The following is a 288,358-nucleotide window of genomic DNA, read 5'->3' as shown; positions in this document are numbered from 1 at the left end:
TTAGCTTCTTCCCCCTTTTATGCTCCTTTTTCTCCTCGTGTTCTTTGCAATTCATCACCTTTTACCGTCTTTTCTGTCAGCTCTCTTGTTCTCTCGTCGTTTCTGTTTCATCATGTCCTGTTTTTATCTCTTCTCTCTGGGTTTTTATCATCTTTCTTTTTTCTCATCCTCCTCTGTCATTTCCTTTGTTGCTCTCTTCGTTTGTTTCTCTGTCTTGCAGCTTTGTTCCTTTTCCCTCCTTTTCTGTTTTTCTTCTGTTTTGCCACAACTCTGTTCTCTTTTACTCTTTTCTGTTGGTTTTGTTTAGTTTCCTCTTCTTCCTCTTCCATTTCCATCTCTTTTCTGTCAGCAGTTTCTTCTATTTTCAGTTTTTTCTATTTCCCACCACTACTTCTGTTCTCTTTCTTTTTACTCTTTTCTCTGTTAGCGTCTCCATGTCTGGTCTTTTCACTTCAAAATGACAGTTTTCACACTTTTTATTGTCTTTCCTTTCATCCTTCTTGTATTTCTCTGGTTTTTGCACCTTTGTTTTGTTTCTTTCTCTTCTTTTTTTAGTTTTGTCTGTTTCCTTCTTCTTTCCAGCTCTTCTTTTCTTCTCTCTTCAGTTTTGTTTTTCCATTTTCTATCACTGTACCACAGCTGTCTTCTTTTACTCTTTTCTCTTTTTGTATTGTTTCTTTTCTTTTCACTTCAAAATGATTGTTTTCATGCTTTTTTCACACTTTTTATTGTCTTTCCTTTCACCCTTCCTCTTGTATTTCTCTGTTTTCTTCCTTTTTCCCCCTCATTTCCGTCCATATTTTCTTCTATTTTCATTTTTTCCAATTCATTCAACCACTACTGTTCTTTTTCTTTACTCTTTTCACTTTTTGTGTTGTTGATTCTTTTTTTCACTTCAGAATTGCTTTTTTCACACTTTTTATTGTCTTTCCTTCCATCCTTCCTCTTGTATTTCTCTGTTGTTTGCATCTGTGTTTTGTTTCTTTTTGTCTCCTTTCTTCTTCTTTCCAGTTCTTCTTTCCTTCTGTCTTCGGTTTTGTTTTCTTTTCTTTTTTTACCACTGCTTCTGTTCTCTTCTTTTACTCTTTTCTCTGTTGGTGTTTAATTTCATCTTGTTGTGTTGTTCATCTATTCTGTCCATTGACTCTTTCTATCCTTTTCTTTTTTCGTCCCTTTTCTTTCGTCTCCCATCTGACATCTTTATTTTTTCATCTTTCCTTCTCTGTTTGTCATTTCCTTTTGTCTCTCTTCTTTTTCTGTTTCTCTGTTTTGTAGCTTGTGTTCTTTTCTTCTCTTTTCTGTCCATATTTTCTTTTGTTTTCTGTTTTTTCTGTGTCCATCCACTGCTTCTGTTCTCTTCTTTGACTCCTTTCTCATTTGTCGTCATCATTTCTACTTCTATTCACTGTATTTTCATTAGTATTTTTTTGTTTTTCTGTCTCTTCACTGTTTTCTCCCACACATTATTTGTTGTTTCCTCTTCTCGTGTCATATTTTTAGTTCTCCTTCTCTTGTTTCATTCCCTTCTCGTGTGTCTCCCTTTTGTAATCTTTCATTTTCCTCTCTTCTCCTCGTCTCGTTTGTCATTTCCTTTGAAACTCTCTTCTTCTATTTGTTTGCAGCTTTGTTCTGTTTCCATCTCTTCTTTTTGTGTTTTTTCTTTTCTTCTCCCTTTTATTTTCCCCGTTTTTCCTCCTTGTTCTGTTCTCTTCTTTAACTCTTTTCTCTCGTCGTATTTTTGTCATTTTTTCTCCACTTTGACTTTTTCTTTCCTTTTCTTTGTGTCTCTTCTCTGTTTCCTCTCTAACATCCTTATTTTACTAGTGTTCTGTTTCATCTCTTTGCCCTGGTTTTTGACATCTTTCATTTGTTTTCTTCTTTTCTCTTCTTTTTTTCTTTTTCTACTCTTTTTTTTGTTTTAGTCACTTCATTCTTTCTAGTCGGTTTGTTTCATTTTCACATTTTTTCTTGTCTTTTTGTGTTTTTGTCCCTTTTCTTATTTTTTTTTCAGTTTTTGCTCTTTCTGTCTTTTTTGAATCTTTCCTCTTTTGTCCATCCTGTCTATCATCCTTATTTCAGTTCTTCTTTGCTTCCTATTTTATATTTTTCCCCATTTTCCACCTGTAAGTCTCTTTTTTGTGTCTTTCCACTTCACTTTTTCTAATCTCTTTACTATATTCTTGTCTATTTTACTCTTGTTTGTTTTCCTCCTTTTTCACTCCGCTTTAGCTCTTTCTATCCTTTCCTTTGTATCTTTCGTCTTCTTTTATTTTCTTCTTTCCCATCACCTGTCTGACATCCTCACTTTTCCACGTGTCCTGTTTTCATCTCATCTCGTCTCCTCTTTTTTTTTTTTCCTGTTTTCATTTTCTTCCGTTTTCCACCTGTGGTTCTCTTTTTGTGGATGTCTTTCCACCTCACTTTTTTTCTGATCCCTTTACTATATTCTTGGTTGTTTTCTCATCATTTTTCACTCTGTTTTGACTCTTTCTATCCTTTGCCTTGTATCTTTCATCTTCTTTTCTTCCGTCTTTTTCATTACCTCACTTTTCCACATGTCTTGTTTTCATCATTCCTGTCTTGTCCCTTTTATTCCTCTTCTATTATTCCTTTCTCCACCTGTGGTTCTATTTTTGTGGATTTCTTTCCACCTCACTTTTTCTCGTCTGTTTACTATACTCTTGCTTTTTTTTCCTTGGTTTCTTTTATTTGTTTTCCTCCTTTTTCACTTCACTTTAACTCTCTCTCTCCATTTCTTTGTATCTTTTCTTCTCTCCTGTCCGACATCCTTTACTCCGCTATAGCGTTCTCCTCTAATTTACCAGCCCTTTGCTGATGCTATCAGCTGCCTGGGGTTTTTCTGTCGAGCCTTATCTGCTGCCTGCTTGTGTTTGTGCTCATATGCATTCTGTCTGCACTGCCGTGTGTTTTCTGTGGGTGTTTGTGGAGAAAAGATGCAGCTCGCCGTGGAATCAGGCCACCTCCGCCTCCTCCTCCTCCGTCTCTCTCTCTCGCGGTGGCTTTTCTTCTCTGGGCTCCAGTCGTCTTTTCTCCCATTCTTTCCCCGGCCTGCTCTCCTCCTCTCCATCAGGGCAGGAGCAGAGATCCAATTTAGATCTTCCTCCTCAGCTTTTCTGTGCCTTCACCTACTCAGACGGTGAGTGCCGCTATCCTATCTCCTCCCAGCTCAGATTGAGCGACTCGGAGCAGGTTCTTCCCCTTGTTTCCGGCCTGTTTTATCAGGATGCTACAGTGGTGTATTAGGACCCGCAATCAGAGCGTGCGGGAGGCCGGCCGCCGCACAGCGAGCTGAAGATCATTAAAGTTGTTTATAGTCTCCATGGGACGTCCAAACTTGCTCCGCCGATGAGATATATTCACTGAGCTTCCGCCAAATGGAGCCTGCTGCCCCGGCATCACAGGCAGATGATTACCTCTGCGACGCCTTCTACTCGGCTTTTATTCATAGATACCGTGGGACGAGGGGAAATCAGAAACACACGAGGCGAGAGAAAGCCAGGGGTAGTGATGAGGGACGCTGGGAAGAAACACTTCTGTTATAGCATGATTCTGCTGCACCATTATCCCCTGGTCTTTAAGTTTATTCCCTTTAATGACATGCTTTTAGCAGGTTTTTATGCCAGTTGTGTAAAAAACAGCCCAAAGATTAGGTTCCCGAATATTCGGATCCGTTCGTCTGGTCTCCCGGGTCCAAATGTTGCCTTCGTTTTGTCTTCAGTTAAACTGAAGAATTCCCAAACAGCAGAGGTCTTCAGCATCTTGTCGTGTGTTTATGCAACGAAGTGAAGCGTGACGTCAGAGTCGGCAGCCACCCGGCCATTCGGGGGGGTGGGGGGTGATACCAAAATTAATATCCAGATAGTGCCGTAGCGAATGAATATTTGGATATTCGGGATATTCTGCTTCAGCCCTAGTTCCTATCCAGCTGAACTGCCTTTTCAGGTGCGTTTTGAGGGATGCATCACAAAAAAATACACCAGAATGCAGGAAATAGGATCAGTAATTTTCAAAATTTTATGGGGGAGGGCCCCCACACACCCACCAGCATCACACACAGATCAGATCTCACTCTGAGGTCTGGTCACAAGTTGGCAGCCCTGAATTATTGTGTTGTGAGCAAAAGTCATGGCCACTGTGGCCTAAAGCATTTACACAGTAAAGTGTCTCTGATTAAATCTAAATCTGGCCAAAAAGTGGAAAAGAACTTTCTCAGTTTTTGTTAGCTGTTTGTGAAATTAAACGTTCACTCACATCCTGTGCATCTCCTGGGGGCTAAGCCCCCCCGTCCTTAAAACCTAGTGACGCCCCTGGTGACATGGCAGTAAATATCTGTAAAATAAAAATATAACTGTGGATTTGATTACAGAAAAGAAATATATGGTTGTACATTGTAAAGGCAGAAATTCTTACCGTTTGATAATTTTACTAGATGTCATTTGTAATATAAAACAGAAAATCTGTAAAATAACAGTTAAAAAACACTTTACCATTGTTTGATCATTAATATGCATAATTTTTCCATTAAAAAACACAAGTATCTGTGTGATCATGATTTTCCTGCTGATTTAAACGTGTGTGTATGTAAAAGAGGGAAAATGTGTAAAAAACAAAGAGTGTGTTTAAAAGAAAATTACATGTAAAAATGGTTAAGAAACATTCATTTCTGACAGTGGGACCAAACAGCATATGAAAACTGAGCGTAAACAACGATTACAAAAGAAATTGAAGAATACTCCTATGTGGCTTTTGCAGCTCCTTTAAACTAGAAAAGAAGCAATTTAGCCATATAGGAAGGTCATTTTTGCCAGAAAAAGTAAGGTGAGAGGCAAAAACGCTGCAGATTAACGCTCAGATGTGAACATTTCTGACTGGTAGGTGCAAAGAAAACACAGAATCTGAAGAACCAGCTCCACATCTTGCGTTGCAGATTTTTCTTCAATCTTAGATGAAAGCAGGCAGATTTGGGCCTTTTTGTTTGACAAATAACACAATTATAACCCTGAAGTTTTATTTTGCATGTAGAAATAAAACGCCTGTGATACTTGGAGCGTCTTTCATCTCAGGGAATGTTTTCTATTCGCCGTCTCTTGGTTACCTGGCGAGAGGAAACTCGAGAGCTGCTTTCAAAGAGGTAGAAAAATGTGCTCTTATTGTGTGGGGTCTGCCTGAAAAAAGATGCTGCAGGTAGCCGCTGGTGACTCAGGTTTCATGAATAATTTTCACCCCGGCCGACAAACACAATCGAGCCGAGTGCAAAAGTTTATTTCATTTGTTTGCAGATCGTTTGTTCACAGCAGACTCTTATCTGTTTGGACAGAAGTTCAAGTTAGCTTGTTAAAAAAATGCATGTTTGGGTGGAAGCTCACGCAACAAAACAAGCCTTATATTAGTCTGCGACAGGGAAAGATATCCACTGCAACTAAAAGCACATATGAAGACAATGTAATTATCCTATACGCTACCTTTAATGCTCTAATTGTGGCTGAAAACCCAACAGAACCAGAGGTAGAAAATCAAATGAAGCGCACTCGTGGGCACAACTAACACAAAAGTCTGGTCTCTGTATTAATAGGTAATAAAGCTATTAATTGCCCACGGCAGATTGGAATAAGGAAGCGACTAAAACCAGAGGAATTAGCTAAAAACAACAGAATTTATTGTGTTTTTACAAGATTCTTCTGGTTTAAGGCCTAAAGCAAACGAATATAACAAACAAAACCCAGCAGGAAGCTGTATTCAAAAGTACAAACTCCAGATTAGATAACAGTAAGTTTAATAAACACAATTTCAACCCCGTAATAAAATAATATCTTCACACATCGACCTATATTTCAAGCATAACAGATTAAGCTAATTTGCTCTGGCTGTTTTTTTTTGCTCCTGCTACATTTTTACTCACTGTGAACTCCATTTTTGACTGCAATATAAAATCCTGCACCTCGATGGAAACAGAACAACCATGACTAGACGTAGAAAAGACTCCAACATGTCTTCTTTGCAGCATGATGCCCAGAATCAAGGGTGTCAAACTCATTCAGCCACATTCAGCCCAATGTCATCTCAAGTGGACCAGGCCAGTAAAATCACAGCAAAATAACCTATAAACTCCAAATTTCTTCTTTTTTTTTTTCAAATCTGACATGAGATTCTGTTACACAAACTACTCCTAAAACATTAAATCTTTTAGCGCTAATCGTAACTCTTTTAGAATGGAGTGAAGCTAGCGTCTTTAGTGTTTCCTTTCATTATTTCTTTCTTTCATTATTCCATGTTTTCTTTGGTTTGCTAAAGAATTGGCCGCTTCAGCTGAGTTTTATTGGGTTTAAACGGCTAAAATGCAGAGAAAATGCTAATGGCAACCATTGTTATCTTAGCATAATAGATAACATGAACCAAAATTTTACTTCATTTCGTCTCATTCTGCTTCTTCGTCTTCTTACATCAGATTTTCTTCTCTTTCCTGCAGCGTTTAGTTCAAATACGTTGCAATATGGCGCTGCTGTTACAGGCTGGCAAACATTTTCTTGGCAAACAGGGGAAAAGCGAGTGAATAAAAACTCATCAAAGTTGGCTCAGTGGAAGTGGCTGGTACCTGGTGAGTCATAGCAACAGGGAGTTTGACTTGCTCTTGTTGCTGCTGGGGGGGGGAAGTACACCCCGGCTGCTGCTGCTGGAGTCGAGATGAATGCAGCGGATGAAAGCCAAGCAGCATGCAGCCGTCCTATGAGTGTGTGTGTGTGTGTGTGTGTGTGTGTGTGTGTGTGCGCTCGGCAGCGATTCCTTACGTGCTGGGCTAATTACTGGAGGTAATTTAACAAAACCTTTTGCCGCTCTGCCTGGCCAGTCCAGATAACTCTCAGGAGTGGCGCTGGTAGGGGAGGTTGGGCGGGAAAAGGAGGGTGTGTGTGTGTGGGGGGGGGGGGGGGGGGGTTGCGACGCTATAAAACAAAGGCATCTGCTGGGGAATGTTATTAACACGCTGCCTCTGAAGAAGACCACAGGAAAAGACTCTACCTTTGGGGAACATCTTAGAGGTGGAGAAAATATTCCACGCACAAAGAGTTTAAACGGATGGATAATTGAATTTTTCAAGGTGTTGTGTTTGGTCTTCCCCCTCCCCTCCTTAATTTCCACATAGGCCGGAATAAAGCGGACATGTGTGTTAAGGAAGATAAATTGCGTGGGTTTTGTTTTTGTCAGAAGTGGAAAGTGAAGCGCCTAGTTTGGACCCGTCGAGTAGAAACTGAGGTTTATGTGGTTTATTTAATTGAATGCAGGTACTGCAAAAGCAGTCTAATTTACATTTTCCTTTTTGCAGCAGTTCAAAAGTTTGTTCTGATTCCCGACAAAGTTGCTAATTTTTGATATTCTATACACGAAACCAGACTAGAATTATAACAGCAACAATAATAACAACTATCCCATTTGAAAACAATTCTTGAAGACGTTTCTCTATTTTTCTTTCATGGTTGGATTAAGCTTTGGTTTTTCTTCTTAAATTTTTTTTAGCGGTTACCAAGAATTGGATGTGTTTCTGGCTGCTTCTGCCATCTTATTACATGATTAACATGGCTTATACTGCCACCTTCTGGCAACACTATGCACTCTAGTTTGTTCACTCAAAAGCAGCAAATTCAATTTACAATTTTTTTTTGTGCAACGTTTCATAAGTTCGCTTCAGATTCCCGTGACAATTGTTTCTCTTAATCTATGTACTGAACCGTAGCAGACATAAAAAGTGGTTACAGAACATTTCCAAGACCTCATTTTGGATGTTTTATTAAATTTTTATTGAAGCATTTTTCCACATTGGCCTCACCCTAACCAGTCGAGACAGATGTCTGCCCTCCCTGAACCTGGTTCTGTTGGAGATTTTATTCCTATTAAAAATAGTTGCTTTGCTTGAATGTAGTTGAATGCAAATCAAGTCTAATTCGCCATTTCTTTTTGCAGCATTTGAAAAGTTTGTTCTGATTCACTGTGCAATTGCTATTTTTTGTATTCTGTACAATAAACCACAACAGACTAACGTAAAAGGCTGGTTCTTAAACATTTTCCATGTTTTAAATCTAATTTTTAATGTCTTATTTGGTTTTTGTTGAAGCACTAATTTGCAAATTAGACTTATAATGAATAACTGCTTTCTAGGGCTGGACCCAAATATCCGAATATTCGTTCGCTACGGCACTATCCGGATATTAATTTTGGTATCCGAATATTCGCCGCCCCCCCGGTCGGACGTTACCGGGCGGAAAGTATATGCGGCGTTACTGTCTTCCCTCCGCCGTCGGCCCACATCGGCACTTATCGGCTCATCTCATCATGTGATCACATAAACATATACACGTATGTCTATGTGATCACCCCTTCCTCCCCCCCAGACGAAAATATTCGGAGCTCGTCTCTTCCCTTCGCCTTCGGCCCACTTCGGCTCATCCCGCCGTGTTCTTCGGCTCATCTCTGCTCATCCATTCGTGTTTCTTACCACCACCCGAATGGCCGGGTGGCTGCCGACTCTGACGTCACGCTTCACTTCGTTGCATAAACACAAGACAAGATGCTGAAGACCTCCGCTGTTTGGGAATTCTTCAGTTTAACTGAAGACAAAACGAAGGCAACATTTGGACCCGGGAGACCAGACGAACGGATCCGACTATTCGGGCCGTCTCTGCCACAAACCACCCTCACCGCCGCCTCCGGATATTACGGGGCGGAACGAATATTGGGATATTCGTCTTTAATAGGGCCCGTATATTCGGATGCCAGAAACCACTATTTGGGCCAGCCCTACTGCTTTCATTTTTGCATTGTTTCAAAAGTTTACTTCAGATTTGCCTGATAATTGTATGGAAGCATGGCTATTTTCAGGCAATCTATGCACTAAACCACAACACACAGACGTAAATAATTAGTTATTAAAGTTAGAACAAACATTTCAGTGTACATATCTATTTTTTTTATAAGCCCCAATCGGTTTTGTTTTCCCTTAATTTGTACATAGGACAAAATAAAATGGACATGTGTGTTAAAGAAGACAAATTCTCTTTTAGCTGTTTTGTTTTTGCCACAAATGGAACGTGAAGCACCTGGTTTGTTGCCCCTCAAGTAGAAATTGAGGTTGTGCAGTCGCTGCAGCGCTGATGAACACTCGGTGCAATCAATTACAACACGAGGCCTGTTCAAATCTAAATGATCCCATTGTCACATCCCACATCATTCTGACAGCGAGTCGCTTCCAAGTCCAATTTTATTTGCAGTGCCTCTTCCCTCTCCAGTTCTGTGCATATGAGGAACAAGCACGTAAACAAGCGGCAACCTAAGAGCATCTCACAGCTGCTGCAGTGGAAATGGGACTTGGCAGAGGAGTCTTACGACAGCCCCTAAGCTGTGAAATTAAAAGCTGCCTGTCTTTCCCTTCTTTAATGTATTTCTTTCCCAACACACAGTGCAGATGTGCTCAGGTTATCGCGGCCGCTCCTCGTTTTTCAATTGTAAACACACTGGATGAGGAATACATTTGGCCCGAGGCAAAAACAGACCTGTGGACTGCAGCAAACCGAGCCTAGTTGGGCTGCTTCTGGCAAGGCCAAAATAATTGTTTCATCTTTTTCATCTTTCCTCGTACCAGAGGGATCGAGGAGCAGAATTAGCCAAGTGTGATATTGCACCACCTAATGTTGCATTGGAACAGTTGTCACTATTTTTATTCCCATTTCTCAGAAACCCACGTCAGCTGAATATAATGATGTTCTGGCAGCGTGGTTTTGAAAATGGGGAGAAATGATCCTTATAGTGAGTGCTTTGTTGTCTTATCTCGTTATTGAGTCATCACTCATTTATCACACTAAGCGGAAAGGCATATTAAGCTTTTATTGCCCTGAGGGACGGTGTTGGCTTTCGCTGTAATCAAATGAAAAATAGCATCCGTTCATCTGGTCCTCTCGCATCTCTCTGGTGACTATTTAAAGGTGTTCATCTAAAGTGTGTCCAGAGTGAGACGGAAGCCTTTTTGACGGTCCCACAGCGTCCCTGGCAAAATTAACAGAGGCTTGATTTTACCGTTTACGGTCTCTCAAAGTTGATCGTGTTGTTTTTAAAAAGCGAGTCAAAACTTATGTAATTAGTTGTCTCGTCTGAAGTTTGGAGTTCCAACTGGCACACAAACAGGCATCTTTCCAAAATGTGTCTTCGTGCATGTTTTGAAGTATCTCGAGTTTGATTAAGAGAAAAACTTTTTATACTTGCTTGAGGTGGATTTAGACTTTTTCAAAACAGTGACTTAATGAAAGATGGAAACACCATTTTCATATAAGTTGTGACATTGCAAACACTTAACTCACGTTTTTCGTAGTCTTGGAACTTTCAAAACCAGTTGATGTGAAAAAAATAATTACAGTTTTCCCAATTGAAAACGATTCCTAAAGACTTCAGTCTCCATTTTTCTCTCTAAGATGGACAAAGTTTTGTTTGTGTCTTCTTGTTCTTTGAGGTTTTTTAATGGTTACCAAGAATTGGTTGTGTTTCGGACTACTTCTTCTTCTCTGTTTATTACAGCCATGAATAGCATAGCTTATACTGCTACCTTCTTTGGCACTAGTGTGTTTGCTCAAATGCAGTTATTGGAAACCAGTCTAATTCACAAATTATTTTTTGGTCATTTTTGCAATGTTTCAAAAGTTTGCTTGAGATTTTCTTCACAAATACACCCCCTGTCAAAAGTTTTGAGACAGATTCTAATTTATTTGAATGAGAAAGTGTCTCAAAACCTTTGACAGGGGGTGTATATGGAAATACGGCTGTTTTTTTGTACTCTGTACACTAAACCACAACAGACAGACGTAATTAGTTAGGCATTACAGTTATAACAAACATTTTCTTCATATTACACTCATTTTGGGTGTTTTATTCTGCTTTCATGTAAAGACTTTACCACTTTTCCCCTCACCCTGACCAGTCGAGGCAGACGTCTGCCCTCCCTGAGCCTGGTTCTGTCGAAGGTTTCCTCTTGTTAAGAGCCTTTTTGTTTCTTTCCATTGTCAAAAGGTACTTTTAGAAAGAGATTTGTTGAATTTCTCTTGATAATAAACCATTATATGGTGTTGACCTTACTATTTAAAGAACCCCAAGATTCCAGTGTCATTATGCAGAATTGAACATGCAATGAATCCTGTCAGTTTATGACTTTATAGGCTGTATTATTAACAGAGTTACAGATTAAAACAAGCTTGTTTCCCCTTGTAGTCCATACATGGGTCACTTCAAATGCACATGTCCAACTTCTATTAGTAAAGACACTTGCCCTCATTGTCGTTTCTTTTAAAATTAATGTCAAAATGCTACAGCGAGTGCCTCGAAAGACCCAGCAGAGGGGACTAAATGAGAATGTTTTGCTTTAATGAGAAGCTCCATTTTCTCCTTCATAAATTTTCCCTTGTCTAAGTCAAAGGCCGTATGATAAACAGTGTCACATGCTGTACAGATTGCAAAGCCCTCTGGGACTGACTTGTCTTAATTTTGCCCTTTTTAAATAAACCTGAAGAGAAAAAAAGATGATTAAGGAGAGAGTAGAAGACGGAGTATATATAAAACAAAGCACTGACCCATCTTGTGTCTTATTTGTTTGCATTTGTCGGGCTCGTTTCTCAAACTCGCTGCCCTGTTAGAATAATTTATTGTGAAAATTCCAGCGAGTCAGAGTTGAGAGACGGCGCATAGTCGTGGTCTGAGTATTTATTTTTGGCGTGCTGCTGCTGCTGGTTCGACTGCAGTGTTTCCAGCAGGCGAGTCCATCCCTCTACGAGCCCATTTGTCTGAATGTGAACTATCCCCCCTGTCAGTTCTTTGGGGGTTTGTAGTGCTGCATGTGTGTGAGTGGAAGATCAACGCAGCTGAAAATTGCTGCACGCTCAGAGGCATGCACGCAAAGCATCGCCACACACAAACACAACCTCCTAATGACCTTCCCTGTCCAAAGATGCATGAACGTAGCAGGCACACAGTTGTATTGCAATTATACACAAACAGTGCAAACTGTACGGACGAGTAGTCAATGGTATTGCTATCTTTATATCCATTGAAGCCTTTTGGCCTTTATACATATGTTTATACCCTGTTTTTCTTAGATTAAGATGTGAAAAACCTCATTGACAACTAAATTTGTTCATTCAGACTATTTTTGTTGCTTATTGACTAGCTTTCAATCGATTCTCATAGTCTTGAACATGCTTTTCTGGGCTACAGGTGGATAAACTTGCACTATGCAAGTCTAGGCTGTTTTTCGTTTGATTTCTCTTCTTTTTTTTCAAACTTTAGCAGCCTATTGCATCAACCAGTGAGTCTCCAGAACATTTTTATGAGTTTTGGAGTGTCTGAACGAGCTCCTATGTGACCTACACCCATAATATATCATTCTGTGAAGATCCCCAGATGCCCCTTTCAGACATGGGATACATAACAACATTTCTGGCTTCATTAATCTTTCAAAGTAATGGCCTTCTGTTATTCAGACATCGGTCACTTTCAATGTTCCTCACATCTTCATTCAGACATACCTACAACATTGTCAGGAGAGCATGAGTGATATTAGTACGTCAAGTGATCTATAATACATACTAATGCATTAATAAAGAAAAAGCTCAGTCTGACCTAATAGCAGTTTCTCAAACCGCCCAAATAACTAGGAGCCTAGTTTATTTATGACTTCTTAGATATGTAAAGTTCTGTCCATGATAGTGTAAATACTTAACCCTTTAAGCTTCAGTCAATTCCAGCCGTTTTCAGTACAAAAAATCGCCAATATTCTATTTTTAAATTAAAAAAATTACGAAAAATACGGGGAATATTGGACGCGCATCGGGAGGTGCATTTCCTTGAAAACGACCGATTCGGGGATTTTATACCGACTTCAGGACATGTTTTGGACAAAATAGTTTACTGGCTTGTGTCATCTGATGTAAAAGGTTGGATTATGGCCGTTTTTTGTGGAATCTTTTTTTTTGTGTGTAATAATAAACCCGGAAATGTGAGTCGCGCTGTGTGCGTTGAAGCCGTATATAGAGAACGGATGGATGAATATTCATTTTTGTCGGACAAATGTGTTTTTCTCACCCGCTGTGGTAATCGCATCTGAAAGTGGTTTATACCGGCGGATTCATGAGAATCTAAGCTTTCCATCGGTGTATAGTGTTTGTATAATCGCGTTTGCACCCGTCGGACATTCTTGAAATTCCTATGCAAATTAGTAGGTGTACTGCCGGCGGTACACCTACGACGCACTGAAGCGTAAAGGGTTAACCAACAGTAAAATATAAAATGTAACCAGGACTCAATCTGAGAACGACAGCTATGTAGCTAATGATTAAACAGCAGCTGTAAGATCCTGAACAATCCTGTCTCCATGTCGGGGATGATTTATATTTTTTTTAATATATGGATTTTGGTGCGGTATAATGTTAGTTTTTTTTTTTGTAAAAACTTGGATACGAAAAACTTCGAGAAGCTACAAACTATATAAATAAAATGCATTATTATTATTATAAACTTAGACTCTCGCTAATGTTTATTACTGAGTCTCATTAATCTGACATGTTACAGACACTGTGTTCTGACAGTACATCGATACCATCTTGAGGACATTTAAAAAAACACCTTTAATCACTAACATGAACGGGTACAATGTCAAACCCAGTTGTAGATGTTCTAGAGATGGTGCAACATTGATACCACCTTGAGAATATTTAAAAGACGGCTTTAATCAATGTTTTGAGATGGTATCATGTTAAACACAGTCTCAATTGTTCTGGAGATGCTATAGTGTCAAAACCAAGTCTTAAACGTTCTAGAGACAGTACAATGTCAGTACCATCTCGAGAACAGTTAAAGGACAGCTTTAATCATCATCTTAAGAAGGTATAACGTTAAACTCAGTCTCAAATGTTCTGGAGATGGTACAATGTCAAGCCCAGTTGTAAATGTTATTTAGGTGGTATAACATTAAACCCAGTCTTAAACGTTCAAGAGACGGTAAAGAGTCGTCAAACTCTCGAATATTCTACAGATAGTACAATGTCTAACTCAACTTTAAATGTTCTAGAGACAATGCTGAACCTAGTCTTCAATGTTCTATAGGTGGGAAAACTTCAAGCACAATCCTCAATTATTCTGGAGACAGTACAATGTCAAACCAAATCTAAAATATTCAAGAGACATCAAACCCAACATGAAACTTTTCAATGTTCTAGAGACAGTCCAACATTGATACCATCTCGAGAACATTTGAAACGCATCTTTAATCATCGACTTGAGATGGCACAATGTCAATTTCAGTGCTAAATGTTCTAGAGATGGTAGAACATTATTACTATCTCGAGAACATTTAAAACAGCTTTAATCAAAACCAGCTTTAGTCAAGCAAATCTGAAATGTTCAAGAGACGTCAAACCCAACATCAAACTCTTCAATGCACTAGAGATGGTACGATATCGAACCCCGTCTTATATGTTCTAGAGATAAATGCAATGTCAATATAGTCTTAAATGTTTTAAAGAAGGAAGGACGTCAAACCTGGTGTCAAACTCTCAAATGTTCTGGAGATGGTAAGATGTTGAACTCGGCCTCAAATGCTTTAGAGACAGCACAATGTTGAACTTAGTTTTCTATTTTCTATAGGTGGGAAAACTTCAAGCACAGTCCTCAGTTATTCTGGAGACAGTACAACATCAAACCAAGTCTAAAAATTTCAGGAGTCAGTACGATGTCAAACCCGACGTCAAACTCTTAAATGTCAAACCCAGCCAAGGTCCAGTTGTGTCATTTACAGAACACTGTTAAAAGAACCTCCTCTGACATGAGACCAACAGCATTTAGACCTGGTAGCGCCTGTACTGAGCGTGCTGCATGTCTGAAAGTACGTGTTACCCACCAACACGTACACAGTGATAGAGAATAAAACACCCTTCACTGTCAGATCGCACCTGAACACGGCCAGCTGCACAGACACACATCTGAAAACACGTCGCGTGCTATAAACAGGCAGACACACATCTGTAGGGGCGTAAACAAATGCAGTCTCCCTTCTGTTACAACATCAGCTGCAGTAAATCTACACTCGCGCTCGCCCAGAGGCATCCAGGTCTTTGTGCCACTTCCCTCAGCTACCTGCATGACAGCCAGCGTATCCTGCTGGTATGAAAGGTGAGCCTAGGAGAGACGGAGCACGGAATAAATGTGTAAAATGGGTCAGAGCCTGAATATCATTACTGCCCTGCTCCCCATGCGTACGCCTTAATGTGTGCTCGAGAGTCTGCATGTGCGAGCGAGACAAGCTGTGATGGATTTGTGTGTGAAAAGGCGAAAAGAGTCTGCGTGTGTGTGAGAAAGCGTGAAAACCGAGTGTGTAGCGGCGTTGCTACTTGAGGCGTTAAGCTCGACTCTCCAGAGAATAAAGACCGGCGTGGGAAGGGACTGAACTCGTGGGTTTTTGGAAGTAAGTGTGTGTGTGTGTGTGTGTGCGCAGTAGTGTGTGAAGCCTCGCCATGGCCCAGTTAAGTGTCCGGCTCAGGAATTGGAAAACACAAAGCAAGGCAGACACACAAAGTTATTTGTATGCAGGCAAGACGGTGCCATTCTCCATATCCATATCCAGTGTTGAGGTAAACCCATGAATATTGTACGAGGCGAGCAGCAGCGGATCCGGACAGTGTTTACAGCGGGGGAAACTCATCCCCACATATGGATGAGATGCTGATAAACAGGAGATATTGGTATTAGGGAGCCAGGTGTGTCAGGCGGCCTGCGGCGACAGCAGTGTACCACCGACACAAATCTCCGCTCGCAGCGACTCCACTTGATACCTGGTAGCTGCCCAAGCTGCACACATGTGGTATTGTCATGAAATTGTGCACAGCGGGGGGTTTAAAAAGGCATGGGGGTCCAATTTGTGCCTCCAAATCAGTGAGTGTATCTCAGCGGGGGATCGACTGGTTGTGTGTTCTATGCATGTTGCTGACACAAACAAGAACAGCAACAGCAAAGCCCCTGTTACCCGTGTCTTTGAAAATGCCGTGTGTTCACCAGGATTTAGGAGGCTTGCGATGTGTAATACTTATTTTCTTTTCCCTTTTTTTTTTCTCTCTTCTTTCCGCAGTCCGTCCCAAAACCCATTGCCCTCGAGCCTTGCTTTGGCAACAAAGCCGCTGTGCTCTCCATCTTTGTTCGGTTACCCAGGGGCACCGGCGGCATCCCTCCTCCAGGACAGTCTGGTAAGACGCAACCGCCGAATCCTTTGTTTTCTTTCCTGTCTTTTTATTCTTTGATTGTTCTTTTACTTTTTTTTTTTGTTACACCAGCTTTCCTTGATCTGAGTTCCTTCCTCTGTTCATGTACTGCAGCTGTAGTTATAGTCGGACCGTGACAGGTTTGAGCCTTTTAGCCTCTTCGAACTTCCTTTTCTTTTGTTTTCCCTCATTGGCCTCTTTATAATCCACACTCCAGTACACACAGCAGCTCCAGTTGTTACTAAATTTAACTGGTAGTGTTGGTCAGCGAATCACATTTTCATTTAATGTTCGTACAAGAGGAGAACTGTAAAATACATGCCAGTTAAGGCCGGAAACACACATAAACAACTTTCAAAAAAATCAATAAAAAGACTCATCTGGCTGTTTTTTCACTATCAGACCACTGTTGACCCTCATTAAAGCCAGTTAGCTTAACTGTCAGCCACAGCAGTCCATCATTTGGCTGACGGTTTGTGCTGGCTCACCATCCGTCAACAGGAAACTAAACACACATCAACACCTGTCGTCTCAAATCACATATTTTGGGTTTCCCAAAAAAGATCTTCACCCGTGTCATAATGCAAGTCGAGCATTTTGAAATTTGTGCATTCTGTGTAGTTATTTTGGAAAAATGCAGTTTTAAAGTGTGTAAAGCACTGAAAGTCCGTGGATGTGTGCCCATTAATCAGTGGATGTAGGATCCGTGTGTTGCCATTCTAAAATCCACTTTGCTACGGGAACAACCACCTCCATGCAGCAACCTACCACACTAATCATTTCAAGTTTTGGCACGGATTTGGATCATGCAGTAAGGCAGTGTTTTTCGATGAAATTATCCATGTTATTGACAGTTCTTGCCTCGCTGCCTGCAAATATTCCACTAGACTGAAAATGTGTCGTTGTAGATGCACCAGCAAAGCAAACGGAGCTAAAGACAAATGCTTGTTATGAGGAGAAACTGAATGAGAAAGTTCTCGATCGTCCTCTTCTTTATAATCAATCAATGAAAGAGGTGTAATTGAAGTAGTCACTGCCGGTCTTTGAAGGTGCTTTGATTTTTACATGCTTTCCGTTGATCGTGCCCAAACACAGTGAAACTGCTGATGGACATATCACAGGATTTCTGAACATTTTAAGAAGTTCTACAATCTCCAGAGATCCTGTGAATTTAGAAGGCTCTAAAATTTCCAGAAGTCCTAAGATATGTTCAGTCTTGAGGTGTGCTCAGCAAAGTCGACAGACATGTTGCCTGGTTACTATAGATTTTAGAAAATTCTAAATTCTCCAGAAATCCTATGATTTTTAGAAAGCTATAAAAGCTTCAGAAATCCTGGGATATATTGATCAACATCCTTAGTCTTGAAGTGTGTTGAGCCAAAAAGGACGGACATGTAACAGGATTTCTGGAGATTTTAGAAAGTTCTAAATTCTCCAAAATCCTGTGAATTTAGAAAGTTATAAAAATCTTGAGAAATCCTGCGATATGTCCATCAGCATGGTTAGTCTTCAGGTGTGTCGAACAAAATGGACAGACATAGTAGGATTTCTGGAGATTTTACCAAGTTCTAAATTGTCTTGAATTGCTGTGAATTTAGAAAGTTTAAATTCTCCAGAAGTCTTGTGTTATGTCCATCAATGTTACTTGTTTTGAGGTGTGCCAAAGAAAATGTAAGGACATATCACAGGAGATTTTAGAAAGTTCTGAAATTATCCAAGAATCCTGTTAATTCAGAGTGTCTTACATTTTCCAAAAATATCAATACGGTCAATTTTGAAGTATGCTGAGCAAAAGGAAAACGGCTATCAACACCAAATTTGGTGTGCTGACTCCTTATGTTATTATGTATGTTTTAAGTAGATAAATAGAAAAAAAAGGGACTCTTTTCATGGTTATCATTCAAGTATACAAAAATAGAAAATATTGTCTACTTAAAACACACATAATAACATAAGGAGTCGGCACACCAAATTTGGTGTTGATAGCTATTTTCCTTCTGAAGATATTTGTTCCACAAGATTTTCTGTATCTCGCCAAATCTGTTGCTACCATGGAAACTATAAAATGTGGCAGACTTTAGCTAAATGTAAAATGCTTCTGCTAAATCTATCTTTCTTTGTGCCAAGTTTTGTGTTGATTAGTTGCATTGTTTAGAAATAACAAAATAAGTTTTTCATAAATTAGGGTAGACTACCACACTCAGTGAAATGAAACCTCCACAATTTCAATCCTCTTGTGTTCAATTAAGAAAAATAACGTCTGGGATCCTCAGCGACATGAGAGAAGAGTGAAGGATTGTGGGATATTCTATGCATGTCTGAGGAACACTGGGAAAATCATACATGTCAAACAGTCTAAGTATAATCTCCTGTGTTTACTGTAATAATTTCATGGTAGCGCCATTAATTTGACTTGATGTATTGATTCTTAAAGATCATCCAGTCAACTCCCCCGTCGTCCTACAGTCCTCTGTGGCGACACGAAGGCAGCTTGTTTTTTTTGCTTGTCATCTATTCCTTCATTGTCTTTGTGTCTGCATGCTGTTTTTTCTCTCTGTGAAGCTGTATGAACGCACACTCAGCCTCTGCTCTTTTTTCCCCGTCTCGTCTGTGAGGTTTTCGGGGCTTAAAGTGCGATCAAGTGTCCTCTGCCGTCTTGTTTTTGCGGACGTTGTGATAGCGCTGAGGATTGAGTCATCATCGTGGAGTGTTTCATCCTCTGCAGCTGTCTTCACATCCGTCCATCCTTCATCGGTCTTTTCCAGGACTGAAAGCACTTACCTTTTCTTTCTCAGTTTTTTTTTCCCCTGTTCTGTTTCTTCCGCTCTCTCTTCTTCAAGGACTCAAACAAGAACTTTCAGTGTTTCTTTCCCTTCTGCGGTGTTTTAGCCTCTTTGCCTCCCACAGTTGCAGTCCCCAGACCATCAGCACGCCTAAGGCCCCTATTAATTACCACACAGTCCTTTTGTCATAACAAAACCGCCTCGGCTCTCTGTGGAGCTTTCCCTCAGGCAGCTTTTGTTGAGACCATGTTAGCCGTGTTCCTACCATCTCTCCGTGCCCTTGGGGGTCTCCTGTTATAATGCTTTTAACTTGTTTCCCATCCGGCCACGATTTCTTTCCTTTTTCTTTTCTTTTTTCCCCAAACTCTCAAGCTGCTTTCTGTCGTCAGCGTCACAGCCCTCGCTGCACATCTGTTTTCGGTTGAGCTCTCTCCAAAATGGCCGCCCTTGCCGCTCTCCAAACAGCCAAGACGAGGTCAGATTATCTCTGATTGGTGTCCGAGGCTTATTTCAGGGGGATTCGAGCCGTCCCGCGCCCACTTTTAGATCAATAAATGCGCTAATAGTTGCAGCCTGCTGCACAGAAGACTGTATGATTTCAGAGGATGCGGTCGCTCCCAGCGGAGTTTCTGTTTTTGCCGTCGGCTATGTGCGTTTGATCGGGGTAAATGCATCCATTATTGGTGGTAAATGGAGTTTATTGGAATTTCATGGCTCAGAGAGTATTAATAAATGTTAATGAAGTGTGGTATAAGTTAATGATTGCCTGCATTGCGAGTCTGTGTTCCACCAGTGGTGGATGTGATGAATGGGAGTTAGAGTGTGAGGCTTCCACACTAAAGCAGCTTGAACTCAGTGCAGTTATAACAATAAGTAGCTTAAATTTAAAGAAGGGGATAACTGATGCTGGGTCTTTAAATCTACTACCAATATTATTGTTTTAATGTTTTAATCTTGTCTGGAACAAACACGTTATGTCGTTTTTTATTTCAATATCTGGAAAAAGAATTTTCCTAGATATTAATGAAGTTTTATTATTGTCTTATTTTGACTTATTTTATATAATTAGTTATTATTAATATGAAATTAGGATTATTAAATTCAATGTCATTCTATTTGTCTAGATCTGGCAAAAATAGTTTTCTTGGAGATTATTAAAGTTACATTTTAACTCATCTTTACCTTAAAATGTATCATGAAATATTTTTAAATATAAAATTTGAATGATCAAACTCAGTGTATTTTGTTTTTCAATGTCTAGTTAAATAGTTTCCTTCAGGATTAATAAAGTTTTATTTTAGCTTTTATCACGAAGGAAAGAAAAATCAATGATGATCAAATTTTTGAAGTTTTGTTTTTCAATAACTGGCAAATGTTAATACTTTGGGATTAATAAAGTTTATCTCAGCTCAGTTTAGTTTATCTTAGCTTATAGAATTTAATATTTTTCATTATGAAATTGGGATTATCAAATTCAGCGTAATTCAGTGTTTTTCACTGTGGCAAAATACATAAAGTAAATCCTTGTAGATGAATAACGTTTTATCTTACCTTAGCTTTGTTTAGCTTAATTTGTTAAGTTTGGTTAACTTAGCTTGACTTATCTTATATATGACATATTAAATTTATTTGATTATAGAATTAGGATTATCAAATTCAGTGTTTTTCAACATGTGCCAAAAATGATTTAAAGTTTTATTATAGCTTTGTTCAACTCATCCTAGCTTAGTTTAGCTTAATTTATCTTAATGTAGCTTAGCATATCACAACAAATATTTCTTATGAAGTTACAAATATCAAATTTTGACAGTGAATTTTTTATTTGTCCAGTAGGAAATAACATAAACAAGAGACAAAAGTTGGCTTAACATTGTGTTAGAAATGTTAATGATACATTTTAACTATTTCTGTTTTGTTTTCAGTTTATTTTGTGTTTTTTTGTTTGTTTTTTACTGAAAAAGGATCCAAATTAATTAATTTCTGTTGAAATGATTGCAATTTTTGGCAGCAGTTATGAAAAATGGCCATTAAAAATAGTTTTTTGGTAAAAATGTACAAAGAAATAGTGCAAATTCATCATTAACATCTTGTCAATTAACATCTTGTCAAATAAAAACTCACAATAAATCAAATTTTTATGCCCTGATATTCAATATTCTACACCACAGTGACTAACATTTAATGAGAGCCACATCTTGCAGAGTAAAAGTAAACATTTCAGCGTTCTGCGGCTGACAAACTACTTAATGCATCCATATCTCATCTGTGATGATCTAATGTTAACGGATTTCTCAGTCAGATTCTTCTAATTTGGAGAAAATAAATGTGCAGTAGAGAAAATTATCAAAGACAGAGGTTTCAATTAAGATTTAATTACTGTACAAACGCTTGAATTAACTGGATGTTTCTTTTTAAACTTGCAGATCCTCGAAAGACTCCAGAAAAGTTCCTAAAAAAAAAAATATATATATATATATATATATATATTTATCCGTCTGCTAAACATCTAAAGAAAGTTTCTGCTGTCTTTGCAAAGACCTCACAGTGTGATTGACACGTCTCCGTGCACGCACTGCGTCTTTTTTCCTCCTTGTTTCAGAGCGCATTGATTTCTTTTCTACTCGGAGCTTTTTCACTGCAGATTTTTTGACATGTCACAGGAGGGAAAGCATGGGTGTAAAAACTGAAATTACTTACTGGTGCACTTGAATAGACCAGGGCCATTGTTAATGTTGCCGGGAACATCTGGACCTCGCCGACTGTGACAAGTCGAAGTTTCTGCTCGTATCGACCCGTCGCACACAATTATTATTAGTGAATGCTGTGAAATTGGGACACAGCTTGAGTGTGCAAATGGATCAGCTAAATCTATTAACAGTTAAAGTAGTGATTTCCAACCTTCTGTTGTCTATTGTCCAGAGATTTTGTGAACTAAATAACTGACTGATCATAAAAAGTTGCATTAACCCAAGCCAGTAGGTTAGAAAGGCCTGTCATCTTTGAAAAATCACCAAATTACACCATTTATCACAGCCGGAAACTGCAAAAATCAAAGGAATAATTGAATTAGCAGCTTTTTGATGGACTTTAAACTACTCATCTGCTGTTTCCCTGGAAAACTTAACCAGATCTAAGCTTAAAATTATGGTATTTTGTCAAAATCACTTTATTCTACATGTCTATAGTTAAATATTTGCCTAAATGAACCATTTAATGATTTTTGGGATGAACTGCAGGCAGTGTTTACACGGAGCAAATATGCGACAAGTATGGAAACCAGTTCCTCTAAGTTGTAAAATACACTGCCCATCCAATAGAAAAGTCGCACACACTAATATTTCATTGGACCTTTAGCTCTGAGAACGACACACATTGACTGTGGCATCAGTTCGACAAGCTTCTGCAAAGTCACAGCATTTATTTCTGTCCAGAGTTGGATTAATTTTCTACCAAAATCCAGAACATCCCAAAGATTCTCAATGGGGCTGAAGTCTGGACTCTGTGGAGGTCGATCCACATGTGAAAACGATAATAATAGAAGCACCTAATAGTGTGTTTGTGTTTGTTTGTGTGCAGGTCTGGCGGTGGCCAGTGCGCTGGTCGACGTCTCCCAGCAGATGTGCGTCGGCTACAAGGAGAAGTCCGGAGGTTTGCGGAACCGTAAGCAGCAGCCGACGGCGCAGCCTTCCACCTGCATCTGACCACGCCCCCTTCCCGTCCTCCTCCACCAATCCCAAGCACCCGGCGCCCTCCCGTCAGCCCCCCGCCTCGGCCCCCTCCCTCACGGACTGGCAGGGAGAGGTGCATGCTGGGACGCAGGACTGGAACATTTTAGGCGAGGGGCCGAGTCGCCTGGCGGACTGAAGCCTCGGCGGCCTCCCTCTCCTCCTGACGGGACTGAATGACAGAAACCGGAGAGAGGGGGGAGCGACGGACGGACGGAGGGAGGGAGCAGGTGCCGACTCCTCCCATCCCCCCACCGAAGAACATTTTACATTCGTCGACACCGCCTCGGTAGAGTCGAGGCGGCCACGGCTTGCTGCTAGAAGACATCCTTTGTCTCATAGTTTTTTGAAAAATCCAGAGACTTTGCAACCGTTTTTATTTAAGTTATTGTTTTTTTGTTTTGTATCGTCTCGTTTTTTCGAAGGCAGGAACAAACTGGACACGCTCAGCTACACACACACACACGCACACACACACACACTTCCAGTAAACGGCGACTTTCCATTCCCCTTCGTGCCCATTCTGTAGCTTCAGATTCTTCGGCCTCGGAGCAAAACTAACAGCATGTTCAGTCTTCCTTTAGCGAGGATCCGCTGCAGGAGGCCCCCCAACTGATGCCACATTTCTAATCGGCCGCTGTGTCTTCTGCAGCTTCGGCTTCTCCCATCTGGCCGAGTCCAAATCGAGACCGCAGAAACATCTCATCCACATTGCTGGCTCGCTCGCTCCCCGGCACGACGGAGGCTTTTTCCAGCTAATTACTCCTGCAGTTACAATGAAAGTCAATGGCTCTGCGCACACACTGGTGCAGCAGTGAAGCAGCTGGTGGTCAGAAAATCCTCTCTGGTGTTCAACACTCGTCCCTTTGGCTTCCTGTAGATCTGCTGATTGACTGGAGTGATTAGGTTGAGGAAAGGTCCAGCTCTTTAATTGTTGCATAAGAAATCCATTGTCTCTAATTACTGCTCCTTAAATGCAACGCATGCACCACCAGGAAGTCCAGCGTTCGATCGCGATTGTTCCGTGTCCCTGAACTATCCACGGACGCCCAATTAGCCGCCTGCAGCAGCGACGGTCGCATCGATGCAGCTACAGTCGAGCTGCAGCAGCGGAGGTGTCAGTTTCCTTAAAGAGGACTTTTAAATCGGCCAACTCTTAATTCTGGGGCCAAAAACACAAGAATGAAAAGAACCCATCACATTCTCTCCAGAAATGATCTCGCTTTTCTACCTGCCCTTATCTAAAAATCACTGCTCCACTTCTTTGTTTTTAAAAGCAACGCTGCTGACTTCTGTGTCAACACATAATTCTGGCCTGTTTTAATGGCATAAATTCAGCTTTTGTAGCGGTTTAGCTCCACACATCCCTAAAAATGTCAAATCAGCCACACTAACTTTTCAGAAAGCCTGTTTAATCTGTTGCACTGATGCTAGCAAAATGATGATTTCTGCCTCATTTTATAATCTGCTTTCAGTTTTATCACACTAATGTTGAAGTTGCCCCCTTGAAGTTTTCGTTTACGATCAGTGTTGCTCACTTATATGCATTTAATGCACTTTTGAAGCATAAAAACACTTTTTAATACTATTTTAAAGGTCCCGTTTTGTGTCCCTTGTCAAATTAGTGGAAGTCTCTCATTTGCTCAATATGTATCTTACAGTTCTTACCTTTAAATATCACAAAAAAATGGTTAATTTCAATTTTTAAACAGGTTGTTTTGCTCTAAAAACCAATGAGCTGCTGCTGCTCCTGCCCCCTTCAGGAAGAAAACTCTCTCTGCGTCTATGTAGACCTCCACAGATGTGAAAGAGTTTTTCTTTTACTTTCGATCGATCATTTAACAAGGAAATATCCAGAAATTCACAGCACATTTATTGGCTTTAACTCGTGTTTGGTAAATTATAACATCAGTGTTTTAGCGGTTCAGAGCAGCAGCTTGGAAATGAAGCGACTTCCTGTTAACATGTAGCTTTAATGCTGCATTTCACTCATTATTTCACACTTCTTTTGCTGTCTAACAACAAACAGCAAAATATGTAACTGAAAACAGCTTTTTTGCATATTTAGCTGTATTAAAACGCAATTATGTGAGCACAGAGAGCAGGAGATAAGTCAAGATATGTGAACTTACAGTTTGTTCTGCAGTTTTTCTCCTTAAAATACCGCAAAAATGGTTAAATTAAATTTTTAAACAGGCTGTTTTGCACTGAGCTGCTGCTGTTCCCGCCCCCTTCAGGAAGAAAACTCTCTCTGCGTCTATGCAGACCTCCACAGACATGAAAGGCTTTTCTACTGCCTCTAACTTTCTATCTAAACTATCATTTCCATCACATTCTCTAAAGAGATTATCTTGTTTTTCTACCCGCTGTTATCTAAAAATCATTGCTCCGCTTTTTTTTTTAAAGCAGCGCCGCTTATTGTTGTGTCGACATTGAATGGAAAAAAAAAACACTAAAAAAGGATAAAATTCAAGCTGCTAGTTTGAAAAACAGCTTAGAAATGTAATCCGGCTGCTTTTAGAAGAGATGCCACATCTGTTTCCTCTTCTCTCCTTCGGTCTCGCATTCGTCCTCGGCGGTCGTCTTCGCAGGGTCCGACTGAAAGGCCGAAAATATTTATCTTCCTGCCGCCTCGCAAGGTTATTAACTCTCCGCTCTGTGAGAAGTGCAGTAATAGAACAATTTAATAACTTGTGTTCTTGCCCTAAAGAGCTCATCGTGTTTAGTTCCAGGTTCCCACATGCGCTCGGCCTACTATAACTGCTCGCCGCCTGGTTAAAGGGCAAACTTTTTGCACCGGGAAAAGGTCAGAGCAGAAAGCATGAACAAAGTTGACATTCCGTAATTACAAAGAGCGACTGCAGTCAGCGACGTTAAGAACTGCGACGAGTCGAAGCGCCTCACTCTGTTATCAGCCGTTTCCTCCATCACACTGACTTTCAGGCTTTGATGTTTCAATTTATCGTTTCTGCTAAAAAGCTGGATGGTGGAAAGTAATTATCAGTCATTAGCAGAATGTTAGGAAATTAGTTCTGTATTGTTGGCAAGTTTGTCGACCTGCGGCAAAAAAAAAAAAACTGTTTAATTTTCTACTAACCTGTCGCTGCTTCTCAGGTGTGCAGGAGTTCTTTGACTTGACCTAAAACACTAAAGTCATTTTTTTCTGGTAGTTAAACATCATTTAAAGGTCCCTTTAAATTCCAAAAATCTTGCACAGGGATTGACTGATTGTTAGTCCTCAAAGGCACCTAAAAAGTATTTAAAATTGCAGTAAAACTGAAAATCTTGGTGTCAGTTTTCAGAAAAAATCCCTGAATTTATGTTCCTCTAATGTTTAATTAAACTTTCCAGCTTTTGTTATTGAGACGTGCAGCCAACAAAAGCACATTTTTGAACATTTTTTGTTATTGAGAAACGGTTAAAAACTAATCTGATAGAAAGAAACAAAATATCAGCTTCAGTAATCGACCTGGCTCCTAATCATGTGTGCAGTTTGGACATTTTTCTGTGGCTTTGTGAAGGCAGCAATATTCTTTATCCTTTGCAGAAATGACACCAACTTCCACTGATTTGAGTGAAATGTGTTTTGCATAGAGACCAAAAGTTCAAAAACGTGTGTTTTAGTCGACTTGGCAAATTAATGAAGTATCATGAAGGAGATTCAGTTTAAAAATCTGACTTTTCTTCAGCATAAATGATGCAATTTCCACTGATTTAACTAAAATTCACTTTGCAAAGAGACCAATAGTTTAAAAAAAAAATTAGTTCGAGTCTAATTGGCAAATAGAAGAAGCTTGATTCATGAGATTCAGGTTAAAATTCAGACCTTTTTTTAGCACATTTCACACCATTTCCAGTAAAATTCACTTTACCTAGATGTTGAAAGTAAAAAAAAAAAACATGTTTTATAAGCCTGGCTAATCTGTGAAGCTTCATTTAAGAGATTCAGTTTAAAATTCAGACTTTTCTTTTGCAGAAATGATACAACTTTGATCTGAGTAAAATTCACTTTGCAAAGATGCCAAAAACTTTTTAAAAAATATTTGTTTTAGTCTACTTGGCGAATCATTTAAACTTTATTCATGAGATTCAGTTAAAAAATTCTGACTTTTCTTTCGCAGAAATGATACAATTTCCACCGATTTGAGTAAAATTCACTTTGCAAAGATGCCAACTTTTTCAAAAAGTATTTTAGTCTAATTTGCAAAGCTTAATTCATGACATTCAGTTGAAAATAGACTTTTCTTCTGCACAAATGATACAAAAATTCACTTTGCAAAGATGCCAAAAGTTGTTTTTTTTAAAAAAGCATGCATTTGGTGAATCTGTGAGGCTTCATTCATGAGATTCAACCTAAAAGTCCGACTTTACAGAAACACGAAGCTAAAAAAAAGTTGCGACCCTGAGCTGATGAGAAAAAGAAAAAGAAACGAGAAAGTCCATGTCTAAATGTGACACCAGGCCTTTGTCCTCCGCAGCATCAGCAGCCGCTCTGCGATCCGTCAGCTCCTCATAGATTTGATTTTCTCCGACTTTTTCATTCCCCACTGTGGCCCGCTTCCATTTAACACAAAACACCATCGGTCCGCTTTATTGACGAAGCTTCTAACCGTCTTCGTCGTCGCAGAGAAACTCTTCAGTGCACTGTAGTAACAATTCACCAAGAGAGAAGATTGCTTTTGCTGCTTTCTTTTTCTAAATGAATGTAAAATGAAAACCGTCTGTACAGCCAAGGTAAACCTGTGAACTGGAACACACCCGAGGGCGTTTTGGAAGTCGGTTTCTCAGGGTGACGGGGCGACGCAGGGGTTAAAACGTCGACTCCAAGATCGTGAAAACCCAACGTGTGGAAGCTGCATTGAGGAAAACGGTACAAAGAAGAGTCCAGTGGCTCAGATAAATCCACTATCTGTGGGATGTTTAGTTTAACAAACCTTTAATTTCGTTAATTTCGGCCATTTTCAAAGCTGCAGCCGTAAAAACACCCAACATTTACTCGCTGTTTGACCCACATCTGCAGCCTCCTGCCAGCTTGTGTCAACGCCACCTGAAAAGCGATTAGGGAAATTTATCGCAGTTTCAACATTCATCCGGCACATTTCACCTCCGGTCCTCCCACACAGGCGTTTTCATTTATTTTCCGCTGATTAGACGTCTTGTCGGGACGGCGTGGGCAGGAGGTGACTGAGTGTCCTGTTGCACCTGAACAGTAGAGCTGAGTGACCTAAAATCACAACAAAACACTATATTGTTGCTTATAGCTTGGTAATGATGAATATAACTACATCTATCATGGTTCTGGCCTGTGAACACGTTGGTAGCATATTTAGCTCCATGCAACCTGAAAAGACGTCCAGTCAGCCACACTAATGCTCCAAAGAGCCAGTTTATTCTGTTGCACTGTTGTGGTCCTACTTGGCCAACCCATAATGCTGGCAAAATGGTGATTTCTGCCTCATTTTATAATCTGCTTTCAGTTGCATCACACTAATGTTAAGGTGCCCCCTTGGAGTTGTCGTTTACGATCAGTGTTGTTCACTTAAATGCATTTAATGCACTTTTGAGGCCTGAAAACACACTTCAAGCATTAACTTCTTCATAAAACTTTCACAAAATCCCTTTTAGTACTGTTTTAAAGGTCCCGTATTGTGCCCCTTATCAAACTAAAGGAAGTCTCGCATTTGTTCAATGTATGTCTTGGAGTTTTTCATTTAAAATACCATAAAAATGCTTAATTTCAATTTTTAAACAGGCTGTTTTGCTCTAAAAACCAATAAGCTGCTGCTATTCCCACCCCCTTCAGGAAGAAAACTCTCTCTGCATCTATGTAGAGTTTTCTACTGCCGCTAACTTTCCATCTAAACCATCATCTGATGTGGAAATATCCACAAATTCACTACACATTTGTTGATTTTACCTCATTTAACGTTTAGCATTTAGCGGCGCGGAGCAGCAGTTTGTAAATGAAGCGACTTCCTGTTAATGTGTAACCTTAATGCTGCATTTTACCCATTTTCACTCATTTTTTTTTGCTGTCTGATAACAGAAACGGCAAGATGTGTTACTGAAAACAGCTTTTTTACTAACTTAGTTGTGAGCTAATGGCTAAGAGTTAGCAGAATTAGCTCGAGGAAGTAAATAAACCTGGTGGACCAAGTTTCAAGCAACCACAAAACACAATAGAAGTACATTTTCACCATATGGGACCTTTAAATCCTGCATAGCTTCCATCCAAGTTTACTTTATTCTTCTTCTTCCCTTTGCTGGCAAATCGTTAATGCATTACTGCCACCTGTAGGTTAGTAGAATAGTGACAGAAATGTGCTCGTAAACATTAGCGAAAACTCCACTGGGCACCTTTTAACTGCTTCAGATTTTTTAAAAATGGAGCATTTCTCATGTTGGGTTTTCCACTGGAAGGCTTTTATTGTGAAGCAGCTGCGGGAAAAGTTAGCGAGCTAGCTTTGCTGATGTTAAATTATAAACGCTAAAGTTGCTTTTACGCCGCCATGATGTGTTGTGGACGCTCCTTGGCGATCTCTAGACATCTACGAATGCGAGGAAAAGCGGTTTAAAATGATGATTCAAATGAAAATGAGTGACGAATTCCAGCCGCGGCGTGCGTCCCAGTCTTCCTTTAGATGCCGTAGAAGTGACAAATCAAAAACTTTAAAGAGCACAAAACAAACGGAGAGAACTTTGGGCTCACGGGGGTTTAAATCTTTTCCACTTTTTCCCTGCGTTCTGCTGGTAAACACAAACTTTTCCAGCGTTTGCCGCGCCGGCGTCGCATTACGGAAACCAACGAGGGTTCCTGAAGTTCACATTTTCCACGCGGTTACCTCTCGACGCCCGAACGCGACGCGGCAAAAATATCGGAGCGGGGCAAGCGTCGGACGTTTGCAAAAAGGGAAGCGAGCCTTGCACACTGTCGCTGCCCCCGTATGCCTGGTGTTTAAAGAGATGGGCAGCTTTTCTTTTTTCTTATTTTTTTGAAATCTCACCCTGCTTTCCAAGCCTCAAAACGTTATCGGGTAACACTTTAACTTTACAGTGACCTTATTTCGGCTCATTAATCTCTGTATTAACCCATAGAAATGTACAGCAAAAAAACCACGCGTATTTATAAAGTGAGCTAATATTCACAGTAGATTCCTTTTGTCCAACACTGGCAGCATTAATGTGTAATTAAAATGCTTCTTTAATACACCGGTTTGACGCGACAGAATAAGGTCATTGTAAAATAAGGCATTACTCTTTTTGTTGTTTTTCTTTGTATAGCGGCATTATATATATATTGAGGAAGTAGTTTGTTAATATGTATAATTTAGCAGTTGCTGTTCATTTTTTTTCCTCTCTCTCTCTTTTTTTGTAAATAATGAGGAAGTATTGTGAATGATAATAATTTGTTGAATGGTTTTAAAAAAAACAAAACGTCAAAAAAAGAGGAATCATTTAAAATCTCTCCAGGCTTTTAAACAACGTGACTACAGTACATAGCATATTTTGTAATGTAAGGCAGCAGCGTTAAGATGAACAAGCATTACTAGAAGCTGACGAAAACCTACGTGTAAAACTTGAGGATAAATAGCTTACCGACCTTGTAATTTACTGATGTACATAAAAAGAATGACAGAACATTTTTGTCTATTATTAAATGTGAAAATCCACCCGTTTGCTGTCTTTTTTTGGCACAGTTTCTGGTCTTTTCAAGTCAAACTGATTGTCTTTGATGCTTTGAGAAGCAGCGATTGAGCTTTAAAGTGATGGAACCTGTTGAAAAAAGAGGAAAAATCAACTTTAGGATGGATTAGGACGACGACTGGGTCCCTTTTTCTGTTCAAAGTTGGATGAAGTTTTGGAATTTATGCCTCAAAACCAGAAGCAGCATCACACAGGAAAGTGAAATTAAAAGTGCAAAATTGATCAAAAATGGCTGAAATTCCATTTTTGGAGGCAAACTTTTCTTCATTAGTGGAAAGTGGTGCTAAAGCTGAGGCCAGTTTTTTATTTTCTATTTCCACTGGTGTCCAGATGAGGTCATTTTATTTGGTAAATAGGCTGCATTTGTTTTATTAATCCAGTGTGTTCTGTTCACATTCTCAGTCTCTCATTTCTGTCACTCAAATAAAATAAATTCAGTAAAAAATAAAAAAATAAAAAAAAAACCTGAAAAATGGCAGCAAAAGTGCAGGAAAGATATGTTAAAAGCTTATGGAGTGCTGTAACAATTAAAAACTGTAAAATGACAAAAAATAATTGCATTTTTAGCTGATTTAAATGCGGCAAAACAGTCTAAACTTCACCATCAAGCATCATAAAAGAACAAATTATTTGTAATTGTGCGGATTTTTGATGTGGATGTTTTGTTTGTTTTTGTTTTCTTACAGTTTTGACTCGTTTGTTTCTACAGTCAACATGTAGGTTAATGGTTTTTTTCTGTAGTTTCACTAGATATCATCTGTAATTCACCAAAATAGGGAAAGTTGTAAAATAACTGTTTAAAAAATATACCATTTGTCAACACTTAATATATGCAATTTTTTAAAATATTAGCAAATATCAGTAAAAGAAAGTAAAAGAAACCCCCTAAAAATATATAAAATTAAATTTATAAATGGTTACTAATTCTTTTGCAACATACAGGTTTGACTGACTGATTGATTGATTTATGCAAATAGATCTAAATAGATTTAAAGAAATCAAAAGATTTTTCTAATAGTTTGCTAAATTACAAATAATATCTAATTCCATATTATTTTCCTTGTGCACCGGAAATCTGTTTTTTTTTATGGTAATTAGTCACTTTACAGCATTTCAAAGTAAAATTATTTAATTTTTACTGCATTTAAATCAGCAAAATATGTCTTTATTTTACAGGTATTTTCCATGATGTCAAAGAGAAATTACGTATATTAGAGATTAAAAATGTAAAATATTTTTAAACTATTATTCCACAGATTTAACTGAATTTATTATTTAATTACTGATATTTGGTATATTTTTTTTAAAAATTAAAAAGAAATGCATGTTGACTGTGATCTAAAAGAAAAACAAACCAAAAATGTCAAAAAAATTTGCCAAAAATAAAAAATCTGTATTTTTTTTAAATAATTTATTCTTTGACATTATGTGACTGTGAAATGACAGATTTATTCTATTTAAATGAGCTAAAAATATTTTATAAATATTTATTTTATTCATTATTTTAATTATTTGACAGCATTTCAAAAGTTCTAACACTTTTTGAAGATCTCCAGGGTTTTTTTATTTATTTTATTTTATTATTTCCAGTGAAGGTTTCCCTGAATTCCCCCTCTGAAGATGCTGCATGTTCATCCTCAGAGGTCACAGACCTGATCTTGAAGCTCCTGGGAGGATCCAGCAGGTGTTTTAAAGTCCCTTCCTTGTTGTCTCGTCAGACTGCGACTCTTTCGCTCCGTCTGAAACAAACGTGGAGGATTATCTCCAGTAAACAGAGGCTCCCTGAGGCCGGTTTCTAAATGATGGAGGATATTTTTACTGCCTGCTTCATGTTTGGAGGCTTCAGGCTGCAGAATCTTCTCACCTGTAATTATTCACTCGTCGTCACTCTTTCATCTCCTCATCCCTCCTTTTCTCTCCACATCTGCTTTCTTGTTCTGATTTTTTCCTCACCCGTCCTCACCTCCATCTCTTCTTCTCGTCAACTCATCTGATGTATTTCCATTTCATCCTCCTCCTTTCATCTTCATCTCTCTGTGCCTCAACTTTTTGCTCTTTTCTCCTCATTTTTCTACTTTTCTCCTCTCGTTTTCTGCATTGTACGACCTCATTTTCCTTTCTCTCTCTCCTGACCTTCTTCTTTCCTCTTTCCTTCCCATTCTACTCTTTCATTATTTCACCTCCTCTGTTTCTTCCTCTTTTTTTCTGACTCCACATCCTTTTATTTTGTCCTCTCTCCTTCTTCCAAATCTTTTCACTTTCTTCTCTTCTCTATATTCCACTTCTCTTTCTTTATGTCCTTCTCATCTTCCTCCTTCTACCTTCCTCACTTCTTTCTTTCTTCCTCCATCCTTCATATCTGTCATTTTCTTCCTCTTTTATTCTTTATACTCCATCTGTGGGGGAACGGGGAAGGTTGAACCCAAAATGCAGGCACTACAGGAAGCAGACTGGTGCTCGACACAAGAGTTTATGAAACAAAAGACAACTCGACTTACAAACGGGAGTCCGAGCGAGGGGAGAAGCGGAGCAGAGCCAGGGCAGGTGGCTGAACGGGAGGCAGCAGCAGCAATAAACCGGCGGGGAGTGACGGGGCAAGTCGGGCTTTATCTGCCCCTGATTGTTTGTCTGGCCCAGATGTGCTCCCACTGCAGCTGGTGTCAATAAGTCTAGATCAGCAGCACAGAGGGGGCGGAGCTAAGAGGCAGGGCAGGAGACAGGAGAAGGACAGCAAGGGGAAGAAGATGAAGAAGAGAGGAGGAGAAAAGAAGGGAGAGAGAGGACAAGAGGGGAAAGAAGAAGGCAGGACTGTGACACCATCTCCTTCTCTTCTTTTTTCTCTCTAACTCTACATCCTTTTACTTTCTCGTGCATCCTTCTCTCCTCCAAATCTTTCATTTTTCTTCTCTGTCACCGCTTTACCTCCACTTCTCACATATTTTCTCATCCATCCATCCTTTAATTCCATCCCTGTCACCTTTCTCATTTGTTATTTTTCTTTCCTCCATCTTGTTCCTTTCCTTATCCTCTTTCCTTCCTGTCTTCCTTCTGTTTTCTCTCTTTCTTCCCTGAAATCTGACCTTGTTCTTTTTCTTTCTTTCTTTCTTTCTTTCTCATTTGTGTGACCTTCCTCTTCCTTTTCCCTCCCTCCATCCTCCTTATCATCCTCCCTTATTTATTCATTCTTTCTCTCTTTCTTCCTCCTTCCCTCCCTTCTTAACTTTCTTCCTTCTTTTCTTTCACTACTCTCCCTCCACTCCTTGTTGCTCTTTCATTAACTCATCTTCTATGTTATCTATCGTTCTTTCATTTCTCCTTCATCCACTTTTCTTCTGTTTCACTTTCTCTCTTTCTTTGTTTCTTTCTTTGTTTCTTTCTTACTTCCTCCTTTCTTTCTTTCTTTCTTTCTTTCTCTTTCTTTTTTCTTCCTTCCTTCATTCATCCATTCCTTTCCTCCTTCCTTTCTTTCTTTCTATTTTATCTTTCTTTTTCCTTCTTTCTTTTTGTCTTTTTCTTTCCTTCCTTAATTCATTTCTTTCTTTCTTTCCCACTTTTTTCTCTTTCTCCTCCTCTTCCTCTGTTCTTAGTAAACAGATGCTTAGTTTTCCTTCCTTCCTTCCTTCCTTCCTTCCTTCCTCCCTTCCTTTTCTCGTCTCTGATTCTTTGACTGACTCCTTCCTGATGGTTCTCATAATGAACTTCTTCCTTTATATTTTTTCACCTCTACTACAGTTCTATTATCTAACCATCTTCCTCCTCCTCCCTCCATCTCGGAGTGTTTGCAGACTTTCCATGCGTCTGGCCCATTTTCAGGTCATCTCGTCTTTATTGCTTCCATCAAACGCTCTAATATAATTATGTGTGATTCGCTCGGTTCTTCAGCAGAGCTGTCAGGGGCAATAACGTCTGGAAAAAATCCCCTCTGTCGTATTTTACGTTTGCTGAACAGAGGCTACACGCTGAAATGTAATTCAGAGAAATGCTGCATTTGTGTTTTCCTGTCACAGACCTCGGTGTTTTTGTTGTTGTTGTTCTTTAACTTCCTGCTGACAGCATTATTGCAATTAGTCGACATTTCTCAGAGGAGTCCGCCCCGTTTCATCTTATATAAGGAGCTGTCACACTCTGAATAATGATGCTGCTTTTTTCCTTCTCTGCTACTTGTTATGTTGAATTAATAATCTGCAGTAAATCCAGAATGTGGAGGTGAACCTGTTGACTCATCTACGGGAGGAGATCCAAAACAAAACAAACAAACAAAAAGCTAAAAATAATTAAAGATGTCGCCCAAAATCCCTGTAATGTACGGTATTGACAACTTATATTTATTAACTGGTGTAAAACTTTTAAACAAATCATTTTAATCTTTATCAGTAAATAGTGAAATTAATCTAGAATTATTAAATGTTATATATTTTTTCAGTTCTTCAAAGGATGTAGTAGTAGTAACAGTAGTAGTAGTGATGATGATAATAATAACAATAATAGCATTTACTAAAGACTTTTTGTTATTTTTATTCATAATAATAGATAACAATAATAAAGTATATCATTTTTCTTGTTTTATTCATTGTTGTTGCTAATAAATAAATAAATAATTTGTAATAATAGTAATAATAATAATAAAGTATTAATATTTTTGTATATTTTATTTATTATTGTTAATAATAACAAATAAAAATGAATTATTAATAATAACAAGAAGAACATTTAGTAAGGACTTTTAAAAAATATTTTTATTATTAATATTATTATTATTATTAATAAATTATCAAATGCTATTTTCTTATGTTATTATTCATCATCATTAATGAAAATAAACAAAAATACATTATTAATATTATTATTAATAATAATAATAGTAATAATAACATTTACTAAGGACTTTTTGTTAAAATTATTATTATTATTATGATTATTATTATTGTAGCATCATTATTATTAAAAGTAAGTCTTTATGGAATGTTATGGGTCTTCACAAAGTAAGATTATGAAAGTTAAGTCCTTTATTTGTGCATAATATGTAAATAACAGGCATTAGCTGAAGCGCTTTCTAACAGAGAAATAAAATTAAAGTGAAGAAGTTACTCAACAAGTTTCAGCAGTGAGGATAAACCCGACAGCGTTATATACGATAACAATTTACCTGAACTATTTAAACATTAAGCTCATGTAAAACCCTTCAATAATATTTATTATGGTAATTGACCTGACTAATTTAAGAAGTAATCTGAATGTAAATTTCCCCAAAGAGATCAATAAAGTTCATCTTATCTTATTAAAGCTGAGATCCTACAATATTATAAATAATGAAGCTATACCTGAATATTTTATATATTAAAGTCAAGATGCTACAGTATTATTTGTTATGTACATTTACCAGACTAATTTAAATATTAAGGTTAAGATCCTGCAATAATACATGCATATGAAATTTAATCTGCCATATGAGCAATAGTGTTGGGTTAAGAACCTACTACGTTACATAAACTGCAAATTTATCTGAATTATAAAACTCTGCAATATTATTTTTTATGTAAATTTAAATATTAAAGCTAAGATCTAATATGTAAATTCATTTATTTGAAATTTAACCTCGCTAATGTGAATATTTAGGCCATATAGGCACACAAGACCCTAATATATGTATAATATACAGATTCACTTAGCTAATTTGAATATTAGTGTAGTATGTGATTAAAAAAATAGCAACTTTGTTTGTTTGTTTGCATTCAGTGTTTTGTGTGTGTGTAAATGGAAGTAATCTAACTTCATCCATTTAATTTGAAAAGGTGAGTAATAACAGTTAATGCTGCCACTAAAATCTTTTTTTTATTATTTTAACGGCTTAAAATGAATCAGTATAAACTGCAACTATACTGGGAGGTGTGAAGTAGTATAGTAAAAAAATCTACGCCTAAATTGCTATTTCCTTTGTGAAATTCACCTGACTATATTTATGGTGGTGAAATATCAGATTCCACAACATAATATATTATAGAACATGAAGAAAAATATATATTTATATAAATCTCATTCAATATTACATGTTAGTTGACAGTCTTCTTAGTAACTATAATCAAACTGTGGAAGTTTTTTTTATTTTGGATTATTTTGGTCAGACTTTAGGTGAATCGATAGATGTTAAATACCTATGCTAAAAAAAAAACAACTTTTGTACAAATGATTTCCTGTTGATTTTCAGCTGCAGTACCACCGTCGGCCTGTGGTGGCAGCACCTAGCAGAACTAAACACTGCAGTCAGGCAGCGACTAAGAAAACTTGCGCCATCTTACGTGTGCAGGTGGGCAGCGAAGTTTATTTGTTGTTTGTCATTCACAATTTAAAAACAAAAAAGATAGTTTTTGTTACTTTACGTTTTAATTACGCGGCCGGATTTCACTGTGGAAGCTACTAGAAGGATTATTCACCTGCCGGTAAGTCCGTATTTTCACTGTTCACTCGAATTTTCATGTTTTCTGATCATCCTGGGAATTTTCTGGTGCTGAATTCTCATAGTGAAAACTGTATTTCATCTCGTGTAGCTGGTTTAAAAGTAGTCTGGTGCTTTAACAGCTTATATTTAATAACAAACAGCGATATATGAAGACTGGGGACGCTTTTAATCAAGCTAAGTTAGCTTCTCTTAGCTTATTTTAGCTTGTTTTGGCTGATATTAACTTGTTTAACTCCTTATTATTTATCTCGTTTAGGCTTATATTAGCTTAGCTTGTTTTTTTAAAGCTTGCTTTGACTTGTAGTAGCTTATTTTAGCTTATATTTATAGTTTGTATTACCTTATTTCCTCTGATCTGAGCTCCACTTGTGTGTTTTTAATGATCTCCATCAGCCTCCTCTCAGCTCCGTGTAAACTTATTTATCTACAGCATTTCTAAAACAACAGACTCAGAGACAAGCTAGTTTCAAATATAAAAATAAGGTTAATGTTATGAATTTACCAAACAAGTTTAAATATTTCTCATCGGCTCCTACAGCATCATGCTATAGTATAATAGAAAATGCTCATTTATCGAACTCCTTTTCTGCTTCATTAGCTGCTGACTAGTTTAAAAATGAAGGTTAATAATCTACAAGAGCAACCAGCATTTAATTTATATTTTTATTTATTTTTGTAGTTGTAGACACTTAGAACAATAGAAAATAGTAGAATGTCTGCTTATTTTAGACACTAATAATAGACATTTAAATGTACCATCCATTTTCATTCATTAAAATATACACTATATCCTGTTATTTATTGTAATAAAATATTATGTGAAAATGCACACAGACACAGATTTATCTGAATTAGAAGATAAGAGTTACATTAAACATTTTTGAAATGCTAAGCTTATAAAAACAAGCTGAAAACTTAAGAAAATTAATGAATCAGAAGAGTCTCCAAGTGAAAAAATTGAACTACAATGAACAAATGTAGAGGAAAAAAAAAATTATAAACTCAACTTCTTGTCAAACTGCTTTTAAACTGTTGTAGTGTGTTCAAAGTGTTTTTTTTTAAAAGTCTACACACCATATTATAGACTAAAATGACCAAATTACATGACTGATTTAAGTGTTAAGTCTATAATCCCAGAAGGGCTGCAGTTAATTAATATCATAGTGAAAAATATTGATCTGTGTTTGCTGAAGCTGGACACTACGTCCTCAGATATCTTGATCCTCCAGTAGAAGTTGCAAAAGAGAACAGAAAAGTAAAACATCTGCATTTTTTATTATCATTATTAAAACTCAGCAGGTGTAATATTTAATGAGAAAATGTATATTTAAAATAAAAACAGGATGTTCTAGAGCCTTGCTGCTATGTATCACCTACATGTGGTGTTTTCCTAGACACAAAAAATAAGAGCATTTCCACCGTAAACAGGTTCAAAAAAAGCAAATTGCTTCACCTTCATCCATGTCTCACATAGTCCCAGTCGTGCTAGCTGGATCTCCACGCCTTTCTTCTATTGAAACTATCATTAAAATGTAAAAAATAAAGCGTAAATTCTTGCTGTCACATAGAAGCTATTAAAGCACAAGCATATTTTAAGGCACAAAAGTTGATGTCAGCACTTTAAAAGCAGTTCTAGTAGCATTCCTTCACAGATGTGTTCAGTCAGTGTGGCCCTGCTTAACACTTGAGATAAGACCTGTGTTTTAGGCCTTTAATTAGAAAAGCAGCTGCTTCATGTGGAAGGAGTCAAGTTCCCTCCAGACTGCAGCTTGTAAATAAACGTTATTAGTATTTTTTTTCCCCCTTCTGCTCACAGAAATTAGCACATTGTGGGTCTGGAATAATTAACCGGGGGAGCTGCCGGGTGGCTGACTGTGAGGCAGCCAAATCAAATTCTGTCAGATTTTCATTTTACATCCACCGTGTTCGTCTGTAGAAGCGCTGAACTCCAATCGGGTTATCTGCGGCTGCAGATATGGGATGCAGCGAGTCTGAGCGTTCAATACGATTCTCCCCGTTTTTAATAACCCCAAAGCGGTTAATAAGACGTTCGTTTGAACACGGGGGCTCCATGCTTTGCTTTGGTTCTGGCACGTTTTTAGGTGTTTGATTGAGAATTAAACGTTTTAAGCCACAAAATTAGTTCAGATTTCTCAGCTGCTGTCTGAGGGAAGCTCCTCACACTCGTACAGCAGCAGAGTTTCCTAAAATATTCCTGTTTTTTGACATTATTTAAGTTTTCCGAGCTGTTTCTCTCCACAAAACACTCTGTTTTATTTCCCCTTCAGCATCAATACAACAAAAGCTGCTCCTGTGTCTCCTGCTGTTATCATATGACATGTGGTAAGTGTTTTTTTTTACATTTCTATCAAATTTGAAGGTATATTTTGCAATAATGTTTCATAACATTACTACTATTCTGACCCTAAGGGGTGAACAGTGAAGCAGGTTTAACATATCCAGGCTTTTCTCAGCATTAGCTGGCTCAGTAAAACCTAAAACTCCAATCAGAAGTAATGATTACACACTAAGGGTTATTAACTTACTTTGTTTACCATATTTTCTTCACCAAACTCGCATAAAACAAGCAGTTTTGCATGTTATTACGTGGGTTCATTTTGTGTGATTTTACACAAAACGCACCCATGTCGAGCTGCATGCTTCAGTCAAGAAGAGCAGGTTGGTAAAAGTGGAACAAATCCTACAATTACAAGCACTAAAACTTCAAATAAAGTTAAATATATATGTATCTTTGCACTTATTGTACCAATGCGGCCACTCATTAGAGCTCTTAAACTTTAAGTTTCATTTAAAAATGATGCTCAATAAGTGGATTTAACTCTGGCACTGATCCATAAAGAAGCATATGTAGAAATCATGTTAGCTTCTGGTTAAATAAAAGTGAAATTACTGTCATTAATTGAATATTCTCTGCTATAAATATGAGTAGACGGATCCATTTTCTAATCTGGGTTGTCCTGGTCGGATAAAACAGACTTGGTAGCAATTAGTACCGACGCATTGATGCATTTTCTCCATAATCGGCTGAATGCACGTAGGTTACCATGGCAACACAATGCAAACGATGTGCAATGCTCTAGCTGTGTGACTTGGTTGCACCGCAGGCTTGCAGATTAAACGTGTTCTCTCAGCTGAGAATCTTGGAGCCGATTTAAACCCCGAACTTCCAGCAGAACCTCGTCCAGATCAGGATAGATGTGCAGCATCAGTTACCATGGCGACCTAGTAGGTTAGAATAGAGAGCCACCTTCAGGAAAGTCATTGATTTTCTGTTGTTTTTATAAAGAGCCGGCCTTGTGTAACGTCTTATTGTTGTTGCACAGTCAGTTTGCGTTTCTAATTCTTTTTTTTTAACTTCTGTTTCTGTGTCTATCATAATACTAGATATTTTATTTCATTTATTTGAATCTACACACGTGGACAAAATTGTTGGTACCCCTCAGTTAAAGAAGGAAAAACCCACAATTCTCACTGAAATCACTTGAAACTCACAAAAGTAACAATAAATGAAAATTTATTGAAAATTAAATAATCAAAATCAGCCATCACTTTTGAATTGTTGATTAACATAATTATTTAAAAAAACAAACTAATGAAACAGGCCTGGACAAAAATGATGGTATCTCTATAAAAGATTGAAAACTATTTGACCAGAGTGACATGATTAACTCAGGTGTGTCATTTAATTGACATCACAGGTGTTTCCAAACTCATAATCAGTCAGTCTGCCTATTTAAAGGGAGACAAGTAGTCACCCTGCTGTTTGGTGAAAAGGTGTGTACCACACTGAACATGGACAACAGAAAGCGAAGGAGAGAATTGTCCCAGGACATCCGAAAAAAAATGATAGACAAACATCTTAAAGGTAAAGGCTATAAGACCATCTCTAAACAGCTTGAAGTTCCTGTGACAACAGTGGCTCATATTATTCAGAAGTTCAAGACCCACGGGACAGTAGCCAACCTCCCTGGACGTGGCCGCAAGAGGAAAATTGATGACAAATTGAAGAGACGGATCGTTGGAATTGTATCCAAAGAGCCCAGAGCAACCTCCAAAGAAATTAAAGGTGAACTCCAAGGCCAAGGTACATCAGTGTCAGATCGCACCATTCGTCGTTGTTTGAGCCAAAGTGGACTTCATGGGAGACGACCAAGGAGGACACCACTGCTGAAAAAAACTCATAAAAAAGCCAGACTGGAATTTGCAAAAATGCATGTTGACAAGCCACAAAGCTTCTGGGAGAATGTCCTTTGGACAGATGAGACCAAACTGGAGCTTTTTGGTAAGGCACATCAACTCTATGTTCATAGACTCAAAAACCAAGCATACGAAGAAAAGAACACTGTCCCTACGGTGAAACATGGAGGAGGCTCAGTAATGTTTTGGGGCTGCTTTGCTGCATCTGGCACAGGGTGTCTTGAAAGTGTGCAAGGTACGATGAAATCTGAAGACTATCAAGGCATTCTGGAGAGAAATGTGCTGCCTGGTGTCAGAAAGCTTGGTCTCAGTCGCAGGTCATGGGTCTTCCAACAGGACAACGATCCAAAACACACAGCCAAAAACACCCAAGAATGGCTGAGAGAAAAGCGTTGGACTATTCTAAAGTGGCCTTCTATGAGCCCACATCTGAATCCCATTGAACATATGTGGAAGGAGCTGAAACATGCCATTTGGAGAAGACACCCATCAAACCTGAGACAACTGGAGCTGTTTGCTCATGAGGAGTGGGCCAAAATACCTGTTGACAGCTGCAGAACGCTCATTGACAAATACAGAAATCGTTTAATTGCAGTGATTGCCTCAAAAGGTTGTGCAACAAAATATTAACCCTTTAAGCTTCAGTGTACCGCCGGCGGTACACCTACTAATTTGCATAGGAATTTCAGGAATGTCCGACGGCTGCAAACACGATTATACAAACACTATACGCCGATGGAAAGCTTAGATTCTCATGAATCCGCCGGTATAAACCACTTTCAGATGTGATTACCACAGCGGGTGAGAAAAACACATTTGTCCGACAAAAACAAATATTCATCCATCCGTTCTCTATACACGGCTTCAACGCACACAGCGCGACTCACATTTCCGGGTTTATTATTACACACACAAAAAAAGATTCCATAAAAAACGGCCATAATCCAACCTTTTACATCCAGATGACACAAGCCAGTAAACTATTTTATCCAAAACATGTCCTGAAGTCGGTATAAAATCCCCGAATCGGTCATTTTCAAGGAAATGCACCTCGCGATGCCCGTCCAATATTCACTGTATTTTTCGTAATTTTTTTATTTAAAAATAGAATATTAGCGATTTTTTGTACTGAAAACGGCTGGAAATGACTGAAGCTTAAAGGGTTAAGTTATGGGTACCATCATTTTTGTCCAGCCCTATTTCATTAGTTTGTTTTTTTAAATAATTATGTTAATCAACAATTCAAAAGTGATGGCTGATTTTGATCATTTAATTTTCAATAAATTTTTATTTATTGTTACTTTTGTGAGTTTCAAGTGATTTCAGTGAGAATTGTGGGTTTTTCCTTCTTTAACTGAGGGGTACCAACAATTTTGTCCACGTGTGTAGCTGTTTATCAGGCACGTTTTATCGGCGTTTGATGAATTTCATCTCATCTGGGTTGCCTCCTTGGACATGTTTGCTTTAGTTCCTCCTGAGTCCTTTATTGATAACGTGACTTTGGGAGCTTGTTTTTATTATTTTATTGCATTTGTGTTGCTTTTTATTGGTATGAAAAGTGCTTTATGACTGAAGTCTAAGTGACTGATTGAAATAAAAACTTTTTAATCTTGAAGTGGGAAAATTTGAGGTGATAAAAGTGAATGAAAGCAGCATCAGATTTAAAAGTCAACAATTCATTCAAATGCCAACAGATATGTGAATATCTGAATTCTCTCATAAATCAGCATCAAATCAGTGGAGAAACTACTGAAATAATCTGAACCCATTACAAAAACAGTCAAATAAACTAGAACGAAACATAAAAGAACATCTCTTTCATTGCTGATCTGTCGGATATTTAGACAGTCAGGCCTGAAACATCTGTACAGATGTTATTGTAGAACCTCGCATCACTTACCAGCTGCTGTTGTATTCCAAGAATGAATGAGTGCAGTTAGAATGGATGGTAGTTGTGACGTATTTTAAGTCGTTTTAATGTGTAAACTGACTAAGAAACGTCACCAACAGCCAGTCATGTAGAATAAACCTTCAAAATCACACAAGAAACTTAAAATCTATTCAGTTCAGCTAGCATTTATACCTCACTAACTCATCAATCTGGCTTTATAGTCCACATCTGCAGGGTTTTTTTGGTCACATCTATCATTATATGCTGTTCTCTAAAAGCAGATCTGACAGACACTGCAGTCTTTCGGTCGTGTTTTCTGTTTCTGATTTGTCAGTGTTTCCCTTTTTGCAGCCGGATCTTCACAGAGGATGCTTCTTGTTGTTCTTCAGTCTTCAAGCGCAGAAATAACAGAAATATACGGTAAGCAAACCTCTCAGCAGTGGGGATGTAATGGGTCGTGACTCCGTTGAGTCCGGTGGAAGCTGCTCGCATCAATCATGGTGGTGTTTGTTTGTTCAGTGTCGTTTTTTATCTGATGAAGTTTGCTGCTGTGAGGATCTAATGTGGCCGAAGTTTCACTTGAAGTGTTTCACGTCTGCTTCGATTTCTTCTAAGTGATGAAAATGTTTGAACATTTTCATGTCGTGTAGGAAGTTTTAAAGGAAAGGAGTTTACTTTTTCAGAAGTTTAGTCACTAAAACTGTGAATATTAGTTGAAATCTAAGAATTCCATCACTCTAACTGTAAATATGGTGTCATTAGCTGTATAGAAACGTCAATAATTCAAACTTTCTCCTTATAAAAAATGTGCAATATTGTTATTTTCCACATCTAAAGGAATCTGTCTGAATTTCCACATATGGAAGAATCTGTATAGCATTAATGATCACGTATATTTAACTTTATTTTTTATTTATATTTATGTTCCCGACACATCTGCACTGTTCTGCTGCTGTAACAACAAGTTTTGCTTTGACTTTGGATAAATAAGGACTTATTTCATTTAAACTCGTCTTGTAAAACTTCACTGATTGTCCAACGCTTGACTGATGACGTTTTCAAATTGAGGAGACTAAATATTAGTTGAAATATTATCATTTTGTGAGCAGAACTACAAATGCAGAGCTGTTTTAATCCTGTGGTTGAATAATTCATGTTTTCTAACTTTCTGGCGCTGGACTGATCTATGTTTTTAATATGAAGAACAGAAATGGAATATTAGTTGAAAAATAATGATTTTTTTGATCATACGTGCAAATGTCCACCTATTTTAAAGCTGTTGTTGAATAATTGAAGTTGAAAATCTGTAGCTTTAAAATCTGAGCAGTTACCTAGCTTTACATTGATTGTAGAAGGGAAATATTATATAATGATAATATTAGTGGAAAAATGAGCATTTTGTCACCATAATTGCAAAGTTACTGATGTAAACTAACCTTTAAGATCACAGAAACATTAATGTCAATTTATAAATCCAGATCAACCGGCATTGGACTGAATGTGTTTTTAATATAAAGAGCAGAAAAGACGGTAAATATTTGTGAAATTTTAAAAAAAGAAGCATTTTTGTAACAATAACTGCAAATATAGACCTGTTTTAATCCTGTGCTGACAGTAAACTGATGTCAACAAACCTTTAACAAGAGAGACATAAATAAGTTATAAGTCCTTAATGCTACAGTTTAGTTATTGAGATAGATTATATTCTGAACATAAAGACTGGAAAAGCAGGTAAATATTCATGGAAAAGTGAGCATCACTGCAAACATAGTCGTGTGATTGGACGGTCATGGATGTAAAGAAACCCTTAACAACAGAGAAACCAAATAATTGAAGCTATAAATCCACAGTGTTGAACTTTAACTGATGTAGTTTTCAAGATAAAGACTAGAAAAGCAGAGTTTTAAATCTTTCTCTTCACTAATTCATCTGGAGTTGTTTGAATCTGCATTAGAATTTCACCACCGTAAAGTATCACAGGTCGGGATCAATTTTAAAGAACGCCGTTAAAGCTGCTCTTCACGCGTCCGTTTCAAACCTCCTGCTGCATCAGCTCCCTGTAGGTGGTCAGATTTCCAGCTTTTTATCAGCCTGCAGCAGCCACAGACCCAAACAGCTCCAGTATCCGAGCCAGCAGGAGGTCTGTCCCACATAGCTGGTGACCCAAAACATGGAGACCGGCACCAATTACAGCCGCCATATGCAAAGCACGGGTGGCTCCAACACAGCTGGAGGACGAGTCTCCTGTCGCCAAAACAACGGTGCAGGGATTTCTAACTTCCTGTCAGGTGTTTTTTTTTTATTTTTTAGTCGTATTTGTTTTTGCGGATATTCCTGGCTCGCCTCAGTCGCCTCACAAATGCAGCCTTCAGGTCGACGACGGTTAGAACAGGGGAGTCAAACTCATTTTAGTTCAGGGACCACATTCAGCCCAATTTGATGCGAAGTGGGCCGGACCAGTGAAATCACAGCATAATAAGGGGAACAAAATGACAAAAAATGAGACAAACGACACGAAATGAAACAAAAAAATGGACAAAAAAAATCACAAAAGTGGCAAAAAGAAACAAAAATAATGAGACAAACAACTATAAAAAAACAACAAAAACAAGACAAAATATTACAAAAATAAGGCACAAAATCCAGAAATCGGTCAACAAATCCAGGACTAAAAATTACAAAAATTATGCAAAAATGACAACAAAAGAAACAAAATGACAAAAATAGTCAAAGTACACAAGCGAGACAAAAAACACCGAATGACAAAAACGACACACAAAGCACAAAATGACAAAAAAACCAACAAAAACACAAATGAGACAAAAAGGAAACACAAAACCACAATAACATGAAGCAAACGACAAAAGTCAGACTAAAAAACAACAATAACAAAACAAAATATTACAATAATGAGACACAAAAGAACAATGAACAATCTAGTATTTTAATTTATGATCAAAGCCAGCAATGCCAGCGCATCCATTGTGCCACATTACGCACGGCTGCCACCCGCTATTTATCCGCTTGATCAGCGATTGGACTGATTGTCTCGATTGTCACAGGCCTTTACCAAATTAGTAATCAATCAGTGCCACTCACCGCTCTATATCATTTGAAGATTGAAGTTTGATGTATAAACATAGTTCTGCAAATACAGTCGTAGGCCGAATGGCGCACTATATGAACAACTACAACAATGAGGGTTTATGATTATCCGGCTCTACAAGTCTAATATGTGATGACAATAAAGGTTTGAGATCAATCTGGTTTCAATTCTCCACTTCACCCTCCGGCACTGCCGTTCCCTCTGTCTCCAAAAAGTGCTTAAGCAAGCATCAAAGTTGGCGCACCAGTGCGCACATTCTCACGCCAAGTTTGTTTTTAGAAATAACAACCTTTGCATAGAAAGTGGTGTACGCCACTTTCTAGCCCTGTTTTGTGCGTACGCAAGCTTTATAAATGAGGCCCCAGGTCTTTAACCAGCATCCCTAAAATCCATGGAGTCGCTCCGGAGAAATAAAGGGAGGTCAACTTTTATCAGCCTCCATCCAGATGTTCAACTTGATATCTTTACTTTGAGATTTTTAGCACCACAGACCTTTAGTATCACACTTTATTATCATTTATTAGGACTTTAATGGAATCCAGCAGCAGATTTAGTTTTTGTTCAGAAACTTCATTCTTGTCGTCGTGGGACTGCAGCATTTAAAACTGTTCCTTCTATATGACCTCATGTTTATCTGTCCACAAGGTTTAGGAGTGTGTTTATGGGAATTTTGGACCATTATTCCAGAAGCTCATTTGTGAGGTCACACACTGATGTTGGACCAGAAGGCCAGGCTCTCAGTCTCTGCTCTAATTCATCCCAAAGGTGTTCTGCTGAGTTGAGGTCAGAACTCTGTGCAGGCCAGTCAAGTTCATCCACACCAGACTCTGTCATCCATGTCTTTATGGACCTTGCTTTGTGCACTGGTGCACAGTCATGTTGAAGAGGAAGGGGGCAGCTCCAAACTGTTCCCACAAAGTTGGGAGCATGGAATTGTCCAGAATGTCTTGGTATGCTGAAGCATTCAGAGTTCCTTTCACTGGAACTAAGGGGCTGAGCTCAGCTCCTGAAGAACAACCCCACACCATAATCCCCCCTCCACCAAACTTTACACTTGGTACAATGCAGTCCAACAAGTATCGTTGTCCTGGCAACTGCCAAACCCAGACTGGTCCATCAGATTACCAGATGGAGAAGCGTGATTGGTCACTCCAGAGAAGGAGTCTCCACTGCTCTAGAGTCCAGTGGCGGCGTGCTTTACTGCATCCCACGCTTTGCGTTGCACTTGGTGATGTATGGCTTGGATGCAGCTGCTCGGCCATAGAAACCCATTCCATGAAGCTCTCTGCTGAAGCACTGTTCTTGAGCTAATCTGAAGGCCACATAAAGTCTGAAGGTCTGTAGCGACTGACTCTGCAGAAAGTTGGCCACCTTTTGGCACTGTGCGCCTCAGCATCCGCTGACCCCGCTCCGTCAGTTTACGTGGCCGACCACTTGGTGGCTGAGTTGCTGTCGTTCCCACACACTTCCACTTTCTTATAATACAGCTGACAGTTGACTGTGGAATATTTAAGAGCGAGGAAATGTCACGACTGGATTTGTTGCACAGGTGGCATCCTATCACAGTTCCACGCTGGAATTCACTGAGCTCCAGAGAGCGACCCATTCTTTCACTAATGTTTGTAAAGCAGTCTACATGCCTAGGTGCTTGATTTTATACACCTGTGGCCATGGAAGTGATTGGAACACCTGATTCTGATTATTTGGATGGGTGAGCAAATACTTTTGTTGCAATTGTGAGCCGTAGAAAGTTTTAATCTTTGGGGTAGAGTGTCAGAAAACATTTAGAAACCAACATCAACTAAACACTCAACAAGGTTTTGAACATCATTAAAGGGAAATCCAACTTTTGCATGACAGCGTCTAATTAAAGGACATTTATTTCCAACGTAAATGTGTGATATTTGTCCTCTGGAGCTTTTCTCATCGTCTTCCACCTGGACTGGTTTGGTCGGGAGCATGTGCAACAAACGTGTGAAAAACTGCACTTTAACATCAGTGAATGACACTGAAGTTTCATCTCTACATAAATGAGACTGAGTCTGGATGTGCTGCTCTGTCATTAACTCCTAAGTTTAGGGAAAGTTCAAACTAAAGAGGAGACAGTTCAGAAAAGACCTGAGAATGAGCTTTTTTTTGAACAAACGTCTCAGACTTTCTGAGCTTCAGCACCTCCAGCAAGATATTTGAACAACAAGCAACTCAGAGATCCAGAAATTCTGAGAAATCATTTCCTATTTAATGACAGAGCTACACATCTGAACTCAGTCTCATTAAAACAGACTCTAGTTCAGTGTCATCCATCCATATTAAAGTGCAGTTACCCAAAATGTTTGTTGATGAGCTCCAACAAAACCTGTCCAGGTAGAAGGCCACTATGACAAACAGGAAGTGGAAGATTCCAAGCAGATTTATAGAAGGGGGAACCGGACTGTACTAAGTGTGGTCAAGAATAGAGGGGTGTTTTTTTTTTTTTTAAGGCTGATAATGATTATTAGTGAGACATTTGGAGGAGATATTCATTTGCAGTAAATGACAGTATTTAAAATCTTGGAGTTGATGGCATACCAAAGGCTATACGACCTGCTGTTCTATGGACATTTTATGGACCAAAGGCCATACTATGACGTTTGTTGGGCGACACGCTGTATTACAGGTTTTTTTTTTAATTGACATACTACTCTGATGGGTTTTTTTGTTGTTGTTGTCTTTTAGCAACATATAAGAATTTGAACAGTTTTAAAAATTACTTTTACTTGTGCAATGAACTATTATTCTATGGCATTTTTTAGACCACATATTATACTCTGATGTTTTCTTGAATAACATACTATTTTGACAATATACTGCACTATGACATTTTTGAACCACACATCATACATGACAATTTTAGGCAACATCCGACCATTTGGCACTTTTTGAGCCACATAATAATCTCTGGTTTATGGTCTATCATTGGTGTCTATGGAGTCCACGGGGACTGTGTGCAAATTGCAAAACTGCTGCAACAGCAAAGAGAGACACACAAATATTCAAGAACTTCACTCTGACACACTGTAGTGTCACCAGAATCACTGCAGCCTTCAGCTGGCTCCTGCTGACACCAATGTTATTCCTGCAACTTGAAAGACAGCTACGTTTGATAAAACTGGGCTTGTAGCACATTGTCTACCTTTGAACGATGGGAAAGAGGCATCGCTTATGTTTTGACAACCTGTATCTAATGAGTTACTGATGCCAGAAGTCCGAATCTGTGAATATCTTTCCAACTTTACTGGACTGTGGCCCTGAGGAGCCGTGGAGGGCGTCCTTTATTTTCATTCCTGAAAGGTGGCGACCCTGTCTACGACTGATATTTATACTGCTATTGCTGCTTGTACTTTTAGTATTACTATTACTGCTTGTAAACAAACCTTTTTACATAAAACTATTTAGGGGGGCTAACAAGTATTTTAGGCCTTTTTAAATATTTAATTATTTAGGAGATTTAGTGGCGTTATTCGGCCAATTTAAACAGGCCGAATGACGCCAGAGGTTTACACTGTGCAGTATATGCACTATTATAGAACATCTTTACAGGCCTGTGTGCCGTGAGAAATGGATTTTTAACGAGCGGGATGTGATGCTGGTCAAGACTTTGAGTGAAAATATAAAGTCTCTGCACATGAAAACTGTTCAGAATTAACCTCCATTTACACCGTTGTTTGCATTTATTCGCAGGAAGTGACACCACCTGACTGACGAATCAAGATGAGACTCCAAAGCCGTCACTCAGGTACTCTCATCTGCCACAAAACCACACACTTCTTGGGTAATTCTTGCAATTTAAAGGGCCACTTCACTCAAATCGCAAAGAAAAAACACTCATCTAGTCATTCAGAGTTTAGATTTTAACCACCCAAACACACTTATTTACTAATCGTGTCCCAGTTTCTGTTAAAAACACCTATTAGTGTAAATAATTTAGATCAGCCATATGTGTTGCTGCCATTTTGGTCACACAAAGTTCAACTGTAAACGGTAAGAACCACATATGACCTCAGCTTTTAATTGTTTTTACAGCGTTTTAAATGATAGATTTAACGTATTTCCTTAAGGGCTAGGGATTGTTAATTTGCTGAAAATCTTTCCTCAGTAACCGACTTTAATTCAGTAAAAACGCCCTTCCAATGGTCTGTTTGACCATCTGTCTTTTGGAACAAACCTGCAGGGCATCTGGACTAAAAGTAAAGGAAACTGCTCCCTGCCAGTCCAGTAGAAGGTCTTCCTAATTAATTAAAGAGGCAGATTAAAAGACAAGGCATGCTGGAGGGGGATATTCCAATATCTGGCATCCCAAAAGGTGGTCTTACAAGTGGTTTCTTACTCATCTGTAAAAAGCATCAGTTCGTGATATTTTTAGCCATTAATCCTTTATAAAACAGCTGAATTTCTTCTATAAAATAAACAGTATTTAGTATATAATAGATTAGGACATCAAGAGCCGGTTCTAAATTCAAATTTTTAAAGAAAACATTAAGAAATTTAAATTTTGATTCTGCCTATCTGTTCCTAAACTCACGCTAGTTTAAAAAAAACAACACTTTGCTGCAAACACCTGCTGTGTTCCTAACAGGACCTGGATATCCATCTGTGCTATTAGTCATCAGAGTTGAGTTCATGTGTTTTTTTCTATCTCCTAATGTTCTAATAAGTCAGTCCAGCATTATTCTCTGCTGACGCTAGTTTTAGCAAATGCTGCTAACAAAAACACTTGACTAGAAAAGAATTTGAGCTAAACCCCAAAATATTCAAGAAACCATAAAAACAATGACTTTATCTAGTTTTGTGCTGCTTTTTTTTTTTACCCCAAGACTCTGCTGTAAAGGACGTAGCAGGAGATTGTAATACCGTGACATGAAAAAGAACATTTTGTATCTCACAACAAACCGACTGTAATTAATATACTCTTCTGGACACGTCACCACTGATTTAAGTATCACTTTTACCCCTTATAGCAACACTTTCGTGACAGGAAAAACCCCACTAATTATATTATTTTATGTAATTATGGAGTGTTTGTTAATCTTGATAGACTGAGATGGGCAGTCGTGGGTGAAGTACTGAGACCCTTTACTGTAGTATAAGTACTAAAAAAGTGTCACAGTCACCATTAAAAAGTTATTAAAAGTACCCAACATCTTTTGTGAACACAGTATAATGTCCTGATCAGAGCTGATTAAGGCATGTTTTTAACCGATCAGTATCAGCACAAACCGAAATCTGATCTTTGTTTAAGCACAATTCTTGACGGGATGCAAATTTTCTCACAATTTTCTTAATCAATGATCTCCTGCATTACCAATCAATGATCTATGACACAAATTGAGGGCAGTAGATGTTTGTCCTGTGCTGATAATGTCTATTGTTTAAATTGACAGACATATCAGCCACAGGTCTCGCCTCAAATATGAGCCGTCTTTGGAGGTCTTTAAGCATCACAGAAGTCTTTGTCATGGTTCCCGTTTCTAGCTAAAAACCCCACAATGCTCTCTGCGCACCAACACAAAACTTCCTCTAGTCTTTGTGACCACCTCCTCAAGTTTAAACAGTATTTAACAGTAAGAGGCTCCCCCTAGTGGCACAACCAGGTAGTACATCTAATCTGTAGTACATTTTTTGACATTGATTGTAGAGAATGTACTTCTTTTTTCAGATTTGTGGCGATTGTGGAGCCACAGTTCAACAACCAATGTAACGTTAAGGAACAGCTTGGAGGCAGAAATACACATTTTTTGTTGATGTATTTTCCTTGTAAAATACTATCAGGTTAGAAGTCAGTATCAGCAGATATTAAGTATGAAATGTTTCTAATTATATAATTTGGTTATTACTCGTAAACAGTTTAGAAAAGGAACTGATGAGCAGAATCTAAATATGTAATGCATTAAATAGTAATCGATATTTCTAGTTTAAGACTTTTGACTCTACAAAGGTTCTTGTAGTGATTATTACCAGAATGTGCAGCTGTACTCAGCTCTAAAGAATCTTTTATTTCGGGTAGACGTTCCGTCTGTTTTCTAAAAAAACCACAGTGAACAGCTCTGAAGTGGAAATTAGAAGTGGGCTTCATGCCGTTTCCAACTTTCTAAAAAAAAAAGTGATTACTTTATGCGTTAAATAAGTTAGTAAATGGGTTCATGATGCATCTATTTACATATTGAGGCTGAAATGTGAACTTCCAATTGCCTTGGAGCTTTGGTACCAAAAGTAACATCACTAGAACATAAAGGAAAATGTCATTTGCCTTTATTATATTTGGATGGCAGCAGTTATCTCAGAACAATCTGTTGAAACCTGGACAAAGAAAACCAAAAATATCTACATGACTAGGTAACACTGTAGGCAAATGAGAGAATATCTGTGATGTGAGTGAACTGGCCCTGTAGGACAGAAGTTGAGTTATTTTAGGTCCTTAAACACCTGCTAAAACACATTTCAGGTCTCGTCTCAGAACAACGGGGGCATCACTGAGGAAGAACGAACAGTTGTTTCCTTGCTGTAGAACTTGGCAGGCAGAATGGATCTCTTGTGCTCTTGCAACAGTATCAGGAGTTTACAGTGTTTGCTTTCATTAGGTCCAACTCGGATGTGTCATTCTCATCAGTTCTGAATGCAGCTCGGAGCAACACGTTTTCCCGGTGTTAAAATCGGCATATGTTGTGTCATTTAACGATGCAGAGTGAGACTAACTGAATTCCAGGGCAGTACTGAAGATTGCTGAAGAACAATTTAACTCTTAAACACTTTCCGCTCCAAGCAGAGCTGTGCTTTTATTAGAAATACTTCCACGTCCAACGTTGACCAAAGAGTCCCAGAAGGCATCGCTAAATCTATCCAATCAGTCCTCGTCCCGCTAGTTTTAATCCATTGGCAAAGGATGATTGGTCACAAGCTCGTCGATAGATTTCCTCTGCGGCGAAGTCCACGTACATTTAAAAATATAAACTTAGCTCCGTGTCTTTGCTGCTTCACCAAAATCACGTTTTTTAATTTATTTTTTTGTACAGTTTCGTAGACGAACAGACCCAAATTATTTGTCAGGTCCTCACACTTAAAGCTTAATGAATGAATTCATGAAGAGTCCCCTTCCAAAGTGAGGTATCCACCGGTTCCAAAAAGTGACATCTGCTCATACCCAATGATTTCTAGCGTTAAATTAAAAACTTAGTGTGTTGAAGGTTATTGAGTAATGTAGGTAAATTGTTTGACAATTTAAAACACCTTTACAGATCTTATTTGAGATCATTTTCAACTTAATTTCATCTTTATTATTCTTTGTTTTGGAAATGAACTCTTCATAGCTGCAACTGAAAACACAACAACAAACAGTCAAAGAATTCCACTGTGATTTGACTGGATTAGAACATGTGCTTCCATCTAATGGGTCCTTTTTTTGGGTAACAAAATCGTCAATTAAAAACGTAAAACGTGGCGTCAAAGTAAAGAGCAAAGCCGGATGGGCGGAGTGCTGCATGTGGACGAACACACACATTCTGGCTTAAATCTCGTGTAACACTTCAATCACAGTTCATCTGAGAGAAAGGTCTTAACATTTAATATTTTTCTTTTACATCAAGGAATGTTCAAGGACAAAAAAAAAAAATCTTTTTTTTGTTTTATATATATTTTTTAGAGTTTTTCCTGCACTGCATCCTCAGTGTCTTGTCTCTGTACACCTTCTGAACCCACTGGCCCTTTGGACGTTATTTTTCGGATGAGCAAAGTCTGCGTGGTGTGTGTGCTGTGAATTGTGTGTAAAAGTTTGGGCAGGCGTGAAGCAGGAAATGAGGTGTGTTCCTGTTTTTTCTTCCCCCTCTCTGCTGGTCCTCTTGAAGGGCATGGGCTGCAACAACACATCTGCTCTGAGTCATGATTCACAAAAAAGAGAAAAGTGTGATTCCTGTGACAAAGAGGGAGAGGGGAGTGGGGCAGGACAGAGTGGACCCTTTCCCCCACCGTCATCTGACACATAAATGGCTGTTTTCTCTCTCGCGCCCCAAACCCTTCCCCCCAACCCTCCCGGCTTTTGTAGTTTTGTCCATGGAGGCCTGGTAAGCGAGGCCTCTTACGGGTCGGAGAGCAGCGCCAGCAGCAGCCAGCCAAGGCCCAGCAGCAGGGAGAGGCAGACGGGCTCGGTTCCGCTGTCTGAAAGGCCCGGAGAGGGAAGAGTAGAGTCGCTTTCATCGCCCCACAATCTGTCATTCTCGTTTACCTGAGGAAAAAAAACGTGAGGAAAAGTGCATATTCAGACTCTGATACAGTAACTTCTTATTGATCAGTTGATGCTTTTGGTGTAGCTTCATGCTATGCCCTTGGTGATGGTCATATTGCCATAGCAAACTCCGAAAAACTTGGCAATTTCTAGTAGATATAGCAGCCACTTAGAGACTGGTGAGTGAATACGGTAGATGGAAATGGCACAGGATATCTGGAGAATTAATGGATGCCTCATCGAAGTCAGAAAAAGACGCGGCAATTTTTTTCTTACAGGATATAGGAGCTACTGCCTCATTGGTCAGTGATTAGAGTACATGAAAATAGCACAGGAAAATTTAGAACTTCCCATGTCATCCATATTGAACTTAGGGAAAAAAACATGGCAATTTTTACAGGATATAGCAGCTACTTAGAGATTGGCAAGTAAATAGGGTACGCAGACATAGCATTGGATGTCTGGAGACTTGAGAACTTCTCACTGTATGTGGGCTCAGTTGATGTAAAATATGTCCAAATCAAACCACCTCTGAAGTCCTGCAGTGACGGCTTTGATTACAACTCTTTCTATGATAGACTATAAAGGTGTGGAAAGACAAATTTTGACAAAAGCAGGAATTGACCCTAAGTCCCTTCCCTAAAAGCCACCTATTTTCTGATTGGCACTCTTTGTGGAAGCTGTTGCTTGTGAACAATGTGAGATAATGAAAGCAAACTGTAAACCTATTAAATAACATTTCAATTTCTAGGTCTTGATTGAAAACTGGAACTTCAATCTGTTTGAATCCAATCTGGTAGATATTACACTCATTATAGAATTACTGTGTGGCATAACTGTTGTTTTAATCTTGCAAAGACAAAAATATCACGCTTTATGTTTCTGTTAACAGGTAAACGAGTGGGAAATAGGCTGTGACATTTTGGACGATATACTAACCTATGACGTTTTTATGCAGGTCCAAGCCAGCGCCAGCCACGCACAACCAACGGGGTCCTCCCAGAGGGAGTCAACCTCCCCAGTGCAGAGAGCCTGCGCCAACCCGGGTGTCCTATGTTTGTTAAGGTGAATATACGTTAAGACTATTTGCTACGAAGCCATGACTTTTTTTATTTACATTTTCAGAAGATGTACTAAACTATGACGTTTTTATGCTGTTTTGGTCATCCAAAATGTCACCAAAACATCATAAAAATGTCAACAAAACATCATATTAAGTATGTCGTCCAAAATGTGCCAGGCCCAGTTAGTGCCCTGCCCCTCTCCTCCCTCTCTCTCTCTCCACCCTTCTCCCTTTCTTGGTCCAGCAGGCAACCGCTAACCACCTCTCAGTGCCGGATTGTAACACAGCCTGCACTCAGCCTGTTACTCTAGCCTCAGTCTTTTGTTTTGCACTCATATTAATTCAAGTCTTTGTTCCTCTGTCTCAGTTCCTGGTCCTGCTTGCGTTGCTTCAAGAACCGCCACCACCTTACCCTTCTGTCTGTGAGCAAGTCGAGGTTCGTCCATCCGTGCCGATCCTGTTCCCTGGCGTCAGTTCAACTCACCTGTTGTCGCTCCTTGCCACTGGCCACCTGGACCCCAAGTCAGCTGCAATACTAACAGCCATTCACGCTAGATCCCAGTCCGAGCATCACAGCTCATGTGTTTAGATAACCGAGAAATCTGTTTGCGAAAGTTTAAATAAAGTAAGTGATTTTCTATAGAACCTTCGTTGTAGAGTAAGCTTTTCTTCTTGTGTATTTTTGATTCCATCACAGTTGTAGTTGTCCTTTAGCGTCCTCGAGTGAGCTTCGCCTCTTGTTAATAAGCTTAGTGTTTTGAAGACTTTCTTGCCTGGAAAATACCCAACGCAAGTTGGTAATTTTGTGTTTTGGAATTTAGCCCTCTGAGCCTCAAGTTGTCACTGTTACTGAGTTACACGGCCAAGTTCTGTTTTTTGCGTATTTCCTGTTGTGATTCCCTATCTGGGATTTGTAGTCGAGAGTTCTGTTCCGTAAATAAACCTATTGGTATTTAAAACCTTGTCTGTTCATTCCCTGTGCCTGAACTTTGTGGAACTCATAACAAAACGTCATTGTTTAGGATGTCGTCTGAAATGTCACCAAAATTGCATAAAAACGTCACAGTTTGGTATGTCGTCCGAAATGTCACCAAAACATCATAAAAACGTCATAGGTTAGTACCTTGTCCAAAAAGTCACCAAAACGTCATTGTTTAGGATGTCGTCCGAAATGTCACCAAAATTGCATAAAAACGTCACAGTTTAGTACTTCGTCCAATAAGTCACCAAAACGTCATTGTTTAGGATGTCGTCTGAAATGTCACCAAAATTGCATAAAAACGTCACAGTTTAGTACTTCGTCCAATAAGTCACCAAAACGTCATTGTTTAGGATGTCGTCCGAAATGTCACCAAAACATCATAAAAACGTCATAGGTTTGTACCTTGTCCAAAAAGTCACCAAAACGTCATTGTTTAGGATGTCGTCTGAAATGTCACCAAAATTGCATAAAAACGTCACAGTTTAGTACGTCGTCCAAAAAGTCACCAAAACGTCATTGTTTAGGATGTCGTCTGAAATGTCACCAAAACTGCATAAAAACGTCACAGTTTGGTATGTCGTCCGAAATGTCACCAAAACATCATAAAAACGTCATAGGTTAGTACCTTGTCCAAAAAGTCACCAAAACGTCATTGTTTAGGATGTCGTCTGAAATGTCACCAGAACGGCATAAAAACATCATTGTTTAGGATGTCGTCCGAAATGTCACCAAAATTGCATAAAAACGTCACAGTTTAGTATGTTGTCCAAAATGTAACCAAAACGTCATTGTTTAGGATGTCGTCTGAAATGTCACCAAAATTGCATAAAAACGTCACAGTTTGGTATGTCGTCCGAAATGTCACCAAAACATCATAAAAACGTCATAGGTTAGTACCTTGTCCAAAAAGTCACCAAAACGTCATTGTTTAGGATGTCGTCTGAAATGTCACCAGAACGGCATAAAAACATCATTGTTTAGGATGTCGTCCGAAATGTCACCAAAATTGCAAAAAAACGTCACAGTTTAGTATGTCGTCCAAAAAGTCACCAAAACTGCATAAAAACGTCACAGTTTAGTATCTTGTCCGAAATGTCACCAAAATTGCATAAAAACGTCACAGTTTAGTACGTCGTCCAAAAAGTCACCAAAACGTCATTGTTTAGGATGTCGTCTGAAATGTCACCAAAATTGCATAAAAACGTCATAGGTTAGTATGTTGTCCAAAAAGTCACCAAAACGTCATAAAAACGCCATAGTTTAGTATGTCACCAAAAAGTCACCAAAACGTCATTGTTTAGGATGTCGTCCGAAATGTCACCAAAATTGCATAAAAACGTCAGTTTAGTATGTCGTCCAAAAAGTCACCAAAACGTCATTGTTTAGGATGTCGTCTGAAATGTCACCAGAACGGCATAAAAACATCATTGTTTAGGATGTCGTCCGAAATGTCACCAAAACTGCATAAAAACGTCACAGTTTAGTATGTTGTCCAAAATGTAACCAAAACGTCATTGTTTAGGATGTCGTCTGAAATGTCACCAAAATTGCATAAAAACGTCACAGTTTAGTACGTCGTCCAAAAAGTCACCAAAACGTCATTGTTTAGGATGTCGTCTGAAATGTCACCAGAACGGCATAAAAACATCATTGTTTAGGATGTCGTCCGAAATGTCACCAAAATTGCATAAAAACGTCATAGGTTAGTATGTTGTCCAAAAAGTCACCAAAACGTCATAAAAACGCCATAGTTTAGTATGTCACCAAAAAGTCACCAAAACGTCATTGTTTAGGATGTCGTCTGAAATGTCACCAAAATTGCATAAAAACGTCAGTTTAGTATGTCGTCCAAAAAGTCACCAAAACATCATAAAAACGTCATAGTTTTTTATATTGTCCAAAAAGTCACCAAAACGGCATAGGTTAGTATGTCACCAAAAAGTCACCAAAACGTCATTGTTTAGGATGTCGTCCGAAATGTCACCAAAATTGCAAAAAAACGTCACAGTTTAGTATGTCGTCCAAAAAGTCACCAAAACGTCATTGTTTAGGATGTCGTCTGAAATGTCACCAGAACGGCATAAAAACATCATTGTTTAGGATGTCGTCCGAAATGTCACCAAAACTGCATAAAAACGTCACAGTTTAGTATGTTGTCCAAAATGTAACCAAAACGTCATTGTTTAGGATGTCGTCTGAAATGTCACCAAAATTGCATAAAAACGTCACAGTTTAGTACGTCGTCCAAAAAGTCACCAAAACGTCATTGTTTAGGATGTCGTCTGAAATGTCACCAGAACGGCATAAAAACATCATTGTTTAGGATGTCGTCCGAAATGTCACCAAAATTGCATAAAAACGTCACAGTTTAGTACTTCGTCCAAAAAGTCACCAAAACGTCATTGTTTAGGATGTCGTCTGAAATGTCACCAAAACTGCATAAAAACGTCACAGTTTAGTATGTTGTCCAAAATGTAACCAAAACGTCATTGTTTAGGATGTCGTCTGAAATGTCACCAAAATTGCATAAAAACGTCACAGTTTGGTATGTCGTCCGAAATGTCACCAAAACATCATAAAAACGTCATAGGTTAGTACCTTGTCCAAAAAGTCACCAAAACTGCAAAAAAACGTCACAGTTTAGTATGTCACCAAAAAGTCACCAAAACGTCATTGTTTAGGATGTCGTCTGAAATGTCACCAAAATTGCATAAAAACGTCACAGTTTGGTATGTCGTCCAAAAAGTCACCAAAACGTCATTGTTTAGGATGTCGTCTGAAATGTCACCAAAATTGCATAAAAACATCACAGTTTAGGATGTCGTCCAAAAAGTCACCAAAACGTCATTGTTTAGGATGTCGTCTGAAATGTCACCAAAATTGCATAAAAACGTCACAGTTTGGTATGTCGTCCGAAATGTCACCAAAACGTCATAAAAACGTCATAGGTTAGTATCTTGTCCAAAAAGTCACCAAAACTGCATAAAAACGTCACAGTTTAGTATCTTGTCCAAAATGTAACCAAAACGTCATTGTTTAGGATGTCGTCTGAAATGTCACCAAAATTGCATAAAAACGTCACAGTTTGGTATGTCGTCCGAAATGTCACCAAAACGTCATAAAAACGTCATAGGTTAGTATGTTGTCCAAAAAGTCACCAAAACGTCATTGTTTAGGATGTCGTCTGAAATGTCACCAAAATTGCATAAAAACGTCACAGTTTGGTATGTCGTCCGAAATGTCACCAAAACATCATAAAAACGTCATAGGTTAGTACCTTGTCCAAAAAGTCACCAAAACTGCAAAAAAACGTCACAGTTTAGTATGTTGTCCAAAATGTAACCAAAACGTCATAGGTTAGGATGTCGTCCGAAATGTCACCAAAATTGCATAAAAACGTCACAGTTTAGTACGTCGTCCAAAAAGTCACCAAAACGTCATTGTTTAGGATGTCGTCTGAAATGTCACCAGAACGGCATAAAAACATCATTGTTTAGGATGTCGTCCGAAATGTCACCAAAATTGCATAAAAACGTCACAGTTTAGTACTTCGTCCAATAAGTCACCAAAACGTCATTGTTTAGGATGTCGTCTGAAATGTCACCAAAATTGCAAAAAAACGTCACAGTTTAGTATGTCGTCCAAAAAGTCACCAAAACTGCATAAAAACGTCACAGTTTAGTATCTTGTCCGAAATGTCACCAAAATTGCATAAAAACGTCACAGTTTAGTACGTCGTCCAAAAAGTCACCAAAACGTCATTGTTTAGGATGTCGTCTGAAATGTCACCAGAACGGCATAAAAACGTCATTGTTTAGGATGTCGTCCGAAATGTCACCAAAATTGCATAAAAACGTCATAGGTTAGTATGTTGTCCAAAAAGTCACCAAAACGTCATAAAAACGCCATAGTTTAGTATGTCACCAAAAAGTCACCAAAACGTCATTGTTTAGGATGTCGTCTGAAATGTCACCAAAATTGCATAAAAACGTCAGTTTAGTATGTCGTCCAAAAAGTCACCAAAACATCATAAAAACGTCATAGTTTTTTATATTGTCCAAAAAGTCACCAAAACGGCATAGGTTAGTATGTCACCAAAAAGTCACCAAAACGTCATTGTTTAGGATGTCGTCCGAAATGTCACCAAAATTGCAAAAAAACGTCACAGTTTAGTATGTCGTCCAAAAAGTCACCAAAACGTCATTGTTTAGGATGTCGTCTAAAAAGTCACCAAAACGTCATAAAAACGTCATAGTTTAGTATGTCACCAAAAAGTCACCAAAACGTCATTGTTTAGGATGTCGTCTGAAATGTCACCAAAATTGCATAAAAACGTCACAGTTTAGTACGTCGTCCAAAAAGTCACCAAAACGTCATTGTTTAGGATGTCGTCTGAAATGTCACCAGAACGGCATAAAAACATCATTGTTTAGGATGTCGTCCGAAATGTCACCAAAATTGCATAAAAACGTCACAGTTTAGTACTTCGTCCAAAAAGTCACCAAAACGTCATTGTTTAGGATGTCGTCTGAAATGTCACCAAAACTGCATAAAAACGTCACAGTTTAGTATGTTGTCCAAAATGTAACCAAAACGTCATTGTTTAGGATGTCGTCTGAAATGTCACCAAAATTGCATAAAAACGTCACAGTTTGGTATGTCGTCCGAAATGTCACCAAACATCATAAAAACGTCATAGGTTAGTACCTTGTCCAAAAAGTCACCAAAACTGCAAAAAAACGTCACAGTTTAGTATGTCACCAAAAAGTCACCAAAACGTCATTGTTTAGGATGTCGTCTGAAATGTCACCAAAATTGCATAAAAACGTCACAGTTTGGTATGTCGTCCAAAAAGTCACCAAAACGTCATTGTTTAGGATGTCGTCTGAAATGTCACCAAAATTGCATAAAAACATCACAGTTTAGGATGTCGTCCAAAAAGTCACCAAAACGTCATTGTTTAGGATGTCGTCTGAAATGTCACCAAAATTGCATAAAAACGTCACAGTTTGGTATGTCGTCCGAAATGTCACCAAAACGTCATAAAAACGTCATAGGTTAGTATCTTGTCCAAAAAGTCACCAAAACTGCATAAAAACGTCACAGTTTAGTATCTTGTCCAAAATGTAACCAAAACGTCATTGTTTAGGATGTCGTCTGAAATGTCACCAAAATTGCATAAAAACGTCACAGTTTGGTATGTCGTCCGAAATGTCACCAAAACGTCATAAAAACGTCATAGGTTAGTATGTTGTCCAAAAAGTCACCAAAACGTCATTGTTTAGGATGTCGTCTGAAATGTCACCAAAATTGCATAAAAACGTCACAGTTTGGTATGTCGTCCGAAATGTCACCAAAACATCATAAAAACGTCATAGGTTAGTACCTTGTCCAAAAAGTCACCAAAACTGCAAAAAAACGTCACAGTTTAGTATGTTGTCCAAAATGTAACCAAAACGTCATAGGTTAGGATGTCGTCCGAAATGTCACCAAAATTGCATAAAAACGTCACAGTTTAGTACGTCGTCCAAAAAGTCACCAAAACGTCATTGTTTAGGATGTCGTCTGAAATGTCACCAGAACGGCATAAAAACATCATTGTTTAGGATGTCGTCCGAAATGTCACCAAAATTGCATAAAACGTCACAGTTTAGTACTTCGTCCAATAAGTCACCAAAACGTCATTGTTTAGGATGTCGTCTGAAATGTCACCAAAATTGCAAAAAAACGTCACAGTTTAGTATGTCGTCCAAAAAGTCACCAAAACTGCATAAAAACGTCACAGTTTAGTATCTTGTCCGAAATGTCACCAAAATTGCATAAAAACGTCACAGTTTAGTACGTCGTCCAAAAAGTCACCAAAACGTCATTGTTTAGGATGTCGTCTGAAATGTCACCAGAACGGCATAAAAACGTCATTGTTTAGGATGTCGTCCGAAATGTCACCAAAATTGCATAAAAACGTCATAGGTTAGTATGTTGTCCAAAAAGTCACCAAAACGTCATAAAAACGCCATAGTTTAGTATGTCACCAAAAAGTCACCAAAACGTCATTGTTTAGGATGTCGTCTGAAATGTCACCAAAATTGCATAAAAACGTCAGTTTAGTATGTCGTCCAAAAAGTCACCAAAACATCATAAAAACGTCATAGTTTTTTATATTGTCCAAAAAGTCACCAAAACGGCATAGGTTAGTATGTCACCAAAAAGTCACCAAAACGTCATTGTTTAGGATGTCGTCCGAAATGTCACCAAAATTGCAAAAAAACGTCACAGTTTAGTATGTCGTCCAAAAAGTCACCAAAACGTCATTGTTTAGGATGTCGTCTAAAAAGTCACCAAAACGTCATAAAAACGTCATAGTTTAGTATGTCACCAAAAAGTCACCAAAACGTCATTGTTTAGGATGTCGTCTGAAATGTCACCAAAATTGCATAAAAACGTCACAGTTTGGTATGTCGTCCAAAAAGTCACCAAAACGTCATTGTTTAGGATGTCGTCTGAAATGTCACCAAAATTGCATAAAAACATCACAGTTTAGGATGTCGTCCAAAAAGTCACCAAAACGTCATTGTTTAGGATGTCGTCTGAAATGTCACCAAAATTGCATAAAAACGTCACAGTTTGGTATGTCGTCCGAAATGTCACCAAAACGTCATAAAAACGTCATAGGTTAGTATCTTGTCCAAAAAGTCACCAAAACTGCATAAAAACGTCACAGTTTAGTATCTTGTCCAAAATGTAACCAAAACGTCATTGTTTAGGATGTCGTCTGAAATGTCACCAAAATTGCATAAAAACGTCACAGTTTGGTATGTCGTCCGAAATGTCACCAAAACGTCATAAAAACGTCATAGGTTAGTATGTTGTCCAAAAAGTCACCAAAACTGCATAAAAACGTCACAGTTTAGTATGTTGTCCAAAATGTAACCAAAACGTCATAGGTTAGGATGTCGTCCGAAATGTCACCAAAATTGCATAAAAACGTCACAGTTTAGTACGTCGTCCAAAAAGTCACCAAAACGTCATTGTTTAGGATGTCGTCTGAAATGTCACCAGAACGGCATAAAACGTCATTGTTTAGGATGTCGTCCGAAATGTCACCAAAATTGCATAAAAACGTCATAGGTTAGTATGTTGTCCAAAAAGTCACCAAAACGTCATAAAAACGTCATAGTTTAGTATGTCACCAAAAAGTCACCAAAACGTCATTGTTTAGGATGTCGTCTGAAATGTCACCAAATTGCATAAAAACGTCACAGTTTAGTATGTCGTCCAAAAAGTCACCAAAACATCATAAAAACGTCATAGTTTTTTATATTGTCCAAAAAGTCACCAAAACGGCATAGGTTAGTATGTCACCAAAAAGTCACCAAAACGTCATTGTTTAGGATGTCGTCCGAAATGTCACCAAAATTGCAAAAAAACGTCACAGTTTAGTATGTCGTCCAAAAAGTCACCAAAACATCATTGTTTAGGATGTCGTCTAAAAAGTCACCAAAACGTCATAAAAACGTCATAGTTTAGTATGTCACCAAAAAGTCACCAAAACGTCATTGTTTAGGATGTCGTCTGAAATGTCACCAAAATTGCATAAAAACGTCACAGTTTAGGATGTCGTCCAAAAAGTCACCAAAACGTCATTGTTTAGGATGTCGTCTGAAATGTCACCAAAACGGCATAAAAACATCATAGTTTAGGATGTCGTCCAAAATGTCACCAAAACGTCATAAAAACGTCACAGTTTAGTATGTTGTCCAAAATGTCACCAAAACGTCATAGTTTAGTATGTCACCAAAAAGTCACAGTTTAGTATGTCGTCCAAAATGTCACCAAAACATCATAAAAACATCATAGTTTAGGATGTCGTCCAAAATGTCACCAAAACTGCATAAAAACGTCATAGGTTAGTATGTTGTCCAAAATGTCCCCAAAACGTCATAAAAACGTCACAGTTTAGTATGTTGTCCAAAATGTCACCAAAACGTCATTGTTTAGGATGTCGTCCAAAAAGTCACCAAAACATCATAAAAACGTCACAGTTTAGTACGTCGTCCAAAAAGTCACCAAAACGTCATTGTTTAGGATGTCGTCTGAAATGTCACCAGAACGGCATAAAAATATCATAGTTTAGTATGTTGTCCAAAAAGTCACCAAAACGTCATTGTTTAGGATGTCGTCTGAAATGTCACCAAAATTGCATAAAAACATCATAGGTTAGTATGTCGTCCATAAAGTCACCAAAACGTCATATAAACGTCATAGTTTAGTATGTCACCAAAAAGTCACCAAAACGTCATTGTTTAGGATGTCGTCTGAAAACGTCACCAAAATTGCATAAAAACGTCACAGTTTAGTATGTCGTCCAAAAAGTCACCAAAACGTCATTGTTTAGGATGTCGTCTGAAATGTCACCAAAATTGCATAAAACGTCACAGTTTGGTATGTCGTCCAAAAGTCACCAAAACGTCATAGGTTAGGATGTCGTCCGAAATGTCACCAAAATTGCATAAAAACGTCACAGTTTAGTACGTCGTCCAAAAAGTCACCAAAACGTCATTGTTTAGGATGTCGTCTGAAATGTCACCAAAACGGCATAAAAACATCATAGTTTAGTATGTCACCAAAATGTCATTGTTTAGGATGTCGTCTGAAATGTCACCAAAATTGCATAAAAACATCATAGGTTAGTATGTTGTCCAAAAAGTCACCAAAACCTCATAAAAACATCATAGTTTAGTATGTGACCAAAAAGTCACCAAAACGTCATTGTTTAGGATGTCGTCTGAAATGTCACCAAAATTGCAAAAAACGTCACAGTTTAGTATGTCGTCCAAAAAGTCACCAAAACGTCATTGTTTAGGATGTCGTCCAAAAAGTCACCAAAACGTCATAAAAACGTCATAGTTTAGTATGTCACCAAAAAGTCACCAAAACGTCATTGTTTAGGATGTCGTCTGAAATGTCACCAAAATTGCATAAAAACGTCACAGTTTGGTATGTCGTCCAAAAAGTCACCAAAACGTCATTGTTTAGGATGTCGTCTGAAATGTCACCAAAATTGCATAAAAATGTCACAGTTTAGGATGTCGTCCAAAAAGTCACCAAAACGTCATTGTTTAGGATGTCGTCTGAAATGTCACCAAAACGGCATAAAAACATCATAGTTTAGGATGTCGTCCAAAATGTCCCCAAAACGTCACAAAAACGTCACAGTTTAGTATGTTGTCCAAAATGTCACCAAAACGTCATAGTTTAGTATGTCACCAAAAAGTCACCAAAAGTCACAGTTTAGTATGTTGTCCAAAATGTCACCAAAACGTCATTGTTTAGTATGTCTTCCAAAATGTCAACAAAACGTGATAGTTTAGTATGTTGTCCAAAAAGTCACCAGAACGTCATAGGTTAGGATGTCGTCCGAAATGTCACCAAAATTGCATAAAAACGTCATAGGTTAGTATGTCATCCAAAAGTCATCAAAACGGCATAAAAACTTCAGTTTAGTATGTTGTCCAAAATGTCACCAAAACGTCATAAAAACGTCATAGTTTAGTATGTTGTCCAAAAAGTCACCAAAACGTCATCGTTTAGTATGGCATTCAAAATGTCAACAAAACGTCAGTTTAGTATGTCGTCCTAAAAGTCACCAAAATGTCATAGGTTAGTATGTCGTCCAAAAAGTCACCAAAATGGCATAAAACGTCACAGTTTAGTATGTTGTCCAAAAAGTCATAGTTTAGTATGTCGTCCAAAATGCCCCCAAAAAGTCATAGGTTTGTATGTCGTTCAAAATGTCACCAAAACATCATAAAAATGTCATAGTTTAGCATGTCATCCAAAATGTCACCAAAAAGTCATAGGTTAGTATCCTGACAGTCAATAGAAACTTTAAGGTACAAATGTACGCAGAATTCTACTTGTAGGGGGGTTGTAATTAATCATTGTGGATTTACTGATGATCTAGTATCCTGGTAGTTGAGATAATGATGAGTTGTCATTTTGTCATGATTCATTGCACATGGGTTGGTCACTTTGCAAAAGTGAACCAAATACACACCAAGCAATACTCAGTGAGTATCTGCACAATTTGAGAATGGATTTTAAAGGCCTATATAAAGGCTCAAAAAAGGCCACCATTGTTAGTCCAGTGAACAGCATCATGCCGCGTCTAACACATGAACAACGTCTCCGGGCACTGGGTATGCTGGAGGCCGGTTTGAGCTACAGTGATGTAGCCAGGCATATGGGCTGTTCCCAACCCACAATCAGAAACCTGGTCCAAAGCATGTGCCGACAGATTGCTGCCTGCATCGAAGCAAATGGAGGCCATCCTCTGTATTGACTGTTGTGACTTTGTGTTTGGCAGGTGCCGTTTTCTTTTGTGAAATTCTTCATTTTGAAATCATTCTTGTATATCATTTGTATGCCAATATGCTAAACAAATGATTCATATGAAGAAAATCCAGTTTCAGGCTTCAAAATAAAAATGATGTTGAAAAATATGGTCCCTTAAGTTTTTAATGACTGTCAGTGTATATCGTCCAAAAAGTCACCAAAACATCATAGTTTAGTATGTCGCTCTAAATGTTACCAAAACAGCATAAAAACGTCATAGTTTAGTGTGTCGTCCAAAATGCCACCAAAACGGCATGAAAATGTCACAGTTTAGGATGTCGTCAAAAACGGCATCAAAACGTCATCATATAGTATGTCGTCCAAAACGTCACCAAAATGAGGCGAGGACTATTAGGATCGGTTCCTATAGCAACGCCCAAAGGGAGAACACGTCGGGCGACAGGAATACTGTTTGCGCCACATCGTCCAGAGGGGCAGGGGCGAATATTTGGATCTCAAAATTAATATCCGGATACCACCGTCACGACCGAATATTCAGATATTCGGATGCTCGGGTCCAGCCCTATAGATCTCGATCCGAAATGTCTGATTCACGGAGTTCCCACCTTGCAACAGAACTTAAAGAATCTGAGTTGTGCCTGTTGCAAAATAGATATCTCACGGTAAACAGACATGTAACTACTTTTTGGTGTCGAGGTACATTAAATGAAACTGATAAAATATCTGGAAATGTGTAAACATTAATTACATGAGTTATCGCATCTTTCCCGGTCACACACTTGACACCGAGGAGACGTCAGAACTGACTGAAATGTGGCGTTAATTTTTCTTGACACATAAGAGGCGATGCTTTAAAAAATGTGACAGGATGTTGGATGAAGAGCTAATATCCGACGTTATGACTGTGAGGCAGCTGTCCAGAGCTAATTTGCTGGTTTAATTAACTGTGAATGGTGTAAACTGGATGACATTTTATTTGAGCATCACTTTATACGCGACTATCAGGTGAGAAAATGTTTGACTGAGTGTCACAGGATGAGACAGACTGTTGAAACAATTGTGTGTGTGGGACGAGCGGGAGGAAAAAAGATGTAATTTGGGCTTTTGGCATTTTTTTTCTTCTTCAGCTTTCCCTCTGGACATAAGTAAGTGGCCTAGTTATACATTTAGCTTGTGAAGTTTATTTATATCTGTTGGCAGATTGTCAATTATGTTATCTGCAGCAGTTTTGGGTGCCCATTAGGAGCCAAACGCATGGAACAAATTTCCCTTGCCTCAAGTAAATTATATTATTTATAAATTTCTCCTCATTATTAAAATCTGCAACACTGTGTGCATGTCTAATGCGAAACAGACTGTCTGCATTAAAATTTATGTCCCACAGAGTTCAGTCATTGTTTACTTTACAACTAGGATGTTTACACAACCTGTTTATACTGTTGATGAGGCAGTTATGAATATGGGTCAGTTTAGGTTTTATATATATTCAGACTGAATGGGCCTCAAACTAAACTAAAATGGTGAAGGCATTAACTGTGGAAACTGAAATGATTCCCCTATTTAAATGCCTGTTTCTATGTCTGTAACTGTGCACGTTATATTACATCTTTTAAGTTCGCTGTTCAGGAAAGTGTACATAACATTTGTTTACGCATTTGTTTATTTGAGTTTTGCAGCTTCTTTTAATTGCCTCGACAGTTTTATTCTCATTACTTTGTTTGCATTATGCTCCAACTCCGAGTGCTGGATCCGTTTTACTGGAGTGGAGGTCTGAAGACGACGCTGCAATCAATAAAGTTACATCCGATCATCCAATAAAGCTTCCTTGATTCGCTCAAACAGGATTCTCCACCTGACAAACACTAAACGAGCCAGTCTGTAGAGCCTGGTATCATCAGTCAATACCAACCTGTCAGTTCTGTTATTTATACAGTACATTTAACACGTCAGAATGTTGAGCCAAAGTGCTACGAAATAGATAAATAGATTCACCTAGCCATTTGAAATGTCAAGGTTAGGACGCCACAGTCACGTTAATTATGCGAATTTGCCTGAAGTAATTTAAATATTGTGGTCAAAACTCTAATAGCATATAAAATACACATTTATGTGACTAATTGAAATGTTATATGCATGTTTTAGCCATATTTTGAAATTTACTGTCTTCTTTTTGATAAATTTGCTGTTAAATATAAACACGGTCCCCAAAACTCTCAAGTTGGCCGATTTCTAATCAGGTAAATAAATTAGAAATCCATTAGTAAATATAAATGCATCATGCCTTTTTATTTTTTAGCCTTGCTGTAGTTTCTGTTTCTCATCCTGCTTCTTCCATGCCTCTTCTGTATCAAGCTGCTCAAACAATAAAGTTTATTTTATAATATCTTAGAAGCTGACATTTATTAAATTTAAGGGCTACTTATTTTTGTTCATGTTTATGTAGCTGCTGTCGTGTAAATTTCTCTGTTTACATATCAATACGGCTTATTTTGTAATTTTAGAAGCCGACATTCATTGACCTTAAGGTATAATTATTTTTTGTTCCTGTTTATGTAGCTGCTGTCATGTAAATTTCTCCAGTATTAGTTTAAAAGTGCAGTGCAGTACATTGAAAGTGCAGCTTTGCATATCTGTGATACCAGCAGCTACAGCGAGAGGTTTCTTTTATTCATATTTCTGTTTTTACTCTTCCTCCTGGATGTCTTATGGATACCTACAGTTTAGATGCTCAGAAAAAATGGCGTGAAGTGAGTTCTGTGCACAAGTTAGCAAATGGACTCTGCCTCGGTTCTTTCGTTTCAACTTTTTGTGCAGCTCCATACCCGACGCTGAGCGAATTGGCCAGATTGTGTAAATCCCCTCCATCTGCCGCGAGGCTAAAACAAACACTCCAAGTTATCTGCAGCTGTATAACCCAATTGTGAGAGGGGCCGTCTCCATTAGTGCCTGTGTGTTTGGAGAAGGTTGTACATCACATTTCCAGTCTTCCGTCTCATCTCACCTGAGTAGGTATCTGTGCTCGCAGAATGTTCTGCTCTGTTTCCATAGAGACGCCCGGGGCGGTGGTTGCCAAGTGTGGGCTCTGGTTGTCGGTTGCTGGACTGGGCATCCCGGGCTGGCTGGCTCCTGTCTTCACATCCGATCCGTTTCCAAAGGCCAGGATGGCGTTTTCTGGAACACAAGCGCGGCAGAGATGTTGTTTTTAAAGAGACACGACTGGAAACTTACTCCACACTCTGACGTTGTTTTTGTTGTCTGGCTGCCAAATGGGAACACTTTGGTCATTTTCAACTCGTGTGTCCTTCTGCTTTGTCTTCGGCGGGACTCTTTTGACTGTGATTGATCACTTTATAATTACAGACTGGAGGACTGTAATTACAGCATGGTCAACCTTTCAGAATGAGCCATCAGACCACTGAATGACTGGATTCGCTTTAATTTTGAGTTCTATTGTCATTTGGGGACATTTTAAATTTAAATTAAAGCACACATGAGGCTACTACAATATTTTTTGACATTCTTTTCTGCTAAAAGAAAGTGATACATCAGGAACAAGGCTGCAGCTTCATTATTCTCTAGATTAATATTAAAAATGGTTTGGGTCTACAAAATATGTCTGTGTTTCTTTCTTTGTTTCTGCTGCAAGCAAACTGAACAGTAAATAAACTGGCAGTTCTAATGACACAATCATGTTTTACAATTTTACATTTGAGTGAAGCAAACGCTTAAGTTGGAAAAATTGGAAACTTCAAGTTGACTTTCCTTGAAGTTAAGCTGCAGCAATGCTTATTTGAGAGAAATCAAATGATTGTAAGTTAACCCAATATTAATATCACATTCTGGATAAATGTAATTCAATTTCTTGCTACCAATTGAAGCAATTCATTCAAGTTCATCCAAGAATTATATTTTTCAGTGTAGTCGTGAGTCCTGCAGCTACGGATCATTTTCTTGATTAGTTGTCTGGTCTGTAAAAAGTCAAAAAATAAAACAAAATAGTGTAAAATATCAATTAGTGTTTACTAAAACTCAAGATGACATCCTTAAATGTCTGGTTTTGTCCAAAACCCAAAGATATTCTGTTTACTGTCAAAGATAGAGGAAAGAAACCAGAAAACATTCACATTTAAGAAGCTGGAATCAGAGGATTTTACCTTTTTTTTTTAACTTAATTACTCAGTGATTGGTATTATTTAACAATTAACCAATTAAACATTTATCAGTATTTAAAGATAGGGCAAAGAACATTATATAAACTACCATTAGTTGCATTCTAGACCTTAAAAAAGGGGTTCACAAAATTATGATTTAGTCAATCAGCATCAGGTATTTCTGTCTGTATTTCACATTATATTGAGGTTTTAATAGGAATTTCACTTTGTATTTTAGTGTATAACAGCAAACACTAAAATGTAGATAAAAAAAGCAGGTGTTGCAGTCAGCAGACACATTTACAAGACAAATAAGAAGCAAATGTAGCACATAATTGAGATTACAAGTCATATAAAGTACCTGAAATATGTCCATTGTGCAGGAATGTGCATCTCGATCAGCTGAGAATGGTTTAGATCGTATAAAACGCGCAAAAGGATGGTGGAGATGTACTTTGCTAGCAATGATTGCACAGAAAAACTGCACTGTCGATAATGGAACCATCTTGGAAGCATCCAAGCAGAGTTTGATGCTTCAGTCCAGATAAAAAAGAAATCTGAACAGAAGAATTACAGCGTAAAAAAAGAAACTTCTGCAGGCTAAAAGTGAAAAATACTTGAGGCAGTGCTGAGTGCTCCATCTGCAGAAAGTAGATCTCTGAATAATAGAAGTTCAGGTTCTCCACATTTACACATCAAGCTGCCTTTCTGGACCACCGCTTTAAGAAAGTGCCTACAAAATGTGTGACATATAGTATGTTATTCATATCTGGGGAGTAAGTTTAAATATATTATTCCTGCAGGCTCCAGTCTTATACAATACTTCCTGCCATTATACAGGGAAGGGAGAAGTGTTGTGGGAGCAGAAACTCACTTCCCTATGTATGAAATGTAAACACAATATGGAAATGCATGTCATTTTGGCCAAACGGAGGAGAACCCGAGTCGCTGGCAGATGGACGCTTTGGTTTTAATTACATAAATCTCGGAGGCAAGAGCCGCTTCAAGTCAGATATAATGCGGACCCACTTAATGGCAAATTTGAATAGCAAAATGAGAACTCTGGTCATAATATAAAATAATGAATAATCCATTCGCTGTCAGCAGGCTGGCTCACCTAAATAGCTCTAGGGTGGCATTAAAAGATAAAAGCACACAAAAAAAAAACTTTCCAAACAGCCAACTTGACTAAATTCTGACCTTCCTGCTGGTTTTCTACACTAAAGCTGCATCCAAAACAAACACAGCCTCAGTACTCATTCACGTAAATAGGGAATTATATGTAAACACAGCAGTGTTGTTGTTGTTGCTAATTTTTAAGGTTTTTGGGGCAAATACTATCCTCACACACCGTTACCGCCTTGGTAAAGTTGCTAATATGAGACATGAAGTAATTATTTGTCAGGAGATTGCCGTGTATGTAAGTGAAGCTGATAGTAAACAAATAGCAGTGGATGTAGAGAGAACAGTGGGATGTATGAAGATAGAAAGAGTGATATTATGTAGGTACAGTAGTGTATGTGCAACAGAACGACTGGTAAAGCCGGAGCTTAGACTACAGCAGCTTTAAAATCCAAACAGATTTTGAAATTAGGTTGCATGACAACACAAGAAAAGCACTCACACAGTTCTCTGCCAATGCTGTTCATTCCCCATATGACACTGTCAGAAATGCAGCATTTTTTAAAATTAGTTATTGATGATCAGAAACCACGGCAACATAGAATGTGGCCATTCAATATATGAGGTTATTCAAAAAGAATGAACCGGTTTCATTTTGTAATATTTTAATAAGGCAAAGCAGTAGGAAACTCCAGCCAAGTCACAAGTATTCTACTCACAATCAACTATTATTTCCTGTCATACAAGTGTTCAATGTGGCCACCGCCTGCAGCACTGGCAACATCAATGTAATAAGAGAATTCCTCCTAGACCCGCATCAGCACATCACGATACACTGAGTTCGTCGCTGTTGTTACTCGATGACCTTAAACATCAAATAAAAGTTGATTGTGAGTAGAAAACTTGTGACTTCACTGGAGTTTTCTATTGTTTTTCCTTATGAAATATTGTGTAATGACATCAGTTCATTCTTTTTGAATAACCCTGTAGATGTACCCACAAACAAAACTACCTTTTACTGATCACAGGCGTGTGTTATGCATGTGTACGTTATGTGCGGATACCGAATCAAAACACCTAAATATGGAGCGAGTGGTGGGAATTGATGGGACTCGGAAACACCCCCACAACTTAATCAACTGTTCCTTGTATCCTTTGTGATGGATAAGTCCTAATAAGTCCACAGTGGTGGATTTGTAGTAGGATCACAATCATGTGATCATCAGCAGGCAGCTGACTTGGCGTTCACTTGTTGTCATAGTTACAGTGACATCACGCTCCTATCTGGCAATGATACAGAAATCTTTAACAAATCCGTGGATCCACACTGTAAGCCGCTTCACTGCCAAAATCTGATCAGTTGTCAGTTGAAAATTTCATCCAAATCAGTTAGTCTGTTTTTGAGTAATGTTGCTAACAGACCGATTCGCATACGCCAATTTGCGCATAACTCTGCCGCCTTCCTTGGCGGAGCAATAAGGAGAAATTGTTCAGATACCACGAGATGCTACTACATGTGAAAATAAAAATGCATCACATCACCTCCTATGATCTCAACGGGAAGCAGATGGAAACTAAATGGAGACTGTGGAGCAACAACTTGCTATGAAAAAGGAAAAAAAACAAAGCAAAGGGTTAAACGAGGAGTCTGGATGAGAAAACATTTGGGAATTTGCGTCAAGACGGGTTTCAGGAAGAACTAGAATGAGATTTCGGTTTATTTCCGCAGCTAACGTTATTGCTAAAGGCTAGAATGTTTAGCTTGGCTTGGCAGCAGCGTAGCAATCCCTATCAACCTGATTATAGCTTGTAAATACAAAACATGTTTGACATTATCCTGAATTATTATTAATTCTATTACCTGAAAAGTCTGCGAGCTGTTAAGGAGGTTTAACATCGGATCTGTAAACTAAATAATCTGGTCTAAACATCAATTCAGACCAAGATCTTCAACAAGACTTCTCCTCTAGATGTGTCGGTGTACAAAGGGTAGTTGTGTGTGAATTTCAATAAAGCACAAATATCACCTTTGTTTTCCAAGTGTCCACACGCATACAACAAACTTTAACAATTTCTGTTTTAGCTGAAGTGTATCCAGGACTTCTGCATCCAAATGAACGGCTATTACATTCAAGTCAAACAAGTTTACACAATGCTAATTAAGTCTCTCAGCAGCAGGTAAATGTCTCTCTATTTTGCAGTGTAAATGGGTTTTAAATTAAAGGGCTGTGCAGCACTTGTAGCAATGTGTTTTATAGTCAGCTAGCAGTGATTGGTTTGCCAGAACAAAAGAGGACAGCAGCCATAGTGACAGTCACCTACAGCAACTAAAGCTTCAGGTAGAGAAGTAATTGGTAGATTATAGCCTAAAAAAGAAAAAAACTGACAGGGAGGCATTTGTCATAAACAAGCATGAGACATTCCAAAAAGAGTTAAACGAACCACAAAGTTGACATTTCTGCTTGAACTGAAGTGTTTTTAAATTGTTTGCTCTGGTTTAGGAAAAACCAAGGTCTTCTGGACCAAGATTAACTAAGCTTCATTAACAACAGAGTATATATATGTCTTTTATTGTCTGTACATATTGCAACAGTGGGACAAGAGGCCCTTCCAACACTCAAAACAAAGAGACACAAAGAGAGTTGAGAATATGCTTCTAAACACCGATTCGTCCTGTTGTCTGCTGAATTCTTGCTGTATTTTAATCACCTACACTATTTTACACCTTTGATTAGTGCCCTTCAACACAATGAGCCCCAGGCTGTTTTCAGGAGGATTTCACTACATTATCTCTTTAATTGTTTTTGTTGTGTGTCCCCCCCCCCCAAAGAGCAGTCTGGGTTATCCAGATCTTCCATCGTTTAATACGATACTTGCAGACTTTTTATTTTAGTCTTACTACCAAGAAAACTATTTGACATTATAAAATGGAAGTTTTTGCAGGTATCTCATTATGAAATGCTGGCAGCAAAGATATCGTGTTGATATTAGGTAGATGTTGCTATGAGAACCATGACGGTGGGGTACTGAGGACAAAACTCAAGGCAGAAAAACCCAAAAACAAACAACAATTGAAGGTAGCTGTAGGAAAAACCCGCAGTAAATCCATTCTTCGGTGATGTTTACGGGCTCCAAACTCCAGGAAGTCACTTCCTACAAACTATTTTTGACCAGCATTTGAAAATAACTTATTTATGATTATGTCCAATTACATTTGAGCCCTTGAAAATACAGAACTGTGTATACAATGGTTGTAAATGCAGAACTTCAGCTCGCGGTGTTGGTTATTTGTTAAGTACAACAAAACTATTTTAGAAAATATTTTGCTTTCAGAAATTCAAAACAACATATTCTGTCCATTTTTATAGACAAATAATTCAATAGTTGAGCTCTGCTGAAGTCATTCTGGCATGGCTGCTGGAGTTTTAATTCTGGAGACATTAAAATCTTAAAATGGCTACCTAGGCAAAGGTTAACATGCTTTAACGTGTATCTCATCAGAAAATGCTGGTAGCAAAGATGTCTTGTTAATATAAGAAATAGCGTAATATCAGAACCATGACAGTGGGATACTGTATGGCGCAGAATTTAGAAAACATCTATATTTAGTGCTCAAAAGAATAAATAAATGGGGTGAAATGCAGTGATATAAATGCATACAGTAGTCTACTGGCAGAATATTGAGCGTGGTTTTATCTTTGCAATGGTTGAAAGGTGTAGATTTTAATGCATTTAGACTTCAACATATCCATGCAAAGACAAGTTCATGACTAATTTAACCCAGACTGGTGTGTGTGGAGAAGCAGAGCTCTGTAACTATGATTGAATTTGATGTAAATTCAACATTATATTTTTCTCGCCAACGCTCACCAGTATAGCATTGTTGAAAAGGTCAAGCTGTGTGCTTTTATTTGATATGTGCAACACCTCGCTGCAATAAATCCATCAAGAGCAATTCCACCTGGAAGAGGAGATGTGAATTTTAATGTGTTGTGCGTCCGTCGGGCTCTAAGGGTTAACACAGCTCCTGATGCAAACACACAGACTAAACCCATCGCTCTCACCGAATCAGGCATCCCATCACAACAAGCCAGAGTCCTTCAATCAACCCCATTAACCAAGTGAGCAGTCTAATGAGAGAGGACGAAGGCACCGAAACTCTACAATCCTTCTGAGTTTAATTAGTTCAAAACACCTCTGCATCACGACGGATGCGGTCCTGCAGCCGAAGGTCTCTCACGCTTTGTTTAAATCCACCTTGTGCGGTTTCTAATCGAGACGAAAGTTACATGCACTATGATTGATTTTAAAGTAAGGTCAAAATTACATGAATTATGCTGTAGGATTTTCATATTTTCCAGGGCTTTCATTCACTCAAAGAAAGAAAAAAAAAAACCCAAGGACATGCACACTCAGACCCTCTCAACCTGGCAGGATTCTCTCTTTAGTAAAATATGAGCACCACACAGGGTCATGGCTAGCGGAGCGCCGACGCACACCAACCACCAAATATCTCCAAAAGCCCTCCAGCGCGGTAATGGCAGTGAAAAGAGGAAATTAATCATATCATTATGAAATGTTAATAATTCATTGAAATACATGGTCCTAATGGGCACCAGAGGGGAGAATTTGACAAAACAAACTGAATGCAGAACATTCTCATAGAGGACACACCTATTATGACTCGCACAATTAAGTTATGAAAGAGCAGGAAGGCAGCCGCTGATTAGATACTAGAGAGCTTGTTGATTGGCTGCCGCTGCTGCTGCTGCTACCCTTGATTAACACTTGAGAAAGAAGGGCTGACATTGTGCCCAGTTTCTGCATTATTTACAGGCATTATAACACAGATGTATGCATCGGCGCCACTCGAGCTATACAGTTAACTCCGTGTCCTCTGCATATGGTTGACATTAGCAGTCAATGCCTTTAAATATTGAATTCAGCCCACAGGAGATATAATGAACAGACAGTTCTCCAGCTGCGGTAGTACAACAGCTGAGTCATAACATCCAATCACCAAACAATGGCGATGTTAAATGGGTTTTGATTTGCCAGCCAGCGGCGGCGAACAATTATGCTCGACGAAAGCACCAAAAATAGACTTATGTCATCTCCCGCTGCCGCTACCTGCAACGGTTTGTGTAATCACGGCCTGCCTCTCAGCCGCCACTTCAAAACACTCATTTAATCTAAATCTATAATGGCACCATTACGATACAGTTTTGAACTTTCAGAGCTTGTGTGATAGGTGGCGAGGCAGAGTAGGATCCACTCATCTTTACCTTGAACATCTGTGATAGCAGGAGAGCGTTATACAAGTTCCCAAGGTGTCCCTCCAAGAAGGTGGCCTTGTTCCTTATTGAGTCGCAGTCTTAGAGACATGAAGATAAAAAGTACATCCACTCGAGTACTGCAGTTTTGAAGTACTGTGCTGAACCCACTTCATGCAATATCAACTACTGGTAGCACATTTAGCAGCACTGCATGTTAATGTTGCATTTTCTGCATGTTCTATATTGTCCAAAGCTGCCAAAAACTTTTACTACACAGTACGTATACTCTACACTTGTTTACATTGCACATCTACTTATTGAGTTATGTCCATGCTTATAAAAACCTGTTCAATTTGCAGCTATATAATGGATATGGGCTTTAAACTGAGGTTACTGACATCCAAATTGGAGGCAGGGTTTAGAAATTACAGCTCTTTACTTTGTAGCCTCCTCTTATTTGGAGAGTAAGTAGCCAAAAGCTGTTTGGTGGACAGATGTGGGCTATTCCCCCGTTATTTCTTCATCAATTAAGCCGGTAAAAGGTCTGGAGTTGATTCAAAGTGTGACATTTAGAAGCTGTTGCTGTAAAACCCACAATATGTAGTCAAAGGAGCTCCAAGTGGAGGCGATAGAGGACATTTTTAGGCTGCAAAGACTAAACAAATCCATGGTGGGAGAGAGAGTTTGAAGAGTACAAGTGGCCAAAACAAGAGCTTGGTAGACTGATGGAGAAAAAGCACACACAGGCGAGTTTAGCAGAATAAATCATGGACGCCAACAGTTGGGATACACTCATTATCGTGTCTAATATTTGTCATTTTTGATAAATTAAATGAGCTACTTCAGGTCTCTTACAGCCTCTTCTTTCTGTCGGCACTCTGTGGTCTCTGAAATGTCTCTAAAATGTCTCTAAAGAAGAGACGAACCAGGAAATGAGCTCCTCTCACAGTGGCTGAGGCTATGCTAACAGCTAGCCGCTAAGTTAGAAGGCCACAGACCACACTGAAACACAGTCTGGAAAACTACAATTAATTTGCTTTAAGATATTTTACCTTAGTGGGTAATGAAAGTGGTGGAATAGTGAAATATTAAGAAAATAAGACGAGAACAGCGGGAGACAAACTGATCAGTCTCAAGACAATTTAATCACTCCTACTTGTGTTATACATATTCAGTTATAGCCATACTTATTAATGAAGAAGTCTAGTTATGAACAACAGATTCTCTGCTGCCACATGCTGTTAAAACATTACATTTATTGCATACCAGCGCCAAATGACAGCCATCTGTCTTACTAATAATCAGCACTGATATTAGCCTTGGAAAACCCTTATTATTCAATCCCTTGTCAGCAGAAGACAACAATGGGTGATGATCATAGGACAATAAATTTTTTTGCACAACGCTGTGCCAACTGATGAATCCTATTCATGAGGTAGGTGCATTATTATCAAAGACTTCACAAAAGGAAATACGGAAAGTTCACAACAACATGCAAACCATTCTGAAGCCTCGAGAACAGATTAGACTTTGCCAAAAAAACAACCCAAAACACGACAAAATTCTTTGTACAGACCAAACTAAGATCCACCTGGACCTGAATGACAACAAGAAGAAAGTACATCAAAGACTTCTCATGATCTGAGATATAGATGATCTGTCAAACACGGTGGCAGCAGTATAATGCTATGAGCATATATGGCTTCCATTGGAACTGGGTCACTAGTTTTTATTGATGACATGACAGAAGATGGAAGCAGCCGGTTTAATTCTGAAGTGTAAAGGGATAAACTCTCCGCTCAGGGCAAATTTGATTGGATGGCGCTTCACAGTACAGATAAATGACCCCAAAAACATACTGTGGAAGCAGCACAGGACTTTTTGAAGGCCAGAAAGTGAAATATCCTGCAATGGCTGAGTCAATCAAACTGATCGAGCACACATTTCACTTACTGAGGACAAAACTCAAGGCAGAAAGAGCCACAAACAAACAAGGGAGGGCAGCTGTAGGAAAAACCTGCAGTAAATCCATTCTTTAGTGGCGTTTATGGGTTCCAGACTTCTGGAAGTCGTTTCCTACAAAGGGTTCTTGACCAAGTATTTAAAAACGTATTTGTAATCTATGTTTATTTGTCCAATTACATAAAAGCTCTTGAATAAATGAGACTGTGTATAACATGCTTGCAATTGTGCCATTTCAGATTGTGGTGGTGTTCTTTTTTTTTTTTTTGCTATTTTAGATGTTCTACAAAATATTTTTAATTTCACATTTTCAGACATGGGAATTTTTGTATTTTCACCCTAAAAACAAAACACATTTGTTAAATTTTCAAGGACCAGCAATTAAAAAGTTGAGCTCTGCTGGAATCATTCAAGCATTTGAATCTGATGGAAACTATTTTGTCCTCAACAGATTTCATGGTTGTTGGAGTTTTCACTCTGGAGATATTAAAACCTAAAAAAGGTGTTTTTTTGAGAGTGGAATTAGGAATGTTTCTAGGTCTGAAAGCATAAGAAATTTTGAAAATTCGGTCAAAATGTGCAACAGAACTTAGTTTTGGGCCCCAAATAACAACTAAATAAAAAACAAAACTGTTGCAGCAATATATTTCCTGAAAACTCTCTTAATTACTGCAAGTTTCATATACTTTTGTTCACTTCTTCAATTAAAACTAAACAGCTGTACTTCAATTACATCTAAATTGATTGATTCTAAATCTAATGCATGTCGTACAGAGGAAACATTATGAAAATTGTGTTATTATCCATTATTTCCAGACTTAAATGTCCATGCCAACAGAAAAAAATCCCCCAGAACCATAATCTCATGCTGCCAAATACTCACATACACTGCGTATTTGTGTCGAGGATGTACTTTCTAACTTGTGTACTTGCACAAACTACGAGGTGCCATTCATTGTTAACTGGCTTAAACAGTTGCATATTTATAAGGACGAGAGAAACGTGAATCTTTAGAGATCTTTATCCCACTTTCACAGCAGTCAAAAGAACAGCTGTTCAAATTTGGATGTAATTCAATTAAATAAACAGATGCTTTCTATGTTTGGGGTTTGAATCCTCACCTGACTGAAAGAGATTGTTTCACGCCTTCGTTGTCAGCACTGCAAAGATGTGAGATACAGACAAACAAGCTTCTGGTTTCAGGAAGTAGGATGGTGAAGAAGAAGTCCTTTCTAACTAGTTTCTCCAAGAAGAAAAGTAACACTGAACTTTAACTCGGCTCCCGAAAAGTAAATTAGAAACCTTTCCAATTTTTTGTCTTTCAGTAATCTGTGGAGGTGTGATATAATGATCACTGTGAATATTTAAACAGACCATTTACAGTAAGTAGGCAATGGCTGGGGGGGAATATTACATTATGTGCATTCTGTACAATATATAATTTAGTGTCTGGTAGATTTATATGGTTTTATACACCCCAAAGGAAACCCATTACATCAAGTTCTTGGATTTACCGCGACCAGAATGACTTATGATCATGATGAATTAATATTCTATAAGCATTCATTTTCATTCGGCTAATGGGCTACTCGGCAGCAATTACGTCTGCATGAAAGTCACTTCAATTAAAATATGCTCAAATGAAGACATGAATGAGAGATTCATCAATTAATCTCCCCAGCTTTATACTGCAAGATGGATGGCGGTGCTCGAAAAATCACCACCATTATTCCATCCGTTTCCATGCAAAAAAAAAAGGAAAAAAATCTCATTGATGGGATTTCAAAGCCTTCAGTGGAGTATCAGGGTGTGACACAAACATTGATTTCTCACAGGATCATAACAAATTGATCCATTCTCCTGAGGTAGTTTGCCTGTGCAAACAAAATTCTCCGGCAATCGATATCGCAGCCTTGACTCAACTCCCGCCGCTGGCCGGAGATGGAGGCGTTGGATAGGCGACCATGGCCTGCTAGCCATGCTGCTAATTAGCTAATCTGCATGTTGCAACGAGTCGACAATAAGGAAAACAGATTGCAGGTATGTAGCCGCATCTTGCAGGAAAAGGCTGTGGACCGGCGTGCTGATGGTGCCGTGGGTCATTAGTGTTGGTAGGACAGGTGGGAAAGTATGCCAGCGAGCTCAACGTGTGCAGTTAGCGCTCTGGAGCTCGCGACGATCCCCTGGCAGGCTGACGGATGAGGGAAGTGCACGGTGCAACTCCAGCTGCTCGCCGCCGAGCCTCGCCACCCGGTGTCACCGGGGAGATGAAGTGCCAATTGATACCTTCAGTGGTAAGCTGCTGTGACAGTTCCTTTGTAAATGTTTGGACACGGCTGTTTAAGCACCACCATCTTGCATCTCTTTGACTTTTAAGTTTCTCCCTGAGGCCTTCTTCTTCTTATTGTTATTTTTGCTCCTGACTTCATAGGTTCCCCTGAAGCAGACCCCGTGCATGCCCCCTTCCTGTCCCCCGGATTGCAGGTTACCCTCACTTTTTTCTCCCGTCAATTTAACTTCCAGAGCGAAATTTAAAATAATTGCAGAAATAAATTAGCTTCACCTCCATCTGTCCTCTCATTTTTCCCTGACACACTCAGCTTTCAGAAAACTAAGAAGTCCAGAGCTGCTGTTCTGCATAGTGATGCGGTTATTATCGCTGTGATGAGGAAGCAAAGCAGGGTGACAGCTGTTTTTAAAACCTGAGAGCGCTCACTCCAGAGAGAGAACTCCCTCCCACCCCCCCACCCCCACCCCCCCACCAGTGTCCGCCTCCTCCGTCTCCAAACAACTGTATTCTTCCCTGCCACTATTCTTTCTGTCCGCCTCATTAGTTCGGAAAGCAGGAAACCAAATTACGCTCAATTACAAAGTCATCAAAGGCCATCTGAAGTCCTGTCTCAGCAAGCAGGCCTCAGCACAAGTGGGGGGTCCTGTGTGCAAAATAACGCTGAATTCAGTCGCAAAAAAGATTAAGCACCTAAAGAGACCGGGAGGATTTATTAAATTGTTCATGGCGCTGTCCACTTGTAAAACAGAAGCATCAACAAAGGACAGGAGAGTCTTTTGGCACCAGTCAGAGTGAATAAGATGTAATTTCTTTGTACGCTGTGATTACACGAGGAACATGGGGGAAAGAAAACATTCAGGAACTCTCTCAGGGCGGATTCATTTTCCCAATTACTGGCTCCAATCCAAACCCTCCTTGCCAAATCATTATGTACGCTTTCTCCCCAAAATAGAAGTGTGGTCCGCCTGTGGCTGGCAAAAGAGACTGAAATCCAGTGGAGATGAGAGCGTGGCACGCATCACTGGTCCATGAATGGCCTTTCCCATTAGAAACTTGTTCATCCTTATTATCACGTATAGTTTCAGCCATTTGCTCAGGCGAGAAGAGAGGAGCACTTTTTCTCTCTTTTTTTGCTCAGAAAGAGGGAAATGAGGCCAGTCAGTCTGAGGTTTGTTTTTCTGGGTCTCTAAGGAGCTTACAGTAAATAGCACACAGGAGCTGCCACAGCAAGTCTGACTCCTGACTGCAGGATGCACATGAGGAGTTTCAATGAAAAACAAGACATCCATCAGGCAGGTGCAAAACATGTGTGACTACTCAGGGAGGTTTATCTCACTGCAGTATAAATTACATGTAATTTATTTCCTTCTATTTGGAGTTGGTTCTTTAGAGACCGGCAGGATTTTAACAAATATCCAAATGTCTGCTGTTGAACTATTGAGCAATGCGTGTCAGTGAGGTGCTATCCATTTAAAAAGCAGACAACACCGAGTAATCTGTCTAAAACTTGTCTTTTTAGAGTCTTAGTCTACAGATACAAACATTTGGTCGTCCTATTCAGCTTCTAAATGTAAAAAGATGTAAATTCTCTATTGCTCTCCATGTATAGGTTTATTGGAGATTCCTGGAAGGTCCCATAGTAGAGTCGTGGTGCAGACAAGGAGGAATCTGGGTTCTCAATTAAATCACAACGTCAGGGATACCTCCTTAAACAGCATTGACTTTTCACAGTTTGGTCAATGTCATACTTCTGCATCCTATCTCAAAAGACTAACTGTAGTCACTGAAATAGAAAATGCACTTTTAAGATGCATTTTCACTTCAATTTTGGCACTAAGTTACTTTTGTAACATCAAATACAACCTTTCATTTTAAATATTTCCATTGTGACACCTACATTTTTCCCTATGTTTGCTGGCGTAAGATGTGGCTGCATCTTTAGAGATAATGGTGGACACTTTTGGACAACTTCTTCTTCACAAAAAACTGACAAGTAGGTACAGGTGAAAGGGAGATGTTGAGAGTGAAGTTAACTCCTTCACCTATTGTCACACCTTTGCACACTGCCCTAATTGTTAAATTGTCTGTTTTGGACTATTATTTATATGTGCATACTCTGATGCTGTATTGATTTCTGTGTCTTAAGTAAATTTACTGACCTATATGCTATGCTAATGTGCTTTTTCATTGCAAACTCTTTTAGAGGCTTGATCCACCATACATACACTACCGTTTAAAAGTTTGGGGTCACTTAGAAATGTTCTTATTTCTGAAAGAAGAGCAGTTTTTTGAATGTAGATAACATTAAATGAATCAGTCTAGACATTGTTAATGTGGTAAATGACTATTCTAGCTGGAAATGGCTGATTTTTAATGGAATATCTCCATAGGAGTACAGAGGAACATTTCCAGCAACCATCACTCCTGTGTTCTAATGCTACATTGTGTTAGCTAATGGCGTTGAAAGGCTCATTGATGATTAGAAAACCCTTGTGCAATTATGTTAACACATGAATAAAGGTTTAAGTTTGCATAGAAAACATGATATTGCCTGGGTGACCCCAAATTTTTAGATGGTAGTGTATATGCACTGCTATTTTTTTGCATTTGCCATGTAAAAGGCATCTCTGCAGGTTCACCAACATTTGGCCAGTGCAACATTTGGAGATGTATATATTTTTTGAAAACACAGTTTAAAGTATTAGCATCATAGTATTGTACCTATTTAATGCAACACAAAAACCAGTGGGCTACATCTATGGTTGTTACTTTCTGTATGTTAATAAAAATTGTCGTTCAGTAGATCAAGGTTTTGGGATCTTTTAATGCCTTCCTATCGAATGCAGGGTTTGTGATTAGCTGCACAGACACAACAACTCTCTACTTAAAAAGGCTTCTCTTTGTAACAAACCATTTGCCTGATGAAGGTCTGGCATTGACCTTGAAAATAAATAAATGTATTTTTTGCAAGCTAGACAGCATGCAGGTGTATGTTTGAAATTCAACAAAACATTTACACTCAGACGTCAGAACTGCAAAGTCACGTTTCCCATGTCTGAGTCAGGACAGCTACAGTTTCAATCAGAAGAAATAACTGTTAAATGTGACTCCAATTTATTTTTTTCTTAAAGTTCCAAACTAACCTACAAACACAGATGTTAAGTTCCTTATAGGGGGATATATAGAAGCATTTTGTAATCCTAAAGTTTTAAAAATAGAGAACCTATAACTACTAATATAGTGTCTACATTTTGATTCCTGTTAAATAAAACACTCCGCTAAGCCCTGATCAAAGAGCTACAGCTATAATAGAGTTGTGTGTGGGTTTAGAACGATGATTAAACACTGTAGAGAAGTTACAGGCATCCAATCCACCCGACCATGAAAACCGACTTTACGGCGGAACCTTGACGAGATTTTATATCCCAGCATATCATCACACCGTAAACAATTAAGGCTCTGAATACATATAAACTTTTCTGCGGTTTATTGGACAACACGGGGCATAAAGAAAAAGTGCAGCAAGCTGTTCATTCCACAACTAGTGAAGTTAAATTTACGGCCATAATCTGGAGCGTTACAGTGAACTTCACACTTAAGATGAGAGCCGGTCCACCTAAAATAGAACCTGTTGAGCAAAGCCATTGGACCAGTGGACGAGATGCTGCAGTCACATGATCGACGACTCAACAGCAGTGGATTATTTCTGGCAGCTACTGGACGTGATGCTGCAGTGTCTGCTGGAAGGATTTGGTGCTGTTTTGTTGTAATTAATTCCATATACGACAGCCTTATATAAACCTAACAAACGACGACCTTGTATTTTGTCTCCACACGATAGCAGCCGCAGTTTCTTTGTGCTGGTGTCATTGGTCTGTCACTGGTGCTGTAAGTGACGCCGACAGCTTCGTAAGAACTCGTCTTCTTTTGTTGTTGGGAGAAATAATAACTCAAAATAAACTCTGATGTCTGAGACACCAGCAGCTACAGTTTGTATTAGTTTGTCACTTTTGTCATTCTTCTGTCACTGGTGCTATCCTTCACTCGGAGGGATGATCTCCTATCATCACAGCTGTTTGGTTGCTGCCGTTTGATGAAGAAAAAGCTACGGCAAAAAGCAAAAGACTACAGAGGATTGGAGGATAATTCTTATGTAACACTGCTGCAGTTTATTTTAGCATTTGCTCCTATTATTATACTACCAGCTCTATTATCATACTGGACTTTTTTCTACAAATTTCCACATATAATCTAAATAAATACAGCAATCGGCCATATGATTAAAACCAGATTAAGGCAGTTGGTCTAAATTTTGTGTAGCTCACATGTTAACTTAATACTGTGTGCCACCAGCTGTAGTGTTTCATAAATGTTATTGGTCCACCTGCTGCCACCGAGTTTTATTTATGCGAATAAGTAAAGGAGTATGGAGTGTTGCCTTTAATGTCTCACTACTACCATCACTCCCCATAAATGTTGTATTTTCTGTCAATGAAAATACAAACTCTACCGACCGCTACAGCTGATTAACACAACAGTGACTCTACTATACTATTTGTCTGGAGTGATATTATTTATTTAGTAATTACAATTCAGTGCTACCATCCCAAGTGTCTCCAGCTTTATTTACTTTCTCCATGTTTCCGTCTCCACTGTTGAATCTTGAGCTTCTGTCTCTTCCCTTATGCACTCATTTAAAAATATAAAAAACATCCTTTTTATAAATCTAATAGAGCATAAAGCAGCACTTCGGCAGTGTTAACTGGAGGAGGAAACACCCAGCCTGGCTCTCGAGAAAATATGACGCCACCATTACGTCTAAAAGCTAACACATCTTCACACAAATCTTCTCATCCAACTCTGCGTACAAAAGCAAACAGGAAAGTGAAAGGATTAATACTCCCCATGCTCAGATCTGCCATTGCAATGGTCTATCTCATTATCATTCTGATATAAAAACGCTCTGAATCGCTTGCATGTCTTCAAACCAATCTCAGTTATCTTGGGCGGAGCTAAGCCTAAGATGCAGCGATGGTGACCCTGCAAAACTTTGCATAAAGAGAGGCAAGCCCTGTCAACAGAACAGCTAATTCGTTGCATAAACAGTAAAATACATACCTGGACTGTGTGCTAGGACTTTTCCTGATAAAAAAGACAAACGTAATTGGATATTCGGTGTCCTTGTGGGGAAGCCTGTCTATACTTTATGCTCTGGAGTAGCTCAGTGGACTCATTTATACCACAGACGATTTGAAAACTGTAAGTGACTCGAACAGAAATTAATTAAACTGACAATTTCGGAAGCTCGGAAGCGGAACGGATCAATAATTTGGTCAAGCAAATGTCACGTGTATGCCGCTGCCAGAGACAGAAGATGCAACATATCAACTCCAGCCGATGACGACGGAGTCAAAAAAGGGTCGACGTCTGTGACAGGACATGTGACCTTGCATTCACAAACTGTTTTGATCCTGCAACTGAAGAAAAATCTAATTCAATACCAAGAAGCACTAAATGTACGACTAATGCAGAGAACAGAGAGTCCTGTAATTGATCCTCGAAGACTGTGAGTGTTATTTCTTGTAGCAAAGAGGATTTTGAAATTCATAACAAAAAGAAATGGAAAGGGAGGAGAATGCTGAGTGAAACGCAAATAGTCTACATCTGGTAAATTGGACCAATGCTCCTCTAAATTATTATCTTTTCTGTAAATTTTAGCTGCTTACATGCTGGTTTCCAAACTGTCTTGCCACAGCCAGCACAAAAATGTGATTCTGGAAGCGAGCCTTTTTTTGTTCGGCCATCGACAGCCAATTTAAGGGCAGCGGGTCAGAAAATATCACAAAATCAGCCTTTAACCCTCTGAACTCCAAAACCTGCCAGTGGGTTTAAAAGGCAAGTTATCTGCTTTAAAAAAAAACAAAAAAAAAAAACTGCCAAAATTACACCATTTATCAGAGCCACAAGCTGTAAAAAAGCAGACAAAAGTGGGGGACTTCAATTTTATGACTGTCTTTGACATATCAGGAAAATGAATCAAATTGAGGCGTTAAACTGCAGCATTCTATTAAAATCACTTTAATCTACATGTGTCATGTTTATAATCCTCCAAAATAAACCATTTTGTCGGATCAAAATTTAGTAAAGTACAAAAATTTCGTTCTCCTTGGGATAAACTGACTTAGCCTACATCACAAAAATTCAGGCATTGTTTTCCTAAACTGGAGACAAATATGAAAACAAATGAAAAATGTAAACAGTTGTTTAATTTTCAGAATTGGTAATAGCTGTGGGCACTTGGAAAAACACTGCACGTTGATTACGGAGGTGTTTTTTTGCGATTTCTTTACAATAAATAGTCAAAGAAATCCAACTTTTGTTCCATCTTTTTCATGATTTATGGTGTTCTAACTGTGTCACACTTATTTGTGAGTTCTCTTTCCTTCTAGCCATGGTTGTGCTGCTTCACAGAAGTGCAGGACTTTTATTTTGCAGTACAACGAGGCCACGGTGCTTTAAATGTGACGAGCATAAAAAAGTTTTTTAAAAATGCCTGGGGTTCAAGGAGTACAAAAGCCTTAGCATTAATATAAACTGCTTTACTGCTATGCAACTGTCTGAAAATGGTGTTTTTTGGGTCATCTGAACAGCATTAGCTCTGTTTAGTCTGACTGCAGTTATAGTACATCAACAAACTTCTGCAGTATTAAACCCTCAAAGCTGCAGACTTTATTCATTCTTGTTCAGCTTTTTTGGTCAGGTGTGTCGGTGTTACAGGTGCAGCTGTCACTCACTCAGACAGATGTTGTCGTGGAAAAAGGTGAGGAAGTCGCTGCATTGTTCCCTGTGGTTGCCGCTCGCTGCACAGGAGCACCAGGGTCCCACGTTGGATGTGGAGTTGTCAAGGTAGTTGGGAGTTATTGTGCTTCCTGTAGAGGGGAGGAGAGCAGTGAAAAAAACAAGATTCTGTATGTTTACAGGCATCCTGCACTCACAGCTTCCCGCACTCAGAGGCTTACAACGCAGTGATTGAATCTGACCTTAAGTTAGCTCACACAAACACGATGCAATCTCTTTGATTTAGCTGAACTGAGCTGAATATTTAGCTGTTTTTTGGGGTTTTTTTTTTTGCTGTGTTTTGTTATTCAAGCCGTCCTGCCTGCTTCACTGTGCCATTCTGACACCCTCATAAAATGTGCAGTTTCTGACAGAGGGGCAAATACAAAAAACTGTCTGACTGAGGAGTTTAATGTCATTCGAGCAGAATTCTAGCTGATTTAATCTTGTTATGCTTAGCCTGATTATGACCTTACCCTGATTACGATAATCAAATAAAGGCGTTTACATGGCAATTTCTATCATCACAGCATTGCCCTAATCAGGTTAAGACTGAGTTATTAGTGCGCATGTAAATGTATTCATGGAGAGGGAAAGTGAGAGGAATTAAAAAAGAGGAACAGATGAAAGCAGAGTGAACAGAGACACCGACTGGCAGGTTAGTTAATGATGCAGCAGGGACTGAACCAGGCAACATCTGATTACAAGGCGACCCGTTTCAGTCAGCAAAGGTGTAAAATTGTTAAGTCCCAATTAATCATCCCCATGACAACTTCTGATTTACACTGGATTTCTATTTAACCGATTGGCTTCTTCTAGATGGAAATGACATCACAAATCTGTGTTAGAGTCATTAAGAATGAATTTTCTCAGTTTCTACTAAAAACACCATGTCCTAAATAATTCATAACCCCGAGATTGTTCCTGATTTTGAGGGAAAATGCAGCTTCTACATTACTGCAAATGACCCTGGCAATTCTCCTAGTGTATTCTTGAAGTGAGAACAGCTGACGCATTAGTTCTCTAGTCGGTTACGAGTCAATTGCAGGTCGTAGCTGAAACCAAAGAGCTTGTTATTAGGGTTCATGACTACCAGAGCTGCACATCTTGGAAGCCGTCAAGACGGGGAAATGTTATAAAGTCATATTTAAGTGTTTTCAAGTGTGGGACCATGGTGCAGGGCATCATCAGAAAGTACAAGGTGTTCCACAGTGAAAAACCTCAAAGGGGAATGTAACGAGAAAGAAAAAAAGGCTTCTGAACAGGCAAGTCAGGTAGTGAGATGAAAAATAAATCTAAGGATCACTGTCAAGACCATCTCGATGAATCAGAGTAACTTCACTGCCAACGTTTCAATCAGACCCTGAAAAAGGCCAGTCCTCATGGATGAACACTGAGTAAGGCTTCACTTCTTCAAGACAGAAACACATGAGCACACCTGGGCAAAAAGAAAGCTTTGGGTCATCAGTTTTGTGGTCGGATGATCTGAAAATGGAGTCGTTGGATAAAGAGACTTGGCTTTTATTTGGCCACAGAAAGGAGAAGCATTCATCTTCAAGAATTCTATCCTTCAGTCAAATATGGTGGTGGGAATGTGATCTTTAAGGGGTGTTTTTACATTGATGGACCAGACAACTTTCAAAGCATCTTCAGAAAAGACGAACATTCTTGAGGAAAAAATGAATCAGGCAGAGAAACCTCCTGCAAGGCAATGATCCAAACAAACAAAAAAAAACAGCTAAAGTGGTAGAGAGATGGTGAGCAGAAACCGTATGAACATTCAGTCCAGATCTGAATCCCATCAAGAATCTGTAGACTAGATCATCAGAAAAGAGGAGTGGAGAAAAAAAGTCCCATTGGAGACTGAGAATTGGCAATTACAAGAACTGTTTGCAAAGAAAGCTTTGCAATAGATCAGTGAGAAAGGGTATAAAAGATTTTGGACAAGGCATTTCATGTAAATATGTAAAACAAAACAAAGAAACAGTTAAAATGTGTCATAAACACCTTTACCACAAAGTCTGTGTTATTTCCAGCTAGGAGAATGCTGCTGGTCAAATAAATAGTCACTGTAAATCACAATTTGGCATGCATATGAGTCATTTTGGGGCTTAACTCTATTTGTGTACCTCTTGTTTCCAAAGCAACATTGGATAAAAATACTTGTTCAAAACCTGGTTTCATATACACAAATAAAAAGACCCAGAGCTGCTAGTTTGTATGACATCTTCCTCTTGATCGCTCACTGAGTCTTATTTGTTGATTCTCCAGCAGATCAGGTCCAAGCAGCAAGTCGCTTCTTTTTTAGTTGTATAAATTTCCCAAACATGCATATCCATCGCTGCAGGGAACTTGGCAGGCTCTGATAAATGCAGGCATAAGTCCAGGCACCATCACAAATGCCACATTCTTTTTTTATTTTTAGTTTTTTCTACATTTGGAGCTTTTCAGCAGGAAATGATTGGGAAGCCATTCTCCAGGAAGGTTAATATAGCCTTGCAGCTTGTATTTTTAAGGTGTGAGGAATAAAATTGCTGCACTTTTGAGGCTGTGTGGCCAAAAAAAAAAGTTCAGATTTACCTCAATCGATTTTCTGGGTTCCAGACTTCCAAACAACAACACCTCGGAGTCTCACTCCTGCTTCAGTTGTCTACAATGGCCAATCACTCCTGCACAGCTTCCTTTATCTGCCTCCTTCACTTCCACACAAACCTTTTTCTGCCCTCTTTTCTGCAGAGGTTCAGTGTGGCATTGTTGTCCTATAATGACATGTTTGAACTGAGAGCTGTTTAACAGCCTTTTGTGCATTACGCTGTCTTTTGTTAAGTTTTTATCTAAAGCACAATAAGCCATGTCCTTACGCCTCTGCCTGCTCCCACTCATCGTCACGTAGGGGATAATTCTCTTGAAACATCAGTCAATAGCTGTAATTGCACTACTTATAATGCCAACGATTTGGCCGGGCACGCTGCAGCCACATTAATCAGCACTTCATCGATCATTGAAGCCCGCTTCTCATCGCAATCCTTGATTCATTCTTTTGAGTCCCGTTCATTGCACTTGTCTGTTCTCCGCCTTCCTCCCTCGAAAACCTTTTTGTTCCTGATCCATCACGGGAAGGTGGGTAAGCCAGAGCCGAAGCGCAAGAGATTTAGTCCTTACCTATCAGGCCGGTGTATGCAAGTAGACATGCTCCGTAGTTCTCCTGCTTGCAGCCACTGGTGCTCTGCTCCGAGGGCTGGCAATCATAATGGAACTGTGCCCAGCGAGACCTGTGGGAGCAATAACATGCCATCCATCATTTAGTTGGCTGCAGCACACATCATGTCACTGAGTGGCGGCCAGCGCTGGTGCTTTCTCTCGACAACAGGATCTGAAACCCACTATGATACCCACCCGCACTCCTACATCAACTCCCGCCGCCCTGCAACGCCTCCCTTCTGCAGCACTTCAACCCCGACTCCAGTCACCCCTGGTGACATTCATCCCTCTTTTTTCTTTCTTAGCCTCATTCCCAGGCCAGTTGTCTTCTGGAAGGCTGCCAGACTGTAAAGAGTCAATGAGGGGCAAAGATAGGCCTTGGCTCTGCTCTCTAAATACCGTGGGCGCTGTCTGGCAGGCCTGGCCGCGAGGAGATTAGACAAATATGGATCTTCCATATAAATACTTCCTCCCACAGCCGCTTCTCCTCCCCTCCCGCCTTTACCTTTCCTGCCAGCCGCCCAGACATCTAGCCTCATCACCATCATCATCATACAAGGCTATCGGCCATCATATCGCATCACTGGCCCCCGTCGACTGGCATTTGCGACGGGTTCCCCTCGGGGCACCACAACTCGCCGCTCTGCCCTCGTTTGTCATGTCATAGTAATGATGTGCGTAAAACTCATAGGCTGTGCACTAAGTGAAAGCATCCTCCGCGGGCTGCCAGCTAATGCCAGCTGACTGGTGCTGGATTGGTGGGCTGCGTGGGGGCCTTGAGACGCTCTATCTATCGGGGCGGTGGTGGAGAATAATGCCTGATCGATAGCCATGACAGATGAAGCCCTTTGTCTTCCTGACATTTGAAGAGGAACTAGATTAAATGCTGGCGACCATTTGCTGTCAGAGAGAGGAGCTGACTGGATGGGTCTGAGAACTCCATGTTCCTGAGAGAAACACCATGTGAATCTTAATGCCCTCATAAGACACTGTTAGTTTTCTGATTGGCCGGTTTACAATCCATTTAAATTTGAATGAAATCTTTGTTTTCATCTGTGTCTCATACACAGGGATTAAACGCTGAATAAATACGCTTATTCTAATAACTTATCTTGCACAGAGGGTCAGTTGTCTGAAAACTACTTTGGGATCCTGATGATGTCTTGGCTGTACATTAATAAATGTTTTCTCAGCGCTCTGGCAGGATCCTCGCGCATGAATCCCAAATGATAATAGCTGCTCTAATAATGACAATTTCACATGGCTGCTTGTTGCCTGGCTGCCTCCCTCAGAAAATGAATGCAGATTTTAATTGAACTAATTAAACACAGTTAATGAGTATAACAATTGAATTAATTAAACACAACTGACTAATTAAATCTAAATGAACATATCACACCAGCCAGACCTATCTTCCCAGATACACAATGCCATTCATTGTCCTGAGGGAAAGTCAGTATGCAGGGCCACCGCGTCAACAAACCTCTTCATTTTAGACAAATGCAGATACTGTCGCATTCGCTCAAAAAGAAAACAACTCGCAGAAAATTGTGAACAACTGTCCATTAGCAAAGTAGTCATTGTAGTCACTAAGAGGACAATAAACTTTTACAGTAGTTCAAGGTAGGGCTGGACCCGAATATCCCGAATATTCGAATATTCGTTCGCTACGGTGGTATCCGGATATTAATTTTGGTATCCGAATATTCGAAAATCAATCACCCCCTCAGCGCTCAATTTAGACGGTCGCCAGGTCGCCGCGAGCGCCGGGAATGATAGGAGGTTGATGACATCATACAAAGTGGCTGCCTCCATGAAGAAAACATGATACACGGTTCAGCTCGATCGAGAGCTCGATTTGGATGGTCGCCGGGTCGCCATTTGCGACTAAAAACGTCGCAAAATTTGCGTCCGGGAGACCAGACGAATGGATCCCAATATTCGGGCCATCTCCAGACGTTACGGGGCGGAACGAATATTCGGATATTCGTCTTTAATAGGGCCTGAATATCCGGAGATTAGAAACCACTATGCGGGCCAGCCCTAGTTCAAGGTATGTTTCTGCATCTTTGACTATTCATAAATGTCTATACACAATTCCTATTTTGAAAAAAAAAAGAACAGCAAATAAAATGTATTATATTAAGCAGCAAAGCTACGATTACTCACTTTATTTCAGACTCCGTGTTCCCTAAATAGTCACTAAAACATTTTTGTTTGCCATGAAATTTAGCCGTTTTAAATGCTGATGAAGCTGCATTAATCAAGCTCTTTTAAGATTTACATGAAACCAAGTGAGCATGTATAATCCTTTAAACCGAACCCCAAAACTCACTGGAATGTTTAAAGGTATGCTATCTTTAAAAAAGAATCACCAAAATGATGCCATTCATTTGCCAGAAACGATAAAAGCGATAAGAATCGTTGGATTTTCTACTTTCTGATGATCCTTGAACATATCCTGTGTGATGTGTCTGGAAAACTAACCAAATGTAACCTTGAAACTGTGATATTTAATCAGAATCACCTTATTCAATACCTCAAAAAGAAACTATTGGAGTGACTCAGCTGTGATCAACTCCTATATTATAAAAGTTCAGAGGCTATTTATCTGCAGCAGAAAGGAGACAAGTATAGAAATAAATTAAGGGAGGAAAACAAAACATACTTGATCAATAAAATGCAGCATCTTTAAAACACTCTACACCAGAACAAGTTGTCAGCAAACTGTTGGAAGAAATATTCAGAGCTGAGAAATATCTACTTCGAGCTAGGGCTGGGCGATATGGGCAAAAAATAAAATCTCGATTTTTTTAGTCATCTTGGACGATTACGATTTTATTCGATTTTTGTTGTTTCTTTGTGGTATGTTTGCTATGGCTAGTGCTAGCCATGCCGCACTCCCGTAGCTGTGAGCACTCTTCCCATTCTTTAGGGTGCCTCTGCCAGAGGTGCTGAGATTTGTTGTGCTACTTCCATTCGTTTTCACCGTCTTTTTACAAACTCTGCACAACAACTCGGTCTCTTCCGTGTCCGACCTCGCATATCCAAACCAAGTCCATACTACTGAAGTCACGGTACCCTTTTTTTGCACAATATCGTCCTCATTTTCTACTTCTTTCTCCACCTCCATCTCTCATGCGTATCCCTGCCGTATCTGTTTGTGTGTTCTTCGTCTATTGCTCAATTGTAAGAGAATGTTGACTGTAGACGATGCTACAGTGCCAGTCCTCCTGGTATGGCGACTGTGTGTATTACACGTGTCGGGTAAAAATAGCGCAGGGACATTAACATTAAACTCGATTTTGAGATTTCATTTTTTACACATCGATTGAAAAAATAAAATCGAATTAATCAAATTAATTCGATATATCGCCCAGCTCTACTTCGAGCTGATTTGCAAAGTCATGTGGAAACGTGGCCAATTTGATAGAAAAAAAATGTAAACAGTAAAATATCTACAATATGTTGAGTCACCATTTTTTCAGTAACGTCTGTGGGCACTTGGATAAATATCATAGATGTTGGTTCAACTTAAAGCCTATTTTAACAGCGCAAAATTAACTTTTGAGTTCTCTCTACTTTTAGCATCATTTGTGCTGTTTCCATAGAGGTTGCGGACTTTAAAATGCAGTGAAAAATGAGCCCACATTGAATAAAAATGTGGCAGGAGCAAAATATGGCCAGAAACAGCAACTTTTCAGGTCCACCAGGCACTTGTTTTCCCCCTGAAAATGGCCCTAAAAGAGGTTCTACTGCAGTTGTGGTTCCTGCCACCGAACACGCATAAATTTTTTGGAACATTCTACAATGTTCCTACAGTGGAAAGTGGAAATCTTTTTGATATGTACCACCTACCAAAACACTCAGGAATAGCTTCAAGAAAACAATAAAGAGCCCATGTTCTTAACCAAGACCTACACAATATTAAGTAGGTGGTTTATCAGCACATTATGGCCTTCGCTGTCACCCGATCTCAACAGAAAACATCGCCTATGGCAGATTTTGGACCGACATATTAGACAGTCATAACACCAAATGAGCGAATAACCTTTGAAAGAATATCGTCATCTTTCTCCAGACGAGTCACACAAACTTGCAAAGGTGCATCAAAGCTGTCCTGGCAGGATCTGACAGCCCAACAACTTACTAAGACACTTCATGTTGGCTTTACCTTTAATTTATCATTATGTTTTTCTGAGAGGGCTAGTGGACCCAACAGGGCTATAAGAAGAGACAACACTCGACCTAAAGCCACCAGCTGGACTGAAGCACTACTCGAATTAATGGCTACGGCTCTATGTCAGCTGGATGTGTAAGTAGGGGCTGTTTGCTAACACATTAGCCAACCACTTTATAAGAGCTGCCTGGGCTGTTTGTTTGTCAGCTAGTGGCCAAACATCAATTACTGCAGCTTTAATGTAAGAAACTACCGGTCACATTATTCTTCTCATGCCCTTCCTTACCTTCTGCGTGATCGTAATGCCGTTCAGCAGCTCTTTGCTCAGCTGTGCACCGTTTAGAATTAATGTGATTTTGATTTTTACAGTGTGAAACAGCAGAAAGTCAAAGTTTTTAAAAAAAAAGTGGCTGGTAAAAACAGACGACAAGACAAAGAGACCCAGGCAGTTTTCTCAAGAGCTCGCAGATCAAACAGGATCCTGGATGTGTCGGTAACCTCAGGCAAGTGTTTGCTAACAAGTTAAACAAAAGAACTCGATAAGCTGATACAGTGCATCAAAGCTTGTTTCTCCATTTATGTGGGAGTTTACTTTCTGTCTCTAACTGTCAAAACATGTTTACCTCAGCTTCAAGTCTTGGACATCAGAGCAACACTTCAATGCACCAGAGCTCTCCAGATCAATCAGCGTTTGCTCTATTGGAACAGCTATGAAACCAGCATCTAATGACCGTGATGCTTGGAAAATGTTGTAGCTTCAATGTAAAGTGCACATGATTTGCAGTGACGTGCAAAAAAAAAAAAAAAGAGCTTTGTGAACCTTTAACAGAAGCTGCAAACTATCAGTTCAGTGAGATGTGTGATGTAGCTCAAGAAACCAAGGGTAAAATGTTCCTTGCAGCAGGCAGCGTGTCGGACAACATTTTGTAATTTCTACCTGCACACGTAGTCCGCCTTGCAGATCCGCAGCTGAGCCAGGCAGTTGGGCTTGTCTTTGTCTTCGTAGGAGCAGGACGGGACGATGGTTTGCCTGCGGCGCTCTGCGCAGGCCGTGTCAGTGCAGGGACAAAACAGCAGCTCATGGGTGTAGTCAGGGGGAACACGGTCAAAGAACTTCCTCAGCGCCTTGTTGCACTTCGGTCGGTTACATGGCCCCGAGCGGGCTGATGGCTGGATGCAGGCCGAGACATACTCCGTACGAAGCTTCTGACATGTCTCATCTATGTTGCAGGCCTTGGCAGCATCCAGGCAGCGGTTCACTGTTGTTACTTCTGACTCTGGAAGGAAAAGGAGACACAAATGGGAGGCAGAGAAGCATTTCATCCTTCTGTGTGGTTTGAGAAAATCAAATCCCAGGCAATGTTTACAAATGATTTCAGGGCCTAATTGGAGTCGGTATTGACTTGCCACTCTCACCTCTAGACGGAGCGCAGACGCAGTGTTGCATTTGCAGATGACAAAATAAAAACGTGCGTCTTGAAGAACAAACTAAACCAAAATGATGATTATATGTAATAGGCCTCCTTGTAATGAATAGAACATGAGTGGTGTTTAAATGTTGCATGAGCCCAGGCTGGGGATGCGTTTCAGCCAAGGCCTAATGGCTGAATATTTCATTCTGCCGGGTTAATGCAGAGTGGCAGCACTGAAAAAGCGGCTCCTCCATCTCTCCAACCGCACAACAAGGCCTGTAATTACTGTTCCTTCCTCTTCATCCATCTATCCATCTTCCCGGTACTCCCTCCCTACATCTGGGGCACTCCCTCTCTCACCTGACTCCCAGCCTCTGTCACCATCTTCTTTTCCCGTGCCTCATTCCTTTCATTCTCAGCGCTACCATTGCTCCCCACTCCATCTGTCTCTTCCCTCCCTCCGTTCGTCTCTCTCTCCCTCGCCTTCCATCCATTCTTCCTCAACTTTGTCCATCTCTGCCTCCCTCAGTGCCCATGCTCGCACCAGGCTTCCCCAGTAATGAGCCACCTCTGTGAAAAGTCCCTTCCAGAACCGTCTTTTTATTTTTTGACCGCATTATTTCCCAATCCATCATCATGTGTGTGTGTGTTTTTTTCCCCAGCGACCTCGCAGTCAATACGGCCATGATAACGCTCAGCTCCTCTGGCCGCTCATTAGTTTGCAAAGTCCCTGTAGTTGTGTCTCCTGGTGAGTTTGACTCTCACCAAGCTGTCATATAAAATATTAATGGCCTTGGAGTGGAAGCTAACAACCCATCACAAAGCGCAGGTTATTCCCAACTTAACTGCTAAGCAGTCGCTGGGTGTGGGGGTCGACAGATTGCATCCGGTGGCAAAATATACGGGAAGAACAGTATACACAAGGGCTGGCCCGAATAGTGGTTTCCGGCCTCCGAATATTCGGGCCCTATTAAAGACGACTATCCGAATACTCGTTCCGCCCCGTAATGTCCGACGGGGGGGGGGGGGGGGGGGGGGGGGATATTCGGATACCAAATTAATATCCGGATAGTGCTGTAGCGGATATTCGGGTACAGCCCTAGTATACACATTTTTATGTTAAATCTCTGTCTGTGTGTGTTTCTTGGTGAGCCATTATTTATTCAGAGGAGACTTGCTGAGCATGCTGTACACTCGTGCACATTTACAACCCAGAGTTTCCCAGTACAACCACAATCGTGAGCCGTTCCTCGCTGGAGCCACTGGGAGCCGAGTGCACTCAGACTGTGGATTCTTTTTTCCAGTCTGTGAACTGATTCTGTAATATTCAGCATCACACATCTAAATTTTAAATGTGCTGTGCGAATCTGTTAGTATTTGGACAGTGACATGTTCAGTTGTGTTGGTACCATTCTCCTGCACAATGCATCTGAAATGAATGAGTGACTGAGGCTGTGTAAAAGCTTTAAAGCAGTGGGAGGCAGAAAGTGGGAAAAAAAGGCAAATAAAAGAGAGCATGGGCAAATGCACAGACTTCATATGCAACACAAGCTTGATATTAAATATCAGCATGAATCTGAATTAGCCCCGGCCATGAGAATGACTAAGCAAAGTTAGGAAAAGTGTAAACTATTAATGCCATTCAACTCATTACCTTCAGGTAAATCTGCCCACAAAATGCAACCAGTCACTGCAACACATTCAGGTATTACAGGAAAGTAAAGTTACCAGCTCAACTGTACACAACTCAGTTACTGGATCCTCAACACATGCTTTAGTGCATTTATTATTGCACATTTTTAAGTCCTTTTCACTGCAGACTAGCATCATCTAGAGACCACCAGTGATTTGAAATAATTACAGAGGTTGTCTAGGATCTTTATCCTGTCATGTCCATAATTTGTAAACTAAAAATTCCATCGCAAATTACCTACCATTTTGCCCAACACAGACATCCTGTGATAACATTAATCGCGTGCAAATCAGCAGCTCTGTGATTTGGGCTCGTTTTTTATTTATTTTGTTAGCATTTTTAGATTCCCCCCCCACCTTGTTTCTGCCTCTTTCTCGCTTGAGAATTATGGAAGCTGTGATGGCAATTATGTGTGAAAGTTTGGATGGTATTTGGGGGGAAAATTAGGGAGGCTCATGTCACTGCACAGTATAGAGACCCATTCAAAGAAAGAGCAAATCCATTAGAAGAGCAAAATCTCAATGGATGATTAGACGGATGACCTTTATGGCAGCATCCAGTAAGGAACTTTCACATCATATCTGCACATAATATCAGTAAATTAGACGAAAATGCAAACTTTGTTTGTCCTGGGTGAATTTGCCACAAAAAACACAGATGTGAGGGGGTTGATTTCTAAATCAAACGAGGTCCCAATGTAATACTAATTACCTAGTTGGGCCATCACGATCAGTTAACCATAGCCAACTGCACAGCATGCTCCCCACTAGTTGGTAAGCACAACAGATACAGAAGCTCACCAACAAGTTCGATTAGTGGTCGATACAATCCCAAGTTTCAAATGAGAAATATGTTTTTCAGTGACATGCACATTAACTTTGCATTAAGGAACAACAAACTTATCCATGTAACACAACCAACAAAGTATTTCACACCCTATGGTTGGTCTACATTCCCAACCATAGCTGTCCTAAGTCTACATGACGTCTTCTTCTTGTTTAGGGCTTTTGTCCTCTTTCTGTTAAATCTGTCTACCTTTTCTTGGGTTATATCATAGTACACCAAACTTTTCCAGCAGGATATTCTGCCATTAAATCAGACTTTCTGTATGCATGTGCATTTGCAGAACAGCCAATAGAAATACTTTCTCTAAAAGGACCTGTGTAAGCCGATGTCTCTTGTCATTTAAAGCCCTAAAATAGAGCTAACAAGAGGTGCAGAAGTCCAGTTTCCAGCAAGCCCCTGTGAATCACAATACGCTGAAAGGATAGTATGAAAATTTTGCACAATGATGCCAAAAAATTGTCATTCTGGTTTCCAAAGAAAATCCATCTCTTTGTGAAAAGTTTATTTTTTGCACCCTTGTGAAACACAGCAACTGTACTTGTTGCAGGCGCTATGAAAGATTCAAATGCAGTCAGTTCAAAAAAAGAAAAAAATAGTATTCCCCTAGAAATTTCTTCTAGCACTCCTGCATTGTGATATTCTTCTGCACCATTACAGCATATTTAGCAAGTTGCAGACACACCAGAACAGGTAAATACACTACTAGAATATTTTCTCTATTGCCTTTTCATAGCTTTTTGGTTAGAATTTACATACAGCAATAAGTGTAAAAACCTTTTTAAAAACATAATTGTTGCTGTTCGTGAATTAGCACACTACAAACCCTTTACCGACTACAGAGTGAACATTTGATGCTCAAAAGACACATTTTCAGTTGTGTACTCCACTAAGCATCTCTGAAGGTGGATTCATGCATATTTAATAGAGAAACTATAGCATCCTTCAGATACATTGGGCTGAAATGTTGCTAAAATTGCCACACTGTTCAACTAAGGTGGATGTAAAAGAACAGAAGCTTCACACCCTTCTGGCCATTGTGTTATTTTCAATCTAAAGTGCTGATTTTATTACTGCTTTACAAAGGTTGTGACAAACTTGTTGCATCAGAGACCAAAAGAAAACCAAACTGGTGGTATTTACCTTCCAACCAAAGGTGCATGAAGTGGAAAATCCTCGTAAAGATCAGCAATTTCGACCAGCTCTACAGGCCAATGGTGCATTAAAAAGCTTCTCTACTGGTGCAGAACTTCTAATGTGTTTTAACAGGAACTGTTTCCTAACTGCACTGAGTTTAGTTAACTGATTAATTGGTAAGGGGTGAAGTAGTCTGTTATTTGAACACTCCTCAAAATATGATGAGCTGCGGCTCCAGCTTGCATCTTTGAAAAGGGTCATTACTCTGTTTGAGGGAGAGATGCTATAAGGGTGGAAAAACATCCATTAATCACGTCTTTGTTGTTTTGGCAGTCGACTTGTCGAGATGCATGGCATGGATGTCAACTTTGACCTCCTGTGGAGTTACTGGAGGGAAATTTACGAGGCGGCGGTACAGTGCAGGTCTGCCGCTGCTGTAATTCAAAGCAGCCTGGAACGACTGGTGCCGTTTAAATAAGCGGTGTGTGTACGAGGTCACGAAACATACGATCACGCGTGTTAAAAGTGGACGACCGCCAAAGCTGATCATTTAGTGTTTATGCGAGTGCTCTTTCCACCTGTTTCCCACAAACGAGTGAGTGCAGCGTATCCCATTTCTCTAATCTGTGATCTCACTTAATTACGCACAACAGGCCCATAGAAAATAAATTGCTTAAGGAGATGAGGGTGAACATTACAGCATGCATGATGATTTTCTGGGTGTCGTGAATGACGCCGAGCTGATACCACCGCTACAATGCACTGCAGAGATTGGTGGTGGGTTTTGAAAATAGCTGGCTGAGGTGTTGTGGGAGCATCCACGGAAATGAAAGAAGCCCGAGAGCAGCTGCGGTGTACAGTAGCTCTGCTCTGCTGCGTGGGAGTGCACGTCTGCTTATGGGAAACATCGGATACATCTTTATTTTATACGTGTCACTGCATTCCCAGGAGTCGGTAATCACCTTGGTTAGCACAGTGTTATCGTAATCAGTAAAAATGATGATGCTGTTAAATGCGTAGAAATCTAATCTGCGTTGTAATACACCCGAATCATTCTTTAACTGGCTTATGTGCCTCACGCGGCTTTATAGTGCTGATGACAAGCGAAAAAGAACATTCAGTTGTGTTCCTTGAAGTTCAGGCTGCTTTAAAGTTTAATGGTGTCTTTTGTAAAGAGACCGTGGCCCTGATCTCTGCAGTGAGGCTGTCGAGTAGGATGTTACACAGCCTGAATTTAACTCTAACGCCATTATGCAAACAGTCTCCGGAGCTGTCCTCATACAAATATGAAATCATTTGGCTTTTTATGTTCCTGTGGTATAAAAATCCATGTGAAACTGACTGATTTCATTTCATATTAGATGAGTGTTTGGGTGTAATAAACTCAAAGACTAACAGCAAAGACACAGACAATGGTCTCTGAGCTTGAGAACCTTTTCCAGTTCTTTTTGTTTGTTTTCACGCTGAATTAAAGCTGGAATCAATTGCTTCAGTATCTGAGTCGAGGAGTCATCCTTCATGAAAGAATGCACAACAAACCCTTTTGAAAGACTACACAGAGTGAGTATCTGATGCACTTTCAGTTCTGCTAAGGGTCTCTGAAGGTGCGTACGTTAAGTTTAAACAAACAATACACCCGAATCATTCCTTTAACTGGCTTTTGTGCTCACACAGTCTTATAATGTCAATGACAACAAAAAAGGAACATTCAGATGTGTTCCATGAAGTTCAGGCTGCTTTAAAGTTTAATTATATATTTTGTAAAGAACTGCTGTGGCCCTGATCTCTGCAATGATACTGTTGAGCAGGAAGCTTCATAGCTTGAATTTAGCTTTAATGCTATTATGCAAACACTCTCCTGGGCTGTCTTCATACAACTATTAAATCATTTGTCTTTTCTTGTCTCTGCGGCATAAAAAAAAGCATTTGCAGTTTACTAATTGAATTTCACATTCGATGGATGTCTAGAAATAATAAACACACAGCTTAAAAGGCAAAGAAGTGGATTATGCTACATACGTTTTGGTATTGTCTTTAATTTGGTTTGTTTTTACACTGGATTATTGTTGGAATCGATTGTAACCTCAAACACAAGGGTTATCCTTAGTGAAAAAGCAAACCACAAACTCTTCAACGACAACACAAAGTGAGTATTTGATGCTCATAAGACGTGTTTTCAGTTCTATTAAATCATTTGCCTTTTCTTGTCCCTGCGGTATAAAAAAAGCATGCGCAGTTTACTAATGTCATCTCGTATTAGTTCAGGTTTGAAATCATAAAATTTGTATTTGACACTGATCCCTCATTGCTATTAAGAGCTGCCAAAATGCAAAACTACCGAGTGCAATTTTAACATCATGAGCGTACTTCAAATCCCATGATAAATATAATAAACATCCCGGCTTATCTCATGTCAAAAAAGGAAACATTGTGCGAGACAGTCGGCTTCCAGACTTCACCTCGCCTCATCGTTATACATCAAAACATCACAGAAGATGGAGAGCCATTTTTCAGAAAAAAAGAAAAACATGTCGTTCATTACCCAATAGTGTGAAAATATCCATTTCATTAAATACATATTGGCATTTTTTAATCGTATATTTACCATTCTTGAAAATGCCATATAAGTGAACCCTCGCTATAACGCGGGTCACCTTTCATGGCTTCGCTGTTTCACGGATTTTTTAGTGCAGCTTTTTAATGCTTTTTTTTTAAAACAGTGCATTGTGTTCTGCATCCTGATTGGCTAAGGGACTGACCAACGTGAACAGTCTCCGCGCCTCGTCTCCTCTGCCATACAGGCCAGCGCTGCCTGCTGTGGAGCGCTGGATCATTTCTCTCCTTGGTCTCCATGTAGTGAGACACCCTGAAAGACGGAGCCGACAGGGCAGCCTTATTCTTTTCCTCCGCCATCAACCGGGGAGTGGACGTGGTCCCCAGCCGTCTCTGGCCACTGCAGCTGCGCTCCCCAGGAGAAGAGCGCCGGCGCGAGCCTTCCCCACCCCCGACTGCTCCAATTGATTCAGCCGGCCCGCTCTCTGAGGAGTCCGTGGCGTCCACCTGACTGCAGCTGCAGCGCTCCCCCAGGTGCAATATTGTATAATAACTGTAAAACAATAAAGCTGACTACTTCACGGCTTTCGCCTATCGCAGGTTCTTTTTTGAACGTAACCCACGCAATAAACGAGGGTTCACTGCACTCCTTTTTGTGAATGCAGAGTTTTTTGTTTGTTTGTTTTTTTTGCATCCATTCAGGCTTGTTGTATGGTTTTCTTGGTCCAGCTCAAAACAGAAAAGATCCACTGTAGCACTAATGCCTGTACTGTGGTTTAACTGCGGTTTTTCAGGGTTATGATTGTGGTTCACTTCTCACCGGGATATAATGCCACAGTAACTGATGCTACACACCTAACTTGTTCAGAAGCAGGTTATGTTCCAGATGGCAGACCTATAAAGACACTGCCTACTGACCAATCGGGTCTTTTGGAAAATGGCAGCACCGTTCCTGAAAGATCCCGTGAAGCTTATTGCAAGTTGTGAGAGAGTCTCCAAGGAGGGAGGAAGACTTTTTCGAGACAGTCTAAACCCTTTTCTTTCCCTGACAAGCATAGATGTGAGAGGCAGAGATCCTCAGTGGAGGAAACTCGAGTTTCCCTCGCTTTATTTTTTTTCTGTTGCGATTTTAAAGGCCTTTACATAGCAATATAATCCTATAACGGAGACTGATTGAAGCACTAAACCTTGCACTTGTTGACCTCATAAGAAGTCTACTTACTGGTTTGAATTATGTTTTAATATTTGCTGTTTACTCGCCTCCAAGATCATTTAACATCACCAGGGTTGCAGCTGAAAGAAGAAGGCCAAAATTGCTAAACATGCCATTAGAATTGGCTACATCTAAGCAGCACATTAACTTAATGTAACACAGAATTTGTAATTACAGTCAGATCAACTCGTGGCTTAATGATGAGACACTGATATTGCTCAGTTTATATTGACCCCATTCTCACAGTCTGCACTTCTTTTGCCAACCTTTTTTCATACTTTGACTGCAGCACTTGTATGGCTTTTAGCCTGAATTATATTTCAAAATTGGCTATTTAGAAACTAGTCAGCTTTTATAAGAACACACTCATGGCTAATCTGGAAAACACGGGTTGACTTACTGAGTTTATAACCAGCTTTGTGTGACTACTTAGCGTGACTTCAGTTGTTACATGAAGCCAGAAAACAAAACATATCCCTGGTATATTTAAATAGAAAACTTCACAACCAGATTGGACAGCATTTATGATGTAAAATTTGTGAGGGAAGCTATTAAAGTTTCCAAAACAGTGCTGTGTGCTAGTCCAAATGTGGGTTTGTGTATATATGATGGTATGTTTACTCCTGTCGCCAGGTCCTTGCTCAAAGGGAATCTTTAGATTTCTTGAGTTTCTCTCTACGGTGCAATAATATAGGGTCTCGACCTCACAATGTGAAGTGCCCTGGAGTGGCTTGTTGTGAACCGGCACTATATTACATCAAAACCGAACTGAATTGAGAAATAAAATGGGCAACATCGCTCTTGTGACCGGAGAACCAGGTATGCCAGAGTATTTTGTCCTTTTTTTTTTGTATATTTCAACATCTTGCTCCGTGCTGTGTTCATATTTCAGTCAAAACGTACCAGAGTTTGCTTAGAATCACACCAGAGTCTGTTTTAATAAGATCAAAAGTGTTAACGCATCAATTAGACTTGTGTTTATCGTGTCGTTTCAGGCCAAAACTGTTCTTTTCCTCAAGCACTTTCCAGGCTGCTTTATGTTTAAAAAGCAAACTGCATTTGAAAGTTTAAATTAAGTGGTTCCTCTCTGTGAGCCGAATTTATATTCTTGTTTGAGCGTTTTTCTCTGTGTATCATGACAAGTAGCATTATGGTATGCATGACTTCCCTCCATACTAATCACTTCATTTAAGTCATTATTTGAGTTCCGTAGACTCTCCGTCTCGGCTTCAGTCATCCAGAGTGTAACTGCTGTCGGAAAAAACAAAACACTTGACTTTATGTCCTCGCCTAGCGCCTCATTTGTGCGCAACCTCTTTCTTTTCCAAACCACCAAAAAGGAAAAAAAATGTAATGTTGTTTGAGTAAACAAACCAGCTCTGTCTGTCTTCCATCTTCTTTTTCTTGCTACTTCTGCCTCTTCCTCCCTCTAACCTCTTGCCGTGGCTTTTTTTTGTTTCCGACTCCTTCTTTTCTTCCGTCTGTCTCCCCTTCACCCACCCCCAGTTTCACCGCTTCCAGCTGCATTAAAATAAATAGGTAATTAATCTGTGCCTCGGGGGCCAACAGCAGCACATACCAACCCTGCAGCTTGCTCAGAGGCAAGACAGAAGCAAAGTGTGGGCCGTTACTCATCAAACACTTCCCGAACCCACCTGCAAATCCGCTCGTCTCCTCTGTCAAAATGATGCAGAATAACAACTTGATTTGCTCTTATTTTGCCACGTAACTTGGTGGGGATCCACTTAGTTTTTCTGCTCAAAAAAGAGGCTTCTGAATGACAAGTACGGTTGGACAAGCGTTGGTCCAGCATGCAGTGTTCCAGTTTAACTAATGATCATGTTGTCTAGTGATGCTTGTTTGCATATTCCACTCAACATGCTGCAGATTTGTTATTTTCACAAACAGCAGGCCAACATGAGTATCCTTACAGTGCAACTGGACAAAGAAATGCAAACATCACAAGCTAATACGAAACATTCTGGCCAAAAAACACATATTTATCAAGTGCCACAACAGAAATCGAAACAGTGTCTCTGTGACATAAATATCAGGCGGTTACTTTTCTCGTTGCACAACCAATCTGTTTAACTGGCGGCCTGCTTACATATATATCCACATATATCACTCTGTCAGCTGTTGAACACTTGCTGATGATTCAGGAAGCATGCCCGTGTTAACTGGTGATGATTAAATCTTATCTCACACACACACGCTACCTACTTGACAGCAAGCCTTAAAAACCAATGATTGGCTTATATAAACTGTTGTGTTGTGTGTTAAGTTAATTCACTGCAACAGGTCGAGCAGAGTTTAAAGCCGTAATGTAAAATCACTGCGACCTTTCACCAGAGCACGCAGCATTACATGAAACAACATCACTGCTTTTGTGGTTTTATGCAAAACTGCACAGAGGTCATTAAAATACACGACAAAAAACTTTGAGCAGTTGATGTGCAGAAACTGTTTACAAAACCTTCACAAATGATTGACTATCTGTTGATGGAAACCTTTTTGTCAGTCACTAATTAATCAGCTTTACATCCATTTGCCTGCAATATAATGGTGACAGAGTTACCTGGCAAAATAAAGTTCAAAGCTGTTAAAGTTCACTTTACTTTATCAGTCCCTGTGGCCCACTAAGTAGCTACAGAGATACTGATGGTGATTTTAATTGCTGTTTTAACAATTTATATTTTCAAAAAGGAACTAAAAGTGCATATTTTAGTGTCTGTCAGTCACAATCTGTATGCATATGACAAATTTACAGTGATAAATGTACTACAAAGTAACTTCAACAGGACTGCAATATCTTTTCGTTATTGGACATCACTAAACCTTCGAGCCTACTTGTGCCCACAAACTCAGCCAGAAACCTGGGTGTCATGATTGATGACCAGCTGACCTTTAAGGTTCACGTGGCCTCAGTTCCTCGATCTTGTCGTTATGCCCTCTACAACGTCAGGAAGATCAGACCCTTCCTGACCCAACAGGCCACGCAACTTCTGGTTCAGGCGCTTGTGATGTCACGCATTGACTACTGCAACTCTCTTCTGGCAGGTCTCCCTGCATGTACAGTCAAACCTCTACAGATGATCCAGAATGCAGCAGCATGTCTGGTCTTCAACCAGCCCAAAAGAGCTCATGTCACTCCCCTGTTCAGCTCCCTTCACTGGCTTCCAGTTGCAGCCAGAATCAAATTCAAAACTCTCCTCCTGGCTTACAAAACATTTACAAGAACGGCCCCAGCGTACCTGGATTCCCTGATCCAGGTCTACTCCCCTTCACGCCCACGTCGCTCTGCATGTGAGAGACGCCTGGTGCTTCCAGCCCAGCATGGCTCGAAATCTCTAGCCAGACTCTTCTCCTCTGTTGTTCCCGAATGGTGGAACAAACCACCAAACTCTGTGCGTAGTCCCTTTCTACTTTTAAGAGACAACTGAAGACTCAATTGTTCAGAGAACACCTAGGCACTCAATCTGACCCAGCATTTATTTAGCACTGGCAAAGTTGAAAAAAAAGGGGGGGGCAATTCTTCTGCAACTTGATGGCAACACCCTTGACCAATCGCACTCAAAGCACTTTTTGCACTTACTACAGGTTTGTCCTTATGTCTGAATTCTTTCTTGTGTTGTACGTCGCTTTGGACAAAAGCGTCTGCTAAATGAAATTGTAGAATTGTAGAATTGTAAACCTAACAACCACCGTAATGCTAAACTGTCACACGAAGCAGGAAAGTTTCTGAACCCAGCCATAAAAGGCAAGCAATGGACAGGCATATAGTTGCAAACTCCTCACATATAGACAAACTATAATCTTAAATCAATATGAGAAATTTAAAAACACGACACAGCCTAAATGCTACACAGCTGCTGCAGCCAAAGCAAGGAGGAAAGCCGGTAAAGGGAAAAAAGAAAATCAAGACAGTAAAAGCACAAGTTAGCAGGCTTATTAACATCACTGCCCCATCATTAATGTACAGCTAGATGTAACTATAGGTTAGATTTTGCGTTCCAAAAAATGTGTCTGCTCACTGCGACCCTGGTGTCGATAAACAGTTTTGGAAGCAAGTAAAGAACAAATATTAAAGCATAATTCACACCAGTAACTTAGGAGTACTGCAAATCTTATAAGGTCAACGAGTACAAGGCTTTAGTGCTTTAATCAGTCTCTGTCTCATTATTATACCACTACAAAGCCTATAGGACAATTATATTTAAATTGTTTGCAGCCAACAGGGATAAAAATAAAGTGAGAAAGACTGGAGTTCCCTCCACTGAGAATCTACTGTGCATCTCTCATATCGTATAATTTGCTTGTCAGGAAAACAAAGAGGTTTATACAGTATAAACTCCTCAGAGGTCTCCTTACTATCCATGCACTGAGCACAGCAGAGCCGGTCATGTGTGCAATATAAGTTACCATCATGATATATCCCGGTAAGAAGTGCATCACTGTCACTGTCCTGCAAAACTCAATAGCTAAACCTAAAATTACTTTGCCAACCACAAATCCTGCTTTGTAAAGCAGGCTTCATAGCCACATATCCAGGTTTTCTTTGTGTTAGCTGGCTTAACAAAACCTTAACTTAGAGATAATAGGTGTCATGATGGTGGTGAGCACCTTTCTTTGTAAACCAGGTTCACTTCAACAGGCTTTGCAAGCGCTGCCATGTGGATGTGGCCCTTTTTCTGCACAAAAATGAAACGATGGTGTGCTGCCTCCTTCAGCCAATGGAAGTAAGTTGTTATAATGGAGAGTTATGAGGAACATGAAAATTTATTACATTAAAATGAGACTAATGCTGGTAGAAAAAAGCTAATCAGGCAAGCCAATATATTTTACCTCTCAATGCAGCCGCTCATCTCTAACCTCACAACTGCACATTAGAGCTCTTAAACTGCAAACTTCATACACTGAAATACGACACTGAAAAAAATGCTTTAAGGTAAAACACTGTTCCAAAAAGAAGAACACATAAAAATCACTTCATTTTTTGACCAAATCAAAGCGAAATTACTGCTATTTGTTGAATATTCTCTGTGATAAATACCAACAGACTAATCCATTTTCTAATCTGGGGTCTATTAGCTGCAGCACCAGCAGTGTAAATCAGACATGACAGCAAATCAGTACAAGCATGAAAACATATTGATGGATTTTCTGCATGACTAACTGAAAGCATGTATGTGGAACAATAATGCACACAGTTTTCCTGCTGTAAATGCGCTGCTTTACTCAGGAGAACCACTAACATACAGTTTAACAAGGTTGCAGATATAATACATTTCCTCAACTTAGAATCTGTGTCCCTCATGGGGAATAAGGTCAAGAAAATGTCTGCAAAGCACATTTAATTTTCTGTTCCGTTACTTCCCCCTGTTTTGTTAAAATGGAGATAACAAATGTAGAAATCAGTATAGGTAAACAGTACTGACTTACATGTTAATGGTAAAAAAAAAAAGGGGGGGGGGGGCAAAAATGTAGATTATAGCAGCATCACAACTCAAGATTTTTACAAATTAATTCAATTTGTAAATTTACATAAACACAATACTATAAAACTACACTTTTTTGCCACATTTAAATCAGCTAAGTAACAATATTTCACGCATATTAGCCAGTATGTATAAGAAGAAATGTAAATGTAAATCATCTTTACACAGCTTTAGCAAGACTTTTCACAATTATTTATGCTGTGTGGTAAACTCTGAATAAACATAAATAATAAAAAAATAATTTATATGATGACTTTAAAATAGAGGCCAAAACTGTAGCTAATATACACATAATTTTATTGCATTTTTATCTTTTACAGTGGGCAACTGTAAAAGTTATACCGGCTTGCTGTATTCAAATATAACTGTTTGTCAAATATTTGAAGTTATCTATGTTTTTGGCACCTTTGCTGCCAGACTATTCCTGGATTTTTTTTAACAGTACGTGGTGATCTAGGCTAGCAGGGTTAAAGAGACACCTTCGTGACATTAGAGACTACTTTGAGTGGGAATCTTCACCCCAAACACTGAACAGGTGTCTGACATTACGTGGGGAAAGAAACGAGAGCCATATTTGCATAACTAAGTCAATAGAACAGCCACTTTTACAACAAAACACCGAACTATTAACCACATCTGCGTGCCCATTTATCAACCTACAATACAGCCAATACAGTCCTCATTAAAAACAGCCTTACCTTAATAAGCTACTAGGACTTCTTCATGTTGTAACTGTAGCTCAGCAGTGGGGGAATTTTGAACACGCAGTTTTACCATTCCACCAGAAGTTACTCCAAGCAGGGTTATATCCAATTTGGCACAAACGGTTATGTATAAAAATCCGTCTGCCCGGACTGGTGGTGATTTTCGGTTTTCTCCATCTCCTAGTCTTAATTTGCCTCGCTTATCACAGCATTTCCTCTCTGTTTTTAGAGTTTGCGCCGTTTTTTGGTGAGAAATCGACCACTTTTTACTGTCCGCAAACGCTGCCAGCTACCTACCATGAGCTGCTCCGTTAGCCAAACTGCCGCGCTGCTGCGGAAGTGACCCCGTTGCCAGGTTTGTGACGTCTCCACCTCCTTAGCAACGTAAATTCATTTTCGTGAAATCTGACATATTATGTGAAACTGCCACATTATTACAGCGTAGTGTATTGTATATGTATAAAATAGATGTTCTGATCACTCTAAATCATCCTACACTTGCCGACTATTTATTTAGTAACTGTCAAACGGCACCATTGTGGTGCTACAGTGCGCCGCCAAAAACTGGCAACCCTGAAGTTAGTGAAGGTCTGCGCCATGTTTGTAGTCTATACCGCCATCTTGTGTATGAACGGAAGTACTGAGAGTTTTTATGAATTATGTGTATTGACTGTATTATCATATTGCTTCCCTGTGCAGTGACATTTTTATAAGGGGAATGCCAGACTAAGAATATTACTCAAATCAGTGTTAAAGATTTCATTATATTAAAAAAAATCATTTAAAATAAAGAAAAATCTGCCTGGCAAATCGCTGTTAGCCAAATTGTGATTTCTTTTTTACTCATATTATTTGCTTATGATATTGCACATACAGACTAATAAGCTTTGTTGTGAACCCCTAAATTGATTACAATTTCGAAATAGTTGGAACATTTATGCTTAGAAAATTGTTGATAAAGCTCATAAACTAAATAAAATATTTCAAATGCAAAAATATATCCATTACTTACCATTGTTTAAAGAAGAATCTCGTATATTAAAGATGGAATAAATGGTACTTCATTTTGAAAAGTTGTTTTACACATTTTCCTGTTTTGTTAAATTACAGATAATGTTCAGTAAAATTACAGAAAAAAATAACTAATTTACATATTTATTGTTAAAAGTATTAGGCCAAAATTCTACATAATAACCACATTAAAAAAGCTGTATTTTAACAAAAAGTAATTTGTTCTTGTATATTGTGTGGCTGTAAAAAAAAAAAAATGCATTGATTTGCTGCATTTAAATCGGCGAAATATAATGCCAGATATTAGCCATTATATTAAGTATATATATATATATATATAAGATATACATAATTTTTGAAGCTACTATTCCACAATTTTATGCTGTTTTGCTAAATTGCAGAAAATATCTACTAAAATCTGTAATAATTTATATGTCTACAGTAGACCAAATCTGTTTAAAATGTCAAAAATGTTCGTTTTTTTTACAGATTTCCAGCGCTCTTCCAAGTCTTTTTTAGTCTGTTTAAGAATTTTAGCAAAACGCACTTATAAACATAAATCATGCACACTTCATCGCATAAAAATCATGAAGAAACTGATTTAACTGATTAAAATATATAGAAACAGACGTATTTTTTATATTTTGTATTTGTACACGTTTCAGTGTTAATACTATATACGGATGGGGAAAACATAAGCTAACAAATGATGAGACATAAACATACGTGCACAGACAGTCTATGCTCTAGTTCTGAAACGTGACTTAGGTATTGACGTTGCTTTCTAGCACCAGTCAGACACACTGGAACAGTCTTTTAATCGCATCTGTGTTATCTGAAAGACGAAAATCAGTGCAACAAGAGTGTCGTTAATATGATGCAAATCCAACTGTCAGCTCCTATAAGCACAGACGTCCGATTGCGCTCCACAGGTTAATTATTTACAGAGCTGAATTCTACGGAGGCAGACCATTAAATCAGATATGGACACAGATTGCAATAAATATATTTGCTGACAGCAGATTTGTCTTATTACTCAACCCTGCTGTCATTTTGTTTTTCTCCTTTCCAGTTAAATGGGAAAACACTTCCTCGCCAACTCACCTGCAGCGATGGAGGCCAGACGAACGTAGTCGGAGCCCCTCTCCTCCGGTTCGTACGGGTAATCCTCCACCAGGCTCAGTCCTGCCAACAACGAGGAGAGACGTTAACTTTTTGTTGTCATGACAACTCGAAATAAAAGTACTTTCCTCTTTTTCAACTGCAGACTTGCTCTTTGCAAGGTTCTGACATTTAACACTCTGTACCAAAAGCCTAATATAGTAACAAAAGTTGTGTACAAAGCTGCGAAACAGAAGGAGAATAATGCAAACATTTCATGCTCGGCTGCATTATGATAAGACAAGATACATAGAAATAAGTATATTTTGGTGTATTTTAATTTTATATGTCATTCCTAAAGTGTTTGCACTGCAGCATTGCACATTTCCCCACTGAGATTAATAAAGGGAGAACTAGTTCTTAAATACAGATTTGTTTGGCTGAATAGAAAATACCAGTACTATTGTTGTACAGACAGTCAATAAGTAGAAAGACTAATTAAATGGCAACTAACCAAATATTGATGTCCCACTGTGCACAGCATAACAGATGACTAGAGACCTTTAAAGGTAGCTTTATTAAGTAAATTAATAGAATTATTTTTTACGGATTTTCCTTGTTTTGCTAAATTTGCTAAATTGCAGATATTGCGTAAAATCTCAGAAAAATTACAAATTCTCATGATTATTGTAAATGCAGTCGGCCAAAACTCGACATATCATCATTTAAAAATAAATAAATATCTGTAAACCTGCAAAAAAATTGTAATTTGTTCTTTTACGCTGTGTGGATGTAAAATTACACTGATTTCCTGTATTTAAATCAGCTAAAATGCAATATAAATATAGTATTGCTCATTTACAGATGATATTGCATAAAATCTCAGAAAAATTATTAATTTTCATGGTTATTGTAAATGCAGTAGGCCAAAGCTCTTCATATCATTAAAAATAAATAAATCTGTAAATCTGTAAAAATAGTAAATTGTTCTTAAACATTGTGACTGAAAAATTACAGATTTCCTGTATTTTAAAATGCAATAATATTTCATAAATATTTTATGAAATTAAAATACTTACATACTTATGCTTGAAAAAATCGTACATCATTTTTAAAACTATAATTACAGAGATTTTGCCTGTTTTGTTCAATCAGTCACAGACAATATTTAGAAACATTATTACTAACTGACATGTTTACAGTGAAAATAAAAGGACAAAACTGTATAAAATTTCAAAAATATGTTTTTATTTTTGGGAAATCTTTGAAGATTTTTTGGTGGAAAAAAGAAATGATAGAAGCGTTTTTTTCACACACAAAAAAATTGTGAATGTTGTTAAAGAAACTATTAGAAGCTTTACTGATAAAATAGGCATCATTAGGCCTACTTTATGGGGGCTTCAGCTTCACTGAACAGTAAAGTCAGGTCTCCAGAACTTCCTAAAAACTCTGAAAGTCTCTTCTGCTGCAGGTTGCTTTGTAGAACTGTTCCAGAAAACCTCACTAAACCACATGGAGGGGCCTCAAGATAGTCGTCCAAATGAAACCGTACAGAAACCAAACTAGCACAACCCAAACGCTAAAGTCTCCTGCAGCCTACCAGAGAAGCTCTTTAAACAGAGAATCAGGACAGGAACTCTTACCTTCTGGACAACCAACGTTGGTTCACAAACAAGAATACAGAATGTGTCTGACCAAAAACCTCTAAAGACTCACTACAGCCAATCACTGCACACATTAGCACCACGTGCTAACTGTGGCTAAAGAACCACATTTACCAAGACAACTATCCAGCACAAAGCCCTAAAACACACCAAGAAACACATTAAAGAGGATTTTACTGCTGGAAGCTGCAAGCAAACACCTAAAGAACAAACTAAAGCAACGGAACTAAACCTGGTTCACCTTCACTAAGCCAGCCCTCTGGACTTCCAGTAAGCTGTGTTCCTATTGGCTGTCCAGGTGGCTGCTTGGTGTTATCAGGAACACCCGAGCAGCTCAGTGTCTTCCTGCTTTATGTCTGCAGTCAAACATTGAACAATATAGTTTAAAGTTGAAGCAGAAAGTTAACAAAGAAAGTTGAAAACCACCTTCTGATATCTGAAATCTCTGAATTTTCACACAAAGAATGCCTGAACATGTCAAACTGGTTCCATAGAACCTTCACTGTAAAAACGTCATAGTATGGTGTGTTGCTCAGAAAACGTTACGACCTGGTGCCCATATAGCTCATTTTTGGAAGATATTTACTCATTTTCTGAAAATATTTACAAGAATTTTCTTGCCAAATTTGGGGGATTTTTTTTTAAGTAAAACTTTTACGGGAAACTTTCAAGGAATTATCGGAATTTTCTTCCTGAAGGTTTTGCAAATTTCAGAAATTTGGGGGATTTTTGTTGCTGAATTTTTGGATTTTTTTAAGACAAGGAAATTTTTTATTTTTTTTTGGTGCCCGTAAATGAGGACAACAGGAGGGTAATAATCGTAATAAACATGACTTCTGGGAAATGTACATGAAGTGTCTGTACACTGCAGTATAAAATATAATAGCAAAAAAAACATGGCTTTGTGTAAATACAGATCCACAAACACACTTCTGAATATGTGACCAGTGTTGGTTCAGATAAAGCTTTACTGGGGCTAATTCCTACACAAATTAGCTACAAATCTAATTAACAAAACTCAGTAATTTGCATTGTCAGTGACGTTGGTGTAACGTCAAAGAAAAGAAGCTAAACTTTGGGATAAATTGACAGCGTTAATAATAAAGACATATTCCAGCCACAGAAAAGATGACCAAAAACAAAAACTCTGTCGACTAATTTCTTTCACTATTTAACAAAACTCCATATGGTGAGTGGAAAAAGCCAGATCTGAATTCCATCTAGAGCCTTTGTCAGTGTTACATCATATGAGAGAGGTTATTTCAGCTTTTTTAAAATGACTTTTTATTTCCGATGCAGATGCACTCCTCTTCAAAATCACCCCAATCATTCTGCATTAATTCTTCCCAGACAGAGTTATTCAAGCCATCTGCTGAAAATTGCTAGCAAAAAAAACCATTTTCATTTCTAAATATATGTTGCAAAAGAACAAACTATCACAATGCCACTTTTCTCCAATATACTGTAGCGTTATTTTTCATAAAGCGTGCGTGTTGTGTAGTCTAGACTTTGCATGTGTTCTGCCTCACAAATATCTGTTGCATCTTCACCTCGGAAAGACTGAGGTTTGTTTTATCTACCGCACTTGACTTCCAGGATATTCAGTAGTGGTGTCAGTCTTGTTCTATGCATAATCAAACAATTATTACCTTACATCTCTAGTAGGAATTTTTATAAAGGTGACCAGGCTGAGACTGTTGTTTATATGTGGGTGAAACAATGTCTTTAATGTCTTTTTAAAACATTTCTGGGCCAAAAATAGTATAAAATCAGTCAAAAAAAAGGATATATTTAACAATATTTGCCATTATTTGAAAATTACACATTTTCCTACCTGCACAAATAATAAATGTTACATCATTTCTGACAGTTATTTGACAAGTTTTGTTAAATTACAGATAAAATCTACAAAATTTGTTGAAGAAAGTATTAATTTGCAGGTTTATTTTAAAAGTAATAGGCCAAAATTACTGTTCTCATTTAGCTGCATTATCAAATAATTATTACACATTTTCATTACAAATGAAATTACATATACTAAGGATTAATTAATAATTTCTTACCCTTATTTTATTTTTATAGATTTTCCTAGTGTGTGAAACAATGTCTTTAACATCCTTTTTTAAATTATTATTTCTGGGCAGAAATAGTAAAAAGTAGGCCAAAATAAGTTTTGTTTTTTTAATGTACAGATATTTGTCAATAATTCAACATTACACATTTTATCTACAAATTAAATTACATGAATCAAGGATTGAATTACGATTATTTTACGTATTTTCTTGTTTTTGGTAAATTACAGATGACATTTAGTAAAATCAAAGAAAAACATATTAATTTACACATTTATTTTAAAAGTAATTTGGCTGCATTATCAAATAACGATCTCACATTTCATTACAAATTAAATTAAATAAGTTAAGGATTGAATAAAAAGATAGATAATTTCTTAAAATCGGAGAAAAACACACTAATTTACACGTTTATTTTTAAAACTGTACATATCATCCACATAAATAATCTGTATTGCAACAAATAGTCCTTTGTCCTTTTGTTTTATTTGTGCTTTATCTCCTTGTCAATTCCTGTAGATTTGACAGATTTTTCTAGTTTTCTTAAATTGCAGATGATATCGAGCAACACCGCAGGAAAACATATGAATTCAGACGCTTATTTGAAATATAGTCGGCCACATGTCCACATGAAAAACCTTTATTTTAACAAACAGTAATTAGTTCTTTTTCCATAGCTTGAACTGTACTGTTTGTTTTACACACGTCAGTTCCTTTAGACTTGACTTCCAGGATACTCACAGTGTTGTCAGTCCTGTTCAACCATCACACTCTTTTCCTGCTGCTTTGTGCTGAATTTGAATGTAAAACTGTGACAAATAACAGGGTTTGGTGTCGGAAATGACAATGACAGTGTGAGGCATCTGCAATAAGCACAAAAGTGATCATTCACAGTGAGTGTGGGCAGAACAAAAGGAATCAGGGCTTCGGTTTTTTAACTATCTTTGACGCAATAATCACTCTCTTTATTTTTGGGGCTGAAATCTCCTGTCGAGCTGTCTGGAGGCGGGCAGCTCATTCGTGTGTAATGGGCGGCACACGCTCAATAATCCCAGTAACATACTGTACCTGCTGCCGCCCACCCGTGGGCAACTCTTACCGTGCAGCACGGACTGGTGCAGGCTCCAGTAGATGCTCAGGCAGTTCTTCTCCTTCTTCATGCCTCGTTTACACTGGCAGCCGTGCAGAGGGGTGGACAGCAGGGCCGTCATGGCGTTCTCGCACTGGTTCCTCGCCCCGGGCCCCAGCTTCACGCTGCCGTCCCCGGCCACGCACTGCCTGAGGGTGCGCAGTCGCGGGCTGCAGGTGTCGTCGCTGGAGCAGGTGTCTCCGGCGCGAAGGCAGTCCCTCCCACCGACAGACAAAGCCAGACGTGGGACTCCTGCAAGGCAAGACAGAGGGCAGGTCAGAGTCGTGCTGCAACATCACAACACCGATCTGTAGAGTATGACAGTATGTTCATTTAAAAACCAACATGTGCAATAAATTAAGCAGCAGGCACATTCAATAGCAGTTTACACAATAAGAAAACACAGAATAATAGGGTATAAAGTGAAGGTAAAATAAAATGTAAAAATTACTTCTGTACTCTTGTCAGGGTATTTATTTTCAATTTTTTTACATCAAGTGTAAAAGTGTAACGCAGAATCTCATTCAGTCTTCAAGGAAAGACTAAAAATCAGCTCCTCACTGAACCTTTGCACTTGACAGACTGCAAAAATGTAAAAAAAAAAAAAGAAATTCCCATGACCTCCCGCACGGTCTGTAGACACCAAGATCACACTTGAACTTGTTTTATGTGTTGAATCTACTCTCAGATGTACGTCGCTAAATTAAATTATAAATTGCAAATAAAGCTGACTTGAGAAAGCGCACAAAGAATTCCTATGTGCCTGTAGTGTAATGCACCCTTGCAAAGGGCAATAAAACTCTATTATATCCTTCTTTTAACACATAAAACCACAGGTTGAGCGTAAATAACAAGAACTTCTGTTTTTTTTAATTAACTGAAAACCACATTAACCTGAATTCAGAGCACTTTCTGTGCATTTTCTGTATAGAAGGATAAAGAACTAAGAAGTGTATTTTTTTTAAAGTATGACACACTTAAAATGTCATTAATCGTCAACAATATATAATTTCTTTGATTATTTATTTTACAAAAACTATAAAAATCTGATATCAGTGTGTTCAGATTTTCAATTCAGCCAATTTTTCCAAGTGCCCCCTGGTGCTACTAAAACTGGGGGGGAAATGATGGCTCTAGACACTATAAATAATTATTTACATTATGAACTTGTATTCCATATTGGTCTCCTCCCATCTGCTCTGTACAAACACTGGCTGCAGTTCAGCTAAAAAGTCTCTGAATTTCTGTCATGTGACTGTTGGTCACAGGTGAGGCATTAATAGCTTCATAGTTGCACTGAAATGTGCAGAATTTTTATTATTTTACATAATTTAATGAAGATAAACAATTTTTTTTTTTTTTACTGATTTTATAAATGAAATATGTAAACTTAAGCGACTAATGAACTGTAATGACTTGAAGGTCAGATTTGATTCATTCTCCTGATGTAACCATACATGGTTCATTCAAGGACAGCCAGAAAGCTGAAAATCCAATTTTTCTTTCTGTTTTTACAGCCTCTGGCTCTGCTAGACGATGTAATTTTGGCAGTTTTTTTTTCAAGATTACATAACTTAAAAATCCACCAGTAGGTTTTGGGGTTTGGAGATTGAACCAATTTGAGCTTTTATGGCTAATTTGAGGTGACGCTGCAGGTGGAACTAAATTGGTGCAAAGATTTTGATTTATTCAGTGTGAGGTTAGACAGGTAGAATAAAAAAGGCTAAAAATCACACGTTCTATCCCTTTCTCTCTTGTAGTGTTGTCATCTAGGCAACTGAAAGCATGCATGAGACCAAAGTTTGTCCAAATAGTTTGGTCTGTTGGTTACAAAGCTGTTTGTGGATGCATCTAAGATAAATGAAATAATAATTTACCCTTGCATAAAGATAAAAGACAGAAACACTGATGCAGCAGAGGTTGACCTTCAGTCTCCAGTATAGGTCGAGCTCATTAAACTGTGAATCCTGGTAAACATTACACCCCTCAGGTTGTAACACAGAGTTCATGATACAAATTCGTAGCCTCAATGCCCCAGAATGTCAGAACTGTCATCACATCATCATCATCATCATCATCAGGGTTAATCAGCTGTTTTCTCAGACTCAGAATCGCTCCCCGTGATCAGTGAACTGACTTTGAAACATGAAGTTGGCGGATTGCTCCTTTAACGACATCAAAACAAACTGGTGAATAAACGCGAGGATTTTCACGACTCATTGGTTCATTGCAGAAATAATAAAGGTGAAGCGAATTCCATAATTGCATAAAATTTTTATATCCCCTGTCAGCGTCCATCAAGCACAGTCAACGATGCATCTCACTACTGTATCCAAGCTTTTTAAAATTACATTCCCATCGCCGGGGGCGGCGCTACATTATTCATGAATTCATGCAGTTGTCACATGGAATATATCTGACGCCGCTGACTAGATTTTGATGAAACTTGGGGGGATGATGCATCTCACCAATAGATCCTGGCATGCTCAGAATTACACCGAAGCGCTTCAGCTCCAGTCAAAACAAAGTGTCATGTTTGTAACGGATTGGCCCGGAGAGGGGCTGCATCATTTGCGGGGGGGACAGCGTGTTTACTGTTGCCTCGTTTCATGTGGCACTAATCACATGCAAGCTTTATTCCCCTAAGGACAATAAACGCTTGTTTATTCCCCGCTGTCTGAGGGCTCTTACTCACTCTTATAAACGATATAGTGGTTTCTAATGCATCCTTGTATGGTTAAGCCCCAACTTGTTGAAAGCCGTGCCAATTTTTTGATTTGTAGTGCCTTTTTTAGTTGACCAGTGAGTCCTTTATGGTTGGAAATTACACAAACAAGTAACAAAACATTGGTTCAGATGGGTTTTTGGTACTTATTCACTATAAATGGCTTGATCCATTATTCATATCTCTTTAAGCTGTCGCCAGTTTTTGAGGAAATGCAGCTTCAACATCATTCCAAATGGTTTAATGTGAATTTATACAATGTTCTAGAGCCTTCTTATACACTACCGAGTGGGAACAAATGATGCAGTAGTCCTCCAACCAGTTACTAGTACCAACCAAACAACTTTAGTTAGCTTTGTAAGGACCTCCACATGCATGTTGTGGTTGTTCACATTATGGGAAAAGCCTACAAAGTCATATCCGAGTGTTTCAAGTGCAAGTAGTCACAGTGCAAAGTAGGACAACAAAAATACAAGACATTTCACATTCAGAAAAATCTCAAAGGACACGGTAGGAAGCCAAAAGTGACCCCATATTAGCAAGAACAATAGAGGAGATCCAAGGATCAACACCTAAACCATCCTGATGAATCTGAGCAGTTCTGGTAGCAACATCTCAATCAGACATTAAAGAACTCTGGTCTACATGTACAAAGACCAACAAGGACTTTCATCCTCTAAGATGGACACACAAAAACTCTAAAAAAGAAAGGCTGTGGTCATCAATTGTGTGGTTATATGGGATGAAAATGGAGTTGTTTGGACTCAAAAACATAGCTTTTAATTGGCAAAAGAAAAGAGAAGTATTTTACCCAAGAACGCCAACCTCACAGTCAAAAATGGTGGTGGGAATGTAATGTCTTCCAGGTGTTTATTCAACCTGATAGGTGGGGAAACTTTGTCAAAGTTAACAGCATCATGAGAAAAGAGGACAGCGGGTTTCTAGAGGAAAACATCAGGGAGTCTGGAGAGAATCTTGGACCTTCCAACAAGACAAAGATCTTAAGCATGCAACCAAAGTGGTGAGAAATGGTAACCAGAAAACTGTATCAACATTTGGAGTCCAGACCAGAATCAAATTGAGAAAAGTGAGGAGGAAACAGAAAGACCAGAGCGATGGCAAGAAGGTCTTTCAACTGCAAAGACCTGAAGATCAACACAAAAAAAGAGCGGAACAAAGTCCTCATAGAGACACGTGAAAAGATTGTAAGCAAGTGCAAGGACTAACGAATTTAAGAACTGAATTCAAGAACTATAAGAACTAAAGGCTTTACCAATGATTAAGGCTATGAGTAGTTCTTGACATGACTCTAGTAGGAAAAATGTCCAAAAAAAAAGAACATAAAAATAGTTGTATGTCTCATTTATATTTTTAACACAATGTCTAACTGCCTATTAGGTATGAAGGAAAACTGACTTAAGTTGGGCTGCACAGTGGTGTAGTGGTTAGCACTTTCACCTCGCAGCAAGAACATCCCTGGTTCCAATCCCAGCCTGAGCCCGGGATCTTTCTGCATGGAGTTTGCATGTTCTCCCTGTGCATGCGTGGGTTTTCTCCGGGTTCTCCGGCTTCCTCCCATAGTCCAAAAATATGCTGAGGTGAATTGATGACTCTAAATTGCCCGTAGGTGTGAATGTGAGTGTTATTGTTTGTCTGTATATGTATATCTGTGATTGTTTGCCTGCGACTGACTGGCGACCTGTCCAGGGTGTCCCCTGCCTTCACCTGAGTCAGCTGGGATAGACTCCAGCACCCTCCGCGACCCTAATGAGGATAAAGCGGTGTATAGAGAATGGATGGATGGATGGATGGATGGATGACTTAAGTTGGCATAACTTCATGTATCTATCTATGGACGGGAGGTATTTTGTTAACCATGTTTGCCATCTTTTGTGAAGTTGCTGAAATCTGCTAATAAGTTGTGCAGAAAACACCAAGTCCAACTGAAGGCAACAGGAAAGTCATTACCTTTGCAGGTTCACACACCAAAGTACATGAAAAAGATAACAGATCACTGAAGTTTTTGAAATTTGCTTGTCAAATAACTGACATGTTTCACCCAAAACCACAAACTTGAACAAAGTGTAGGAAAGGTCAGGAGATGACAATCAGTGTCTGGACTTCTGCTCTGTGTTTCATAGAAATCCATCCAAACATAGTTGAGATGTTTCAATCTGGACCAAAGTGATGGATCTGCTCACCGACAGGACCATCCCTGGAGCCACGCTGCAAGCTGGACTACAGGAAGAAAAACCCTCTAACCTAATGATGGGTCAGTCGACACAAACTCCTGCTGTGCACCGACACTTTCTTCAAACGCACTGAACTTTACTTCAAACTGCAGTCGAGTTCTGAAAGTTTCCACACACACCGAACATGACGGAGTGGATTTTGGTGCAGCGTGTGTAAAATGATACCTAATACATCTGGAATATTACAATTCGAGCGGAACGGTGCAGGCATAAAAATATAGTATTGGGTGTAAATATTTCACAGTGTAAATATATTGCCTCCATAAAAACTGGAATAAGCTGAATACGTATGAAATATTGGCAGAAAGGGCGGAAAAAGATGCTTTTTCCAAGAAAACGTAAAATGTTAAGAGGTCAATTAAATATCCAACAGTGCAGCAGTATTACAGTAACCCCTATTCACTGCTCGCTGAATATTTTAGCAGGTTGCATAGAAAGTGTTGGATATTAGTGTAAAACAAGCGGTTAGCGACTGCCTGACAGATTCCCAGAAACCGACGACTTGGTGAGACTTTCTGCATTTGATTAAAACTTGATCAAATTCGATCCCTTCACAGCTCAATCAAGTGATAAGAAGCAGAAGCTGATTTCTAATTAAGGCAGAAACTTGATAATTTTTCAGAAAACTGTCAGAATTCTACCTCTTCATTCAAGTCAAACTCTGAGAAAAAAAGATCCTCTCTGTGGAATAAAACACTTATGATGGTATGAGTCTTTTTTTTTTAATTATCTGATTATGTCTTTCACAAAAAAAAAAAAAAAAAAAAAACTGGAATCAACATTTTTCTAAGCACCTCCAAGTGTTACCAATACTGGGAAAAAAATAAGGTGGCTCTACATATTATAGATAATTAACTTTTTGCATTTTCAATTTGTTTCTATCCTGGTCTCACATCTGCTCTGTGCAAACACTGCCTGCAGATCAGCTGAAAAGTCTCTGAATTTCTGTCATGTGACTGTTGATCACAGATAAGTCATTTATAGCTTCATAGTTGCACAGAAAAATGCAGAAATGTTATTATTTTCCATAATTTAATTAAGGCAAACTGGTAATTTTTGGTAATTTTTTAAATGAGATATATAAAATAAAGCGACTTCAATGAGTTTTCACAATTTAAAGCTCAGATTTGGCTCATTTTCCATGATTTTTTAAATGATGCATTCAAGAACCACCAGAAAGCTGAAAATCCAATTTTTCTTTTACAGTTTTACAGTCCCTGGCTCTGCTAATTTTCAGATTCCCAGAAACCGATGACTTGGTGAGACTTTCTGTTTAATTAAAACTTAATTGTTTCCGATCCCATCACAGCTCAATCAAGTGATAAGGAGTGAAAGTTGATTTGTAATTAAGGCAGAAGCTTGATATTTTTTCAGAAAACTGTCAGAATTTTGAATCTCCATTCGAGACAAACTCTCAGAAAAAATGTCCTTTGCGCATAATGATACATTTATGGTGGCATGAATCATTTAAAAAAATGAAAAAAGTCTCTAAATTTCTGTCAAATGATTGTTGGTCACAGATGGGTCATTAACAGCTTCACAGTTGCACAGACAAGTGCAGAATTTTTATTATTTTACATACTTTAATCAAAGTAAACAGTTCATTTTGGGCACATTTTCAAGAAAGATATGTAAAATAAGGTGACTTTAATGAATTATCACAATTTAAAGCTCAAATTTGATCTTTCTTTTACAGTTTTACAGTCTCTAGCTCTGCTAAACCATGTAAATGTGGTGATTTTGACAGATTCCCAGCATCTGACTACTTGATGTTTAGTTAAAACTTACTCCAATTTGATCCCATCACAGCTCAATCCAGCGATAAGGAGCGAAAGCAGACTTTTAATTATGACAGAAATTTGATATTTTTTCACTAGTTGACGCAGAAAACTGTCAGAATTTTACATCTCCATTCGAGTCAAACTCGAGGTGCAACACGAGAGAATCCGGTGGACGTCCTCAGCTGATTCTTGCGAAGAATACGAGTTAACTGAACACGAGTTCTGCAGGAGACTCCTCAACCTTTTCCACGGAGTCAGCTAATCTAACCGGCGAGCTGTCAATAAAAGTCCAAACAGACAGTAAGGCAGAGGAGCTTGTTGCTATGGGTTTGGGATGTTTGTGGATGCTGCTGAGAGAAAGCATCTGCCACTCAAGTGAAGAGCTCATCTTCGCCGAGGTCTTGACAGGCAGCCAAAAAAAAGTGAAAAAAATCCCCTTCAACAAGTCATTTATTCCACCGTAGAGTCTCACGATCTGATTTACTTTATGTAAAGCAAAAGGGAGGGAAAAGAGAGAGGGGAAAAAAAACTGCAGGGTGAGATAATGTCATTCGTTTTTGATGCAAATCAGCTCCACTCGAGAGTTTTCTTGGAAGAAGAGATGGTACCTTGAAAAAAAAGAAAGAAGCCTGATGTCAAGATACTTCGCTTCGCTTTGAGAAAACTCTCAAAAAGCAGATTTGCAATGGAAATGCACAATATTAACTCATCCCACTGGTAGCTGTTTCTTCCACTCGCTTTAAGAGAAACAATATTTAAACATGTTTCGAGCGGTTTCTTTCGCCTCTCCGTTAGCAGAACTGCAGGTGGGAGCCGATGTGTGGGTGGTGGATGTGGGTGTTCTGATGCTGAAGGTGGAGCAGAGAGGACGGATCCCTCAGCTTCAAGGGAAGAAAGAAAGAAATAAAAAAAGAGAGACACACAAGCAGCCCCTGTGAGGAGCAACGGCGGCAGTGGCAGTGCAAATCTTATTAAATTGCAACTAATCCAGTGTGGAGAGAGGTTTGATATTTGTCTGAGAAATTAAGCAGCACTCCAGATTGGGAGAGATAACTGTATGCCTGGAAACAGAGCCGCGGCGCAACGGCAGTTCAAAGACAAACAGTCAAAACCAATTAGGAGAAATCAGCTGCCTTGTCATTCAAATTCGTTCCATCCTACATGCCTCCCTGTTTATCCCACTGAGGTAAATAATCTGTTTGAGCTCCGTCTCTCTGCCTTTTTTTGTTGCTGTGCTTCCTTTCCTCGTTGTCTCCCTCTGATTTCCTCTCTTCCCTGCGTCATTCTTCTTTCCCACTTATCCCCTCAGCTTTCTTTTTTTATTTTTCCCCTCTCATCCCTCACTTGTCAAAAACAAAACACCTGGTGTAGTTCACAAGAAGCGCATTCTGAAATTAGAGGAATAGTTTCAACAACTGAATTGCCGTTTTTCCCTGTGATCTCAGAGGGGAGCAAGTTGGGCTTCGTTCCCAGAGCCGGGGAAAACAAAAACAGAAGCGTGGGATACATTAGCATCAACAGAAACATGATGCAGCATCGTGGGCCTCCAATGAAAAGCATCTGCAGCACGAGAGGTGATCTAGCTGTGACAATGCAGCTGATTAACCCGGATATCTCACGCAAAACTAACAAGAACTACCTGCTTATGCGTCACACTAGAAGCAAGAAGCAGCATCTCATTGGGTGGCTCCTCACGTACTTCTTGCCGCCCACCTAAACCCCAGGCTCCTCTACAGCCACCGGGCATCAGTCACTGCCATCAGCTGGCCGACTATCACCCAACCAGAGAGCTTTCTTTAAAAAAAAAAATCCACAAGCTGTGCGGAAAGCACTGCATTCTTGTTATTTCACATAAAAGGAGGGCTCAGTGAGATTCGCCACTCGATAGCTGATGTCCGTCACTGTAAAGAGTTCATAAAAACAGGAGGGAGAGCTGTGATATCGACAAAACGAAGGATGTGAAAACAGTCGTTTCATTTGGATTCCACAGAGAAAGAATCCAAGGTCAGAGTTCTGGATTATTCTTGTTCCTAATTTCTAGCAGTTGTTGTAACTTTTATGTCAAAGAAGGAGGATTTTTTTTTACACTTTCCTTTTAATTTCTTAGAGAGTTTGGATTGTGTTACTGCACAATAATATTACTATATATATTACTATATTATAATTTAGCTCTTGAATCAAAAAGCAAAAATGCCCCAAATATCTAAAATGCTTCTCATTTTCATCTTCCTAAACTTGAATATCTTTTGAATTGGATCGACAAAACAAACACTTTTAGGGCATCAGCTTGGGGTATTTTTCGTTATTTTTCAGCACTACTAAGTTCAAAACTTCCACCTTTAGGGTTTTGCATCCTAAACGTGGAGCATTGTCTGTATATAAAAGATAAATGTAGCTTTGGAGCCTGAGAAGTGCCTTAAACCTGCATTTTCTCGACCGGCCAGCAGGGGGTGACTCCTCTGGTGGCATATACATATAGAAGTCTATGAGAACATGAGCCGACTTCTCACTTGATTTGCTACCTCAGTGAACATTTTCCAAATGACTTTATGGTCTCATTTGTTACCTTTAAGTCTCCGTCAATAAATAAAGGTGTTAGTTTTGTAAATTATGGTCCCATTTAAAGGAAAGCAGATCATAAAACAGGGTGTGTTTTAAGGCCGAGCTACTTTTTGATCGGCAGATTTCTGTCAGTTATCGGATTTCTGGATTCCAAAGCTCGTTGTTCTTAATTTCTAGCAACTGTTGTAACTTTTATGTTTAGTCTTTTGCCAAAGATGAAGCATTTTTTACATTTTTCTTTTAATTTCTTAGAGAGCTTGGATTGGCCAATTTATTGCTTGAGTTACTGAGCAAAAATGCCCCCAAAAATCTCAAATGTTTCTCTTTTTCATCCTCCTAAACTTGAATATCTTTTGGATTCGATCAACAAAACAAACACTTCAAGGGCATCATCTTGGAGTATTTTTTGCTATTTATCAACGCTACTACTTCAAATCTTCCACCTTTAGGGTTCTGCATTCTAAATGTGGAGCATATTCTGTATATAGAAGAAAAAAGCAGCCTCAGAGTCTGAAAAAAATGACTTAATGTTGTATTTTCTCTAACACAGAGAAGGAGGCGACTCCTCTGATGTCAAAAAGAAGCCTCATTATATAGAAGTCAATGAGAACATGAGATAATTTGATTTGTTTCCTCAGTGAACAATTTAGAAATGGGTTTATGGTCTCATTTGCTAGCTTTAAGTCTCATTTAATAGATAATGGTGTTAGTTTTGTAAATTATAGTCCTATTTAAAGGAAAATAGAGGATAAAACAGGGTGTGTTTTAAGGCGATGCTACCTTCTGATTGGCAGGTTTCTATCAGCTATCAGATTTCTGGATTATAAACCTACTTGCTTTTTAGCAACTGTCGTAACTTTTATGTTTAGCTTTCTGTTGTAGGAGGAGGATACTTTTCACACTTTCCTTTTCATTTCGTGGTGCATCTGCATTTATAGGAAGAGCATGTTTTTTTCTCCAGTTTGGCAGTACTGGTGGGACATGATTAGTAGCTGCCAAAGCAGATGCAATGAGTCATCTCGGTTAAAAAGCATTCAGGGAGGCACAGTTAGCTAACGAGGAACAACAATACACAGAAACAAAAAGCCCTCAGTAAAAAAAAAAAAAAAGAGATGCTTCAAATTAAAAAATAGAATAAAACAAAAGTAAATTAATAAATTCTATGGAGATACTTGTATATAATAGTTTAGTTGTTTGGTCTATAAAATGTCATGTTTATTCCAAATTGGTGATGCAGATCTTCTTTTCTGATGGTTCAATTTACCGAAAAATGTCCTTAACTGCCCCAGTTTTGTGACTGCAGACTCGATTGAGACGTGAAACTGAAGTTGGTTGGACAAGCACTTCAAAAGAGACTTTTCCACAAAACGTCCAAACACAAAATCCTCTACAGTCGAGCCCTTAAATCGGTATCTTTGCAACAAGCTTCAAACCGAAGCTCCGAGTTCACAGCAGCGACTGAACTAACGCAGATCTGAGCTCACGAGCGAATGAATGAAGTTTGTTTTCTCAATTTGCGGCTCCGTGTAGCTGCTTTATGTCTAGAAAAAGCTGCATCTTTCTCTTCATCAGTCGCTGTTCGGCTCGATGGCTCGCCATAGACGGTGTGATGAGTCCTATTAGGGATAACAGGCTCTCCGATCGTTTGGTAAATCTTTGACAGTGCCACCGAGGGACTGCGCTTTTTGTTTCTGTATATTGTAGTTCCTTATTAGCTAACTGCGCCTCCCCAAACGCTTTTAAACTGAGATGACTCACTGCGTCTGCTCTCTCAGCTACTAATAATGCCCCACCAGTCCTGTCAAACTGGAAAAAAACATGTCCTTCCTATAAATGCACATGCAAAAACAGCACCACAAAAAAACAACATTTAGCCACATTAGCTTCAATTTGGCTCATCTTTGGGCAACAGTTGGTCCTCCAAAATTCATTGAGAAGAACCAAGAGACCACTCAGAATATTACTTTCTCTTCCCCAGATTTCACAGTGGCTAATCTATCCCAAAGAAAGTCATTATTATTCCAGAATAAACCACACAGCTGCAATTTCCTGCATTTTTCTGTCCTCTCAGAATGGATAGTACACAGAAAAACTTTTATTGTGAAAGGAAAAATACCCCAAAACCCATTTTGCAAGTGAGTAAATAACTTCGCCCTTTAGATGTGAGATCATATTTCTTTTTTTTTTTTTTTTAAATGTTTTGCAAGATAATAATAAATTGATTTGTGTGAACGATGCGACGGGGGGAATGGAGCGATTATTACTCTGAAGTTAGATTGCCAGATCAGTATTTGAAAAGAAATGAAAGACAAAAGCTCAAGACTTCAATCAGCGGCTCTAAAAACTCTAAATTGGATATTATGATAATGAAGATGACTTTTTTATGTGGCTGGAAAATAGTTACTACATGAGAGAACAATAATATTAACAGAAAGGGAAGAGAAATTGTCATTTTAAGGTGGAAGCAGCCAAATGTGAAACTCACCTTTGGAAGTTTTCTCTCACCTACAGAAAAAAAATGGTATCACAATGATCATTTCAGTCAATATTGATGATTATGGGTCATTTTTAATCCCCTATTTCAAATAAAGACCAACACAACCGATTTGTCAAGATACCAACATAATAATCTTAACACAAAATTTTTTAAAAAGTGTACACAAATGGTCAGATTACAGATAATGAATTAGAAAAATCACAGGAAAAAAGCATCAATTCACATGTTAACCCTAAAAAACAGGCTTAAACCTGCAGTCAACATCTGGAAAGGCAGTAATCCAAGCTTATTTGTGCAGATTTCCGAAATTCCATCACTTTTAAAACCTAAAAATAAGAACAAAAAGTAGCTTTATCACTGCAGTGGACTGAGAAATTAATCAGTGACATAATTATCAGTGTTATTTACAGATATTTATTAAAATTGTTCAGTGTTGAAGAAAACAAAACAGGACATAACCCTAAATAACGTCAACACAAAAAGTATTTTTACAAATATCAGTTAGTTCTACAACAGCGCCTGAAAGTCAAAATCACCTCAACCCAATAATTCAAGCTTCTTGCTATGTTTTCCGCCATTCAATCCCTTTAAACAACAAGAAAAAAAGCTGGATATTTCTCCTTTATATTACTGTAATGAACTAATAAATGAACTCACAGAATGTGACAAGTCAGACTATCATCTGCCAAATAATCTAAGCCTAATTGTCACGTTTTTCACAAATGTAAACCCCCCAAAACTCATAAAACGCTAACACAAAGCTGCATATCCAGTCTGTTGTTGCAGAGAAATTAACTCATTGCCATAAGTGGGATTCATCGGGCCAATGTTTGACTGCAATTTTATTATTTTTACTGTATTTAAATCATAAAAAATAACTATTTTACCACTCTAGCCATGTAAAATGTGTCACTTCATGGCAGACGTACACCCGCAGTCAACATCTGGAAAGTCAGAATAACATCCACCTAATAATCCAAGCTGATCTGTGCAGTTTTCCACAATTTTATCACATTAAAATCCTAAAAACAAGAGCAAAAAGCTGCAGAATCAGCTTATTGTTGCAGAGAAATTAACTCCAAAGCGTGGCATTCCACATCAAAAATCAACATTTTTACAAATTTCATTTACCTTTTGCAATGTTTGACTTTATTTTTATGATTTTTGCCCTATTTAAATTGGGAAAAATTATTATTTTACAGATCAAGTCACGTGAAACGTGTCAACAATGGCAGACTTATACTAGGAGTCAACATCTGCCAAGTAATCCAAGCTTATTTTGTTTGTTTTTTCCATTCTTTTACTTCAAAAATTCAAGAAAGTCTAGAACAAAAAGCTGAATATTCAGCCTTTACATTACATTTACATTGTCACTGATAAAAGTGAGATTCATCTGCTGTGAAGAAGTTGTCGGTCCTAAAATATGGCATTCCACATCAAAAATCAAGATTTTTACAAATCATACTTCAGTTTTTACCATGTTTCCCTGTAATTTCATTATTTCAACTGTACTTAAATGAGTAAAAAAACAACTATTTTATGGATCAAGAGACGTGAAACGTGTCACCTTATGGCAGGTTTATACCTACAGTCAACATCTGGAAAGTCAGAATAACATCCACCCAATAATACAAGCTTATTTGTGCAGTTTTCCACAATTTTATTGTATTAAAACCCCCAAAACAAGAACAGAAAGCTGCATAATCAGCCTATTGTTGGAGAGAAATTAACTCATTGCCACACGTGGGATTCATTGAGTCAATGTTTGACTGTGATTGTATAATTTTTACTGTATTTAAATTATAAAAAAACTATTTTACCGGTCTAACCATGTAAAACGTGCCACTTAATGGCAGATCTATACCAGCAGTCAACATCTGGAAAGTCAGAATAACATCCACCCAATAATACAAGCTTATTTGTGCAGTTTTACCCATTTTTATCACGTTAAAACCCCCAAAACAAGAACAAAAAGATGCATAATCAGCCCATTGTTGCAGAGAGATTAACTCATTGCCCTGAGTGGGATTCATCGGGCTGTGGAGAAGTCGTCGGTGCTAAAACGTGGAGTCCACTAGAAGACAGAAACAACATCGTCCTGAACCACGTCCAGCCTGCCAGCTGCACCCCGATGCATCGCGCCAAGCAGCCAGAGGAGCTGCACAAAGACGACAATGATCCCGACCGCAGAACAACTGGCTGTCAAGCAGACACCCCGTTATCCCCCGTTCTCATTACCTTATTCCCGTCTTTAGCCGTACTAACGCGCCGGTCAGACACACAGAGCAGAGCAGGTGTTTACGTCCACCGTTTGTCAGATGGACCGGGACAAAAAGAGCCTTAATAACTGCTGTAGACGCCAATGTTTGGAGGAAAATACACTTAAAATGTCATCAGCTTGTGAGTAAAATGCTCTGTAGGAAGGAGAGAGAGGATGTTTTCTTGAATTGGGTGTTTTTTTTATTTATCCCTCCTGAGTTGTGCCATGAAATCCACAGACTTGATAAAAGAGCCCAGTGTCAGTCCAGATGTAATTGTTGCCAATTTTCTCAGTTAGAGAGCAATCTGGGGAAACAAGGCTATTTGTTTCATCTATTGTCTGGGCGCTGTCATTCTGACCTTTAAAATCCTTAGTCTTGTTTGAGCGCAGTGGCTTTGACACTTGCAGTCTTTACTGGTGATTGCTTGTAATGTCTGGGATGTTGGAACTAGAAGCTTTTTTCTCGCAGCGAGCCGGTGGATAAGAGCGCCGGCAAAGCACAGAAAACCCTGAAGTCAATGCTGAGCTGACATTTACTTTCTTTTGTCTGAGTAAATACTGTTTAGGAACAATTATCCATTCAATTCTATGCATCTTACAGTGTAAATTAATACAGAGTTTATCCTGCGCACTTCTAAAAATGTATTTAATTGTAATTTTTATGAACAATTTACTCTTGTTTTACATTTTTTTTATTATTAGAAATAATTGCTAGCAAACATACACATTACATGTTAATACTTTATATTTTAAATTAAAATTTTAATGTACATGTTTATTAAAAAAAGGTGAAAACAGTAAATCTATGTGAAAAAGATTAATTTTTATAAACAATAATTTGCTCTTTGACCAGGCAGCCAAAAAACTATTTCTTCTGTGTGCAAATCAGAAAAAAAAATCATATAATTCTAACTTCTTTGGAAGAAGAAATATGTATATTAATGATTGAAAATTAACACAAAAAAAAAGATTTTGAATTACAGATGAGCAAAATCCATGAATGTATGTATTAACCATAAAAAAAAAGGCCAAAAATGTTTGACAATATTTGAATAATCAAAAAGTATTACTTTACATATATTTGCTGTTATTTCAAAGAAAACAATAATTTATATTAAAGATTAAAATTGGTAAATAATTTTTTTAGATTGGGATTCCACAGGTGAAAAAAATCTGCTAAATTCCAGATAATATCCATTAAAATAACAGAAAAATATACATTTATATGATGACTGAAAAATACTCAGCCATAACTCTAAACAATCAATAACATAATAATGATAATGTAATTATTTTACAGATATTTGAAAGAAAATTTATGAGCATGAATGCCAGAAAAATGTGACGTTTTTAACTCGTATTTCACAGATTGATTTACAGATTGTTTTGTTGAATTACAAATAAAGTCCAGCAAAATCACAGAAAAAAATACTGAAAGACAAACAGACTATCAAAAATATATGTTTCTACAAACAGTGTTATGTTGTTTTAACAAAATAGAAATAAAAATAAACTAAAAATGTTCTTATTTCACACATTTTTCCTGTTATTCTCACCATTGTTAAATATTTAAAATGCTTCACTTTTGTAATAATTCTTTTTTCTGGCACCTTTGCTGCCAGATTTTCAACTTTCCCCCTTTTTTTTTAAAATATATATATATTTTTTTCCAATGTAACTTTTCTTGTGAGCCCCCAGAGTGCTGCCGGGCCTGCTGGGAGATCCTCCAGCCTCAGTCCTGGTTCTGAACAGTAGTTGGTCCCAGCAGCTTCAGCCTGAAGCGCTGCTGCAGGGGAGGAGGCCTGGAGACATTTATTTCACATTATCACCTCAAACGAATCCTCTCCACTCCACTAGAGCAGCAGGTCCACATCTGAACATCTCACTTATTCACACGAGGTGACACCAAATCCCTCCTCACAACGCTGCTGCCATCATGTTAATTGTCTCTTTGTGTGTTAGCGACAAATCCTGCAAGCGGTAAGTTAATATTTTTGAATTAAGACGCCTTTTTATAGCGGGATTTTAATACAAAACCAGCACCCCAGTAAATATCAGCTGTGCTTACAGTCCAATCTAAAGTATTGTATTAGAAAATAAACCACAGAAATGAAAAAAAAACTTTTGCAAAGAAAGTTTTAATGCTCACTTGAGGTGATTTTTGAGTTTCTGCACAAACTGCCAGATGGAAACAATTTTTTTTTCGAATCGAGCAAAGGTTTAACTCACAAAACTGATTTGCTGTTTCTGCTGTTGTGCCAAAAAAAAATGATTGTAAACTTCTTGTTAAATTCGTGTTGCCGAGTTTCTATCTGTCTGCAGGTGCTTTTATCTGGATCAAACAGTCATAACATGCAGAAACGCACAACTTTGTGCCTGCAGTAGAAGGAAAAGTGTATGAAACTTTAATGTCTCTTGGAGCCAGATGATTGTGACAAAGCAAAACATTTGCAGTCCAATAGGGCTTATATTTAAAACAATGAAAGGTAATATTGTAATAGTATTTTGATATTTAGGCTATGTGTTTGACTAATATTCTTGTTTAGACTGAAATTAACATGCTTTATGGATTGGTTTTATATATAAAATAAAGAAATCATCACTCCTGCAATCGTCCTGTGGGCTGTAATCTTGAAAATGTGATTTTCATGACAGAAATCAAGCCATTTTGATGCATTAACAAAGTTTTTGCAAATAATATGGGGGTAAATGGATGCTAAACACAGCAACTTTCACTGCTATCTTGATAAAAAGCTATAGTGTTTTGCTCCCAGGAGTAAAACAACAGATTTATCATGTCAAAAAACATTTAAAAAAAAAAAAAAGTTGATTTTGATGATTTATTCTACAAAAATTGAAAACACCTGAAATTAACATATACACCATTTTCCCCAGTACCCAGAGGTGTTATTGACAGTGCCATTAATTTGAAAAGTCCCTGATTTTTTGTCATGCGACTGCTGGTTGCAGTTGAGCTGCTCCTGTCTTCCTGCTTGTGCTGAGAAGTGCAGAATTTTTTGTATTTTACAGACTCTGGTTTGAGATAAAGCTTTGTTTTTGACAAGTTTTTGAGAACATGGTGATGAAACGTGACGACTGCAAGCTTTCAGGTGGAACAGCACGTCACTGATGAGCAGTTTAAGGGACGACTGGGAAGTCTGAAATTGTTTTTCACGGTTTCCAGCTCTGAAACTGGTGTAATTTTGGCAATTTTAAAAACAAAATAGACACCTTTGGTGGTTTTATGGGGCTAAAAATACATGCCAAGTTCCCAAACACAGCCTGAGCCGTCAGCAAATCAGAAAACCTGGTAAGTCATCAGTTCTTCAATGTCACTGTTCTCTGTCCATGGTGCTGAATCTGGAACTGACTAGAAACTGGCATTTGTTTGGAGGTGAAACAAGTTAAACTTCTGTACTGCATTGAAGTCCGACTTTTAATGTACTTTTCTTGAATTTGCCATTTTATTATATGCTACAATTCCATCCTGCTACATTTTAGAGGAATTTATTTGTTTTTTTCTTTTATTTTCGAGATTTTGTTTTCTTCTGTTTTGCTAAACTACAGACAATTACTAGTAAAATCACAGAAAAAGTCAGTCTGTATACTACAGTGAACAGTCGGCATTCTAATCATACTTATAGTACGTAGTATACAGTATATACTCATTGAGAATGTAGTATGTAGTATGTTAGTATGCCATTTCGGACACAGCCTCTGTTAAAAAATTGTCAAAAAAAAATAGCCTGAGAAAAAAAAAATTGCCTTTGAATTTTTTTAAGAAAAAATGTGTCAGAAAAATATTTAAGTCTGTAAAAAAATCTCTGAAAAAAGAATTTTTCAAAAAGTCTCTAAAAATGTCCCTGAAAAAAATTTGTCTGTAAAAAATGTCTCTAAAAAAGAACTTTGTAAAAAATTGTCTCACTTTGTCTCTAAAATATTTTCTCTCTGAAAACAAAATTATTTGGATAAAAATATTGCTTAATTTTTATTTGTCTTTTTTCAATTTTCAATGGCAAATATATTTTTTTCAAAGACAACCTTCACTGCTGCTGTTTTAGCTCCATACATTTCATGTGTGAAACCTTATTAATGCATCAAAATGACATTTTTTTTGCAGTGTTTTGCAAAAAGGTAGTTTGCTAAATGTGGCCATTTTCAGAATTGTACTTTTTTAGCACCAATTCATAGGATTATTTATAGGCCTTGTGCTTATTTATAGGGTACTATGCTGTGATTTTACTGGTCCGGCCCCACTGAGATCAAACTGGCACTAAAATAGATGCTTCTGCTCTTTGGTTTCCATCATAATAAGCTCCAAACACCTTCTGAACGAAGCAGCAGCAGCAAATGATGCAGTTTTCAAAGAAAGTTCATCTCGACATCACTTCTCCAAAACCACAAATAGATGTTTTCAACTTCGGCTCAATATCATCTCAAAAATATGGATGAGAATCGTTGAGCAGAGGTATTATCGTGTTCCCGCTGCTGCTGCATTTCCTTTCCACCTTTTTCTATGTAACAACAGTCCCCACCGGCATTTGGCACAGTTTACACTTGTTGTTTTCTGGCATAGAGAGTTTTTTTCTTTCCATATTTCTGTAATGATATTTTTATTCTCTCGCTTTGCTCTTTTTCCTCTCACCGTCCTCCAGAGACGAGGTGCCGGAATGTCGTATTGGAGGGAAACTGTGAAAAAATTTGCAGATTTGAGCTCTTTATTTTTTTAAATGCACAAGGCAAAATAGCTACACTCATCTTCTTTTGATTGTAAGAGCTGCGAATGTGAAAAAATATGTGAAAATCAACATCAAACACAATTTTATCATCATTTTACTTTTCCACTCTCCATAAAAGAAGGAAAATCAAGAGGAAAACTCGCAATTATCCAAGTTTTCGTCTTGATTTTCCTTCTTTTATGCATCAGTCTTTCTCAAACAGCCTCACCTCAGCTCCTAACTTCCTTTCCCAGGATGCACTTCAGTGTGGCTGCATGTTTCTATTTCTACAAATAATTACATCAAGGCGAATACTTTCGCATTCTTCTATATTTTGAACTAATTGATATTTATGTAGAAATCTATTTTCACTTTGACATGAAAGAGTCCTTTTTGGAATTCATTGTTCGACTAAAAATATAAACAAAAAAGCAATAAATATTTAAATTTCTTCCCTACACTATCCATGCTTTCTTAATTGCATACATTCTGATGTGGAAGGGGTGAATAATTAGAAATCTGTTTTCACTTTGACATGAAAGTCTTTTTTTTTTTTTTTTTTTTGCAAATTTGTGGTTCAATTGAAACATCCATGCTTGGTTAATGACATCAATATTACCATGAAGGAGGTTAATACTTAGAAATATTTTTTATCTATACCATGTATGCTTGGTTAATGGCATAAATACGGACTTTGAAGAGGTTAACACTTAGAAATCTGTTTTCATTTTGACATGAAAGAGTCACTTTTCTTATTTTTTACAAATCTGTTGTTCAATGGAAAGTCAACAATGCAATAAATATTTGCAAAACTTCTTATCTAAGCCATATTTGCTTAGTTAAATACATACAAACTTACCTCAAAGGGGTCAAGACTTAGAAATCTGTAATCACTTTGACATTAAAGAGTCTTTTTTGCACATTTGATGCTTCTACCTGGCTGTGTTTACTGGCGTAGGCCGAGAATTACATTCTTTCACTGTAAATGCTCGTCTTCCTGTCCTCCGCACGTTCGTCTATTTACAGCGTTTCTTGTCTTACACCAACATTCGTGTACAAACATCTTTCTGTAGGCGGAAATAATCTCATTGTTCGAGTTAATCCCAAGTGGGCAGAGCTACAGAAGACAAAGCTGCTGTCGACAAGTGGAGAAAACTCGAGTGAGAAACGGGGGGGAAAAACTTCTTCACTCGTTTTTTTTTTGTCATTCATCGCAGGCTTATCGTTTATTATCATGTGAGGTCATCGGGTTAGTTAACGAGATTAACTAGACGGCTCCGGGCTAATGTGGTTTGTTTTCACGTGGAAGTGCAACCACACTAATTAGCCACATGTGATAAGGTGGATTTCATTTTCGTCCGCTCTTATCTTTAGCCTCTTACATTCAGTTTCATGTTGTTTATGTAATAAAGAAAATTCATGTTATATCAAATATATGCAGAAATATACAGATTTATGACAAATTAATGAAAAGAAAAGAGAAATGGGGAGACATAATGAATAAAAATGTGTCTTCAGAGGGCGATAAGGGTCAATGGATGGTTTAATAAGAGTAAAAGTGACGTGTGTGACCTTCAATAAAGCAAAAACTCAGGGCCGAGTTCAGAGCGAAGTGTGAGACGACAATCTGCAACTTTCTTTTACAAGAAAAGAACCAATAATCATCCCTTTCAGCCTTTCTGTTCCCATTGCAATAAAGGATCCGACGTCAACTCCAAAACAACATAAGTATCACTTACTGGATGTAACTCTGCTTCTATGAGCATGCTGGAATCGAACTCTTTAACAAAATATTCATTTCTCTTGGAAGTTTTTGCCTTTCATTGCTTTTAAACAATGAATCACCATCAGTAATTTGACTTTTTTTTTTTACAAGAATTTACAAAATAAAGATTCTTTCATGTAAAAGTGAAACAGATTTTCACAAAGTAATGCCAGATAATGACATAAATACTGAACAGTAATTCAACTTCTCCTCATTCATGGCTAATAAAATGGGTTATAAAACGCCAAGTGGTGCTGCTTTAACCGTTGATATGTTGATAATATTTCCCCATTTATGGTTTGTTTGCCTGAAATAATTATCTCTATGCATACAGTGTCTTAACCTGCATTGTGTGTGCAAACAAGCTCATCATCTTCACATGTTCTGTGCACAGATTGAACATGTTTATTGTATAGATATATGTATTTTCATATGGTGTACAAGTTGTGTAAGTGCATATACCACACATGTATCTATATAAACAGTTTCTCCTTCACCTGTAAATGTCTTTACTTATTTGTAACCACCAATAAAGAACTTTTACAATTTGTTTTTGTTATTTTACTGTATACATGTTTTAAAAAAATGCATCAATTTTAGCTTACAAAGATGCTCTCGTGGTCTTGGATTTTAAAGTTATAATGAAAAATTTCTTCTTTTTTTGCATGTTGCTCCATCTCTCCAGCCATTTCCAGCTATTTCTCTAGTATTGATTAAGTAATGGAAGACACAAAGCATCCAAAACATTCACTAAAATGGCGATAAAAGCGAATTAAGTCTTTCATCTGGGACAGCCGTTGTCAGTCAACAGAAGTAACAGCTCCCGAACACACGCTTCTTTGATCCGTGCGAACGAACAATAAGTTATTTGCTCCTAGCGGCTGAAAACAACAATGGAAGGACGCTCATTACTGAGGGCGAAACAAAGGAAGAAGCACTTTTCAGGGAGAAATCTGCAAACATGAACACAACGAGAGTCAAACAGAAAGGTTCTGTGATTATCAGACTAAAAGCTCGCACACTGAAAGAAAAAAAAAACCCACCAGCTTTGATGAAAACGAGTCGCCGCCGTAGCATGAATGTCACTCTTGTTTAATACTGTAATAGTATTTAATCACGATTCTCAAATGTCAGAGGCTCAATCTGAGGCCCTGCTGGAAATGCTTCTCCCACTCTAACGGAGGCGGCGTAGTAAATATCGTGACCCAATAAAAACCCTGAGCGGCACTCGGCTGCTGCTTCAGATGCTTTTATCATATAGAGTCTCTCGTCTGACAGCGTTTCTGTTTGTTTCCGCTGCATGAAAAACATAAAGAGCCGAGCAGAGAAGAAACACCATCAGACTAGAACCACTGCGACACGTATTCAGACACAGAAATATGATTATTATCGGGTATTGATCGGTTTAGGAACAGTTTGTTTCACTGCAGCAGAATGGGAAAGTCACTGTTCTCTGTCCATGGTGCTGAATCTGGAGCTGACTGGAAACTGGCATTTGTTTGGAGGTGAAACAAGTTAAACTACATTTAAACAAGTACTGCATTTAAGTCTGACTTTTAATGTACTTTTCTTGAATTTAGCAATTTTATTATATGCTATAATTCCACCCTGCTACATTTTAGAGGAATTTATTTGTGTTTTTTTCTGTTATTTGAGATTTTGTTATCTTTTGTTTTGTTAAATTACAGATAACTACTAGTAAAATCACAGAAAAAGTCATTTCCATGTTGAAGGTAATAAAACAAAAGGACATTCAAAAGCTCATTTTTTTATTTTTATGGTTGAAAATTTAGCAAAACTATCTTTATTTTTCAGATATTTGTTGGTATTTGAAAGAAAAGTCGTGTATGATGACAACTGAAAAACGGTACATAATTCTTTTTGAACTGTTATTTTACAATTTACAGATAATGTCCAGTGAAATCACAGGAGAAATATGAATTTACATGTTAATGGTAAAAACAAACAAAAAGCAGGCCAAAACATCAGAAATTTGAATTTTTACAAATAGTAATTCTTTCTTTTAATTTAGCATAAAATTATAAGATTTTTACCATATTTAAATGAGCAAGAAGTACAACAATTTTGCTGATATTTATAGGTATTTTTATAAAGGGGAAAAATTCTATAAATTATTGAAAAATAGTACATATTATATAGAGTTTTATAGTTGAAGCATTTCTATCAAAAATATCTAACAAAAAAATTACAGAGAAAGTATAAATTTTTAGTTTAACTGTAAAAAAAAACAAAGAAATAGAAGAAAGAAAATGAAAATCTCTCATCTTACAAATGCTAATATTTTCTTTTATGTTTTAGCATAAAAATATAGAATATTTTTTCGGTATTTTAGTCATTTTTTGCTGTAATTTGAAAGAAAAACTGTGTGTATTAAAAATTGAATTTTTTTTTTTACATATATTTAACTGTTATTGATTATTGTAAAACTTTTCCCGATTTTGTTCTTCCTTTTTTAACTGTTTTCACATTACAGAATTCCGCTTTTTTAAACCAGTTTTTCCGACAATCTTGCTGCCAGTACTTTTATGGTTTTTCAGTGTATTTGTGAGATGAAGGTTCTACACGACAGAAGAAGCTTCTCCTTTGATGCTCAGGTGACAAAAGGTTGTTCAGTCTTGTTTTTGTTCAGCTGATCTCGAAGGTCACATCCTTTCATTCTTCTCCAGACTCGGAAAAGGTCATTCATCACCTCCAGACTCGATAACTGTGAAGCACTTTTCTCCGGGATCAGTGACAAAAACATTCATACGCTTCAATTAATCCAAAAAGCTGCTGCTGTTCGACTGTTAACAGGTTCCATAGAAGTCACCACATCTCTCCATTTCTGTTGGAGGTCACTAGTTCATATAATCTCAGTCTGGTATGTTCATGCTTCTTTTTTTACCTGCTCTGTGTAAACACTGCCTGCAGTTCAGCTGAAAAGTCTCAGAATTTTTGTCATGTGGCTGTCTCTCAAAGCAAAGTCAGACATTTCTTCTTAGAAGCAGCAAAAATCGGATATTTTTTTGTTTTTTTCTGACTCTATTTGGTGCTTACGATTATTTTTTGGCAAATTTTTAATCAGCACTTAAAGAATAAAGTGATTTTGATGGATTATCACTGTTTTTACACTTAGATTTTGTCAAGTTTTGGGGCTTAATTTCATTCCAAAGGAAAAACACATGGAAGTGGAATCTTATTTATTAAAAAAAAAATAGAATCAACGTTTTTTCCAAACGCACTTTTACGAATAAATGTATTACAGATATTTTACTATTTACATTTTTAATTCTGAATATTTTTAACTGATAAATGCTTTGTCTCCCTTCTGCAGTTCAGCAAACTTAAGCCAGAAAGTTGCAGAATTTTCGTCCCTCAGTTGCTTCTCACACCAACCTGAGACATATCTTCATAGATGCAGCAATAAACGCAGAATTTTTAGTTTTTGCTGATTCTAGTTAGTGCAAACGGTTATTTTTTTAGCAAATTTTTAAAATAAGACGTCATCATGTGATCACGGAGCTTCAAATCAAAGCTATTTTTATGGTTCAGGTAATTAGCAGACCATCAGTAATTAATGCAGAGCAGATTCTTGGCTGGCGAGGGCCAAAAAAGATAACATAACTCATCATAAAGGCTTGAAACCATCAGACTGAACAAAGAGCTCCATTTGCCAGTTTCAAGGTTAGTTTTTCACTCGTAAAAAAAAAAGAAAAACTTTTCTCTGTGATTCTAATTGTCTGCCGACCTTTAGCCTCCGGGTTCAAACATACATTTGGAGAGCTCTTTGTAGAAGTTATAATTGGGAGCCGGTGATGCGTTCACTGCCCAGACTTGCAATCAGCGTGTCCTCGTGCCGTCACCTCATCTGACCCCGGAACATGTATAAGCAGAGGCAGGCGTGCACTTCACAAAACAGAACATGGACACACTGAAGCAGACGGAGGCGTAATTTCATTGTCAGACACAGACTAAAGCCATTTCACACCGAGCAAATATCTGCAACTTTCAAATAAGTTCATGTCCGGGTGTGAGATGGAAGAGTGAACACTAATGCAGGAAACAAAAGCCGAACAGCTGAATCCTTCAGACACACAAACACAAGCTAGACTCAGTAACACATTACAGAGAAGTTGTTTTCAGTAGCGACTAGCATTAAACTGAGTAATCCCATTACAGCTGACAGTTCAAGCAACACTGGCGTCTTTTTGACACCTTTAAAGTCGGATTGTTCGCCGTGTTCCTAAGAATTCATGTTTTCTTTCTACCACACGTCTGTTGTCATGTGTATAACCTCTTAACTTGCTGACACTGACCATCGGTAGCCGAAATTCTATAGTTTTGTTTAAAAGAATCACACACACTTCATTTATGGAGCTAACTGTGCAACTATACAAACCGTAAAAGTGTTTTGTATTTAAAAATCTGCAAAATTACACCATCAATTCAAGCCAGAAACTGAAAAAACAGAAGGAATTGTTGGATTCTCACTTTTGCTACAGTCATTTTAACCATATTTAAGCTTAAAATCATTTTATTTGGCACATCTCCTTTAAAAATCTGGAAAAATTTAACCATTTACGGTGGTTAGATTCTGTAAAAATCTAAAAATTCTCTGCTCCACATTGCAACTGTGAAGTATTAAGTGACTCAGCTGTGACCAACAGTCACATGAGAAAAATTCACAGACTTTTCAGCTGAACTGCAGGCAGTGTTAAATGCAAATTGTCGAATATCTATAGTTTGTAGAGTCACCAGTTTTGCTTTCCTGCATTGGTGACACCTAATGGCAAATATATTGAACGTGTTAATTACAGGACTTCTCAATTTTGCAACTTTTTAGCTATATTTTTTTCTAATGATTTGTTGCAATTTAACCGATTTAAGCAGATTTGAGCTCTCCCTACTTCTATTCATGGTCGTATCGTTTCCATAAAAGTGCAGGAGTTGATAAAACTGAGGCCCCAGTGAGTAAAAACGTGTCGGGAGCAAACAAACTTCCAGTTGTGAAGTGCTAATTAACTGTAAGGTAAAAATAACCTTTGATGTGGAGCTCCGTGGCCACACATTCCTCGTGAGGTGACCCACGCTGATGGAGGAGGTGAGCTTCGCGTGTCGTTACGTAAGTCGGTGGATTAAAAGTTGCGCCGCTGCTCCTCGGTTCCCCTCATCTCGGTTAGGAGAGCGTTAAGAGACCGGCGTGAAACGATAACACGTATTGACAGATTCACTCTGACTGCCTCATGCTCTGTCACACTTTCAGACCAGCATCATTCTGCATGAGCAAATCAGCCGCTTGAATCTCTTGGCAGCGGAAAAAGTTTGTCTGGATTTGATGTCTCTCTGCAAGAGTGACTTTGAAATGTAATTTCTGGGCTTTTTTCTGCATTTTTAAAAACTATTTTACCACTGCCGGTACTGTTTATGTCTGGAGTGGAGGGCATCGTGGTTTTAATGTGGTACTTGTCACTTCGAGGGGAGTTTTTCTCAGTTTCGGTCACGAGTTTGGAGCCAGAGGCGTCTTTTTAATGAGGAAGGGGGCGACAGAGGCCAGCTGACACGATAACCGGTGCTCTGTCCGGCCGTTCTGTACGAAAAACACCAAAAAAAACGACGTAGGGGAATAAAACAGGGGCCCTGCAGCGACTGATCAAGTGGGACACAGACGGCTGGCTCGGCTCTCTTTGTGTCAGAAGCGATTTGAAGTGTCGGCTGTGGACTGCCAGGTCTGAAGCTTCTCCATGTTCAGTCACACCAGCATGCTGAGAGCTTCCATCTGCAGCAGCACATCGTTTGCTGCTGGGATGGAAAAGACCTGGAAATGGTGTTTAGACTACTAAACAGCAAAAAAAAACTAATACTAAAATTTTTTTATATAAGAGTTTTAGGTGCAGCGTATGTGACTGAACGTCTGAACCTAAATACCAGGATCTTATTTCACCTTAATTATACAAAAATCTGTGCCAAAAATGGTAAAAAATACAAAAAAAATTCACATTTTCAACTTTCAGATGAACTTCTCATGTTTGACTTTTGAATTTATTTTGAAAATTTACCAAATCTGAGCTTAAAAAATGGGGTAATTCACCAAAATCACATTATTTTACACTTTTTAATTAAAAATGTGCCAAAATGTAACTGTTTGCACTGAACAAATGTGGTAAAAAATGAAAAATTCTAATTTACTAAAAAATTTTGCAAACATTTCAGCATGTGTCACTAAACTTCCGAACCCAAACACCAGTAATGGATTCGAAAGACAGGTTGGTATTTTTGCAGAAATTGCTCTAATTATACAAAACATCTGTGCTGGAAACAGAATGCCAACTTTCAGATGAAATGTTCATATTTGACTTTTGGTTTTGTTAGAAACATTTACCAAATCTGAGCTTAAAAAGCGCGATATTTCCCAGAAATCTCACCGTTTTATACATCTCATTTAAAAAATTGTGTAAAAATAAGCATTTGCACTAAACAAATGTGGTCAATAATGAAAAATCTCTACTTCTAGTCATGTTTTTTCAGTTTCCATAGGGGTGCAGGACTTCATATTGCAGTGAAAATGAGCCAACAGTGAGTAAAAATGCAACAGCAGCAAAAAACACCCAGTAACTGTGAGAGTTCAATCACTAAACCAACAACTAATACACTGGTTTCAATAAAAAGCACATGATCTCTGCCTTGTTTCACAGGGAACTCTGCAGCACCCATATGATTTAGCTGATTAATTGATTACTTAATTAAGTATATTAAATATTAATGAAGGTAGTTTTAATAATTGACTAATCAGTTCTGCCCTTTCTCAAGCAAAATCAGAATCAAACAGTCGGTGGTTGTAGCTTCTCAGAGGGAAGAAATAATACTTTTTCTCTCTTTCGAAGTGCCGTGAACTGAATATATTTGAATTTCCATTGAAAAAACCCAACAACTACAATAAAGTAAAATAAAATAAAGCAATTCCAAGCTAAAATATTACATTTCTGTCGCCAGAATTGGACAAATCTGAATAAAACCTCAGGTGAGAGATGGTGAAAAATGGAAATTTGAGGGAAGAACTTGAGAAAGGTTTGACATTAGATTTGTGGTGCAGAATTTATTGAAACGTTTGGAGCTTTTGTGGGCAGCAAATTTAATCTCCACTCATATGTGCCTAATGATCTGGGAGGGTTTTGTGAGAACAACAAACAGCAAACAAGTACCACTTAATTAATCACTGTAATGATTTATTTTTATATTTCTGCCAGAAACCTACGGAGAGGACAGCTCACCAAAAAGTCTGCTCTGTCCACTTACAAAGCTCATTAATGGGGCTTTTCTTTGTTCAACGCTCTAAATGAACCCAATTAAAGCTAAATAAATTCTAAGGTGACAGAATTCAGGCGGCGTTTTTTTAAAAACCTGCTCCCATAAAAAAATCAACGCCGTCCTGTAAAGCAGCTGTGTAGCCACGCAGCAGCTGAAAGCTAACAACACTCAGCGAGGCGACACAAAGGAAAATCCTCTGATGGACGTTGTAATGATGAAACCCTGTCAGGCGAGGTGACAGCTTCCCTGGACGGAGCTCAGAAGAGAAGCTGGTCGACACTCAGGGAAAAAGAAAAAAAGAAAAGCCTGGATGTGAAATCTTTCTGTTGGAACAGCGTGGAGGAGGGACACAGCATCCCCATGAAACCTCATTTTACTCCAACGGTTTTGTTTCCAAATCCAGCTCAGGGAAACTTATGATGAAGCATTTTTAATTAACTGCAGGAAGAAGCCTGATTACAGCTGCACTGTGGGGGAGGAACCGATCGTTTTTAGATATAAGATATTTTACCCCAGTATTAACTTACTGCCCTGCAATTTATCTAGTTGGATATTAATGTTTACTGTGATGCTTTGCTTGCGGATGGATGGATGGATGGATGGATGGATGGATGGATGGATGGATGGATGGATGGATGGATGGATGGATGGATGGATGGATGGATGGATGGATGGATGGATGGATGGATGGATGGATGGATGGATGGATGGGAGGGAGGGAGGGAGGGAGGGAGGGAGGGAGGAGGATGGATGGATGGATGGATGGATGGATGGATGGATGGATGGATGGATGGATGGATGGATGGATGGATGGATGGATGGATGGATGGGAGGGAGGGAGGGAGGAAGGAAGGAAGGAAGGAAGGAAGGAAGAAAGGAAGGATGGATGGATGGATGGATGGAAGCAAGGAAGGAAGGAAGGATGGATGGATGGATGGATGGATGGATGGATGGATGGAAGGAAGGAAGGAAGGAAGGAAGGATGGATGGATGGATGGATGGATGGATGGATGGATGGATGGATGGATGGATGGATGGATGGATGGATGGATGGATGGATGGACGCAAGGAAGGAAGGAAGGAAGGAAGGAAGGAAGGATGGATGGATGGATGGATGGATGGATGGACGGATGGAAGCAAGGAAGGAAGGAAGGAAGGAAGGAAGGAAAGATGGATGGATGGATGGATGGATGGATGGATAGATAGACACTTTATTCATTCACTATATTTTTCCAGTATTGTTAACACCTATAGGGACATTGAAAAACATTAAATATGCTAATCTTCAGGTTTTGTACGATAAATAATCAACAAAATTCAACCTTCGCTTTCTCTTTTTTTAGGATTTATGGCATTGTAATTGTGTCAGCCTGCACAGAAAACATGTTTGAATTCTTTCTGCTTCTTATCATGGCTGCTCTGTTTCCATAGAGGTGCAGGATTTTATATTAGAGAGAAAAATGAGACAACAGTGAGTTAAAAAAAAAATGACAGGAGGGCTAACAAAGACACCAGAGCACCACTGATCCACGTCCTTATTTCATTTTTTTTTTTCAAAAAGAGGGGTGAAAATTGGATTTGAAATAATAATAATAAAAATCAGACTGAGAATGGGACTATAAATATACCACATGTAGTGCCAGCGCTCTGCAGCTTGTTTGTTTTTTATGTATTTTAAGGGAAATTTTGCCCATAATCGCCAGGCCTCGTGTCTTTTCATTCCGGTTAATGAAAGCATTTCCTAAACTGAGGACTCCATTTGCTGCAATACTGTCATGAGCGGTGTCATTTTTCCAGCGGGAAACAAATTTTGGGTATGTGGGTGCATAAAATGAAGGTGGAAACTGTTTTATCTGATCTCCGCTGTGGGAATATTTCTGTATTTTCTTTTTTTTTTTTTCCCAGAGAAATTGGTAAAGATAAAAAATGAAGAAGCCTCCGCTGCAGGATCTGGCATCAACTTTGCTCCGACAGCAGAAAGAATTAAGTTTGTTTCGCTAAACTTTCATCTACATATGTACCGCTCAAGCAGGAATGATCCGGAATGTCGAAGGGCCAAGAATAAATGCAGCAGCTGTGCACAAATGACTGCAAGTCGCCTCCTCCAAGCTCGAGTGCTTGCGAGAGCGACGGCTGCTGTTAGTCGGGATCCTGGTTGAGTCAGAGATCCACTCGATGCAAAAAAAAAAAAACGCTGTTTCGTTCCCCCTCAGAAGCTGCTTTTAATCAAGTGATTACCACCTGGCCTTTGATTACACATTACAAAGCCTTTTGTTTTTCTTTTTTTTTGCATTTATTCTCGCAGTTAAAGGCCTCGAAAAACACCCACTCGGGCGCTTTCAAGTCGTGGCTGATTAGAGGTCTGTCGGGGGTCGAATCGAGGGCAGAGGCTTCGGGTTTGATACCCAGCCCTGGTGTCTGAGGTAGAGATGATAAGAAACGCTTTTGCCAAAACAGCGTCTGCATTCAGGCCCAGATTGGGAGCTTTTTGGACAAATAGCAGAAGAGAAAACACCTGTTATTGACTGCTGAAATAACCAATTTGGACTGGATTCACACAGGAGCACAAGGGTCTGGCTTTAACTCTCTGATGCTCTGTCGCATCTAAAGGACAAACCATATGGAATGTGATTATTTTTTATTTATTTTTAATCTCCAAGCCAAATCTGACCCAAAAAAAATCTCCATAGAATCAGATTCCTTTCTGTTTAAACAGCAAAGATGGCCGTCTGCGCGCCTCGAAGAGATAAAAAGTTTGATTATCGTCTCTATTGTGAATGCAGCTTTGGTTTATATATGCAGATGCCTCATGGAACCAATTCATGAGCTTGGAATTATGAGGTCCCATCTGCATGCAGAGTAGCTTTGCCATTACCAAGAGAGGAAGAGGGGGGAAAAAAATAATGTTTTTGCATGTGCATGTTTTAATCATAACTGAATATTTTCAAAACCTGGGCCTGTTTGTCGCTTGTCTTTGCCAACAGACACAGAAGGCCAGCAGCTCAACACGGAAATAAAACAGACTCTTACTTCTCAAATCGTTATTTCAATCTGTGACGGCAAAAAAGACTCACCAAAAATAAGAATTTAGCCTTTAAAATTCCCTGCTTTTGGAGCCGTATCATTATAAGGGAGCCAGTTCTGACAGAAATGCCAGCCGCCCTCATAAGACCACGGCTCCTCTGGGACCGAGTCAAGCGTCAGTTCTGAGGTGAAGCAAGAAAATTGAACCCCAGACACCTTCGTCTCCATCGAGTCCTCGGAGCTGGAGAGAGACGGCAGGCTGGAGGTGATCATCAAAGCCCACAGAGCCGAGCTGTAATTGCATGAATCTGTTAATCCGATTCAACAAGGGCTGCAGCTTCGATCCCCTCCGTTAGGACAAGCCTCCTCCACTGGGACATAAACATTCAAGATCTTAATCTGCTCCCTTTATCCATTTTCTGCATTATTGGGTTGTGAAAAAATCCAATGCATGCCAATAGATGCTACACAAAATATCTCGCAAAGAGTACAATGACAAGTACACAGAGAGAAAAATGAGTGTAACACAAAAATATCCTTCTGCAAGTTAAAACAATTAGCAGATTTTTTGATATCCAGCAGTCCTTGAATAAATCATGGGTTCAATTCGGGAAGAAATTTAATCCTAAAAATGTGATGTTTTTAATTGAATCACTTCAGAAATTCGGATTCAGAAATTCACCAAATGAATACGCTATTTGACCGAACCAGATTCTGTAAAAACAAAAACATTCTGCTCTTTTTAGTGCCACCAAGGAGTTAAAACTTAATCAGGTGTGACCAAAACTCACATGATGAAAATTCATCGACTCTTCGGCTGAACTACAGTCACTTGGATTTGTTTTGAAAATGGAGAGAAAGTAGGAATCTGATGACCATAAGCGAGCCCACAAATATGTTTTAGGTTGTCATATCTCCTTTTCAGCTAACAAATCGTATATTAAACGATCATCACCGTGGTAACCCAGAAAATGGAGGAGAAGCTTTAAACGTGCTGTTAAAAGGTGATATTTTCATCCAAATTGTACCATTTTACAAAACCTAACCGAGTAGTTTTGGTGTCTAAACTTAACCAGGCTTCTAATGTGTAGTTATTAGTTCAAAAATGTCAGTCCAGTGAGATGTTTTCCTAAACCTAACCATCTAGTTTTACCACCTAAATCCAACCAAACAACAACTGAAAGCTTCACCTGACAACTTCAAACCTGAAGTCTTTCGCACTGCATCACAGAAAATATGTCTCTTTCACAACATAAATAAAAACACAGTCTAGTTTTATAGGAATGTAACTTGAGGGAGGTAGGACTGAGATAAGACAAACTCTTAGGTTATAATAATATATAATATAAAGCTGTTTTGTGATTTCTGAATAGATTACTGGATGTCCATTGCAGCAACTGGCCACAATTACAGCATTTAATCTGTCTGGATAGGTCTCAGTCAGTCTTTTAATCTGGACACTGCAATTTTACCCCACATTCTGACATTATTATGCTTCACACCATGATGCTGCCACCACCGTGCTTCACACCATGATGCTGCCACCACCATGCTTCACACCATGACGCTGCCACCACCATGCTTCACACCATGACGCTGCCACCACCATGCTTCATACCATGATGCTGCCACCACCATTCTTCACACCATGATGCTGCCACCACCATGCTTCACGTCATGATGCTGCCACCACCATGCTTTAGTCATGATGCTGCCACCACCATGCTTCACATCATGATGCTGCCACCACCTTGCTTCAAATCATGATGCTGCCACCACCATGCTTCACATCGTGATGCTGCCACCACCTTGCTTCACATCATGATGCTGCCACCACCTTGCTTCACACCGTGATGCTGCCACCACCATGCTTCACATCGTGATACTGCCACCACCATGCTTCAAATCATGATGCTGCCACCACCATGCTTCACATCGTGATGCTGCCACCACCATGCTTCACATCGTGATGCTGCCACCACCATGCTTCACATCGTGATACTGCCACCACCATGCTTCAAATCATGATGCTGCCACCACCATGCTTCACATCGTGATGCTGCCACCACCATGCTTCAAATCGTGATGCTGCCACCACCATGCTTCACATCGTGATGCTGCCACCACCATGCTTCACATCGTGATACTGCCACCACCATGCTTCAAATCGTGATGCTGCCACCACCATGCTTCACATCGTGATGCTGCCACCACCATGCTTCACATCGTGATGCTGCCACCACCATGCTTCACATCGTGATGCTGCCACCACCATGCTTCACATCGTGATGCTGCCACCACCATGCTTCACATCGTGATGCTGCCACCACCATGCTTCACATCATGATGCTGCCACCACCGTGCTTCCCAGTGGGGATGGTGTGTTTGTTGTGTTTGGTGTGTATGTTCTGATCAATTCTAGTTGACTAACAAATCTACTAAATACAGACTCGAAAGGAGTGAATAATTATGAAATCTCTCATTTTGCATTTTCCATTTGAATACATTGCTTTGTGGGAATACTTTTCACTTTGAAGCAAAAATATCTTTTTATTTTGTGTGTAAAATTTTGCCATAAAAGACACATTATATAGACCATGATTCAATGTTGAAAAGCAATAAAAGTGAAAAACTTTAAGGGACTGAATACTTTTCATAGGCACTGTATGATAAACACAAAAAGAAAAGGTTTCTGGGAAATGTGATCCTGATGATGCCGCTGCATAAGAATCTACTTCATGAAAAGGAAATCAAGACCTTACTCTATTGGCCTGTTCACTGTGACAAATGTTCTCCATTATCGCAGAAAATATATGAAGAACAGTGGTTCTTCCTAAGTGCTTATCTCTGAGACCGGCAAAACATTTTCTGTAATAATAGAGGCAAACTTTCTGAAAACGAGGAGACAGACGACTTTGCACATAATGCTTTCTTTTTTTTCTTCTCTCAGTAAGGATATTAGAACCTTTTGCACTTTTAGCTCCAAAGGAAAATAACTGATTTAATGCACTCAATTTAGAGGGAGTTAGTAGGGAAGTCTGATAAAAGGCTCCCAAAAGACTTTAGAGAAATAAGCTTTTTAAATGTGCTCCATGCTTATTTATTTATTTCACCCCAGAGCTAAAAAAAAAAAAAAAAAACATCCCGTTGTTGGTTGTTGACCTGGATAAAGCTGAAAGTTAATATTTTTACTATGAGGCCGCGCCACGGACTTATTCAAAGAAGTCCCATGGGCAAGCAAAGGGATTATATAATGCAGGGATATGTAACTTTGATGAAAGTGGGCCGGAGAAAACTTTGCGCTCGGATATGTGTGTGTCCTCGCAGCCCTAACCCTGACATATGTACTCGACTCATACAGCCTTCTATATGATGTAATGTGGTGGTAATAAGAAAAGAGCTGCACTGTGGTGGCATCCTCTAAGGCAGCTGGGGTAATTATAAATCGGGTGCTGAAATATTGACAACGTTGGGGAATTTCTGCGAGGTTTTTGTGTCTGTCGCTGAGGCTACCATTCCAGATGATCGGGCATGTGAAGCGTTCGCCGCCGGGGGGTCCGTGTCCGGAAGGTTTTGCTCGGCTGTGAGTATCTGTGCAGTTTGTGATACATAGCGGTACTTTTAAATTAACTTTGGGCCTTTATTTTATGTAGTGGAGAGTAGAACGTGATGCCGGATTCATGACTTATTCCGTATTCACCTCAGGTAACGTTAATTTTTTAGCGGCATGCTATTAAGGATACTTAGAAAGAGCTAACACACCGCCTTTACTGCACCGACTTGTTTTATATGTAAGATTTTCACTGAGGGGATTTTATTTGCTTTGCAGGGTTTATTGATTTTTCTTTTTCTCTTACTTGGCAGCAGGTAGGTACTTCTTGCAATACTTTAGGCCACTGCATTTTATTTTGTAATTGTTCAGCAATGTGCAATCTCCAGAAATCTGTTATACTACTGTTTTTATGGTGTTGATAATACTCATTACATCACTGTTTCCATAGGTTACACTTGTACATACCTTTTTTTTTTATAGATTTGCAGATTTCTTACTGTTTAAACTGCTGTCTAATTGCATTGCTGCTCCATATTGCTGTACACTGTGCAGTAACAGTAAAAGAATTCACTATTCTAGCTGCCTATTTACCAATCGAGGAGACAAAGAGAAACATTAGACGGATTGACACCTTTTTTTAACCCACAATCGATCCTTTCACGACTATTTTCAAATTGTACATACTGGATGTAACTCCAACTTTTTCAACACACACAGGAAGTAGAACACCAGAGCTTAGTTATGCTGACTGAGCGACTTCTATGTCGTTAAAGGTGATGTTACAGAGGACAAAAGACGGCTTTTGACCTAGCAGTTTTTCAGAGACGCCAAGTACCCTGGATGAGGTATTCTTTCTACCACAACAACGGCCTTGATAAGGGTTCTCCAGACAGTTTTTCCCAGTCAGAACATACACAAAAGGTTCAGAATGGACGAAAACAACCAGGACGTTCCTGCAGTAGCAAACAGCCCAATATCTTTAGTTAGAATGACGATCGTCCTGATGTCTAGGTGACTTGCAAGTTCCAGCAGTGGAGAACAATTAGACTTTAATCGTGTATTTGAAGATCTTACAGAGGTATATGCACAATTTCCATGATTCTTCAAGCTTTGTTGGGGTCTAAACACAATCATAAAGGAATTATCTGCCCCTTTAGCTGCTAAATGCCCAACTGCATTCACTACCTAGTAGTTAAAGCCACAGTTTTCCTTGCATCAATGACACAGTTGAAAACAAAGATTCAGACTTCTAGTGTTTCATACTTAACAAACCAAAGAAACCAATTCCGTCAACTTGCAATGTTGGGCTTTCTGTATCATTCTTCTACAGAATCATCTTCTGGGTTGAACATGAATGACTGAATTACTCCAGTATTCCAGCTAGTTTTATAGTGTTTTAGCAGACTTTAGATGAGCTGGTTTGCTTGAGCTGCAGCGATTGGATAGAAATGATTGGAAGTAGATGCACAGACGCCATAGATCTGCACATTCTAGACAAAGCAACAGTGCAGCGTCACATTTAAAGCCATTTAAAAGCAGGGAGGGAGTATTTGCATGCAGAAAAAAAACTGCTAGATATGTAACTTGGATACATAGAGATAAGTTTTTAGCAGTAAAATCAATGACCAAAGCGAGATTATAACATCTTTTGCTTCCTGTTCTGTGCTGAGCAGTCAGTTTTCAAGTTCAATGCAGAAAACAGCTGGCAGCTGCAGGTGGAAACTCAGTGAGACTGAACTGAAACACTTAGTCAGAGGCTGTAAAACCAAAACAATGAGCCGGATAAGCTGAAGGATGCCAAACACTTCTGCAGAGCTGAAGGGAACTGCAGAATTACGCGACAATCCTCTGTGGGTTTTTCACTTTGAACGATGTTTTCCTCATTAGTCAATTGACCCATGGTTAATATAAAACTATTGATTATTGCACCTAAAGTCTCACAAGATTAAAATCCCAGCGCAATGTCTTTTTAAGAGAGATCTGTTTGAGAAAGCAGCGTTAAGACTACAATAAACAGAGTCTGGATCAGAAAAATAAGCCAAACTGTCACACAACAGAGAGATTACGAGACCTGGACGATATTCAGGGTACATGCAAGTATCTGAATTCGAATGAACACCAAAATACATCCTGATGGTGCTCATTCGAATTTAGGTTCTTCTCAGTTGTGCCAAATGGAAGGAGGATATTTAAATATTTAACACTCAGTACTGACCTGCTGACAATAAAAAGTCATTGTCCACTGGTAATTCAATCAAAGCCAGTGAACAAGGAAAAATGAAGCAAATGTCACTTTAAGAGTGTTAAAAATGTGCACCGATCAGCGACAACATTAAAACTACTAAAGTGAATAACATTGATCGTCTCATTACAATGCAATGCCGGCCGATTCTGATGTTATCAGCGCATTAGATGGACGCTATCATCGCTGATCGTTCCCATACAATAAGGGCCTCCTCCAACGTCTTAAAAGGCACATTATCCCCCATTCTGATCGCTGATAAACAGAAGGTAACTCCGATAACATCTGCAGCCTCTTACGGTCATGTGAACAAGTGCATGTAAAATTTCCAGCAGAGTTGACACCCTGGAAACAAACAACGGTGGAGCTTTGTAACATGCAGTTAGTGTACAACGTAGATCTTTACCTAAATCACGACAACCGAACACCGACCGAAAACACAAGCAAACTTCAAATAAAAAAACACAGAATGAAAGCAGAAGTCAAACTTTAGTAAAACAAAACAAAAGACTGAGAATGTTGAGGAAGTCATGTATGCTGGATTTATCATATTTTTAGAGCCAGAAATGACAAGAAAACCCTTTTTGTCAATCGTCAGATTTGTAACTTTTAGATGATCCACAAAATAATTGTGTAGTGAGAGTGGTGCTGATGAAAATGTTTTCAAATCTCAGAACTAAATCACACATCATTTAGCCTGTGTGGATAGGTCCCAATTAGCCTTGTAAAACTGGACACTACACAATTTTACCCATCATTATGAAGATACCGCCATCATGCTTTACATCATGACCCAAGTGCATTCAAGTTAAAGAAGCCTCTGTTGAAATATAATGCAAAAACAACCTTTCTCCTGTGAATTTCTTCTGGTGAGACCATGAACTTTTTAAAGGCATTATGGAGGATGTTTTTTTTGTTGTTTGTTTAATTTGTCTGATTCACATAAAATGAATACACTGACCTTTAGTGGACTTGGATATATGGTTTCTAAAAAAATAAAACATTAAAAAAAATAACTGTGGACATGGCAGGACCTGAAAAACATCAGCCAATCAACGTGCTCGGACCGAGGCGTTTGGTTTGCTCCCTTTCCTGTCAATCAAAAATCTTCCAGCTCAGGCCTAGTTACGTAGATTACGTACGCCTTGGACTTACGTGTTTTCTGTATGTGTTGCTTTGGTATAGCTTCGTAGTTAGCTGGCGACTTGTTTTGCTCATCTTTTTTACATAATGGCAGATAAAGATCCAGGGGGACCCAGCCGTAAAAGACAACTTCACGAGTGCTACGCAAGTTTCTGGAGGGGGGCGTTTCTTTGTCAATGTTAAGAGTGGGGAGGTTAGAGGGGAGTGAGGGAGAGGTTGTATGTGCACATGCTACGTTCAAAGTCGTAGGAAATTAAATTTCCTCTAATGCCTTTAAGTAACCTTGTATAGTAATGGTTCAGTGTCAAGGGGGAAAGTCTTGACTGACTTACTTGTTGACTTACACCTTCAACAATCAATCCAAATTCCAAATATGGGTGGACTTTAGTTCTCTCTTTCTAAGTACAAAATCTCAGCTACATCGGCAAAGAAAGAGGTGATAAAAGAGTTCCATTTATTGGGAAGATACCGACCTTCTCGTTCATTTGGATGGGAAAGATAATGGCTGAAAGAGATGTTCTGCTAGTAATCTTTAGGTACTGGCGTTCCTGTGGATGTTACTTTGACACTAGTCTGACTCACCGGATGTAGACTGATGTTATCGGCCGGCTTTCTCCTCCGCTTCCACTATCTGCATGTTACCATCTTCAAAATCCACTTCACTACTGAAAACTACAACAACAACCTCCATGCTATCAACCCACCACACTGATATTTTCCAGCTTTTCCAAGGTTTTGGATAGTGCGGTGTCTTGTAAGGTAGTTTTTGTCAGCTGATTGTCTATTTCATTGACAATTCTCAGTGTTTCCTGATTGCAAATGTTTCACTAGAACAAATCTAATTTGCACTTTGAAGCAACAACAAAGCCACAGCTTTGATTTAAAGAATCTGTGATTGATTTAAAGAAATACAAACCACAGCAATGTTTCCCCTATAGCAGAATGATACAAAGTGAAACCATACCATTATGTTCAGCAAAATGAGCAAGGAGGAGGTTTTTAGTTCCCTCCCACTGTCGCTGAGTGCTTTCTCAAAGGGAATCCAATGAATTGTTGGATTTGTTGGGTTCGTCTGTTTCAAATAGTAGATGGTGTTCCATGAGATGACACATGTTGTGAAATTAAATAAGAAATTAGATGCAATTTAGCAGAAAACATTGCAGCAGACCAAACACACACCCTCCAATGGTAACAGCACTCCCTAACATCAGCTTGGTTTACCTGAGAAGAACAATACTTTCTAAGCCACTGCAAAAACAGCTTGAGGAACACGACCAAGAGCTCAGAGCTTTTACTCGGCCTCCAAACTTCCCAGATAAGAGCTGTGGGACCTACACAACATTAGGCTGGTAGACTTTAAGGTGGTCTTCTGGTTGCGGGAATCAATACAAACTCACAGACTCCAGGTTACTGATCAGAAGGTCACCGGATCAAGCCCCAGTGGCACCAAGCTGCCAATGTTGGACCCTTAACCCTCATCATGGATGACCCTACAATCTAACTCCAACTGGGATATGCCAAAAGAGAGGATGTCCCATTGCTGTGATGTATTTTTAGCAAATAATGGTTCTGTGTTAAATTTCAAGCTCTTGATTGCACAGTAAAGAATCACTGCTGATGGAAAAGTTTGTGACCAGTTCTTAATACATTCACAGCAACTCGGAAAGCAGAATAAGATTCAGTTCAGAGCCGCTCCAACTTTCCATCAACCAGTTGTAAGCAGCCTTGACAAAGCAGCTAGAAACACAGAAACATAATCTGCCGAGAGAAAGGCTGGGAAAAGAAATCAAAACAGGGACAATGGATTTATCTTCTCAAGGCAACAAAGACAAATGGTGGAAACATTTTCAGCCTGCTTGGGTTTCGTGATGATTTCAAATACCTGAGTGTTCACAGTTCAGGAAATTAAATCTTTGTCACTTTGTGAAAAAAAGTTAAAAAAGACCAAAAAGAAGGCGAGAATTTGTATGAGCACGGAGCTGCTAACAATACTCGTTGAAAATGTGATCGGTTTCCCCCCTGTGGGTTTTTTGAAAGGGCTCAAAATAAAACGTGATGAATGTGATGCAGGGAGACTCCACTGACCGAAGCCTGCAGCAAAAGAGGCGAGCAGCAAGCAAAACTGGCATCACTTACTGTCCCTGAAATAGCCCGAGCAGAAATTGCCCCATTTAGAATGCACGGACGTTCAATACCAACAATCATTCTCCCGTTTAAAATCCTTTTCCAATATGGGCTCGTAAATACCGACATTGTCACATCCCCCCTTCACCCTTTTCTTTCTCTCCTTGACACAAAGCCATATCGACTGTGAGCTATCGACCCCCGGCTGGTCCCAAATCTGAAGCAGGAGACGGGCTTGTGCTCCTGCCAAAGCAATTAAAAAACCCGGCGAGACCTTCAGCGGTTTGTCTTTACGCAGGAGAGGTATTGACACAAACACCAGAAAAATACAAAAAAGTTCATTAAAGGAAGATGCAGTGATACAGTGAGAGTGAAGAGGCCTAAATCAAACACTTGCTTCTTGAGATCTCGCTGTCTTTTCTTCTGCCAAGATGGTGCGCTTCGGTTTAAAAGCGCCATCGAACGGTAAACCGCACACGTCTGGCGTCTCCTGCAGAAAGTTAGGTTTAAGTTGCACACAATATTAAGTTAAAACAACACTATTATGTCAATACAACCCTTCAAACCAATGCACCTTAAAAGGTTGATCTAAATCAGTAAATCAGATTTTTCTTCTTGTAATCATACATTTAAGTAAGTAGTGGAAAATATAGTAGTTATGAACACAAGCTTTAATGATTGCAACTAATTTGGGTATTGACTTTTGTTGACTGCATTGACTATTCGATGCAACCTTACGGCATGATTATGGTTTCTCCCATTGGAAATAATGGCAGTTGAAAGGCATGATATCGCTTTAAAAGGAAAACAAAACATAGTTAAGGAATAAAATGAATGTAGATGGGCTCAAAAGCAGTGAGCAGAGCAAAGTATCAGATCAGAAAATTGTCGAAAGATCCACTCGGCAAGGTGAAAGATCTTTCTAAAAAATAAAAAATGTGAGTAAAAATGCACAAAACACAAAAAATTGCCTTAAAACAGATTATAAGAGCTTGAAACTGTAAAAACTGCTTTTCCTCAGTCATCAGATTTGGAACTTTTAGACGATCGTAACTAAGTATGATGTGTGGTTCTTCTGAAAATTGCCAAAATCTGAGCTGAAAATTGTGATATTGCAACAGAATAACTATTTGTATTTTATTCAAAAAGTTTGCCATTTCCACCAGAGCGCATAAAATACAAAAAATTCAGCAATGATGGACTCGGCTGTAACCAACAGTCATGCAACTAAAATTCTGACTATTGAGTCGAACTGCAGGCTGTGTAAAAACTGCATTCTGCCAATCTCATAATTTTTAGATGATCCCTGAAATAATTATGTATATTGTATGGTTCTGCTGGTAAATTACCCAAATCTAAGTTTAAAATCATACTATAACTATAATTCCGACTATTCGGCTGAACTGCAGGCTGTGTACTCTACAATCTTGTAACTTTTAGATGATTCCTGAACTAATTATGTAAGATGTGCAGCTCAAAAAGGAAGCAGCGAGGCCATAAGAGTGAGAGGAGCATAAATGAAACACTTGCTTCCTCTCAGAGTCTTTTCTTGCAGGCCCGGATCGTACACCATGAAACAATCCGCAGCATCTGTCTGGTGTCTCCAGAGAATCTCAAGCTGCTGCTTCGAGGTGCGCCGTCGTGTGAGCCGCAGTAATAACACTCAGAGGTATTGTCTGAACGTTTCAATCGCCTGCCAGCTCGGACAAACCTACAGCGGCCGCAAACAGGGTTCCTACGGAGCGACTTTTCATTGTGTATTGATCTGCGTTGTCCCTGTGAAAGGGGCTCGTGGGAGCGAAGGGCCTCATTAATCAATCTGACAGCCGGAGTGACAGTCGGGGCTGAGGCAGCAACCGCGAACACCTTTTCTTCTTCTGTCCCCTTGTCTTCATCCTCCTGCAGCAGCCCGGGAACCGCGACAAATGCCAAGGATGTAAGTGGGTGATGTCAGCACATACTGCAAAGACCCTCTGCACTCCCTTTCTTCGAGTTCCTAGTCCCTCTGCCCATTCGCCGCCTTCACGGGCATTACAAAGAACCCCGATATAAAGAGTTCTACGCTTTGTACAAGATTAAAAACACAGAAACCGATGAAAAAGCCAAACACGCCGTACATGTCGGTGTATTCATCTCCTCCCGACCGCCTGTCTGATAGTGATGTTGGTGTCGGCTGATAGGGCTGGAAGGCAATAACATACAGAGCTGCTGCACAAAACTCGCTGCCTCCGAACTAACTAGCATTTGGACCGAGTGTGAAAATACTCGGAGAGGAGCAGAGCTGTGGGTTTTCTCACTGGAATTTCACCGGTTTGATTCCGCAAACTGACAAAGATAGCGAATATCTTTTCACCTCCTTTTGCAAACTTGAAGTGACTAAATTAACTAATTAATTTCATTCAAGGCGCAATGTTTTGATTGTAAAGCGGGGCTGCAACTTCCAACTAATTTACCTAATTGTTCAGAAAAAAGATACGCACCAATGACAAGCCTTAAGTTTAAGTGTGGTTGCTTTACGCATATGCAAACTAACAATAAAGACAGTAAATGCAAATAAAGTACATCTTTATGTGAACTGCTGCTACAACAGATTCAATCATGTTGAAAAGTTGTCAAATGAGGAAGCTGGGACTACAACATGGATGCATTGCACTCTCTTATGCTTCTACACTATAAAAAATAATGCACTGACATGCTGTCGCTGAAAAAAAAAGCTAAAATAACACCATCTGTCAGAACCAAAAAGTGGAAAAACCAAAAAAATGGTCCGATTTTCAGCTTTCTGCAGATCCATGAACTAATCATGTATGATGTGTGGTTGTCTTTGGAAAATTAACTAAATTTTAGTTTAAAATGGGGATATATCGCCAAAATCACAATTTGAAAATGTGTCATGTATAAATTACTTGCATCACAATCTGTAGAAAACAAACAAAAAAATCTGTATTTCTCAGTATGACTGAAAAATTAGAAGTGACTCAACTGTGACCGACAGTCATGTGACTAAAAATCAGACTACTAGGTTGAACTACAGGCGGTGTATCCACGAAGCCGAGAAGAGACAAATAAGGAAGCAAACTGGAGAAAATGAGAGCGAAATAAAAAATGGTTGATCAATAAAATCAGCAGAGCACAATCTTAAAATGGAGAACAGAGCAGCAAGTTGTTGAAAGCTACATCCAGCATGTCATCATCTTTCTAAAAAGTAATGCCCACAGTGAGGAAAAATGGCAACGGCATCAAAAAAATGGAGATTCAGAGTGTTATAGTAACGGAAAATTAAATGTCTGTACTAAGCTGGTGCTTCATAACGTCGACTAATTGCAATAAATATGATAAATTCAAATTAAATTCAGTCGCTGAGATGAACCTGATGGGCGTCATTCAGGCGTGCATCAGCCTCACAGCTGGAATCAGACAGTTCATATCTCGCCTGCTCGCTTATCTACGCTTTGCTAATCTGCAAACCACAGAAATAAACAGCAACGAGGCCGAGCTGCAGGTGAGGATGATGCCGAATTTTTCCCCACGGACCTCCCCGACGGAGATGGTTGCTAGGAGACTTGGGATGTAATCTGCAAACCCTCTGCATGCGCCATAATATCTTTCCTCCTGTCATTTTTATCAGCCATTATCCCTGCTATCCTCACATATACACTACATATACAATACATACCATAATGGCTCTTGACGCCGCATGCCATCCTCCATTTCCCGCCATCTCCCTTCAGTTTTCTGATCCACTTGTTCTTCTTTGTCATTTTTTTTCTTTACTCTGCCTCCTCTGCGATGCACTTTGTGACAAACCCGGTTGTTAAAAGCACTTTATAAATAGAGTCGACTCTGAGAGGGGAGTCAGCGACATGCAGGAGCATCGTCGGCTGTCACGACCAAACGCAGCTCCAGCAACCGTCTAAACCCCGAAGAGGCAGCAGCAAACAATGTCAAATGCACTGAGAGTTGAAATCCCAGCAGCATCTGGGGGTCACGGGGGGAGATATAAGACAAGATGAGGGTTTAAGAGTTTGCCACAAACTTTGATGCATGAATAATGCAGATAAATGGCCTTCTCACAGACGTCTTTCTGAGCTCGCTAATAGACCGAAGTGTAAATAAAGAACGGCTCAGTGAAATAGATAAGCATGAACTGCAAAGGCACAAGTCTCATTTTAGGGGAGTTTCTTTTAAACTAAGTACTATTAATTTAATTCTTGGACCTGCTATAATTTCAGTATGATTAAAAGTTGTTTTAGTTAACTCCTGTTTGCTCTACGTATACACTGCCTGCAGTTCAGCCGAATAGTTCCTGAATTTTAATCATGTAACTGTTGGTCACAGTGGAGCCATTAATAGCTTCATGGTTGTCGAGTGGATTGCAGAATTTTTTGTTTTTTACAGAATCAGTTCAAAGCAAACAGTTCATTTTTGGTGATTTTTTTTAAAGAGAACATATAGAATAAAACGATTTGGATGAAATATCACAATTTAATTCTTAGATTTTGTCACGACCAGTGACTTAAGCATTAAGAGGTCATGGGTTTGAGGGTGGAAATACAAGCAAAGATTTTGGGATTTAAGAGTGTGTCACAAACTAGTGACGGCATAAAGAAAGCAGCTAAATTGTGCCATAATGGATGTTTTTCTGAGGATTGCATGAGCCCGCTGATACACTGAAATATAAATAAAGAATGGCTTTTTAATTACAGCCTGCAGTTCAGCTGGATAGATTCAGATTTTTTTCTTGGAACTGTTGGCTGCAGTGGAGCCATTAATAGCTTCATGATTGCACAATAGATTGCAGATTTTTTGTTTGTTTGTTTTTAATAGGATCAGTTCAGACCAAATACATTATTTTTGGTGATTTTTTTAACATTAAACATCGAACATCTTGGTTTTAAGCTTAGTTTTGTCATGTTTTCTAACAGATCAGCACATTGGACATGGTAAAACACACAGCATCTTCTTAAAAATGCCAAAATTGCACCTTCAGCTCAAAATCATGAAGTCAACGCTTTTCATAGGCACTGTAACATGCATTTAAACCTGCTGGCAGGTTTCTGGGTTCAGTGAGTTAATGACTGTTTTATGGCACATATCCAGGTTGTTTCTCCTCACTAGACCTTTGCTTGTGTTGTATCTGCTCTCAAATGTGTGTGAAAGGTGACGCTTTGGATAAAATCATCTGTTAAACGAAATTGCAGAAGTGGAATGACAGCAGGATGAACTACATCAGTTAGTTCAGATCTGATAAATCACCTTCATCAATAAAGAACAGCTTATTAAACACTGCCTACAATTCAGCTGAACAGTCCCTGAATTTTTGTCCTGCAACTGTTGGTCGCAGCGAAACCAATAATGACTTTTTCGATGCGGGACAGATGACAGATTTATTTATTTTTTCAGAATCAGTTTAAAGCAAACAGTTTATTTTTGGCAATTTAAAAAAAAATCAAATATCAAATATCCTGGTTTTTGAACAGGTCAGCATGTCGCAGATGGTAAAAGATACAGTATCTTTAATAAAAATGCCAAAATATGAAGTTATAATTCCTGAATCCTCAAATAAAGAATGGCAATTTAAACACAGCCTGCAGTTCAGCTGAATAGTCTCTGAATTTTCATCATATAACTGCTAGTTGCAGTAAAACCATGAATGACTTTTACGTTGCGCAACTGAGTGCAGAATTTTATTTTATTTTTTACAGAATCTCTTCAGACCAACCTTTTTAGTTCTTGAGATTTTTTAACTAAAACATCAAATATCAAGATTTTAAGTTCAGATTTTCTTCTGTTTCTATTAGAATGACACATCACAGATGGTAAAATATACAATATCTTTAAATAAATTAATTAATTAATTAAATCTGCTGGAAAACTTGAGCTGAAATCATGAAATCAATACTTTTTGTAGGCAACAGTAACATGCAAAAACGCGGAGCACCCGAGCAGCATAACATCAGTTTGTTCAAATCTGATAAGTCACCTTAATTTGAAGTTAAAATCCCTGCAGCATCTGGGGTCAAGATTGAGGGTTTGAGAGTTTGTCGCAAACTTTGATGCGTAAATAATGCAGATAATGGCCTTCTCGTGGGCGTTTTTCTGAGGACGCATTAGCTCGCCGATACACTGAAGTGTAAATAAAGAACGGCTAAGTGAAATAGATAAACATCAACGGCAAAGGCTCGGGTCTTTATTGAGAACGGGCCAACAAATTGTTGAACCATACCAGGATAATTAGTGATGGAAAATTCACGGGAAAAGGCATGGAGTTCCATGCTGTGCTAATTATGTTTATCTTGCCGGCATAATTACTTTTAATACCGCTCGGTTTATAAAAAAACACACACAGACACAGGCCTATCCAATTCCCTGGTAGAAAGGCTTTTTCTTAACACAGCACCGCAGTGGAGAGTCTCCGTTCGTAATCTCCTGAGATTATAATAAAGAACCGCGATCCTGCTTGTTTATTTCCACCCATTGGCGGCACAATGAGGGTCCCGCAAATGCAGAGACACGAGGACGTCATGACTAAAATAGGCTGTTTTGTGCTTTACTGATGCCTTGTCATGTTCCATTCCCTTTTCCCATCTGTTTACAATACGACAATAAGAAGATTGTGTTCCTGCCATGGTATCCGGCACATCGTGATCCGCACTGAGTCACAATCTGGGAAGAATCAGGCAAAAAATAGGAGCCCAAATCTTACCCTCCAGAAATGTACAGATTTAATGCATCACAAGGCACAGCAGGGGGCTTATTTATTCTTTCTTGTTTTTGTTTTTTTTTGTTTTTTTTAATGATTCAGGCCGGAAGAAGGTTGTTACTAACGTGAGATTTTAAATTCACTGCACCACAAATAGACTTTTTTTAGGAGGTAGGTTGGTTTCCTGTGTTTAGGACAGCAACTTACCTCCATGAAATACTGATTTTTAGAAACAGGAGAGAGCAAATTAGCTATAAGGCTAAAGTAAACAATACCGTGTTGTGGTTTGTGGGCAGATTCATGAAAAAGGAAAACCCATGTGTAATCTTTTTACAGAATGTGTAGGCTTTTCTTTCTTTGTTTTGGTTTGTTTACAGATTAGCAATTAAAGGGAAAACCTCAACTTTTGACCCAAACAATGAGGGAATCTGGAGCCGTTTTGCAGCACGGGCTCCTCATAAATAGAAGAATCACCACTAATCAAGACAGAGTGATTCTGGTGGATCAGAACATTTATACCCTGATCAAAGTGGTGTCTTCCAAGATGACAACGCCTCCGTCCATACGGCACGAGTCTAACTGATTCATTCAGAGACTGTCAATGTTTTTAAAAGAAAGTTAAAGACTCACCTTTTTAATCAGGCTTTTAACTGACCCTTTAAGCCTTCTTATGTTCTTATCATTACTTATTTATTATCTTATGTATTTTACTGTTTTCACTTTCCATGCTTTACTTAATTATATTTACTGATTTATTTATTTGTTTGTTTATTTTATTTCTTTTGACTCCAGTGTTTCCTTTAGGGGGGTCCTCCACACTGGGGGCGGTGTCTGGTCTGCTGCTGGGGGTGTTGGCCACGGGTCCCCTCGGCTCGGCTGGTTGGGGGGGCTCCCCACCTTGGTGTGGGGTCCCCGTGTCTGTCTGGGTCGGGGGGGTCTGGGTGCTGGTGCCTCTGGCGGACATGGCCTGGGGCTCCTCCCAGTGTGGACGGCCCCAATGGAGGCGTTTTCCACAATCGTCAGTGTCATGCCATGTGTCCCTACAGTCAGCGGTGAGAGTGTGTGTGTGTGTGTGTGTGTGTGTGTATATATGTGTGCGTGTGTGTGTGTGTGTGTGTGTGTGTGTGCTTGTGCATGTGTGCGCCTATATGGAAGGAGGGTGGGATGGATCTTTTTGTTTTTAATGTTTTTAAATGTTGTACAGCACTTTGCGTTACATTCTTTGTATGAAAAGTGCTCTATAAATAAAGTTTGATTGATTGATTGATTGATTGAAACTCTGTGGCCTTCAAAGGCACCAGATCTCAACCCAGTTGAACATCTACAAGAAACTGTGGACTGGCATGTGCAAAGTAACTCTAAACCACCATAACTTCTGCTTGTAATTGTTTTACAAAATATACAGGTTTTTCTTTCTTTGTTTTGGTTTTCAACTTTTGACCCCAACAATGAGGGAATCTGGAGTCATTTTGCTCCAGACTCCGTAGCTTACAGTTTATTTTTTGTTAACTTTTACACTAAACATGGCCAATAAAATGATTTGTATAGATTATCATGGTTTTAAACTTAAACTGTGTCATGTTGTGCTGACAGAGCGTGTCACAGACGGTAAAAGGGACGGTATCTTTGTTCAAGAATCCACAATTGCACCTTTGACCAAATCTGAGCTTAAACTCATGGAGTTAATACTTTCTATAAGCACTGTAACATGCATTTTAAACCTGTTGGTGGGTTTTGGGTTCAAACTGTTAATCACAGCGGCATTCTTTGTTCCAAAGAGGCTTCTTGTTATATTACGATTCTTGCCCCTTTATTTCTCAATAAAGTGAAGGTCAGATAACCATGTTGGAAAGTCCATCATAGTCACCATTTCTCAGTCTTCTGTAGTCTTTAAGTCACAGTTTTGAGATGTATTTGGGCTCACTGATGCAAACCTTAGGATGGAACATGTCTCTAAAGAATGTACTTCTTACACTTCTTGGAAAAACAACCTTAGATTATACTTTACTTTATATTCCCACCATCATGTCTAACTGTTGTCTCCTGTTGGTTTCCTTTGGTTACTTCCACTAATCTTTTGAGAATCCTCTTGAGAATTGGTTTAAAGATGCTCCTTATCCTCTAAGAAACTGCCTCCCAGCCTTCTTTTGACTGCTTCTTGTGTTCTCAGTTTGGTATATTCTGTATCTGGGACCAAGTTGCTTTTCTATCCCTCAGTGAACAAAGCTCAAAGTATTGATCTCCTGATGCTGTGGTCACTTTTGAGCTGCAGGATCGTGCCTTGGGAACAACGGACTCAGTTTCCACAGAGTGTTTTTGGGTGCCCCCTTAGAAACCTTTAATCTAGCCATGATGTGGCACCAAGAAAGCTCCAGATCAACAATCTGACTTCTGACACTTTAACATAGTTCTGATGCCACGTTTCCCTCACCAGAACGACACTTGGTCAGCAATGCTCTGCCGTGAACTGAAAACAGAGGTGAACGGTGAATGGAGGTTGATTGAGATGAAGAAAGCCACTTGAACGTGAGGAAATCTGACCTTTTGTACAAAGGAGTTAACACGATGAAAGACTAATCTGCTTCGGTTTGATTCCCGGCTTATAAATCTTATCGTTTCATTTTACATGTCAGAATTTGTTTTGTGGTGCATTTTTAAAAAGTTTCTAAGCCCTCAAAACTTCCTTTTAAGCCCTCTAAACCCAAATCCTCAAAGAATTTCTGTTTCTTTGCCAACAAAATATTGGCTTCAAACAGTTTAACCTTCTGAACAACCAAAATCCACCAGTGGCTTTGAAAGACACGCTTTTCATTTTTAAAAAAAATCACCAAAACAATAACATATGTCAGATACTGAAACTGTCAAAGCAGAAATAATGACTGGATTTTCAACTTTCTGATGAGTACTCATCTGCGAAGTGCAGTTCAATGGGGAAAACTAAGCAGAAGCTAATAAGATTTTATCAAAATCACAATATTTGACGTCATTTTTTAAATGGCAAAAACAAATTGTTTGCAATAGTAAGATTCTGCGAAAAGCAAAAAATTCTCCGCTTCGAAATGCAACCGAAAAGATATTAGTGACTTTGCTGTGAGCCACAGTCATCTCACAAAAAGTCTGGGAATTTTCCTTTGAACTGCAGGCTGTCTTTTTATAGAGCAGGTTACGAGGGGCGTTCATCATATGATCTTGTAAAACACTGGCATCGTGAATTCAAACATGGTTGGATTTCTGTGGAAACAGCTCCCAGACCTGGTCGCCCCCAAAAGGAGGGCGACCAGGGGGGCGACCAGGTCTGGGAGCTGTTTCTACAGAGTTCCAGCCATGCTTGGATTCACGATGCCAGCGTTTTACAAGGTCATATGATGGGGCATCATCACCATAAGTTTCTTTCATTTCATCAAAAGTCTTCTGTGGTGTGCGTCCTTTCAAATACAAAAACTGGATAACTGCACGAAACTCGATATGCTCAATTTCACACCTGTCTCAGTTCAAAGATGTATAAATCAGAAATCACAATTAGTTCACAGCTGTAATTTGTCACATAACCCATAGAGATATAAATCATTGCACATGCAAAATTTCAGCTAGATCAGACAACTGGAAGTGGGTCAGGGGCATTACTTATTGAACGCCCCTCGTATTATGGAAAACAAAATGTAACTTGTAAAACATCTATAGGATGTATTCTTTTAAATTATTTTTAACTAATAAAATAAATAATCAAAGTCAGTTCGGCTTTCTTAATTTTTAAAAATGATTCATGGCATTGTATCGCTGCATAGAAGACATCAAAATACCCGCATTAGTTGATAATTGTCTCATCTTTAAAAAGATTGGCAAGTAAAAATTGTGTAAAATCAAAAAATTCTGCTCTCCTTTGTGTAGCCAGGAAGCCATCAGTTACTCAGCTGCAATGCACAGTCTTTTGGCAAAAATTCTACAACTTTTTGGCTGAACTAGGCTGAACTGCAGGCTGTGTTTACAGTGCATAGAACAGATAGGAGTAAAAGTATGAAAACAAATTGAAAATGTAAGTCACTGAATACCTATAGTATGTAGAGTTTCTATTTTTTCCAAGTATTGTTCCATCTGTGGGCAAATATGTTGAGTATGTTGAGTCCAGGTTTAAAAAAAAACAGTAAAATAAATCATCAAAGATATGAAACTTTTGTTTTTTTCTTTTTTAAAACGAGCTTCCGTCATTACATTTTGGTAGACTGCACAGAAGACATTTATTTCTGAGTACTTCTAGTAATGGTTGTTCTTCTTTCCGTAGAGGTGCAGGACTTTATATTGCAGTGAAAAATGGCCTCTAAAACCTGTAATAATACAGTAGAGCGTTATAGCTTGAACAGGAATTACATTCTCATCAGGTGAGGCTCTCATCTTCCCTGATTTACGGGAGAATGATTGAGTTTGCCCCTCGAAGGAAATCGTGAACTTCCGAGAGACGCAACGCTCCCTCTGATCTGCTGGTCGTCACTTAAGTTCACCGCTTTAGACAAGAGCTTCCGTCCACGTCGGGCGATTTTTTTTTGAAGATACAGCACTTTGTGTTTTCTTTAGAGGTTGCAAGCGAAAAAGTTTGGAAACTCCTCGCGAGGCTTTTCCCAGGGGCCCCAAACAAACACCGGGGCTTCCCATAGCAAGTCTGCAGAGTCCCGATGAATAATGCAGATTCATTAAGCCCGTGCGTCACACCACCTTTTCTTAGAATACTAATCATCCTGACAGCGAAATATTAGATCCTCGTGTGAACTCTTATCTTAACCCTCGCACACCATATGGCTGTAAACAGGAACTGGATGTTTATGCGAATTTCACATCACCTTCAGCGCTGTGAGAATGCCACTCTGAGGGGGCCCCCGATGCCAACGGGGCCCCGAGTCCCTGGTGCCTCGCGCTGCGTTTCAGGACGAGCCCTTATCAGTCCGGCACAAACACTTCTGTTGAGTAAACATGTTTACCGACTTGTGATCTCTGATGAAATACGCTCTCCTGATTCCCCACCGCTGGTAAACATGTTTTCTCACCTAAGACACTTCACACTTCGCCTCAGTTTCCACACGTAAACACGTCCGGGTCATTTTTCCGCTGAGTTAAGATTCAGATGCATCGGTTGGATATCGCCCCGCGCTCGCCTGGAAGCATTGCCCCGGTATTCTATCAACAGATGTCAGATTGCGTCTGCGTCATAGTTATGGTGGAAGGGGGAAAAAAAGCACACTGTGGTCTCTTCAGAATTGGGAGTGCCGCACTTGACCTTGTCCGTTCCAATCAGAGCCGCCCTGCAGCCGCCATCACGCACCGCGTCTATTGTCATCGGCTTGATAAGACCATAATGTGCAGAGTGTGAACCTGCAGCCTCACTGCAAGCAGGGCAGGAAATATAAGATACATACAGTTGAGTCAGCGCTGTCCGCTCATTATATGGAAATGAAACATGAAGTCATTTCCTTTAAATATACAGAAACCGAGAAAGTGCCATTAACAAAGAAAGTGAAGATGTAGGGAAGCTGCTTTTTTCTGTTTTCCAAGTTTGACACGTCCAATCCACTGAAATCAACAACCATCAGCGCTTCGTTTGTTCTTAAAAACAGCGTACACTTTAGTCTTATTATTGATTCCAGGTAACCCTCTGAACCCACTGGTGAGCTTGAAAGGGACCAACATTTCTCCATTTGTCAGAGTCAGAAGCTGTAAAAACAGAAGAAATCATTAGATCTTTACATTTATTTCTGGTGACCCATGAAATAGTCATCTATGACGTGCCGTTATGTTGCATAACTCAACCAAATCCAAGCTTAAAGAGGCGATATTTCGTCAAAATTTGATATGTCTCATTTCAAAATTCACCAAAAATAAACAAGTTGCTCAAACTAGATTCTGTTAAAAAAAGAAAAATTCACCAGTGAACTTAAAAATCAAATTTCTCCGTTTATCAGAGTTTGAAGCTTCAAAAACAGAAGAAATTATTCGCTCTTCATTTATTTCTGATGACCCATGAAATATTCCTCTATGACGTGCTGTTATGTTGCATAACAACCAAATCTAAGCTAAAAGAGGTGATAGTTTGTCACATTTTAAAATTTGCAAAAAACAAACCATTTGCTCTAACTACATTCTGCAAATAACAAAAAATTCTGCACTTTAAGACACAACTGGGAAGTCATTAGAGACTCAGCTGTGTTACACAGTTATGTGAGAAAAATTCTGGATTTTTTTGGCTGAACTCGGTTGCACTGCAGACAGTGTTTACCAAGAGGCAAGTACGGAAACAAACAAAATGCAATTATTAAAATATCTGTAGTATACAGAGTCACTGTTGGTTTTTTTCCACTGGTGATAAAATCTTTGTCTGTTAAGAAAAATGTTGAACATGCTTATTCTGTTGTTTTTTATATATTTTTGTAAAATAAATAACCAAAATAATGCAACTTTTGTTTTCCTTTTCTATGATTTATGGCATTATAACTGCGTCACACTGCACAGAGGTCTTTATTGAGTCTTTTCGTCTTCTTGACGTTGTTGTGGTGTTTTAATAGAGGTGCAGGACTTTACATTACAATGAAGAATGAAACCACGGTGAAGAAAAGTGTAACAGGAGCAAACAACAAAGAGAAAGTGCTTGGACTTAATGAAGAGGTAGGTAGAGATCCAGCTAGGAATCGGCTCGGACAGCTATAAATGGTAAAGAGATGAAAACATTACTAAAGATAGAAGTGTCAAAATGGGTTGTATTTATAGTGCAACGGTTCTAAAATGCATATTTGTGATCATGGCTGCTGTTGTCTGCCACTGCAGGGAGGCTCACTGATGCACTTTTAGTGGTTGCAACAGATGAATAAAAAGCAAGCCACACAGGCTTTGGCTTCACAGACAGCTCTTGTTAATTTAGATCAATTCATTGTTTGTTTTTTGTCTTTTCATGGGATTTTTTTGTCCAAAAACGGAAGCACAGAACATCTCCAGGCAATCATGGACTGCATTTAGTGAAAAATGTCAAAATGACGGTTGTATGGTTCTCTTCTATGTTTTGCACTTTGTGATTTCAAGAAGAGCACCGCCATAATGAAGGCAAGATAAGCGGAAATTTGAAGGGAATAAGCCTCAGTATCTTGCAGGGGAGCTGTGCGGCTTATTTAGTTTTGACAGACTTTGAAGCTCGCGCTGATCTGCAGCTCGTGTCAGAAATGGGGCATCGCGGTGGCCCCAGGCTTTCAGACGCTGACCATGTAATCGCAGCGTTCACAGTTCGAGTCTGGCAGGTGACCTTTGCTGCGTGTCACCCCCACTCTCACTCCCTCTCTTTATTTCCTGTCAACACTCGAGTGCCTCCCGTCAGAAAAACAGCCAAACTGCCACCAAAAGTGTGGAGAAAAGCGGCGCAGTCTCCAAACAGCAAGGCAACCAGAGGAGGATGGAGAAAATCTTTCTGTGATCACACCATCTATCTTGCTATCATGCCGGGAATCAAAAAGTGCAGCAGGCCATGGGAAATGGCAGTAATGACGGACAAAAGCCCCAAGCCGAGGCAGACTGCAGAAAGTCCGGGCTAATAGCTTTTTCTATGGTTTACGGTGCACCGTTCCCTTGAGAGCAGAGAACCCACAGCTCTGAGCCACACCTCTGTGATTAACGCCAGAAAAACCACAAGACCCTCTGCATCCACACCAACAGGACACTGCTTAAAGAATCAAGTATTATGTATTAATTACCAAATAGAGGCCAATTTAAGATGATTTTCGGTTGATAATATGGTTAAACTTTGTATGTAGGCTTTTTGCATTCCACCAAATTTTAAATTTATCCGGAGCCTGGATTAATTAGAACTGTTTGAAGGTTCCAGATCTCACTGTAAAAAATGAAAAAAAAATCCAAAAATACTTTTCAATTTTTTTGTTTTTGCAGTTTTTTTTACTGTGACTTTACAGATTCTTATTTTTTGTTCAGTTTCAGATAATATATGGTAAAAATCCCAGAAAAAAGTATTAATTTGCACATTAACCATAAAATCAACAACAACACTATTTTACAGATACTTTGCTGACAGAAAATAGTAAATCCTTTTTAAATGGTATTTTTTTTCTCCTCTTTTGCACTTGCTATCTTAAAAATTGAAAACCTGTTGGACAACACAGTGTTACCTTTTCATAAACAAATAAACAAACAAAAAACTTCGTCATTTTCTTTAGAGCTCTATAGAGAATTTTTTGCATCTTTTAGGTCATTGTTAAGGACGTTAATGATCAATTATTTTCATCAGTAAGGCTAAGCATAAAAAAATGTATTGTCGACTAGCTGTAGTACCTATTTGCAACACCAGGTGGAGCCTCTTACTCTTTAGTAAGACGAAATATTGCAATTAGCTTGCATTTAATACTGTAGTTTCCCAAGGAAGCTGTTTATTCAGGCTACGGGCAGTTATATGTTGACAGCAGAGAGCATTGTGGGGTGTTAGCTAGCAACGGGCACCATGACAAAGACTTATGTGGTGCTTAATGACCACTTACATGTTAATGACCTAAAATATACAAAACTGCATTTGAAACAAACTTTGAAATCAATAGCAACATAAAACAGAACAAGAAATCCCCTACATTTTAAGTTTGAAAAGACAAAGTCACAAGTTGGGCAACCAGTCATGGCTGATGATCTACAACAGCACCACCAGGTGGAGCTTTTTACTGTTTGAAGATATGGCAGACTGCAGTTTGTTTGTTTTTAATACTGTAGTGACTCAAGGAGGTGGTTACTTGGACTTATATGTTAGTAAGCAGAGAGCATTTTGGGGTGTTAGCTAGCAACGGGCACCATGACAAAGACTTATGTGATGCTTAATGACCATTTAATGAGCTTAAGTTGTCAAACAGAGCTGGTGTCTACGAAGACAGCGTTACAGTAACTGAGTGTTCAATGTTGTCGTAAATGTCACATTTCCAAGCGTCTATCAGCATATGAAATAATGACCATATACTTTGTTCAATTTAACGGTTAATCAATTGTAAATTGAAAACACTTTCAGCTATTGATCCACTTACTGACAACTTGCAACTTTACTGTTTTTGTTTGCTCTCACTGTTCTAAAGATCTCAGGTAAACAAAGTCAGACGACATTAGCTCCAGTGAAGCACTGAACCAACAACAGGGAGATATTTTAGTGGATGAGTAATGGATAATTAGCCTTCCTCGGTTTTACCGATTCGCATTAGTGTTAAAAATCTCCTCTGCTGAGTTGTGTTGTCGGTGGTTAACCTTAAAATCAAACGCTCTCATAACTCCATCGGCTCATGCTGACTTTCCTGCAGCCGTCGCCAAACAAAACAGTGCTGACTCTTCATTTGCTAAACGTAGCATTGGTCACATTTAATCAGCCCTCCTTTCAAGAGAATACATCACCCAAATGAGAGAAGTCTTCTGGCCTTGGAGGATGAATTTTAATTAAGGTGTGCGGGGGGTGAAACTCAAAAAAGGTCATCACTGCTCTCATCTAATCACACGCCTTTCAGACTCTTTTAAAAGGTGAAAACATTCCTGCCACTCTGACAAACTCTTTTTTTTCCAGATCTGCATTTCAATTAAATGTCTGCGGTTCGCCGGGCAAAACGCATGTAATTAATTAGCCCTGAGCAAATACAAATGCTACATTTAATAGCCCAGCTCCTAATTAACTGTAGAAGAGATCAAATGCCTCAAAGACACCTTGCTTATCTCGGCCGGCCCAGTCAGGAGATATGATCGACTTCTTGTCGGAGAATCAAAAGATCATTTTAATTCACTTTCAGCTTAATCCTATTGGAGTGTTTTAACCTTTATTCTTACGGGGACAGTCTTCAATGCAGATATGCTCTTTTTCCCCTGACAATTTGCCGTATATTCTTATGGTTGTAGCTATAAAATTGTTATACATGCAGCTGTGGAGAGGTGTTGCGCACAGGAAACCATGAAAGTAGTTGTTGAAGGAGCACAGAGAAGGGGAAAGCGTTAATTATTTAAACAAAGATTTTTCTGTCTGGCAAAATACTGCTAACTATTAAACGCAGGTATATTCAAGATTGAACACAGCACAGCATTACCAGGAATTTCATACTTCAGCTCAAAAAAAAAAACACACCGAGGACCTGTGAAGAATACATTTGCAGCTTGGCACTCATTCTAAGTTTTCAGATCAGAGATGAGTGAGTCTATTTGGCCCTGAAATGAGAAGCGCTTGGATGTCAATGTGTAATCATATCTGTTATCAGAGACTACGCCGAGCTTACAGCGGCACGGGGAAAGTGACGGCTCAATCTACGGCTGGAAAAAAAAACACACCAAAAAAACCTGACACCGCCGTACCAAGCTGAGATAAAAGACAAAAATGATTCCTGGATGCATTTGACTCGGCTGACATAAAAGAGAGGAATCGTGGATAAACCCGACATTTCTCACAAAAGTCCGGACAGTTTGGTTGGATTTATGGCGTTTCAAACATATTATCCCCCATCTTGAAGGCAGGGAGATCTTTACATGTGCGTTCGACAAATAAAATATACCCCTTTCTGTTGGACTCTCATGGAGCTCCACTGCACTATCTGATGTGATTTATAGTAAGACATCTCCGGTCGCTTCATCATCCACGCTACAGTGTCATCATTCAGTGAATTGAAAGAACAGTGGGATATAAAGCACATTTACAACAGCTTTTCGACACTTCAAGTGGACTTTCTGTATTAGCCATATGATTATGCTGTTGTACCATGTTGCGAGATGTCGTGTGTGGCCAAAACATACAGGAAATTTCAGTTCGGAGGGAGGAATAAAGTGCACAGAAAATACAAACAATCCAAGAAGACAGGCGCTCTACTACAGCCCTTCTTTCCTCGAAGTCGAAGACACAAAAAGCCGGTTTGATGTAGCGGTTTGTCAGTTCTTGTGTGAATGATTTAATACCAAAGGCTGTAGTACGATAAATTAACTTCGTTTGAAGTCTAGGATGCAGCACAAGCTCAGGAATGTTTGGTATTGTGATTATGACTTTGAAATTGCTTAGTAGATTATCTGTAGTACACGTTTGCACCACTAGGTGGAGCCTCTTACTGGAGGCAGTCACCTGGACTACTGGCAGACCCCTACAATGGGGTTTAGCTAGCAATGGGCACCATGACAAAGACTTCTGTGATGTCTAAGGCCTTCCGGCTAAAGATTTAAGTTCTCAAATTGTCGTGGAATCTTCAAAGACTGCATTCCAACAACTGAGGTGTCAATATCGTGGCGAACGTCACATGTCTAAGGTTAAGTTCCTTGATTGATAGCAATGGGCACCATGACAAAGACTTCTGTGATGTCTAAGGCCTTCCGGCTAACCGCCTAAGTTCTCAAACTGAGGCGGAATCGACAAGGACAGCGTTCCAATAACTGAGCTGTCATTATTGTGGCGAATGTCATGTGTCTAAGGTTAAGGTCATTGGTTGATCGAGAAAACTATTTAACTTTTGCACCTCTGTTTATACCCTGTAGTCAGACAGACTATCTCCCCTCACAGCTGAAAGCACAAAAAGCTGGTTAGACGCAGCCGTCTCGTCCTGTTGTTGCTGCTGCAGTCAAAGAGCTCATCCCATCGTAGACGTGGCTGGAGGGCAGCTGAGCGGAATTCAGTGGTGGACTTTGCTTCGACTCATTGGTAAAGGTTCCTCCTCTCCACTCTGAGTCACAACTCAGCGGCCTGAACAAACTCGAGAGCTGCGAAGGGCTCCGCGGCCTCTCATCCTCCTTCGATGGCCAGACACATTTTTCAATTATGCACACGAGGGAAGGGAATTAGAGGCCTAATCCCGTCCTAATCCCCAAACAAACAGATCTATGGCCTCCATTTCCAGCAAAGCCACCCCGGCCTGCCCACTCTACCCCCACCTCCGTCTCCTCCCTGTTAAATCTCTGCCCCTCGACTAACCCGGTCAGGGATGGAAGTCCTTTCGGCTCTGATAGTTCCTTAAATTGAGCTCCGTGAGCATTAGCCATGTTTGAATGGTACTTAGAATCAGCTCAATCTACCACTTCCTTAGTTTCCTTGTCCGTCATTAAAAAGGGAAAAAAGCAGAGAATGTACTTTCCTACAGTAGCTCACCCACTTACAGGTGGTAATTTGATACCCAGGGAGGCCCAATTCAATTGCTTTGCCCTCTCCAGTGTGGATAACAGTTTATCTTCGCGGGCATTCACAGCTTGAGAATCATCCAACAACTAGAGATCTTTTTAAACCTCTTCCATGGAGCTGTTTTCCACTCAGCGGGCAGCCATTGACAACACAATCGGGTCTGTGGACAACATGTAGAGCAGAGATATAAGAGGAGAGCTTAGCGCATGAGAAAAGTAGTCTTTAACACAAAGATCTTAACTGTCAGATTAACTGCTATCTTCTGAGAAAAAGCTTAGTGGGGGGGGAAAGAAACAATTATGATGCGATAACTGTCATCAAACTGAAGACCACAGAGGAAACTGCTGAGCCTTTAAACAATGCTTCAAGTCATATTCTTTGAACTGTGAGACAGACAAACAAAACAAACTTTACTAAATAAACCAAGCTGTCAGTGCCTCTGACCAACATCGAATGGAAAACAGCTAATATAAGGTTTGTTATGGTGGTGAATTTTACATTGTTGACGGTGATATTGGAGAAGCAAAGACTGACATACTGTAAAAAAAAAATCAAATAAAAAACAAAATAAAAGAGAGAATAAAAAACCAGAAAATCTGACAGCAATGGTGCCTAAAAAATACATTAAAAATGGTGGAATACTGTAATGTTCAACAACCATGAAAATATTTAAAATAAGAGCAAATATCTACCAAATATAGCTTCTTTTTTAAAAACAGGCAACATGTAAATTGCTACCTTTTTCCTGTGATTTTCTGTAATTTGACAAAACAGGAAAATCTGTCAAAACTTTATTTTTTTAAAATTTCTACCATTTTTTTCAGTTCTTAATATACAGATTTTTTTCAAATAATTAAAAATATCTGTAAAATAATTATTTGATTCTGATTGAAATACACTGAAAATACTGTCATTGTATGGTCAAATTTGTAAAACAAGGAATTTGTGAAAACATTGATTTTTGACGTGGAAATTACTTAATTTTTTAGGGGTCAACATGTAACTTAATATTCCTTTTTGCTAGTTACTATCTGCAATTTCACAAAACAGTGAAAATTTATAAAACAATGGCACTTCTTAAAAAGAAAAAATGACCTATTTTCGTTCTGTAGTCTGCTTTTTTCAAGTAGCTGCAATTAATGTGTAATTTAAACAGAAAAAAATGCATAAAATCTGAATTTTTTTTTAAAAATTAATTTTTTTGGAAGATTTCAACCTTATTTAAAGTTTTGTCCTGTTTTTTTAGGCGTCAGTACGTAAATTGATCATTTTCTTTTACTGTGATTTGACTAGTAATTATCTTTAATTTCACAAAACAGGCAAAAATTGTAAAAAAAAAATTTTAGGTTTCAACACTGATAATTTCTTCTCTATGATTTTACTAAATATTATTTGCAATTTAACATAAGTGGATAATAATAGTTTAAAAAAAATATTTACCACTTTTCAGTCTTTAATACACAACTTACTTTACCTTCAAATAAAGATTTTCAGACATTTTTTTTCTCAACAAGGATGACCTATTGAACGATTTTTGATCTGCAACAGAGAACTACCACCAGTAGGTAAAGGTTGGCACAGTCATCACAAAATAAAATCACTGCTCGCTGTCGGTAGAAGACTTTTCCAAACATCATTTCTGGTGTTAGAAGTCAGATTCCTCTTTTTCTTCGCTGCAGCCTCCTCAGCAACAGTAGTAGGTGTTGAGGTGCCACAATAACATCACATTGTTTCCACCTTTGGCTCCGAAAAACGCAAAATCACAACAAATCTTTGTCTAGAAAACCTACATGTAGGTGGATCCGCAAATGATCCATTTTTGGGTTTGTGTCTGAAGGCAAAACAGTTCGTGTTTGTACCGAAAGGCGGTGACCTTTTCCTGATAATAATCTGAATATTAATGATTGTGCTCTTTCACACAACCTTTCCTTTGAAAGCCTTCGTAGTGTGGTGCCAGATTTTACACCCAAAAAGTGAGAAGTCGAATCGATTTCAGAGAGGGCTTCAGAGGGAACTTCAAACCCAGCTCACACCTGCCCGATCGATGGGGAAGCTTCCAAAAATGTCAAGACACACAGCCTCCAATTCTGACGAGGATGGAAAGACGGAGGTTTGAGACTACCCAACAGGAATGTCTGAAGCTTTAATTTCACAGTGTTACAAATTCTGATGCAATCATACGCCTCTGTGGATTCAAAACCCTTGAAATGACTTCAATCGGCAACGTCGTAGTCGCATCTTAAATCTGAATTTTTTTAAAAAAGAACGCACAAAGAGAGGGTTTATCTGCCCATCAGACACCTGATCAATCTATCGCACAAACACACAGCCTGTCTTTTAGCTCTCTCCTTGTTATGATTCTGCCTGTGAGTGATTCCAGCCGATCCGAGGGTGGTCAGATCTCTCTCATTTCCCTCGACTTGTACAAGCAATCGATTCCACTCAGAGATGAAGGCCGCTGCTCATTCCCCCCACCGGCCGCCTCCCAGCTTCACTCGCGATATCGCTCCATCAGCCCCTGAATGCAGATGGGGTTGTTAGAGGGGAAAACAGAAAGACATGAAAATGTTTTATCTGCAAAGGTTCGGCCGATTCACATCGTCGCGGGAGAAGATCTGTCTTCGGTTAGAGAGCAAGCTGTGGCAGGTGTCACTCTGTGATCCGTTTGGTTTCTGGATCACAAAGATTACAACACCAAAATAATGTTTCAGTCCTTCTATTATGCATCTTATGTATTTTTGATCGCTCATCTATTGAGTTTGGTGTTCTCTAACTGTGCAGTAATACAGGTTCAAGATAGAATTGCAGTTGTGAAGCTATACAACAAACTCTCTACTGCAAGAAACAACTGAAGTCACAATATTTTTCCTTGAAAATCTGTTTATTACTCTGCCAAGGAACGCAGCAGAGTTATGTGACGATCAGCAAACATTTGTCCGTCTGTCTGTCCGTCTGTGTGCAACATTACTCAAAAACAGACGAACGGATTAGGATGAAATTTCTAGAGACAGTCAGAAATGACACAAGGACCAAGTGATCAGATTTTGGCAGTGATGCGGTTTATAGTCTGGATCCATGGACTTGTTAAAGATTTCGGCATCATTGCGAGATAGCGGCATGGCCTCACTGTAACCATGACAACGTGAACGCTACATCAGCTGCCTGCTGACGATCACATGATTGTGATCCTATCCTATTTTCTTATCCGTCAGAAAAGATACAAGGAACAATTGATTAAATTGTGGGGGTGTTTCTGAGTCCCATCATTTCCCGCTACATATTTAGGTCACGTGATTCGGTATCCATACATAACGTACACATGCATAACACACGCCTGTGCTCAGCGCAAAGTTATTTTGTTTGTGGATACATCTATGATAAATGGACACATTCTATATTGCCGTGATTTCTGATCATCAATAACTAATAAACAAATGCTGCATTTCTGACAATGCCATATGGAGGAATGAGCAGCCTTGGAGGAATACTGTGCTCTCTGAGTGCTTTTGTAGTTGCTGCTGTGAACCTATACAACAAATTCTCTACTGCAAGAAACAACCAAAGCCACTTTTTCAGAAATCTGTTTATCTTGTAAAAGCAGTTTTTGGACAACAGTAATTGCGAATTAAAGGCTTATTGGCAACTTACAATCGATATTAAGGCGTTGCAGACTTCTTGAATGCTCAATTAAGGACTGTTTTGTAACTTTAACAACAAATGAAACGAAAGGCTAAAAAGTTGTGTGCCATTATTCCTCTTCAGAATCAGTATTAGTTTAAACACGCAGGGCTGCAAATGTAAAATCAAGTACAGAGCTGCAGGTGTAGAGAGAGTCAGAGATCAGAGCATATGGAAGGAAGAGAAGGTGCAGATTTACCCTCTAAAAAGTCATTTAAGGCAGCGGTCTCCAACGTTTTTTGCACAAAGTACTGGTATCAAGCAAGATAATTTTCTATGGACCAGTCATCCACTTTAACTTATATACCTGCACTACAATTGTAAAATTTTTTTATTTTTTCAGGGTACAAAGCAATAGTTTTGCTCAACCTCAAAGTTTCCATTTTGCTCATTATTTTCATGTTGTTTCTGGCCCCTAATTATGTAAAAAAGACTCAAATTTTGAGCAGAAACCTCCTCTGTATCTGGTCAACAACTTATTTTGCATTCAAACCAACCACTTTACTGTTCTCCAGATATATGTCTGGAAAACACTGTTCATTTTCGAGAGAACAGTGTTAACTGTGTATAACCCATTAGACTGTTTCTTTCAGGCCTTTGATTTTACGGTAAATATTTAATTAACGGAGAACTCAAAATGGTTAAACTACATGTTTCACTATCCTACATCAATCAAAAAGGCACAAAACAGGAAAAACAGAGTACCGTATAGTCATTTTTATGCATTGTTTTTACAGGAGAGAAGAGATTCGGTCCTTAGAGGTGTGAGAGGCAGTTAAATTTACTCTTCTGACAAGATTTCTGGAGCTTTTTAGGAAATTCAAATCAAGCAAAAAAAAAAAACAACAAAAACCCCCACAAACCTTGAATATTTTTGGGTGCCTAATGTGTTTCTTTCTCAAAACATCACAATTCGGAAACAAATTCTCTGTGTGGGCTGAGAGAAGAAACACGATTCTCCGGATGCTACGGCTCCATCGCACTGATAATACTGCAGAGACTGATATATCAAAGCAGCTTAGCATGCATGAATTTTTCATCGGGTTAAAGTTTGTGGCCTCTGAGTTCACATTCTGCACCACAGGCTCAGATCTTGGTGGGCAGCGATGTTCTGTAAGTAACAAATCAGCCGCTGCGACGCTCCGAGATGCTTCCTTCTGGGGTTCCAGCTGATGATAACACCTATATTGCCCTTAAATCTGCAGCACAATCTGTCTCATCGCAGGGTGCAGTGTGTACCGTTGAAGTTTAGATAAAAGACGGATCGCTCCTGACTTTGCTGATAAACCCTACATTCCTCATAAAGCCTCAGCACTTGGCTGGATTTACGAGCACATTTCAGGCAAATTACTTCCACTGGGTAGACAGAGAGACCTTTGCATGTCTTTCAATCTCCTGGAAGGGTAAATGAAGTTGGGGGGCAGCGGGGTCAGAGTTCAGCGGGGGGTATATGTAATCGCTGTCGGGCAATAACCTTGAATTAAAGCTGTGTCAGCTTTTCAAAATAAGAGCTTGATTTTCAGGTTGACAAAGATGCATTTTTGAGTGTTTACACTGTGATTGGAAATGGAATATGATGACCTCAAAGGAAGTTAGATTTTTTTTATTGCAATGGATGAAATTTGAACTTCAGGCTGCAACATGTTTGTTAGATTAACCCTCCACACCCCATAATGCATCTCAAAAGCATGCCTTTCAAATGCAATATGTCCTAAAAAAATCACCAAAAATATTCAAATTATTCCCAAGATTATTCATACTCCTAGGAAATTTTGACTTAAAGTTACTTTTTAATGTAAATAAAAGCTGAGAAACTATTTTTTTCCCACAATGATGCCTCTTGTACATCATCTTATTATCTATTGAGAAACACCTGTGCTATTTCCAATCAAAAACAAACTTGCTGGTTGAATAAAAGTAACTTTAAGTCAAAATTTGCGAGGGGTATGAATACTTTTGGGCTTGACTGCATACAGAGCAGAGAGGAGACGAGTATAGAGATGGAAGCAAATAAAAAAAATTAAGGAGCAAAATCTTCATATAGGTAGTTTTACAAAAATATTGCCAGACTTGTGGGAATATGCAAAAATGGAGTGCATGTTAATTCCAGCTTTGTTCAATTTTTGGAAACTAAAGAACTTCAACATTTGTTTTATCGTCATTTTTTTAATGACGTAAGGCATTATAAGCCCGTCAAACTGCATGGAAGATATTTTTGAGGTCTGTCTACTTGCAGCCATGGTTGTTCTGTTTCCATAAAGGTGCAGGGATTTATATTGAATGTGTCCACAGCGGGTCAAAATGTGGTACGGGAGCTGAAAAAACTCCTAGAAACTGTTTGGGGTTCACAGGGTTAATAACAGACCATCTTGTAAAATTCACCCCTGGACGCTGACTGATGGCTCCTTGTTTCTGTTGACCCGACTTAAATCTGTCAAATCTTCAGAACACTGACGCTGCATTAGGGTTTTCAATACCCAGGCGGATGGAACAGAGAACACCTTGATGCCTGTAAATCTCGGCGACGTAGGCAGCTTTCCGTTTAATTTGTTTCACAGGGACTAATAAGAGATGAGTCTGAAATGAGCTCCGGCTTGAGCACGGATTTCTTATAGATGTTTGCAAGTATGTGGCATGAGAGAATCTACTCCTGTATCCTCAGGGCGGCATCGCGCCAATGTATACAGTGCAGACGAGGAGGAAGAAAAAAGACTGTTTCATGGCGTGGCTTTATGGGAACCGTAATTACTGCCTGAGGTTTCCCATCACCTCACCATTGCTGACACAAGATTTTCAAGTGGGAACGGCGAAGATGAAAGGATCCGAGCAGTCAATAAAAAGATGTATTTTTGCACGAGGAGTTGTGCTGTTATTGTATTTTTGTCTCATCTGCTGTCAAGATGCCGTGGCGGTGACTTGTCTGTAACGCCGGCTGCTCATATACTGGTAATCTAAGATATTGAGGCTTATTCTAAGTAACACAGTGTAAGAGGCTTTTCAGTCAAGGCTAAGGTACACTGAATATAAAGAAGTTTTCTCATTTATTGCATTCCGACGCTGAATCATCAATTTAATTTGGTTTGTTTGATCGCAATGTACAAAAAGTACTCAAAGTTAAAAGTAATTTCTAGAAAGTAATGACCATTATTAAAAAATATGAAATGTGAAATTGAGATCATCTGAGGTCAGTGAATGTGTCTCAGGGATTGTAGTATAAAGACTCCTGTATCTGGAAGGTCCAGCCACTGGTGAATCAGTACTCCTGGACAGAACGACACCATAAAGACGAAAGAACGAGCAACTCTCCAAAAATGTTCTCAAAAAGCATAAGTCAGGGGAGGATTCAAGGAAATTTCCATGTCACGGAGTATCCCTTGGAGTCCAGTTAATTCCATTATTAAGAAATGGAATATAGCACTAAAACAGTGACTGAGCAAGAGAAAGACTAGCGAGGGAGGCCACCAAGACACCTAAGACTCCTCTGAAGGAGTTACAAGCTTCAGTGGCTGAGATAGTCGAAGCTTTATGGGAAAGAGAAAGTGTTGAAAAAAAGCTCATTGTAAAATCTTGAGTAGAGTTCACCAGAAGATGTGAGAGACTAAAATCAACTGGAAGAAGGTTCTTTGGTCTGATGACACTAAAATTGAGCATTTTGACCATCAAACATATGTTATGGACTGGACATCATCACAAACACACCATCATCACTGTGAAACATGGCGGTGGCAGCATCATGGTTTGGGGCTGTTTCTCTAGAGCGGGTCCTGGAAGGCTTGCAAAGGCAGAGGGTAAAATAAATGCAATAGATTGTAGAGAAATCCTAAAGGACGGCCTGATTGCAGTCTCCGAAAGAACTGCAACTTGAAAAAAGTTTTGTTTCCCAGCCAAAGCTACACAGAAATGGTTTATGACAACAAGGTGAAAGTTCTAGAGTGGCCGAGTCAAAGCCCAGACCTCAGTTCAAATGAGAACTTGTGGCTGTGGATTTAAATGAGACTGTTCCCTCATGGCTCCCATGTAACCTGAAAGGGTTGGAGCTGTTCTGCAAAGATATACGGGGTAAAACTGCAGCATCCAGATGTGCAAAGCTGATTGAGACCTATCCATCCAGGCCTAATGCTGACTTTGTTGCACTTATTACCTATTTATGTCTTGTATCTTTAATTAATTTTCATTATTTTACAGAAATCTTTGTTTACTTTAACAGAAAGAGTCTAAAAAGCAAATTATACAGACCGTTAAAGAGGTGTAGAAGGTGAAACGCTTCCAGTGGGGTTGAGTGCTTTTCATTGGCCCTATGTATTCCATTTCCTGTCAACATGCCGCGGTGTTGACTTGTCTTTAATGTCAGCTGCTTACACACTGGTAATCCAAGAACTGAGGCTCATTCTAAGGAACCCACTGCTGGAGGTTTTTCATTCCAGGGTGAGTTATACGCCTATTCAAGAACCCGTTTAATTCAACCCAATTTTCCAATGCTATTACAAAGTGATAGTTACCGTAAACGGTTTGGACGAGAATCTGAATCAAGCTCTCCATTTGAGCTATTGAACAATTTCTTTGATATCACTCCCACAATGGTTCTCGGAGTGCTTTTAATAATTGCCCCTTAATTCATCAAGCAGATTATCCACAGATACGACTTCATACAGACAATGCACGTACCACATATGAGATTCGGAATTTATAGCGGCCGTTGCACCGCATATGGGACAATATGTTAAAACTATATCTCAGTAATATAAATGCAGTAAATGAGCGACGCCTCTGCTTTAATTATATTTCCCCTTGAACATGCACTGCGTGTGGAATGAGAAATCATTCGTGTCATTTCATTTCTACTACTATTGCTTCCATATTAGCTCTACTCAATATCCCCAAGGTCATAACATTTGATAGATCATAATGTCAGCGGCGCCGGTCATAAACCTCCTCCGTCGTATCCAATCCTTTCCTGGCAGCTACAGTCTGCTCACATCACGCCTTAATTGACAGGGAGAGGGGCAGACGGCGCGCTCGGGCCAAGGCAATCGATTGTGACAAACAAATTAGAGACGAGTTTGAATGATTAAGTTATGTATTGATTTTGATTTAAACATTAACGGCTCATGTACTCGGAGGGATTAGATGGAAAGACAAAATGTAATCAATGCTTCCTTGTACATATCAATGGGATTTAGCAGAAGCGGCGGGTCAACGGGGTAATCAGGGACCCCGCTGAACAAACGTGCTGCTTTTGGTTGGCTATGGATTACAGAATCACACAGAATGCAAACATTTTAACCCTTATATTGTGTCCTCTGCTACTTATGTGGTTGGTAATGGACTTTGTACAGCCTCTGGGTGGCTTGTGGAGACTGTATTGTTTATAGCTGGTTGAAGGCCGAGCTCCAGACCCCACATGGCAGTCATCAGGACTGATTGGCCTGTATCCCCAGACCTGCTCACAGCCTCCGAACCATCACAACCCCTCCTCCCACAAACCACACCTGAAGAGGATAAATCTACAACCAAACTCTCAGTCATTGACCAGTTCGCCCTGGTACCTCTTTTGACGCTTTTCCACTAGCACCTACTCAGCTCAACTACTTGGTTTGTGAGGTTTTCTATATGAACGTAGTACCTGGTAGCAGCTGGGGTTCCAAGCAAGCTGAGTGAAGCCATTAGTGTGACATCTACAGAGTGCAGGCCACTAATTGGACACACGAGAGCGGCTCCTCCACGAAAACCGGTGAGTGTTTTGTGACTTCAAGAAACTTTTACATTACTTATCCTACTGGTGACAAGTTCATTTTAAACATTCTAGCGTGAACAAAAATATAATACAAACAGTAATACAAATGATTATTCTTAACCAAAATGACAGAAATCGTAAAAAAGCACATTGTCTTTAATACAGATCATTTTTGACCCACTTATAAAAGCGTGTAGGGTCCAATCACTGGAGCATCTAAGGGTTAATAAGATAAATGGGGTTATTTTTATCAGCTACAGTCAAGTGCAGTCAAGTTTGTTTGTGCCTTCTCCGGTTAGCTGCTATTTTCATTTCCTTCAACATGCAAAGTTTTTTTATTATCTTTTTTTATCATGGCTGACTTCAGAAGGAAACTGATCTTAAAGAGTCAATCCCAGAGGATTCCACTTACTTTTACTTGTTCTACAAAATGGCCATAATATATCTGCGAGCGGCTGATGGGATCCTTGATCAAAACTAATGACTCAATTACTCTGTGCACTCAGGTGCTGCAAAAATCTGGTTGTAAAGCTCACTTCTAGGAACAACACACGATTACAGAAATGCACGAGAGGTGCAGCAGAATTGATGCGAGCATTCTCAGTGTGGACAAAGTAGGTTTCTCACCGAGAGCCATTCTACTTTCATTCCACACGGGGCTGAGATTTGTGTCGATATGGACTTTCAAATCAGTTCACAGTAAGAGGAAGAAAAGAAATTTTAACGCTAACATTCTGCCATTTTATCTCCCCTGTTTAAGACCTTAAAAAAACGCATTTGAATGTCCCATTTTCTTGCAGATCTGTAAGGAAGCTGTTTCCATGTATGCTGTTTGCATGCATTTCTGCATTTCCCTGAATCTCTACATTGTAAGTAGAGCGTGCAAAGATATCCGGAATTATAGAACCACAACAACAATATTAATGGGGAGTAAGGCAGATTGAAGTGAACTGAAACTGCCCTGAAGAAAGAGTGGTGTTAAATTTAAACCATGAAATTATTTAGTGATACCGACCTCGTGAAAAATGACTTATTGTGTTGGATATGTTCTTTTACCGTTATGAAATGACCAACATTTAAAGTATTTTCCTTTCATTTTTTAGTTATGGGTCCTGAAACGAAAAGCTAGCAATTCAGATACAGGGGTTGATCATGAAGTTTAAGATCTGTGTTACTGATTTGCAACTTTACCCTGAACCTTAATGTCAAGCTGAGAGCAAAATATCACATCTTATGTTGAACCTTAATGTCAAGAATCATCAAATATGATGATAGGTGAGTCTACAGCTAAGACCAAGAGAAGAAACAATAAGGTTGATCAGGTCAGGAGTAGTTTAATTTTCAGGTCACTGTGCAGAAGAAATTAGTGAATTTACTGTAAAGTCTTGAAGTATCGGACGGAGAACGTTCGACACAACTGACTCAAACTATGTATCTGCTTACAGCTTGAAGGCTATGCATGGGTTTTTAGGCCAAAACTACACAATCATCGATTCATACCCAAGTAAGTTACTAGATTTAGCTCCCTTTCTCTTCCCACAAATAAAATTTAGGTGCACATATTGCATACAGTGCCTGATATATTTACATAACAGGACAAATGGGCGGTGTTAAAAGTGTTGCAGAAGCACTGGGAGCAGAGTAGCTCTCACAAGGAGACTATTTTCACACAGTTTGTGATTTTTATGGGCACATTCTCTGAACTTTTTCATCAATCCTCGTACGTGACCACATGGTTTCAGCAGAACAGTTCCTTTGCAAGTAGAAAGCTCCTCTGACCCAGTTCAACAGCAGCTACAGTAGGTTCTGCATCAATTATTGCACTGTACTTTATACACACGTGGACAAAATTGTTGGTACCCCTCAGTTAAAGAAGGAAAAACCCACAATTCTCACTGAAATCACTTGAAACTCACAAAAGTAACAATAAATAAAAATTTATTGAACATTAAATAATCAAAAACAGCCATTACTTTTGAATTGTTGATTAACATAATTATTTAAAAAAACAAACTAATGAAACAGGCCTGGACAAAAATGATGGTACCTCTATAAAAGATTGAAAACTATTTGACCAGAGTGACATGATTAACTCAGGTGTGTCATTTAATTGACATCACAGGTGTTTCCAAACTCATAATCAGTCAGTCTGCCTATTTAAAGGGAGACAAGTAGTCACCCTGCTGTTTGGTGAAAAGGTGTGTACCACACTGAACATGGACAACAGAAAGCGAAGGAGAGAATTGTCCCAGGACATCCGAAAAAAAATTATAGACAAACATCTTAAAGGTAAAGGCTATAAGACCATCTCTAAACAGCTTGAAGTTCCTGTGACAACAGTGGCTCATATTATTCAGAAGTTCAAGACCCACGGGACAGTAGCCAACCTCCCTGGACGTGGCCGCAAGAGGAAAATTGATGACAAATTGAAGAGACGGATCGTTGGAATTGTATCCAAAGAGCCCAGAGCAACCTCCAAAGAAATTAAAGGTGAACTCCAAGGCCAAGGTACATCAGTGTCAGATCGCACTATTCGTCGTTGTTTGAGCCAAAGTGGACTTCATGGGAGACGACCAAGGAGGACACCACTGCTGAAAAAAACTCATAAAAAAGCCAGACTGGAATTTGCAAAAATGCATGTTGACAAGCCACAAAGCTTCTGGGAGAATGTCCTTTGGACAGATGAGACCAAACTGGAGCTTTTTGGTAAGGCACATCAACTCTATGTTCATAGACTCAAAAACCAAGCATACGAAGAAAAGAACACTGTCCCTACGGTGAAACATGGAGGAGGCTCAGTAATGTTTTGGGGCTGCTTTGCTGCATCTGGCACAGGGTGTCTTGAAAGTGTGCAAGGTACGATGAAATCTGAAGACTATCAAGGCATTCTGGAGAGAAATGTGCTGCCTAGTGTCAGAAAGCTTGGTCTCAGTCGCAGGTCATGGGTCTTCCAACAGGACAACGATCCAAAACACACAGCCAAAAACACCCAAGAATGGCTGAGAGAAAAGCGTTGGACTATTCTAAAGTGGCCTTCTATGAGCCCAGATCTGAATCCCATTGAACATATGTGGAAGGAGCTGAAACATGCCATTTGGAGAAGACAGCCATCAAACCTGAGACAACTGGAGCTGTTTGCTCATGAGGAGTGGGCCAAAATACCTGTTGACAGCTGCAGAACGCTCATTGACAAATACAGAAATCGTTTAATTGCAGTGATTGCCTCAAAAGGTTGTGCAACAAAATATTAAGTTATGGGTACCATCATTTTTGTCCAGCCCTATTTCATTAGTTTGTTTTTTTTAAATAATTATGTTAATCAACAATTCAAAAGTGATGGCTGATTTTGATAATTTAATTTTCAATAAATTTTTATTTATTGTGACTTTTGTGAGTTTCAAGTGATTTCAGTGAGAATTGTGGGTTTTTCCTTCTTTAACTGAGGGGTACCAACAATTTTGTCCACGTGTGTATACAGGTCTGACGTAAACTACAGGCTAACTGCTACGCTACTAGTTTCTGTGACGCACTTCAGAGATAAATGGAATGACTACAGCAATGGTCAACATTTCTTTTTTAGCATATAAAGAACTGTTGTTGGTTAAATTATCTGCTGGAATTCTTATCTAATGTTTATTTCAAGTGTGCTGCTTTAAATTTGAAGAGTCCCTGTATTCATGTGCAACTTCATGTGAAGAAAAAAAATCTAAACATAAATAAAACACCTAAGGGTACTTTGGGGTTTCCTGTGTGCCTCACTTAGCTGTCTTTTGAAAGTGAGAGGAAACTGGAGCACCAGAAAGAACGAGGACATGGAGAGAACATGCAAACTTCCCATCCCAATAAGGGAAGAGGAATTAGACAGACAAAAGTGATAACAAGAACTAGAACGATGAATTAATCATGCTGCACTTTAATGCGGGTCCCTATATCTAACGGTGAATCACTAAACAGACACACAACTGGGAAACACAGCAGCTGACTCTAAATTCTCAGGTTTTCTGTTTTCACTAAAACGGCCTTGAATATTTATCATGGCACCGAGTTGCATCATCACAACCCCGAGCGAGGGAACTGGCTGTGAACTGGAGCTGCTCACTGAAAGATAATGCAACTCTGATTCTTGGAGCTGAGCGTTCGTCTGTTCGTGTTACGACATGCATTTACCTCGTGGCTAAGTGAAGCTACAACCTGATGTGGGGTTTCCCACTGAGGAATGGGGTTTTGTGGGTAATCTGTGTGTGATTTAAGTCTGGGATATTAGTGATCCTAGTGTGTAAAAAGTAATGCTAGCAACACATAAAGGGTAATTAAGTTCCTGTACTGTTAAGTGTTAAATCAGGCCAAGTGGCAAATATTGGGGCAAAAAATGGAAAACATTGCCAAAAATTGTCCATTTGATGATAACTCCACAAGTGAGTCAATCCTACAGAGCGTATATAAAAGATTTAATAAAAAGTTAACTCTGAAGTGCCTTCTTTCTAACAGCCAGCAGGGGGCGAATCCTAATTGCTAAAAGATTGAATGGAAATCTATGAGAAAACGACCCTACTTCTTACTTGACCTACTACCGCAGTAAACATTTTCCTAACATGTTTACGGTCTAAATTGCTAGTTTAGAGACTTTTTCAATACAGCATGCTCTTAACTTTGTAATACCCATTGAGTGAAATTGATGATAAAGCGGGGTATGCTTCAGGCTAAGGCTGACTTGTCATCGACAGGTCACAAAAGTATTGGGCTAAGATTCTCAGTCAGGTCAACTCCTTGTTTTTTTCCATCCAGCTTCAAAATCCCAAGATGGAAACAGCTAAATAAAAGTGTATTTTTGTGAAAGTCACTTGTTTAAATTGTATTAAGGCGAGGCTTAAAGTTTTACGACACTGCCTTGAATTGATTTAAAAGTGGCCTGATTTCTTTGTGCTTGTTCACTGGACTGTTTAAAGCAAAAATAAAAATAGTCTGGCTTTATAAAAGAGCTTGATATAAACGGAAATACATGGCTACTGCCTGGTACATTATTCTCATCAACTAACATTGTATATTGACATTATGTGTGGGCAAAATAAATGGGAAGAAATATTAGATTTGTAAACAATCAAACCCGATTCAATTAAAAAGAAGTGGTGTGGTGACATACAGAGACTAGAAATGAGTAAAAACATCTTTTTTCTTCCCATATTGGTGCCAATTTTTTTGCAGTTTTGTTGGCCGTTCATCCCCATTTGACCCGAAAAACTGCATTACAGCCTGGATTACCACCGACTCCAGTGATAAGAAATCAGCGACAGATGGTTTCTAATCGATTACCTTTTGAGAGCGTCCCACAAACATCCTGCTTTGAAATGACGATAAAGGAATCCTTCTGCTGTGATTCAGACCTGGCAGCTGGTATTCAGCCCCACTACCACAGGTTTGCTTCCAATAAAGCTACTGCCCTGCACTAAAAATAAGTGCTTGATGAATTCCCATTAAAACAGACTCCCCTTAACTGTGTGTAGGTGTGTGTGCGTAAGTGTGTCTCTGCGTGTATGTGCGCTCCATGGAGAATTCAGCGACCTGGTTTCCATAAAACATCTCGGCATTGACGCCATCTTAGTCCATCAGCTCACAATAAAATAAAGATGGTTTGCATGAAGACTCTTTCGGGAAATGGGATGGGGGAGGCTGAGAAATCACCAGCGGAGGCGGGAAGGATGTACGACTGTAAAAGCAAGTAAAAGCATGAAGCTAAATTACCAGTGTACACTAAGCACATGCATTTACTTTTACACAATGTGGCCACTAATTCTGCATTTAGGTCAGATAGAAAGGAATGATACAAGCTTCTTTCAAAAAATAAAGCACCTGTAAAAAGAAAAAATTCCTCTTTAATTGCTGTACAACATTGAATCCTGATCAATGACATTTTTTTACAATATGCAAAAAGCCCTGTTTCGTGTCATTGTGATGTCAGCTAAGTAGAAATATAAATGAAAAATAAATGACTGCAGGAGTATTCACCACCTTTAAAGTGAATCACTGAATTCAACACAGGTGCAGCCATTTGGTCCAGAAGTCACACAGTTAGTGAAATGTAGATCAGCTGAGTGCAACAAATGTGTCTCAAGTGGCTGTAGTATAAAGACACCTGTATCTTGTGAACCAGCGTTATTGAAAAGCAAAAGTCTGGGGATGGAAACAATAAAATTTCAGCGTCACTTGGAGTACAGATACATCCATCAGTAAGACACAGAGAGACGATGATGCATGCGTAAATATCTATCTATTACATCCTCAAAAACTGGGCAACTGTGCAAGAAAGAGACGAGTGAGGGACGCTACCAAGACTGCATCTAAAAATCTTATGAAGGAATAACAAGCTTCAGCAGCTGAGATAGGAAGAACGGTTCATACAACAACTGTTTCCTTGTTTTCATCAGCCAAATAAATACCCACTGCTGAATAAAGCTCATATTAAATGTTGACTTTAGTTCTCCAAAAGGCATGTGGGAGACTTTGAAGTTAACTGGAAGAAGGTTCTTTGGTCTGATGAGACCAAAATTAAGTTTTTTTGGCCATCACACTAGACAGACATCATCACAAAAAAACAGCATCTCCACTCTGAAGCATGGTGGTGGCAGCATCATGATGTGTGGATGCTTCTCTGGAGCAAGTTGGCAAAGGTGGAGGGTAAAATTATGCAGCAGAGTATAGAGAAGTCCTGGACGACAGCCTGATTGCATCATGATGCTTGTCAGCAGCAGGTCCTAGAAGTCTTGTAAAGGTAGAGGGTAAAATGAATGCAGCAAAGTCTAGAGAAAACCTGCAGGAAAACCTAAAGAAGTCTGAAAGAGAACTGAGAGTTTGGAGAAGAATTGTTTTCCAGCAAGACAATAACCTGAAGCAAACAGCCAAAGCTGCACAGAAACAGTTTAAAGACAACAAAGTGAAAGTTCTGGAGATGGCTGAGTTGGAGTCCAGACCCCAATCCAATTGAGAATTTGTACAAAATGATTCTACTTTTATTAGGTCTCACGACAAACCCACTAATCTAGAGCAGAACCTTCCTTAAATGGGAATGCTGTGTTAACCTCAGTGCTAAAAAAAAAGCCATTATATTAATTAATATAATCAGTAACTGCTTGTTTACATTGACAGCAGTGGTAGAATCAGTACTCAGACTCTGTATTTACGTGAAAGTAGTAAAAGCACAACGTGAAAGTGTAGAACTGAAAGTGTTACTGAAGTATGTAGAAAGTATACAAGTAAAATCAGGAAAATACATCATGGTATTCAAAGTAAAAGTTGCTTATGTCAAAAAATGTGTCTTGTGATAATATATCACATAGCCATTATATCACTATAATATTATTACTCATGCATTAATATAAAACAAGGATTTGACTGTTGTAGTAACTCTAACACTCTCCTTTAAAGAATCAAGAATTGCTAAAAACCATAATAAATGAGCAAAATAAGATTCATTAAAATACAACTGACATCCCAAAGTCAAATGGATACATGCTACTGGAACTACGAATGCTGTTCTAAATTTTGTGTTAACCGATCCAGTAAATGTTGAGATATTCCACTGGAAAATGGAAAACTTTGACCTGGATGAATCGTCAGAGGATTAATAAAATGCCGTGAGGATTGAACGTCTGGCCTCCCAACTTTCACAGCAACCCAATAATTAGTTCAACCTGGACATCGCCATTTCTTGAGCCACGCCACTAAAACAACCCTCTATCACGATTTATTTAACAGAAGAGAGAATATACAACATCTATGAGATTTAACTAGTTGGACTGACATACTTTGTGCTAATGACTGACAGAGTAAGTAGCAATAAAGTTAAAATGTTGCTTTAATGAGAACAACGATCAAGGATAGATGGGTGTTGATTGGAGGTTGTTTCTGAGATATCTTTGGGATGGGTGTGAATCTCAAAACAAACAAGCTATTGCAAAGTGTTAATTGTTCCAGCTATTACTAATAATATCTGATGTCTTTTGAATGTTTTTAATCATCAATGTCACAACATTCGAGTGTCAGAGGAGAACAGGCTGCAGCTCGAGGTGAGCTGAGGTGAAGAGGATCCCAGGAAGTGACTCCGGTTAGTCACTTGCCACTTTCCCTCCACACCAACACGGTGGAGGCCGGACCAGAAGTCGCTGAATGGCAGCGGGACAAAAGGCAAAGTGTGGAGCTGTCTGTCCAGGGGAGGCGATGAGGACTGACACGGTGAGCCGGCAGCAGCAGGAGTCAGCGCTGATGCAGGATTTCTACTCATCACACGGTGAAGTGGACCTGTCACGGACTGCAGCGATGACAGTGACACAGTCGGAGGCTCCGTCGGCCGCAGAGCCGAGCTGAGGAAGTGACTGATGCAATGTGCAGCAGCTAATGAGTGAATGTGGACAAGTGGAACGCCTCAGGGAGGAAAGGAGTATTTTAGGGGTATTTTTGTCTTTTTGTCAGAGGTGGAAAGTAACAGAAAGTCAAGTGTTGAAGCACAGGTGCTCTCGCTGTAAAAAAAATCGAAGCTTTTGACAGGTTTTCACTGTCATTTTTTACAGTAACTTGTAAAATCATTAAGTTTGAATTTAAAATTACACCATCTTTAAAGTTGTATTTATATCAGCAAAAATATCATCATTTTACGCACATCAGAAATCTGTATTTTTAGGAAGAGCAATGTGTTCCTACTCGTTCTAAACTCTGAACATTTGACCATAAAATTACACAATTCTTTAGTGTGATCCCACAGGCAAAATAAGCATTATTTACATCTATCTGCCGTTATTTGAAAGAAAAATTCTGTATATTAAAATTTTAAAAAGGCAATCATTTTTTAATTATTGCTTTAAGATTTTCTCTGTTTTTTACTAGTAGAATCCCAATATTTGACTATAAAATAATATTTTTTGCTGTATTTATACCAGCAAAAATGCCATATTTTACAGCTATTTGCCATTTTTTGAAAGACAAAAACATACATAGAGGACTGAAAAATAGTCATAATTTCTTCACTATCATTTTAAACAAAGTAGTTTTTACTTGAACTACATTAATTTTCTCATTTTGTGAAGTTACAGATAATAACGAGTTGTGTTCTTTTACAACATTTGACCGTAACATTACACAGTTGTTTTTACTGTATTGCCATGAAAAAAATAGAATTATTTACATCTATTTGCTGTTATTCAAAAGGAAAATTCTGCACATTATGGATTAAAAAATGGCAAACCTTTGTTAACTGTTGCTTTAAGATTTTCTCTGTTTTGTTACCAGTACAACATTAATGTTTGACAATAAAACTGTATCATTATTATTGTATTTATGTCACATTATTTTACAGGTATTAGCTGTCGTCGGATAGAAACCTTTTACCATTTGCATGTTAACATAAAGAATAAATAATGATCACATCAAAAATCTGTATTTTTTTACAAATGACTGTAAAAAAAAGGACACGATTTTTCTCTATATTTGTTTCAGGGATGTATTTTCATCTTTTCTAAACCAAAGAAAGCAGCTTAGTAACCAAACAGTGACTGAAACTGAAAGTAAACGCCAAGTGATGAACAGCACAAGTCTTCTTTTTCACAACTACAACTATAATTACAGTCTGAGATGGGACTTAAAATCACAACTTCAGCTGCCACCAACCACTTCAACCTCAAACTGTGGATTTTTATTTCATTTTTTGCACTGTGCATAGGAATAATCACAATGATAGTGGTCAATGAGTGGACCGATTACATCCAAAAGAGGCATCTCATATGATATGGATTTTCAGGCCTGTTAGAATAAACAATAAACTGAATTTAAAAAACAAACAAACGTGTGGATGTAGCATCAGTTAGCATCATGAAAAGCACCCTGAGTGGCTGTCGGTGTTTTCTGTATATTCGTATTCTGGTCGGTGAACTCTGCGTGCTCCAAAGTGCATGTATGAATATTTTGTAAGTGCTCATAGTGTGTGTGTTTTTTGTGTCACATCGGTGCATTCATGACTGTGCACATGCAGCTCCTCATTCATTCTGTCACTCTGAGCGACTTCCTGCCTTTGCGAGACGCCTCCAACTGCATGTAGAGGAATTCAGACGACTGACTCATAACTACAGGAGCCTCCTTACCGCCTAAACAGGGTAATACCTCATAAGTGATGGCTCGTAAGGCCAGTGTAATGATGAGGAATAAGAAATACCCACAGGCATGTATCATCATAAACATCAAGCAGCTCGAGTGGCTGTGATAAAGTATCCCGCGGGTCAGGACCGACTTATCAGATCTTGATTTGGGGGGAGGACACGTCTTGTAAACAATGACAAATGGCGTCAGGTGCCTTCATACATTTTCCTCAGTCTGAAAACCTGCTAAACCATTTATTCCTCCAAAAAAAATGGAACAAAAATTCTTCCCATTTTCTTCCAGGGCAAGTTTGCTGAACGCATTCATTTGCAACAACAGCCTGCTTCAAATTCACACACCGGGGCCCGAGGTGCCACCGAGTACAATCACAACTGAGCCGGGTTCTTTGCTGAAGGCGCATTGATGGGAGCTCTTCAGTGACGACTGAGCATTTCTTATTCATTTCCTACAAGCAGATTTCATAAGCGTGTTTAGGCCTTCGAACCAGTACATAACTTAGCATCATTTGACAGTTTACACAACAGTTCAAGGGCTGGAGGAGCTCATTTAAAAAGCAAAGAAGGAACTTCCATCGTGACATTCCTTTCAAGCTAGTTCGTTAATTGGATTTTATGGCCACTTTTGGGCAGTGACATATGCTATCAACACAATTAGCACATTTTACCATCATGCAAATACTTGAGCAAAGAGTTTATTAAGATATTCACCAGGAAATATTCAGTATTTGAGTTTTTAACCACCCAGTGAGTCAAAGTAATATGATAATTCACTTTTTAACTCCGCAAAGGAACACAGCGGAAGTTATGTGATGTTGGTTTGTCTGTTTGCAACATTACTCAAAAACTGATTAACAGATTTGGACCCCCATGTTGTGCCCAAGGACCCTGAGGAACCTTATGTGCTGCAGTTCCCCAAGGTCCCCCAGCAACCCAAGGTCCTAAAAGTACCACACCAACCTAAGATTCCCCAGCAACCCAAGGTGCTGGGGAAGTATTAATGATAAGGTGCCCTATCAACTCAAGGTCCCCCAGCAACCCAAGGTCCTAAAAGCACCACACCAATCTAAGATTCCCCAGCAACCCAAGGTGCTGGGGAAGTATTAATGATAGGGTGCCCTACCAACTCAAGGTCCTCCAGTGACCCCAGGTGCCCAAATACTAGCTCCAGTGGTGACCCAAGGTGGCCAAGTCCCGGCTCCAGGGACCTGAGGTGGTACATGATGCATTCAAGAAGCCAGGCTACCGGCCCAAGGCGCTACACCAGAAGCCCCATTAGACCAGTCACTAACCCTAGCAGCTTGGGGATTTGTTAAAGATTTCTGTATCACTACCAGATAGCTGCACGACGTCACTGTAACTATGACAACAAGTGAACACTACGTCAGCTGTCTGCTGATGATCACGATTGTGATCCTATTACAAATCCACTGCTGTGGACTTATCAGGACTTATCTGGCAAAAATGATAAAAGGAACAACTGATTAAATTGTGGGGGTGTTTCCGAGCCCCATTAATTGTGTGATTAAAAATCTCTGCAGAAAAAGCGCATGCTCAAAATCATGAAGAAAACAACCAGCATCTTCCACCCAAACCAAAGTAACTGAGTGAATTTTAATCTCAAAATACAACTTGTTGCAGTTTTATGGTAAATGTATTCATTCTTTTTGGCCACTTTGGGCCCAACGATTTCTACCACATGCAGAAAAACCTGAACTCAAAATTTTAGGGTTATAGCAGAAGCAGCCAGCCTCCACGGGGCAACATTATCATTCATTTGCAGTCTGGATGGATGCAACGTCTAATATTGACTCTCATTTTAGCCCTGGTTTGGCCTCTGCTAACTCCTGGGATAAGAATTTAGAGCTTTAATTTGCTCGGCGTGTTGCTAGCGTCGGCTGTTTATTGTTGTAGGAGTAACTGGGTGTAAAAGTTCATTGATAAGACTTCTTTTGTGGTTGAAAACTACCACTTGCGGAAGCATACTGTAAGTTTTGCAGTTAAAAATTCCAAAACAATAAACTGTTTTACACTCCAGGAACTTGTATGCTGTTTTAGGGTGTCCTGAACTTTTGTGCCTGTTCTGACCATAAGAGCTATCCCTGTAGAACCCATTTCAAGGGAAAAAGCTGATTTGTCAAAGTCGGAAAGGACAACGGGAACCATTTTTTCTGCCCTCTCAACATCATTTTAGAGCAGTTTGAGAAAAAGAAATGGTGGGAAACCAAAAGCAACATGGGCTACATGTGAGAAACATGACAGAAAAGATCAGAACTGTGATTTTTATCTCTAATTTGACAAAAAAGTGTGTTTTTTATAGCAAATTGGTCATTTCTTCTTTTCTTCTTGTACATTTTGAATATCTTCCTGTCAAACATTGCCATTTTCAATGTGAAATTCAACATGTAAGCAAATCTAGTTGCACCAAGAAGCACGTATTTGTCATTCAGTGCACTTGGAGCTAAAATTGCAGTCAAAACTGTCAGATTCTGCACCACAGTAGAAATAGAAAGACAGAAAAGAGCTTAACTTAAAAGCAGGGGGACTGGTTTGAAGTTTGAAGAGCTCCAAAAAAGCTGCGGAGGTGAATCTAAATTCTCTTAATTATACTTTAAATGTTGTTATGTGGTAAACTGACAAACACAGCAGTTGTTTAAAATAACTCATTACTGCCCTGTTCTGCTCAGCCTCACCAGTGAAAGTCAGGTTCAGGTGAGTAGGAGGGAATCGGCGCTAGCAGGCAGCACTGGGTCCCTTTCAATTTGTTGGCTCGTAGTCGCTGCAAATCAATAACTTCCTCGCCGGCCGGGCTTCAAAGTGTTCAAGTGTATTAGATTTCACTCCATGGAACCTGAAATTGTGCTAACAGCCACAGAGTATCTCTCCAGAAATGGACATTAATCGGTCCCCGCGCTGGAAAAGGTGGCAGGAAAGTCGTCCGACTGCGCGAGCGAAAATCATTTGAATTGCAAAGAAGCTGTAATTACAAATCCAAATGTTTCAGCATTCAAGCCAGTGTCACTGTCACTTCTTATTTATGATTCTTTCCTCTTTGCAATTCAAATATTTTCCCCCCCTACACACACACACACACACACACACACACACAATTCAGCATTTAGTATTCTTTGGTGGAAGCGATCGTATTTTTTGCGACAGTGGAGATGATACTCCACTGCTGCACACGAGCCATCTGTACGCGATGAGGACATGCATTAAAGATTAACTTAGTTTCTTATAATGCTCAGACGGATTTATGTAACTGATGTTCGCTGGATGTTGAGACATGCTGTCGGTTTTCATTTAAGCCTTCCAGGAATGCATTATTGAGTCTAAAACGCCGAAAATGAGGATTAAGGTGTTGATATGTTGTCAGTATTATGATGAACAAGCCGATATCTTGTTCCTCATCCAGCGCAGTGGAGATGATCTGACCAGGAGTCGCTGCCCCAGTTTTATGCCAAATAAAATTATTATTTCCTCAAGATATGCTTTCTTTTCAGGGTGGATCAGCAATAGTCTTCACAGCAGAACAACCCATTTCCATATTAAAAGCTGCGGAAAACTCGGGAATGAATTACTGCATTTTGATTCAACCTCTCAAAAACAAAACGTGCCGGCAGATTTGAAAGGTGAGTTATCTTGTTTAAAAACCAGCAAAAATGACATTATTTGTCAACGCAAGAAGAACCGTCATATTTTCGAGTTTTCCGTCATGTTAATCTGTAAATCTAATGTTAAAACTGTGATATTTCATCAAAATCACTTCATTCTACGCGTCTCGTTTAAAAATTTACAAAAAAAATAAACAGTTTGCACTAATCAGATTCTGTAAAAATAAAAAAATTCTGCACTCCTTGATGCAACAGATAAAGTTTTTGTGACTCGGTTGCAACCAACAATGACTTGACAAAAATTGAGGGACTTGTCGGTTGACCTGCAGGCCGTGTACACACAGAGCAGATCAGAGTGAACCATGAAAACAAATTAAAGTTTCATGAAAATCATTTTCGTCAACATGTCTTGTGCAAAAATAAACTGTTTGCACTGATCAGATTCTGTAAAAATAAAAAAAATCTGCACTCCTTGACGCAACGAATAAAGTTTTTGTGACTCGGTTGCAACCAACAATGACTTCACAAAAAATCAGGGATGTTTTGGTTGAGCTGCAGGCCGTGTATACACAGAGCAAACAGGAACAAGCATGAAAACAAATAAAAAATGTAGTTAAAAAATAAATAATACATAGTATTTTTTTTCTAGTGTTGGTAACACCTGTAAGCACTTGGAAGAATGTAGTACATGTTGCTTCTAGTTTTTCAAAATTTTTGTAGCATTTAATAATCAAAGAAATTCAGATTTCTCTCTTTTCTTTTTTTTTTTAACGAGTCACGTCTTTATAATTTTGGCATGCTTCCCAAAATACATATCTGAGTTTTCCCTACTACTAGCCATGCTTGTGCCGTTTTCATTGAGATGCAGGACTTTATATTGCAGTGAAAAATTAACTCACAGTGAGGAAAAACTGTAACAGGAGCCAAAACTTAACTGAGCAATTCATCAATGTACACAAAGAAAAGCACGCATATATTTTAGTTTTACAGACTGATATTCTATATGGTTATGTTTTTATATCTCCCTGGAGACAAGTATTTTCTCAGAGGTGAATAATCTGTCCAATCATGTGTTGTAATCCCATGTGGCAGGACATATTATGACTTGCAAAAAGGCTGCAATACGTTTAAATAAAGCCAAAACAAGTAGCTAAGATTTGTTTTAGTGATATTCTAAAAATATGTAGTCTCGTGAGCAAAGCATGCATTTTCCTCTTATCACTGCTTCTGAGTCCATCTGTGCTGATTTAAATGGGACTCTACAGAAAATGTGCCACGTTTTCAAACACTTGGGGTCCACGTTCAAGCACATCAGTCACGCTCGCTGATTTATCGACTAAAGCTGCGGCTCTGCATTCGTGTCAGGAAAGTAGCTGCTGCCCCGGTATCCCAGAGGGCCGCGCTGCAGCAGGATATTCTGGCCCCGGGGCCAGAGCCTGGAGGCTCAGTGGCCTCGCTGCTGGGAGGAAACGCTTATTAAGGTGCTCTACATAGCTCTGTAGCTTTCTCATCGTCTCTCTGCTCTGTCGCCTGCTCAGGTATCGATGTGCTTTTATCATTTGGTGACTTGCTTACTACGGTGTGGGGTCACTCACTTGCGGGGTTGCAATTAATGGCCATGTTTTTTGTTAACTGTCGATGGTTTTCTTGAATTATTGATAAGCCCTAATTAATCTCACAATGGAGAAATTTGCACAAAGTCCTAAATGAGTAGAAATACTGGTTAAAATAGTATCAATATGGCACAAATTTGTCCATAAGTACCAAAATACCATGGACTGACATTGCACAGATACTTGTATATGTAGAAACAATGCAAAGAGTTTTTAATCATACAAAAAATTCATAATTCATAGTGATAAATGTGTTGATATTTCACTAAAGACTCCCTTTTTTAATGTGCGGTCTACTGGGAGCAGCGGCTTTTTTGTTGCATATTTCATCTGCTTAAATGCTGGACGAGAATAAATGAGTAGCTAAGCATGATGATTTTCATCTGGGCATGGCTGAAAGCGGTAATAATATCTGGTCCAACTGTGGACAATTTGCCATTTATATCTGCTTCAAATGGCCACAATTGAAGGTGCGATGCAGACAGGATGGGATAATTACACATGAATAATACATCCAGGATGAAGAGATGTTCATCAGCAGGAATTTCATGCTAAAATTAATGTGTTGATTATTTTCTTGCTTAATTCTTTGGTCGGAAAATTGAGAAAAATGCTGAATGGGGGTTTGGATGATGTCCTCAAATGTCTTGTTTTATCCACAACCGAAAGATTTTAGATTTACTGTCATAAAGGAGTGACGAAACGAGAAAAAAAAGGACACTTAAGTAGCTGGATTTGGAGAATTTTCACTTTTATTTTCTTTAAAATAGACTCAAGCCCATTCTCAAATAGTTCACGATCAATTTAATAGTTCACAACTAATCAGATTATCTATTATCTGTTGCATCTGTGCTTATTTGGTCGTTAACTCCTTCACCAAACCCTCAATAAGTGGTTTGTTCATCACCTTACTTTGCTAAATTGTAGGTCAGTGTTATGCTTTCTATGTCTGAAAGTGTGCAAAGGTTCAAGTGATGTAAATTTCATCAAGAGTCCTTGTTGACCAATTTATATAAGTGGTCCATCCATGCAGCTACACTACAAGGGCAGGAGAGTGTATTTATGGAACATGCATTCCATACACATGCATGTGTCCTCCCAGTGGACTCCATGTAGACTATAAAACAGTAAATCAACAACTACCACACGTCCCCACTGTCTACAGCAGTTTGTGCGCACATTTACAAGAGAGTATAATGAAGGCTTTGAGGCAGTATGTTCAGCTGGAGTCAAATTACAGGTTTTGTTTTCGCAGACACAAGACTAACTGTAAATGTTAAAGTAAACTCAACTGCAAAAGACAAAAAAAAAAAAAAAACGAAAGAAAGACGTATCAAAGTGGTGTCTACCCGTGCTGGAGGTTTCAGCTTTACTGTCTTATCAGATTTTGCATCATCTCAATACTACTGTAACAGAAATGAACAGAATTCCACTCGTGGGCTTCAACACAACCAACCGTCTCGAAAACAATGAATGTTCTTCAGAAACAATACCCCCGCAGAACATGATACACGTCACCCACAGACTCCAGCTTTCATCGGGACGACAGTATTTCTATTCAGGAACATAGACCCGAGAAGACATGCCCATATCTGTCTGTCAGCTTCGCTTAACTTCTGGCTCGAATCAAACGGATTTTCCACTGATTCCACTTGAAGTTTGCATGCATGAGTCCCACTGCCTGCTCAGGTCTGCTGCAGTACCTCTTGCAGGTTGGCATGAATTCAGAAACGTGATGCAAATCTGCCTCGAAGTGCTGATGCTCCACTGCTCAAGCATTTTTTTAACAGAATATGTGCATTCCGTCTGGTTTCTGCTGTCTTGTGTTACAACCGGCTTCTAAACCACATCAAAGAAAAAACAACACCTGTTTATCATCCTGCAATGAATATTAATGTCACCACCAACTGTTTTCCGCCTCTTTTGTGAAAGTAAAAGCTTTTTTTAAAGTCGCTGGCAGGTTTGTTGGCACCCTGCATGGAGGGGAATCATCATCTCGTCAAGGGCGCTTGAGGAACTGCTCATGCTGGTCTTTAGCAGGTCCTTGTTGTACACAGATCTATCGCAAAGAGGCTCCAAGCAAGTGGTTCTCATTGCTAATCTGAGCTGCTTGGACCATGGCTAGTTATTCAATACACACCTCTGCATGACTTTGCAGACTTTATAGGAGCCGAAAGATGCTTTGCTTAACTTTTGGCTCGAATCAAATGGATTTTCCACTGATTTCACTTGAAGTTTGCATGCATGAGTCCCACTGCGTTCTCAGATCTGCCGCAGCATGTCTTGCAGGTTGGTACAAATTCAACAAACTTGATACGAATCTGCCGCCAAATGCATCATTTTTTTTACTGCTCAAACATCTTTTAAAAGAATATTGTGCATTTTGCCTGGTTTCAGTTACAACTGGCTTCAAAACAACATCAGAAAAAACACCAACACCTGTCTATGCTCCTGTAAACACAGTAAGATGAATATTAATGTCACCACCAACTGTTTTTGGGCTCTTTTGTGAAAGTACAAGCTTTTTAAGTCACTGGCAGGTTTGTTGGCATCCTGCATCTCGTCAAGGGCGCTTGAGGAACTGCTCATGCTGGCCTTTAACGGGTCCTTGTTGCACACAGATCTATCGCAAAGAGGCTCTAAGCAAGCGGTTCTCATTGCTAATCTGAGCTGCTTGGAGCTGATCCGCGGGGATGCGGCTCGTTGTTCAGTATGCACCTCTGCATGGCGTTGCAGGGCTTTATAGGGGCCGAAAGATGTGAAAACAGCATGAGCAGAAGGCCAGGTCAAGAGTGTGTGTGTTCTCTGCTGGGCTTGCTTCTCTCATGGGGGTACAGTTTCATTTGTGGCTGTGAATAATGCAGCCCGGTTCCCTTTTGCTCTGCCAGAGGTCTGTCGATGAGGCGAGCCTTGAGATAAGGTCTACATGTATTTACATTCAAAGCGCTGCCTGCTTTCCGTACGTGACCAGACGCGCCGGAAGAGGATAAGAATGACAAAGACATGAAGACTTGGAAATGTCCCGGTGGCCTCTAAGTGTTGATATGTTTCTGCAGCAGCGTTATCTTATGTGTAACCAGCTGGCGAAAAAACACTCCAGTCGTCTTTTCAAATAAGGGAAAAGGACAAAATGCCTTTGAGGCTGCGTCGCATTTCGCCGTTAGTTCCATCTGTGGCATCTGTGTAAGCAAAGGGAGTGATGCTTATCCTCGCCTCTGTTGTTGGAGTTGTGATGAATTGCTGAATTCTAGGTCACTGCTATGAATATCCCGCTTTTAAATCTGTCAGTCGGGTACAACTTCAAGTCATTAACTTGTGTCAGAATGGAAAGTTACAGAATTGAAGATGAACTGACAAGAGGAATAAAAGTACATATTGTTTTCAATGGCACTCTTTTTTTACAATACAAATCATTTCACTGCAGACTTAAAGTCTACAGAGATGAAAGATTACAGCTTTTCATGGTTATCTAAAAATATGAATATATATTTGTGGCAGCTAATATTTATACGATATTCCACGTGCATGCATGCTAAGGCTATCGAAGGCTGCAGGTATCTGCTAAAAAAATACTCTGAAACAGCAGGAAGCAACAAACTGAACCTCAGCTGCTGGTAATGCTTTGCCAAAATCTGAATTACAATCAATACTGGAGAGTTTTTATGGATTTTTAGTTGGTAAGATGTAAAATTGTCAAGCAAAATGAACAAAAAAGGAGTTTAGTTGGTCTTTTGTCTCCTTTAGCTGTATTTTTTTTTAATTTTTTACCAATTTTGATGCAGAAATGTAGCCTAGCCACGCTAGACAACCCACGGCAACGAATTTAATTCTCTGCCAGGGTGGGTCTAGTTACCCTCCATAAGGCTCGAGGCTGGATTCTCCTAAAACTGGCCGGACCAATCACCATGAAGTGTAGAGTCAGAAGGCGGGCGTAACTAAGTGACGACAGAGGCGCGACGATTCTGACAGAAACAACCGGAAACAACTAGCCTAGCCGCGCTAATTTAATTCTCTGCCAGGGTCGACAACAAAAACGACAACAGTCGTTGAGCTCCATTAGCACTGACTCTGAATAATCTTTCTGTTAACATGTCTGTAATATACTTGAGCTTCACCCATTGACTGTATAAATAAGGCTTCACCGAACTACCGCATCCTCTGATTTCCGGCGCTCTAGGAGCCTATTCGTTGCGCTGATTGGTTGTATACCTACCCAATTGCTGCAGAGTGATTTGAAAGACAACCTTTTAGCCCGCCTCCCTCCCTGTCGAGCGTGCCTAGACCCTTGCGTCTTCAGAGCATGGGTCTAGCGCGGCTAGGCTAGCCGAAATGTGCAAAAAAAAACAACACAATGCAAAGTTTTGTTACCTATTTGTTGATGCAACAGCATGCAATTCAGACCTGTGTTAAGTTGAAAGTGACTGCTAGGTCCGACCTTCTAAGATTGTCATGGAAAAATCATCAGGAACATGAAACCGAGACATTCAGATACAGTCAGACTAATAGGAATGACTAAGCTACAATGAGCTAAGCTATAATATGTTACCGTTACTGCTAGCATCTGGTGGTAAACATGTATCATAAGCTAGGTTTTGCTCATTTAGACAGTAAATTCCAATATCTATCTTTTAAGCATTAGCTCTAAGTTCGAGTATAGACTCTGTTTTTCCTTTGCAAGAACATAAAGAGCGCTAAATTGACAAATCATGCATCGTTGTAGCGAGAAAGCAGCCGAGCGCTGACCAGCAGCTAACACATGCCTCACACTTCCCATCAGTATTTTAATCACTTTAATTGGGAGCTGTGGACATTCAGGGTTCAACATCAGCTGTCATTTGTCATTATTACTCTGATTAGACAACTATGGAGAAGTCAGCACCACGAGTACAGTTATAGTAATTACAGAGGGTGCACTAAATGTGAATTATTTCTGTTTTCTGGACTCATATATGATGTTGAAGAAAAAATATCAAATTTGACCACGGTTAAATTATGCAAAAAAACATAATTACATCATCTTCTTAGCCTCCTGTCAGCTGGTTTTCACACTCTCATTATTCTTGGATGCTGCAGTGTCTCCTTGAACTTGATGTCCTGATATCTCTGTCACCTTTATTCAAATCATCATAAAGGCTGTCGATTATAATAAAACCAGCGCCGTAAGAACAACACGACTCTGTAAGTCACACCTCTCCTAATAATCTCGTTAGCGTGTTATGGGATTCTTGTACTTTCACCTCTGACAGCATGACAGCATCTCCGTCATGAGCGCCACATTCACACCCTGATTTCACTCGCAGTGATGTGATGAACCTGTCGAGATGTTCTTACCAGCCGCTGTGACTGTGACTATAATTGGACATTTACATGCCTCGTCTTTTTCAGGGGAAAACATAGCATCTTTAAAATGGCAGAATCTGAGAAAATAGCCAAGTAAATGCAGTCCTAGTGCCACATAACTATGTGGAAATTGGTCTGGCTATTTTCGTTCTGTTACAGAGGAGAATGATTTTTAAACCAATAACAATCTCCTCGGGCAGTGCAGAGCCAAGGATGCAGTGCTGGTGCCCTTGTAAGCTAATTTAGTGGCAGGTGTAGTTGTTTTGGTGGACAGTAAATGTTGCAGAGCTTCACTAAGTGGAGCTGTCTTATGGGTCAATGCAAATCATCAAAATAACCCATCATGAGTGTGTACATTGCTGCACAAACATTTTTGCGAAGCTGATGTTGCTGTCAAGATGTTCTCTGCAGCCACTACGATTGTGACTGTAATTTACATGAATCGTCTTTTTAAGGAGAAAATCCTGCATCTCCAAAACTTCAGATTCTGAGGAAAATGCCAAGTTGATACTGTCCTCGTCCCACATAGCTGAACCTATGTGAAAACTGTTCTGGCTATTACCATTCTGTTACAGGAGAAGATCGTTTTCAAACCAATCACAATCCCCTTGGGCAGTGCTAAACCCAGGATGCAGCGCTGGTGCCCCTGCAAATTAATTTAGTGTGACTTGTTTTGGTGTTTACAACATTTGTAGACCGTCACAATCCTTATCCTCGGCTGATAAATTGAATGATTTGAGTATTCAAGAATGATTCACATAGCTGGACTTATTTGGAAATCAGTCTGACAAACAATATTCTGTGATAAGACACTTTTCAGACGATGCTTAGCCCAGGATGCAGCGCTGGTGCCCCTGCACACTAATTTAGCATGGATGCAACTTCTTTTGGTGTTTACAACAGTTGAAGAGCTTCATAACCATTCACCAAGCAGTCCAGCCTTCTAGCCAGGCGTGAACTAACCGTGACATCACCCGTTGGTTTCAACGCCAAGAAAATGAAGCCCGGATTTTGCTACTTCCTGGTCGCCATTTTGGATTTTTTGGAGCCAGTGACGTAAAAAGCGTCATCAAACAGACTGGACCGGAGAGCAACTAGGGGCAGGACCAGTCAATGGGACTGTCTATCAAGTATAGCCACGCCCCCTGGCTCCGCCAACTTTAACAATTTATTTAAAATTCAGGATTGATTTATTTTAAGATCGGCCACCTGATCTCTCATTTTGACCATGAAAACTAACGGGAAAAAAATCTTGAGCTGTAGAAAATCAGTCTATCAAATTTTATTTATTCCAAAAATGAATTGGGGTCTATGGAGAAAAAGCTTTTTGGAGCCAACCCTAGTGGACGGCGTGATATTGCAAGTTTTTGACACTTCTGGGTTGGCTTCAATTTTGGGGCCAGATGCTACGTCCATCTTTATATACAGTCTATGCTTCTAGCATTATACAAATATTCATCAAAATCCACCATTATTAGTGTGTAGGATGCTGCACAGATGCTTTTTAGTAAAAACGATTTAAAAAATGGTAACATGCAAATTGCACAAAGAATATTGCACAGGTTTATATCTACAGTCTACATCTGTTGAGTCAGATTAATACTGTCTTTTAAAGATCATCTTAATAGTCATAATACGTAGTTCTGTTTTATGTGTATTACTGTCCTCATCGCGTGATTCCCATCTCGTCCCTGCAGCTGCATCCTGAAGTCAGATTCCCTCCCTGCATCTATTTGCCCGGCTCATAAATTGATTGATTCGAGCTGAAGTTTGCTCCCATATCATGCGATCCCTATCTTATCTTTGAAATCTAATCGAATTGGCAAGTGTGGCCGGGGTCTGCCTTTGGTGACAGCGAGGAGCAGTCAGGTAAGGGATGGGACGGTCGGAGGCCCCGCGGGGAGGCAGGCAGGGGGAGCGTTTTATCTGAAAAGATTACTGAAGGCAGCCGTGGCCTCTCTCCTCAGCTGCCAGGGTGCCCTCGCTTTGATCCTAACTCCTTCTGAATGGTAATCACCTGGGAAAAGGTCCCAATTATCTCCCCGAAACTCTCGGAGGTACAGTGTCCCTGTCGCTCTCCCACAGCCGGGGATTAGACTCAGACACACAGATACAGACAGGTGCAGAGGCGCCGACAATACAGAGGCTTTAATGCCAAAATATCACAGGATACGCGGGTTCATCCTGCTTTTAAGTCGTCCTCACATGTGTTTTTACGGAGACTTTATGTTATTCAGTTTGTCTATGCCAACCTGTCTGCAGGCATTTCTGGCTCTGGGGCTTAAACTTAATATTTAAATTATTCTGGTAAATTTGCATATCATATACTGTTATATTGTAGGGTCCTAACCTTATCATGTACAGTAGTCTGGCAAATTTGTATTATGTGTAATATTGTGAGGTTGTAATGGTAATATCAGAATTAATCAGGTATATATGTAACGAACTTGAATATTTAACTTTGATCCATAATGATGACATGAATCAGATAAATCTGCATCATGTAGAATATTGTAGTCTGTGGCTCCATGTGCATAAATTAGTCGGTCTTGTCTTTAATTTTTAATTTAGCCAAGGAAATTTGCGTAATTATATAATACTGTAGGTCTTAATCTTTTTAAAGTTTGTCAGATAAATCTGCATAATGTTAACATGTAAATTAGTGCTTCTTTAAGATTTTGCTAAATATTGTCAGAAATTTAGCAAACCGGAGGAAATCTTTAGAATATTTATTTATTTTTCTTCTGTAATTTTAGTAGACATGGTTTGCAATTTTTAAAAGAAAGAAAGCAAAATAGCTAAAAAAATTCTTTATCATTTAAAAGACTTAAGAGAAATATATATTTTTTAAAAATAACAGCAAATATCTGTAAAATGGTGTCTTTTCTGGTGATTTCTAAATTCAGAAGTTGTAAAAGAATAAATTACCATTAATAAAGTCACACATTTCTGCCAGTTTTTTTGAGATAGCAGTTAAATTGATTTTTTTTGTGTGTAATTTATTATCTGCAATTTAATAAAACTGGTAAAAAAAAATTAAAATAACAGAAAATTGCTCAAAAAAATTACAGGTATCGATATTAATAAACATATTTTATACAGCGTCAATACAAATACCTATTGCACGTCTCAAACCCAACTCTTTTCTTGCATTTAACCTCGATTTTTTAAGCCTTATTATACATAAACCTTTGTCTGAAATAGCGGCAATTATCTGTAAAATAATGATGTTTCATTATTTGATTCCCATTTGTAAAAATATGTAGTTTTGATGTAGACATTTACATTTTCTTTCTTACCATAAATAAGTAATTTAGGAATTTTTCCCCTGGGATTTTACAAGATATTATTTGTAATTTCACAAAACAGAGAAAATCTGTAATAATCCAAAATTGCTCAAAAAATTATAGCGACAGAAAATATAAGATAAATATTCAAATAATATAAATAAATCTCTTATGGACGTAATCAACAGTCATATGAAAAAAATCTGATTTGAATATTGAATCAAAAACATCAGAAAAACTGATTACTATTTGTAAAAATACATATTCTTAATATGGACATTGTTTTCTTTCTTATTTTAAATATGTAAATTTGAACTTTTTTCTCTGATTACACTATACATTATCTTATTCATATTTCTATATTATTTATATGTATTTGATAGAATTATCTATATGACAGAAAATGTTAATTATTCACAGCTTTGGCCTTTTTTCACAATTTTACTAGATATTATCTAAAAATGGCGGAAATCTGTAAAATAACAGGAAGTTGCTCAAAAAATTACAGCTACAGACACTATAAAAAATGTTTTTTAGTGTCAATATAAATACCTGTTGTATGTCTCAAACCCACGTCGTTTCTCTCATTTACCTTTAAACAAAATCTCAAATCCAAGCCTGTACCACCAAGTAGAGATACAACGAACTCACTCAGCAGACATTCCCTCACACAACACATTCTTCACCCACAAATAGTCGAACAAAACTAATAAATACACACAAGTACGCTTTTAGTAGACATTTAGTGACCCCACCAGAGACCCATTAAATCCGGCGTCTCAGCAGGAAACCCACGCCGGCGTCTCACTTACACATGAACCGCTTCTTCTCACTTCTCGTCTTGAACTGGGCCGTCGAGCCGTGCAGCGATTTACCCCGAAGGCTCGCAGACAGAACGCACAAACACTCGCTCAGCGGGGCCGCCGCTCAGACATCTTCTGCCTTGATTAATCAGGAAATTACACGTTCTCAAACGCAGATATCTGCTGTCATCAAAGCTCGGCGGTTGAAAGTGAAAGCCGAGTGCGGGTCAGAAGACATACGGCGTCTAATTTTACGCAGGAGGTCCGGAGACGGTGGCGGCGATAGCGAAGTGTGTTGATGGAGATAAAAGACTGCGCCTCGCCTTTGAGGGCTGGCTGATTATGATTGGGTGGCAGATCAGAGGAGAGTAGAATGGATGAAAGGGCAGATAGGTAGATAAATTGGCATGGCTGGGTAGGTGTGCAGATGGATGATGTGTGGGCACGGATAATATCTGGGCGGCCGCACTTTACATAACAGTGGCTTTTCACTCTGGCGTCTCAGGAGAAGATAAAAAAAAAAAGAACAACTCCAGCGGGCAAAGAGATGTGCGATCAGCCGGGTGTTTCGCCGTCGATAAACAGTTTTTCCTGACAAAACATTACAAATCTCCACACAGCCAAAGGGCCCCTCAGAAATATTCGCAGAGTTTCCAACGCCTGGTGCATCGGGGACGAGGCTTTTCTCTGAGTCACTTCTTGTAATGTGATTTTCGCCCTTGAAAATGTAATCACACCCTTAAAATAAGGCTTGCAGTACACTAATCCCCTCCAGTGTGCCTAAGTGCTGCGATGAGATGAGAAAAAAAGAGCATTGAATCACTTATCCTTCTTTTTTTATAAGACCGTGTTAATTGTTGCAGCTTTTTCAACAGTATCATGATAATCCCAAATAAGCTGAAATGTTTCTTCATTGGGAAAAACAAAACAGCTTAGAAACATAGACGTACCGCTGTTCTTACCATCAACAAAGACTCAATGCTTGGTCCTACCATAATAAGAACACGGAATTTCCAAAAATCTGGATTTTTTAAAAACTTTCCATTCTGACTTCGGGACCGAATTTTTAACCTTCAAAAGATGTTCATGGCCTACTGTGCAAATCTCAATGCTGGTTGGTTCAACTTGGAAAAGACAACTGCTGATTGGTTGAACTCAGTCAGAACAACAGGTGTCACTGTTTTCTGACCTATCATTTTCCTGTCAAGTCGTCTTCTCTCTAACATCATCACAGGGGTCCAGACTGCGACTAAATGGTCGCGTTTTGCGACCAAAATTTGAGCGAGTGTGAGTAATTTTTTCATCTACTCACGCATGTGCGACCAGTAAATTTGACGATTTAAAAAAAAATACAATTGAATATTTCTTGTGGCTTCTGCTCCACACTTCAGCCCAGTAGACAGAAATGCGCAAATGACCTGGTTTACCAACCGACATTAACTCCAATAGAAGAAGAAAGGAGACGAACACCAACGAAGAAGAAGGCAGGCTAATGTGTGTGAGAGCGGGGGACGAATGACGGTGAAGCTCCTGATGTTTCACAAAGCCTTTATTTACGTTCAGCCTTATTTTAAATACAAATCCATCTTTTCAGTCCTTTCACACCATAAGAATTTTTCTCCATTCCAGCTGCTTCTAAGTTTAGACACATCCTTTGCTACATAGCAACAGCGTGGAAACGTTTTCTTTCATCTTTATGTAGATTTTTGGACTTTTCGGCAGCGTCTTCCTCATGTCAAGAAACCTCTTCTTAAAAAAAACCCTTCCTGTGCCGCTGGAATGGTCACAAAATAAAAGCCCGTAGCATTAAGAATATGCCTTCAAAATAAAAGCCTGGAGGGAACGGTTATTTTAACACTAGCAAAACAAAGGCTTGCCAAAACTGATGAACTGATCAACAGACCTTTATAAGAGTAATTTACACATGATTTGGTATAAATACATAACGTGCACACGCATAACACATGCCTGTACTTAGCACAAGGTCTTTTTTATGACAGATTTCATTCATCAGACATTATACATCAACTGAGCAGTCTTGGTGGGGTACTGCACTCTCTGAAAGCTTTTCTTGTTATGTCAAGTGCTGCACAATAAATTGTGAATTGAAAACATAGTTTCTGTATTTATTGTGCAAGTATTTATCAGTAATACAGTGAAAATGAGAGGAAATGTGAATATTTACTTTGCAAGTCGATTTTGGTGTGCGCCCCTAAATTTCCTGCTTGTGCTCCTAAAATTGTAAGTTAGGGGCCACTGTGCTCCCAGGAAAAAAAGTTAGTCTGGAGCCCTGTACCATCTTCAATGCAGCATTAAATGTGTCAGCAATCATAGCAAACCTCCATTTTTCCATTTCCTACAGGCCCATAGAGCTTCAATTACATCCAGTTATGATGTTTTGACATCAAGTTGTCGGATCCTAAATGGTAAATTATCTGTACTGAAATAGCTATGTTATATATCTATCTTTGTGGTTTTCAAAGTGCTTTACAGTGTTTTTTTCTCAATTTCTCTATTCAATACATGCTCTCCTGTCAATGGAAGCAACTTTGGGTTCAAATAACCACTATTTGGAGCATATGGAGGGACTATAAAGAGACTGAACCATCAACCTTGCATTTAAGTGGACAAATCTGCTCCAACATACTAGCTAAACCATCATATACGCTCAATAAATTTTAGTCCTACACCATGATGGAAACAGAAAGACTGAAAAAGATGATTACAGGTTGGTTCCTGCAAGCGTTCACAGCGAAAAGCTTATTATAGTAAAAATAAGTACAACCTAATATGTTTAGCAATTAAAACCAAAGTTAAAAAAGCTTTACAATAGAAACAATCAGACAAACAAAAAAAATCACTTAAAACAAGTAAATATGATCCCTAGCGAGGAGTATAAACAAGAAGAGATAGTTCCAACACCATCAGTTAAGAGAAATAAGTATTATAACAGCAGGACACGAGAGAGAATTACTTAGACTACAGACAAACTCATTGAAATTTACACGTCAAATATGACTTAAACCAATATATACACTCACCAAAATTGAATCCTTCACTTAAACATAAAGTTTTAAAAAAACTGCTAAATCTAAATCTTCCCAGATTTGAAATACCTCAACTTTCTGGCATAAAATCTGAAAAATACAAGGTGACTGGGTTTAAATATCAGCGTTCTTTAGTGCAGCATCCCGACAACACGACGGCTGCTTTATCAAAGAAGAAAAACACGTATGTGTGTATAAAAAACGGTGCTGTATTTTTACTTAGAAACTGTCCTCGTCCCGCATGCAGCACCAGATGTTGGTTAGCATATAGCCTGCATGGTTGCGAGGGCCATCAGCAGTAATTGACAAGCATATGCTGCCTTCACAAGAAGTTGCGGGTCTATTTTTGACACGGGGACTCGGAGTGTAATTGTTGTTTTTCTCCCGGCGAGTCAATCAACGCTATCCTTAGAGCTGGAGTCGAAAATAAAAAGTGACTTTGTTCTCTGTACCTGTGTGCCCTTGAAACGCAGCAGAAAACACAAACTGAAACAATAAAGCCTTAAAATTACAGACGAATCAAAGTTATTCACCTTTTAGTTGAAGTTCTTAAAGAAAAAAAACAGAACTTTAGACTACTAATTTAAAAACTACTCACTAACCTGTCCTGGATTTGATGATAGTAGTGTCTACAGATACGGACCCGTACCCGTAGCCTGTGGCCTACGGATACGGCACTTTCCATTTGCCAATCAGATACAGACCCGTACGCGAGTCTCACGAGTCAAGAAGCTGCTAACCACTGCAAACTGTTGAAAGGTAAGCAAAGGTTAAGGTTAGGGTTAGTGTTAGGGTCAGGTTTAGGGTCCGTACCTGTAGTACCGATGCTACGGGTCCGTACCGCTAGCATCTACCGGGAGTCACGTGACCAGATCTCGCGTATCTGATTGGCAAATGGAAAGTGCCGTATCCGTAGGCCACAGGCTACGGGTACGGGTCCGTACCTCTAGCAACAACCTTTGATGATAACCTTTGTTATGTATTAAAGCGTGAAAGTTCAGGTATGTCATGGGCTATATTCCATTCAGCTTAAACATTCCCAAAAACTCCAGGACACAGCCGATTCACTTCCATGACGTTTACTGGGAATTTTGTGAAACTGCAATATAGCACAATAAAATTTCTATATCATTAATTAAATCAAGGCCACAGTATCTGGAAAATAATACAGATCAGCTACTTTAGCTCTGTAGCATATATGATAAAGCACAAACACGCTAGGAAAAACAATCGATAAACATTAAGGTAACCTAGCCTAGTGCAAGCTAAATTAATATTTTAACTCTCTCAGTAATCTTCTAAAATTCAAAATAAGTAATAACTTAACATTACAATGATGAGATACTTACAGACGTTGCCTGAGCAAAAAAGGGAGACAGAAAGGCAATCAACTGATAAGCTGACGACTGGTGAAGCTCACACATGCCTGTAGCTGGCCGCATGGCGACCGTATGGCAATTTTACTTCCTGTTTCCCAGCATGCACTGGTACTGCATTACCATGGTTACAAAAATAAACAAACCACACTGAACTGCTGAAACAAAGTAGAAAACAAACTTTTAAGTGACATTACAAGGTATATTTTGTGTTTTATTTAAAGCTGCAATCCATAATGTAATAGTTGTTAAAACCATTAAAGTAATTACTAAAAAATTAAATTGGAAGTGTTTAATTGGTTTGAATAATTCTATAAGGGGGAAAAAAGGTAAAATTCACTGATTCCGGTCTTTAAAGTTTGAATATTTTCTGGTTTCTTTCCTCTTTTGTGGCAAGAAACTGAATATTTTTGAGTTTAGGACAAAACATGCAACTTTTCATATAAGAGTTTTAATTTTTTGTTTTGTTTTTTACAATCTACTGCATTTTATTTACCAAATACTAATTGATCAATCAAGAAAATAAACTGTAAAAATAAGTGCTAGTTGCAGCCTTTTTCGATTTAAAAATGCCAATTATTATTGTGTACATCACTTAAAATGTAATTAATAATCTGCATCATGTGCGTTTTCAACTATCCAATTGCCATCGACAGAAGCACATTAATGAACAACGATGTCTTGTAAATGCTGTTTTAAAGTCAAGGACCCTACAGAATAACTTCCAGCGATCACGTGTATTAAAATGTAATGCAATAATTAGTTTTTCAGTATATTTTCTACATCAATTAGTTCACTAGTACATACTCGGCCCTATGCAATTATCAGAAAGGTCACGGTCATTGACAAATTTACAAGAAAAAAATACATTAACATGCCCGTTTGATAGAGATTTCACCAGGGGACAATCCTCTGATAATTGAAGTAGGTATTTATTTATTTTTTGGTCTAAGTGTACAGTAGGTGGAGAGAAAAGAGCTTCTGGTCAGATTAGTCACACCGTAGTGAAGAAAGTGGTCGTGAATGAAGCTCGGAGGGTAAATAAATGAGTATGAGTGGGTATAAATCATAGAAATGAATCATGAAGTACAGTTTTTTTTTGTTAGAACAGCTCATACGTGACCTTTGGTAGGTGTTTAATGGATAGCGATAAAGTCTGCTGGGATTGGAGGCTATAAATTGTTCGCAGAAGGTTTGAGTTACAAACCTGGAGGTCTGGAGTTTGGAAGACGGTTTTTACCAATCATGGAACAAATTAAAAATGTAAATAGTATTATTCTCGTAAAAGGTAGAGCCACCATTTTCCCCATTATCAGGAGGCACTTAGGAGACTATTGTAAATGTTGATTCCATGTTTGTTTCAATTTTTGAAATATATAACATACACCCCCTGTCAAAAGTTTTGAGACACTTTCTCATTCAAATAAATTAGAACCTGTCTCAGAACTTTTGACAGAGGGTGTATATACGTAAATTAGATATTCAATTTTTATTTTTTTCAGTTTTTATGATATACAGCATGGCATTTCTGAGTTCTTTCTAATTCTAGTCATGACTGCTCTGTTTCCAACGAGGTGCAGGACTTTATGTTGTGGGGAAAAAATGAAGCCACAGCAAGTAAAAATGAAACAGGAGCAAATAAAACACCAGAGCTCAGAGGACGCTACATGCATCCATTACATTTTAGATTTAGAGATGATATTAAAAGCATAGGGCTGCACAGTGGTATAGTGGTTAGCACTTTCGCCTTGCAGCAAGAAGATCTCCGGTTCAAATCCCGGGGTGGGCCTGGGATCTTTCTGCATGGAGTTTGCATGTTCTCCCTGTGCATGCGTGGGTTTTCTCCGGGTACTCCGGCTTCCTCCCACAGTCCAAAAATATGCTGAGGTTAATTGGTTACTCTAAATTGCCTGTAGGTGTGAATGTGAGTGTGACTGTTTGTCTGTATATGTAGCCCTGTGACAGACCATAGACTGTTTATAAAGATGGACGTAGCATCTGGCTCCAGAATTGAAGCCCGCCCGGAAGTGTCAAAAACTTGAAATATCACGCCGTCCGCTAGGGTTGGCGCCAAAAAGCTTTTTCTCCATAGACCCCAATTCATTTTTGGAAAAAATTAAATTTGATACTGATTTTCTACAGCTCAGGATTTTTTCCCCGTTAGTTTTCATGGTCAAAATGAGAGATCAGGTGGCCGATCTTAAAATAAATCAATACTGAATTTTAAATAAATCGTTAAAGTTGGCGGAGCCAGGGGGCGTGGCTATACTTGATAGACAGCAACAGAAGCCTCTGCGGTAAAATGTGGGCGGGATAAGAGAGTCTTCAGCCAATCCTGCCCCTAGTTGCTCTCCGGTCCAGTCTGTTTGATGACGCTTTTTACATCACTTGGCTCCAAAAAATCCAAAAGTAAGGAAGGAAGGAAGTAGCAAAATCCGGGCTTCATTTTCTCGGCGTTGAAACCAACGGGTGACGTCACAGTTAGTTTACGCCTGCGACAGACTGGCGACCTGTCCAGGGTGTCCCCTGCCTTCACCCGAGTCAACTGGGACAGCCCCCCCCCGACCCTAGTGAGGATAAAGCGGTGTATAGAGGATGGATGGATGGATTAAAAGCATAAACCATGTGTTTGCTGCAAACCGATGCAACACTACTGGGTTGCAGTATGGGAAATGTAGCATGCTTGTAGACCTCTATATCCCAGAAGTGCACCACTTGTGTAGATGTACAGTGATGAAGAGTGAAACACGATATAACAAGCTGCAGAGCTTATACAGCAGCATACCCAGGGTTGTTGCTTAGTGTTTAGTTTGAATTTCAGTCTGTAAAATGACCATGTGCAGCTCAAACACTCCACACAGTTATGCTTCAAGATCTCAGGTTGTGATTTTAAACGGAAATCTCCGCAGAAATTATCAAAAGCAACTAAAAAATGAACATTACAGATATGATGTAGGCCTCTAATGTGAATACTGAGCTACACATGTGCAGGTGAGTGTTCAGGTATCGCAGACGGATCTTGTTCTAACAGAGTGTCAGTAAAAGCTTGCGGTCTGCTGAGGGTGGGCGGTTTCCCTGCGGAGGACGGGTTGATGCTGCACAATCTGCATAGCTGGCAGCGGCGGCCTTGTTAGCTGAACCTGACATCTCAGCTCCTCCATTGTAATTTCCCTCCCGTCGCATCGGCTCCGCTCTCCCGTGATCACACACTGAGGCCACACCGGGATCCTTGGACTCTTATTTACATACGCGCGGAAATAAAATATTCATAAAGACACACAGCGATCAGATGCTGCAGCATAAAGAGGATCTGCTGGTATACAGCGCTGTGAAAAAGTATTCACCTCCCCTACAGATGTCTTCTAGTTCTCACACTTGTATGTTCCAGATCATCACACTAATATTTAGAGTTGTCTAATATTATACAAAGATAACCCACAAAACATGAAATGTAGTTTTTAAATGGGTTGGCTTATCTCAAATTAAAATTAGTTTGATAATCTGGAAAATCTAAATGTTTGCCTGGAAAATCCAGACTGACTTTATTTATGTATTAATATAAATACAAATAAAGGCAGTCTGGCATTGTGATGATAGGAGACAATTTCAAAAAGGAGGGGCTAACGAATGCAGCTTGAATGAGAAAGAACCAATCAGCGTAACACGGATGTGACGCACAAACAAATCGACCTTGAAGTCCATGTAGTCCAAACAACAATGGCATGCAGCAGAGAAAGCGTCACGGTGAAAGATTACTGCCGTTTTTGTCACAAAATCTGCGAATACATGGGGTACTCTCAAGTACAACACTTATTTTGGAAAAGGCTACGCAACAAAAGACTCCTTCTGAATGATTAGCGGTGTTAGGAATAACTTTAAATCGGAGCCAAACCAAGTCGGTGCGTATGTGTACCTCCTCATCGTCGGAAACGTCAACTGAAAAGAGGCAACGACTAACACCATCCAAAACGCCAAGAGACCACAAAAAGATTCGCTTTGGTCCCCCTCCTCCTCCTCCTCCGGCATCATCTTCGAGGCGCTGAAGATGACGCAGCATTAACTCCCGCCTCCCGTGCTATGATTGGTCGTACCAAACTGTCCCGGGAGGGAAACGCGATTCAATTCGCCCAATGCCAAACTGACTCTCCTGTATCTCCTAACATGGAGATAGGAGATTACATGGAGATTCAGTTTGGATTTTCCAAGCTATCTAAATGTGTCAAAAATAGAAGATATCAGCTCTGTATACACGGATGTATCAGTTGACACACAGATATCACTTTCTACTCTCATTATTTTCACCTTCTGCTCAGGCGGCTGCTCTTTTGCTTCGATTACGGCATCGATTTTTAAGCGCTGCAGCACTGTGGGGAATCACACTTTCACATTCCCGTGTTTCTTTACCCCTTTACAAACAGATACACGTGTTTTAATAACGCCGGGTTGCTGCACCTCTTCTGCTCGGCTCTGCCTCGCCGGCGCCCTGCCAGAGCAACACCTGCCCTCTGAACCCTCCCCGGACGGCGGGCGAAGCCGAGCGCACAATCGCGGTCCCTCAATGCATCATTAGCAAACGGACTGACCTTTACATCAAAACACAAACAACAACTTATTCAGGTCAAGTCCCCTTAAAGGCGTCCGCGGTGCGTTGAATTAAAAGCAGTGACAGGATGATGGATAATCCACATAAAGCCAGTTGGCCGCGACTCGGTCCGGCAGCTAACCGGTCGCCGTTCGCCTCCGGGTACAGAGAGGCAGACAGAGATGCCCTACTTCCTGCAGGACGGGGAGGGAAAAAAGGGAAGCCCTGGGTGAGATCTGCTTGATAACAGCCGGGGAGTGGAGGGATATTAATGCGAAGAGGAGAGGCACTAGGCTGTGGGTTTAATAGAGATTTACCACCCCAGTAGAGCACCTGAGCCCCTCCAACAGCCCCAAATGAGGCCCTCTAATTGGACTGATTTGGCTGACCAGTGCAGTGTCTGCCAGCCTGCCGCCCCGGAGGAACAAGGAGGGAGAAAAGGAAGAGAAGAGAGAGAGGAGGAGCAGGAGATGCTGTCTGGCTGCAGATGAGCTCTAGTTACAAAAGCCGTTAGCCACCCTGTTAAACTGCCCTTCTTATCTTAACACCAGGAAATGGATCACTAAACTCCTTTTGCTTAAATTGGATTCTGAAGGAAGAAATCATTACATGAGGAATGCCTCTCAGGAACGCCAACGCTGCTGCTGCTGCGTAATCCTGAGGTGGCGTCTTCGTCCACGAGGGTTTTCCGGCTCCAGAAAGACGCATTCGAGTTGAGCTTTCTGAATATTTTAGCAAAAAGTTAAAAACCGTAATTTACACTTATTCTACAGATTCCTTCTGTTTTGTTAAATTAGTAGTTTAGTTTACTAGAATTAGTGAAAAAAGGTATTAATTTACATGTTAATACAGTAATATATGAATTTACACATTTTTTAACTTTATAATATATTTAAATCAGTAAATAATAAAATATATTTAAAACATATTTTTCATCTAGTAAAATCAAATCTAATGTAGTAAATCTAGTATGCAATAAAAAGTATTAACCAGGTTTGTTTTTTAGCTTTGGAAAGACAGATTTAAATTGAGCTTTTCTGAACATTTTAACAAAAAGCTAAAAACTGTAATTTTAATTTCTAGTTATTTTACAGAATTTCCCTGTTTTGTTAAATTAGTAGTTCTGTTTACTAGAATCACAGAAATAAGCAGAAATTTGTCATTATTTGAGAAGAAAATTATGTATGTCATCGAGTAAAATTAACTCTAATGCAGTAAATCTAGTTGCAAATGTAATAAGACGTGTTAACGAGGGCGGTTTTACGGCTGTGGAAAAAGGCACTCGACTCAAACGTAAAAAAAATAATTTCTAAAACAATTTACAGTTATTTTACACTTTCCCTGTTTTGCTAAATTAGTTAAATTCCATACAGAAATTCCATAAATTATTATTACATAAATTATTATGTAATGTTTGACCATAAATTTACACATTTTTTACACAATTTATTTTTTACTGTATTGAAGTCAGTAAAAATCTAGTTTTTACAAATTTTTTGCCATTATTTGAAAGATGAATCATGTATATTAAGGACATGAAAACAGTAAACAGCAAACCTTGCTCTGAGCGGGAGGATTTAGTGATTCGGATGCTGCAGGTAAATCTTTCCTTTAGCTCTTTCCCTAATTGAATATTGGCAGTGGTCGCTTTCTTGAGATCAACTAAAATCCTGCTCAGTAAAAATACTGTCAGAGTAATTATTTTTTTCACTGTAAAGAGGTTTAACAAAGATCGACGCAGTAGAATGATAAAGTTTGTGTCATCTGGTTGAGTAAATCCCACAAAACCTCCATAAAAACCGAACATAAAGCTCATTGTCTATTTTATGTGGGTGATATTTTGCCTCTGGAGTGAATTTGGGGTCACTCAGTCTTTACACGTGTCGATCGGTCAGTTAAAACGTCTTATTTGCTGTATTTTGTCACTATCGCTGTAATCTGAAGCAGCAGACGGAGCTTTGCCGGTGTCACTTTCAGGCTGCGGCGGTGAGTTTTTGGGCACATAAGGCTCATTGAGATGGATGTCCGCGGCTGAATAACAAGCCCACTTGTGTCTCTTGATGCCTGTCAGCTTTAAAGTTATTGCGTCTTATCGCCTTACAGTCAGACAGCGGAAAGGGCCCGACACCATCACGGATTGCTAATATGAGTACAAAATGTGCTTTAGCTCGACCTGAAGGAAAACTGTTGGAACTCAAAGCTCCGGACAGAAAGTACAGATCCTTAAAAAAAAAAATGCTGCAGAGTCACTGTGCTGTTTAGTGCTTGGACTAGTAAATCACAGGAAAAAACATTTAAAAAAGCTTACATGTTGACTGTAAAAGCAGGCCAAAACTGTAAATAATATCCACACTAAAACTCAGTATTTTTATTTGTGGTAACATTTCACCATAAACATTTCTATGGAATATTTAAATCAGCAAACATAGCATTACTATACAGATATTTGTCAATATTTCAAAGAAAATGTTACATATATTAAGGATAGAAAACTAGCAAATTCCATTTTGTCAACTGAAATCACAGAAAAAAGTATTCATTTACAAGTTAACCATTAAAAACAGCAAATAAACTGTAAATAAAACCTGCATAAAAGAATCTGTATGTTTATTAATAGTAATTTGTTCTATTATAGCATTTAATCCTAATATTACACTGTTTTTAAATCCACTAAACATATCACGGTTTTACAGATATTTGCTGTTATTTTACAATTTTCTACAGTTTTTAATGTATTTTTTTCTGTATAATTATTACTTTTTCCTGGGAAACAGAAAATCTATGTCATCTATTTTCATTTTTTTCTCTTTTGTCAATTTAAGAACAAATAATGTGGGAGTTTTTTGATGCTCCAGTCTTCAATAAGCTAATAACGGGACCTGTTTAAAATCAAAAATCAGATTTTGATAACCTTTACTTGCCACCAAAGAAAAGCAGCCAGGAAGCATCATAATCAGATGTTTGAATCGCCTCAGCATAGTCTTTTATTGTGAAGGAGGAGCTTCCTCAAAATGTCCAAGCTCAGAGGAAACACAGTTCTCATCTCATACTCCCACGTTCACAGGTATCGTCCTTTTTCATTCCCATTCCTACTGCAATCTGTCCGTCTCCATTTTCCCATCACTCATGAAAAAGATCTCGAGAATCTCTTTCCTTCGAGGCAGCAGCTCTTTCCGACCTAGAGGTAGAAAATTCCCGCCGTTCCTGGCAGAGAAACTCGGAGGTGTCGACTCCCGTCCAGCCTGCTTCACACTCGGCTGCAAACCTCCTCAGCCAACAATCTGCTGGACGGCCTGCAGAACATTTATAGAGCCGAGCTGCTCGCAGGCCTCTAATCATACCTGAGACTGAAAAACACGAGGCTGCAGCAGCTTTCAGAGCAATTGTTCCAATTTTCTACAAACACAATCCAATGCAGAAAGAAAAAGGTCTGACTGGAGGTGTTACATAACAGAAACCTGCATGTACAACACCTCTCTGAGTCGATTTGGACGTTGTTTAAACAGGTGACAGGCTAACAAAGCTTCAGTAGGCCTTCAGCTTAGACAACTTCATCAAATCACAAAGGGAAAGTTTTTGTGTTATTAAAAGTTTGCATGCACGGACAAAAACAAAAACATTTACGGTGCAAAAATCTCAAGGCGGCGTCAATCTAAGAAAACCTGAAAACTTCCACATTTTGTAGCTTCTACTTTAGATGTTTGTTTACTTTACTGGGTCATTCTTGTTGTCTTTCATGACATATTTCCTGATTTCCTGCTGACAGATTGCAGTAAAACTGTCTGTCAGGCAGCAGAGACCGGATACTGACTGGTTCTCATAACCAGACTTGTGGATACGTAAAATAGAGACAGGAGTGATAAAATCAGGACACTCTCCTCTGTTTATGTGTCACCAACTGTTCGTCTTGTGCTATTCTTCTTCGTTTTCTTTACATTTCACTGCTCTGTCGCTTGTATTTCCCACTAAAGTCCAGATCTGTGTTAAACATTGTGTTCCAGACTCTGTTTCAGGTTAATCTGAGGTTGCCTTCTCACTTAGCCATTAGCCGTTAGCAACGGAGGTTGATCAGGAGCTACCAAATCCTACAGGTGTCCCAACTTTCCTTGATTACTTACAACCCCCTCTGTCTGCATAAAAAGTAGTGTTGAAACACCATACCCTCCAGAGCATTATTTGAACAGTATTGTACTGCAGAAAGTAGTGTGTTGCTATAAATTTACAAAACCCCTTTATGGTGCAAAACTCTCAAGGCACCGTCGATCTAAAAAAAACCTTGAAAACTTCCCCGTTTTGTAGCTTCTACTTTTGACGTTTGTTTACTTTACTGGGTCATTCTTGTTGCTGTCTCATCGCTGACAGATTGCAGTGAAAGTGTCTGACAGGCAGCAGACCGTCAGCGAGGCCCGCCGGTTCCCTGGATGCTGCTCTGCCACCAGTGAAACCCGCCGAGCGCCGCCTTGTATTCATTAGCGGGCCGTTTTGTGCCGTCGCTGGCTGGGCACCGGAGGTTTTGTTGGCGGGTGACAGGCTGGTGACGAGGCCCTTCATCGCCACCGACCAGCCCGCTCGGTTGCTGCAGCCCAGATCTGTCCCTGGCCGACTCACTGGCGAATCCTGAGCCAGACGTGATAAATATTCCATCTGCTGAGAGGCCGTTTGTCTCCCCTGATCCCCTGCAGAATGAGCCATGAAAAGACCAGGCTGTCTGCTAGCTGTCTGTCTGTCTGTCTGTCTGACTGTCTGACCATGCATGTGTCGCTTCACCCTCAGAGCCTCGTCACTCTTCCTGCCTTCAGTCCTTCTACCTGCTCTTCTGGGCTCCGTCCGTCTGTCTTGACGTCCATCTCCACATCCGTCCGTTTGCTTTTTCGTCTTTCCTCCTGCCTCCAGGTAAACCAGCCTGTCTAGAAAACACCACGAGCATGAATCCCACATATTAGTCCCGCCTCGCTGATATGGAAATGTTATCTCTGCCACATTACTTCACCCTTCACTTCTTTTCTCTCTATTATTTCACTTTTTACCACAGGAATATTCATCCACATTTATATTCTCCACTCTGACCACGGAAAAATCAGCAAAAGTGTACTTACTACACAGATATTTGCCTTTTTTTGAAAGAACAATAATGTTTTAGGGATAGAAAATAGTAAATACAGCTAGTAAAGAACAGGCCAAGACTACAACAAGCAGCATATTATTCTTTTAGTGTGTATGATTGTGAAATGGCATTGTTTAACTGCAAATAAACGAAGCATAGCACAGTAATTGCCAATATTGATTTTGAAAGAAAAATTACATATATTAGGGATCCACTTTTCATTCAATCAAATCTAATAAAAAATATTAATTTCAATACTGAATGTCCAAAAAAAACAACAACAACAATCCAAGACTTTAACAAGCAGCCTGTTGCTCTTTTACAGTGTAGGATTGTAAAATTAGACAGTTTAACTGCAAATAAATATCACCATTTTATGGATAATTACTGTTATTTAAAATAAGAATTATGTATATTAGGCACAGAATATAGTATATCCATTTTTCATCTCGTGAAATCTAATGTAATATTGTAAATCCAGTATCAGAATGCAACAAATTAGATTTTAAAAATGGACAACAATTCTGTTATTTTACAGAATTCCCTTGTTTTCTTAAATTACACATAATATCTGACAAAATCTCACAAAAAAAACACATTAATTGACACGTTAACTACAACAAACAGGCCCCAAACTGTAAATAAAATCCACATCAAAAATCTGTGTTTTTACAAATTTGACTGCAAATTAACCACATTTTTCTACGTAAATTAATAAACTCATGCATATTAAGGACAGAATAAATAGTAAATACGTTTCTCATCGACTAAAATCAGATGTAATCTTTCAAAAAGTATTCATTTTTATACTGAGTGTCAAAAAGCATAAACATTCCAAGAGTTTAAAAACATGTTCACATAAAAAAAAAATTCTATTTTAACAAGCAGCATATTGTCCTTTTACAGTGTAGGATTGTATAATGACGCTGTTCTACTGCAAGTAAACCAAACATCATAATTTTACAGATATCTGCTGTTACTGTGTGCATCATATTATATTTCTAGAATTTTTAAACATACTTTTTTGCACATTTGATGCCAGATTTTCAGTGTTTTATTTTGTATTTTACTGTCACAAAAATTATGAGAAAATCTCTTGTTTTTTTTTAAGCTTCCTATACTATCAAGATTAGAACCAATAATTTGCGAGGTGATTGATGGTCCAGTTTTCAATCGTTAAATCTCTCTGTCTCCATATCTGCCTGGTTGTTTTTCTTTCCTCCTGCCTCCAGGTAAACACCACAGGAATGAATCCCACATATTAGTCCCGCCTCGCTGATATGGAAATGTTATCTCTACCTACTACTTCACCCTTCAATTCTTTTTCACTCTGTTCTTTCACTTTCTACCACAGGAATATTCATCTGCATCTATATTCTCCGCGCTGTCGCTCTGACCCCTCGAGGTCTCCGCTTTTTTTGATGGCTTGTCATGTTGTTGATCGAGGAGTTTAAGCTTATTTGGCGCAGAAAAAAACTCCACCGAAAGTCACTGTGGATAAATCTGTCAAGTGAAACGTCTCTGACGTGTCCTCTGCATGACTTCCTGCCATTTCCCTGCCGTTGTGCGCGTCTGCAGGCCTCAGTCGATCCATACGATGTCCGATTAGCTTCAAATGCTGCATTGTTTTGCCTGAGTGACTCCATTTATATTAGGGATCGACCAATGTGCCTCACTTTCTTCAGGGCCAATACTGATACCAATTACTGGTTATCAAGAAAGGCTGATGACTGATATTTGGAATGCATATGACAGTAGAGAACCTGCCGTTCGTAACTAGACTTCTTTATTAATCAGGGTCACTAGAACCGAATACGTAAAATAGAAATAACAGTTTAAAGTAGCGCGCTCTCAACTGAGATTGATCAGTTTGTCTTCTGCTGGTCGTCTCTATTTTCTTCAAATTTCGTTGTTTTATAACTTATATTGCCCACTAAAGTCTATATCTTAAAGCTTTATTTTATTTCCAGTCTCGGTCTCAGGTTAATCTGTGGCTGCCTTCTAACTTCGCTGCTAGCCATTAGCGTAGCTTTGGCCACTTTGCGAGAAGCTAACTTCCTGGTTTGTTGTGTTTCTTGTTCGGTTTTTGCAGTTTCTGACATTTCTGAGTGATGACAGACAGAAAGAGGAGGCTGCATCAGACCTAAAGTAGCGCATTTATCAATAACCGGTCAATTAAAATACAGATAACCAGACAAAATGCCAAGTATCGACTGCAATAATCCTCCAGGTTGATAATCGGTCTAATCCTATTGAGACTGTTTGGTTTGCAAAAAATGCCAGCATTTATGTTCAATTACATGCAGTTACTGCTTTGTTTTGGGCAGAACTATGCTCAAGATTAGCTGGTTAGCACAATAATCCAAGATGATCAACACAGGTCTTTAATTTGCGTGCTATATTTTGTTGTCAAAGGACAGAAGCAACTGGCAAAGACAAAGCATCAGCTCCACCTTCTGCACATCTTATCATATATCAGTAGAAAAAAAACTGGATGTACAACGGCTTTCCATCTGTCTGGACAGGTGACCTTCAGTGCTCTCTAGCTGTAAATCCACATATTCGTCTGCTGCATCTCGATATGACAGCGAACCTGAGCCATCGATGGAGACGTCTATTCAAAGTTTAATGATCTTCAGGGCTCAGGCTAAGTCCTGGATGGAGCCGAGGCCATAACCCGTCCTCATACTTTCTGATCTCGATGCACTGGGTGGCTCCCGGAGGAAATGCACCACAAAAACGGCACTTGTTGGACTACTTGACTCCCTCTGCTGCCGGAGGTGACAAAAGTTGATTCAGGCTGAACACATGAGGTGCTTCCACAATCTCTGAGGTTAACTGGGTTTCACTTGACCAGGTTTATTGCAAAATAAGATCCGTAAAAGGGGAAGGCGAGTCTTTTCACAGCAGCTAAAGGTGGTATTTTTTACCATTTCATATGCTAAGATGTCTGCAGGAGGTTAATGCGGTTGGTGGTGATGCTGCAGGCAGCTGTGCCAGTTCAAAGAGATGTGTAGGAGACGTTTCCCCTCTAGTCATCAAGAGGAGAGCATAAAAAAATATAGGATATTAACACCTCTTTAAGGAAACTGGCTGGAAGCGGAAGCCACAAGACCTCTGATGGCTGAAATCTGCACCTAAAACACGTTTTAAAATCCACAGAGATGCATTTAAACTGGTCTCCATGTATAAATATATATAAATATGTAGGTTTTTTCCCCACAAGGCACAGCAGAGTCTGAGTCCTACCGGCAAAATGAGACGAAAAATATCTACTGTTGCTCAAGCTCAGTGCGCATATTCACTCGGGGCTATAAATTCTGATTAACACTTCTACTTTTAGTGCTGATAGTTAAAGCTAATCGAGGATGTGTGAACAGCAGGAGGGAGGAGGACTCGCTGCAGTGGCTCATGTATGGACAGTTTTCTTATTTTCTGAGCAAAATCCACCACGAGGATTTACTCTGAGATTAATACAGTTCTATCTTGTCTCATCCAAGTAGTATTTGGAGCAAAAAACCTTCCGAAAATCAAGAAAAGTACAGATTACAGTGAAATTAATAAACTGTGTGCAGCATTTATCTGTGCCAAAGTCGTAGCTGCAGGCTACAAACATCAGACTTTAATAAGAGTAGATACAGCAGCTAGCAATGATGCAATGCAAAATTTGATTAAACAGCATGAGCAGGTAATGAGAAATCACACGTTTGTTTCGCCGTAAATCATGAACTGACATTATGTACTGAAAAAAACAGAAATTTAGTGGAATTATCTGCTTGTTTAACTTCATGTAAATGCAGACGTTTTGGTCATTTGAGATCCGAATATTCCCTAACCCTGAACACCAGTTAAAAGGAACAAAGTGTGATTTCAAGTTGATATAATCCAGAAAAGTCGACTGCCATCGTCAAACCAGAAAGCTAAACGTGCTTTACTTTAACCACAGCACATTTCACAGCGTACAATAACACGGACGCGTCTTCATTCTGCACATATTATCCTCGTGTAATTATCCCGTCGTGTCTTGGCCTGCGCTGCGACGGCGGCTTTTCATCCCACCTCCAATTGTGTCCGTTTAAAACCGACATAAACGGTCGACTCTTGGACCGGATATAAAGACTTTTTAGTCATGCTCGGATTACTATCATCATGCTTAGCTGACGAGATTAGGTTTGTCCGACATTAAAGCAGATAAAATATGCAACGGCTGCAATAATTCACTGGTGTTTGTGCAAACCCAGACAATACAACCTTTACAAACAGGATTCGGCGCCGTTTGAAGACTTTTTAGCTTCCTAGACTGTCGCTAATTTTATTATTTAAGTTTCTTTCTCCGCTTTGTACAACGACACGTCCAGCCCCGCATAAAGACATCATCATGCATGAGTGCCTTGCTCGATTCCAGCAGTGGGAGAGCGGTTGCTTAATGCACTCGGTGCTGCTGGGAGGTCTGGTGGCTCAGATTGCCGCGGAGTCGGTTACAAGACGACAAAAGGTTTTTCTAACAAGCCCGCGTCTTTAATTATTCAGAAATGACAAATAAGTATTCTTTGGTTGCCGCCATCGCCGCATCCTGCACAAAAGACATCAGGGAGATGTCATTAAACTTTAAATTCACTGTGACGTCGCATCCCTTGTGATAAAAACCCCTTTAATCATATCACTGTCTCGGTTTCTATCCAAGTGTCTGTTAGCCTCCATTAAACACAGAAAGCCAAGATCCTGCTGCTTGGTTGCATTAAAAAAAAGACAGAGGAGAAGAGGGAAATGAGCTTTATCTGTGTGTTCTCTGTCTGCTGCAGAAAAGTAACTGAAGAAAACACTTTCAACTCGCACCCAAAGTCCTTTTTTTATGGCCGAGAACCAAAAAAAAGTCTCTAAGGAGATCAGATTTGGATTAATCTCCAAAACTGTTGGTCAATTAGCTTTGAAACAAAAGGCTTCGTGATAAAAACTTCTTCATCCATAGTGTGTTTTGCATATTTCAAAAGGTTCAAACATACTTTTACTCCTATTAATGATCTTGTTTCATAGGGAAAGCCTTTGTTTTCCTGCAAGAAGGAAGAGATTACACAAAGTCTGCAGCTTTAAGAAGTTGTGTTTCAATCCACAGACTGGCTTTAAAATCTCCTAAGATCAGCTTTTCTGCAAAGTTTTGGTGCTAGTTTTGGCCAAAGATTTCTCTCAGTTGTGGTAATATTTGATTGGAAGAGACTGTTAAAACAAATTGAATTTAGTTTTGTATTAGAGATTCATTTGGAACGAAGATGGCCGCTGCAGCTGAGGATCAACTTGCATGGTTGCTGCTTTAAACACTCAGTCTATAGACAGTTTTGTTGGAGTTTTATTGGTTTTCCGAGACTTTTCCACCTTTGCAGCAATAAAGATATGTGATTAAAAGCCTGTAATACCTGTGGGAATACCTGTCAGCTTACAACTTTAAGGTCGAGTCAACAAAGTGGCTCTGACTGATCCTCACAACACTATTCCAGTGTGTTCTGCATGTTTTGGCTCATGCACAGTACAGCTGCTACTTAAGGATATTTTTTTTGTTGAATATTACCTAAATCAAAATTTTCTCAATCCAGAAAATGTCAGAAAATGCAGAAAAATGACAATAGGTGCCTCTCCTAACATCCACAACCCCAAAATACTCACATTACAGTCACAAATGGGGAAAGAAACGGGTTAATAGATCAGATTTAAGGGGCTGGAATCTGCAAATTTGGACTTTTTTCCTCCTAAAATGTTATCACAGATTGAAATAATGATTAAAATCATACTTTAATTGCTTATTTGTTGCAGCACTAGTGCACGACACATTAGGGGAAGACGGCAGTAGAGGAATGCAATGATTCTAAAGAATAATAATGATACAGAAAGCTGTTTGTTATGTGCAAAACCCTGGAAGTCTGAATTTGTGCTTTTAAGAACACTGCAGTTTAAGTAGGCAGCCTTGACTCATGATGTGTCTTCCAGCATATGTGCATTTTAAAAATGCGCCATATGGAATAGTTTACAAGGAAACAAAGCAACAACTTGATTTTGACTGGAGGGAGTCTTTAAGTAAAAGATGGAATACCTCAGCGTATAAATACTCAGTTCTAGGTCAAAGTCCTGCGTCTAAACTTGTATTTAAACACAAGTACATACACCGATCAGACACAACACTATGGCCACTGACAGGTAAATTATAGTGGCACTATGCAGCGTTCTGCTGGAAAACCTTGGATTTGTTGCACCATTACTGCAATCAGCAAAGATGTATTCAGTTTATACGTCGGATAATCAGCCCACCTCTACATTGGCAGCTGTGCATCTTCTTGATTGAGAAGAAACATGTAGGGCTCACGCAGGGTGTGTCTCTACAAAGCTACATCACCGACTACCAGCCTGACATGCACACTACAGCATTTTCCGTCCTTCCAGCATTCCAGTGGAAATGCAGATTTTTTTCCCACTCAGCTGTCGTGTAATCGGAGCCTAAACCCAGAACAAACACACTCCCTCATGCAAATGCAACCCTAAATGCCACTGCCCTACCCCAACACATCAAACAATCAGGAACATCTCGGGGAACATGACAATCGCCCAAGATTTTGATTTGACGTCCAAACTTCAAAGACCTCATTCTGATCAAGCATCAACAGGATGCAGTGGAACAAGTTTGATTCCCAGAAGCCCCACTGCACAACCCAGAGAACCCAAAGGATCCACTGCCAACGTCCTGGTTCCAGACTCCATAGGACATCCTGAGAGGTCATCTGGTCCAGGCCCAATGGTTCAGAGCATTTTTGATCACGTAAGGAGGAGCAGCACAATATTAGGCAGGTGGTCATAATGTTATGCCTGATTGATGTAAATATGAGTATTAAAATGTATGTAAAAGTATTCAAAAAATGATCAGCTTTAGATCGATGTGAATTATATCACTGAAATATTAGCCTAGCTGCGCTAGACAACCCACGGCAACAAATTTAATTCTCTGCCAGGGTGGGTCTAGTTACCCTCCATAAGGTTGGATGCTCCTAAAACTGGCCGGACCAATCACCATGAAGTGTAGAGTCAGAAGGCGGGCGTAACTAAGTCACAACAGAGGCGCGACGATTCTGACAGAAACAACCAGAAACAACTAGCCTAGCCGCGCTAGACAACCCACGGCAACGAATTTGATTCTCTGCCAGGGTCGACAACAAAAACGACAACAGTCGTTGAGCTCCATTAGCACCGACTCTGAATAATCTTTCTGTTAACATGTCTGTAATATACTTGAGCTTCACCCATTGACTGTATAAATAAGGCTTCACCGAACTACCGCATCCTCTGATTTCCGACGCTCTAGGAGCCTATTCGTTGCGCTGATTGGTTGTATACCTACCCAATTGCTGCAAAGTGATTTGATAGACAACCTTTGAGCCCGCCTCCCTCCCTGTTGAGCGTGCCTAGACCCTTGTGCCGTCAGAAACATGGGTGTAGCGTGGCTAGGCTACTGAAATATAATTACTGATGCATTATTGCAAATGCAGTGGAGGAAAAAGGACAACACAAACTGCAGTAAAGTACAAAGTAAATGTAATTAAAGACTTTCTGCCAGTCTATCAGTAAGCTTCAGTTCATGGATGAGCAGCTGATGAAGCTGAACAAAGCACCTGACAAACCAAACTTCCAGTAAGACTAAAAATTCATGCTCTATTTTAGTGAATTTTTGTTGGCATTATTGCGGATTTCTAATGTAATTCCGTACATTAGAGATTATTTTACCAGTATAAATCAAAATGTGTCTTTCCGCCTTACACCAGGGAGGCAACATGCTCTTCTTGAACCATTTCCAAACTGCATATGTGACAGTTTGGAGCTGAATATTGTGAGGAGGCAGCTGAGTTGCAGAGCGTCATCTGTGTTTTCATACTAAAGAATAAGCAGGAAGAGGAGGAAGACTTCAAAGCGGCTCCTTCGTACCACCAGAGTATTCCGTGGATAATAGACTTAAGGGGAAGATTTATCAAACAGCACACTTGAGGACTCTAATGCGAATACGACTTTCAGAGTGTGTTTGTGCTGCTTCTTTTTTTAAAAATATTTTTTTTATTTTGTGCATTGCCTGTTTATGTGTGTGTGTGTGTGTGTGTGTTGGCTTTCTAGGTGCGATTAAGACTGAAGGCAGGTTCACGGGTGCCATCTTTAGTTGTGAATCTCTGAAGTGAATATGCTGATGAGCGGCCCGCCTGCCCACGCAAACACACACACACCATCCTTCCCCTCCGCAAGACGTCCACCTACAAACAGGCTGCAGGGAATGGCTTATTTATGCAAACCTCTCCTGTTGATCTCTGCCAACTTTGATACACGTTGAATAATTTCCATCAGTCATCATCCAATTCAGGGCCGCCATCAGTCACAGCGGAGCCGATTGGAGGAGGCAGTAATCGCGCACCGAACGCTCCGTCATCGGGGGCCGAGAAACACTCGAAGTGGCTCGATGACGAGGCATCGGCTGAGAATAATGAGCCAATACGTATCAATACGAAGCAGCGGGTCTGGTCCTGTTACAGCAGAGTTATTAATTCTGCAGCGTTCATGAAAAATATGCAAATATGCCGTTGACATTCTCATATGGAAATGATGACAAGTGGAGAAACTCGTGCAATTACAAACATATTTACGCCATCAATCCTGAATTTAACAGTTTCTTCTTCTTAATAAAAAATAACGATTGTGCTCTTTTTATGTGAAAAATGTCTTCAAATTTAATCGTATTTTATATTAGACCAATAGATTCACACTCTGTTCTTGTATTTCTGTTGATATTATTGTGTTTTTTGAAAATGTAGAAAAAAAAAACTGCATAGAAAAAAGAAGTACAAGCGGAGATTATGCACTTGTTTTGTAGACTGACTACAGCTGATGACTCCTCTGAGTCAATCTGATGCACTGATTAGACTCAAACATTACAGTGGGAAAAACTGAGGGGGTTCAGCAATGGTCTGAAAGAACAAATCACTGATTTGAACTTGGGCTGGGCGATATGACCAAAATTTTATATCCCGATACGATATACATAACGATATAGCATATTTTTGGTAAATTCAATGAATGAATGGGACCGGGCAGCGACATACCTTACAAAGTACGGTAGTCTGATCCTTGTAGGTCTTTTTAAATCCAAACCACCGCCATATGACAGAAGTTCCCCCTCTTTTAGGTACAAGCTCGTCGGTTTGAGCTGGTTGTTCGTGTGCATATTTCCCAGTTTGCATGTAATTATAATCAACGTTGTAGGAGAGAGGAATAACGTTGTGGAAGAGACCAAAAAGTGAGTATAAAACACCCAAAATATGTTTTTGAACTAGAGGCTAAATGCTGTGGTTTATTTTAGCATGACAGAGAAGAAAACATTTTCATTTATATTCCGCTCCGTAAGTCTGGATGGGATCTGTAGTGACTTTGTGCATGTGCGATTCATCTGCCGCCTGGCCGCGGAGTGATGTCCTCTAATCAGACACTGGGACTGCTGTGGGGTTACTGGACTGACAGCCTGTGCTTTGGGAGGGGGAGGAGCTCACAGCAGCACCTGCTGCTCGTTGAAAACAGTAACTGCAGAATGATCTGAGTTTTCCTGTCAGTGTCTCTAAAACGGCACAAAAAGTCGCTAGATTTGTTGCTCGTCGCTTTGACAAAAAAAGTCGCTAGGGCGCTTTTGAAAGTCGCTAGATTTAGCGGGAAAGTCGCTAAGTTGGCAACACTGCCGCGTGCCTGGGCTTGCCATAAGGCACGTCGGTGACGTAAAATACTGCCTTAAAGCGTGTTTTGCGACACTGCGATATAAATGATAGGATCTTCACATAAAACGATGGACATTTTCTATCGTCCAGACGATATCTATCATCATATCGCCCAGCCCTAATTTGAACACATCAGGAAAGTGACTTGGAGCCATTTCAAAGCAACTACAGATCACAAAAACATCTGCTTTCACTATTTTTTGTAAGTATAAAGTTCATGGTCCAGTTGTGTTACCGCCACCATCAGCATAGAAAAAACACAAACTATCACCTGCTGCTGAGACACAACTGGTCAGGATGGTCAACAGCAGGTCTGAATGAATGATAAGCTGCTGGAACACAGCTGTCAGTGTCCACAGGGTTTTACATCAACATGAGCTGAGAGCCTGGATGAAGAAGGAAGTTCTTCTTCTAGAAGCAGAACCTTAAAGCTCCACTGATCACATGGACAAAGAAAAGGCTTCTGGAGGAAAGTTTTGAGGTCAGATGGAACCAAATCTGATGAGCAGAAATATGTTTGGAGGAGAGAAGGTGAAGCCTTTAATCCCAGGAACACTAAATCTATCATCAAGCATGGTGGTGGCAGTATCATGCTCTGGGTGCTTTACATAGAGTAAATGGAATGATGAAGGACTACTGCCTCCATATTCTAAAGGAAAATATTAAATCATCAGCCAGAAGGTTGAGTTTTGGAAGCAGTTGGGTGTTTGAAGAAGACAATAACCCAAATGAACATCAAACATGGGAAAGAAATGGTTAAATCAGGCTAGAATTAAAGTCTTAGACTGGTATCTCAAGAACACCAAACCTACCATAAAGCATGGTGGTGGCAGTATCATGCTCTGGGTGCTTTACACAAAGTAAATGGAATAATGAAGAAGGAGGATTACCTCCACATGCTTCAGGAAACCTAAAACCATCAGATAGAAGATTGACCTTGGACACAGCTGGGTGTTTCACAAAGACAATGACCCCAAACATACATCAGAAGAGGTAAAAATAAAAATCACAAGATCAGGGTAGAATAAAGGTTTTAGAGTGGTCTCCCAAAGGCACCAAATCTGCCATCAGGCATGGTGGTGGCAGTATTATGCTCTGGGTATTTAACACAAAGTAAATGGAATAATAAAGGAGGAGGATTGCTTCCACATTCTTCAGGAAAACCTAAAAGCATCAGATAGAAGGTTGATCTTGGATGCAGCTGGGTGTTACAAGACAACGACCCCAAACACCCATTAGACTCGTCTTCTGAAAGTCCTGACTTAACCCCTATTATGAACATGTGGACAAAGAAAGACACCTGTGTCAGAAAGCCTACAACTTCACCATTACAGTCTATTCTCAGCATCCAATTCCTCACTTCAACCTGCCCTTGCACACATTTAAAAGCATATTTAGGGGTTTTATTAGTTAAATGTATTTGTCTTTGAGGCCAGACAAACACTCTGTGGCTGCTGATCTGAGCTCAGATTGTGACAAACTGTTGGCTCGGTGCTGAGTATTGATTGCAGGTTGTGTAGCTGGCGGCCAGGTGATGATGACAGGTGAGGTCAGGAGGACTTTGATGTGGTCCAGAGATGAAACCAGCCGCTGAGGCAGAGGAAGACGGATGATAGGACTTCACAGAGGAAGAAGCCAAACTACACAGTGGCAGCGCAGAAAAGAGTCCGTCTAAACTTGGTTTTACACAATTTTAGCTCCTAACTTGACAAATAAGTGAGTAGGACTATAGTTTGCAGTGTTCTGTAGTTTTTAACCATGTACACTGCAAAAAGGGAAAGGTTTTACGAATTTCTACCTGTATTTTTTTAACAATTTATGATAATGAACAGATTTTCTGTGTTAATAAATTACAAATAAATGGAAAAATGGTATTCATTTACATGTACCTTCTCTTTTCTACTATTTTTCTATTTGTGATTTTTTTTCTGATGTGAAGATAATTACAAAGTTTCTGGTCTGGGATTTGTCCCGGTTAAACAAAGATAAAAAAAAAATGAATATAATTTAATTAATAATTAATTATTACTAATTAATCATGAATTATTTGCATGATTACAACAAAGTCAAGAGCACGTTTTAAGTCCTTTTTTAAAAAACAGTTTTATTGATATGGGTTTTAAATGTTATTTTACACTACACGTTTAAATGCAGTGCATATTTTTTTTAAATTATTGTGCTGTTCTTATGTACTTCAAATATATGGGAGGAAAAATCTATAAAATTACAGATTAAACAAACAGTACAAAACGAATTAAGTATTTTATCCTACAAATACAAAACTTAGGAACAGATTTGGGACAAAACACAATTGAGGGATCTTCAATTTGGAAATAAAAATAAGGGCAAATGGAGAAAAAGGTCACTGAAAGGAAGAAGGTGAGACAGAGTGAGAAAGAAGTTGAAGGAGAGAAAAGGTGAGAAGAGGAACGATGGAAGTTTAATTACAGTCCGTCCCTGTTCTCAGGTCAGTTCATGATTCACAGCCGGTGGACAACAGAGTGTGTGTTGATTGTGTGCTTATGTTGTGTGTGTGTGTGTGTGTGTGTTGTCGTGGGCAACCAGCCACCAGCTGCACAGAGAGTCATCACCTTCTCACTGCTGGGAGGGTCACAGATATGAACTCCAACCACTGTAAATAATATTGTCATTGCGAGGAAGCAGAGGGAGAAAAAATAAAGTGTCAGGCGACGGAAAGGGCAGAAAGTTACAGGTGAAAGGCAAACAGAACCTTCAGTGTGTCTGAAAATACACACAGACACCATACAGACTGTGTGACTTTGGGTAAACCTCCTAAAACTGAAGTCTTCTGGATGATTATGTGCCGCCTTACACCTCGACCAACTCCTCCAAACGTAGACTACGGCCTCCAAATGTGGACTTCAATTGTTCTTTATAACCACAAAATCGTGGCTCAGATGCCATTTAATAAAGTGACAATAGTGCATTTTCAAAAGAAGCAAAAGTCTTGCATATCTGCACAGCGCTGAACTGAAAAACATCTTTATTGGACCAACCTAAATGAACTGCTTCAATTGGTAACATGCAATTGATTTTAGCCATGCAAATTAAAGGCTAACATTAATGCCACTGTTTTGAGTTACTGTACTGAAATAATTTTATTCCATTCAAATGGGAATTGCTCCAACTTAACGTTATGAAAAATCAAATTGAATTTTGCTATATTTCCAACTTTAGTATTTGATTCACCCAAATGTAAAGTGAAAAATGTAGTTTTTTCATCAGTTAACCTAATTTTCATACTTTTATTACATTAAAAAATTCCAGTTTAAACGGGCAAAGGGGAATCTGAAACCGATAAAAAGCCAAACTGTCATTAAGAAAGCAGAAAGATAAGACAGATTACTCAAACAAAAATACCCAAATAGACCTTTTTTCATTGAAATATGTCAGCATTGGAGAATAGTCTGGCGGCACCTCATCATTATTTAGCTATGGGAGGAGAAAAACACTCTGGTGTGTTTGTATTTCTTTAAAACTTATTGCTAATCTTGGCCCAGGATACTGCAAAATAAGTGACGGGGGAATTGTTTTGTTGAAATATTTTCATGCATTCAGACATTAAAATGGCAAATTTACCGAGGAAATACGCAAATCTAGGTTACTGCATCACCAAAAATCTCCTTTAAAATTTATCATTGGGTCATTCCATATCATTTCAACCAGTGGTCCCCATCTGACCCTCTCAGATTTTGCTAAGTTTTTACATACATTTAGTACATTATACATGATGGGAAAATCCAAAATTTGAACGCTTTATGTCATTAGTTTCAAAGTTATGGCCATTTGAAGTAGGTAGGGGGTACCCTATTATTGCAGCCAAAATTAAGACTTGAAATTTTCAACCATTTTCTGACTTCTATAACCTCTGAACAATGAAAGATAGAGATCTGAAGTTTTCAGAATCATTTCACAGTGACCTATAGTCCTCAGAAATGTGAAAATATTTACTTTACATTTATAATTGCATATTACAGAGAATGAACTTCGGATTCAAATGTCAACATTAAACACAGAAGGGTTTATAGAAGCAAGTTGTGCTTGGTGTCAAAATTTAGGGAAATTCCTGTAATTTCACACGATGTCTTTTATTTTTTGATACCACCTATCCCACATGCTGATATTGACCTTTGAATCCGAAGGTTGGACAAATATCTTTGATCTTTAGCTGTTCATATTTCATGCATTACATACCATAGCACTTTCATTTTTTACAGATCCAATCCTTAGATAGCCAAATTATACCACATAAAATCTCTAATGGATATGATGATTAGTTTTTGTGTAGTGGGAGGCCAAATGTAGCAGTTTAGAAGTTTGTGATGGATAAAATCGCAACTTTGTCATTTTCTGTAACATGCAATTATAAATATAAAGTAAATATTTTCACATTTCCGAGGACTATAGGTCACTGTGAAATGATTCTGAAAACTTCAGATCTCCATCTTTTGTTTTTCAGAAGTTATAGAAGTCTGAAAATGGTCAAAAATTTCAAGTCTTAATTTTGGCTGCATTAATAGGGTACCCCCTACCTACTTCAAATGGCCATAACTTTGAAACTAATGACAATAAAGCATTCAAATTTTGGATTTCCCCATCATATATAATGTACTAAATGTATGTAAAAAATTTAGCAAAATCTGAGAGGGTCAGGTGGGAAGTTTTCTTAAACTTGGTTGATTTCATACAGAATGACCCCATTTTAAATGTGCATCCTGCAGCTCAGAGGTAGCTGCTGCTGTTTCCTGTAGTAAAGGAGATTTTGAGATCATGCAGAGAGTAGAGGGGGATGATAGAAAGCGCCTGAAATACAAGACAGAAGGTGGAAGAGGTCTGTTCTGGCTCATATGAATGGGAACGATCCACAATGAAACCTGTTTAATTGGCTGATAACATCCAAAACAGGTGTCTAACATGACTGCGTAAATGACCCTGGTGTGCTATTCAAAGTCTAACTGTCCTCTGGAAGTCTAAACGACTCTATTTCTACCGCTGAACATCTGACTGTGCTGCTGTGAGAAAACACTGAGCCTCGTCCGCAGCCGGGAAGCAGAAAATCACAAAAAGCAAACAAGTTCAGCTCACGGAAATAAGGCCGGGGAGAAATGCGATTACCGCGGCTCTGCATGTAAATGCATATTTACAGTAAAGGTTATCACACCGCATGGAAAACGCATTCTTCAATTATCTGCGTAACCTGGTTTCTTGACTTCATATCCACGCAGTGTTTTCTCTTCCGCTACGTTTTTCCATATCAGGGTTGTAATTTCAGTGCCGCCTCACTGCTCATGCAAACAGTTCCTGCTGCCGCTGCTTCACATTATAAGGTCTCCACAGGTAACACGGTGTCAGGCTTGTAGCCAAATTTAGCAACAGATCGTTGACTTTTCTGTTTGACGTAGACGGTTTCTGATACCTGACGATGAAAAACTACACTCAACAATGACTTTTATCCATATCAAGGTGAACAACTGCTTTTAAAAGACCCTCCTCTGGTAAATGTCAAGTTTTTACGTAGTTAGCCTCCTTATATAATGTTTTTAGATGCTAGAAGACACCTTATGTGCAAAAGAACCAATGAAAGCCATAGTTGAGTGTTTCCACATTAAAGCTGTAGTATAAATTACCCAAACATGGATAAAAACACCTTTTTAAAGGACCTTGTCTGTTAAAAAATAAGTTTTTATCTTGTTAGCATGTGTTGTTATTTGCTAGAAGACAACTTATGTGCAAAATAACCAATGAACCTCATGATTGCGCATATTCACATGGCAGCCATAGTGTGAATGAGCCAAAAATGGACAAACTCAACACAAACAGTGAAAGTACGTACACATTTTACACCAGGTATTCACACGGGGGGGGGGTGTGGGGTGTGGCGCGGCGCGGCGCGGCGCGGCGCGGCGGCGGTGGCTTGTGACACAGACGGCCCGAAAATACGAATCCTTTTTCATTTTTAGAAAGTTCTGGCCAACATTTCCTGATGACATATTGAACCCAGTGTAAACCGACCTTCGTTGCCTTCGTTTTGTCTTCAGCATCTTGTCTTGTGTTTATGCAACGAAGTGAAGCGCGACGTCAGAGTCGGCAGCCACCCGGCCATTCGGGTGGTGTTTACAAACACGAATGGAGGAGCCGAGATGAGCCGAAGAACACGGCGGGATGAGCCGAAATGGGCCGAAGGCGAAGAGAAGAGACGAGCTCCAAATATTTTCGTCTGGGGGGAGGAGGGGGTGATCACATAGACATACGTGTATATGTTTATGTGATCACACGAGGAGATGAGCCGATAAGTGCTGATGTGGGCCGAAGGCGGAGGGAAGACAGTAACACGGCATATTCTTTCCGCCCGGTAACGTCCGACGTGGGGGTGTGGGGACAGTGCCGTAGCGAACGAATATCCGGATATTCGGGATATTCGGGTCCAGCCCTAGCAGTGTCTGAACAGAGTTGGTGAACTGGTGTGCTCAAGCTGCTGTGAATGATGGAAACTTTGGGGTGAAAATACAGAAGTGAACCTCAAAATCTGCAGATTCTAAACTTTTAAGCCATTTCAATGCAAGAATGGGCCATTTTCAGTGAGAAAAACATCCAAAGATGTACACAGACATGAGATTCTAGGGGTTTACCCAATGACCAGAAGAAGAACTGCTATTATCAAACCACTTGAGTTATTATTTGATGGCAGCGCAGCAACCAAGCGTAAAAAGAGCAGCAACTGAAGTGGAGCAGATTCAAATCCGAACCTTTAACCCCCCTCATCTTCCTTCATCCTCCATAAAGCCTCCTGAAAAAGAACCAAATTTACACTTCTAACACGAGGCCAGGAGAACGAGTCCCTGCTCCTTTTAAATTTCTTTTTTGGTAGTTTAACATCAATACTGCTGCAAATTAACAGAGAGGCACTCTGAGGGGGAAAAGGGCTGACAGAAAGACGGAGCAAACATGTTGCGGGAGGTCGGGAATTTGCCGCATACGAAATAAAAGATAACGCGCATCGGAGTGCGAGGCGGAAAGACAGGAAGAGCAAGATTAACTGTACCTTCAGGGAGGGAAGCATACTGTAAAATATGGCTGGAAAGAAAAAGAAAAAGAGCTTTTACAACCTCAGGGGACGGCGACAGGAGGATGAATAAACTGTACATAACCTCAGACTTGCCGAAAGCTGTGACAGAAGACAGAAAAGATGGAAAAGAATGAATAAAACCTGCTATTCTGTGTGCAGGAAGCCAGAACTTTAAACTCGTGGATGAATAGATGTGGTGGAAGATCTGATGCAGCTTTGAGGAGACTGAAGTCTGAGGAGTGGGATGAAGAAAGAGTCACACAGATCATATTTCCAAAGCTGTGGTTGTATTTACAGGTTAATCCTCGTCATGGAACACAGAGCAAACTATAAACTCCAGAGTTCTCCTGCCTCCTTCCATCAGTTGCCCTTCTCATGACTCACCTACGAAACTCAGTCACAAAACATTTCTATTGTTCCACCCACAACAACACAGAGGTCCATATTAAACATGTGAGTAACTGTTGGTCATCAGCAGACAAACATTGAAACTCTAACTGTGAATATGAACAACTAGGATTGTTATTCCTCTTTAAAGAACCTCATGCTGCAACCAAACCGGTGTTTTTGGTTTTGACGATCGCTGTGTCACATTAAGTGATCACAGCTATGGATTCTTGCCATAATTTTGCCACAAATGCTTAAAGAAATGTAGAATTTTCATAGACAACACAAGACAGATTATCAAAGTGTGTATTAAAGTGGGCATTAAGTCATGTGTTGTGCTTTTTGCAGGTCTGTATAGGACTGCTGTGATTAATTTGAATCATCTTTGCAACCAATAGCATGTCAGGATCGATATTTTAACCCACTGTTGGGGTATGCTGTATTTTTCAAACAAATGTCCAATTTTCACCCTTTATTTAAGCCTTTTGGTTTTGGCTAAGTGATCACAGTCACACATTTTCTTTCCTTAACTTTGTCCCAACAGACAAGTTCAAGAAATGCTGTATTTTTTCAGACAACGCAAGCGAGATTGTTGATGTTTCTCTTTGGTATAATTAAAATTGTACATCAAATAATGCTTAATGTCAGTTTAGGGCTACTGTGATTAGTCACTGCATCACTGTTGGTGTGAGTTCACGGTTACAAGACAGTCATAGAAGTGTTCCAACTCTGCAGGAAAGAACAAAAAAATGTCTTTGAAATGCTGGAAATGACTTCTATCAGCCCAGCGTGCAAACTGAGAATATCTGAGGCCCGAAGCTCTCAAAAGCTTTATGAATTGTTTCTCTCTATTAAAAGCCTCACACGGCAGCGTGGTCACCAGCTAATGCCTTGAGAAATGATTTCCCATTATTTAAATGTGAATTATAATCAACCGATCGTACAGTTCTCCTTTCAGTTACTTCCCTCTTTATTCGGCTAAATTTCTGGCTTTTTCAACAAACGCAGTCGAGTAAATTCAACAAATTTAATTCAAGAACATCCTCAATCAACTCAAAGGCGAGCTAAATGTTCATTTCTTTCAACAAATTCTTGCACTTTGCTTGGAAAAATTCCAATATTTTTTTAGATTAAGGCAGACATTTTACAAGATGAAACGGAAATAAAACTTATTTCTGGTTTCCAACTAATATTTTGGGTTCTCTGTCTGCCAGAACATGGCGTAGCAGAAACAAAGAAGTAGGAGGTAAAAATCAACCAAACGTCAGGAGTGAAGACGGCTTCTGGAGGAAAAATGTGATCTTTTCCTGCAGCAGCATCGACTGTCTGCAGTAATTCCAAAGTTAAACTGAATTTTGGCAGATTCACCCCCCGTTGTTTTCACTCCGAGCTGCAGCCACCTACAGCAGGCAACTGTCTAGCAAAAAAAACACGGTCTGGGAGGAAAAGAAAGAAAGAAAATGCTCGTCTCGTTAACAGCTGTGTGTCTGTGAACTTTAAACTAAGTGTCGGGTGGATTTTAAAGGTCCTTACAGGCTTCATAATCAACACAACTGCACCTGTTTCAACCGAAAAAACCTGCCCTGAAGCTTCGTTAACAAACCAAACATGCTGCTTGCACCTGAAATAAACACATCATGTCACAATATCGGACACGAAACACCCATTTGTGCAACGTCTTTTTCTCAGAACACTTAGCAAATGCATCCCAACACAAACTTCCAATTCAGAAAAGAAAGCGGCCCAGCAGTGATTACTGTACACAACGTTGGACTCCTGTTGAAGTGAAAACACCGTATGTGACTGCAGGATGTAAATGAAAAGCCTTTTTTCCTGCTGGTGTCGCACCATTACTCTTTCTGGCAGCTATTGAAAAGGAACCCATTGTGTGTTTTAGTGTTTATGATAAGTGCAGCATGTAGAATGTATGAGTTCACTCTGAGGTGTGTGTGTGTGTGTGTGTGTGTGTGTGTGTGTGTGTGTGTGTTTGGGTACCTTTGGCAGCGGTTTTATTGTCTATCCCGTTGGGTTTACATACCTGTGTGTGTACACATCACAGATTCAGGTGTGTTTGCTCGCTGGAATGAACTTTACTCAGTCGCATCCGTGTCCAAATATGATCATGTGTCACCAAACATGTGTAGCATGAGCGAAGGAGTGAAGTATTTTATCTTTTAAACCTGCAAACTACCTCATACACCCATCAGCCACAACTTTAAAACCACGATGTTTGGTTCTACGGTTAATAGCGTGAATCAATTATTTGCCGCTGATTATTTAACCGATAAAGCAGAAGATGATGGCCATGCATGCCAGAGAAAAGCTGCAGTACCTGATTGCACCACCAGGTGGAGCTTCTTGCTGCTTAATTGTGCAGCAAAAACAGAAAGCATTAGCAGTTCAGTGTTGGCGACCAGAGAGCATGAGCTAGTAAACGGCCACCATCACAAAGCATTTCGTGATGCTTAATGACTACACTCATCCAAAACAAAGGCTTCAACTTGAAAGGTTTATCTAAAACAATAAATTTGACTTGTTTATTTAGCTTGCATCGTGCATATAACCTCATCTCGGGTCTTGGCTGCATTTTATAAATGGCCACCATGACAAAGCCTTCTGTGATGATTAATGGCTGGATTCATCCAAACTGTCTGCAAATTCGAAGGTTATTTAAAACAATAAATTAGATGTATTTATTTAGCTTGCACCATGCATAGAACCTCATTCTGTGTGTTCTTTTTTTATAATCAGCTGTAGATGCTGCATCTTATAAAAGGCCACCATGACAAAATCCTCTCTGACAGTTAACAGCTTCCCTCTAAAAGCAGATGTTTAAGAACAGTTCTGAGTTCTCTCTACTTTTAGCCGTGGTTGTGACGTTTCCATAGAGGTGCATGACTTCATATTGCAGTTTAAGCTGAGTGACAGGAGTAGATAATGCGTTGAATGATATGAAAACTGGGATGAACCTGTGAATGAAGCGGCTTAAACCAACATGAAGCTCCATTTTAATTTCCAACAGCTCCAAGTAGAAAAGCCTCAGTAAGCCAGGATGCAGCACAGGATATGCTGCAGGTGTGAGGTTGTAATTTTCACTTTCTCTACTGGAAATACCTGATCTGATTCTGATAATAATGCTACTGCTTTTATTATGGTTAAAAAGGTGGAAGCAGCAAGCCCAGGCTAGAACAGATGCTGCAGTGAGTAAATCATTACTATGGTAGATGCAAGAAAAAACTGAAAACAGAAAGTGTTTCCTGGAATCCCGTGGAAGTAATAGATGATTCTTCACATCAAATTGTAAAATAATTCCATTTTTTGTGGATTTAAGGACAGTACAGCAGTGTAATATTATAGTCACACATTGTAAAGAAACAAATTAGCATTTGTAAAAAAAATACTTTCTAAGGATTTTAAGATATAATCTGTGAATTAACTAAACAGGAAAACTATGTAAAATTAAAAGTTTAATAAATGATTCGCCACGTCTCAGTCTTTAATATACATCATTCTTCTTTAAAATATTAGCAAATAACTTCTAAAAAAATTGCTGTTTTTTTCCCTGAATCACAGCAAATATCTGTCAAATTATCTTTATATTCCCATGACTAAAATACAGTAACTATTGTGTGATATTTATGGTCACATATTATAAAATAATTCATTCTTATTTGGTAAAGGAGAGGTTATTTATGATTATTGTAGGATGTTCATGTATGAACAGCTTTGGCCTGTTTTTGTTTTGTTTCTTACAGTCAATATGTTATTTTTTTTTACTGTAACTAATTAATCAATTTATTATTATTATTATTATTATTATTAGATTTTTCTGTGTGACATTATCTGTATAATGTAAAAATTGGGAAAATATGTAAAATAATAAAAATTCTTATACCATTTTTCATTTTTTAATAGATATTTTTTTCATAACAGCATATATCTGTAAATTAACATATTTTTTTCTGATTCAGTACAAACAGGGCTAGATGCTGTACTACAGAAATAAATCACTGCAGTGGTGGAAGAAGTAAATGCAAAAAAGAAAAGCAAATGACAAAAGTTTGTTAGAAGGTAATTCCTGGAAAAACCCTGGAAATCACAGACGATTCTCAACGGCGTTTAAGTGTCAGAGGAGTCATTTTGCTCAAAGGGCTTTGATTAAGGGCACCTTGACTGCTCTTAAGAGGAAGCAGAGAGTTCTAATCCAAATTTCTAATCCAAGAAAAAAACAAAAAACCTTGCATCTGTAAGCAGTCCGGCTGCTGCACATTTAACTAAATCAATTTTTCTGCAGTCGGGCCCATTGAAAGTCTACAGAGGATCTAATGGGAAGTGAAAAACAATGTGCAGACTGACACAGACTCCAATTAAAGTCTTTACATTCTGCTAAATGGAATCGAGTGGGAAATCAATTATGTGAAATTAGCGCCTATTGTTAACTATCCCGCTCGCTGCGAGGTGAGCGGTGGGGAGATTCCTTTTAAAGTGTCAGAAACGGTTTGTGGCGGTGGGATCAAACCTCGCGAGCAGCTGCGGCGGCGGAATGAAGAAAGATGTAAAAGATCAAATGGTGCTGCTGTAAATATGAGGGAAGGTGAAGATTAACGCCCAGAGGCGCTATTGTGGTTGTGTTTGATGGTGCTGACAGCCTTAATAGAGTTCTACAAATGTTTAAAAAGCCTCTGTGGGGCCAAATATATATATATATAGGCGAAGGGGAAAAAAGGAAAAGGAGAGGGGGGTAACCACTCACTGAAATATTCCGCAGAGAGCAAAATGTTTGAAAAACTGCTGTGGGAAAGCATTAGAGCGTTACGACAGTCCACCAGGGGGAAAGAAAACAGACAACGGCTCACTCCTAATCTGAGACTTCCTGCTGCCTCAGCTCAGCTCAGAGATCTTCTCTCTCTGCCCCGGAAAATAAATAAAAAAGGCACACAGGAGTCAGAGCTGAAGTGAGGAGGTGAGGAGGTGAGGATGAGGTCCCTCCCCTCCCTCAGAACTCAGATCTCACCTTGAAAAGGCATCGGCCCCCTTGATCAATCTTTCATCGCCGTCATCGGCGGCCGGCCTCCTCACCCCGACGCCATCCTCCGGATCACTCTCTGCTCACACACCCACCTGCCACTCTGCTATCTGCCGCTCTAAAAAGCAGCAGATGCCAAGTAAAAGCAAACACCGATACCACCCGCATGTGCATATCTTTATGTAAGTCCTACACGTGCGGCTAAAAGGAGGCTAAAAACAAAGCTTTTAAAGTATTCAGCTCAAAGGGTCGGCGAGTCGCTCCGAGCTCCTGACAGCAACTTTAATAGGATCTATTGTTGGAAAATAAGTTAATTAATCTTGTCCAACTTCCTCTTTCTTCGACGTGTCTCTTTTTCACCCCCTGCGTCACCTTTTAATCCTTCCCCCGGTCAACTTTTCTCATCTCAGCCCTCCTCCGACGCTCCGCTCACACCAGCGCATTAAGAATGAAGGCCAGCGGGGAGATTTCTCAAGAGACCCCGAGACAAGAAACACAACGCGGCGCTTATACATTTCACACTATTCTTTTCTTCTTCTTCTGCCTTCTTCACAGTCGCCTGCACAATATACTCGGTATTTCGAAACAATTCGGCTCTCCGGGCGTCGTGTGTCGCCTGAGTTATGAGCAGAGTTTTTCAGGCGGTTATTTTCAGACCAGGTGTAGATGAGGAGAGCTGAGAGCCGAGGGAATAAAGACACAGGTGGACTGTAAAAGAAACAAACATCCCGGAAAGATACTGAGCGCATGTGGTAGCTCGGCTGCCAGAAAAATTCTTTAATAGGTGATGGAATACTGTAGAATGAAGGTTCATGTTCGTAAAATAATTAGATTTTTGCTGGATTTAAATACAGTTTAACAGTGTCATTTTTTACAGCCACACACTGTAAAATAATGAATATTTTAGGTGTTTTTAGTTGTTTATACTCACTTTTTTCCTGTGGTTTCACTCAATATTATATGTATATTAACACATATGTATATTTACTGGGTTTAAATGAAACATTTACAGATATTGTATACAATTTTTGCAGGTTTTTTTTTACAGTTAATGATTTAATAAGATTAAAATAATTTTTAATATGATTCTACAAGGTATTATTCATAAATTAAAAAAGTAAAACAACTGTTTAAATATTTTCTAGATATTTTATTTCACGTCATTTATTTATTTATTATATTTTATTTGTATTTAAATAATACAGTTACAGATATTATGTACAAATTTGGCAATTTTTATTTAGCTTTTTTTTTTTACAGTTATGAGTACATTAAAATATTTTTAATATGATTTTACCAGATATTATGTGCAACTTAAGAAAACAAAAAAGCAACATAACTGTTCAAATGTATTTTTATATATTTTATTTCATGTCATTTTTTGATTTATATGTAATATTTTTACGGGGTTTAAATCCAACATTTACAGATATTATGTAGATTTTTGGCCGCTTGTTTTTTTTTTTGCAAGCAAATAAATTCAAATTTTGTCATTATGATTTTACAAGATATGATCTGTAATTTAACAAAACAGCTAAAATCACAGCACACTGGTCGACAAATTCCACTTAAAATCGGTTTAAAAAAAGTCATTCTGTGCGGTGCAGCTGCCTGTTGGTTGGCAAACACGACTCGCTCTTAATGAAAGCGGCTGAGCAAAGACGGAGATAAAACTGCTCCAGCTCCAGGTAACGTCTATTTGATGAGGTGTGCAGCGACGGAGTGAAATTAATCACAGAGACGGCGTTATAAAGAAACATCCAGATGGGTTTATCAAAGCAGTGGCAAATAATAAAGACGAGATCATGAATAAATGCAACACTTTTTTAAAGAAGAAACATGTTTTTCCTCATTAAACACCGAGTCACATGAGTATTTTTAACACGCACTGGCCTTACCACCGGCACCAAATGGGAATCCAGAATTAGTAATTAATGGTGTTGATCTTCTGCAGATCTCCCATCGGGTCCGATACGTCTCCATCTCCTCGGGCGGGTTGTTTTTTTTGTATTTATTCCCAGTGTTTTGTCTGGTAAACATCACCAACAAAACTGATTCCATGAGGGGTAATTACAGCGAAACGTACTGCTTTAACAAACCAGGGTATTAAAACCAGCAGACCTCTACGCAATAAAGTGCTACTGGAGGACAGTTGGAGATTGCGGGGCTGAGGAACAGCACCAGTTCATTGCTTTTATTGAACAACGCACACAAGGACCATTACTTTGGGGTCATTACACAAAATGATTCAGATACAATCCAATATCGGAGAGCGACGGCGAGCATCTATCTGAGGAAAAAAATGAGCCTTTAAAACTTGAAATCTGATCTATTCCGGCTCAGCTTTGGCCATCAGCGTCGGTAATGAATTGAGGGAGATGTTGGGCTTGCAGCCACTCATCCAGCAGCTGTGTAAAGCCCCCGGTTTCGCTAATACCTCTCCACCTTTGCACAGGTTTATGGCCACGGATCAGCAGGCTCAGTAACAAGGCAGACAGAGGCTTCTAACAAGTCGGTAAGACAGACAAACACACCAACCTGGCAGCTCCTGTCTTCGCCGAGAGCCGGGATAAATGGGAATCATGCAGCGGAGCGTGGCCGAACACGCGAGCCCGTCTCGGCGGACCTTAATGACTCGGTCGGGGATCAGTGCGACACGACTCCGGTCAGAGGATTTAATAAGCGGTGGAAGGTTCGACCGCAGGGAGCGAGCAGGAAGTCTGATCACCGGGCCGACGGGGGGATTTCTACCATCACAGACCGGCTTTAACGGAGTCCACTAAAAGCTTTTCAACAGTTTGGAAACACACGAAGTCAAAGCGGATGGGGTTCTGTTCGAGTCAGTCTGAAAAGTCTCACAGAAAATATCAGTAGTTCAGTCTGTGTGGCAACAAAGTGGGTGGTTACCAGGAGAAAGAGTCACAGGAAGTTTCTGCTGCTTGCCATCCCCATTTCCTCCTACTAAAGATGTTATTTTTGAATATACAGGGCAACAAGGTCTTCTGGTATTGACCCTAACCCAAAAGTGAGGCTTTTCAAGAGACCTGAGGGCAGCAGAGAGTGTGTTTATATTTTAAAGACAAACTTAAGACCGACCTTTAAAGTCAGGCTTTTGATTGATTTCATTAATCTTTTTTTTTTCTGTTTAGAAAAAAAAATATTCATTGACTTCCCAAATCACTAAATTATTTACAAATATTAATATATTTTATTTTCTATTATCTTATTTTTTTTGCAAAATTATGATTTCAATGTTTTGTTTTATTTTTATTTGATATATAGATATATTATATTTTATTCTTATTTAGAATTAAACTTAATGTAACTATAATTTGTTTTATTTATTTAATTATTTTTATTTTATCTAAATTTCATTGCATTTAATTTATATAATCTTTTAAATTATATTGCATTTCTGTTTCCTCGTTACATGTTTTATTTATGGGACTGTTTTTGAAACATTCGTTTACTATTTTTAATTTTTATTTTATTGATTGATTTCTCTATTTATTCACTTATATGTAAAAAAAACATTTCTATAATTTTTAAAATATATTCATTTTGTTTGAGTTATTTAGTGGATTATATTAAATGTAATAAAATAAAATTTAATTTAATTTAATCTACTCTTGTGTTTCCTTATTGCATGCATTATTTATAACTGTTTTTCAGTTTCCTATATTCTTGTTTTTTTTTGAGTCCTTGATTTATAACAAGATGTTTTGGTTATCGTTAGCTTGATTTTTATTGCAATTTTATTAATTTATCTGTAAAGAACATTTGCATGAAAAGTGCTGCATAAATAAATCTGACTGACAAAATAAATGCAGTGAATTTTGAGGTACTTTGATTGTATTGTACTTGAGTATTTGCATTCTATTCTACTTTACATTTCAACTCCACTGCAATCCCTCTGTCTTACTTTCAGATATTACTTAGTTTAAGTTTAAGGAACTCTTGTTATTGTCTCATCAAATACCAGCGGACTGAAAACTGAACTTATGGACCTTAATGGACAAACTTCTGAACAATCTGTAAAGTGTAAAGCTGCAGCTCCTCCTGGACTCCTATTGAGCTGCCGGCTCAGTGATTAATGGAGGTTTGGAGCCGCACTCTTCCTCTGTCGGGACACATTTGTCACTTTTCAGATAAGTTGTAAGCAGTTGAATCAAAGAGACATTTTTCACTTCTGCACTCGTTTCTGAGGAGGTCAAATTATCTGTTGTTTCACAAAAAGGATGAAGATTAAACTCCAAAACTGTACTGTCAAATAAAAGGAGCTGAACAGCAAAATGCTTTTACATTAACAATCTAACATATAAGAATACATCGGTTACAGAGGGCAGCTGCTTCTGCTGTTGAAGCCTAAATGCATTCAGCTAATAGGTTAAGTCATTGTTATTTATGCAGCACATTTACAACACATGCTGAGCCAAAACGCAAAGAGGAATTAAGATCAACCTTTTAGATTTACTACACAAGCTAAATCATTAAATTTAAAACTCTACATTTTAATCTATCATTTAATTGTACCCGATAAATTGAAATAGTAAGGTAAGAAAATGATAATGTTACATACTAATAAACACACTTCGCTTAAAACATCCCCCGCCGTATATATAGTGCCTGGAAGTGCAAGATAATCTGAAGTGGACGATACACCAACAAAATGATACATCGTGACTACAATAAAAATAATCAGGTCAAGGTCATGCACCCCAAAAGGCACATCTACATTACCAACAGGCTTAGTGTGCGCAATATGAATGAAGTCCCTCAAGTAGTTTGTGAGATATGATCCGGAAATGAAAAAATATTTGAATTGCCTCAGTATGACCTTGAAAATGAGGTCAAGGTCATACACCCCAAAAGGCACATCTATACTACATAGAGATGGCCTGGGTGCAATATGAATGAAATCCCTCAAGCAGTTAATGAGATATGCTCCGGAAACGAAATGCGGACGTACGGACGGACGGACGGACATACAGACGGACGCGATGACGCCAATATCCCCCTTCGTGCCTATAAAAACTGAGCAGTGGAACTTCTGCACTCTTACTCAGGTACGACTTTAAATACAGAATTTGTAAATGATTGTCTTTTGTAATACTATTTGTAGTACAGCAACTTTTAGCAACAAAGACAAAACTAAAAGGTCAAACTTTTAAATTTTCATGACTCTGTAGTGTTTTTTTTAAGTTAACTATGAACTTTAAAACCTGCTGCTGGGTTTTAAAGTGATGTTATCTCATGAAATAATATATCAAAAATACACAATTCATCAGAATCAGAAACTGAAAAAGCAGAAATATTTTACAGATATTCACCCTTTTGCTGGTTATTGAATTAATTATGTATAATGTGAAGGATTGTCTGCAAAATTAATTAAATCTAACCTTGCAATTGTCATATTTCACCAAAAATCACTTCTTCTACACGTCACATTTAAAAAATTACCAAAATTTAACAGTTTGCATTAACCAGATGCAGTAAAAAAAAAAAAAAAAAATCTGTGCTTCTCACCCCAACTAATCCCCTACTAGTGACAGAGCTGCGACCAACAGTTACACGCCAAAAATTCAAGGACTGTTCAGCTAAATTGAGTTGAACTGCAGGCAGTGTAGATGCAAAGCAGATAGGAAACAAGTATAGAAGCAAACTAAAAAATGTAACCAATTAAATTTGTACAGTACACTATTTTTTTATTGCTGGTAGCATCTGTGGCCTCTTCGATTAATGTCGTACATGCTGATTCCAGGTTTTTCTCATTTTTTCTAGACTAAAAAAAATGAAGAAAATTCAACTTAAATGTCTTTTCAAAAATATTTTATGGCCATCCTGCACAAAACATATTTTTGAGTTCTTTCCACTTGTAGCTATGGTCGTGTTGTTTCCACAGAGGTGCAGGACTTTATACTGCAGTGAAGAATTCATCTAAAGTCAGTGTAAATACAGACTGGAGCAAATTAAAAAAAAACTCCTTGAGGTGCAGATGGTTAATATATAATTAATTCATGAGCTTGATTTGAAAACCGCAGCGGCAGTAAGAACAACACTTAGTGCACATTTAGTAGCTGTTTAGTGAAGTTAATCGTCACTCTTGGGGATGAAAATAAACTCTGGAACACGCTGAGGAATCACGTTACAGACAAACATCCCCATAATGACATATTGTCTGCAGTACAATGCATAAATCTCAAAAACAATCGCTTGAAAATTAAACAAAGACTGCGTGTTTGATATCGCAGTAATTGAAGGAGAAAAAAACTGAAAAAACCCATAATCACTGTATGCAAATGTCATCAAACTGTGAATAGCAGGAGGATGGAGGATTTATCATTTAGCCAATCAAGAGGACCAGCGGAGAACTGCTGCAGTCAAGACGTGTGTTCACGCGTTTCCATATGCTTCCTCCCCTCCGTAAGTGTAGAAAGAGTTCCAGAGAGCAGAGGGAGGTTGTAAATATCCTCACTGTTGATTAGCCGCCATCCCTTCCTTCTTTTTTTTTTTTATTTTGGTGTGTGTGTCCAAGTGTTGCGTAATTCACAGTTTAACCGCCAAGTTTTGCAAATTGATAGCGGGGAGGAATTGAACCAACATTATTGCCGTACGTGTATAAGTGACAATAAAAACGGGGACCTGGAGGGGGTCGAACACAGATGCCATTCATTCTGGGTGTCACAACACGCCGCAATAAAAGCCTCGTCATCTATCACGGCTCGGGCCCCGGCAGGTTCTTGGCTCCACGTCTCGGTCCTCGTAATGTGTTTTGGGCGTCCGCCTAGAAGGAACTACAACGCGGAGCTACTGGTTCTTAAGCGTTATTGACGGGAGACGAAACCTCATGAACCTTCGTTTTCTTCCATGCCTCGATGGGTTTCACCCGATCGAGCGCTTATCGAGATCGGACAGCGTGTCGTTCTGAACACGAGACCTCGGGTTTGTTCAGGTTGATGATCAGACGAGAGGGTCACGATAGCTGACAGGGGAGGAGCAGGATGATACTCAATCTGCTTCAGGTTTTCTTTTCTGTCTCTTTTAGGGAGTCCATTACCTCACTCTGATACCATCGAGCAGAACCGAGTCAGTCAAGTGGCTCTGACCTCAGAGGCTATCTGCTCATAATCCTTCATCTCCATGACAGCAGCACAAAAAAAAGATCTTTGAAGAGGCAAGAAACCTCCAAAAGCCGCTACTCCAGCAAATCGGATACCTGACGAACGATGAGAATCAAAAAATAAATCTGCTAAAGGCAGACGACCTCGGATCAACGGAGTCATTACTTCAGTCGCCCAAAGGATCCAGGATCAGGGAGAGTTAAAAGCAGCTAATTAAACCTACAGATGAGACGTGAGGCAACCGACTGGGACGAAGGCAAGCCAGCAGCCGTCTGGAAGAGACTTCCAATATTCTCCCCACTGAACTCCTCACTGGGTTTTTATTTCATTTAACCTTCAACTCCACAATCCTTTGGCAAGTTTGAAAATATGTTTGATTTTAAAAATGGTCAAAATTACAACATTTATCACAGCCAGAATCTGTAAAAGCAGCAAAATTCCATGGATTTTCACTTTTTTTCCTATTATTAAACTAATTGTGTGTGATGTGCAGTTTTGTCTGTAAAATTAATCAACTCTAACCTTAAAGTCCTGATATTTCATCAAAATCACTATTTTTTAACTTGCATCAGACACTTTAAAGCAGACATTGCACCTCATTGCACGTTTTACACCTATTTTAATATTGATTTTTACTTTTTAATACTTTGATTTATAAAGCTGTTTGTTGTAATATGTTGTTTTTTATGTGCCAACAAAGCTTCCATTTATTAAAGGAATGATAGTAGATATCCTTGATCCTTGATATTGTGCATGGTCCATTTAAAAAACTGCCAATAATACATCATTTGCACTAACCAGATTTGATAAAAAACTAAAAATTCTGAGCTTCTTACCACAATTAAAACACTATTAGTGACTGAGCTGCAACCAACAGTTACAGGCCAAAAAAAATTCAAGGACTATCCAGCTCAATGTTGTATAATTCAACAAATAATCAACTAAAATGGGCTGAACCTCCAAAAGCTGCTCCACAAACAAATCCAATACCCGACTAATGATGATTATCAAATAACAAATTTAAGGTGGACGACTCAGATCAACGGGGTCACTACTTCCAAAGCCGCCATGGAGGATCCAGGATTGGGGAGAGTTAAAAGCAGCTAATTAAACCTACAGATGAGGCGTGAGGCGACCGACGAGGACGAAGGCTAGCCAGCAGCTGTCTGGAAGAGACTTCCAACATTTTCCCCCCTCAACTCCTCGCCGTTTGATCTCGTCACAGCCTCACAGTCGCCGGGTTTTTACATCTCACATTCGGCGTTCCACATGAGGGAACGTGTTGTAAGAAGAAAAAATATTCTCTAAATAAATGCAGGCAGACGACGGCCGGGGTCGACGCCGGCCATCGCAGCAGGCATCAGTAATTCGATTTGAAGACGAGTCTCTCAGCGCCGGTGTGTCACTACAGTCTGTCGTTCTCTTTCACTGCAGCTCCAAAAGGCCCAATCGGATTAGGACAGGTGTAGGTGTCGACTGTCCTCCTCCGCACCGGCTTTTGTTGCTCGACGCTGCTGCTAAAAAGAGATTTCGTTTGGCAGGACTGTGATAGCACAACGATCTGTAATGGATAACACCGGGGGGAAATATTTTCAATTTTCCAAAACGAGGATGAAAATCTCCGTGTTAATTGGCTGGACAGGCAGCTACAGCACAAAGATGGAGTGTTATCAATATTTATTTTAATTCTTGTGTTGTGAGAATGGTGAGAATGTGCAGGTTACAAGCGGCCAGTTTCTAAATGAACCGACTGTCCTACTCAACAAGCATATAAAGCAAAAATCAATACCTCAGTTAACCGTCCATTGCTCCAAATAAGAGCCACCGAAAGGCCCGTAAAGTCGATGCATTGCCGCTGTCGTCATCTTTAAAACGCCGGCTTTGACTGTGATTGACTGGCGTGCCAACATACACCCACCACCTAATTGCAATTTGCTCAGAGGAAGACAAAGAGAGGCGGCTCTCTTGTCACTGACAGGATGCCGTGAGGCTTGGGGAAATTGAATTCACATCGAGAGGGATTTAATTAGACCACTTTGTACCTTTCATTTCCACCGAATCCTATTTACATTCATTCTTGTGCTGCTAAGCCTCCCCTACCTTAGTTATATTACCTTGACTAATCTTCAGGTCTGTCTTTAAGAGAAAAAATAAAAATGGTGTATGATGTCTTGGAGGCAACGAGATCATGGTTTCATCTGTTTAATCGCCCGTTTTTTAATTTAATCCTCAACTACATGCATCATATAGAAAAGCTGCAGAATGGCTGATCACAGGATTAGCACAGTAAAACCATGCAAAAAAACTAAAAAAAACCACACATCCGGTGTGTCCGTCCCCTCGTCCGTAAGGGAGAATCTGCAAATCTGCGATCCCGCCGGTGAAACAGGTGAAAAGCAGCTAATTCCTTATTACACTGTGCGCAGCATGTCAATCAGGACACTTTGAAATCCCCCCTGAAATAAATCTAAAAAAGAGAAGGGAAAAAAAAAACTGTATTTAGATGTGCGGGAACAAAAAGAGCTGGAAGGCAGGATTTATCAGCTTAGCTAAAGGGAGATGATCCAGTGAGCAGAGATAGGAAGTGGGGTTGCCCTGACTTATTCTCAGCTTATATGGAGACCCGCAAAAAAGGCAGCGCACGATTTTCACACGAAAACCCGTCTAGAGGCGCCGCAGGACATAAAAGACAAGTTTAACGCGAATAAACTCGTCCTGACTGAAGGTCAGGGTCGATATCGACGCCGATTATCTGTAATCAAGGACACCAATAGTCGATGTTTTGAATGGAAGCTTATTTGCAAACAACACGGACTCCAACATAAGACTGAATTAAAATGTCAACTATATTTCACATATCAATTAAAAGCACACTTTTTTACATTTATACTTCAGTATTGATAGACTATTACTTGTGACCCAGCACATACTGTTGGTAGAAATGCAGCTACAGATAAATCAAAAGTTGGAACGGAAACAAAGAATCTCTAACTTAATGTCACAAGTCACTAAAAAGGTGAACAAAATAATGACTGAAAAAAATATCGAATATCAAATACAGTAATTGGCCAAACTCTACTTTGCAGTTCACTAAAAAATGAACAAATTCCCAGCGCCTAACGTCAGACAAAGTTAGCAACTAGTTAGCGGACATACTTCAGTATTTAAGTATCTATACAGGGAAATATTCCCCTGAAGAGCTGGTGGAGACCAAAACAAGAGCTAACAATGCCAGTGAACACTCAGATAGACCAAAAAAAACAAGTCCAGATGTATAGAAATGTTGCTCGATGCCTGTCAGATGTGTTGTTATGTAACAGTTTGCTAACAGATTAGCCATGTTAGCTATATTCAGCAATATGATGTTGGTTTTACAGCTTAGTTTTATGGGCGTATTTCATTTCTATGAGAAATATGTCAATGCAAAGTGCAATATTGAATTTTTTAGGTGTCATTTTTTCCATTTAATGCGCAATACTCCAGTCTAATAGGCAATACTTCAGTTACACAAGCATCATTGTGTGTAATATGTGTAATATTGCTTTACTACCTCGGTATCATAGCCAGTATTACATCTTACTTTTCTTTTCTAGTCCTGTTTTAGCCAATTTATTTTTATTTCCGATGATGTAACGTATTTATATCTTATTGTTTTTCTATGAACTGCATTTTTGAATTGTGTAATTTTGTTTTCTGAGCAATATCTGGCAAAATAATGTCTTATGTAACCTATATTGACATATATGAGCTCATCTGATCTTAGCCTTTATTATCCCCCGCCTCCACGAAGTGGAAAAGGGGGATATAGGTTTGGCCTCCGTCCGTCCGTGCGTCCGAGATGAAGGGGACAGCTTTTCTCGGAAACTATTACAGCTTGGATTACGAAATTTAGTGTGTAGCTTCACACCATGGACACCTTGATCAAGTTCGAAAATTACACCTGTGCAATAATATTTAACAGAGTTATGGCCCTTGATCACTATCTTGGATATAGACTCAGACATCACATGTGGTGGGGGATATTGATGACCATGTCGTCTTGTTTTATCTTGGTTTATCTTATTTTAGCTTAACATGGCTTATCTGATCTTATCTTAGCTTTTTAAATCTTATCTTATTATATCTTATCTTTACACAAGTTTGCAATTTCTGAAATCTCACATCTATAGTGTCCAACAAGTATATTTAATGTAAATCAGTCTTTTCTGTGCTTGTTGGCATGTGTGTGTCTGTTTTTCTGTCACTGTTTGTCGTGGATGTAGCCACAGCGTAGGAAGACGAGAGGAATCGGAGCCGAACAATCTGTCGCAGCAGTCGGGACTAAATCACCGCCGCCACTGTTTGCACGAATTCAGCCAAATTCTAAGTAGAAGCCAGAAGCGAGCTGATCTAAACTGGTGAATGTTTTATCGTGTTTCTGTGAAGCAGCTTGGAGGTTCGCCGTCGGAGGTGCAGGCAACAGAATGTTAACTTTCCTAATTGGACATTTCTGCAGCAAACTCGGGAGACCTTGAGAGTCGCAGCTGACTTCACTGCAAGTTTGAATGTACACAAACTTTAGCAGAGAACATGAATTTTTATTCCCGTTTCTCCTTATTTGTATCCACAACGTCGACCACCAGCCACTTAACAATGTTCATTTATAAGAAAAAAACACTAATTCTGTACATGAAACGTCCTGCTCATTATAGCTTAAAACGTCCCCACAGTCCGACACTCACAAAAGTAGATATTTGTACAGCATATGGTGTAATATTATTTGAATATAATGTGGAAATTAGACGCCGTGTGATAAATATTCTGCACACAAACTGCCCTATTATTACTGCCAATAAACTGATTTTTGCCTCTTGTATCTTTATCAAATCTTGGACCAAATTTTGTTGTATTTTTATTTATTTCTTGTTTCCGACGGGCTGTTTTTCCATCTGTCCGGGTGACGACGTGGAAGACAAAAAAATAAATCAGCTGAGCGTCCCGAAAACAGAGTGGAAACCGTGTACGAGTGTCAAGCTGCAAACTCTTTCATTAGCCCTCATAAATGTTATCTGGCACACATCAGAGACGGGCCGGGTGGATCGCCTGCAGCGATTTGGCCCCTTCCCACACATCCCCATCTTCCTCCCCTCCCTGCCTGCCTCCCGACGGGTGAGTCAGTTGACAGCCTGGCGCCGAACCTGATTCCTGAATCTCGATTTCACACTCCTTCCTTCTATTTCTATCTCAACAGGCTGAGCGGAACGCCGCCGACCAAACCGCAGCTCTGATTAGAAACCAATTAGCTCCCCAGATCCCGGGGCCCCTGCAGGAAAAAAAAAAAAAAAAAAAAAAAGGGGGCTGCAGGATGTCATCTCGATTCGGTTCCTGCTCCGGACACAGCGGCCTGCTCTCATTTGCTGCCGAGTTCGCTGGGAAAAAAAAAAAGTAAGATGATAAGATGACAAGTGGAAGAGTTGCTCGTTTAGCATGACCTGACCTACATGTGAGCCGTGAAGGCAGAGATTGATCAGCTTTGGGCTCCGGTTTGCGTCTCTGGTGTAATTATCTTCTTTTTTTATATATATATATTTTTAGTCTCGCATCGACGAATACCTTTGAGTCAATAAAAATAAGCCACTTTTTTCATCAGGAGGAACAGAAACCTGGAGGAAAGTTGCAAATCATCTATAAGAACACATTTTTCATCACATTTATAATGTTTAAAAAGACACCCATGACCATAATTAGGGATGCAAAAATTATTTTTGTTGATATATTTTCCAACTCATTTTGACTGATTGCCAATAAATGCATATCTTTCCATCTAAATGCAAAGAAAACCAACCTGTCCTGTTGTCAAGTTAACATAATATAAAGCCTTTTCTCATAATGTTGGTCCACTGGAAGGTGTAGACATAAAATACAATACTTTTTAAATGTACAGCTTCATTGGGCACAACAGGAAAACTGCTTGAATTTAAATATAAAGCATGCTCTTTTTATTTTACTTTTTAAGCAGACTGACAGACTGTATTCATCTTATTTGGGGAATTCTACTTGTAGACAGAATGTCTGATAGTGTTAGTCATTTAAATGCATCAATTGCCACAAAAGCACAAAATAAAACACAAATTTTGGAACAAACCCAAAGCATGCTCCTTCCTTGGCTCAAACTTGAACTTGTTTAATGGCACCTATCCAGGTTGTTTTCTCCTGACTAGATCCTTGTTTGCGTTGTTTCCACTCTCAGATGTACGGGGCTTTGCGTCCACTAAATGAAACCGTAGAACTGGAGAGTTGTAAAAAACAATTATATCCCTTGATAATGGAGCCCTTTCGTCTTTGATGGCCCTCCCAGGAGATTTATGTACAGATCTTGGAGGTACGGTAGTCTGGAGACAGCTGGGCCTCCTCTAGTGCAGCCGGTTCGAACTGCTGGTTGCACCTCCAAGATGGGTTTTATGGACCAAACAACCACAACTCCAAGGACTGATGGATTTGACGTAGAGGTGAACAGAGAGGCCGGTATGGGGTCTTGTATGGTGAGACTTGGTTCAGGCCAGTTATACCCCAAGTTTTACCCCAACACTTTGATGTTTTACACATTTTATCCAATGCATAAAACACACTTTTTCATTTTGTTAATAAGTTCAAAGTTTCTTTAAGTTTGTTGTTAACTTAGTTTGTTCATACAAGGTATTGAATCGATGTTCTCCTTAAGGTGAGTTCATTTCAAAATTTATTTTACTTGCTTTTTAAACATTTTCACGTGTTCTTATTTTTATGTACACTTTCATTCATGTGCTAACATAATTAGCCTTTCAACACCATTAGCTAACACAATGTAGCATTAGGAGTGATGGTTGCTAGAAATGTTCCTCTGTATGTTCCTGTCCTATGTAGATATTCCATTAAAAAGAAGCCATCTCCTGCTGGAATAGTCATTTACCACATTAACAATGTCCAGACCGGATTTTTCATTAATTTAATGTTGTCTTCATTGAAAAAAAAAAGCTTTTCTTTACAAAATAAGGACATTTTTACGTGATCCCAAACTTTTCAACGGTACTGTAACCTCTATATCTTAATAAGTCGACTAAGTCCTTCGAATTCGAATAGGAAATTAGCCCTACTTACAATTTTTCTGTCATATTTTACGAAATAGCCAGTTTTCCCCTCTTTGGTGGACATTATGGGCTTCCCATTTTTTTCTACAGCATAAAATGTCACTGTATTTCCTGCCTAATTTACAGATGATTCTCTCTGGTCAGTGTCTATAATAAATAAGTCCAGGGGAGCTTTTCCTCTTGTTATGCATTTATGTCCTCTGTGGGAACAAAATAAGCAGAAAACTGACCGATTAGCTTCAGCCGCCGCTGTGTAGATGGACAGAATAAAAAACTAACAGCCCATATTACAGCATTCTCTCAGAGTAACAGCCTCAGTCTCTGTATCATAAACTGCTTCTTTCAGGAAAAAAAAGAAGCTTAAAAGCACCAAACTAATGACCCAAACAGAGAATCTGGGCCATTTTTCGTCAGGTTGAGGACGCGAACTATGTCCCTGCTTCTTATTACAAACTAATTCTCTGCACCGGATGAGTGTCAGAATGAGGTACGGAACGCTCACTTCCTGCGACACGTGTGATTACTGCACAGGATCATGTGAACGGAAGGCCTCGTGATTATCGGGAAGACTTTTTTCTGTCGTCAGTGTGAAATGAGGATATGATTGTCACCTCCAGCGCGGCTTCTCAATAAAAACGGCAGAGTAATAAGAGCCTTTATTGTATGCGACTGAATAATGGCTCGCACCAGTCGCAGTGACACTCTGAAAGTTCCTTATACTTAAACACACTCTGACAGCCACACTTACGGGGCTTTAAGCACGGCGAACGCTTGATGAAGGGCCTTGAAGCCTTGCTAGCTTGTTTCATTACCACTTCTCATTCTCTCTGCCAAGTCAACTCAAAGCTACCTTTCTTTCCCCCCTCTTCCCTCCCTCCGCACTCGCAGAAATACTTTTTCTTCTGATTAATTGCAGCCTTTTAGGCTTTCTCACAATCAGCCCGGACCATTTTGCAGCCTTTTCATTACAAAGTTAAACGTCTGGCTATGGAATACAGTGGCGGTAAATGCCATATCCTTTCAGAACGGCAAGGGCAGGGTAATTGTCTCTGTGGCATAATCGTCCCTCAACAAAAGCCAGTGGAAATGACAGGGTTTTAACATAATAAGGCGCACTGTCATTTTGGTTTCAACACGCAAAAAAAAAAAAAAATCCTCCCCACAAGCATTAGCGCTGCAGTTTGATTCCCCCTCTATTCCACAGAATGTTTATCTCCATCTTAAGGCCTCCATTTTGCTCTTTTCTTCGCTGCCGATGGCCTGTAATTGCATCCATCTGCTCTTTATACATACAGTGTTACTTGTCTTGGCGGAGATAACAGAGTGCAGCGAGGAAAAGCAGCGAGACAGCCGAGAACAACCAGTTATAAATGTCAACTAGTCACCGCCGAAACACACCCACAGCTATCTGACTTTATGTTTCAGCTGTCACTGAGTCATAATAAGACTTGGAAGGCGGCGTTCCTGAAACTTTCTCCTTCATTTCCCCCCCCTCTTTCTTTTAGTTTTTATCTCGGCGAGTAGACAGTCGACAAATTAAATCAATAAATCACTCGAGATGGATCGAGTGTCAAAAAAGGATATCTGCAAATGTGAAGGTGGTGCAGATCGGGGATTTCTATATCGCCACTTTACCGAGTGCAACAGGTGCGTCTGCATAAACAACAACTGTGATTTTTAAGGAAATTTGAGGCACATAAACGGAGCGATCCAAAGAGCAAATCTGCTGGAGGGTTGAGAGGCTCTACGGAGGATACGCATCTCCTCCATGTTAGATGCCCAACGACAGCTCCAGCCTCACAGGAAAATAAATCCCTTCCCCATCGCTGTCACACACGGCTCATTCGCATTCACATCCTCCCCTCACTGCTCTGTTTGCTCCTGTAATTCTCCGACAATATTCCCTTGCTCGTCTCCGACGCTGGAACTCGGAAGTATCCACGGTAAAAGGTAAAAAAATAATATAAATGAAGAAATCAGGAAACTACTGCAACCGGAGAAGTATGAATTATACATGTTTGCGGGGATGGAGGAGGTGAGGGGGCGGGATTCGAGATTTGTCAGAATAAATGCATAAAGCGCATGCCTTGCAAAAGCGCCATAATATTATGTGTCACAATTCAAGGTTACCAAACAAGCGAGCGGCGAATTATGCATTCCCCTACAAAGCACAGTGATTAGGCTGAATAAGTGCTGACAGCCGCAGAAGAGGGTTTGGTTCGGATCCGCCGGAGGCCGCTGGGTTTGTTTGTCTCAGACCGAGGGTGGGTTAATTTGGCCGAGATTGCATGTGGGTTGTTAATTAAGAAGCTATTTGCGTGCAGCGAAATGTTCGTCTTACGATCTGTGGAAGGCCTTTCGTCGTCCCTCTGCGCTGGAATATCTGTCCTGTGAAACTTTCACCGCAATACGATTGTGGCTCCCACAACTCAGCTATTTATATTTACTCCTAATTAAAGCTGCATTAACCCTTTGAAGCTCAGTTTCTGGTTGATTTTTCACTGTAATATGAAGTCCTACACCTCTACGGAAACAGAACAACCATGAGTACTCGTAAAGCCTACTATAAACTGTACTTTAGCTGATTTTCATTGATTATTTATTCCATAGAACTTTTTTAAAAAACACGGAATCAACACGTTTAATGTTCTTCCAAATGTCCACAGGTATCACCAGTGTTGCTACAAAAGGTAAATATTCTGATTTTCTTATATATATTGTATATATAATGTGTATACTTCACCTCTTTAATTTATAGTTTTGTTTTCTGTCACTTTGCTGCTGTGACTGCACATTTTCCCTTTTCGGACTAATAAAGGACATTCTATTCCGTTCCATCCACACTTATATCCAATGGGTAAACACTGCCTGCAGTTCATCCCAGTTTAGCTGAAAAGTTCCAGAATTTTCCCAAATTGTTTTTGGTTGGAACTTAGTCACTAATGATTTTTTTCTGTTTCTGATTTTTAGTTTTTTAAAGAATCTATTTAGATCAATTGGTATAGTTTTGGAGAATAAGACAATCAGAAAAAGGTGATTTTGATGAGATATCACGATTTTAAGCCAAGATTTATTCAAGTTCTCTGACATAATGGCACATCATAGACGAGACGTTCAAAGAATGTTATTTAAACACTGCCTGCAGTTCTGCCCTCTGGTCGGTGCTACAGAGCACAGAAAACAAGAACAAATAGACTCAGGGACAGTTTCTTCCCCAGAGCCATCAGTGCTCTGAACAAGAAGAAAACATGAACACACTAGGAACACACATCATACGTGATCATACGTGTCACTGAGTAGCTTTACAGATGTGTAGACATTTATGAAAGGTTAAGCTTAGATTTAGTTAGGCTGAGAGACAGATGACTGGTTCAAAGACCATTATAAAGTTAATTATCGCATGATTCTCCCTGTTTGTACAGTTTCTGGCTCTGATGAATGGTGTAATTTTTACATTTTTCAAAAAATATAAGATGTCTTTCAAAGCCAACCTGCTCTGCGTAAACACAGCCCGCAGTTCAGTCGAAAAGTTGTTGAATATTTGTCACTTTGACATGGTGTTTTGGTAGCATCAGTCAAAGTTTAATACATATTTTTTGGTGGATTTTGGTGGAATATCCTGATTTTAAGCTTAGCTTTGGTTAATTCTCCTGACCAAACCAAAAGTCAAACACAATAAGTTCAAGGACCTTCAGAAAGTCAACAATCTGAAAATTTTCCTTGTTTTTACTGTTTCTACTTTATATAAATTGGTCTAATTTTAAACATTTTTTAAAAAAATATAACACTTCTTTCAGATCGATCCATTGATATTTCAGACAGTTAACTAATAACTCAGATTTCACATCAACTGTGACTAAAATGACACCATGAGTCTGTTGTGACATACCATAACATAAATTTGCATTAAAAAATGCATAACTCTGCAGCTGTATTGATTTTTAGCCTCTTTAAAGCCATCGTTTTAGTCTGACACCACCTTCCCTTTAGATGTTGGTCTCTAATGAACCAGCAGCAGGAGGCAGTTAGTTTCCTCCAAGCTCTCTAAGCTTCAATAAACCACCAGTTCTTTCTCGCACAGCGTGAGGCAAAGTGACAGAGTTAGATGGTGAAGAATCTGGAAGTGTTTGCACCAACGCTTAACAAGTCGATACCAAACCAGAGCCAAGAGCAGAACGAATGCCGCCTTGGATTTGGGTTCACCAGAAGGCCAGAAGCACAACTGCAACTGAAAGATTGTCTTTTCAACTCTGTGTGATTCTTTAATCAGCAGTGACGAAAGGAAATGTCGTGCACCAGGTATGCATCAAAGGTTTGCAACAGCTTTAGGGTCCAAATGCACAACAGTCATGGCTGGATTTAATTCTGTCCTCAGCTTCTGTGGCTGCTTTTGAGCTCATCAAACCTTCAAACAGTTACTGAATGAAAATGGGGATGGGATTTGGGTTAGCATCAGTGCTAACTAGCATAAAGTCAACCAAGGTGCTGCAGTTTGAGCCCTTTGTAAGAGATATAATAGAGAGTAGGGGCTGAAGAATGATTCTAAATAGTATTAGAACTGCAATATTTTTTGGATAAAGGCAAAACATGTCACAAGATACCATTATAAATGAAGCATTGTGGTGCTATCGAGATGTTCCTGCCTACAGACCGTGTTTTTTGCATGTCAAAGAACTTGCTTGCTTGGTATAAACCTTCAATGCCATTTGACTTTCTCACAAAAACCTTGACTTGTATTGAAATTGCAACCTCTGTCAACATTAATATAAAGCATCCATCCATATATACATACAGGTATATGTAGATACATACACATACAGAGTGTCTGCCCATATATATATATATATACACAATATAGTGACACTCACCAAAAAGTCTAATGTGGATCATACAGCTTTTCAGAACTGCTAAAAAAAAGTCTGTATCTGTAAGAGATTGATTCCTTTCTGCCATCAGCTTCTAAGAATCAGAGCACAGCTTTGATTGTTAAAGCCACAATCCAGCTCTCACATTCATACAATCATACTGAAATCCACCTCAGAGGAGGCAGACAGACCAATTTCTTCACCCTGAATGTAGCCTTGATTCCCCTGAATGCAATGAAGCTGCACTGAGAACTTTTTCCCCAAATGAAATTTCCTTATTTGTGCTTTGTGTTCACAACTGCACCCTGATCTAAAGTGACACATTACTTGTTTTGGAAAGAGCTAGTTGTGTTCGTTCGGCAAAACACATAAAAAAACACCAACAATGATTTCGGAGAACATCAAATATTGGATACTTTGCAGCCCCAGAGTGTGTGATAGTTTAAGCAGTGAGTGATCATGTGACGTAAAGAAGAAAGACTTTAAAATTCAACTGAGCTGTAAAGTTAATCAGTCAATAATTACCTGGTGAGGAATGGTAATCAGCAGTCAGTTTACTCTCAGCGCTTTCGTCTCGACACTGTAATTACTTTTGGGTAACTTTGCTCTGGAAAATATGAAATCATAATGACTGTTTTGTTCCAATTAGTGGTGTGAAAAGCTGCACTGATATTATTAACAACCAAACCATGTGCAGTTCAGAATGACTGATGAATAAAAACAATAATATCCTTCATTTTTGTTCAGATCAGACCGTGATTCTAGAAGATGCAGTTACATCCTATAATTTAATAATCAAAATTATTATTTTTTCCATAATTTAACGAGTAATTGTTTTTTATTGCCTCTGTAATTTGACCATTGTGTTCTTTTTTTGTTCTATTGATTAACTGATGACAGCTACCATTCAGAAACAGATTACACATAATGAGCTGTTAGGGAAACAGAAAAACAGCAGCAGTTGCCCTTTTCAGTCTGCTGGGCCTCTTTCAGTGACAAATTCAATCCACAGCTTCACCATTCTGCCTGTTCTGAGCTCCAGTGTGAGACCAGTTTGGTCGCACATATGACCACAAATCTGTCAAGCTCGGCTAAAAAATTTTAATTGGTCACACTGGTGCAGCTGACATTTAGCAGATCTGAATGCGTCTCCAGGCGGAATCTCCAGGTAGATAGAATCACCTGGTTTCAACTGAGGCATTAAAACGCCTCATTTCACTCTTTTTAAACTAATTTTGGTCACAAACTTGTCTAAATGGGGACTAGAGGCTTCTCTGTGCACCATTTACTAGTCTGCACATGAGGCATTGGGAGGATATCTGTAATTTGAAGCTTTAGAAGACAGCCTAATTTACACTCTCTGCCTCTAAGCTGCACAAGTCTCAGCACACATTGCTCAAGTCACCCACCAAAACCAAGGAAATTGTCAGTACAACTTTATGTACTGCATTTATTGCAAGGACAGCAGCCAAAGCATGTCTGGAAATGGAGGTTCTGAGCTGAAATGCACATTTAAACGTTTCATTCCACTGTTTTCCAGCTAACTTCTGGTCAAACACTTGTCTAAATGGGGACTAGAAGCTTCTCTGTGCACTGCCTACTTGTTTGCACGGGGGTTTTAGGGAATATCTGTAAATTTCAGCTCCAGACAGCAACCTAAGTGACACCCTCCACCTCTATACTGCATGTCTGGATAATGACACTCTGAGCTGAAATACACTGAAACACCTCATTTCATTCTTTTCAAACTAATTTTGGTCACATTCTTGTCTGAGTGGAGACTAGTGGCTTCTCTGTGTACCATTTACTAATCTGCACATGACGATCTTAGCAAATATCTGTAAATTGCAGCTTCAGAAAACAACCTGGATTACACTCAACTCTGAAACAGCATGCACATTGATCATGCTGCACCACCTACCAACACATGGAAATTCTCAGTACAACTTTATGCACTGTACTTATTGCAAGGACAGCAGCCAAAGCATGTCTAGAAATGTATATTCTGAGCTGAAATGCACAATAAAATGTCTCATTTTACTGTTTTCAAATTAATATTGGTCATATACTTGTCTAAGTGGGGACTAGAGGCTTCTCTGTACACAGTTTACTATTCTGTACATGGGGCATTGAGGGGATATCAGTAAATTGCAGCTTCAGAAAACAACCTAACTTACACCCTCTACCTCTAAACTTACACATCAGTCATACCGCACCACTCACCAAAGCAACCAAATTCTAAATATTAGTGCAAGGGAGTGAAGCAAAGCATGTCTGGAAACTGAAATTCACATTAAAACACCCCATTTCATTGTTTTTCAGCTAACTTGTGGTCATACACTTGTTCAAATGGAGACTAGAGGCTTCACTGTGCACAGCTGCCTTGTACTGCTATTTATGGTCTACACATGGGGTATTTAGGGGATATGTATAATTTACAGCCTCAGAAACAGCTTAAATTACACTCTCTGCCTCTAAACTGCATGTCTCTGCACAGACATTGGTGATGCTGTGCAACCTACCACCGCAAGTCAGTTATCAGTCTGTAGGAAACACAGACATATGATACAATGCCCAACACACACTTTTTTTGGCTGCACACCTTTATTGCAAAGTGTGCAGCCAATGGAAAGAAGGGGAACTGACAAGCTGAGTTGAAATGTCAAAAAAGCACAATTTGTCCAAGAAATTAGCCTATGCATGGCAGGCCAAGCAGCACCCCTCCCAGCAGTGTTTCAGTACCAGACAGCAGCAAACCAAAACAGCAGGGAGTCAGAAATAATTTTAAAAAATGTACCAAAGATTAGCAAACATGAACTAACTTTTACTACCATTAAGTCTGGACAGGGATATCCGGATTAAGATTTTTGTCCCCATGAGCCATTTAAAATTAAGTATCTGTCTATACCATGTCCCAATTTGATACCGTTTTCTTTAATACACACTCAAGGTGCAATAAAGTTATTACAGTCAATCCAGTGTATATGTGCTAACATGACAAAACAACTGAACAGCTCTGCAAGCATTAGGAAAAAAACAAGCTGTTGCTGAATATTATATAAGTGGTCATGAACCTCACTGTAAAGCTCAGGCAAAGCTCCCAAACACATCAAAAACCTGTATTCCCCCCATGCATGTCAGAAAACGTGTTGTAGAATAGCTGGAGCACCCCATTATGCCACCTGCAGGACCATCTTACTGCAAACCAAGAAGGTAGTGATTCAGACAACGGGCAGATTCTGTCAGCAAGGAGAGAGCATTGTGGGGATTTAGCTAGCAGCGGGCACCATGACAAAGACTTCAGTGATGCTTAATGACCTCCAGCCAGAACTTACACATTTCAGACAAAGCAAAAGCTTCAACATCCCATTGGCAAGTAGAACTGAGCCAACATGTGCTCAATCCTGTGCTATCAATTAATTGATTATGGATTAATAATGGTGTGCATTATTGACTAAAGTTCATCAAAATTTGCATCTCTACCATCCCTCCACATACCTCAACTTCATTATTTGTCCCTTGAAGGGCAATTCGTCATGCAGCAGTTAAACAAGCATTTACAATGAACAAACAGTAAAAACAAATTTCAAAAACGTAAAAAAAAAACCACAATGAAAACATCTTGCGCTCTCCCTTTACGTTAGCAAAGATCAAGTTTAGGTTTTGCGCTAAAAAACACCTTGATCGGCCCGATTCCGGTCTTTGAGATTGAATCGAGTTATTCCTCGTCCCAGATCATGCTTTTGAAAAACAACAACTCAAAAATGCAAAACATGCATCTGCATTCCTTCTTCCGGTCTGCAGATATTTCCATTATTGTATACAGAATAATAACTGATAAAGTAAAATGTAGTACGGGGGAGGGGGGTCGAGACTTACGCATGAATTCCATTCCTATGGTATAGTGATAAAAACACTGTACAATAACGTATTCATCCGCTCCGCTCGCCAACTTATTCCCACGCGAAATTTGTTTTAACATCGCAATCGCCATACGTTGGAATAATGGAACAAGACTTTCTTAAAGTTATTTTTTGGCTTTATTCGACAGGTTAAGCTGAGACGCAGACAGGAAAGCAGGGAAGACCTGCAAAAAAGGGCCGTGACCTGGAATCGAACCCACGCTATCTGGGCGCCCCAACAAGACTTTCTGAAACGCCATAGGTTGAGGACATCGCTAACCGAAGACCTACTGTATTTGCGGCACAAACTTCTGGGTACACCTAAGCAAAAAAGTTGGGTGCACCAGCTCAACCAGCGTAAAAAGTTCCCATTTCTGTGCAGTTTTTTTGTATTTTTTCACACTTTCTTTCCATCACAAACTCATTCTGGTAAAAACACCATCTTCAAGCTGACATTTGTGTTTGAGATCATCGCCACTTGAAGAGCCACTTACTACCATGTATGTAAGACCATTCACCATTTGCAAAAAAAAAGAAAAAACCTTCTGCCACATCGCAAATGGAGAGGCGGGGTGTGTTCATTCACTCCGTACCACTTAGAGAAGAACAACATGCGGACGAACCTGGTCAACTAATTACGGTAATGATTGCAAAATGTTCCGAGCGGTGCGGGCAGATAATCACTGAAGCATCACAAGACTGAGCAGTGAAAATGCTAATTTGAATCCTAAGTAAATGGATGCTTGTTTTTGTCCACCCCCCATTTCCCCACCCCTCCACCCCTCCACCCCTCCATCCATTCCTCCTTGTTGCACAAGACTTTAGCCCTGCAAGTTAATGAAATGCCAAAACGCAGCACGCTAATCGGGCGTTCATCCATTTCACACACCACACATCATCAGAGAGAGAGACGTTCATTAGATGGGATGGGTATTATTGCAGCCTCGGACACCGTGGGGCAGTTCTTTTTGAAGCTCGGTTTAGGCCTTGCAAGTTTCTGTTGCATGAAAACAGAGTCTACGAACACACGAGACACTTGGGCCAAACTAGTCCACCTTAAAGCTCATTTTTGCAGCTCTCGAGGCTCGTTCCCACCTCGGTCCGACTCCAACCGACCACCTTCCTCTGCCTGAACGCTGTGAAATCCCCCCTCCGCCTTCCCCCGTGTGGCTGATGGACGGGATCATGAGGCCCCGGCTGAGAGACTCTGACACATCTCTTTGACAAGGTGAGAATATCTGCAGAGAAAAGACGAGGAGCGACTCCCTCTTCCCTCCCCCCTCTCTCTTTTTTTCTCCTTCCACTCCATTCCACACATCGCGCCGCCACTCACCCACCCGGCTCATATCTTCAGTGACAGCGCAAGTGTGGTGACACACGTTTTACATATGATGTGAAAAGTGAGAGCAGACAGCGGAGTCGGTTTGAGCGGGAGGTAGTGGAGGGGACAGAAGAAGTATTAGCCGAAGTAGTAGTGGAGGTGGGTGAACATCTCTTCCAGGAGCACCACCACCACCACCCTCTTTCCTTAAATTTCTTTGCCAGTGCACTCCCAGCATGCACGGCTGTCAGCGTGCACCTCGAGAGTGGCTGAAATCACAGCTGCAGCGAAAAAGGAAATGGAGTCGGAGACGTAGAGCTGTCATCACTGAGGCTATAAATCTCACAAATACAAATCCCTCCATCTGCACGTCCTGTTTCGCAGCCCGCGTTCACTCTGCGGGGCTTTTTTTCCTTTCTTTTTTTTTGCTTTCTCCGTGGAAAATTGAGCAGAACAAGAGTGCAGTGAAACCAGGAGGGCAGGTTTTTTTTGTTGCATGTGTGAATGTGACAAGCAGAAAAGAGCACTGACATTGAAAATGACTTGCACCACCTGGTACAATGAAGAGAGCAGTGTGTGTGTGTGTGTGTGTGTGTGTGTGTGTGTGTGTGTGTGTGTGTGTGTGTGTGTGTGTGTGTGTGTGTGTGTGTGTGTGTCTGCAGTGCTGGTGGTCATTGCTCATGAATCCACTGTTTGATTTGATCATAGACTCCACTTTGACTGCTTATTATGCACACATGCACCGTCGCTCCGCCTCCACCACACGCACGCACACGCACGCACGCGCACAACACGATTCACCTGCAAAGCCAGGTGCACAGGCGCGCACACACGCTCACAGTTTGACACACACTTGTCTGCATAGGCATTTTCACAGCCGGGCAGTTTTTGGTTTTTTTGGGTGGCATTTTTTCTCGCTTTTTGTGCGAATCTTTCCCCCACATGCATCCGCTGCTGGTACATTTAAATGCATGCAGAGTAGAAAACGGAACGCTGCCTGCAGCTTTACACAGAAAAAATAAGAAAAAAAACCCAGAGAAAACACACATAACCATCTGAGAGAGCAAATGTGGCCACAGCAGAGTCCCGCCGCTCCGTTCCTCTCATCCAACACCTCAGCACGCTTCACACAGGCGGACATCTGAGCGGGTTTTCAAGACATGAATCTCACAAATCTCTCCTCTTCCCCCCTTTTCCCCTCTCCAACACATCGTGCAACTTTGACCAAAGCGAGCGAACGAAAGGGGGGGGGAAGAAAAACGAGCAGGACAGGAGCTGCAGCAGCATCCAAATCAACAACCAATTCTTTAAAAAACACAAACTGCGTTTTTATCAACTTACCGATGAGAGCCAGCTGCAAAAAGTACAGTCCGAGGAAGTCCATAATGGAGATGAATTCAAATAGATGCAATCCCGGGGCGAGCGGTGATGAGGATGAGGATGTGCAAAGGAAGGGGGTGGGTGGGGGGGAATAAAAAGCCCTCTGTTTGTTGGAAATTGGCACCGCAAATTTTGAGGAAAAAAAAAGAAAAAAGGGAATACAAAAAGAGAAGAATCGCAGCTATTTCTCAAGTGGTGACTGGCCACTTGCGCGGACGCAGGAATCCACAGCAGTGCGTGAAAAAGCAGCAGCGGAGCGCAGCATCATTTTTTAACAGTCAAACTTTTTGTCGTAGAGGATGAGAGAGGAGGGAGAGGGGGAAAAACACCCGGGTGGGTTGCACCAGATCGAGCCGATGTTTAGAAGGTGACGAGAAGGGAGGAAGAGGGAGAAAAGACCGTTCCTGTAACGTGGAGGGAGGAAAAAATATAAATCTGAGAGAAAAATCCCCGTTCCGTCCGTGCGTCCTGCTTCCTTCTTTCGTCTCCACCTGCGCGCCGTCTGGAAAAACTGCGTAATTTTTTTTATTTTTTTTTTTGCTTTGCGCACTCCGACCTGCGATTCCCCCACTTCAGCGACCCCACAGGAGGAGGAGAAGAAGAAGATGCCCAGCCCCGGCTTCAGAGAGAGAGAGAGAGAGAAAAAGAATCCAATCTTGAGCAAAGTTGAAATAGGACAATCGATAGGCTATTTCACCGTGCCATAAAAATGGAAACAACAAAGCTGCGTAAAATGGTGCATAGTCTGAATGGGCGGGTAGAGGCAGAGCCACACTGAAAGTAGGTTATTCACTTCCCCCCAAAATATAAGAAAAATAGAAGGAAAAGTCATTGATTAGGAGAGGATCTTTCAGGGGCCCCTCCAGAGGAAGCAGAGCCAGGCTGACTCACTGTGCCTCTTAATGGTGGAAAATGAAGAGACCATCTTGCAGCCAGCATGGGCTGTTTGAGGCTACCTGCTGTCTAATGTGCTCCCGCTGCTCTCCTTTTCAAAGCAGAACAAAGAATCATTTATTTTGATCTGGGTTTCGGGGACAGCAGGCCCTGATTGACGCTCCACATAAGCTGCACTGTTATTATTTTGTCTTTTTTCTATTTTAGCTACAAGAAATTTGTGAGCCACGAGCCCAGAATAATTGGATGAAGCTCCATAAATCATGAAGAATATTCAAATGGGAGATACTAACAGCTGTTGTGGCTTTTGTGCCATTAAACTAGGGGTGTGAAACATGCGGCCCGTGGACCAAACGTGGCCCACTGGAGGGTCCAAGTGGGACGACTTTGTAAAGTGTAAAAATTACAGAGAAGACATTAACTGCAGATTGTAAATTCGTAAAACTATACATTCTAAATAATTTCCTGACCATGACAAGTTGTTTTGATCATCAAGTAAAATACTAGATTGTTCTTTTGTCTTTTTGTGTCTCTTTTTTGTAATATCTTGTAGTGCTTTTGTTGTTTTTTTGTCTGACTTTTGTCGTTTCTCTTGTTTTTGTCATTTTGCTTCTCATTTTTGTCTTTTTGTGTTTCTTTTTGTCTCACTTTTCTGTGTAACTTTTGTCATTTTGTGTTTTGCTTTATTCATTGTTTTTTGTTTTTGTTTTTCGCATATGTTTGTCTATTTTTTTTGTTTTGTTTCTCGCTTTTGTGATTTTTTGTCCCATTTTTGTCTGTAGTCCATGTTTTTGGCGCTTTGTAAGTTTTTTGTCAAATTTTTGTCTTTTTTGTTTTGTTTCCCGTCTTTTGTCTCATTTTTGTCATTTTGTTTCTCATTTTGTCATTTTGTGTGTCATTTTCTCATATTTTATCTTGTTTTTGTATTTTTTTATCTATTTTGTCCGACTTTTGTTGTTTCTCTCTTGTTTTTGTTGTTTTGTTTCTCATTTTTGTCTTTTTGTTTCCTTTTTATCCCACCTTTTTTTGTCTTGTCATTTTGTGTTTTGCTTTATTGATTGTTTTGTGTATCGTTTTTGTCATTTTGTATTTTTTGTCTCTCTTGTGGTGTCTATTTTTTTTGCTGTGTTTCTCGCTTGTGTCATTTTTTGTCGAATTTTTGTTGTTTGTCCATTTTTTGTGGCTTTGTAATTTTTTCGTCAAACTTTTAATCTCTGTGTTTAGTTTCCTGTCTTTTGTCATTTTGTTTCTTTTGTCTTGCTTTTGTTGGTTCTTTTTGTCTTCTTTGTCATTTTGTGTTTTGCTTTGTTCATTGTTTGTGTATTGTTTTTGTCGTTTGTCTATTTTTTGTCATTTTGCGTCTCGCTTTTGTCATTTTTGTCCCATTTGCGTCAGTCCATTTTTTGCCACTTTGTAACTTTTTTTGTCAAATTTTTGGTTTGTTTTTTGTTTTGTTTCGTGCCGTTTGTCTCATTTTTTGGTCATTTTGTTTCTAGTTTTGTTGTTTGCCGTCTCATTTTTCTGGTATTTTGTCATGTTTTTTTTTTTTTTTTGTCTTTATGATCATAAAGTAAAATACTATATTGTTTAGTTCCAGATACCTGTGACTAAACGTTTTGTGTCACTGTAGACACGCTGTGATCTGTAAATTTTGATGTGTAAACGATAAACTGAGGAATATCGTTGAAATTGAACTCATTTTTCTTTAGAAAGGTTGCTCATGATGTTTTGTTAAAAGATAATTCCTTACATGTGAACATGTTTGCATGAAAACAAAGGAATCATTTGGATTTGTGGTTATTTGAGATTAAACTGGGCTGAATGTGGACCTGAACTAAAGGAGTTTAACATCCCTGCATTAAACTCACACTTTTGTGCAGTTGGGAGCTGATTCTTGGATTTATTTTTTACAGCATCTTAGGGACACTTTCATCCAAAAAGCCCTTGTTTGTGCAGTATATGTTTTAAAAAAAAAGGTTGACACCAGTGGAAACGTGGGAAGGATCACTCTCGGGTTTGTAAAGAATAAGCTGCTCAACCTTAGACACTACAAACTTCTTTTCAGCGTTTCGAGTCTCTTTCTTAAAAAAAGCGAGTGGGCAGCCTGCTCCTCTCAGGATTTGCTTACACCGAGACAGTGGGAAGGGTTGAGAGGGAACAGAAACCGCAGGAGGTGAGATGTTTCTACCAGGATTTGTTCTCTGAGGCCGACAGCATTTGTTGCTCAGAGGATGCCAGAGCTTGATTTTCATATTTTTCCACTTTGCTTTTTAAAACTTTCATTGCATTTGCAGAGATTTATCTATAGCCCAGAGCCATTTTTAATTACTTACTGCTCACAAAGTACATGTACAATATGCTATCAGTAGCAGAATTAACTTGCAGCGAGCAAAAGAAAGGGAAAGTTTGGAAAAAGTTTCAGCGTTTAATAAAAATAAATGTGATTTGTTTTCAGTAGGAACTTAAATATGTCAAAACTGAAAATTTGTGAAGAAATTTTGAGTGCAAATTCAACCTCAGCAGGTTGATATATCCTGTTATAATTACACATAAGGTCTAATTTATTTAAGTACATTATATTTTGAAAAGCCAGCATATGTCAATGGGGACTTTAAATGCACTTTTTAAAAAAAAAAATTGAAAAAAAAAATTGTACGATGAATCGCTCCTAAAAGTCACATTATATCAATTCTGATCGAGCCATATATTTTTAGACATATGAGTTTTCTTAATGTCATGGAACGAGTTAGGTGCCGAAAATTGCGTCTGAAGAATTTATTATTTATTTATTATTATTATTATTATTATAATTTATTATTAATATATATTACTATAATATACATAAAGTTTAAATGATATAAGTGCATTTTGTTTTGAAAAGTCAGCTAATCCACAAGCCCTGATCAGTACCTTTTAATAAATTGAACTTTTACTTTGAAAGTGCATCAATCAGCCAATCAGCTGTGAGGCACTGGTTGCTTTCAGTGAGCAGAGCAGGCAGACTAACGGATCAGACCCTCAAACAAATGGTCACAGTTCAAAAACTATAAGTCATATCAAAAATTGCTTTCATCATGTGAAGCGGAATCTTGTTTTGAACAATCTGATGTATTTTCATGCCTGTACTTTGTTTCTTTTCCAGATTTTGTGGAAAGTTAAAGAGATTCAGCGTTTTATGATTTGGAGCTTTGATACAATGGGAGCTAATGAGAGTTTTGGTTTTCACACACTGAGCTCTGAGGCGATTTATGGAAAAATTACAAATACTACAGCAATGACAGTCACACTGGGTGAAAGAGGACAAAAATGCCAACATTTATATGTATAAATTGTTCCTGTCGAGGTGACATTGTGAGAAGGAGATGAGCTCAAAAAATATAGTTGGTCAAAATTTGGAGGGAATGTGAAACAAAATTATGGATTTTCAAAAGATTCATCAAACTTAAACTGAGACTTCATAAAAAACACAAAAGATATCCAAATACATCTTAAGACAGATATTGTTCAAAGCCTTGTGACCTCTACAAACTTCAAATGGAGCTTCTACTGTAAAACTTGCCAAAGCTACAGGGTTCCAAAATTGGCTGGTTTTGGCATTTGTCCGGCTGACTTCTAATTCATTTTAATGGGAATTTTTAATGCAGTTTTTTACGAATTTTGTAAAACCGTGCGACGAATCTCTACCAAAAGTCATAGCACACCATTCCTGATCGAGCCACACATATTGATATCCAACTTGTATGAGTTTCCTTAAAGCTGCGAGTTAGAAAGTCGGAAGAATCTATAATAAGAACAAGCCTGAGGAATGGTAATAAATGTGCTTCAGTGCTTACGTATCGCCACAGTTAATGAGTCCCTGCCAGAGATAGCAGCAATTATTTAGGTAGTAAATTTAAAAAAGTGATGATTCGAATACAAAATGGGAAGCTGTTGTCAGTCGCAGCTCTGTTTGTGTTAAAACAGGTGTGGTTTTACACAGAACTCCTGCCAAGTGTGGATTTAACGGGAGAGAAAGCAAAGAAAGTGCTTTCAACTGTAACACTGGAGGGGAGGAGGGAAGAAAAGTCTGAGGTTTGGATCCTGGCGCTTCTCCAGCAGCGCTTCCACTCAGCAGCTGCTACAGTAACCGCCTTGCTCAAGGGCAAACTGGCAATCCTCATTCGGGGGGGTCTTCAGAACAGTGTTATCAAAGATCAACCCTTCTGCTTAGAGCCACAACAACAGGAAAAAAAAAGACGGCATATTGATTCCCACCTCTGCCCTCTGAAACCTCCTCCCTGCTTCAGATCGAATGCGGCTAGAGGAATATCTTCTGCCTTCCTGCTTTTGCTCTGAACGGAAAAAAGAAAAAGCCGCCTTGCCCTTAAAATATTTGCTGATGCCATAAGCCAGGAGAGTATGTGGGACAAGCTCCCGCTGGGTTTTGCCATAAAGCCGGTGGGAGAGTCTTACCACGGGCTGATTGAGAGGTGTTAATGCATTCAAATTAATGCCAGCTCCTGAGTTGTTGTTTTGTTTAGTTATTTTTTCTTCTCCTGGATGTCTGCCTACTGATAGACAGTCTTGCTGAGACACACGGAGAGAGAAATTAGAAGGTGAGGCGGAGAAGGGAGAGAATGAAAAGTAAAAAAGCAGCAGAGAGATGCTGCTGAAGCTGCTGCTGCACCACCACCTACACATCGTTGTGTCAGTGTGACTCGACGATAGCGATGCAGCCACTTTGTAGTCCCGCTATTGACCGGCGACAGAGCTGAATCAGACGCCAGAGCGGCTTTCAAGGCCGTAGTACATAAACAATGACTCGCTGGGCAATAAAGCTACGGTTACATGATAATGACACAAGGCCGACTGCAGCACAGCCTCTGCTCTCTGTGATCCTCAGAGCTGCCGTTTCAACAACATTTCTCTCATCTTCTCACTTAACTGTCACCACGAATGTGTCTGGGTTGTTCCCTATCGGCGCTCAGAGTTTCTGCATTCTTACAAGTGCTTCAGATTGTAATTTATGATATTTGTGATATATTATTAACTACCAAACTCTCATTTTCAAGTTGAGACTAACATTATAGAGCTTTTTTTAAATTATATTTTTTTGGCATTTTGCCATTATAAGAGCCAGATTCTTGCCTTATTGATGGCATTGTGTCCCAACCACTCTGCAATGAGGCTGACCCCGTAACAGATGCCTGTTTTGGATGTCATTAGCTCATTAAATGGCCCCTATCATCATACCTTTACACCTGGTCCAGTAAGAACCTCCTTCATGTTCCGGTCGGCTCAGTAGGAGCATCGTTAGCTCATTTAATTGCCATAATTTTGCACCTACAAAGTAGAACAGACGTCCAAAGTTGGATGATGTAGTGGTTGGTATATGTTAGCTAAGCTTCTAAACTAAGTCTGGGACCACAATTATAGTTTTGTTTTCTTCCACTTAAGTCTAATTTTGCCTTTCGCATTGAGTAGCTGTTTTTGACTCTGCCTGGAAGATTTAAAGCTTGGATTTACCAGCATGCCATCCTGCTCTGAGTCCTGTGGCCCCTGTTGGTCTATGCAGTCCCAATGACAACAGTTGAGTCCCTAGAAAGGAAGATCAGTGGCTTTCTTCGGAAGTGGCTGGGCCTCACACGCAGTCTCACCAGCACTGCACTGTATGGGACGAGTAACACCCTGCAGCTGTCCTTCAGTGGCCTCACGGAACAATTCAAGGTGGTGCGCACCAGGGAAGCCCTACAGTACAGGGACTCCAGGGACAGCAAGGTGTCATCAGCCATCATTGAGGTGAGGATGGGACGGAAACGGTAGGCTGAGAAAGCAGTGGAGTTGGCAGAGTCACGCCTGAGACAAAAGGCTCTGGTGGGCACCGTGGCGACAGGCAGAGCGGGCTTGGGCTACTTCCCGAAGCCTCTGGTCAGGGGCTTGTGGCAACGGAAGACACCATCTACTCCAGCAAAAGGTCCGAGCAGGCGTGGAGGAAGAGCGGCTGAGCAGGGCGGCGGGACTCCAGCAGCAGGGAGCGTGGAGAAGATGGGAGAGTGCACTGCAGCGCAGGATCACCTGGTCAAATATCTTGCAGGCAGATGTCCATTGGGTCCGCTTCTTGGTGCAGGCTGTCTACGACGCCCTGCCAAGTCCAGCAAATCTTCACGCCTGGGGGAAGAGCAAGACATCTTCCTGCCTTCTTTGCTCTGGAAAAGGCTTGTTAGAACATCTTCTCAGTTGCTGCCCAAAGGCTCTGGCGGATGGTCGCTACCGTTGGCGCCATGACCAGGTGCTTAAGGCAATTGCTGAGAGCTTACTCTCCACTATCAGCGCATGCAAACACCATCATGCTCCAAAGAAGGCAGTGGGTTTCATCAAACCTGGACAGAACCCCCCCCAGGCACCAACTGACCACAGGCCTCCTTCACACAGTCACTGACTGGCAGTTGCAAGTCGAACTGGGAAAGCAGCTGAGGTTCCCCCAGCACATTGTAGCAACAAGTCTCCGTCCAGACATGGTCATTACCTCCAAGGCTTCAAGACATCTCATCATACTGGAACTTACGGTGCCCTGGGAAGAGCGTATTGAGGAAGCCAATGAGAGGAAACGCTCTAAGTACATCCCGTGACGGATGAGAGACCACAAGTTTCTGTATTTCAACTGTCACTCGCTTTCTGAATAAGTTTAGGAAAATATCACACTTTTGTTTAGAATTTTTACATGCTAGCACTTTGGATAATGCTGGTCACTAGAAGCATTGGGTTAGAGTTCCAAAAATATTTTTTCTTGTAAATTACAACCCTTGTTTGAAGCTTTCCGTTCATTTTCTGGGTTACCTAGGTGACAGTGACAATTTCATTTAGCAGACGCGTTTATCCAAAGCGACGTACATCTGAGAGTACGTACAAGTCAACTTAGAAACATATTTGTTACAAACAAATGTAATCCAGCAGAAAATGCATTCCCCTTAAAGCATAATTGAGAATACTGAAGAGTTGTATATCTGCATAATTTTGTGGGGACTGATCTCATGAAGCCAGTGAGGAAGAGCCTTAAAATTGCATTCGTTCTAACAGCCAGCAGGGGGAGACTCCAGTGGTTGAAAAAAGAAGTCAAATTAAATAGAAGTCTATGAGAAAGTCACACTATAGCTCACCTGATATATTATTTCAGTAAAGACTATAGTTTACAGCCTCAATTGCTAGTTTCAAGTCTACTTGCGTGGTTTTGATCGTAAATAACACCAGTTCAGCTATCAACTGGATGAAATTTAGAAAGAAAATATGTTCATTATATACAATACATCATTAACCCATAGACAACTCGAAAGAACCTTAAAACTGCATTCTTTCTAACAGCCAACAGGGGGTGACTTTTCTAGTTGCAAAAACATGTCAAAATGTACAGAAGTCTATGAGAAAATGCTCACATTTCTCACTTGATTTGTTACTCCAATAAACATTTTCCTGGTGTGTTTGTGGTCTCATTTGCTGGTTTAAAGTCTCCTTCAACACAGTATGATGTTCATTTAGTAAACTATGATCCTATTTAGAGAAAAATAGACAATTAGCACAATATAATTTAGGGCGTGGCTGCCTTGTGATTGCCATGTCGCTACTGCATTGCTGATTCGAATTCTCAATCAGATCCTCTTCTTGCTTGTCATGTCTGTTTTTAGAACACCAAAATGGCCAAATTCTAGGCTCAAAAAGGCAGTCTACAAACCAATAACTGACCTAATGGTGGCCACATCCATCTTTTGTCCTTTATTTTCTGTGGTCGCCCCACATTTTATGGCCTTTAATCAACATCCATCAAGTGAAAACTTCGTATTTGTAGGTGAAGGTGCTGCTGGACTACAGTTTCCATTGGTCTCGCTCTGCCACTTTTTTAATATATGCTTTTTAATAGCAAGTTTTACTTCAGTTCGGCTCATAACGCCACATTTGCTCCCCTCGGGTGGAATTACAGCAGAAACAACTGACAGTCTGGACTGACGGCACTTTCCTGGCCGTCACACTGATTTTGTCCCGTTTTCAAATTCTGTCCCTGCTGTGGGCAATATAATCAAGGCACAGTGCTACAAAACAATCCCCGTGTGTTATAGCCTTTAAAGGCGGTGGAGGCTTCGCTTGTGAGCAGTGATGAGATCTGAGTGGAATGAAACTCAGCATGTCTCATTTGATGTCCAAGTGCAGTCTTTCTTTTTTTTTTGTTATTTTTTTTAGCGCTGAGAGTTGATAGAATTCTATGAAAAGCATAAACAGAGAACTCGATGTCCTGAAAATCTCCCCGACTATTAATGTGAACTGTATTTCAATCTGAACTTCCGAATCTTAAAATGTATTGCCTGGAGACGGGGGGCAGTAGCACATTCATTTAAGCCACGTGCTGAGGAACAGTTCTGAAGTATTTGGATCTGAGTAGGTGGCAGCTTCTGCACAGCTCCAGCTGAGATTTACTTGACATCTTGTCACATCTATAGTCTTCATATGTTTTTGCCGTCGAATCCATATGATGAGGTGTTGAGCTGCTGATGGTGTCTGTCTGCATATATGACATCTCTTGGATGTCTGTCCATCAAAGGAGAGGTTCTGTTGTTCTTGCTAACATTTACTTCCTGTTTTATTCCCTGTAAATGATCTCTTTATCATATTTCAGAGGTTTACTATGTAGGCAGCACGCTATTCTTTCTTCTTTTGCCTCTCAGTCAACAGAATCCATGCCATCAACAACCCTTTTCCATTCTTCTCTGTCCTGGACCAGTCTTTCCGATTCTTTCCACCTCTCTTACACCATGGTGTCTTTTTTTTGTCTTCCTCTCGATATTTCCCATTGCAAGTTCTCTTTTAAAGCTGTTCCTGCTGTATTTGCACAGTCTTTTCTTGTGGTACGTGTCCACAGGGGTGTTTTTTGTCGCATGGAAACACGCCACATCTAAATATCGCATGATTGCTATGTGGCACTAGTCTAGCCGCGCTAGACAACCCACGGCAACAAATTTAATTCTCTACCAGGGTGGGTCTAGTTACCCTCGGTAAGCCTCAAGGCTGGATGCTCCTAAAACTGGCCGACGAATCACCATGAAGTGTAGAGTCAAAAGGCGGGCGTAACTAAGTGACGACAGAGGCGCGACGATTCTGACAGAAACAACCGGAAACAACTAGCCTAGCCGCGCTAGACAACCCACGGCAACAAATTTAATTCTCTGCCAGGGTCGACAACAGTCGTTGCGCTCCATTAGCACCGACTCTGAATAATCTTTCTGTTAACATGTCTGTAATATACTTGAGCTTCACCCATTGACTGTATAAATAAGGCTTCACCGAACTACCGCATCCTCTGATTTCCGGCGCTCTAGGAACTACGTCAGCCTATTCGTTGCGCTGATTGGTTGTATACCTACCCAATTGCTGCAGAGTGATTTGAAAGACAACCTTTTAGCCCACCTCCCTCCCTGTCAAGAGTTCCTAGACCCTTGCGTCTTCAAACCTGGGTCTAGCGCGGCTAGGCTAGGGTGGCACTAGATGGTGACATGACAGCCCTTCAGACGTTCAGTCCAGTAGAAACGCTGAACCAACATGGCGGCTCGGTCGCAAACTTTCTCTTTTATTACATAAACACTTCAGTGAAAAGTGATATTTCTGTGCTGTTATAATCAAGAAAAGTAATATTTTACAACAATTATGTAGGGTTGAATCTCGAAAATATAAGTTACTCTGGTAAAATCACAGCATAAATGACACTACAGGGTCCTAACTGCAATGTTTAGTCTTTTTAGGTTACTTTTATAACACAAATCTAATCGTTTCTACTGGAAGCCACTTTTGGTACCATTTTAATAATAGTATATAAAAAAGACTTTTCTTGACTTAACTATTGTCTAAGTTGCATGTTTGTGAACATGTGGAGGCTTAAAACCTCCAAACTGTATTCCCAAACTGGCGACGGCTCCGGTCGCAGTTTATTTTAACTGAACTTTGGCTGCAAAACGTGTGTTGCTTGTGTGAAAGCCTCAGGTGCAGTCGGAATTGAAAATAACGTCCTCGCTCTGCACATTGTTGCACTGGGTCTGGCGAGGAAGCAAGGTTAGGCTGCGACATTAAAAGTCTGCGCTCTAACAGGAGCCATTTTCTATCATGAATACTTTAAGGGTAAACTGTTGCATTTGAAGACCCAACTTTTACCTGCGATGGAGGATTTTCCCCGGACTTCTTTAAGGTAGACTGACCACAACCCTGATTAGAGTTTGTGTTGCATTTGCACTGCAACTTGTCACCAGCAACAATAAACCCTCCTCTGAAGATGAAGCTGAATTTGAGAAGGCCTGCCTGCAGCGGTGCCAGCGTACTGCAGCATCAGCTCGCTGCTCGCTCGAGCTGTAACCAGAAACTGGCAGGAAAAAAACAAACAACAACAAAAAAAAAAAAAAAGCCAGGCTGTGCCAAACGAGGCTGTCTGGGCTGTTCGAATCGGGCCTGTGGTGTAATTACAATCATATCTGGCCATCGCAGCGGGCAGGTGATGAGACAGACGCGTCCAAAAAGAAGCGAAGAAAGATCCTCGTACGCCCTTGTGGCCGTTTTCCTGATGTGTTTGTGGCGGCATATTTCAGATGCACAGCGAGGATGCGTGGAAATGGATAAATCAATGAGGCCATCTGGGGAGAGGAAGTCAAGATGAGGAATGGTTTAACGCTGACGTTCATTCGACAGTAGCCTCACAGACCTAATTATTCCATTCATTACCGAGATGCAAAGAGAGAGAGAGAGAGAGAGAGAGAGAGAGAGAGAGAGAGAGAGAGAGTCTTGTTATTTCTCTGACAAAAAAAATAAATAAAAAATGAAACGATTTCTCCCTTTTAATTTGCCCTTAAGGAAGTAATAGGTCATGGCATATTTGTGTTTTTCTTCTACAACCAAAGGAGCAATTAACTTTCTTGATATTTACAGATCGGGCTCGGAGATGAGATTTATTGTGACGTTTAAACGGAGACACGTGACGCCAAATGATCTCGGTGACTGCAGCAGGTCTAAATTAAGGCCCCGGTTGCCATGCGTATTACTGGATATCATCATTGTCATTGTCTGCCCTCTCCAGCTGAGTCAGTAGTCATCAAACACACACACACACACACACACACACACACACACACACACACACACACACACACACACACACACACACACACACACACACACACACACACACACACACACACACACACACACACACACACACACACACACACACACACACACACACCTCTCACTCCTACTGCGTCTCACATTCACCGTGCAGTCTGATTAGAAAGCATTAAACTACACAAAGCCTTCATATTTTTAGAGAAACACGTCAGAATCTCTGCACTGAAACTGCAAATCTTCAACTTAAATTTCGTTTTAGAGAAAAGTAAGAAGTCACAGGGAATCAAACCTGGCAAGAAGGGAGGTTGGAGAGCGATGACTGTGTTGTTGTGGCTAAAAATGCCCGTGCAGAACCACCACACTGTGACCAGGTGCTCACACGCTGAAGCTCTTACAGTTCAGGTCATTTGTGTTAAATAGCAGGACGTCACAGCAGAACTCCGCTCTGCCCCGTGGGACTAATTCATGGTGCAGAACCCATATAAATGTTGAAGGAGAAAAGAAAAACCTGCTCCTGGTGCCGCAGACTTGACACACTTAAAGGTCTTCACAGGTTTCGGTGCTGAACTTTTTCCCACATTTGGGTTATTCCATCTCAAATCGTCCTGTTCTTTCTGCTCGATCATCTCTGATTTACTTGATACTTTTTTTTTTTAACCATGATCTATGCATATTTAAAATGATATCTGTGAAATTTTAGCTCGATATATGAAGCACTTTCCAATAAATTCTTGAAAAAAACCTGCACGTCGAGCCACTTTCTGCAGGTTTTTTTCTCACATTACAATTTGAGGCTGACAGTGTCTTCTCCAATATTGCAGATTCTGAATCAATGACATGAGAAACAACAGTAAGAAATTTAGACTTTTATTAGTAACATTTCCTGAGATATCGTTGGTCAAACAATCTCAAATTTAAATATGCTAAAAACCTGCTAAAAGTGGGTCAACCGGCAATTTTAAAACATGTTATCTCAGAAAGTGTTTGACATATGAAGCGAAAATTTCACAAAATACTTTAGAAATATCCATGTTATGCTATAAAAAATTCAGTTAAATCAGAGATGGTCAAGCAGAAAAATTATGGAGATGGAATGACCCAATTATCCGTTTCCAAGAAATACATTTAATCTGCTTACACTGATCATATCATGCAGATTATCTCGAGAAAAGCGTAAAATAATTGATCCAGTCGTGATCACATTGAGCTGCAACCCTCTTATCATCTAACTGATTATGAATACAGGACAATAACGCTTCCTGCAGCTGAATAAATAGCTAAAGAATGGAGTTGTGTGCCTCATTCAGTGAAAGGTACGTCCCCTGTGTTCATATTATCCGCCTGTGTTTAGCTGACTGAGGAGCCTATTTATAGTCTCAGAGGCTGCTGGGTTTACAGCCGCTGCATGTAGTTAGGCTAATAATAAAACCAAACCATTAAACTGGAAGAAAACTCACTGGGATATGAGTAAATGACCAACAATTAAATGCAGAGTCTCACATAACAGCAAAGTATTAATGGTCTCCTTTGGCATTATGAATCATTTCTTAGATTTAGCTTCACAGGAAATTAAGAGCAAATGCCACAGTAACATTTAACTTTCACTTTTATGTTTACAGGCAGCGATGTCAACTTCTGAAGATATGTAAAGTGTTAACCCTTCTAGATTTTCATGACATCAAACTGAACTTCTCCTTTAATAGATATTCACACAGGTTCATGTTGAATCTGTCAAATGTTTATGCATGAATATTTGTCCAAAATACAGTTAAGTCCACGAAAAATGTATAATTTGCCCAATTATGCAACCAGAAAACATTTCATATTGAAATTTGTCCCAAATTACTAAAATTTGTCCAAAATGCATTAAAAAATGTCCAGAATGACCCAAAATGAGTCCAAAGTGTGTGACTAGAAGAAAGAAATAACATGTCATTGTGTGAACTGTTCTGCTTCCAGCTGCACACATCTTTGCAAAAACACAAAACTAGGCTCAAAATGTGTCCACGACGGCACAAATCTTCTCAACAATTACCCAAAACAAAGTTAAATTGTGTTCTTAATTACTACAACCTGATTCAAAATTAGTCAGAAATGACATAAATCTTGTCAAAATATTTTTCCATATGGTTCAAATGACTAATACTCATACAAAATTCATACAATGTGTCAAAAACTAGGCGAAATCCCTCCAGAATTACCTAAGTTTATCCACAATTAGTCAAAAATGGCTAAAACTTACCTGGAGAATACATGGCACCAGGATGGACTATGGGAAGAAGGCCAGCCAGCAGAGGCAGTGGGAAGCTTTGGGCAATGTCCTGCTGGGAAACCATGGGTCCTGTCATCCATGTGGACGTTACTTTCCAGACACCAGATACCACAGCATACCTTCAGGGGTCTACCGGAGTCCCCTGTCTCGCCTGTTTTGGCAGAGACAGGGGAACAACAGAACATCAGACAGGTGGTCATAATGCAGGGCTCCAGACTGCGACTGAATGGTCGCATTTTGCGACCAAAATTTGAACGAGTGCGAGTAAATTTTTCATCTACTCGTGCATGTGCGACCAGTGAATTTGCCGATTTCTTTTTAAATTATTACTGAATATTTTTTGTTGCTGACAAACATCTGCTCCACACTTCAGCCCAGTAGACAGTAATGCGCAAATGAACTCGTTTAACCGACATTAACTCAAAAAGAAGAAGAAAGGAGACGAACACCAAAGAAGAAGAAGGTGGACCAACGTGTGTGAGAGCGGGGGACGAATGACCATAGATATATACAAACACTAGATGTCTCAAGACGGAGTCTGCGGCGTCGTCACTTGGCGGCCATCTTAGGACAGGGGACTGCTCTGGCGCACTGTACTGTAGTCAATGGTAAGGTGGATGATTTCCTCACTTTAACACTCACAACTCGCTCAATTCTTGATTGATTTACAAACGGTTTAGTTTATTACAAACCTTATTGACGTGGCTATAATTCGGGCTCAATTCCGAAATCGCAGCTTTTCGTTTTGAAAAATGCGGCATAGTTGTGTGTCTTTTCTGCCTGGCTACTCACATTGAAGATGGTGTTACTCACAATCTGATTTTCAATTATTAGGTTTTCCTGAGACCAACGTTTTTTGAGAACCTAATCTTTAGGCGAAATTACATTCTTTGTGGTTGTGGTTGTATTTATTTGCTTGTTAAGAGACTTTGATTGAGACCTTAGACTTATTGTTTGTATACATCTATGCCTGGATTAGTTCGCCTGCAGCCGAAATGCATTGTGGGTAATGTAGGCACCAGGTTCATGAAAAGAAAAGACAACATCTCTGTTTGTTGTGCATTGATTTTGGTTGAGCTTTGTTTTTATCTGTGCATT

The 288,358-nt window shown here is 39.3% G+C and overlaps 2 protein-coding genes, 2 long non-coding RNA genes and 1 pseudogene across 6 annotated transcripts in view; 4 read left to right on the top strand and 1 right to left on the bottom strand.

Annotated features, from left to right (window-relative positions):
• Positions 1–30,473, top strand: part of atrn (attractin) — a 205,123-nt gene extending 174,650 nt beyond the window's left edge. For both annotated transcript variants that reach the window (XM_051951584.1, XM_022191616.2), the window contains exons 28-29: positions 16,166–16,280; positions 22,655–30,473. In XM_051951584.1, the coding sequence (XP_051807544.1) occupies positions 16,166–16,280; positions 22,655–22,779 (240 nt within the window). In that variant the 3' untranslated portion in view covers positions 22,780–30,473. The remainder of the gene's footprint in view (positions 1–16,165; positions 16,281–22,654) is intronic.
• A 21,977-nt stretch (positions 30,474–52,450) lies between these two features.
• On the bottom strand, positions 52,451–273,862 carry gfra4a (GDNF family receptor alpha 4a). Of its 2 annotated transcripts, none has more exons than XM_022191617.2 (8): positions 272,929–273,862; positions 117,854–118,135; positions 113,022–113,102; positions 96,791–97,130; positions 91,635–91,744; positions 88,430–88,564; positions 69,836–70,005; positions 52,451–54,433 (listed from the first exon to the last, which is right to left on the bottom strand). In XM_022191617.2, exons 1-8 carry the CDS (start codon positions 272,969–272,971, stop codon positions 54,287–54,289), a joined length of 1,308 nt encoding a protein of 435 aa, XP_022047309.1. In that variant the 5' UTR covers positions 272,972–273,862; the 3' UTR covers positions 52,451–54,286. The 2 variants fall into 2 exon arrangements, with proteins under 2 accessions (XP_022047309.1, XP_051808837.1); XM_051952877.1 differs by lacking the exon at positions 272,929–273,862 and adding an exon at positions 161,511–161,553.
• Positions 56,506–58,067, top strand: LOC127535444 (uncharacterized). Its single transcript, XR_007944312.1, has 3 exons — positions 56,506–56,611; positions 56,873–57,688; positions 57,958–58,067. It is a non-coding gene; the product is annotated as an uncharacterized LOC127535444 (long non-coding RNA).
• LOC127535469 (uncharacterized) lies at positions 60,251–64,356 on the top strand. Its single transcript, XR_007944334.1, has 4 exons — positions 60,251–60,340; positions 61,721–61,856; positions 63,790–63,827; positions 64,261–64,356. It is a non-coding gene; the product is annotated as an uncharacterized LOC127535469 (long non-coding RNA).
• A 4,397-nt stretch (positions 273,863–278,259) lies between the features above and the next one.
• LOC127533300 (uncharacterized) lies at positions 278,260–280,469 on the top strand (annotated as a pseudogene).
• The last annotated feature ends 7,889 nt before the right edge of the window (positions 280,470–288,358 follow it).

The sequence above is a fragment of the Acanthochromis polyacanthus genome, chromosome 1, assembly GCF_021347895.1.
Source record: "Acanthochromis polyacanthus isolate Apoly-LR-REF ecotype Palm Island chromosome 1, KAUST_Apoly_ChrSc, whole genome shotgun sequence".
NCBI lineage: Eukaryota > Metazoa > Chordata > Actinopteri > Pomacentridae > Acanthochromis > Acanthochromis polyacanthus.
The sequence above is the reverse complement of the archived record's forward strand: the minus strand, read 5'-3'. Positions and strand labels throughout refer to the sequence as shown.

Bases quoted from the DNA above. Each gene is read 5' to 3' on its own strand.
- gfra4a (XM_022191617.2), bottom strand. From the start codon at position 272,971: ATGGACTTCCTCGGACTGTACTTTTTGCAGCTGGCTCTCATCG. The intron at 113,103-117,853 runs GTAAGAGTTGCC...CGTTGTTGGCAG, and splicing joins GCACCAGTCCGTGCTGCACG to GACTGAGCCTGGTGGAGGAT. The intron at 91,745-96,790 runs GTAGAAATTACA...TTGCTCCCACAG, and splicing joins AAGGCGGACTACGTGTGCAG to GTCTCGCTGGGCACAGTTCC.